At 41.9% G+C, this 277,817-nt stretch overlaps 32 protein-coding genes and 1 long non-coding RNA gene across 68 annotated transcripts in view; 8 read left to right on the forward strand and 25 right to left on the reverse strand.

The window, feature by feature from the left end:
- Positions 1-3,433: 3,433 nt before the first annotated feature.
- Positions 3,434-14,141, reverse strand: mst1rb (macrophage stimulating 1 receptor b). Its single transcript, XM_084706383.1, is given in 22 exon segments — positions 3,434-3,943; positions 3,945-4,098; positions 5,121-5,257; positions 5,346-5,511; positions 5,713-5,822; positions 6,087-6,268; positions 6,477-6,557; positions 6,662-6,877; positions 7,016-7,105; positions 7,381-7,534; positions 7,700-7,846; positions 8,209-8,427; positions 8,665-8,764; positions 8,898-9,077; positions 9,518-9,608; positions 9,611-9,653; positions 9,936-10,071; positions 10,406-10,566; positions 10,656-10,826; positions 10,994-11,116; positions 11,366-11,542; positions 12,882-14,141. Coding segments are annotated over 22 exon segments (4,125 nt in total). The 5' UTR covers positions 14,091-14,141; the 3' UTR covers positions 3,434-3,865.
- Positions 14,142-16,573: 2,432 nt separating this feature from the next.
- mon1a (MON1 secretory trafficking family member A) lies at positions 16,574-21,139 on the reverse strand. Of its 2 annotated transcripts, XM_084706457.1 has the most exons (7): positions 21,029-21,139; positions 20,805-20,903; positions 20,519-20,676; positions 19,009-19,428; positions 18,115-18,880; positions 17,844-17,991; positions 16,574-17,444 (listed from the first exon to the last, which is right to left on the reverse strand). In XM_084706457.1, exons 3-7 carry the CDS (start codon positions 20,646-20,648, stop codon positions 17,304-17,306), a joined length of 1,605 nt encoding a protein of 534 aa, XP_084562583.1. In that variant the 5' UTR covers positions 20,649-20,676; positions 20,805-20,903; positions 21,029-21,139; the 3' UTR covers positions 16,574-17,303. The 2 variants fall into 2 exon arrangements, with proteins under 2 accessions (XP_084562583.1, XP_084562582.1); XM_084706456.1 differs by lacking the exon at positions 20,805-20,903 and having other exon boundaries at positions 21,029-21,134.
- Positions 21,140-21,301: 162 nt separating this feature from the next.
- Positions 21,302-25,450, forward strand: traip (TRAF-interacting protein). The gene is made up of 16 exons (XM_084704944.1): positions 21,302-21,590; positions 21,809-21,921; positions 22,075-22,132; positions 22,323-22,409; positions 22,555-22,594; positions 22,722-22,849; positions 22,960-23,054; positions 23,304-23,417; positions 23,522-23,609; positions 23,759-23,848; positions 23,958-24,046; positions 24,142-24,291; positions 24,389-24,434; positions 24,553-24,651; positions 24,830-24,880; positions 25,089-25,450. Exons 2-16 carry the CDS (start codon positions 21,824-21,826, stop codon positions 25,200-25,202), a joined length of 1,347 nt encoding a protein of 448 aa, XP_084561070.1. The 5' UTR covers positions 21,302-21,590; positions 21,809-21,823; the 3' UTR covers positions 25,203-25,450.
- A 1,348-nt stretch (positions 25,451-26,798) lies between these two features.
- grm6b (glutamate receptor, metabotropic 6b) lies at positions 26,799-35,896 on the reverse strand. Its single transcript, XM_084704943.1, has 10 exons — positions 35,429-35,896; positions 31,549-31,765; positions 31,108-31,243; positions 30,855-31,009; positions 30,569-30,709; positions 30,213-30,413; positions 29,360-29,499; positions 28,621-29,244; positions 28,174-28,485; positions 26,799-27,035 (listed from the first exon to the last, which is right to left on the reverse strand). Exons 1-10 carry the CDS (start codon positions 35,879-35,881, stop codon positions 26,799-26,801), a joined length of 2,616 nt encoding a protein of 871 aa, XP_084561069.1. The 5' UTR covers positions 35,882-35,896.
- A 3,127-nt stretch (positions 35,897-39,023) lies between these two features.
- LOC146272995 (SRSF protein kinase 3-like) lies at positions 39,024-44,460 on the reverse strand. 2 transcript variants are annotated; one of them, XM_084705663.1, is made up of 15 exons: positions 44,339-44,460; positions 43,338-43,677; positions 43,103-43,211; positions 42,911-42,998; positions 42,708-42,795; positions 42,441-42,547; positions 42,145-42,310; positions 41,929-41,954; positions 41,678-41,734; positions 40,925-41,321; positions 40,651-40,748; positions 40,406-40,513; positions 40,114-40,183; positions 39,900-39,992; positions 39,024-39,773 (listed from the first exon to the last, which is right to left on the reverse strand). In XM_084705663.1, the coding sequence occupies exons 2-15, from the start codon at positions 43,576-43,578 to the stop codon at positions 39,589-39,591; spliced, it is 1,833 nt and encodes a 610-aa protein (XP_084561789.1). In that variant the 5' UTR covers positions 43,579-43,677; positions 44,339-44,460; the 3' UTR covers positions 39,024-39,588. The 2 variants fall into 2 exon arrangements, with proteins under 2 accessions (XP_084561789.1, XP_084561791.1); XM_084705665.1 differs by lacking the exon at positions 41,678-41,734 and having other exon boundaries at positions 43,338-44,440.
- Positions 44,461-46,100: 1,640 nt separating this feature from the next.
- Positions 46,101-50,564, reverse strand: ccdc120b (coiled-coil domain containing 120b). The gene is made up of 9 exons (XM_084705774.1): positions 50,516-50,564; positions 49,949-50,079; positions 49,441-49,542; positions 49,242-49,362; positions 49,028-49,087; positions 48,593-48,749; positions 48,386-48,487; positions 47,151-48,185; positions 46,101-47,071 (listed from the first exon to the last, which is right to left on the reverse strand). The coding sequence occupies exons 1-9, from the start codon at positions 50,562-50,564 to the stop codon at positions 46,975-46,977; spliced, it is 1,854 nt and encodes a 617-aa protein (XP_084561900.1). The 3' UTR covers positions 46,101-46,974.
- A 5,119-nt stretch (positions 50,565-55,683) lies between these two features.
- mbd1b (methyl-CpG binding domain protein 1b) lies at positions 55,684-62,076 on the reverse strand. Of its 8 annotated transcripts, none has more exons than XM_084706347.1 (15): positions 61,849-62,076; positions 60,841-61,335; positions 60,380-60,511; positions 60,141-60,264; positions 59,782-60,053; positions 59,519-59,601; positions 59,302-59,342; positions 58,929-59,072; positions 58,444-58,563; positions 58,150-58,314; positions 57,848-58,027; positions 57,658-57,726; positions 57,482-57,562; positions 57,043-57,192; positions 55,684-56,480 (listed from the first exon to the last, which is right to left on the reverse strand). In XM_084706347.1, the coding sequence occupies exons 2-15, from the start codon at positions 61,203-61,205 to the stop codon at positions 56,007-56,009; spliced, it is 2,400 nt and encodes a 799-aa protein (XP_084562473.1). In that variant the 5' UTR covers positions 61,206-61,335; positions 61,849-62,076; the 3' UTR covers positions 55,684-56,006. The 8 variants fall into 8 exon arrangements, with proteins under 8 accessions (XP_084562473.1, XP_084562477.1, XP_084562478.1 ...); XM_084706351.1 differs by having other exon boundaries at positions 60,841-61,051; positions 61,849-62,073; XM_084706352.1 differs by having other exon boundaries at positions 60,841-61,048; positions 61,849-62,072.
- Positions 62,077-64,159: 2,083 nt separating this feature from the next.
- Positions 64,160-68,821, reverse strand: cxxc1b (CXXC finger protein 1b). The gene is made up of 14 exons (XM_084706393.1): positions 68,669-68,821; positions 68,005-68,114; positions 67,789-67,889; positions 67,493-67,629; positions 67,223-67,378; positions 66,967-67,113; positions 66,726-66,833; positions 65,952-66,130; positions 65,632-65,839; positions 65,407-65,517; positions 65,114-65,163; positions 64,930-65,026; positions 64,656-64,808; positions 64,160-64,502 (listed from the first exon to the last, which is right to left on the reverse strand). The coding sequence occupies exons 1-14, from the start codon at positions 68,669-68,671 to the stop codon at positions 64,356-64,358; spliced, it is 1,707 nt and encodes a 568-aa protein (XP_084562519.1). The 5' UTR covers positions 68,672-68,821; the 3' UTR covers positions 64,160-64,355.
- An 848-nt stretch (positions 68,822-69,669) lies between these two features.
- Positions 69,670-73,670, reverse strand: tfe3b (transcription factor binding to IGHM enhancer 3b). The gene is made up of 6 exons (XM_084705394.1): positions 72,425-73,670; positions 71,945-72,047; positions 71,611-71,667; positions 71,407-71,482; positions 71,085-71,232; positions 69,670-70,919 (listed from the first exon to the last, which is right to left on the reverse strand). Exons 1-6 carry the CDS (start codon positions 72,437-72,439, stop codon positions 70,458-70,460), a joined length of 861 nt encoding a protein of 286 aa, XP_084561520.1. The 5' UTR covers positions 72,440-73,670; the 3' UTR covers positions 69,670-70,457.
- A 766-nt stretch (positions 73,671-74,436) lies between these two features.
- On the reverse strand, positions 74,437-77,894 carry gnl3l (G protein nucleolar 3 like). 2 transcript variants are annotated; one of them, XM_084705392.1, is made up of 15 exons: positions 77,789-77,894; positions 77,636-77,679; positions 77,243-77,347; positions 77,041-77,157; positions 76,878-76,961; positions 76,573-76,708; positions 76,326-76,429; positions 76,057-76,201; positions 75,889-75,976; positions 75,608-75,785; positions 75,388-75,530; positions 75,159-75,295; positions 74,921-75,087; positions 74,644-74,818; positions 74,437-74,539 (listed from the first exon to the last, which is right to left on the reverse strand). In XM_084705392.1, exons 1-15 carry the CDS (start codon positions 77,799-77,801, stop codon positions 74,472-74,474), a joined length of 1,704 nt encoding a protein of 567 aa, XP_084561518.1. In that variant the 5' UTR covers positions 77,802-77,894; the 3' UTR covers positions 74,437-74,471. The 2 variants fall into 2 exon arrangements, with proteins under 2 accessions (XP_084561518.1, XP_084561519.1); XM_084705393.1 differs by having other exon boundaries at positions 77,793-77,887.
- A 2,350-nt stretch (positions 77,895-80,244) lies between these two features.
- Positions 80,245-82,099, reverse strand: LOC146273001 (red-sensitive opsin). The gene is made up of 5 exons (XM_084706426.1): positions 81,808-82,099; positions 81,433-81,601; positions 81,158-81,323; positions 80,790-81,029; positions 80,245-80,656 (listed from the first exon to the last, which is right to left on the reverse strand). The coding sequence occupies exons 1-5, from the start codon at positions 82,043-82,045 to the stop codon at positions 80,558-80,560; spliced, it is 912 nt and encodes a 303-aa protein (XP_084562552.1). The 5' UTR covers positions 82,046-82,099; the 3' UTR covers positions 80,245-80,557.
- A 3,451-nt stretch (positions 82,100-85,550) lies between these two features.
- On the reverse strand, positions 85,551-88,032 carry LOC146273002 (red-sensitive opsin-like). Its single transcript, XM_084703984.1, has 6 exons — positions 87,930-88,032; positions 87,447-87,743; positions 86,937-87,105; positions 86,662-86,827; positions 86,303-86,542; positions 85,551-86,163 (listed from the first exon to the last, which is right to left on the reverse strand). The coding sequence occupies exons 1-6, from the start codon at positions 88,030-88,032 to the stop codon at positions 86,065-86,067; spliced, it is 1,074 nt and encodes a 357-aa protein (XP_084560110.1). The 3' UTR covers positions 85,551-86,064.
- Positions 88,033-91,916: 3,884 nt separating this feature from the next.
- LOC146273003 (red-sensitive opsin-like) lies at positions 91,917-93,740 on the reverse strand. Its single transcript, XM_084704055.1, has 6 exons — positions 93,638-93,740; positions 93,157-93,453; positions 92,775-92,943; positions 92,500-92,665; positions 92,141-92,380; positions 91,917-92,015 (listed from the first exon to the last, which is right to left on the reverse strand). The coding sequence occupies exons 1-6, from the start codon at positions 93,738-93,740 to the stop codon at positions 91,917-91,919; spliced, it is 1,074 nt and encodes a 357-aa protein (XP_084560181.1).
- Positions 93,741-100,250: 6,510 nt separating this feature from the next.
- On the forward strand, positions 100,251-115,108 carry hcfc1a (host cell factor C1a). Of its 6 annotated transcripts, none has more exons than XM_084704664.1 (28): positions 100,251-100,405; positions 101,938-102,138; positions 102,712-102,860; positions 103,112-103,272; positions 103,427-103,635; positions 103,754-103,838; positions 103,961-104,067; positions 104,710-104,889; positions 105,240-105,482; positions 106,587-106,735; positions 106,825-107,007; positions 107,110-107,334; positions 107,779-107,886; positions 107,994-108,207; positions 108,380-108,516; positions 108,716-108,854; positions 108,952-109,172; positions 109,265-109,832; positions 109,949-110,130; positions 110,265-110,372; positions 110,460-110,661; positions 111,085-111,375; positions 111,472-111,575; positions 111,683-111,817; positions 111,898-112,083; positions 112,215-112,512; positions 112,614-112,677; positions 112,774-115,108. In XM_084704664.1, the coding sequence occupies exons 2-28, from the start codon at positions 101,943-101,945 to the stop codon at positions 112,814-112,816; spliced, it is 4,887 nt and encodes a 1,628-aa protein (XP_084560790.1). In that variant the 5' UTR covers positions 100,251-100,405; positions 101,938-101,942; the 3' UTR covers positions 112,817-115,108. The 6 variants fall into 6 exon arrangements, with proteins under 6 accessions (XP_084560790.1, XP_084560791.1, XP_084560787.1 ...); XM_084704665.1 differs by lacking the exon at positions 100,251-100,405 and adding an exon at positions 101,511-101,566; XM_084704661.1 differs by lacking the exon at positions 100,251-100,405 and adding an exon at positions 101,665-101,843.
- LOC146273005 (ras-related protein rab7) lies at positions 114,835-116,899 on the reverse strand. The gene is made up of 5 exons (XM_084704667.1): positions 116,587-116,899; positions 116,210-116,336; positions 115,761-115,979; positions 115,444-115,569; positions 114,835-115,055 (listed from the first exon to the last, which is right to left on the reverse strand). The coding sequence occupies exons 1-5, from the start codon at positions 116,634-116,636 to the stop codon at positions 114,966-114,968; spliced, it is 612 nt and encodes a 203-aa protein (XP_084560793.1). The 5' UTR covers positions 116,637-116,899; the 3' UTR covers positions 114,835-114,965.
- A 1,907-nt stretch (positions 116,900-118,806) lies between these two features.
- gata1a (GATA binding protein 1a) lies at positions 118,807-123,114 on the forward strand. 5 transcript variants are annotated; one of them, XM_084704316.1, is made up of 6 exons: positions 118,807-118,991; positions 120,375-120,607; positions 120,757-121,299; positions 121,409-121,554; positions 121,758-121,883; positions 122,003-122,237. In XM_084704316.1, the coding sequence occupies exons 2-6, from the start codon at positions 120,400-120,402 to the stop codon at positions 122,102-122,104; spliced, it is 1,125 nt and encodes a 374-aa protein (XP_084560442.1). In that variant the 5' UTR covers positions 118,807-118,991; positions 120,375-120,399; the 3' UTR covers positions 122,105-122,237. The 5 variants fall into 5 exon arrangements, with proteins under 5 accessions (XP_084560442.1, XP_084560439.1, XP_084560438.1 ...); XM_084704313.1 differs by having other exon boundaries at positions 118,811-118,991; positions 120,349-120,607; positions 121,995-123,114; XM_084704312.1 differs by having other exon boundaries at positions 118,811-118,991; positions 121,995-123,114.
- Positions 123,115-125,167: 2,053 nt separating this feature from the next.
- Positions 125,168-127,869, reverse strand: LOC146273007 (bcl-2-like protein 1). Of its 2 annotated transcripts, none has more exons than XM_084704319.1 (3): positions 127,693-127,869; positions 126,221-126,868; positions 125,168-126,119 (listed from the first exon to the last, which is right to left on the reverse strand). In XM_084704319.1, exons 2-3 carry the CDS (start codon positions 126,743-126,745, stop codon positions 125,976-125,978), a joined length of 669 nt encoding a protein of 222 aa, XP_084560445.1. In that variant the 5' UTR covers positions 126,746-126,868; positions 127,693-127,869; the 3' UTR covers positions 125,168-125,975. The 2 variants fall into 2 exon arrangements, with proteins under 2 accessions (XP_084560445.1, XP_084560444.1); XM_084704318.1 differs by having other exon boundaries at positions 127,689-127,869.
- Positions 127,870-128,727: 858 nt separating this feature from the next.
- adnpa (activity-dependent neuroprotector homeobox a) lies at positions 128,728-133,078 on the reverse strand. 2 transcript variants are annotated; one of them, XM_084704311.1, is made up of 4 exons: positions 132,597-133,078; positions 132,038-132,146; positions 131,792-131,884; positions 128,728-131,654 (listed from the first exon to the last, which is right to left on the reverse strand). In XM_084704311.1, the coding sequence occupies exons 2-4, from the start codon at positions 132,143-132,145 to the stop codon at positions 129,270-129,272; spliced, it is 2,586 nt and encodes an 861-aa protein (XP_084560437.1). In that variant the 5' UTR covers position 132,146; positions 132,597-133,078; the 3' UTR covers positions 128,728-129,269. The 2 variants fall into 2 exon arrangements, with proteins under 2 accessions (XP_084560437.1, XP_084560436.1); XM_084704310.1 differs by having other exon boundaries at positions 132,038-132,150.
- On the forward strand, positions 133,036-135,133 carry LOC146273009 (uncharacterized). 2 transcript variants are annotated; one of them, XR_014766465.1, is made up of 5 exons: positions 133,036-133,175; positions 133,728-133,830; positions 133,912-134,007; positions 134,609-134,748; positions 134,849-135,133. It is a non-coding gene; the product is annotated as an uncharacterized LOC146273009 (long non-coding RNA). The 2 variants fall into 2 exon arrangements; XR_014766464.1 differs by having other exon boundaries at positions 134,852-135,131.
- On the reverse strand, positions 133,204-135,972 carry LOC146273010 (DEP domain-containing mTOR-interacting protein). Its single transcript, XM_084704317.1, is given in 10 exon segments — positions 133,204-133,806; positions 133,898-134,002; positions 134,100-134,170; positions 134,268-134,405; positions 134,482-134,514; positions 134,517-134,693; positions 134,824-135,002; positions 135,223-135,346; positions 135,459-135,637; positions 135,858-135,972. Coding segments are annotated over 10 exon segments (1,215 nt in total). The 5' UTR covers positions 135,944-135,972; the 3' UTR covers positions 133,204-133,683.
- Positions 135,973-137,204: 1,232 nt separating this feature from the next.
- Positions 137,205-139,144, forward strand: mafbb (v-maf avian musculoaponeurotic fibrosarcoma oncogene homolog Bb). The gene has a single exon (XM_084705045.1). It carries the CDS (start codon positions 137,490-137,492, stop codon positions 138,492-138,494), a length of 1,005 nt encoding a protein of 334 aa, XP_084561171.1. The 5' UTR covers positions 137,205-137,489; the 3' UTR covers positions 138,495-139,144.
- Positions 139,145-150,954: 11,810 nt separating this feature from the next.
- Positions 150,955-154,901, reverse strand: sack1d (scaffolding CK1 anchoring protein D). Its single transcript, XM_084704070.1, has 4 exons — positions 154,230-154,901; positions 153,283-153,450; positions 153,012-153,136; positions 150,955-152,795 (listed from the first exon to the last, which is right to left on the reverse strand). The coding sequence occupies exons 1-4, from the start codon at positions 154,707-154,709 to the stop codon at positions 151,835-151,837; spliced, it is 1,734 nt and encodes a 577-aa protein (XP_084560196.1). The 5' UTR covers positions 154,710-154,901; the 3' UTR covers positions 150,955-151,834.
- Positions 154,902-155,816: 915 nt separating this feature from the next.
- Positions 155,817-166,563, forward strand: zhx3a (zinc fingers and homeoboxes 3a). 2 transcript variants are annotated; one of them, XM_084706198.1, is made up of 3 exons: positions 155,817-156,021; positions 161,679-164,586; positions 165,104-166,563. In XM_084706198.1, the coding sequence occupies exons 2-3, from the start codon at positions 161,777-161,779 to the stop codon at positions 165,135-165,137; spliced, it is 2,844 nt and encodes a 947-aa protein (XP_084562324.1). In that variant the 5' UTR covers positions 155,817-156,021; positions 161,679-161,776; the 3' UTR covers positions 165,138-166,563. The 2 variants fall into 2 exon arrangements, with proteins under 2 accessions (XP_084562324.1, XP_084562325.1); XM_084706199.1 differs by lacking the exon at positions 155,817-156,021 and adding an exon at positions 161,320-161,423.
- A 1,902-nt stretch (positions 166,564-168,465) lies between these two features.
- Positions 168,466-177,419, reverse strand: top1a (DNA topoisomerase Ia). Of its 2 annotated transcripts, none has more exons than XM_084705275.1 (21): positions 177,285-177,418; positions 176,855-176,879; positions 174,780-174,876; positions 174,362-174,470; positions 174,139-174,191; positions 173,966-174,058; positions 173,737-173,818; positions 173,567-173,658; positions 173,263-173,378; positions 173,018-173,139; positions 172,687-172,809; positions 172,412-172,599; positions 172,055-172,199; positions 171,727-171,870; positions 171,431-171,616; positions 171,265-171,333; positions 170,984-171,098; positions 170,690-170,817; positions 169,824-169,918; positions 169,566-169,715; positions 168,466-169,056 (listed from the first exon to the last, which is right to left on the reverse strand). In XM_084705275.1, the coding sequence occupies exons 1-21, from the start codon at positions 177,315-177,317 to the stop codon at positions 168,954-168,956; spliced, it is 2,268 nt and encodes a 755-aa protein (XP_084561401.1). In that variant the 5' UTR covers positions 177,318-177,418; the 3' UTR covers positions 168,466-168,953. The 2 variants fall into 2 exon arrangements, with proteins under 2 accessions (XP_084561401.1, XP_084561400.1); XM_084705274.1 differs by having other exon boundaries at positions 168,809-169,056; positions 173,737-173,833; positions 177,285-177,419.
- Positions 177,420-178,934: 1,515 nt separating this feature from the next.
- On the reverse strand, positions 178,935-184,342 carry cyld2 (cylindromatosis (turban tumor syndrome) 2). The gene is given in 15 exon segments (XM_084705431.1): positions 178,935-179,741; positions 179,998-180,202; positions 180,338-180,456; positions 180,576-180,684; positions 180,816-180,948; positions 181,204-181,270; positions 181,384-181,463; positions 181,608-181,715; positions 181,827-181,959; positions 182,110-182,278; positions 182,384-182,631; positions 183,014-183,137; positions 183,470-183,663; positions 183,666-183,944; positions 184,221-184,342. Coding segments are annotated over 14 exon segments (2,100 nt in total). The 5' UTR covers positions 183,889-183,944; positions 184,221-184,342; the 3' UTR covers positions 178,935-179,553.
- A 2,410-nt stretch (positions 184,343-186,752) lies between these two features.
- tp53inp2a (tumor protein p53 inducible nuclear protein 2a) lies at positions 186,753-189,611 on the reverse strand. Of its 2 annotated transcripts, none has more exons than XM_084705620.1 (4): positions 189,491-189,611; positions 187,739-187,984; positions 187,325-187,448; positions 186,753-187,148 (listed from the first exon to the last, which is right to left on the reverse strand). In XM_084705620.1, the coding sequence occupies exons 2-4, from the start codon at positions 187,854-187,856 to the stop codon at positions 186,887-186,889; spliced, it is 504 nt and encodes a 167-aa protein (XP_084561746.1). In that variant the 5' UTR covers positions 187,857-187,984; positions 189,491-189,611; the 3' UTR covers positions 186,753-186,886. The 2 variants fall into 2 exon arrangements, with proteins under 2 accessions (XP_084561746.1, XP_084561747.1); XM_084705621.1 differs by having other exon boundaries at positions 189,358-189,496.
- A 1,722-nt stretch (positions 189,612-191,333) lies between these two features.
- snai1a (snail family zinc finger 1a) lies at positions 191,334-194,682 on the forward strand. Its single transcript, XM_084705098.1, has 3 exons — positions 191,334-191,591; positions 192,108-192,620; positions 193,274-194,682. Exons 1-3 carry the CDS (start codon positions 191,516-191,518, stop codon positions 193,456-193,458), a joined length of 774 nt encoding a protein of 257 aa, XP_084561224.1. The 5' UTR covers positions 191,334-191,515; the 3' UTR covers positions 193,459-194,682.
- A 12,882-nt stretch (positions 194,683-207,564) lies between these two features.
- On the forward strand, positions 207,565-221,779 carry myh7ba (myosin, heavy chain 7B, cardiac muscle, beta a). Of its 3 annotated transcripts, none has more exons than XM_084705052.1 (42): positions 207,565-207,715; positions 207,894-207,997; positions 208,219-208,362; positions 208,545-208,701; positions 208,889-208,916; positions 209,236-209,332; positions 209,890-209,910; positions 210,050-210,142; positions 210,278-210,341; positions 210,451-210,549; positions 210,669-210,772; positions 210,878-211,016; positions 211,644-211,762; positions 212,160-212,309; positions 212,511-212,681; positions 212,853-213,032; positions 213,132-213,264; positions 213,354-213,427; positions 213,805-213,892; positions 213,975-214,092; positions 214,200-214,323; positions 214,439-214,575; positions 215,933-216,188; positions 216,335-216,577; positions 216,843-217,019; positions 217,130-217,275; positions 217,358-217,448; positions 217,602-217,991; positions 218,137-218,263; positions 218,406-218,524; positions 218,637-218,833; positions 218,917-219,100; positions 219,270-219,435; positions 219,575-219,699; positions 219,790-219,905; positions 219,997-220,393; positions 220,500-220,625; positions 220,730-220,900; positions 221,002-221,106; positions 221,204-221,299; positions 221,409-221,543; positions 221,673-221,779. In XM_084705052.1, exons 1-42 carry the CDS (start codon positions 207,619-207,621, stop codon positions 221,682-221,684), a joined length of 5,820 nt encoding a protein of 1,939 aa, XP_084561178.1. In that variant the 5' UTR covers positions 207,565-207,618; the 3' UTR covers positions 221,685-221,779. The 3 variants fall into 3 exon arrangements, with proteins under 3 accessions (XP_084561178.1, XP_084561179.1, XP_084561180.1); XM_084705053.1 differs by having other exon boundaries at positions 213,357-213,427; XM_084705054.1 differs by lacking the exons at positions 207,565-207,715; positions 207,894-207,997; positions 208,219-208,362; positions 209,236-209,332 and having other exon boundaries at positions 208,614-208,701.
- Positions 221,780-223,471: 1,692 nt separating this feature from the next.
- Positions 223,472-230,573, reverse strand: trpc4apa (transient receptor potential cation channel, subfamily C, member 4 associated protein a). 2 transcript variants are annotated; one of them, XM_084705056.1, is made up of 18 exons: positions 230,439-230,573; positions 229,053-229,181; positions 228,826-228,942; positions 228,626-228,683; positions 228,466-228,521; positions 228,094-228,222; positions 227,740-227,941; positions 227,408-227,596; positions 227,136-227,278; positions 226,918-227,049; positions 226,739-226,797; positions 226,467-226,652; positions 226,172-226,262; positions 225,790-225,930; positions 225,560-225,671; positions 225,265-225,377; positions 224,867-225,073; positions 223,472-224,689 (listed from the first exon to the last, which is right to left on the reverse strand). In XM_084705056.1, the coding sequence occupies exons 1-18, from the start codon at positions 230,562-230,564 to the stop codon at positions 224,552-224,554; spliced, it is 2,328 nt and encodes a 775-aa protein (XP_084561182.1). In that variant the 5' UTR covers positions 230,565-230,573; the 3' UTR covers positions 223,472-224,551. The 2 variants fall into 2 exon arrangements, with proteins under 2 accessions (XP_084561182.1, XP_084561183.1); XM_084705057.1 differs by lacking the exon at positions 230,439-230,573 and adding an exon at positions 230,051-230,265.
- Positions 230,574-230,951: 378 nt separating this feature from the next.
- On the reverse strand, positions 230,952-233,598 carry sla2a (Src like adaptor 2a). The gene is made up of 8 exons (XM_084705061.1): positions 233,476-233,598; positions 233,168-233,246; positions 232,903-232,996; positions 232,733-232,819; positions 232,169-232,272; positions 231,773-231,922; positions 231,447-231,579; positions 230,952-231,260 (listed from the first exon to the last, which is right to left on the reverse strand). The coding sequence occupies exons 2-8, from the start codon at positions 233,238-233,240 to the stop codon at positions 231,125-231,127; spliced, it is 777 nt and encodes a 258-aa protein (XP_084561187.1). The 5' UTR covers positions 233,241-233,246; positions 233,476-233,598; the 3' UTR covers positions 230,952-231,124.
- Positions 233,599-234,388: 790 nt separating this feature from the next.
- ndrg3a (ndrg family member 3a) lies at positions 234,389-259,761 on the reverse strand. Of its 3 annotated transcripts, XM_084705058.1 has the most exons (17): positions 259,613-259,761; positions 249,302-249,375; positions 247,664-247,696; positions 240,358-240,463; positions 240,145-240,265; positions 239,946-240,008; positions 239,791-239,851; positions 238,702-238,788; positions 238,462-238,518; positions 238,253-238,356; positions 238,086-238,151; positions 237,944-237,995; positions 237,786-237,833; positions 237,647-237,682; positions 237,486-237,537; positions 236,242-236,280; positions 234,389-235,689 (listed from the first exon to the last, which is right to left on the reverse strand). In XM_084705058.1, the coding sequence occupies exons 2-17, from the start codon at positions 249,356-249,358 to the stop codon at positions 235,520-235,522; spliced, it is 1,152 nt and encodes a 383-aa protein (XP_084561184.1). In that variant the 5' UTR covers positions 249,359-249,375; positions 259,613-259,761; the 3' UTR covers positions 234,389-235,519. The 3 variants fall into 3 exon arrangements, with proteins under 3 accessions (XP_084561184.1, XP_084561185.1, XP_084561186.1); XM_084705059.1 differs by lacking the exon at positions 236,242-236,280; XM_084705060.1 differs by lacking the exons at positions 247,664-247,696; positions 249,302-249,375; positions 259,613-259,761 and adding an exon at positions 243,820-244,192.
- Positions 259,762-260,173: 412 nt separating this feature from the next.
- Positions 260,174-269,545, reverse strand: phf20a (PHD finger protein 20, a). Of its 6 annotated transcripts, none has more exons than XM_084705333.1 (19): positions 269,397-269,538; positions 268,250-268,331; positions 267,393-267,493; positions 267,063-267,234; positions 266,827-266,911; positions 266,666-266,742; positions 266,097-266,541; positions 265,804-265,977; positions 265,590-265,640; positions 265,245-265,511; positions 264,798-265,001; positions 264,494-264,592; positions 263,658-263,813; positions 263,114-263,295; positions 262,925-263,024; positions 262,644-262,839; positions 262,070-262,496; positions 261,727-261,913; positions 260,174-261,556 (listed from the first exon to the last, which is right to left on the reverse strand). In XM_084705333.1, exons 2-19 carry the CDS (start codon positions 268,280-268,282, stop codon positions 261,414-261,416), a joined length of 3,099 nt encoding a protein of 1,032 aa, XP_084561459.1. In that variant the 5' UTR covers positions 268,283-268,331; positions 269,397-269,538; the 3' UTR covers positions 260,174-261,413. The 6 variants fall into 6 exon arrangements, with proteins under 6 accessions (XP_084561459.1, XP_084561457.1, XP_084561458.1 ...); XM_084705331.1 differs by having other exon boundaries at positions 267,054-267,234; XM_084705332.1 differs by having other exon boundaries at positions 267,054-267,234; positions 268,250-268,328; positions 269,397-269,522.
- Positions 269,546-269,805: 260 nt separating this feature from the next.
- Positions 269,806-277,817, reverse strand: part of arhgap46a (Rho GTPase activating protein 46a) — a 28,797-nt gene continuing 20,785 nt past the window's right edge. The window contains 8 exon segments of the mRNA XM_084705441.1: positions 269,806-271,392; positions 271,519-271,688; positions 271,786-271,877; positions 272,570-272,769; positions 273,069-273,142; positions 275,173-275,265; positions 275,465-275,995; positions 275,998-276,130. Of these exon segments, the coding sequence (XP_084561567.1) occupies positions 271,198-271,392; positions 271,519-271,688; positions 271,786-271,877; positions 272,570-272,769; positions 273,069-273,142; positions 275,173-275,265; positions 275,465-275,995; positions 275,998-276,130 (1,488 nt within the window). The 3' untranslated portion in view covers positions 269,806-271,197.

Consider the following 277,817-nt stretch of genomic DNA (forward strand, 5'->3'; position numbering starts at 1 on the left):
TAGTTGTCAACTAACTCAGCACTAAAATAAATTAACACAGAGACTTGATGATAAATGTGCTTGCTTGAGCGGCAATTTCCTAAATCTAACAGCAGTCCATCTCAGATATAGCTTGTCTCAACGGGAGACAAACACGAGCCTTGGACATCATAAAAAGGCCCAACGCCTCCAAAATCGCATGTAGTCGCTGACTTAAGCATAATGTAATGTGGTTTCATACTCTAACTGTCCACATGCAAATAGCTGTAACAAACCCAGATCCAGTAGTTCAGCTGATGTGCAGACATTTCTTAGCATAATCCACTAATACAACCCATTGGTACTGATGCAATAAATGATTCTTTGGATGTTGTGGAAAATTGTATTTTATATTCCAACCTGTAAGATGTCGCAGACCATAACATAAAACAATCATTTTCTCACATTAATAAGTAATGGGGAAAGGAACTGTGTGAGGCTTGAACGTTGAACCCTTGCAGGTACTTGCTTTCAGGTTCATAACTTTTCCTTTTGTTGATAGCCTACTGGTAGAGTGCTCTAACAATATGGATGTCCTTCTCGATGACTGAGATTCTGTGTTTTTCCCAAATGAACACCATTATTTCCCAATTATTCAGGCTAATAGCACCTTGCTGATTGGCTTGAAGGTTTTGTAAGACTTTGACTAAATTAAAAGGTTGTATATTATTGAAACAGGGATTTCATGTTAAATCTTGCACTAATTGGATTCATAAATAATTTATGTGCAGTATGACCACGATGTAGGAGAATGAAGGGGCCATTGGATCATTTGCATGGGCTGAAGGCATTCTTCCTCGTATTAGGTCATGGAGATGTGCTTGGTACAAAATTAAAGATAAACTACCAGGAGGGTCTCTGTTCTTGTCTAAACAAGCAGAATCCCTCCCCTTAGTAGTAACAGTCTAAACCTGTTACAATTCCTTCACAAAATATAGGTTCCTCATGAATGCCAAACAATATATTTTTTGTGGAGCCATACAACAAAAGCTCCTCTAGTTGTTCTCTTTGTTCATTGTTGTTGTTGCATAATACTTCATGTTTGAGTGATCTTATTCAATCATTGGGACCACTGACTTCCATAATGAGAATGCTTGATCAAAATGTCCAGGGAGCTGATCAAAGAAATGTATATGTAATCTCAGTTAGGACCTTGGCTAATTTAAATATTTTAGATTTTTAGAGGAGATTTTTTTCCATAAAGACAGCATGAGCATCTGCAGGTTTTGTCTAGATATTTCATTTATTTGTAAAACTCAGGTCAGCTGAGTGCAAGGTGAGTACCCTCTGTCCTTACATACCAACTGTTCAGCTTCTATCTCTGTCCAACAGCACAGATCCCTTGGAAGTAAGGTAAGTAGTTCCCTGGGCTCGTCTGCAGCAAGTCCAACACCACTGATTTAACACCCCCAAAGCTCCAGCCGAGGTGAAAACACACCTGAATAGTCCTCCACAGTATTGTTTACAATCTACCACTACCCAGGGACAAGTGTGCAGTCCCTACCAGACTTGATAAAGATTAATGTTGGCAATAAATCATGTGTCCCAAACTTCCATCTTGGATGTAGACAGAGCTCATGTCAGAGCTTAATGTAAGTCCAAGCCAAATAAATGTTGAGAAATGTTGAGAGATGTTGTGTTTGGGAACACTTTGACCGTTTTAATTTTACTCTCTTTGAATTGGCATTGAAGACACACATTTCAGTTTTTTCAATACATAAGGTGAAAGAGACTATACATTTTTTTTCGGATTCTTTGCATCTATCCTTTACACGTTTTCCCCAACATCTCACAAAACAAAACAATATTTCTTGACCTCAACACCGCATGGGTGAAACAACTCTGGCATGTTGCTGTGAAATCAATAGCTTTTAACATTGCCATACAATCTGTCTTCCTAGACAATAGACCTATATCAGCTTGTCAAAGTGAATCTCCTAGCCACCGTCAACACTGTCTAGAGAGAAAAGATTTTGATTTTTCTGCTCCTCTTTCAAAAAATATCTGTCAATTATTCATGGCTTTTATTAAAGATGCAGGCTGGATCTCTCTGGGGAGTAAAGTTTTTCCTACACATAAAGAACTCTGACAGAGACCTAACAACAGTGTGCATTCTTCTCATCTGGCCGGGCCCCAGTCAGCATAGCTGGGCATGTTCTGTCAGGGGCCTGCGCTGCTGATGGATGCCTCAGATCAACACTGTCAGCACAGACTACATCACTGACGTACACTGCTTCAACACCACAACACCAGAACATGAACGGTATGATGATCTGGACAAAGTTATAGGAAGGTAAATTACGAAGGGATTCAAACCACAAAATAACTTGCCATTATCATCATCATCATTATACCATTACCAAAGCTATCAACATCTCACAGGGGTATACATAGACATAAACAGATACATAAACAAACATTTACACTTTTTAATATGTACGTGTATTATTTAGTACAATGCAAGTACCTTTCCTGCATTACTGTTGCCACATAGGAGGCACTCATATCTGTGTCATACTTGAGGCTAACCACAACAAAATAAAGGAACATTCAGAGAGCCAGCATTAACGTGACTCAGGTTCCAAGAGAAAGATCAAGAGGGAGAGCCATTCAGGTAAGAGTTGGGACTTGAGTTCACAGGGGTAGCAGCATCAGAACAGCCAGAAAGCTTCTGCAGGGAGATCTTCTCTTCCTGCCACTCCTGTGAAACTGGCTTTTGCCCTGCGGGATATTCTCGTATACTTTGACAATGGGAGAGCTCCCTCTGTCTATCTCTCCCTCTATATATATATGTGAATCAAAAGCTCCCACCATTTGAGAATTCACTTTTGTTCTTGGCAGCATGACACATTATGATGTGTATTTCCCTCTGGTTTTATTTGTCTGGGATATCTTTACGGGTGAAAAGGGATTGTTGTGTACTGTATGACTTCTGAGATTCCTAAAAACAAAGTTTCTAAACTGTGATACTTTTTTTTTTAAAGGTCAGCTTCATCCTCTTTTGAAGTCTAGGGGGGTTTGTATGTCTGGTGCCAGTCTCTTACTACCTAAGGGTTGAGACTGTGACCTCAGAATAAAGACTGATAAGGTTTAAACTAATACCATCGGGATGCTTTGCATGTTGAAGCCTAGCAGCATAACACATAGAAAATATTAGATTAAATCATATATGGAATACATTGGAGTCATGTACAATGGGTTTAGGACTGCCTTTGTTGGTCTCTAAGCCAATCACACTGTAAGTAAAATTATGATGAAAAACCTAATAAGGCACTGGCCTCTAGTGGAAGGCTCGCTTCATAACCGTTCCCCAGTTTAGTCATTTTGGTTTAAACCTGTGAACTACATGTGAAATTGTAAAAGAAAATGCTTTTACATAAATAATTTACTCCACTCTCACAATGACAAGTCTATGAACAAATAAATATCTTAATTTATTAAAGTCAATCTAAAATACATTGTGCTGGGCATACAAGTAATGTAACAGTGTGGTATCAGATGCACACAGTATATCAGATACAGAGACATATAGGTACATTTCTTATCATCCAAAATATACAGAAATCAATCACTACATCTCAAGAGAATTAAGAGAAACCATAGACAGCACATTCAATATATTAATGGTTTTGATGACACTATGAAATGAGTTCCTACTCTTCATAAAAGCCTAGTGCAGATGATGGCAATTGAAACACCAAGCTACTATGAAGCTGTACTGCTGCCCAACTGCCACAATGCTTTGGCTGCACATACTCACAAACATTGACAACAACTGCCCAGTAACTCTAGAGCTGGTACAAATCTTATTGAGCTACAGCACCGTTCTACACCTGCCGGTGTCTTCTCATGAGGAGATGGAGTCAGAGTCTTCAGCTGCAGAAGACTCTGACTCGTCAGGAGACTCGGTGAGTGCTGGGTAGGGCCAGGGGCTGGTCCAGGTTAACGTAGGTAACCTTGAGGCTAATGTAGTGTTCTCCCTCGAGGCCAGACAATATGGTAAGAACAGCAGCAACCAAAGTAGTAAAGCTGGGCCTGCTCTCTGGGTCAGGGTCCCAGCACTCTAGCATAATTGCATACCTGGAAAGGAGGAAGAGATTTGTCAGCTAGCAAAGCAAATTAAATTATGTAATTATGTGAAATAACAAAGGGAGTTAATCACTATTTTGGAACATGTTTGTGGCCACGTTTACCTACAATTACCTGAGCAAAATAAATACTACACTTAAAGTATACCTACAAAGAATAAGTACAAACACACTGTACTTACATATATTAAAGTTGTCATTATGTATGTGAATTTACCACATCAGTAAATTTTAAGTACACTTCCAATTGTGTAGAAAAAGATACGTGTTATTAAAATGGATTGAGGTCTTGTTTAATGCATTTAAATTAGATTTAAGTATACTCTATACTTTTCAGCTAAAGTATGCTCGTTGCATCGCCACAATAAAACCAATCAATTCACAGCGCCATCTGTTTTCAGTGGAGAAAAACGACCAAACATGGTGGCAGGCGTGGCTAGTTCGGGAGGCCCCAAGGCATTAGGAAAAGCTGCTGTGCTGCACAGACAGGAATTACATCCAAGCCAAGTGCAGGGTTGAATCATAAGGATCAGTACATAGTTAACATGCAGTTAACTAGGATTGCTTGTAGTTATAAGTGAAAGTAATTTAAGTGTATTTATATTGTTAATGATTTTATTAATATATTAATTTAGGCTTCAAGAGTGTCTAATGGTTCATCTATCTTTACTGTGTTATTGGGAAAAACACAGGATTTATAATTGATACTGAGATGGCAAAAACATGCTGACTCACTGGTGTTAATGCTACTCTTTGTGTGTGTGTGTGTGTGTGTGTGTGTGTGTGTGTGTGTGTGTGTGTGTGTGTGTGTGTGTGTGTGTGTGTGTGTATGCGTGTGTGTGTGTGTGTGTGTTCTAACATTTCCGGAACAATGTAAAAATGTTGTACATTTATCAATACATATATTCTGAAATATATTAATATAATACTTTATCGAGCTGGAACAAAGTGTGTACAGGCATGTAGGGAAAAGCAGCAAATAGGTAATTAATGGTCATCATTAGCCCTACTTACAGGGGGTCAGGACAATACTGTGGTTGGGGCAGCCTCCTGCCCTTCAGTAGGTAGTGTGTGATGTCATATGGGTCCACCTCAGGGTAAGGGCTGGCTCCTCTGGTGAGCATTTCCCACATCATGACACCAAATGACCACTGCAACAACACATACATAAGGACAATATAGTGCTATGATATACAATGCTGTATTTTCCCAAGAAATCTTCTTGATTGAGTTACACACCACATCTGATTTGGAGGTGAATTTTTGTGTCTGCAGGCTTTCGATTGCCATCCACTTGACTGGTAGCTTGGCCTTCCTGTGATCTTGAACACTGTAGTACTCCTTATCAAAGACATCTCTGGCCATGCCAAAGTCCGCTACCTTCACTGTGTATGACTCATCCAGCCTGAAGGGCAGCAGAGAGATTAGTGTTACACCTACCGACCAAAGACCATCTCAGCCCGTTACATATAGACGTGAACATTTACAATACAACTCAATTGATGACAATATGAAGGATGTGTCAAGTGTAATTGTATTCAACCAGTGGCAAATATCTGACTGCTGAATGCTGTTTCATGTGGTGATGACCAACTGTTGCACTCACATGCAGTTTCGTGCTGCCAGATCTCTGTGCACAAACTTCTTCTGCGCCAGGTACTCCATCCCCTTTGTCACCTGGAGGCCAAAGCCAATCAAGTCCTTCACCGTGGGGTTCTAGTGCAAGAATATTGAGCAACATGTCAAATATTCGTTAGATATTAAAGCATTAAACCATCAAAAGGCTGTGGTATATCGCCAAATAACCCATGTGTTGTGCTGTGGTAAAGATCAGAGTGCAATGTCGGAACAACCTGTTTCTACGTTTGTTTGTTTGTTTATTTTTTTACAAATTCCAAACCCTTTTTCTCTGATTAAGTCAAACCTTGCACTTTTTTATTCAAACATATATTTAAAATTGTACTAGAGGCACTTTTTTACCCTCCTCTCACAGCGTATGAAGTGCCGCAGGTCCCCGTGCTTCATGTAGGGAAGCACCACCAGGGGGAGCCCTTCCTCAGGCAGCAGGATGCCCAGCAGAGACAGCACGTTGGTGTGGTGGAACCCCTTCATCAGGATACCCTCCTTCAGGAACTGCTCCACCTCCTCCACATCTGTTATTCCTGGTAACGCACATACACAACACACATGCAGTATTTGATGTGTTGTGTATGTGGATCATAGTTTAAAAACTCAAAAGGGTAACTACTGCTTCCTAAATAAGTGGTTTGGTTCATGTTTACCCAACAGTCATATAAACTAGTGTCTATATCTTAGGACACAAGCTAAAGAACATTGTAAATCATTGTCATCAGGGTGTGATATGCTCACTGTTTAATGATTTAACAGCACAGTGTATTTCTCTGTTGTTGTGGTCCGTGAAGTAGCCATGGTAAACCGTGCCAAAATGACCTGATGGGAGAGATAAAAATAACAGTGAAAAACATATCGTGATTTATAGAGACTCTTTTTTCCCCTCTGTTTTCCTCACAGCCTGCTATGGTGCTTACACGCACCCTTTCCAATGATCTGGTGATGCTGGACGATGAGCATTTCTGCCGGGATCAGCACGTCCTTCACCTCCTCCAGGAGCTCTGGCCTGAAGCTGGTGATGGAGATCTTCTCTGGGGTCATGAGGGGGGTGAGGCAGGGGTCCATGCTGCCAGCATTGTAGGCCATACTGGGAAACACCAGCGGGACTCCCAGGGGGGTGGAGGGGCTCTGAGACATCACTGGAATGACAGGGCCTAGGATTGGAACCACTCAAATGATGTGTGTTTTGTAACATTTTCAAATGGTGTCCACTTTCAATGAGATGCAATATAGTTAAAATGTAAATTATAATATTTTCTATCTTGCCAGTGTCTCACCTCTTCTGTAATCCCCTACCGGTGACAGCTCCACGCTGCTGGTTCCAGAGCGGTTAGAGTTATGGGCCAGGCGGGTCTCCACCATCGAAGCTGAGAGGTTTCACAACAGCTTTCAATCATCAACCATAGCAGAACATTTTTCCATTAGAACTAGCCTGGGCTGTGAATATATTTGTATGGTGTCTGGGTGTGTGTGTCTGTGTGTGTGTGTGTGTGTGAGTGTGTATTTGGGGGGTCGGAGGTGGTGTGTGTGTGTATGTGGGGGGGGGGGTGTTATGGATTACCTAGTTTAAAAAGCTAGTTAAGCTTACATCCTGTTTGAGGTTGAGCAAACTACTCTACCCAGAGACTGGAGAAAACCCCACCTTTCTTCTTCTTCCTCAGGTGTTTCATGACAACAAAGGCCAGCACGGCTCCTGCCACCAAGGCTCCCAGGATCCCCAGAACAATGCCTGCCATGTAGTGGTTGCTGACCAGGACAACTGACCCTACGTTGTGAACATCCCCGTTGATGCTGATCTGCAGGAGATAAGAGAGTTGGAGTCAGTTCAGCCCTGATTGCAGCCAGGAGGCCTACGGATGATGTTTCCTTTTCAACTGAAATGTCCCAATTATAGAATCATAATCTGGCAGATAGGTCATATACATTTTATGTACTGGAAATCCTTCCATGGTTATACTAACCTTTACAGCCAGTCCTTCACTAGGGATGGTCATATTTTTGGGGATCCTGCAGGTGATCTCATTGTCCAGGACTTTGGCACCACAGTCGACTCCTCCCACTGTCATGGTGATGGTCATGCAGGAACTCACAAGGTTGAGTTTTTGATGCTGTGAATAAAAATATGTAGGGGCATGCTATTTAAAGATGTATAATTCTGCCTTTAATTGTGTTGAGGTTCTGTACAATGAGAGTGCAGATTGTCAGCTTTAATTTGGGAGTTAAAGGCTTCAAAAGTCATAAACATTGTTTATCTTTTAACATCATAAAGAATAACGCAATAATACTTTGTTACCTATACTTGTCTTTAAACATTCAGCTGTGGACCAGACATCTGTTCTAAATGAGTCTTGGTATGTGAACAGTATGTGTTCTTAACTGGTTAAATGACAGAAAGTAACCAAATAAATGTGTTACTGTCCAAGAACTTATGGTGCTAACTATACCCTTGCAATAGCACTGCTGGCCTTACATGCAGTGAAACTTCATCTTGGCCAGGGAACAAACTAAGCACATGCCCCTCTGTTTCAAATGGTATGGGTTTTCCATAGGGATGATAGGAGAATTCTCTGTTCCAGAGTTGAACAGCTCCATCCATGTCAAAGGAGAGCTCCCCCTCCTCTGGCTCATCCCTGGGGAAGGCAGGGCTCGTACACTCCATCTTCGTGGGAATTGACTTGCTTTTACACTCCTGGAACAACATTAAAGTTGTAAGCATGGGATTGGAAATGTGTGTGTACTTACAATATGTGCATGTCATAGTTGATATGTTAAAACAACAACAAACAGGACGCATCCTAGGTGCAAATACCCAATGATCTCTTTCAGAGGGATTTGTGGGCTGTTGCCACGTTAAAGTAATTCCTTGCTAGCACCTAAATGGGATATCTGTGTCATATTTGTGTCAAAAAAGAGATACAGTTGTCACCGTCATCACAGGCTTCAGGTGACTCTCATTGGGTTTGAAACGGATGATGGTGCGGTAGACAGAGTCCAGGTTCTTCCCTTCAATGATTATCTTTGACCCCCTGGAGTTCACAGAACAAAGTACAAAAGGATACGGAGTATTGTGTTTAACAGCTCAACATAGAACACCCAAGTTTAGTGCTTTCCTCTTTAGCTAGTGAAGGGCAGCTTCATTAGATGGATGATTAGACCTACCTGTCAAAGCTGCAGTCTGGCAGGACAGCTGTGATCTCTGGGTTCTCCCTGTAGTAGAACACCTTGGTGGTGAGGACTGGGGACTTGTCAATGAAGACGCTGAGAGGGACGTCCCTGACCTCTGAGATGGGCTGGGACATACAGATGATGGAGGACACATTTCCTCGAGGCATGGTGAAACTGCAGATTAGTTAAGGAGAGGGGAGGTGGAAGAGGATAACTTACAGAATGAATAACATAAATAGATGTAAATCTCTAAATGTACAGTATAGCAGCGAGAGTAGACAGTGTTTATCAATGTTTAAGTGTATGTAGCCAGCACTTTTTACCCAACATGAAAAAGAATGTTTGGTATGGATTACCACACAACCATTGACAAAGAGCAGTACAGCAGGGATCTGCTCATGAAAACATGTCCATTAACAGCACCTTCTTTGACTGAAGGGTTCACTGGAAGACTGAGCAGCCTCATACTCTGTGTACAATGTCTGTGGCAACACATGTTGGGACAAGCCTGGATCTACACAGAAGCAATCTTTCCCCTTGGGACATTTTTCAAACCCTCTAATTAAATTGGTAGGGCGTGGAATATGGTAAATTATGTCATAGTAATAGCCCACCTCCTTATGGGACAGGGTTCTCCATTCAGAGTAACCTTCCTGGAACTCCCAGCGTCCAAGTGAGGACCAGTGACAGTGATGAGGGTTCCCCAACACGGGGACCATAATTAGGCTGGATCTCAGTGATGTTGGGAATCTGATAAAGGGAGCAAAGAAATCCCATTTCAACTTCAAGAAGTTGCAAAGTATGTATGTATGTATGTATGTATGTATGTATGTATGTATGTATGTATGTATGTATGTATGTATGTATGTATGTATGTATGTATGTATGTATGTATGTATGTATGTATGTATGTATGTATGTATGTATGTATGTATGTATGTATATAACAACGCTGTACCAGGTCTGTTTATGTTGTACTCTTCAAAAAGGTTGCCTTGTTTAAGGCAGTTAATTGAGTGCCAACCCCATTACCACAAATGTAAATCCTGGCATCTCCGCTTTGCCGTCAATGGAATAACGCCCCTCCACCTTGCCCTCATGTACTTCCACAGTGACGTTGACTGGCTTGGACGGCTCCATCTCCCCGGAGCGGATCTTACACACCAGGCTAAGGTTACGTGAAAGCACAAGCAAATGAAGACTGATTCAAAATAAAACCAAAAGGAATGTTAAGCCTTTTTGCTGCACTACTTATACCTGAAAGATCAAAATGCTTCCTTTAGCCAGACTATCTTTCCTAACAATAACAAGGAACTAAAATAGTCAAATCATGAAGATTAAATTAGTCCAACTCCAGAGTATCTCCATATCTCTTCCAAGTTCATCTTTGGAAAAAAATATAGCTATTGTTAAGAAAATACATTCCCAAATACATTTGATCTCAGGACCTAACCAAGGGTGTTTTGATGTGGTATCTACGGTATGACCTGTGATGTACTCACTGTGTGCTGTTGCTCTTCTGAGAAAGCACGACGCAGCCTGCCTGTCCCAGTCTCACCTGGTGGGTTCTGGAACTTATGGTAGGACGCTGGGGTGACCGGAACTCCCAGCCACAAACCGTGAGCTCGGTCTGACCATCGTGAGGTGCTGTCCTTGGGAAGAACTACTCCAGATAAATCAGAGAAGGAACTTTACTAGACAGGACCAAGAACAACATTAGAAATAAAAAAAAAACAATCCAGCACATCTCACCCCAGTGATACCCGGAGGACAGGACTCGTTCCGCCAGCGACCTCGACACTCACTCTCCCAAGAGCACTCTCCAGAGCACCAGCCGCACCCCATGAACTTGGGGGCTGTCAGGCACATGGCACAGGTAAGGAAATGCTGGCACCCTGGGCCTCGCTGAGGCACCTGGATCATCTGTCCCACAATAACACAAGAAACACATTTTTACAGTGATTGATGATTGTGCAAAATGTATGGGATGCCATGTCTTCATAACTACCAACAAATGTATACACCAATAAAAGTTATTATTTATTTTGTATTTTTATAGTTTAATATGTTGATTTTAAGACAATGCTTACCTTGTCTCCAACTACAAAGAGTAGAGATTCCGAGGAGTGGACGGCAGCAATAGAGGTCACTCTCTGGTTCTCCACCAAGGAGTAATTTGCAAAGATAATCGGGCTTGACCTCGTCAAAACGAGCTATCAAAAACACGATTGCATTGATATTAATATCGTTATTTTGGTTGTGCTACAATGCTATGCTACCAAATATTTAATCTAGGCTATCTATATTAAATTTTAAAAAAAGGGCCAAAACAGTTTCTTTTTGCTGTAGATTTTAAAGGATTTATATGAATTGTGAAATAAAGAATTGTAACCAAATACATTTGTCAATATTAACACTTTGTTTATGGTATATGTCCTCCATGCATTGGTGATGTTGTATACCTGTAGCAGACGCCCACTGGAGGTGCCAATGTGTGCCACTGTCTTATTCTCTATGATGGTGACCAGGAGAGAGGTGAGCAGGACGCCTCTCATCTGCCTGTTGAACAGGTCCACTCTGTAGTAGGGCTTAGACACCATGGTGGGCTGGTCTCTGCAAGTGGCATTGTTCTCCATGCTCTGGAAAGAGGTAAGAGCATGTATGTCTGAAGGACTGGTGACCATGGCCATTAGGATATGAAGATCAATTTTCTAAATTTGTGTCTGAACATATTATTAAACCCTTTTCTGAATACTGTCTCCAGGCACCTGTGGAGTATGTCAAAGTAGAGGCTACAGAATATACACAGCTAGCCTTGACCATTCTCCGCTAAAGCATTTGTGCCAAACATTTCACAGAAAAAAAAAAGCATCTGAGACACATTAGATGGGAACACTTCTCCAAAGAGGGTAAAGTATTCAAGATCGCACATTTACAGAAGTTCCAAAATAACTTACTTCCTAAAGCTTAAGATAGCTGCCAACGATCCTAAATTCTTCAGCTGTTCCCTTCAACAAATGGCAAATTTAAACTTTTTCCATTAAGTTGTGCGTCATCAAACAGCTTCCATATCAAGACCTTGATTAAATGTGCGGATGATTGAGGTCACTCTAATGGTATTTCTGGTATTACTCCTCCCCTTCCAGCCCAGTGTGACCTTACATGAAAATAGTGAAGAGAGGAAATCTGCCTGGTCAGAAAGGTCCCTCACAGTACTGTATTCTCCCTTGGCATGAATACCTACAATATGTGTCTGCATGTAGAAACAAATCAAGCGTTTCTTTGGTCCCTAGATTTAAGAGTCACATTTTTGCTGCTCCCGTGATAAATACAGGGAAGGTTAAGACAAAGAACAAAGACAACATAACTTGTACAAGATGTTATGATCTGTGTCTGTCAACATCCATGTCATTCCAGTAACAACACACTATGCCTTGATAACCCAACATACATGTCTCAAAAAAATTCCAGTGGCTTTCATAGTCAGGGTAAATATAAGAAAAATGTGTGTCCAGATCCAGTCACCATATCCTTTCATACAGAGTTCATTAAAATAAATGTTCTCTAAACTTCTCTCTGTCAGTGTTCATACTGGATCTACAGTATACATCATCATTACTTTAAACAACTCCCACAGTCTTCTACTACTCCTGAGCCAAACAAACAGTGCACTCTCTATTCAGCTCAAGCATAAATGCACTGCTTCACATTCATGCTGCTTATAATGTTCATATTGTTGTTAAGTATTGTTTATTTGTTTATACTGTTGTTGCTTATAATAACTTTCATTGTAAATATGATTACGTTGTTTATATGTTTATACTGTATGTTCATAGTGTTTATATACTTATATGTTCCTTGTGGTTACATTATTTGTTGATTATTTCTCAATTGTATTCAGAGATCAATAGATGGCTCCAACAAAGTCAATCCAAAGAAACCACTCTGAAGCTAAGTTATTATTGGTATTGAACTCACCTCATGGGGACAGCTTTCACAGTACTGGAAGTGGCACAATCCTCTGGACAGCTGCTCAGGGCCAGACTCACAGCAGTCATCTACCCCATCGCTGATGGCTGTGTTGATGTTATCCATGGGAAAAGCACACAGGGCTGACTCGTGCTCTGTGACACCACTGTCGTCTGTGACTGCAAACACTCCATACAAGATGTCATCTTCCTCCTCGGCACCGAGCTCCTCTGCCAGCTCCCTGCCAGCCTTGCCAAAGTGGGCCGCTTGGACGACATTGTATACCACATCCTTAAAGGCCTTACTGGCTGCGTTCCGGCGCCGACGGCGCTTGGGTTCAAAGCGGCACTCTAAAATGACCTCACGGTACCTCCTCATTTCCCACTCATTGCGTGGAAGACGACCAAGCCGTGTCTGGAGTGGTGAAAACTCCTGGTCAGGACTCTCTCTCTGAACAGAAAGAAAGTAGACAAACTCCTGGGTGAAGAAGCTGTAGGTGTACTCTATATTGTATGTTCTGCGCAGACCGGGCAGGACAGTCAGTCCTCGCACGTCGCTGTAGAATCCATCTTCAGTGGCCAACGGTCGACGCACAGATATGGACTTCCTCCCGTAGCGCTGTGTCACACTGTCATTGACAGTGGCAGCCACAAAAAAGTACACGGTCTGACCCTCCTCTACCATGGTAACCTTGGTACCAAGGGGACTGGCCAGACAGTCAGGGCAGTAGGCTGCAGAGTTGGATTCTTTTCTGAATAAGCACTTTGAAAAAGAGGGTTTTTGACCATGACTGTTAAGTTGATGGAAATGGCACACACCATATTGAGAACTCCCACAAGAGTATAAATACATGAAGAATGTATCCAACAATAGGACCTTGTTATCTGTGTTTTCTAAAAAGTTGGGGTCCTTGTCAATGTCACACAAATCACACATTTTACACTCTGGGCTGCCCACTGGTCCTGTGTGCAGCTCCCATACCTTCTCCAGACTTCTGTTCACAGCTTCAATTCTGTTCTGCGAGGCCACATACACCTCTAGATACTGTGGGTTTGTAACTATATTTTGAATTGAGTTAACAGTTTGGAAGAAGGGCATTGTGTAAACCACTGAGAAGTTAACCGGGTTGGGGGCTGTCGAGGGACATATAGCCAAGGCAGAGGCCAGGAATGTCTGGAGCCAGACACATGACACCCACAGTGTGGCCCAGTGGACCATCTCCAGTCTGGGACACAGGGAGACAGCAGCACGGTCCTCTCTGGGTTACCTCCAGGTAAGGCGGTTGGGCAATAGCATCCTTAATGGCCCGTAGATATCTGATAAGATAAGAATAACACATTAGGAGGTCACAAATTGAGTGCCAGGAACATTAGTAATCAAGGGACTCCCTAAACTCTGTAATGTACAAACAGAGGCATTATACTGTATAATTACATTTACATTTAGTCATTTAGCAGACGCTCTTATCCAGAGCGACTTACAGTAAGTACAGGGACATTCCCCCCGAGGCAAGTAGGGTAAAGTGCCTTGCCCAAGGACACAACGTCATATTGCATGACCGGGAACCGAACCAACAACCTTCTGATTAACAGCCCGACTCCCTAACCGCTCAGCCATCTGACCCCCTCATATTTGGTCCGAACTGCAGCTCAAGAGTTTAATTCCACAATGAAAAAGTACAAAAGCAGGCCAAATGATGGGGTTTATCTCAGATAAACAAATGGGTCTTTAACACAGAGATTGAGATGTATGGTCTAAAAGTGCCAGTGCCGTGAGCAATGAAAATCACCTTTAAATTCATCGCAGGTTGAGCTGAGTTCTTGGGTCAATTATTAACTGAAACCTCACAGGCAGGTGGAACTCAGGGACCTTCTCTTCTCTACTTGGCATTCCTGTCACAACCACTACGTGCCTTTGAGGGTGAAAGATGCACACAGACTGATGGGCATATATGGGCACTTATGTGTGCTTCCTTAAGTTTTAGATGAAGTGGCAAATCAAAACGTGTCTGAGAATTTTGGCCAAGCATTTTTATTATTTTTGTCCGCAAGGAATACTGCTACAAGTCTGAAATTGTACAGTTATGTACAAACTCACCTACTGATTATAAATGATACTAGGAATGACTGTAGTCTATATGCAGTAACAACATTAATAATTCATAGAACTGCACCAGTATGTTACCTTTTAACATTTGCAACTTCATGTCAAACTAACTCAAGCTTAGCGTTTAAAAGCAGTCAGGACATGAGTACACATATTCAGGACTGATTGACTTTCTTCATGTTCATGGTTAATAAAGCTAGGTTTGAATACGTTTCCATCCATTGTTATTTAAAGGTAGAGCATGCAATGCATTGTAATTTGATCTGGCTTATTTAAAAGTGATAAATGGCACCAACTAGCTATACTTCTGAAGTTTCATCTTTGTTCTTAAAGGAATTCAAATGAGTTACATTTTAGGCAAAAATAGTTACAGAATAATACTCTAGTGATACATATTTAAGCAAATGTATGGAACATAAAAATCCCCAAATTATCTTGTGAGCTCTGTTTTATCCACCACTTGCATACTGTTTACAAAATGTCATGCCAAGTAAAGGTTTACAAGCTTTCATACAGAGGTAAAAGTTATGATTGAGGTGTGTTCTTTTCACAGCCTCAAGATAAACCTACTGAAAAGTGCGTACATAGTAAATCTAGTAAATTGACACAAAGAAGAACTATGATAACTATCACTGCATTCTTTAAAAAATACAATTATACTAATAAAAATGTTATTTAACTTGACCAAAACGCGGAGTGAACTCCACATGAACTAAAGCTTCCTTGCTTACCTGTAGAACGATGTGACTAGAATAGAAATATCAATGTGTCCTCCGACATCATCAAGTGGTTGGGTTGGTTGTAAACTTCAGATACAGATTTGACCCTTTTTTACGCGTGAACTATTATGTGAATAACTGTCAAGTACAAGTAAAGTTTGGTTTGTACGGAACTTCATTGAGTCTCTTAAGAATGCATTTTGCTGTTATTGTCCGTAAAGCTTGCGCACATGCTCCTCCCCTTTGCTACACTGCAAATATAGGCTGCTGTCTCTGTTGTAGATGGGGCTGGTGCGTCTTATTGCAGTTACCACTACAGACATCTCAAAATGACGAAAAAACACGTGCAATTTCACAATTGGTCATTTACTAATATTACTATTCATTACAAGATAACAGGGCTCTCAAGTTTTATCCAAGGTTTGGCGTGAGATCACCATCACTGTCAGAGTCAAAAATTCCGGGCAACGGGGGAGGGTGGGATGAGGGGTGCTGGTGATGTTTTCTGATTGGCATTTAACTGTATAACTCAATATGATTATCTCGGCAGAAATCGTCCCTCAGTATGCCTGCGCCTCGTCCATTCATTGTATATGGCGGGCCAAGTTATCCCTAACCTCTCAGCGTGAGAAATGGTTGAAATGCGTGAGTCTCACGGCGAATGCGTGAGACTCACAGACATGGTATAATCATGGCTTGAAAGCCCTGAGATAGCGCACCATTAGGTAAGCACACATTTCAAAGGCCGTTGGGTAAGACATGAAAAGTGAGAGAAGACGCTCCATTTACTTGGAGTCTATATTTCTTAATATTGAAGCATGGAAATGCTTGCAAAACCAGACCATTTGTCAAAAAAACTACACAATAGACGACAAGTAGAAAAATCATTGTTGTATTTAATTAGAATGATTTTACATCACTATTCAGTGTTCAGATAAGAAAGACTGGAATTAGCAGGAACGTTTCTAAATGTACTGTGCACAAGTGCAATTACGCTAAAAGGACCACAGTGAATGGTCAACGGGAGATCAATCTCCTATTATTTACATAATCGTGCGAACAGTATCAGAAACATTGAAGCTCCTGACAAAAATCCCCTTTGGCATCTTGGTAAAAAAAATAGAAAATCAATCAAATAAAAAACACTTAAAGTATTATTTTCTTTTTAAAATCGATGTTATTACAGGTCTGTTTGTTTCAAGTGTAGTGATGATAAAAATAAAATAATCAATCTTTTTTTTTTTATGTTTCCAAACAGGGACAGGTCTATTTTAATTGAGACAAGAAGTAGCATCAATGATGAGACTTCCTGTTAGTTAAAATGGTTGCTGCATGGTTACTCTATCATGCAGCAACCGATCATCTATCTCAGTAAAAATGCAGTGATTTTATACTTAAAATTCATCCCTGCCATCACGGATTTAATCCTGTTCACTACTAACTGAAGGACTACAGTTCACTAATTGTATTGCCAATCTGCAGTCTGAGCATCAGACCAGAATGACTCAAGCTTTATAGTTGCAGCAGTCCAGCCTCATGAATCAGACCTTACTTTCAGTGGGGTTTCTCTTTCGCAGGTCAAATACTAGGTCAATTGGGTGAGGGCTCAGTATGTTAAGGGACTGAGGATAAAGAGTCGGTCCTCCTCCCTCCTGATCCACTTCAGAAGCTTATTAACAGCAGACACAGCCAGTACCTTGGTCCCCAAGGGACTGAAGCAGAGGTACAGTTCAAAGCCACTTGTTACCTGAGGAAGGGAAGGGTTGGAAATACTGTCAGAGCATTTACAATAGTGTGTATCTTTTAATAGCTATTATGTAATCGCCTGCCCCTGTTATTGAGAAACAGTGTAGGTATGGATCCATCAAGCCCTTTTTATCAATATCTAAATTCGGAAATCAGCCACAATTAATGTCAACGAGTGGTCCACAACTGAGACTAATTAAAATGCACAATGTATCAGTTTGAAAGAGTGGCAGCTCATAGAGATACCAAGAGATGGGTATTTCTGTAATTACACTAAACTGAAAATATGCTTTATTGTATTCTGTGTAGACACTGTTGATGTAAATGTGCCTTGCTCAATTCATTGAAAGTACATTGAATGTCCAGAGAAACTGGTCCCTCCTCAAAGCATTGGACTTACCCAGGCAAACAAGTTTTCAGTCTCTCCGCAGTGGTAGATGGAGCGGAGCGGACGAGTTGGGTGGTGCAGGTGGCTGTGCAGGTACTGGTACAGTCCCATCAACCTCTCCTGCTCCTCCTCAGATTGGTATGGCATGGGGAGCTCAGGGCTGGGGGGAAAGAGACAGAAAATAATAACTGGAACTGGTAGCAAGGAGGTGATTGATCCAGAGTTGGTGACAGTAGCATAACAGTACTGAAACGTGTAATAGTCATACTATTGTCTGTCTCACCTGGTGTAGAGACCCGAGCTCTTTGACTTATAAACAAAGTGCCTGAGTTCTGGAATCCCAACCTGGGCTGCTGAGTAGCTTGGGCTCTTCAGTGCCTCCTTCAGGGTCTGGTAGGCACTGCGTTTGCTCAGACGCTCCAGAAAGCGTTGCTTGCAGTCAGACAAATTGAAGAAGTCCTCCCTGTCCGTGGAGACCAGGATTAAGCAGAGTTCAGAAGCCGGCTCTAGGTAAGAGATGTGGGCGTGGAAGAAGCCTGCTGTGTTGAACTTGGGTAGGCAGATAGGCGTCCATCCTTCGCCTTCACGGAATGAGGTGGAAGATCCCACCAGGTTGAAAAGTAAATGCAAGTCCATGTGGTGCAGGAACTGGTCCTTTTTGCGCACCAAAGTGACCAGGCGGTCTCCCGCCAGCAGAATGGAGAAGACCAGATTCTTGGCTTTGGCGGCCTGCAGGCTGGAGGACACAACATCCCGGACGGAGCTGGCCAGTGGGAGGCATGTTACAGCGCTGAGTAGCAGGCCTGGGTCGCGTTCCAGTAGACGGAGCAGGTTATCTGTGAGGTGTTCAGAGCCGGCCAGAAGGCGGCGCAGGTCGTAGTTCTGTTTATGCTGGAAGATGTGGTTGAGCTGGGTCAGGGTGAGCAGGCTGACTATCTGGTAGTAGATGTACTGCAACTCACGGGTCAGCTCTCGGTCTGACTGACGAGTACGCGATACACCCACCAGAACCAGAGGACTCTTACGAAGGAACACCACTTTGTAACCATCTGGAAAAGCGCATTTGAATGAGAGAACAAATAGGCCAAGGCCAGCATTTATTTTTATTTTTATATATGTATATATATATATATTTTTTAGAAAAGCATTTCGGCCTGCCCTGATATATTTTTCTTACCTGCATGTATGGAACGGATGATGTTCTTCCCAGCCTCCACAAATGAGACCAGTGCCATCATGACCCCCATGGTGCTAGAGAGGGCCTCCTCTGTGCCGTAGCGCGAGTAGATGGGTTTACCAGCTTCGCTCAGCACAAACACATGCTTTCTGTGGCTACGCCATGCCTCGCTTGACACATCCTCCTCTTTAATTTTGCTTTCAGGTTGTTCCTCCTCCTTCCGTTCCTTCTGAACCTCCACACGAGGCTCCTCCTGAGCATACTCTCCTGCCAACCCGGTCTGTATCTCCTCTGCACATTCCCCGAAGTCCACCTGATCAGAGCCTTTATTGAGCTCTGTCTCAGTCTGCTCCTCACTTTCAGCAGTCAAGTCCTCAAATGACTGGGAATGGACAAACATGGCACTCTGCTGGACGGCACCTGTGGAGTTTCAGATTTTGTTGTTAACACAATCCAAATCAACAGATCTTTTATTTATTTTTACCTGACTGTGAAATAAATTGTAATTTCACTCTTGCCTAATTAGAATAGGAAAAATGTTTGTCTTGTTCCCATCCATTCAACCTTGCTGTAAAAATACATTTTCCTGATTTCAATGGGAAATTTCAAACAGAGCTAAGATTTCATGGGAGGTTGAGTATAGAGAGGTGGTATTTTTGACTGCAGATCAAGAGGTCCCAGGTCCAAATCCTCCTTGTACATTACTTTAAATAAAAGTGTCTGTTTAAATGAATACATTGTATCACTTAACTATGCCATGAGTTTAAAACAAATAATGACATTTCGCCTTGACTTTGTCACACTAATGCCATGTTTTCTCCAAAGCATATCATAATCATTAGCTTAAACATTCTTACAACTCACACCTACCCAGCAAGAAGCACATTCTAGCAGAGCAAATCAAACAAAGGCCTTTGTTGAAATACCAACACTTACCAATTGTTTTAAATCCAGAGAATACGATATGCGATGAATAAATTGTGCTATTGTGCACATTTCTGCACTCTCTGCCAACAAGAACACTGATGGTTTGTTCATCAAGAACCCTATTCACGGTGGATTCTTGGCTAAAGCTGTGTAGAAGTGGCTGCACGGAACACTGTCACATGATAACATGTAGTAACTGGCAACAGCATTGGCAATTCCAAGCGTGTCTTTCTTGGAATTTTGACAACAAGCTGTGAATTAAGTAAACTGTGTCATCAATTTGTTTCTGTCGTGTTGTGCCACGCATGATGTATTCTATTTGTACGATAAAGTTTGCTTGTGGGATAGTTTTTGATAAGTTCATAAAACTGAGGCTGTTTCCACTTATATTTGTGAGGGATGTATCCAGTTGTACATTGCTCCAAATCTTTAAAACGGAACTATGTAGTACAGCTAGCTAGTGTAGCCTACTGTTTTATGGTTGAGGGGAGGAAGTCTCTTGATTGGTCACGTCATCAAATCCATTATCATTCTAGCAATGTAATATAGCAATGTCTAGCAATCAGACGAATGTCAATCTCACCTGGTTCTGTCCCCTCCACCAGGCCCGGTGTGGGGCTGTCAGACCTCTCATTACGGAGACGGTCCACTGGAGTCAGGGAGCCATTCAAGTTATCCCATGCCACACCCTTGTTGTGGACCTCTCCAGCCATCACTGCAAGCCAATACAGGGACTTTCACCTGTAACATTTGACACCATGTCAAAGATTGTAAACATAAGGTACAAAGTTCAACAATTTACATTAGTAGTTAGCTAGCCATTTTTGAAGAAGAAAAAATTGCATGGGTTAAATGTCAAATTAACTCACTTTCTACAAAGTCTACTTTACAGCTTCGAGTACCACACCACTGGCCAAGCTAGCTACCGTAGCGCTGTTGGTGTACTAGTCTCGCTACTGCCTGGTAACCTACTCTCAATCCACAACAGTTCACATGACGTTCACATAATCACATTTCATAAAGTAAGTTTTGGCTTGCTAAATATAAAAACATAGCTAGATAGATTTGTACCATTCATAAACAGTACCGTTACCTTTCATTATTGCGAAAATTGTATTTTGGTGTTAAAATAATTCACTCATGTTTTTGCAAACGCAGGTAAAATGTCATTTGACGTCGTCTACGGACCACTATCAAATGGAATTGTGGGAAATAAGGGTGTGTTTGCAAACCCAAATTGAAACTGTGGTTCTATTCTGTTAGAAACTTTGGTTCTCCAACGGTTTCCTTAACAAAATTGCTATTACTGTAGCAATGCAACTGTGTCATTATTTTTCGTAAAATACTACGTGTGCGTATATTATCATTCTAAACTGTGAGCAGTTGCATAACTGACCAGACGTAGTTATAAAACCTTATCAATATGGTCGCGTGTTTATAGTCTTGAACGCACTCTCTTAGTTTAAACCAAGCGCGCCGTAATGGATATAGCAATCTAGTTTATGTCGCTAGCACTGCACTAAACACAAATATTCTATTTAAATGTAACTAACGTGACTAGCAAGATGCTGAATGTTGGAGACTGATGGGTTGTCTAAATATAAATGATTGAACTAGATATTATACTAAATTTTTTCGACTGAATTGCCATTTCTGTAAGTAGCTTACCTAAAAAACTCAAGCCTGCTAGGCTACTACTACTACTACTAATAATAATAATACACAGTATCTGGTTTTTGATTTTGTTGGACTAGCAAGCTTATTAGTAAACTTTCTAGGAATTGCTTTCACCAAAACATGTATGACAGAAATGCATTGCCAACAAGTGCATGTTTGGATCGTTTTATAAACCTGTTATGTTTTATTTTTATAGGCTGGCCATTAAAAAATGCCTATTCGAGCCTACTGCACCATCTGCTCGGACTTCTTTGATCACTCAAGAGATGTTGCTGCCATCCATTGTGGGCACACCTTCCACTACGGCTGGTAAGTTAAATGTCAGACACAGGTTAACCCCAGTCCGTTGCTTAATGATCACATTTGTAAATTACATTATATTTTGAAAGTCATTTGAGAGAATAGACCCCTATGTCCATATTTGATTTATATAGTCAATATATTAACTTTCTCTGATTTCAGTCTTCAACAGTGGTTTCAGACAGCCCCTCACAAGACCTGCCCCCAATGTAGAAAACAGGTATCTATCTTTATACTCATCTATTCCCCATGCAAACTGTTCTCACATCTCTCACTAAACAATCTGGCTGTCACAGCACCATTAATCTGTCTTGTTGTGTCTGTGGCTTGCCATCCCACAAAAAAGTTCTGGTTTCACCATTTGATGCCACCTAATATCAATTCTGCTGTGCATTGTGATTCTCCCATAGGTTAGCACAAGACACATTATTAATAAGCTCTTCTTTGATATTGGTGGAGAAGAAGAGAACTCATCCATAGATCCAGAGAGCTTACAGGTAATACTGAAAGTCTATGTACTAAGTATGTACAATTTACTTTCTAAATAAACCCTCATGTTTGTTAATGTTTAAAGTATTCTGTTTTATATTCTATCAAAAAATAACTTAACTCTCAGAAATGTCATTTTATTTTCCTCCTTAGAATGAACTGAGTAGATTGAAAGCTACGTTAAGTGCTAATGGTAAGTGAATGATCAAACAAAAATCCATTACCACTTTTGGCTATAGTGATGCTTGATATGAACTATTTTTTTTGATGAGTTATATAGAGGTTTAGACATTATTAACTCCACTATGTCTGATCCCTAGAGGCTCACTGGAGTGACAGATGTAAAGAGGTAAACAAATTGAAGGAGACTGTGGAGAAGCAAAAGAAAGACCTGAACAATGTCCGAAAGGAGATTGAAGAAAAAGAGATGCTCTGCTCTGCTCTCAGGGTAAATTGCCATCTGTTGAGTCTGCTAAAGTCACATGTGGAATAGTGACTAAAAGTAATTTTGCAAACCATTCCAAAATATACTTACAACAAGCGTCTTATGTGAAACAGAAACAAATGAAGTACTTGGAAACCCAGCAGAAAGAAACGCAGGCTGCCAAGGAGGAAGCTCGCAAACTCATGACCAAAATGAAAACTTATGAGAAGTACAGTATCATATAATGAACACACATTCACTGAGGCACAGGCACACTGCTCTGTACAGTGTACAATGACGCATTTATATGGTGGATAACTTTTTACTTGTATCATAATTATCCAGATTTCATAATACCCCAGTTTATTCTCTAGAATCAAATCAAATGCCAAATCTGGTTGATTTTGAACTGATTGTTCAAATGAATGAAGAATAATCCTGGTGCTCTACTAACATAATCTGTCTGACCTCTCTTTAGTCTTGATGTGTTATTGCAAGGCCAGAGAGCGGAGGTAGAATCTATGATCACAGACATGGGTGTGGGCCAGGCTGCTGTGGAACAGCTCTCCATCTACTGCATCTCTCTCAAGAAGTAAGGACCTCCATCTCACCTGCAGCCAGCAAATGAGATCACTGGACACGGGACCTGCAGTATTTCTAATTTTCCACTGCCTGTTTTTTGTTTGCCCACGTCAGGGAGTATGACAACCTTAAAGGGAGCCTCAGATCTTCAAATGAAATGTGTGAAAAACTCAAACGAGAGGTTTTTACCTCAAACAACAAGGTAGCAATAAGCCATGTGGGAATGACCTATTTTTACAAGAAAATCTTTATATTGTTGTTGACCTACAGTTGTCTATACGATTTACTGTAAAAAATGTAATTTGTGTGTCTTGAATAGTCTTGGATGAATAGTGTTTCATGTGTCTGCAGTTACAAAAAGCTACTATGGAAATGAACCGTACCAAGGAGGATATGAAGGCTGTTCAGAATGACCTAACAGGTGCTGACAAAGAGATCAGTGTAAGGCATTCTGCTGCATTTATATTTTTTATATAATAACCTGTGAATATCAGCATAATGCAAAATATGAGATGTGGTTTATTTGCTGTTTATTTTAATCGTTGGACAGAGTCTAAAAAAGAAAGTGGAAATTCTTCAAAAGACACTGAGCACACCCACGCGCACAAATGAAGCCCTGAGCCGTCTCGTCTTTGAGAGGTTTGCTGCATCTCTGAAGTATCCTCATGCCACAAGGTGTTAAGTTCATTAATGTCTAGATGTCTGTGTAAAAATCACATTTGAATGTCTTCCAGCCCTGCTCCGATGGAGCTTAAACAGCCCTATCTTCACCAGCCTGCTAACTGTGAGGACATTGACCTAAACATGACCTTTGACATTACCACCCCTGAAGCTGTGAGGCCAGCACAGGTCCCATCCAAAAAGATGCGCCTGGACCCTGGAGTGTGAGTAGGGTGTCATGAGAATCCAAAAGTCATAGTCATACTTTGTGCCTAAATAAGTTTGATAAATTTGATACGGTTCAATTGTGTTGTTTTACAGGACTTTATCTTCCAAACAGTGTGAAAGTAGCTCTTCTGGAAGCAAGGTAAGGTCATACATTTCCACCAACAGATTTCTGATCAATTTTCAAATGTTTAAAGTAAGTTTTGTGTAGATGTGTGGACATGCAATACATCAGCTGGGGTATTGGGTGTTCTACTCAGGTTAGAGACGAAGAGGATCCATTCTTCCGGAACTCTCTCCTCTTCAGGAAGAAGATGTTTGGTAGCATGTTAGATCCTCAGAGGAATAGACAAGGGGTGGTATGTGTCACACAATCAGAGGATCCTTCCTTTTACTTTTATGGTTCTCACCATCCCTATAATCATACACTCCTACCTATGTCTGTGCTATGGCCCCACTCTCACAAGAACAGTAGTTGTTGTTTTTTCTTTCAATTGTCTGTTTTGAACATTCCTCTGTGATACAATTCTATTTCAGGTGAGGAGTGGCTATGATGGTCTGGGTGGACGGACTAAGTTCATTCAACCTGTATCCTTTTACCCAATAATTTTACTTTTAAAGGGTATCTTCCAGTGTACTAGTGCAAGTGATTAGGTTTTTGCACATCTAGCTACAGGTTAATGACACATAGTGACTACATCAGGCTGTAACAGGTTATATAGCAAGACAGAAAACGATTCCGATCATCATTTGCATAAGTGCTATTTTAATTCCTTAATGCTCTGCTCCACATAAGTCTCCTTTGTCTGAGATCCGTCCACTCATCATGAAGGGCAAAAGAAAGAAGGTGTCCCGCCCCGCTCCTCCCAAGCTCCCCAGCTGCCTGACCCTAGACAGTTTCCTGGAATGAACCCTGACTAGTCTATATTCTGTTCTCAGTTTGCAAAATATCTTTGCTTCTGAACTGAATGCCTCTGAAACATTTACAAATTGAAGCGAGAAATCTTACTTTACATGGTGTTCAAAAGGGATTATCAGCATTATCATGTTGATTATATTTCCTGTACACCTGCCTCTCTATTTTGTGAAATGTTTTTTGTAGATATACTTCCATTATGAAATTGCAATTTTTTATGTTAAATAAACTATGTTTTCTAATCTTTGTAGTTTGTTGTTGGTCATACATATCAGGCTGTAAAACTTCTTTAACAATTTGCACCGTGCAGGTAATCTGGTGCCTGTGCAGTTTTTCTCCTGCAGAGGGCAATGTTTGCATAAATGTTTCACAGGATAAAAGCAAAGACCTCATCAAGCAGTACTGTTTGAAGTGTACATCATGTAAAGGTACATTTTTTCATAATGTCAGTCATAACAATAATTTAGTTTCATACACACTTTCTGAAAACCTGAGTTACATTTAATGGCAAAACAAAATATATAAAATAAACAGCAAACAAGCGTTTTGAAGTGATACCTCCACAATTAAAATATATTGTAATCCCTCCCCTTAACCTCCATAGGTAAGGAGTGTAAACACAACTGGGTTTAAATTGTTAATGAAATTTACTTAATAAAATGTTTGTATTTTAATTGTGGGGAAAAATGAAATTTCCATGTGCTTTTTATTAGTAAGAAGTTTGTCTTCCTTTGGGCAATTTTTTAAAATAAAGTTATCTACCTTCTAAGCCACACTTTAAAGACATTATTATAAACAATATGAGGAAATGCCATGCATTGTTGCCCATAGTAGTTCTGATTGGGAAGCTTTAGGGAACACTGTATCCTGCTTGTGATCACTTGTATCCTGTTTGGAGTGTTGTCAGTTGTTAGGATTGTCAGAACTGTATTCAATTATCCTTTAATTACCACAGTAGAATAGAAAAACTAGTTTCCCCAATGTAATCAGTAAAAAATAACAGTATTGTCAATACACACAACACAGACAAAACCATGCAGTGCTGTTTGACATACATAACATACTAGACACAAAATTGTAATTGCATCCATAAGAGATTCCACTAAACATCTTCCATAAGGGTAAAGGTAATTATTTGATTCACCATTTGTAATTGTCCTTGCACAAAATTGCATTATGTGATTGTTACAATCCAAGCAAAGCTGTCTAACATGTTCAAAACAGTCTGTTCAGGATGATGGAGCAGTTCAGTGTGTAGAGGTTCATGAAGAAAGTCCATCAAATCAGATCACCAGTGACATTGACAGAAAACATGTTTATGTTAATGCACAGCTCTTGTGCTGCCCAGTGTTTAGAAAATATGGTATTCTCTGTGTGAGAGACAATTCTCTTTAAAACCAATTGGCAAAGAAACCACTTCTCCATCATCTTAAGTGTCTGGATGTTCAGTCCTCTTGACCCCAAGGTTATCTGAAGTGATAGAAGACAGATAGAAGATCAATAATGCTATAATCCAAATGTAACCATTTATTTAAAATACTTCCCAACAAACCCAGGTTGTGGTGTGCATGGACATCTCCTCAGCTTTACTCACTGTGATCTGTCAGGCTCTATTTTGGACCCGTTTGGCTTGTCGTTGGACTTCTGAGACAGCTGGGTGGACACTGTGGCGGCCTGCGCTACAGCCTTGAAGCTGCGCTTGCGTTTCTGCACATTCTGCTCAGGGTGGAAGATGATGACGTATGCTTTGGGGATGTAGAGCATGCCCAAGGACACGGTGGCACTAAGGCTCATGGACACCGTCAGGGTGGTGGTCTGGATGAACATCTGCATCAGAAGGAAAACAATCCATGCTTTTTATATAGGGTTATACGTATCTATACTTCCGAGAATAGCTTCACATCATTATCAGTTCAATCAACAATCGATGAGGTTGGTCTCATGTAGGGCATCAAAATATGAGTGATGAAATATCTCTGGTATATAGAATACAGGCTTCATGCATTCATGTAATTGCGCGGAGGGTATGTTTAATGTTCAGGATTAATGATTTATGACCTTGAGTGTGCTATTCCTAGATGTCTGTTTGACATCTTAATGGTTCTGGTGGTCACACATGGATAACCACAGAACACTTTCAGTGTTCTTTACTAAAACCACTGATCCCAGGCTGTTTTGCAGTTTAGAAAAGAATAGGTGGAACCTGCATTGCTGTGCTTTAGTCAGGAAATGTATCATCTTTATCATATTTTAAACACAGATAGGAGCTAGTGTACAATACAATGCTTCACATTGTCCATAATCCCAAGTAGCAGGAATTCAATCTTCATCATCTTGTATACAGTTTAAGTAAATAATTGTATGGGAATTCAAAATAATTTCCAACTCAAAGACTCATCTGCATAATGTCTTGTAACTCAGGACATGACACATGACAGTTACATTTAACATTAATGTGATCTGACAAATCAAAGTTAATACTTGCTTAATAAAAATAATTTGTGTGTATTAAAATAGAAAATAACGAATGATTTGGTCGGACAGAAACTACTGCTATCCCTTAGTTCATTTGACCTCTTTTCCATCCTCCCCTCTTTGATTCATTTCTTTCCCATCTGGAGAGGTGAAAGAATCAAAAAGCACCAGGGGGCTGGATCATTTCAGCCTGAATGATTCCAAATACATTTCTATGAGTCAGAATATAATTCAATTTTAAAATATTCTCCCTGCCCTACTGCTTTGTTAGTTAAGAAATGACCCACTAGCTAAAGTGACCTGTGCTATTCAGTGAAGGAGATACATTATGTGACTGCCCCATCAAGCAAACATGATGTGACATACCGTACACTGTCGCACATTTGAAATGACATTTCCACATTTGTTCTTCAACACAAAATAAAGAATCTGAAATGTACTCGTTTCTTTTCATCTTATTTGAATTGGTCAGCATGAGTGAGTGCCAAACCTTCTCAGTAGATTGTGCTGTGCCAAAGAAGATAGGCACAAAAGCCAGCCAGATGATACAGGTAGTGTACATGGTGAAGCCAATGGGCTTGGCCTCATTGAAGGTCTCTGGTACTCCTCTGCTCTTGATGGCATAAACTGTGCAGGTCACCATCAGTACGATACTGTAGAGCAGGCAGCAGATCAAGGACAGGTCAGACATGTCACACTTTAAGACCCCTCTGGCAAACTCTGGATTGGGCGGTCTTTGCTCTTCATAGTCTATAATGGTGTGGGGGGGATCCACGGCAAACCAGATGAACACTCCAAGAACCTAAAGAGACAGAAGATGAAACTCATGAGCAACCATTAGCTAACTGCCTTTCATCAAGCCTTGAAACCTTGAGTATAACATGCGGGCACGCGTTCGGTTCAGTGAAAGGCAGAAAAGTGACAGAACCCCACTCACCTGCACCGAGATGAGGATGAAGGTGATGATCAGCTGAGACGTGGGGCTGATGAATTGGGGGGGCGTGACAGACTTCTTGCCCTGCTCAAAGATGCGATAGATACGATTGGTCTTGGTGAGCATGGCCGAGTAGCTGATGCACATGCCCAGTCCCAGCAGCAGCCTGCGGAAGGCACACACCGCCACACCAGGCTCGGCGATCATCAGGAAGGTGATGAGATAGATGAGGAAGATGCCCGTCAGCAGCACGTAGCTCAGCTCCCGGCCAGAGGCACGGACGATGGGGGTGTCGTTGAAGCGGATAAAGGTGATGATGACTCCAGAGGTGGCCAGGATGCCAAGGATGGCCAGGAACACAGGGATGATGGCCCAGGGGGAACTCCACTCCAGCTTGATAATGGGTGTTTGTCGGCAGCCTGTGCGGTTCTTCAGTGGCCTCATGTCGAAGGGGCAGGAGTCACAGTTTAACTCGTCCAGCTGGTACTGGTAGCCGTCACACAGCTCGCAGTGCCAGCAGCAGGGCACTCCTTTCACCATCTTCTTCCTCTCTCCAGGTTCACAGGGAAAACTACATACAGAGTCAGGGATCTGACGTTCCCCCCCAGACCACTGCATCTCCTCTGCCTGGGGCACATCACAGTTCACTCATTAACTCAATAAGCACAATATTCAGACAAACAACAGTATTGATAGAGTTCACATTACAATGCATCGGACATCGTGAAATACAAATATTTACATTGAGTCGGAGATGATTGGTCCATTGGCCAATGACTCTATAACCAGGGTTGGTGGTGTTGGAGAGTTGATATTGGAATATATCATAACGCCCAGGAGCATCCCCATTCTCATTGAACATGACCCCAGTTCCTGCACTGCCTGTTGGACAAATGAGCAAGCCTTTCAGTGCAGTGAAACAAGCAAAGTTTTTTTTTTACTGAAGGATTGATATAGAAAAGGTAATATGGGTGCAATGCACTGTCAACCGCCTTCTCTGAGTAGATGTGTACAGAACATCTTACTTGGGAGAGGCATGCAAACACAATCAACCATGGGTTTCCTGTCGGGACTTATGCAATCAAGTCAAGGCTAACAGGTTGCTTCTTGCTAAGGCTTCCTCTTTGTACATGAACACAGGCTTGCTATACTCTCTGGTTTGTTCATTCCTGGTCCCTTCAGGCATTTCAATCAGAAAGAACGCCCATACAGGTCTAGGTCACCCACCAAGAGGGAACAGTAAATAGCTTATGCTTTTCATAGAAAGCTTCTTGAACTCAAACTAGTGACAGTAAAATGGGTTTTTATGAAAGATGAGGATGAAAAGAGAGCGAGCTTTGTGTATGGAGAGAGGATGCAACCCTGGGGAGGTAAAGTGCATTGAAGAGTTGCTGTGTACTGTGTCTTGGTACATTAGCAGAGATCCCACAGCTAATGCAGAGTGCAGTCTTCAAACTGACCTACTTTCCCTTATCCTCTCACCAAACCATGAAGAGGCTTTTCTAAAACTGGTTTGCGGTTGTTTACCAATGCGAATGTGAACTACTCCAACTGCAAGTCAAATGTATGTGTCCACAGTGTCAATTCCACCCTACCATTGAAGCTGACTGAGCGTATGTACTGGAGCAGCATTCTTCCTTCTACTGGGTCCATCTTTTCACACACCCCCATGTAGCCAGGGCAGAGGTCAATGTGCATGCTGTGCAAGGCGTGGGCCATGGCATACACCGCGTCAATCACAAACTGCACCTTCCCCTCCTGCTCGTACTGAGAGTCTCGACTGATTCTTTCCTCACCTGAATGATGAGGAGAGGGTAGGAGACGTGGTAGAATAGGTAGTTTGTGATACAGGTGGAAACACAAGAGCAGCTTGAAAGATAATCTATTTCAGTGATCTACGCATACTATAAATCTACGTTTGTAATGACTAAAAGATGACCGCTGTTCTTACCTGTACATTTTCTTTTCCCAGTGTCATACTTGATACCTGGTCGAGTCAGTTTACATTTGAAATCATCCTCCCAGAATTCAGCAAACCAGATGTTCCTTCTGTTGTTTTCTAGAGATCTTGAGGAAAAGTACTGATCGAACCCTGAGGTGAGACAGAATTTGAATTATTTTTATAAAAATGCACATATTGTCTTATTCATGAAATTACGAAACAAAAAAGTACATCAGTCTGGTGTCTATATTTTAAGTGTCTAATAAATAGTTCACATTAATTGGTAATTGCATACCATCAATGGAGGCTCTTTTGGGGAGAATGGTGACAGCTCCCTCAGCCACATCCTCTTGGTCCAGGATGGGAGAGCTCTTTGCCCCCCAACTATCCGAGCCCACAAACAGGAAATGACCTGTCAGATTGGCCTTTTTTGCTGCTTCTAAGACTCGTCTGTAAGAAGAACCACCAATTTGTTTTTCCACTTGGCATTACTGTGGTTGTCATGGTTGAATTATTTTGAAGTTTATTGGTAGAAATAGGTCACTTACTTGATATCATCCTCATTTGCAAATATTATGACGCCACGAGCATTAGATGTCTCCATCATCCTCTTGATAATTTTGTCAAACTCTCCTGGTTTGGGCTCTCTGGGAATCTTAATGGATTGAGCAATACACAGCCCTCCTACATAACACATGCAGAATACACACCTTTAAGGCAGTTCCTACTTAATTGACTAGAAGCATGGATGTTGAAGAGTGTATCTGACGAGGCCTGAATACACACTTGAATACTAAGGAGATTGCTATTCCCAGGTCGATAATATTAAATTAATGCAATCTGTTTTAGACAACAGTTGGTTGTCTCAGTGGAATAATCTACATTTGCCAGACTGCTTTTGTCCAGTCTGACTGTAATGACTGAGTAATGACTGAGACTAAGTCTTAATTATTACCACGTAAAACTCTAACAACTAACTCGGTACAAACCTGCCTCTCGAGATATCTGGAGGAAGGCATCAACTCCGCTCTCTCCATAGTTCCCCTCAGAGGCTAGTGTGGACACGTAATTCCAGCCCATGGCCTTGACAATGTCCACCATGGCCTGAGCCTGGTAGGAGTCTGGAGGCACTACACGGGAGAAGAACTCATAACGGCTATTGTCACTCAGCTCAGGCGCAGTGGAGGCGTAACTGATCTGGGGGACCTGGAAGAAACAAACCATGACAAATTCAAAGTTAAACGGAAGTCAAAAACTGGATTCTAAACATGATTCATCAAACTGTCTGAACAAAAAAACCTTACAGAGTTTGTAAACCTACAACATAATACCTCTCTCTATGACAACTTGCTAAGCGTTTTGTTACCAAAACTGCACAATCATGGAAGGCGCCAAAATCCCTTGCAGAGTGAAGGCACTATTAATCCACTTGGAAAGAGTTGTTTCTACAGGGTGGAATCCAGAGCTTTACCTACTGGTTGGCAATGCAGCAAACGTCATGCAGAAATACAGATGGCACGAGCCACTGCAGTAAAAGCATTTGTTTAGAAAAAAAATGGATGAGAAGATTAATTTACTGGTGTTCTACTTCCTTAATGATACAGTTTATGTCAGTAGGATCGACTTTGACCCTGCTAATGCCCGCACATGGCTACGATCACGCCGGCGTGATCAGAGCGCTGGTCAGCTTTCGGACCACGAAGCATGTAAACAAAGACACTCAGAGGGCTGCCGTCGATTTCATGCGATAGTGCAGACCTGAAGCTACATTTGAGTGTTTGAGTTGTGTAAATCGGCCAAGTAAAACTTATCTTACGATTTTTTCAATTCCATGAAAAAAGTGCGTTAAAAAAAGCGCTCTTTTATGCGCTCGTTGCGTTTATTTGAATATTTTCATCGTTTTTTGTCCAAAAATGAAACGGAGAAAAACGAGTGATTCTGCTCACTCATAGCTATAGCGTGCACGAGAAAGCGAGAGGACAAAGAGACGTCTAAGAAAAAACGGATTAGGTTTATTATGACTAGTATTAGTCATAATAAACCTATTTTGAGTAGTTTGGGGGAGATTTTGAGTAGTTTAGGAGTACATTTGGACTTACTTTGGGTGAAATGAAGCGGACAGGATATCCTTACATGCCGTCGAGTTTGTATTTCCGCTTGAGAGCAAAAAAAAAAAACATGTTGGCCTACCAAGATTCTGTTGTTGACAGCGAGAGGTGAGAAAAACATGTATTGCTTTCGTTTATTTTATTATCTAATTCTATTCTACTTCACTATAGTACAAATTCCTTAGAACATCTTGATTTTTGAATCTTTTACATGTTTTATTGACATACAGAGAATAAAGAGAAAAAAAAAGAATTGCAACGGAGAATTACCACGGTAGTCAAAGAGAAGGTATAAATGAGCCAATTCTGACATCTAGTGGAGAAAAATTTTTTTTTTTAATTTTTTTGAATAATTTATGAAATATTATTTTGGACAGTTATTGATGGCACAATAACAGTGTATATGGATAGACCTGCTCTCTTTGTAAATATCTTGATTATATCTCAACTTTACCTTTTTATGTTCACATATACAACTTGTGCTTCAATATTAATCTTTTGAAAAGCTTTGTTGAGTATGTGTGTGTGAAATATGGTCCAAAAACCATAATTTTCCCACACGGAGCTTGTGTTTTTGTGTCTGTTTGGGTCCAGTATGTTGAAAAGTATGCCAAAGTGAAAACCCTAATTTAACAGGTCATGTAGGTGAGATTGTGCTGAAAAAAATGATACCAAACATTGGTATGATAAACATTTCTTTATGCAGCATATCAAGGCCAAATCAAAGGTACTCAAAAACGGCCAAAATAGCTCCAGACTCCAGAGAGTTAATGAGAGGTTCTTTGGAGGGACGAGGAGAGAAAGGTAGACACAAGGGGTTGTGAAGGGGGAAGGAGAGAGGGGAGAGAACCATTTCACAGATTATCTGGAAGGATTATAAGGGTTTTAGTCAAATTATGTTAAGCACAGAGAGAGAGACATAGATCAAGAGCCCAGAGGAAGGTTACCATTTCTCAGCTGTAAGCCATACAATATATTTAATTTTGATGGCCACATGTGGGACAGATTTGCTGCTTTAATTCAACCCTGTCATCTGCACCCCAAACCACCAGACATGCATGCTATATCACAGGTCACATGATGGTCCCATGGGAAAGTCAAACAAAATTACGTCAAAGCAGTAACATACTTAAATTATTAAAACTAATTGATACCTATCAATTCTAAATGTCTGGACACAAATGGTTCAACTATCAGAAGTGTTCATTCATTAATCTTCTTTCCCCTATAAAAGACCAAACACATATTCTTAAATTCCTTTTTTCTACCCGGGAGACTCTCTAATGTGTATGAGTGGTATTTTAAATAAATATAAAATATGAATCTACATCAAACCTAATTTTTTTTTACCTCTATAAGAATTTTGCGGCTAACAGATCCTGAAACCTAATGCTACCAAATCCACTAGTAATTGAGTGAAGTTTATGAGTTCAAGTAGGATCTTCAACAGATACTTTTCTAAACCATGTCTATAGTTACTAATTTTTGCTGTAAATACTATTACAAAGGCACATTTCTTAGTGTGTAAACAATGAATTCAGACGACAATGCAAAGATCAGAAGGTTACATTCTCAGGCAACTGTTGCTCTGAGGGTGCTACATTCCATGATGCATTTCTTCATGTACCTTGTTTTTGCAATGGTAGCTATGTTTGACTTTACTCTGTGTTGTTCCCTGAGCTCCAACATTAAGGTAAATTAAAGGATGGGCCATCATGTGGGCATCACACCAGGATTCTAAGCAACCATACATCAGAGAAGCACATATGGACTGAAGAAACCCAGCATTTTGTCAAATCTGTTATACACCGGTTACAATTTGTTGATATCCTAGAACCAATGCCATTTCTCTGGCCTGATGCTCCATTTTCAGCCCTAGGGTCCTGAGCTCCTGAGAGGGGCTTAATAGAAGATGGAATCTATAATTCTGTAGTTAACATCTGCCTCCATACACAAGCTGACTCCTTGGCTCGCTAATAGCCTGACCCTGTATAAAGAATACCTCAACAAGTGAGAGGCAGAAAATTAAAGACAGGGAGCTGACTTTGTGGGATCAGAGACGGCAGATTGGACACAGTTAAGAATATCGATCTTCATCATATCTAGATTACTACAGTTGTGGGTCATGTCACTAAATCACTGATTATGTGACAATCTATGGGATTTAGATGGACTCTGTGTCCCATCACTGCGATGAGCAGTGTAATCAATTATCACAGGTCAATCATTTCTAAACAATCCACAATGCATTCAATAAACACACTCAGCAAATTACAAGGATTAACTAGCTGTGTATAGAGCCATTCATCATGGATTCAACAGTATAATGATACTCCTCATAGCATGTAATTTGCTTATATATTAGAACGATAAAATGTATGTTTTCTATGCAATTTTACCCCACAAAATATTGCTTTTGACAGTTACATCTCTCCCTCTTTCTCTTAAATACTTCAACAGTGTTCTCTCCTTTCAGAATGAATCAATACTTTTCCTTTCATTCCTTTGCATTGCTTTACAATAATTATTACTACAAGACAGCAGCAAATTGACCGTAAAATTTCTGATAGCAGCACTTTGTTCCCCTTCTGGACCATGCATAAGTTAGATTTTAAGTAGACCTTAAAACAAATGTGTATCAGCCACCCTAAAATTCAGAAGCACGATCAAATGACTAACAGGATGTATTGTTGTGTGTGCGATCATGCATTGACTGGGTAAAGCGACTGATGTATAAAGACAAATGATAGAGAATTCTCACCGAAAAGAGTCTTAGTACATTAGCCACCATGATTGACACAGAGCTGCCGGAGGCCCCAATCACTCCGACCACTCTCTCTGGCTTGGCGATGATGGGTGGCTCCCCATTGGAGCAGCGCACATCTGAGTTGTCCTTCTGGATGAGAGCCTGGACAAAGGTAAGAGACTGCTCCAGGGCATAGGTGTCCCTGGAGCAGGTGTCCAGGATCCTGGCCCCCAGTGTGATGTTGGGCAGCAGGTCAGGATCACTGTTGATCTGGTCCAGGGCATACAGCATGGCCTCCATACGGTGGATCCCTTTCTCCCTCTTGATCTCCCCACATGGCACACCAGCAGGGCCCCGTGAGTGCACTGGGAACAGTCCACCCAGGGTGATGTCCCCCTCAATCTTGATGGAGTGGGGCTGGGTCCCCTGCTGTGCCCATGACCCTGGACTAAGACCCAGGAACAGCATCCATAGCAACTTCAGCCATGTTGTTGAATGACCAGATAATGTACCGTGTCGACAGTGAAGTTGAGACGTGTGGCACTGCAATGTCATGACGATGGCCACAAAGTTCCTGTGTTCAGGGTGAAAGCACCAGGCACCTTAGAATCAATTGGAGGGGAGTGGGAACAAGTGTTAAGTCAAGAGTTTTAATATTACCATAGTCTCAACTAATATGAAGGTAGGATGGGTGAGAGGTTATACAGTGAAGTACATGAAAACATCAAAGTAGTCTATTCCTTTGCAGCAGATAAGTGGCGTTCCATCTGGCTCTGTGACTTGATTTGAAGACTAAGATAGCTAAGCTAAATGCTTTTTATTGTACATTTTATATTGTTTCCTACTCAGGTAGACACTGTTCTGCAGTCAGGATCTTTACTTAGGTACAGCATTGAAAAGAAAGACAACGCAGTAATGCATTTGTCAACAGAAAATCAGGTTGAATACAATGGTTAGCAATTCCTTGTGAGTATTCTAAAAACACATAAAAAAATGATAAACTTAATTAGTTAATGGAGACTGGCAAACTTTTTTCACAAAAAGAAAGCTCAGGACATAACTCATTACATTAGTTTGAATGTATATGCTTGCAGTTGACTTGACTTATGCTGCTATTTAACTGACTCTGCAGGAGACTGGAGGTAACGACAACAGTGACTTAGTCTCAACTCTGAATAGTAGCCATCCAGCATTTCACGGTAATGTACGCATTACACATTGTATGGCAACCATACAATCAATGGCAATTTTTCAGTCTACAGCATTGATTGTGAATAACACAATGTAAGAAACAAAGAAAAACAAACAGCTACTTTACAGCAAACATACTTTCGTTATGATAACACAAAAATCACTACTGCTATAACTACATTCACATATACTCATATTTTAACATCATTATTCTTCAACTGCAAATACCAAACACCAACATGATAAAAACTCAAACTTGAATCCTGCTGCTAAAGACATTTTATAAATTAATGTAAAATTATCTTTAAAAATCTAAAAGTCCAAGGTGTGCATGCATTACTTTAAATATAGCTACCACACTGACAATGATGTGGCTGCATACATGATGCATTGCAGAAGTATGGGAACTGTCATTACCTGATCATTCCATGGTGACTGGTCTTGCTTTGCTCACTTACGTGAGCATTCCGGAACAGACCTTTCCCCATATTCAATATATGATGTTTGAAGGGCCATTAGTTTGATTCAGGCGCAAAAAGTCAATCCACTGTCAGGTCAGATACTCTCAGTCCTTTTACAATGTATGTATATTACAAAAGAATGAGAACATATTTTTTTAATTTACAAAAACAAATCGAAAATGCTGGCTTTCGAGGCTTTAGAGTACAGCATCATGGCACAATCACAGAAAAGTGAAAAAGCACAACATTACGCCAGTCAGATTCTACAAATCACTGTCAAATCCTTTAAAAGCTCTCTCACTCACTCTCTCTTTCGGTCTGTCCCTCTCTCTCTGCCACTCCCCCTCTGTTGACCCTTCTCACTCTCCCCTGCTTGTTCTGTCTCTCGCCCTCTCCCTCTCTCTCAGCTGAACACTTTTCTCTCTCTCCCTCTCAGTCAGTGCACTAATGGGCACAGATTGGGATTATAATGACTGTAGGACTATGAAGAAAGCTCTAGGTGGACTAGCCTATATTCTCCTGCAGCGCAATTTATCCCCCCCCCCCCCCTTCATGATAGAGTTCCATTACTCTGAGAGGAGATTAGATGGGCAGTGATATCATTCACATATTCTGATAAATATACCTGTTAATGGCACTGTTCAGTACAGTGAAGAACAGACTAGAACAGACTACATTCTTTATTTGATGCAAATAAGACACTTCATATCTTCAGGATCAGTTATCTTATTCCCATAGTTTACACCTCAATGGTTGTTATCAATAGTTTCCTGTGGATTTCATTAAATACATGTTGTCCCGCACCAGTGATGCAGTTCCCATCTTGGGTGAGTCTGACTACAGTGCCCTCTAGAGGCATACAGTCAACATTACTGTGTGACTAACGCACACACCAATCCAAGGGGATGAATGGGTATGGAAATCACTTCCCATCATCACTTTCCATCAGGCCTCTTATCTCTCCCTTTAATACCACTTTGTGGCGTACTAATGAGATGCGTGTTTACTCTGCAGCTTACGACAATCATTCTTTTCTTTCAGTCACAAATTCTAATCCAAACAAGTCTGTCACATTTGGGCAAAATCCTGATTGGGCTACTATTTATTAATATCAATAGCATATGACAAGCCACATACCACAATGATTACAAGTACATTTATACAGATGTCTAGTAATCATTAAGAGCAAAGAGGAATGAGAAATAGATACATGGAAAACAGAAAGAGTGGAGATACTCTTGAAGAACTCAATGGTGTTGTATGTGAAAGAGCAAGTGAGGCTTAGCTTATGCCTCTAGGTTGGCTTGAACATTCATGGCAACGAACAGGTTTCAGTACTCAGTGAAACAACCCAAAGCACTGGGTCTGTGTTCATATTTAATCAGCATTGCAATGTACATATATGAAATGTAAAGGTTTATTAGTTCAATGATAGTCGAAAGACTGCATCGTTTATATTTGCTGCTCCATTAAGTGATGGACAGAATGAAAACCACTATAGTTTTCTATTTAGGTCATGTTATGTGGTAATGCTCAAACAAATATGAGAGAATAAATTGACGGTATTAGTCCAAATAAAACAGTCAGAAAAATCCAAGACTCCATTACTGTGAAGTCTAGTCATTTAAAATAACGGAGCACAACGTTATATCTGCTCAAGGCTAAGACATAATAAGGGTACACTGATCATGACTCATTTATTTTCATTAGACAATCCCCTCTCTCTTGCCTTTCCCTTCCTTCTCTCTCATTGATGACTTGAACCAAGAGGTATAGTGAGCAAGCCCCCTGTAGCACATCACTTTTCATTGGTTAAGTGGACCCCTAGATGTATCTCTAATTGGTCCTGGGGAGACACTGGTCTGGAGAGCCAGAGGAGAGCAAAGCGTGGCAGAGTTTGGTTTAGAGAGGTTTGGCACAACCGATTGCCTTGTGGACTCCAAAGAAAATAGTACGTATCACAGTCACACTGCCTTTTTATTCAGCGAAAACGTAAAAAGAGAAGATCCATTGCACAAAGATTCTCTGGAACTCAAAACCATGCTTACTCAGAGTAGTGGTGGACAGACATGGTCCACTGAGTTTAAACCCCATTATCATTATTGGTCATCAGAGTTATTATACAGTGATAATTGCAGTGATTGTTATTTATTTGTCCAAAGTCAAAGAAACAGACTGAAAAATGATCTGATATTTCCAAATAATAATCTAATATCCAAACTTCTTAAATTGCATTTACATTAGTTTATGTTTAAGACTTTGGGTACAGCATGCTACGTGGACAGGTCCAGGGTGTCACGCAATCCTCTCAGTCATTTGACAAGGAAACGGCATCGGAAAGCATGTTCTTGCCTGTAATGCTTATACTAGATCTTCTTGTTTTCAGCTGCTACTTTCTACGATGACCCCCAAACAGCACACATGGCTGTAAGACACCATATTAAATATCAAAGTCTGTTTAGATCTTTTGCAAAGCAGACATGTGCGTGTGTCATCTGAGACATGGCCGGAGCAGACAGAGGCCTATGACAACATCCAGGGGTGTTTCAGACACTGGGCCGCAGAGGCTCTTTTCTCTGGGACAAGCTCCAGCATGGTCAGTAGAAAGGAACTGAACTGTGCTGCCTGTTCCTGTGGCCACTCATACTTGTCCAGTAGAATCTCACACAAACTCCAAGGTTTCAGTTTCGAAATGCGCCGCAACTGGCCTAGAAAAGACAAGGTTGGGAAAAGGTTGCATTTATAACCGTTTGTATAACCTCTATGTAATACTTCCACACGTTTCTATTTCTAGAAACAAATGACCAAAAGGTAAACACTGTACATAAGTTTACCTTTGTGATTAAAGTAACGCCTGGAATGTTTTCCAGAAAGGGCAAAGTGAGATGGTAGGGGTCCCAGTAGCTCAATAACGTGAGCAATGTGATCTAGTAGTACACAACAGGGTTAACACCTTGCTACTTCAACAGCAATGTATCCCATCAAGCAGATGGAGAGAGTGAGAGGGTATAAATGCAGTATGTACACAAGCCAAGAGATCTGACATACCTTCTTCTCGAGAGTAGTTCTCCCCTGATTGGGGTTCAAAAAGATATTCTCCTGTTGCCAACTCAAAAGCCTTGAAACAGTGAAAACAACCCACTCATATGCTCTGACGTCATAGTTGAAACATTATGCTAAATGTTGTCAGGTGAATTGAACCATACACCATCATCCGAAAGGAGACAACTTGCAAGGCCTTGATTTTACAACAGCCAATACAAACATGCCTAAGAAAAAGGCATCTTTATTTCAGAATGTGCTGTAAGTTGTTGATGTGGCATCCTTTGGAACTTCTCACCATGCAAGCAGTGCTCCAGAGGTCAGCTGGAGGGCCATAGTCAGCTCCTATTAGGACCTCCACAGAGCGGTACTGACACGTCTGGATGTCCTCTGTGAAGTGTTTGTGCTGGAGAACAGATCAGACTGAATGGGTTTGATCAGATGCATTGCCATGATGTTGAAAAAGCTTGTCTCCAACAACTGTATTTAGGTCGAGTCAGTGTTAAGTACTATGTCATGGGCAACTGTCAATGAATCACTCACGACCCAGCAGGCGTTTCCCAGGTCTGCGATCTTTATGAGGACCTTATCAGCATTCTGTGGTTTCAAAGGATTCACCAATACATCACTTTCACTTTGTTCTGAAATATAACCAAGAATAGATGACTGAATAAATATATACCAATAATTCTACTTACAGGTAATTATGAATAATCAACATTTAGTTTTAAATAAGCCATAACGGATATTGCATTACATAGTGTTTTACTCAGCAGTGTTTCCATATAACAACAGCTGAAACCTGAGTAGGACTGACCATGTAGCAACTGAGGTTGACAGTCATCCGTAGAATAAGGCAACAATATAGATCTAGACCCAGAAGTTGATGACTTGGTAGACCTTGCATGGGCCGAGCTGGGTGTGGGGGAGAGGGAAGGGTTCTGTTTGTTTTCCCTCTGGTGTGAAACAGATTTCCTGCTGTCAGTGTTTTCCTCGTGGAGCAAGGCTCCTCTGCGTGTGGTATGTACAGGACCTGGAAACTGAGGGGGAGAGATGGAACTAGGGGAGCTACAGCAAGCGTTGGTATCAGAGAATGATACGTGAGGTTTTGCCCTCCTCTGCAAGTCAGCATCACTTGCTCCCTCCTGCAGTTGTTGATGTTTCTTCTCCTTCCTTGACAGTTTTTTCCTCCGGCTGCGGGAAACCTTTCCACTCTATGAGCACCATCAGTTTGATAAGAAAAAAACGGTCAAATTTCATCATACTGAGAATCACATCTCTGAGGAAAAACGTTAATCACATTTCACAGCAACATTTCTGGTTAAGAATTGCAATTCATCATGCAGGTTAATGATGTACCTACAGTGAAACAACATTCCATTATTGAAAGAGTGAAATTTCAGACCATTATAAACCTTAATTGACACCTCAATCAGCATTCCTGCTTCTTAACACCAAACATATCAGGAAGCATTTGTAGTTGCAGTAAGTGCTAAATAAATTATGAAAAGGGGCAATGTGCAGTAAATAAACATCTAAAATGAATGGATTTATGACTCAACCATCTTACCCACACCCCAAGAGTCTGGACAACTACAGTCAACTTCCCCAACCAGTTGGACATACTCTTAACAGGCATGTCATCATAGAAAAAGTGGAAGAGACATAAATGTTAAGACAACTAAACCTGGTCGCGTCAAAGCCGCAAGTCGCCGCAGACGCATCCAGAGTGAATACAAAGAAGAGCATGCCATTTTCTGGAGACTTGATTATATAATTACAATCTGAAGTGACAAGATGATTCAGTTTCATGTTTCATACCTGTTTCTCTTTTGGACTGTTGTTCACTGGCATTCGTAGAAAAAGAACACCAGAAGGCACAAGGAAGCATAAATAAAATCTTTAAAATATATTTGTCTAATTTAGCATCTTAACACAATTTAATCTCTACAAAACAACATCTGACAAACCATATTGAAAGAGCAATGTGTGGTTGTTTGATACCTGGTTTGCAGGATATTAGAGATCAACACTAACCTAAGGAGCCGGTGTGAGTAGGAGACATGGGACGCTGCCAGAGTTTGGTGTTGGCTGCCAGCTCCTGCATGTAAATCTCATCCATTCTCAAAAGGATGTTCTCTGGCTTGATGTCTGTGTGAATGATCTTGCATTTAGTATGCATATAATCTAAACCCTGGAGAACCTGTGATACAAGACAACAATAGTTATTCACTACAACAACGTAAAACAAGAAGATAATTCCCCCCCCCCCCCCCCAACTAAACACTAATGTTCAGATGCAGGTGAGTGGGTACATAGAATAAGAACAAAACCTGTTTAAGTATGCTCTTGACACAGGGTAGAGGGAGGCCAGTGTAGTTCGATTTAATGATCCACTTCAGAAGCTGGTGACCCAGAACTTCAAGAACCATGCATATATCTAAAGAATTGTTGAATTAAGGAGATTATGTTTTCTAATCACGTTTCAGTCTTGGATTTTAATATAGTGTCTAACTTCTTGTATAGGTACATTTATTTAATAGTTTTTCAGCTCTCAATCTTGGCAGATCATTTACTTAAAAATCTCATGTAAAGGATACGCTCTCCATTTTCCCCAGAAATTCTGAAGTCATCAATGAGTCGCACAATTGTCTCTCGTTTAGGATCTGTTGGATCAGTGTCCCGGACCTACAAACAATAGGTAACTGGTAATGTATTACTCCATTACTGTCAAGTATTATTACATACTTGGAAACTTATAAGACTATCATATCAAACTCTATCCAAAAAGGTGTCCATTTACACATTTAAGGAGTTTGATTTCATCCAACGCCGTTTCTGTGAAGGTTGGAGCACTCTTCACCACCTTCAGAGCCACAAACCGCCTCTTACTACATGATGCGTAGACAATGATAAACTTTAGATTAACTTGCAAATGTCATTTGAAGAATTCAGAATCATCCAACAATGAGACCAATGCTGTGATTGTACTTACTGAATGTCCCAGCAGAGCCATACCGTGGAGAAGTGGCCCCAACCCAACTTTTTTACCACTTGGTAACGATCAATGAATATCTCTCCGATTTCCACTGAATGGTACCCACCTGTTTTGAAAAGTATAGCTTGTGCTGATAAACTGGTGTCAAAAGTATTTACTTTCTGACTTCCAATGACTGTCAATCATGATTCATTTGGTGTTATTTGTGTGTGAATTTGGGAGTGAGAAATACCGATGCAGTAATCTGATGAATTCTCTTGTTCATCGTCATCAGATTCAAAAGGCTCCGGTGAAGGAGGATATGGATCTTTAGGGGGTGGGCTTGCGGCCAAGGTTTTGCTAGAGGTAGCTATCTTGGGGGTAACTGCGTCAGGTGCAGGTTCCGGATTGAGGGATGGTTCAGGAGTAACAGGTGAATTGACAGTAAGGGCTGTTATTGCAGCCGCATATCCAGATGATGGTTGATTGGACATGGTCAAATGGATTATGGAGAATGTTGAGTATAGATGTTATGCAGAGATTGCTGGACAGGCAAGTGGCAGGGCAAAACAATGTAGATAATCCTTGAAAGACTTGGGTACAAAAAGAGACAATTAGGTAGGTATATTACAGACCAACACTTCCAGAATTTAAGCGTTGTGCTTTACACGTCTTCTAGTGTTCTATAACACTGTCTGTTATGACATTTAAATAGGACAGCCTATGTGCAAATGTTTATTTTTAGAATAAACGTTGACATGAATGGCATGTCAACGTAAATAGCTCTTCGAAGCTGGCTAAGTTTATCCAACGTTACTGACTAGCTCGTGTACTCGCCTGAATTTTTTTGTTGTCACTACTTAAACTAGTCAATAGTTTAGCTTAATTAGTCATTCATATTTAAGAGGCCCAACTAGATTTAGCACTAGGAGTATCTGTAAACGATACAGGGGTTTGGGTGGATATGGCACTTGTTCTGTCCCCAATAAGCACACGAATGGGTTTGTTAAGCTCTATATAATACAACTTATTAATAATTGTATGCTGCTGCTTGTTATCATAATTTAAAGGTCAAATATAGCGAGTGTTAGCCATCTAAAAGTACAGACAAGAATTCTGACGTTTGGCGAGGACCATGCCGTTGAAGCATACAGTAAAAGCGGTTGCATGGCTTGAAGTTTCAGCATGGTTAACTACCAATACAATAAAATTATACATGCTGATAATACCAGTGTAATACTTAAACATACTCACAATCAAATGTTGTCCTCCTATTGGTAGGCTACAGCTAGGAGATTGTTATGAGGACCCTGTCTGGACGGCGTTCTTTCACAAGTTTGTCTTCCGTGCAAGTCTGAGTGCAGCTTCGAAAAAATACATTAAACATCATTACGCATTCTTTTACGCACACAAACGCTTGCTGGACAAATAATACCATTGGCAAAGGTTATACGTTTTCAATGTAATATTTCATATTGTTTAAGACTTTGTGACCATGTTTCATAATGTTAAAAACAATTGTTTACTTGAACATTCAAAAACACCGGGCTCATAGCTTGAGTCTCTGCTCTACACTGTTCAAAACATTAACATTAAACTTTATCCATTATAGCCTTATCCAAAGCCTATACCTTTACACAAGCATGTACACGCTTATTGGGCTATTCTTATCATGTTCCCCATATCTGTGTCACAATAAATGTTAGTGTCTAAATAAGTTATGAGACAACATGCATATAAATAACTGCACCGTTCAACAATCCAATTCAACATGACTTTAATCTATAAAATGAATGCACCCCGTCCATGTTATTCACACAGCATATCCCTCACTTTAAATAGAGTGGTCACAGGCATAGAATAAAATGAGTATAGCGGTATACTTTATGAATAACGATTGACCACTTCTAATCCACCTGCCAAATTCTGCTCAAACCTAGTCCGTCATACACACTAACCAACACTAATCTCCTGCTGGTGCTGAGAACAGCATGGGATTGTCACACAGAAATACAAAAATGTATTAAGTTTATGAATATACAATATATAGTTGCAATAAATTTGCCTTTGAGCTACATTAATGTTAGTTTACTTCATAGACTTAAGTACATTACCTGAAAAATACATTTACGACCCCCAGTGCACAGCAGTTTGGTCATTGATTTCAGGTTTTACTATCTGGAAGAACCTCTCACATTAAATACAGAATATGAAAACACCAACATTTGAAACTGTACAGTACCACATTCCACAATGAGCTACATACATGAGCAGAAAAAAAACATCAGCTACTTAAATAAATCATGACATTCATGAGTCTTTTTCCATGAATTAATACAAATCAAATGATCATGGAGGTGAGGCATATGGTAGACTTCACTGCAATAATCAATCATTAGGCTGTTGCTTTCAGTAATTCCAACATGAAAAAGAATACCCTAGCCCAACATTGATGTTAAACAGATACTAGAGTAGAAAAGTAAAAAGGCAGTGATAAGATTTAGCATTTAAAGACACATTTATCAATGTAAACTAAATAAAATTGATGTGCACAAAAAAATGTTTCAGCTGGCAGGAGACCTGCTCCTGACATCTTTCCATTCTATATAGCCCTGTTCTTTTTGCACTCCTTCCATTGCTTAATGGGGAGTAAATGGAAATGTAGTATACAACTGATTCTGTTACATGATATTCCATACAGAAGGTGGTAAGTAGCCTACTTATGCTAACATTTTAACATTTGGTGTTAATTGTATTATTAATATCGAAACTACAATATATTAACTACCAAAGAAAATGTGATGCTGTATGTTATCTGTTTGAGCATTAGATACCCTGTTAGCCTTTAACTTTTACCTTAATCTCAGCCGTTTATTAGGAAAAAGAGTGAGGAACAAGCTCCCTTGTCAATACCTTTGTAACAGGGGGTAAGGCATGAAGACATGTGTGCCCCATGTGACACAGACACAATTAAGAGAATTTCATTGATAACAGCCCTCACGTATCATGCCGTACCACTATCCCTTCATTTCAGCAGCCACAAAATAGATGGTGTTTAGACCCTATGTACAATGTAGAGTACCTGCATTTAAGAGTCACAACCAATGACATCATTGATAACAACTAAATTTCATGAAGTATTTTGACCTACTTCATCTAATTGTTAATGTTTGCAATAAAAATTGTTAAACAAACTATTTAAGGGATAAGTTGTTTTTAACACTGAGACAAACATATTCCTAAACATTAATGTTACTTTACGTCCCTTTAAACAAAGAAATTGAGAAAAAAAAGCATTTATGACTCAATGGAAAGATGGATACATGACGTGTAATATCCATACATTTTGTTCAAACAAGTTTACACATTCACTAGCTTGTCTTAATACTTTTAGATGATATGATTCCATATTACATATTGTTGTATTTCACAAGACAAATGAGAAATAAATTACCTCTTTTATATAACAATAAGTATACTTTATATCTCAGATACAAAATAGCCATTTAGAATACATATACAATATTCTCATTAAAAAAGATACCTTTTTAGAGTTAATAGGAAGGATCTTGATGAGTAGATTTTGCCCAGTAATGCCATACAGTTCTTAGTGCTATGTTATAAGAATATTTTAGTACGCCAACCCAGCTCTAATGCAAATCCTCTTCAAATTTCTGGAACCTAAGTCAAACTTTGTTGGGCGTACTTAGGCATATAGCAAAATACATTTTGCTCAGCTTTTCAGACTTTATAGCTACAGTTTTGTCCATAAGTATTTTTCTATTGAGGTTAATAATGTTTTAATCTGAGGTCACTTTTTCTTCACTGTGTGTGTTTATAGGTGTGTGTGTGTGTTTCATGTGCATGTTTGATAATGTAGATCTGCTTATTTACACCAAGGTGCCTGGATCAGGACTGGGCTCCTTTGGAGTTGTGTCTTGCATCTGAGGAAGACTTGGCTCCTGATAGAGGGAGAACTCCATTGACCTACCATAAAAAGGATGAAAATCAATACAGAACCATAAAGTTCATTTCAAATCAATTAATTAAGTTGAGAAATACTCACCTTCCATGCAGTGGGTGACCATGGAAGCTTGCTGACTGGGGCATTTGAGATCTGTGAAGGTTTAGTGGATCACCTTGGATAGATGCCTGGTGCACCAATGGATGTGGGTGGGATAGGCGAGAAACACCCGCTTCATGGCCCTTTGAGGAGGCAGGGGTGAATCCTAGGGCATTCCTGAGGTACCAGTCTCTAAGCCCCTCTAGTGCAAGGGCTTTGTGCAAGCTCCGTGTTGAGTCCTCTGGGGTAGGAAGAGAGAACTGTGGGGGCCTGCGGTTGAATGTTGGGCCCGACAGATCACTCTGATAAGGGTGCAGGTTGGGGATAGAGGAGGTGGTGGAACTCGGGGCAGGGTGGGGAGACTCGTAAGCAGATAACAGGATGGTGTCCTGCTGATGTTGCTGCAATGGGATAAAAGGCCCACAGGATTTGGTCCGTGTAACTTTGACTCTTCGTTGCTCGGCATTGCAGCCACGTATCACCATGGGGCTGTAAGGAGACGCAACACTGGGAAGGTGCACCTGTGAGTGGGAGAAGCCGTTGGTGTGAGGAGGTACAGCAGCAGTTGAGGATCGTGGAGAGGAAATGTCCTGCCAGATTCTGCCTGTTGACTGATAGAGCTGGTGCTGCACTTGCATCTGCTGTTGTTTTCCCCAGATGTAATCCATCAGGAGATCATTATAACCACCTCCTGCCCCTCTGCCACCCATCGATAGGCGCATTTTGCTCTGCTCCACTAAGCCGTCCAAGTGTCTCTCTGGGCTGCCCAGGTGAATGTGGCGCAGTTTGCCATCGGTGAGGGAGTCAGAGCTCTTGTAGGGTCCTCCCCTAGAGGGCATCCCGTTCCTTGGGGCAGGGTCCTCTGGAAGGCCAGAGCGGTCTAGCAGAGCTTCAGAGCTGTTACTGCGTCGGGCACAGGCACTGTATGGGCAGCCTCTGCGCTCTGAGGCAGAACCTTCCTGGGCCAGAGGGATCATGAGTGGTACATCCAGACTGCCTGACCACTGCTTCAGAGCAATCCCCCCTGGGACATCCGATCTGTTAAAGAGATGGCAAACACATCTTTTAAGCTAAGAGCTTAAATCACAGGTCACGTACCAAATAATTGCCAAAGTGTCGACAAATAGCTTAAGCTGTCAGTATATAAAACACAATTTTTGAAAATCAAAGTGAAACAGTTTAATTATTTACACGTGCTACATTAGGCTGAAACAGTGACCAGAAAAACACAATATTACCTGACATGAACACTGATGGGAGCTGTTCGAGCCAAGAGAGGAGTGACAGGAACACTTCTGCCTTCCACATTAGATGCACTCCTTGGTAGAGAATGACTAGGGCTAGAAAACAGAGTACATTAGACAAAGAAGCAGAGCATGGACTGTGCACACATGGATAAAAAAAAAAAAAAAAAAGCAAGGCTTCTGTGTTAAACGTAACAGTACCTAACAGAGCTTGTGACTGAGTTGCGACGTGTCCTCATCTCATAGTAGATCTCCACAGGGGACAGCTTCCTACTGATCCTGTGATCAGGGCTCCCCAGTGTCAGGCGTGGGTGAGACATAGACCTGTGGTCTGCAGCCACACCAGGAGACGACTCCTCTGGGGGAGGAACACCATGGGATTTAGGCCTATGTAACTCATTCAGAGCTGAATGAGTTGATCACTGTTTTACAGAGATGAACAGGCAGTCATTTAATTCAGAAAAGTATTTTCACCCATCTCATCAACTCTGTTCTTAATGAAATGTGATCGATGTAAATTATTATTAATGGCTGCAAAATGTCCATCAATTCATTCGATTTTGGTGTGTGAAAACTCTGCTCTAAGATGACAGATCTTAATACTTTGACATTAGCTAATGTTGAGAATAGCCTCACCATTGTCATGAGATGTTGAATCTGACATGGAGCTGGTACTCTCTGACATGACAGCATCTTCTAGAAAAGTACAAAACACAAACTTGTCATAGGGAACAATGTCATAAGGTAGGCAAGCTCCTCAATGACCCGATACAGTGAAACATATTCTCATTCTCCCATTTTATGGCAGAAACTATTCAGATAGTTTTTTTGTAGGATACTTCTATCATACCTGTATGGCATCCACGATGCACAGTCCTCTTGCCGTTTGGGGCATTTTTGTCTGATTCGGAATGCTTGTACAGAGCTCCACTGAAGAGAGCCTTCATCTGTCTTTTCTGACCTGACTCATCCTACAGAAAAGAACAAGGCATTTAGCTACGTGTTGACAGCCGATAAAGATGTTATATGTGTTCTGAGTGTTTTAATACCTCTCCCTTAGAGATAGGGGCCAGACCAGTCCTGCGTTGTACCAAGGGAGGTCTCTCTCCCGTCTCCAAGGGGAAAACATGTGGAAGCTTTCCAGTTAGCTCCTGAAAAGGAATTGTATGTCAAAAGTCACATAACCACAACAGGACTTATTAAGAAGTAACTAACACACATTGATGACAGAAAAATATACAACAACATTTATAGCACCTATACATTGAAATAGCTGCATTGAGCAGTACATTAAAGTACAAAGAAAAAAATACTTTAAATTGCACTCATAATATAATTGTAGAGAAGCTGAAAGCAAACATTAAGTTTCCATGAAAGATGCAGCTCTGATTGCTGCTAAATTTAGATTTGTATTTTATTTTATACATCTTAAGCAGGTTCTGAGATGTTTCAAATGGTTTTGTCTTACATGGCTGTATTACAATATAAAATATTTAGATTGTAAATATTTTCTTTTGCTTTCACCAGTCATGTAAAATGATCAAAAGCAAAACTAACCGCTTCTAACAAACAAACTTGTTTCAGTTCTCCAACTCGACTACTCAGGAGAGCTTCGAGGGCTTGCTTCCTCTCCTGCAGTGATAAGATGTGCTCTGCTTGCAGTTTGGTGTCCTGGCAGCTTTGAAGATCTGTGAAAGAAAGACACATCAGAGATGTGTCAAATGTGTCAATAACATGTGTGTTTGAAAAACCACCTAATAAGAGGAGAGTTCCCTATCTGGGCAGTTCTTTATAGCTTCCAAAAAAGGTTTGGAAAGCAACCGGTATGTGGTAGAATAAATGTATCACTTTAGTCTTTTCCCAAACAGGCATGTACAACTATTTATAAGATTAATTACAACAGTGCTGTTAATGTTAACAGTGAATCAACAACTCGATATTGGCCTCAGCTCCCAAGAGAAGAGTACAGACTGGTTTCACACCAGTAACTGCCAAGAGACAAACCACAGATTATTTTTTATAACCTTTGGGCTTGTACAAGCACAATCCACTGATTGAAATAGATCAAATGAATAAAGGAACAGTGCCCATATTTCAGTAGGCTATTGACATGTTGAAACTCACCTGGAGTCCCCAAACCCATTGATGTGATAAGGCGTCCTTTAACCTCCATGTGATGTGATTTGTGGGGTCTTGCAACTCAAACTCCCAGCCAAAGCCTCACCTGCTGAAAGAATGTTTGGTTGAATACCTTAATTTTTACATCTGCACCAAAGGATGGCAAAGAAAATATATATACCTAACCTGACCTTAAGTGTCAGTGTGTTCTTATGCAGTTTTGATTCCAGGCTTTTATTCTTTGAGAAGGGGGGGGGGGGGAGTATATATTGTTGAGTAAGGTAACTAAACAGAGATAAAAACAATCATCTAGCAACAAATAGTGTGAGAAGAACGGCATCGATGATGTACAGGGAGAAATCTAAACCCTGTGTTTCGTTCATCAAGTGTGAAATAATAACTTTCACAAAGAGTGTGGAATAAATCTGACAAGTCTAACAATACAAGTAAGCGGCAGGATTCTGCTCCAGAAAACTGCCACCCCAACAGATTTAAATGTGGATGTTTGTTTATGTCTGGACAACAGACCCCAGTATTGTGGCCATTACTCAGCAAACAATATTTGTGTAAAAATAAATAAATAAACACCGTCACTAAAAGCGGTACCCCATTTTTACCGCCTGACCTATAGATAAATGTTAACTGAACACTTAATTTTGTCTTTCTCACTGTCAAACCAAAATGTATTTCCGCTGCAACAGAATAATTGGATAAATGGATGTTTGACCAATTTTCATATGAAAGCATGTCTCAAATATCCCCATTTAGTTAACATGAACCGCAGGCTCTGGTCTTGGAATTGGACCAAGTATGTTGTACAGGGTGTGAAAATCCCACTGTGTGACCTCCCGTTGACAAAGAGGAGACGATTAAACAAACAATTGCCACAGCAGTAATTTACTGCAGGCAACTGCTACTGTACTCAGTCACAAGGATTAACTTAAATCTAAAGATCAAATTTCTGATTAACTTCATCCGCAGTGGTTGTGTATGGATATTAAAAGATGTACCAAATCAAATCTCTAAACATAACCAAACAAACAGAGCAAAGAGAAACAGTTGTTCAGGATAAGATAGGAGACAGAAAGGAACAGCTGGTTCTGCTTGAAGGGAACTGAGAAAAGTGATGGCCAGAGCCAAAAGGTAGCCATCGCATCAACGAACAATTCTCTCCAAATCAAGAACAGAAGCACAGCTAAGAGTAGTATATCCTACTCCACAGTCTACACTATCAATCAGATCAATAAAAACACAAGGCTATGAAGGCTGGGGGCTATATTAAGCTCAGATACTCTATTTAGCACACCTGTGAGAGCAGTGTATCAGACAGTATGAGCAGGGGGTACAACTGGTGTGCAGATGTGTGTAGAAATCCAGGCACAAGAACACTGGCTCTCAAGAAACAGGGGAGGGTAAATGAATGTCATGATAAGGAGACCAAATATGCAGGTAGTGAGTGTGTTACAGTGAGTGTGTGACAGTGATATAGTGATAACGGTATCAAGTAGCCTACCATGTTGACTAAAACATGAAGTGCACTGAGACAGGGATATCCTGGTGCAGCTTGTATCCCGCAAATAGAGATCAAGGAAGGGTTCTGGAGGCTAAAACAGTCAAGGCTCTTTCTACCAACATTTCAACGTGCTTAACGTCAACAATTACTGTCTCTACCTGTATAGGCCTTCTCTGAAGTTTGACCATTGCAGGCCAAAAAATTATCCGGAGCCAAAAACCTCATAAACCCATTAATTTCATTAATAAATTGTTTCTCGTCAGTAGGCTGTCACCTGAAGCCAGTTTACTTGTTTCAAAGAAAAATGTCAAATGATTCACACGTATGTATTTCCTTCTGAATGCTCTTGCCAGTATTTCTGTTTTAACTAGATAACATGCGGAGTATAACTTTTTCTAAATAGTACCCTATTATAGTTTGGTTTTCATGCTAACAACCTGATTCTATAACTAGAAAACTAACAGAAACGCTCACATTGATTTTCTCTAAGGCTACTTGAGTAGCCTTAAGTCACTAAGGACAGGTGGCACCGCTCCTATGGTGGCGGCAGCTAGTGTTGACACAGCTGCCCCTGATAGGAACTCACTAATTCTAAGCAAATTGACTCAAATATGTACACAAAGACACACACTGCCTTAAAAATATCCAATTAAATAATATTTCGATAGTAGAACTGTTCAAAGTGTATGCTTAGACTGTGAAAAGTACTAAGACCTGTGCATCCCTGAAAGACTCATAATTAACATGATTTAAAAACACGGCTGGAAAAGCAGACATGCTTTTGCACAACTCAGTGTCCAGAACACCAATTCTGAATGAGAGCAGTACTTGCTTCCCTATCTTTACAGACCCAACAAAGGTGCGTAAGCGATATAAATATTTTGATGGCTCCACCTGGATTCTGGTGAGATGGGGGAGGAGTGAGTAATAAAGAATGGAATGTGGCCCCAACATCCATGGGGATTACTACAATTCTGCTCTCCAATCCTCTGAAACACCTGAAGCGATTTCTCTATGTATTCGAAATCCTTTCCATGTCCAGGTCATTTAAACCACTTTACACAGTGCATGTAATCCTTGCTGGTGTTGGAGGGAGTTCAAAAAACACGAAATGTGGAGCCACAGTTATAGTCATGCGCTCCCAGATGTCTCTATATAGTAATTCTGTGTACAGTGGGGTACACACGTTTCTACTCAAATAGCCTACATGACCCCCTGGTGATGCCATAAAGGCATCAGTAATCTTTGTGAATGCATGTCCGACAGACAATGTGCGTGTTTGTATCCACTTGTGTCAAGACCCAATTATACGCCCTTTGAATTTACATTTAACACTCATAATTAACCAAGGGGCCTGCTCTCTGAAAAGGAATAACATATTCATTCCAAATCAAAATCAAGGTTGGGAGAGAGCATTGAGGAAAGAGAGATGTTGCCTTGAAACTCCAACACCAATCATCCAAAGAAGGCCATTCACAAAGCTTTTTTGTATAGTATTATTTGATTGGTTGCTGTTTTCCAGACCCCATTTAATATAAATGTGAGAATGTAAAAGGCCAAAGTTAACAGCAGTCCAAAAAGAGACCAGTGCATGTAGAAAAACTGGAAAATCCCCTTCTCATAACATCAGAGCTTCCCAGACTAAAGCTGTACTAGCAGTGAATTACCCCGAGGCGCTGTCCCAGAGAATACATTGGGACCCTCGGATCTAGGCTGCCTTGTTCAAGAAGTGTTTATGCTAGTCCGGCTGGGATATAGGGTGACTTGATTCTTGATTCGATGATGTGAAAAGTTGTTGTGCATGGAGGTAAATATGTTGTAATAGATGCACAATATTGATGGGCCTGAATCTGAACACCAGCCTAATAATAGTGTATGCAGCAAAAGATACTAAACATAAGGTCATGGTTTGCCACAATATTACTCAAAAATGCTACGCCATCTACTCTTAATGTGGCAGAAATTATGTCGGGAAGATAAACATAATATAACAATATGGATTATTAGATGTGAGGTTATAAATAAACATTTGGTATGTTAACATACATTTCAATATTAACAACTGCGGACATGTGGCTGCCAGTCTCTCAATTAAGCCTCGCTAAATGGTCTGCACAGTATGCTGGCATAAGCACCTTAATATTTCAAATGACATGAAAATGCTGATACATGCTAGTCTATATAGCCTATGGCATACAGTTTTATATAGGCAGTTTGGAAACATGTTATCGTTCTCAAGAATATTACAGAGAATATGGTGCACAGCCTGCTACTTGCCTGGAATGGACGATGGTAGGTGCGGGTTTGGATCGCAAATTGACGAATATGTCAAATATAGACTAACCTACAAATGCATTTCAATATTTCCGTTGCTCTCATAGTACGACCATGACAAACGGTCCTTATGGTCGAGCACGACATATCAATTTAGAACCTTATTTCTAGGCTGGAGTGGATTGCCGATGCTTGAGGAGGTGTTCAACCCTAAACCAAGGTGAAATCATTGGTTTGAGCCATGAGAGGTAACTGGTTAAACCATGTCTTTATCAAATTTCCTAGGATACGAATTTTCCAATGGTCTTCTTCTCCAATGTATAGCCTACCCCAATCCTAATTGCAATTCATCAACTAGCCTACCTCTTCTAGCGCGTCATCAGAACTCCCCTCCCTTGCGTCGAAGTCTTGCGCATAGCCTACCTCAAGAACGTTACATCCAAAAGAAAAAACGCCGCCTTAATCTGGACATTCATCTGTTATCGTTGTGCGTAGATGTTTATAAAAGCCTACTCTACGATTCTTGTCACTGAACAGCCAGGTTAAAAGTCCAACGCTGTACATGCGCGTCAGAGACAGTAATAACATTCGGTTAGTATAACACCTGCCATTACAACGTATCAATTGCTATCGGTAGTTACGCAGTGTATAGTTGTGTGCTGCAGCCGTTAAACATAATTTGTATCTGTTCTGACTATTCCTCAAAAGCTATACACATTTACACAACAATTAAGTTCCTAATTATCAACCTGAATTGATTATCCTATAGTTATATCATTTCTTATTATTGGTCTTAAAAATGTCATAAACACTTTTTTGTAACTCTTCCCTAGAAAAAATATTGAGAGACATTTGACAAAAATACGTAGATATGTATGTAATTAAAATATAATAGTCCAGATCGTGCGCTTATGGTTACACAATAGCCTAAACAAAAAAATCATAATTTAATCAGTTGAGAAGTATTTCACAAATATGGTGTATGTCTACATTTAGATTGGCTCCAGACTACACTATCTACTAACCAATCAAGCACACAAATTAGTCAGGAAAATACTTATTTCCCATTACAAAGAGTAAATACTTTTTATATTAAAATTTTTTAATATACTTCCCAAAAAGCTATTTAGAAATTCCGTCCAACAGATATTTCACAGGAGTACATATCTTCAGGATGCAAAACAACATACATTGATAACTGGCAAAACAATATAATATACATGCCATATTATTTAAATCAAGCATGAAGATGTGCTTCGGTCAGATGAGTGATAGCAGCATTGATAGGAAGCCAACCTGGTCTGAAGCAGAACAGGTATATTAAGTGTCAGAGAGCACAAAGCATCTGATTTTTTTAATGAAAATAACTTTGAAAAAGGAAACGATGACAGCAACAAAAAAAACATTTATTTTTTCTTCATAAGGTATTTAAACTCTGTTATTAATATGACCATTCCTTTTCAAAATGAAATTGTAATTGTGTATAATTAGAAATGTATTTACAAACAATTGAAAAAGCCCCTTACCCAAGAAAATGACACAAAACAAAGCACGTTTTCTCACTCACACTCATTCACTCAAAACAAGTACTTTCGGTGTGCTTATTGGGGCACTATCAAACATCCCTTGTAGACTCCATACTGAGGGAAAGTGATGAACATCCCTCAAAATCCTTATATTGACACATTATACTGCAGTACCAATTCTCCACTACAAACAGGTTAAAGCACTACATTTCTTACAACATTCCTCATCTTTAAGAATCAGAAAGTCACAGGTGGATGCTCGCTCACAGATAAATGGTTTAGTGTTCAAAGATGGCTCCGGGTTAGGGACCCCCTGGCATACCCTGTACCTCTCAAGATCCAAGAGCAGGTTCACTACCAGGGTCACAGAGGTCATGCGGGGTGGGTGACCCTCATAGAGCGGGTGAGTAAGGAGCAGAGGCTGGCCCTGCACAGCCACCTGATAGCAGAAGCCTGGGTTGATCTGCACAACAGTGTCAGTCATGGTGGACATCTTGCTGCACTGGACAAGTTGCAGCTGTGGGCCCTCCATCATAATTGCATACCAGAGGATAGGCAGTGCTGCCTTGCGAGTGGCCTCCAGAAGTTTCAGCAGCTCGTGATCCATATTGCTCCCACACATGGATGAGGTTTCAGCCAAACTGAAGATCTGAGTTATCTATGAGAGGGTAAAGAGTTAGGGGCGGGATTGGTTGGCCTCAGGTCTCCCCACTGGAAGCCCCAGGTAGGGGGAATGGGGGAATCTATCAAATAGTGCACCTCTAACTTTGTACTGTAGTGCAATTAGTCAATCTGACACACTACGAAATGATACCAAATGAATCACAGTTCATTCATAATACTGTGAATATAGGCCTACAGTTGTACAGACATAATTAGAAATTTGTAATGGTTTGTGCGAAATTGTTAAGAATAATAAGCCATAAAACTAGTCTGCACACCCCGAAGGTGTATTGGTTTAGTCTGCACACCCCCAAGGTGTATTGGTTTAGTCTGCACACCCCCAAGGTGTATTGGTTTAGTCCGCACACCCCCAAGGTGTATTAGTTTAGTCCGCACACCCCCAAAGTGTATTGGTTTAGTCTGCACTCCCCCAAGGTGTATTGGTTTAGTCTTGACTCTTGATCGACAGTGTTGGGGGATCACATAGTAATGTTTTAATTATTTAATGGTGTTGTTCAAAATGTCCACCGCCCCTGCGGCTGACTATTCCTACATACCATAGGTGTGACCTCGTCCTCCTCCTCGTCTTCTAGCTCTTTTGAGTGCACAACTACATCTTTGTCCATCTTCTGCATTGCTCCCCTCCAGCTACTTAGTAAACTTTGGGCAGGTATGGGTGCATTTGCATATCTTTTCTGTGTGTTTGCCTATTCAAAAATGAGAAAGTACCACACACTTTACATAACAACAAACATGCAGTAGTTGAAAGGTATGGGAGCAATATTGGGTTCAATATATCTACACATACTGTATTATGAAGAGTTTAATGGTTTGGTACTGACAGTAGTCATTTAGAAAAAAACGGAATATGTAATGTTCTAATGTAGACACATACAAGTCGACATAACTAAATGTGGCATTCTCTGATAGCTAAAAGATACATAAAATGAAGTATCTAGAAAAGGGTAGAGTAAAATACTGATAGGGAGAACTCACTTCTGGTGGAAGGCATTGGTTGCTGAGAGCATCGCCACCAAAACGATGTCTTTTGGCAGTGTCCACATAGTCATGGTCAACCTGTTAATAAAGGTTAATTAACGTGAACAATCTGTAAGTGTCATTCTAACAGGTGTATGTTTACATGTGACAATGGAAGACTGGTGTAATCAAACCTGCAAAGATGGTTGGCGGTTCATTCCATAAATGTGTTTTCTTCTTTTAGTATGTTCAAAGCCATGTGCCTATTACAGCCAGCCACAAAATAGAAAGTTTGATCACAAAGAAGATTCATTAAAATGAACAAAGTCAAGTTTATATAACTCATCCTTGCTCTGCAACCCCTTGTGAAACTGGCTACTCAACTGTGTCCAACGAACAATCCTTCTTTGCATCATTAGTCATCTCTGGGTCAAATGCTGGTTTTCGCTTCCTTTGCTCCTTCTTGCAGCTGTAAGAATTGTAATGTCTTGGCCTGCCAATCTTACCCGTCCCTTCAATGGCCCCAAATTCACCCAGACCCAACTGAAAGGGCAACAAGTGTCTCTGTCAAACACATACATACACATAAGAGCGCCATTGGAAGCATTGTTAGGAGGTTGACGAATGATAGCATCATCCCTTGAGCTTGAGCAATTAGCAATGACTTAAAATTGTTTAATCCTCACCATTGCCTGCCTCTGGCACTGACGCAAGCGACACTTCTGTCTCTTCTTATTGCTACCTCCAAACTTGGGCTTGTCTACACAGAAATCACATGTACCACAGTCCTTCCTGCTAAGACAAGCCTGACACTGCCCACAAGCGCGCCGCTTACGTTTCTTGACCCATTCCTGAAAAACAACCACGGGACATCAAGAGTTATAAAAACATATTTAACCATTTACAAAAGCTACTTAGTCCAAACTTCATCTAAACAGGAAATCACTCTACACTCTACTATATTGTAAAAGGCTGGTCACCTCGTCATCGTCATCATCGTCGTCGTAATCCTCATCATCCTCGCAAAAATCATCTTCCTCACCATCAACATCCACTTCCACGGAAAAGTCTTCAGGATCACTAGTTTGATAACTGGAGCTCTGTGGAGTGCAGGCACATACAAGATTTATTTCATATTTGAACCCATAAGCGTAACTGTGTCCTGTCAACATGGTGCTGAAAATGTCCAAATTGAAAGTATCTGCTGTAGTCAGACAATGAAAGCACACAGTTGCCTTTGATTCCACAACTAAATTCTCTAGAATAGTAGTTTAGGAAGCATTCTGTGGTACAAGTTAAAGGCAATCATGTATTTATCACACAGCTTAGATGGCATGACTTAAACAATGAAACAGCATTGTATCAAATGCCTGGGATCATCCTTTTGGTTAGAAAACAAACATTGTTGTATAATGGTACCAATCAAGCAGCTTAATTCTTCTTATTTTTCCATGTGAGCCTATACCTTATGGATAGGCCATATACATTTGCGTTTCCGACAACGGACAGGTTTTCTTGAGTCAGGGAAAAGCATCCCTTGCTTGCAGCTGGCACACATCCCACAATCCACTGTGGTAAGGCAAGCCACACACTGACCACAAGGGATCCACTGCAATAATGAGGAAAAAGGAAAAATGAGAATCAGCCATTTCACCAACATTTTTTTGTTGGATAATTGTTAGAAGGCTACACTACTGTTCAAAAGTTTGGGGTCACTTAGAAATGGCCTTGTTGTCAACCCCTGCTTCTTGAACCACCTTCCACCACTTTGATAGGCTGGATGGGCACTTCTTATATATATATATATATATATAGTAAATAAAGAAAAATACAATTACCTTTCTGAAGACAATATTGCGATTGTCGACTGGCTTCTTGACTAAAAGAATACAAAGAACTGCTTCAAACCTCTACTTTTGGCATATGGGAACATCTTCAAAGCTATTCCAATGTCATTTGTTTTGTAAAATATTAAGAATACACTGTTCCTTGAGACTACTGTAATATGGCACAAACATGCGAGTAATGGTATTTATACTTTTGGTGATGACATACCCTTGCATCTGAGACAACATGATTTTTTCCCTTGTCTTTCGGACTCTGTTACTGTGTACGGCTTACCACACTTGGCACAAATGCTGAAATATATGGAAGAATATAACAATATTAACAAATAAGTATAACAGCTTGCCAGGCTCAGGTTTAACAGTTCAAAACCAAATCCTGCATGCTAAAATTCCCATTAAAATGTTGTAGGCTACATACAACAACAAAAACAATGAGTAAGGTTTTGACATAACTCTAGGAGCTTGACTCACCGGAAACAGACATTTGAAGCCTCCAGGCCATTGAGGGAGGATTTTGGTCTTGATGTAGGACTCCAGGGCAGCTTGGTTGCACTGCTCTGTATACTTTCTCCAGAGGCTGGACTCAAAGGAGCCTGAAAGGACATGGGGTCCATGTCTGGAGTTCTCATGGCACTGCAACTCAGAGGGGACAGGCTAACTCTCGAGGTTGGCCCTGGTGTCAGTCTGTGGTTCGAGATGGGACTGCTGGACTCAGAGGATGGAGATCTGTCCTTCCGCACTTTCTAACATAACATCAGAAAATAACATGTTAGGACATTTTTGTAGTGAAGGGATCTGTCGCTTTGATCAGAAAATTGCATCTCAATTACCTTCCTTCTGAAACGCGCTGGTTGGCAGTTCGAAAATGTTCCTAATTTGTATTCAAACATCGACAAGTCTATATCCAAGACTTTACCCAGTTCAACTCTGCTTCTCACACGCTCATTCTGCGGACTACAAATGAGGGAAAGCAATCAATCATTTTCAGCAAACTGAAAAGACCAAAAAAGGGCCAACATTGAATTACCATTAGCTCAGGGTCTAACATTTGCCAATGTCCAAGTCATACCTCAAATAATAAACATCCATCTGGCCCATACTGGAACCGGAACGACGAATAACTGTTTTCCGCTTCCACCCATCTCCAAGTATAGGCCAGTCTTCCCATCCCTCATCAGGCTTCACTCTTTTCCTCCGATATCTGACAGGAATAAAAGCTTAGTGTCACTAGAAGTATACAAATCCCTCAAGTGTAAATATTGAATTGCTCATCTGTTTTACTGTAACAAATTTAGTATGGAAGCATTTCTGTAAAAAAAAAAAAAAAAAGTACACAAAATGTTTTGTGTATTACGCTACATGGCTTACAGCCTTATGCTTATATTTACCAAATCCTTCACACTTAGCATCTAAAACAACTTCAGTGTCAGTTTACAATGCCATAGCACAATTGTGAATTGCCTACATTATATTTCGCAAGCATGCAAATACATTTATTAATGGAAATACACAGTAACCCTGTAAACATACATAGAGCGGGTTCTTTTGAAGTTCCATTCACTGCCGCTCCTCTCACTTTCTCCAGCCAGACTTTCCTCCTCTCCCTGTCTTCTGCCAAACATGGAGAAGTCCCAACTTGGTGCATCAGGCTCATCATTGTCTTCCTCCAGGGGCTCAAACCAGTCCACATTAACTTCTTCAACAGCTCCCCCAGGCTCTCTGTCTGATACCTTGAGGACTGCTTGAGCAGAAGGTTTAGCAATATTATCATGGCAATCGGATGGTGCCAACACCTCAAATTGATCCGTATTCTCAGAGGTCCTTCCCATACCATTTTCCATGCTTGCATTCATCTTCTTTACAAGTACAGTATTGGTTGGATTGCTAAACTCCATATTTCCATCCAATTTTTCCTTTTCAATTGGTTAACGTTCTCCAGTCCTTCCGACAGGTCACTTGTCAATTATCATATTATGTGCATGAAGTGGTCACGCTGTTTTGTAACGCTGGGGTACAGTAGTTTATCTGAATGTAATAATAGAGCAGCAGTAGTATTCGGTGTTCGGTACTAGTACTGTAGACAACTTCACTTCTTGCTGGGACTTTAGTGTGATAAATTAAGAATGTAGTAGCCTCTAATAAATGGAAGAAACGTGTGAGTACATAATCAAGAAACAACGGGGCTTTTGAAAGATGCTGGTGTACATTCAGATACGCTGCTGTCGCAAACTACCGTGTTGCTTTCTGCTGCCGGCTTCCTATCTATTTACTATCTACAATGTGTTAGTTTTTCATCTAAGAACATGAACCTTTCAAAGAACACAAGTCATTAGCTTAGTTTTGATTTATATCTTACGTACTGAACCTGCATTGTTTGTTTACGTTAGAGCAAATTGTAACACAACATGGGCTAATCTACAGTAGTTGGCTACGCCACTGTCTAGTTGCTGGTGGTAACATTCGATTCGGATAACCTAGTTTAGCTATAGACATTTATGATATTATGGACTATCGAAATTGAGTAAAATATTAAAGTACCTCCGGATTCCATTGGGACTTTCATCAGTTGGCTAATTCAAGTTTGCAGCCATTTTGCTCATGTGTTGCTTCCGGAGTATATGTGACCCGGATATACTTAAATTCAAAGGTTAAATCCTAGGACGGGTTCTGGTTATATTATATCCAGAGCCATGTGAAAAGAAAATATGTCTCTTACATGGCTCTGGTTTCGTCTCCAATATGTGACTCATGACTTCAGATTTTCCAACGACATCTTCAAAATAAAGGCGTGTAAAATAACATTTAAAATCAAACTTTTACATGCCACTTAAATATGAACAAATACGTATGATTGTTTTGAAGAAAAAACACTGCATGCTTAAACACATTTTACCTTTTGCATGTGTCTTAATTTTTAAACGAACCCTGATACTATATTGTAGCGACCATGCTCTTGGCACCCAGAATGCACTGCGGCAGGCAGAAACGCTAAGAATTATAAGGTTATAGCGTAGTTACATAAGCATTGTTTACAGTTCTATTGTTGTGTTCATTCTGTTTTGATGTGTATAACGCGTTAATCTGTGTTTTGGATAGGTTGAGTGCTTACTCTGATGATAAATGTTGGCTAGTTTGATCGCTATACGAACAGTCCAAAGTGTAGGGCCGAGTATGTTAATAAAGAGTCAAAAGCAATATTCCTTCTCCATTCTTAATTGCTAGCCGACACTACAATATCATTAGTAGACCAAACATATGATCAGGGCTGCCAACTGTGAAGGAATAATAACTATACTGATAATCAATGCTGCTATACCAATCACTACCTCAAGTTTAATGTGTATTGCTTAATACTAAAACATAAATCCAATTGTGATCAATTGATTTAAAAAAGAACAGATGGGATTATGCAACAGGATTTGTCTGGGTCTGTGTGGTGGCTTTGGTGTGTGTGTGAAAGAATGCGAGGTCAGGCAAACTGAATTGGGAGGCAAGTTTGTGACGCTCAGGGACTGGCAGAGCACCAAGGGCCTTTAAGTAAAAGTATTGGCCTGAAAGATAAGGTGGTTGGAGAATGTATCTTTTTGCTCATGCAGAACGAGTCAGACCGTCTGGTCTGATACACCTTTGGATTTACGACACTCCCCCCCCCCCCCCCCTTGGAAACCCTGCCCCACCAGCCCCTGTGTTCTTCAGACCTTGGAATGGTCTGAAACCCCCCTTCTCCTTGAGACATAGCCTCCCCCCGTCTTTCCCTGGAGATACAGCTCCCACCACCCATACATCATTTGGACCTTGAGACTCCCTGTCCTGGAAAACCCCCCCTCTTTGCCCATCACCAGACCCCTGCCGCCCGCTTCATGGAACATCATATTCCCTGAATATTGATGAAGAAACTGTTTTGTCCGTGTCTTCATAAACGGAGTGACTGGGAGAGGAAATCAGACCTCTGACAGTAAATGACAACACAAACCAGTCTTAGGTCTCAATCCTGTCTCTCTCGGCTCTGAAGGCCGGAGGACCATCTTTTGTAGGGCACAAGAATGTAGACATAGATAGTGACAGTCAGGCAGTCAACAGTCTCAGAGAAAGAGATTCACAGCTCCCAACACATGACCACTCAGACTAGAGAGTTCATAGTTGGAGTCATGACAAGGAACATCTAGCAAGTACTTTCTCCTGATCCCAAACGACTATTAACCCTGACACAGTCTACTCTTATTAATAGCAAGCTTACATGACAACATACTAACTAGTATCCAATGACTAGTTCTATTGATTAGTGAATAATGTAAGCACACAAGAAATCGCAATTTCTTCCACAATGTCTAATTGGACACTACACTCCCGCCTTATGGTTTTCGGACCAATCACCTGACAAACACCTCCCTCTCTTGGGGGTACAAGACCTGTCTCCCGAGGACAGGGAGACAGAATTTGGACTGGGCAGAACTATCTCTGATCTCTGTCACAACCACTTTCTCTGTGACTGTTTCTATGAAGCTGCATTGGCATCATCGACTGATTCACTGTAGTAAACTAAGAACATCCTGGTGTGTTGTTTTCATTGTGTATTCTTGTGATTGCATCATTACTTATAATAAACTACAAATAACTTGGTCCGGTATTTAACCTTGTATCATTCTCCACTAACCAGTTTGACACACCGTAACACAAGTCTCATGCATTGGCGATGAGACACGCATTTCAACCAGTTCACACGCTCGGACGCCACACCTTGTATTTCTCACGCTGAGAAGGCAAACGCCAACCAAGTAGTCCTGTTTATGTTGTAAACAGTAATGGAGGAGGCGCAGGAACACGGAGTGAAGCAACATAGATGCGCGAAAACCCGTGAAAGCTTTTTTATTTTAAGATAATGTACATTTATTATTCAGAGTAGAGGAAAAATATAGATTCACAAATGTCAGCACATTTTTGTGATAAAAGAATAGGCTGTTCTTTATAAAAGGATGGAAAAGAGATTATCTCTATAATAATAGTCATCTCAATAATTGTCTTCACATGTTTGAATCTCTTGCTGACTATCTGTCCTTGTTGCTTCGGAGATCAGTTGTTAGTGGGTCGTGCTGAATGGTTTGGTGCAGCATAAGAGCAAGCAGGCCTGCCCTGTTTGTCATAGCTGTCCTGACGTTGCGTTCCTGCTCAAAGAGCTCATCCAGCTTGTACCACTGTCAAACAAGAACATTCCAAAAACAAAGAGCATGGAATTTTAATTATGGAATAAGTACGGTAATAATTATTACATTGACTTGTATTGATCATTATTCTTGATGTCCTCATAAGAACAAAAATAAACTGGCACTGTGACTTGTTCCACTAACCACTCTGACTCGTTCCAGGTCCACCTCAGCTCTCCTGAGCTTCTCCCAGTTGTAATGTTTGTTGCACTTGCGTTTGGAAACTCTGCAGTACTCTCCAGTTGGTTCGAAAACATTCCGGACCAGAGGGCAACCACACACCTCATCCACAGAAACCTACTCACCAACAAAACAGACGACCACATGAGAAATAAAAATACAGATCAAACGCATTACTCTATACAATCTAAACAAAAAGGCAAATAAAAATGTGCTTCCAGTGCTGATTCTTGCTGACCTTGGGATCTCTGGAATGCTCTGGGCACAAGACCTGAAGCCTCTTACAGTAAGTCTTACTCTGGGGGTTGTACACATCACAGAAGAGTCTTGTTGCTCTGAAAACAGAAACAGTAATTGTTGTTATACTATAATCTAATTAATATGTAAATTACAGAGAATTTGAATTTATCTTCCCATCTTACCCTTCGATCCTTGTGGGGTACATGGAACCAAAAGATGTCTGGCTCTCATACTGTCAGATAAAACAATAAAAGACTTGTAGACTGCACATTTGCTTTGAATAAGGAGGATGTTAAAGAGGTATTTGCTATTTGCAAACTATTTTTACTACAAGGGTTAGGGTTAGGTTAAACATTTAGAAAATACCATTATATACTGTAGGTAGGATATTATTTCCATAAACCAAAGGGCAGAAATACATACATATTCAATAAAATCCTGGGTTGACATTGTGAGAAAATTAGTTGTTCCTCACCTTGGCATAACATCTCTCCATGTGTCTAAGTGCTACTTTTGGATTAATGGGATGACTGCAAGACACACAGAAAATCTGCAGGTCTGTGTCTTCATTATCACCTTCATTCACCTACAACACAATTAAAACAGTTTAAAATGTAAATGTAACACCCCAATTTAAGGTTAATGTGTGTGTATTAATGTGTGTGTGTTAGTGTGTGTGTGTGTGTGTAAGATGACCCACCTCCTCATCCTGCTGGACCACCTGCTGCTTGGCTTTTGCAACGATGCCTTCCAGCTCATGGAAACGTCTCTCCATGTCAGTAAGGCGGAGCCGGGCGTTCTGCTGATCCCTCCGGATGCGCTCCAGTTGCTTCTTGCCTTGTTCCTCAGCGATGCACGGACTTTGCTGCCACTGCTGGATACGCTGGGGGAGAATCTCATAGATCCGACTGAGGAGATGAGCAAGATCATTCACCATGTTTTAGGAGTGGCATTGGTTAAATGGGGCTGTGGATTCTCTACTTGCATCTCAAGTCACTCATTCACTATTAGACATCTTACTTTGCTGCCAGCTTCATGCCGCAATCCTCGGAGCAGTATTTAGAGTTAGCTCGTGCTGACTCAACACAGGTGGGCCCGAGGCACTGGCGCAACCCAGCAACCTCCCGTGCATCAACCCTGTCGGTGTGTCTCACTTTGTCCTTGTGCTTCTGCTTTTGCTTGTGGCGCCGAGATTCTTTCTAGGATTCATGGAAAAGGGAATTTCATATGCCATGCAGGAAAAGCTGTACAATGTCAATCAAAACACAAAGACTGACCACAGTTCTAATGTTATATTTTGGAGTTGAAGACAGGTTAGTATATCATTTGATAGGATAGTTTTTTTTTTGTGCAAATAGGCTGACAACACAAATGGATCCTATTTTACAGTATACATTCTGTATACTGTATACATTCTGTATATTGTATACATTCTGTTTACTGTATTCATACTGTATACTGTATCCATTCTGTATACTATGTTCATACTGTATACTGTATACATACTGTATACATACTGTATACATACTGTGTGATACAGTTTGTTTTATAATGGTGACAAAAGGCTTTCGATTCTTGATAGTTGCATAATTGCATATTCCAGTTGGGTAGCAAGCTAAACATTCTTAGCTTTTAACTGATATACAATATGCGTTTTCAAAGAATGTGTTTTACAGTATACATACAGCGGGGATGTTTTACATGTGAAATCTTTCATATCTTGACCAGCCGCAGATACACTGAGGTTTAGGTCTAAAGGTTTAAAATCAAGAAAAAATGTTTCATGTCATTTACCTTTTTGTCAAACTTCTTTTCTCTTCTCTTCACATGCTTAACTTTTACAGCTTTCTTTCTCATTACAGGACTAAAGGGAGGTCCATCATCTTCATCACTGGGCCATAGCTAGGGTTGTAAGGGGGTTATTCAAATAGCTTAAGTAAGTTTTACCATCCACATAAGCAAGAGAAATAGATGTATTTAGAATGGAAGAGTATAAACAACATGCGTTTCATGAGAATTATGTCGCATCTAATACCATGTTGTCTTCATATCCTGCTGCTTTGTACTGCTGGTAGAGTTCTATCTCACTATCATAGTCCTCTGAATATCTCCTTCGTCTGTGATACGAATTATCTCGCCTTTCACGCAGAGAAAATTCCTCATCCTTGACACGCAACATTTTCTAGACAAAATAAAGGAAGAGTCAGTCGTTTTACACGGGACACTGAAAGAACAGGATATTTTGAACTGAAACAGAAACCCACAGAAAGGCACTGGGTCAGAAAACTCACCCTTGCTCGAACGACACACTGTCTAAATCGACACTTCTGCCTTATTTTATTGGGTCCCCCAAACTTTTTCATGTCTTTGCAGAAGTCACACTGGGCACAATCCTCAGTTCTCCTGCAAGGTTCACACTCTCCACACATACGAGCAGAACGCTTTACCTAGGACACAGACAAAAGTATCGATTTCTCAGCTATCAGTGTTATCCAAAAAGACTGGTATTACCATTACAGTGGAAAATTACCAGGTTGAACAGTCAAAAAAAACCTACTCACTTTTGATCCCCGTCGTCTTTCACTCCTGTAATCTGGGGTACTGCATCGTTTATCTGGTTTCTCTATTCTCTCCATATCAGGTTCTTTCTCACGACTCTTCCTTGGACGGTATTTTATCTCCAATGAGGGGTTTTTATCTAAAAATGCACAGTAAAGGACCAGCAAGACCATTCAAGCAATGACACAAATGTATTTTACTTGAAACAAATTCTATTTTCTGCACAACCAAAAGGATGTGCAGTCTCTGCTAAGGAATTAGTTTTGATGGAGGACTATCAGGCCATGCATGGACTCACCTCGGCATGGCATACAGTACCACTCCCTGATTGCTTTAGCCATCTTCTCAGTGATGTTGATGCAGTTGCCATGAAACCATTCATTGCAGTTGTCACAACCACTAGTAATGCACAAAGGAAATGCGAGGTCCATGTTATTTATTATACATATTGCTCTGTATATGGACAGTGTAAGTCTAATCAAAATCGAAATGTTTATTTAGTAACACTACTCACATCATGAAGCAGTTGATATCTGGTTTTCGGCAGACGCAGTACAGAGGCGCATTTTCCCCTTCCATTTTGCTGAACCCCGGATAAGGATCAAAATCGGACACTTCACTATCCTGTTGTATTAAACAGATTAAACAGTGACGTGTCAGCTACTGTCAACAAGTGTAACTAGTTTCGAACCAAACATGTACAATTACACCCTATTATAAAGTTATTATGGGCTTATGGTATTTAACTAGGTTTACAATACAATCGAAATTGAGTTTAAAAGGCGCTGATCAAGATCACTTTGATCATTCTACACCATTCTGCAGTCTAGCTAGCTAGTTACCTGTTGTGCTAACTAGCACTAGCTCTAGCAGTCCTACTAGTAGAAACACGAGTAGGTTTGCTAGCCAGCTAGCTCCGACTACCCTAAGACACAATTTAGTGAACTAACTTTATATACGTGGACAATGTTAAACGGTACTGTTAATAGACTGGTTAACAACAAACACCATTTTTTTTATAACGTTGTTAGAGCTAGGGTCTAGTTACACTCTACACTAGCTAGCACTCAATGTTAGCTTGCTGTCGACGTTATAATTTGATGGGGGGAAAAAACAAGCAATAAACAATTTAGCATTTTAGGTACTTTAACTGCAAATCAAGCACAAACTTTTGTTACCATCGCCTTAATTCTTAAATCCAAACACACAGGTAAAGTCCATTTAGTAGAAGAAGCAGAAAACGGATATGTGCTTAAGGTAGCACTACTAGCTCGCAAGTTGGTCGCTTGGGTTCACCTAGTGGTAGTAGCCTATGCTTACTGTACAAAGTCCGGAAGTTTCTTTCACTTTTTTTTACCAGGGTAAACAGCAGTTTTATTTTTGGCATCTATGCGTTTTACCACGTCTGCGTTTGTGTAAAAATATGCTTAAGAGGTTTACAGTACACGGATGGTAGCTAATTGTAATATTTGTACAAGTCCTTATTGTCCTGATTTTAGTTCGTTTTTATATTTAGCTATAGGTCCATATATTATTTAGATGTATTAGATATTATTAGATTATTAGTTGACATTGTATAAACTGATCACTAATGACTATGATCTAACACTCATGAGTAATGGGCGAGCAAGGGTAATATCAGGCTGACAGAAGACTGCGCGATGAACACGTTACTGTGAACTGTGAATTAACAAACCATACATCTACTAAAATAAGGAGCCATCCGCCCAGAGCTGGTATCACCAATTGATGACAATGATTAGGTCGGCCTAGGTTACCTTCATTCTTGACGCAAAAGAAAAAAGACCCACTAAAAGAATAAGCTCAATTACACAATAATTATTGATTGATAAACCTGAGTAGGCCTGAGTAGGCCTACGACTGAAAAATTAGTAGCATAGGCTACACAGAATTTTGGATGAAAACAACTTCTTGATCTGCATACTTTAGCAGTTTGGTAGGCTACCCTACAACCTTTTAATTCTTGTCATGTTTTTAATTATGTTTGTTAGGTTTTTGATTTATGTTTAACTATTAGGTTAATAGTATCTGTTTGTAACTCTGAACTTGATGGTGCATATCTTGGCCAGGACGTTCTTGAAAAAGATATTTGTATAGGCTAATCTCAGGAGACTTTCCTGGAAGGTTAAATTAAACCAAGATTAACGCCAACACAATGTTTTGAGTTAATGACTCAGGTATGATCGTTTAATCGAAGTCAGCAAGGATTACATTTGTCATGTAAACACATGAAACATGTATTGCACATTACATTTTTTAAACACACGTATTAAAATCTTGGGAGAAAACACCAGGGAGTCACCCGTCAATCACATGTATATAGAAAAATAAATTCAGTCACATCAGAAAATAATTATCATCATACTTTTTTGTCAGATTAAGCCACTCATAATAGCACTTTTTGATTTATTTGAATAGTGACCATTTGAAGGGTTGGGGGTCAGGTGAGGATATTAAACATGCACAGTTGGTAAAAATGCTCAATAAAAACGAATTAAGTTCCAATTGAATGTCAAGAGATTTCTTTATCAAAATGTGCCATTATAAATATATCTTTGTTATTTTGCATCTAGACAAAACAATGAAATTAGTCATGCATATCACTACCAAGTTGAAAGTTAAATTAAACTTCCTTTGTGAATTTCCTGTTGACATCACAGTTGAGAAGGTAAAGTAATGCTGCAAATATATTTTGAATGTCAATAAGGAATAATATAATAGGCCTATATATTTAAGATATAAGACATTTTTTGTAAATATGTATTTAAATGGCAGAGTAGAACAGTTAGCCAGTCACTAATTCAAGGTCAAAGCTGTTGGAAGGACACACCTGGATATACATTTCCAGGACAGGGCTTCAATTGGCCGGATGTGAATTTAATTGGGAAGTCTAGCAGATGCACCTTCTTCTCTTGTTTTTTTTGTAATAACTCAAGCAAAACCCTGTCACAAGTCTTCATCCATATTTAAGCTGTTCCTGCAATGACTTGTTTTAGAGACACAATGTGACAAAGGTGATAGCAGGTTATCTGCCAGCATCTCTGGGTTCAGGGCACAACTGTCTTCCATGAGGATGTCCCCTAGGCCCACATCAGGAAACAGTACTGAAGAGGAGGGGTCATCCAATTCAGAAAAGCTCAGACTCCCCAAGTCAAGTGAATTGCTGACAGTCAAATCCACAGGTGAGTCAGAAGATGGTGGAGAGAGAAAGGAAACAGTTTGTCCCATGACTGCTACTCCAAGGCTGAGGAGGGTTTGAGAGCATGCCTCTCCAGTACTGGGCACCAGAGGCTGGCCTCTATGAGGATGTAGCTGCTGTGGATGCTGCTGCTGAAAAGTGGATTTTGAGGTCAGGCCAGAAGACTCTAAGGTTGAGAGACCATGGAGCCGAGCTTGCATTTCAAGTTCCTGCAGACAAACATTGTTAAGTGTTATTCATACTTAACTATTTCCTATTTACTTTGCACGTAAGGTATGTAAAATGATGTAACACTTCAGGAACCTATCATGGATACAATTATTTTCCAGCTCCACTGGTTCATTGGTATGCTAACCATGAACTAAAACAATGACCTGTATACGTAGCATTAGACTGTGGTTAGCATGCTCCATTTTCTTCTGACACCTCTCTATATCCTTTGCCCTCTGTTGCTCTTTCTGCATCTTCCTAATGTAATCCACAGACGCCTTCAGGATGGTTCCCTTATTCCAGCGCATCTCACTTTGAGGATGAAAAAAGAAAGGGGAAGGATACATCTTTAGAAAAGTAGTACAATTTAGCTAAATATTTTAAATAAAATGTACACCTATCATAAACCAATTTAATTGATCCAATCATACATACAATTCAGTAACTGTATCCTTAAACACATTCTAAAAGTAGTCAAATACTCACGGGTCGTTTGACCTGGGTATTAGATCCCCCAGCTCCTTTATGCGGTCATTGATGTTAAACCTTCGCCTTCTCTCAACTGTTTACAATCAGTAGCAACCATGAACAAGGAAGTGTGGTTGCTAAATAATTGGCATTGTATTATCAAAAGAGTATAGGCTACACATGTCTCATCAAATCAAGGTATCAAATCAAACACTGACTCACTGAGGTTATGATTGTCTTTCTTCTGCCTGTCCTTCATTAGAGCTTTTGCATCAGCATCTAAAGACAAAATGTAATCTGAGAGTAAGTATGTTTAATGTTGCACAAAGATGGCAGTGTCCTGATCTGAGTAACATGTGACTATAATGCATTGTGTATGTCTCCAAAACAGAAGAAAAAAAATATAAGCCAATAAAAAAAACATTATTTATGGTAGGCTACTTGATAAAAACATTTTACAATAAAAACTAGCAAAGCTACTACATTGCTGATTCACAAGACCAGAAACTGGGAAATGCACTTCTAGAGATCAACTTGAGGAATTGATAAGACCTACCATGTATTTCCCTTTTAATATTAGCAGGACAGGAATTGCTGACAGTCATGGTAGATAATGCCATTCCAGGAGTATGGTCCACATTAAGGAGGTTGCCAGAGAGCTGAAGGTGACACAATTATTTAAATAACATTAAATTACAGCTGTAACATAGTTGGACATCTCTAATGGCATATTATGATAAACTGTGGAACATAAACGCTTAACTGATTTATATCACAAATTCAATTACAACTTCCTTGTGATATTCATATAAAAATCCCTAGGAAACAGGCTCATGCTAATATAATGACACACATTGTATTGGAAATGTACATCTGATAGCCTCTGTACTAATATTAATAGTTACCTCATGAATTTTTTTTCTTCTCATGCTCCTGCACAAGCAAAATCCTCATTTTCTGACAATTGGCAAACTTCCTTAAAACCTTCGAACTTTGACTACTATAACACTTAACTACACTTAAATATTTAACATACCTTCTTGCCTTGCATGATTCCACTCCATGTAGTCCACTGGTGTCCCACCCCACCCAGAGAACACTGGCCCAATGGGTGCAATGTTTCACAAGTATATATTTACTCCACCACCAGGGAATTTCAGTTTGAGGAGTCCAACCAACAGTTTACAGTGAGGTTCTCATTCAAAGAACTCTGTAGTATTGATTCACAATTTAGTGTACACATTTATTGATAGTGCGCAAATTGTCTGATAAATTGGTTATATTTTTGCATATGAATAAGAAACACATTTCAGCACAGTTTCTACTCTTCTAATTTATAATTTGCCTCACACACCAGTGCTAGAAAGATTAACACATGAGTTGATTAATGTCATGACATCATCAAAATTTGATAAAAGACTGAATGTCATTGATAACATCATGAAACTGGAAAGATATGTCAAACAGATCGATGAATCAAGTTGACATGGGTTTAAAATCCGTTTTTGACAGACAAACACTGAAACTGTGATACAAATCCAGTAATTACTTAATTCATTATGGAAGATTATTCTAAAAGCATAAGTGTGAGGTGTTATTATCATTAAGATGCTTGTGTAGTATTTAACAGAGTACTGCGACACCAGGTCAACATGGACAAGATAACAAGAGGCATGTGGCACCAGTGAGACCTCAAAGCACAAGACAAACAAAAAGTAATGAAGAAATAGATGACCAGTGGGTTAGACATTCAAGGAAAGGTAGCCCTGCATATCTAATAAATAGCAGTGGATGACAAGCTAAGTTAACACACTACATTTGCTTTAATCCTTAAAGACTATTTTAGATAGCTATACCATTAAAATGCAAGCAAAATGATGCTAGTGAACAGTGAGGTGTAAAGATAACTAATTAAACATGGTAGCACTCACCATCCTAAACTCACTCCTACAACAGCAACCCCAGTTGGTCTCAGAGCCCAACTGTTTATCCAGTCAACAACCACAACTCCACACCCCTTCAGAATTACACCTAGGAGACAAACTCTACAATGGGTATGATTTAGTTGCTTGTGAGAGCTTTTCTCACGGAGTAACAGTAGGCTACCTTAACCAGTTAATATATTATATTAATATATAAGTGTCAAATCTCAAATGCTATTTTATTATGCTGTTAGCATGCATTCACCTCCTGGGGAAAGTAAACAAATCAGTGTAAGCAGCTACAATATTCACAGCCCATACTGCAGCCACCTCAAGAGTAAAGTAATGTGATATTCTCTATACCTCTTCTTTGTTGGATCTCAGGCTGGGTAAAGCCATCAGGCCGTCGGGAGCATTGGTGGCTATAAGGGCCAGTTTTGGGGCAGGAGATGACTGTAGCATAGGATATCCCCAGGGTCTTAATTGCCACCTTGTTGCAGGTATTGTGGTGCACCCAACGGTGACAACAAGAGTAGTTTGATGCCTTAAAGCAGACACAGAGGCCTTCCACTGAGCCTCATGCCTCTCTCCTGAGCTCTTGCGTCTGCTATTGTCAAAGTCGCCTGACCAATGAAATGGCAGGTTTGGCTATACATACGATGCTTGCCATCATCTGATCACACCTGGAAGAGCTGTAACAGCTAAAATATTAGTAGACACTGCTCAGCTCTCACAATTTATCAAGGCAAGTTTCTAAATTATTAGGGATAGCTACAGTTGTCTCTGTCAAATGCAAAACTATTATGTTTCTCATCTGGGCAATTGTTCACTGTAGTAATCCCATATTTATTCATTTAAAAATGTTTATACATAACACCGTCCTTGGAACTTCTCCATTCAAGTAGATAATTGGGAGAAATAATTTGTGTTTTTGTATCTCACTTGAGCCAGAAGAAGCTGTCAGTCAGTGTGGGTAGTGGTCATGTGTTATGGAACCAGCTGGAAAGAGGAAACCAAACACAGGTTTCGAGGTGCAAATTGACCAGTAATATCATTACCTGTTAATATAATTCGCTATACAGAAATACAGGCATAACAATGACAAACCCACTGCTAAACACTCAAATCAAATATAGAAGAACAAGTTTATTTTCTTTAATCTCATCCATCTGCAAATGCAAAGTTCATTGCAGATGTCAGGGTGTCTGAGAGTTTGGTTGCAATTTTATCTGAAAAGAAAAAGAGCATCTTAAATCAAACTGAAGTTATCACCTTAAAAATAGACACTATAAATTAGTAAATTGTATTTTACCTACAAACCTAAAATACCTACCAGATCTTTTTTGTTGCTTTTTCCTCTTCTTGCTGGCAGCCTTGAGTGCCTGACCTTGCTGCAGTGGGTCAACATTCAAGATATCCTTTAAATCCAGATCTCTGGAAGAAGCTGCATCTGCAGACCCACCAGTCTTTGACTTTTGAGTTTGTATCTGCACAGTCATAGGTCCAAACTGTAGACCAGAGTACAAATTTAGAGTCAATTTAATATGGTAAGAGCCATGAGATTCTCATGATTCTCCCAAGTTTCATGTACCTGCAGTCCCGATCCTTACCTTCAGATCCTGATCATCACCCATGGATTCAGTTTCAATTTTGGACTCAATCTCCTTTGGAGAAGCAAGTTCCATTTCCAAGTCAGAAGGTGGCGTCTCCAGATCACCCTGTGTCATCCCAGAGGTTGCCATGCAGAATCCCATTTGCACATCAGGACAAGAAGACTCTGCAAAGTAAACATCCTGTTCATACAAATGCTCGCAGTTCCCCCAAAAAACAACATCTCATGAGTCCTACCTGCTAAAACCTCCTGGTTCCCCTTATCCAGTTCATCCCAGTCAAAGGCTTTACCCATCTCAGACACAATCTCAGCACTGATATGAGTAGGAAGAGTGTGGGTCTCCGGAGGATGTGTAAAGTAGCTGATTCTACCCCTACATGACAAAATGTGTGCATAGTTGGACCATGGGATTTAGCTTGGAGGTAGTGGTGGTTCACACAATACTGAATGCAGGATGTCACCTACCCTGTCCAATCCAATAAGACACTTTTAGCAGCTTTGTCACTATCAGGCAGTCCTCCTTTCCTTAGCTTGCCTTGTCGCTGAGCCAGCAAAGCCAAAAACTCTAGAGCTGAGTGGAAATCTGGAACTCCATAGTGTTCCATGATCTGTACAAGACAGAGGGACTTGCTAGATTACACAGTGATACCAAATAAATCATACAAGGCCATTGACATCACTGTACCTGTGCCTTGTTGCACCGTCTAAGAATGGCTTCAACAGGGGGTAGGGGATCTACAAGTTGTTCAATCTTCACACAGTTCCGAAGGATCATGGCAGCATCAGTTGTTGAGGTTGCCATTACAATACCTGGGCAATCTAAAAGTTTGATGTGTTTGTCCAAGTGTATTTCCTGAAGGCACCTGAAAAATATTAAATAATCAGTTCAGCAAGAATAGGTCCGATAGCACTAGACATACTTACAATAAACAAAAGTTCTATAATAAACATAAGACTTCTACTCACTTAGTCACACCAGGTGTGGCCCCAACATTACATGCACGTGCCCGTTTCAAGCTGTTTATCAAACTGCTCTTTCCAACATTTGGAAAGCCTGAAAAAAGACAGTGTAGTTTAGCCTTTATGTCAGACATGGTGTAACTTAACATTTATTGAGGGTTTAAGAGTACCAACCGACTATTCCGACTGTAATGGCTGTCTTTATGTCTTGGTTGCGACAGTAGTTTCCAAGCAGTTTCATGAGGCAGTCAGCTCCCACACAGGCACTGCTACTGAGGAGCTCAGAGGAGGCCTGAGTCACTGGCACATTACTCCTTTTCTGCACAAAACAGGCACAAAAATAGATTCAGTTCACACATTCAAGTATGTTTTCTGAACATGCTTAAAATGATTACACTCAAATGACAGAACATTTACTAAAACAAATTAAATCATTCTCTGACCAAGTTTTTGTTCTGCTGCTGAGTTGAAGCTTTGAATGCAACAGTAGGAAATTCATTGCGAAGATACTTGATCCATTTCTCCACTATATCCTTAGAAACCAGATCTGAAGGACAATGAAACTAAAGAATACGTCTGCATGTTGACTGAATAGATTAATGTAAATCGCGTAACTTCCCATTTAACTTTTTTCACACATACTCCAACCAGAACTTTTTTAATTTGTATACGTTTCCCTCTCAGACTTACCAATTTTATTAAGTACTAATACTATTTTCTTTTCAGTACCACTCTGAATGACAGCCTGTTCCACCTGGGGACACCTGCAGCCTAGAGGGTCTCGGGCATCCAGGACCTCCAAGATCACATCAGAAGCTTCAACCACCTTCAAAGAACACAGCAGACAACTTATGAGGTATGCCTACTCTGTATATTATACTGTATAATACTTGATACCAATGTATTCTAATACTATACATGGAAACGGGTAAAGGGAAACTGAAGAAAAATTCAAACTTGTTGAAGCTAAAACTAAATATAATATAAATACTTGCCTTTTTAAATTCCCTGTAATATGCCTTTCTTGAGTTCTCATTTTCAAAGTTGACATGTTTCTCTAAACTCTGCATCTCCATTTCCTGCATCCAGATAAAAGCACACATTAGAACATAAATAAGATCTCTACAGTTTAAATTTGTTTTTATAGTCTGTTATTACTTTCTGCTCAAACTCTCTTTGACGCTTCTGAATGTCTCTCTGAAAGCTATCCAGACTTCTCCTCTTCATTTGCTCTTGTTCTCTTGACAACCTCTGTCTTTCTTGGAGTTCTTGAAGCTGAGGTGAATAAACACAATGTTGTGTTAAGGTTTCCAAATGAAACGTATGCATGAAGAGGCTAATAGCAGTTTTCACGAGTTACCCTTTTTCTTCGAATGTCTTCTGGTCTCCCATGTTCTTTCATATTTCGCACTGAAATATCTGGATTTGTATTCCTTGAAAGGTCACTCTGCGGCCCATCGTTAAGCTATTGAAGAATGATACAAAGATTAATTACGACAGGCCGCACTTCGGTGCCAGAAGAACTCGGTACCAATGTAAGCAGGCAATCAAGGATGCCTACATTTTACTAAAGTGACTTTCCACAAGCAAGATACACACATGTTAATTAATCAATATCTCCCAGGCGTATTAGCTGCCATTTGTTGTTACACTTGAACTTGCCGATTAAACTATGATAACGGCAGTGGCCTCCACATGCACAATGTCAGCTAACTGTAAGCTAACTGTAGGCTAGCCAATCAGCGAATCTTACCTTATATTTTCCCCGACAACCCAGTCGTTTCGCACGTTTTTGTTCTGTGAAGAGAAAAGTTACATAGTTAAACACAACACTGATTTGTTAATCATGTATATTTCTAAGTTGCTTGAATTAAAAACAGTAAAGTAAACATGGGGCAGCACGTACTGGCCTTTGACATGATTTCACATGTGGGTCTGGAATAAATGTCTTCTTCTAGGCTGTTTATGCTAGCGCTTGGAGACACAAATGAATACTGCCCTCCGCTGGTGAAGATGGTCTTGCAGAAAGGAAACTAACAAACCCGAGCAGAGAGATTAGAGGCCACAAACTAAGACAGCATCCCTCTCCTTCTTTAAATGTGATTGATTGAAGCATGCTGATCATGACAACATAGAGACAAATACATTAGTTTAACTAATGAGCACTGTATAAAGATCCTTCAACATGAACTGGCCTTTTCACAGGATGAAATTCCTTTCACTTCGACCAGATCAGAGCCATAGAAAAAAAAAGGCTCTGGAAATTAAATATGGTCGTAGGCAAATTTTGCGAAGCTTGCTATTTTAGCTTCTATTCCAAACGATTCAAACCAGAATAGGTTTGAATTCGGGTTATTTGCGAATTTATTTGCATGCATTTTCTCATGGGAGTTTCCTGATTGACAATTGCCCTCGCCCCTTTCTGTGACACCACACCAATATAGAGGGTTTTCACGACCCGTCATCGGACCGGAAGTCGGCTTCTTGGAGGCACTCTGCATCACAACAAAGCATTGGCACTGAAGTATATTCCGAACGTCGTCAAGGAAAATGTTGAATTATTGCCGTGTTTCAGGTTGTACCAATAGGACAGATCGAGAAAAACATTTGGTATAGTATCGACTTCCAAAAGTTATTAAAAACCAGGGAGAGGAATACCAGAGATTATCTGAGTAAAGGAGGCGGTTGTGATTGGCAAAGCTCAACCAAGATCTACGAGGGGGAAAATCTGGACAACATCATATTTGTTCGGCACATTTGTCAGGTATTGTGAAATGTTTATTTCGGTGGCTCATAACAAATGTTCTATTGTAATGATACTATTTTTAATAGTAAATAGTTTACTGCTTTTATTGTTTTTACTGGGATTATTTTACTGTAAAACTGACATTGACATAATATAATTCATATCAAACAACATGTGTATGGGTTCAGCGAGAAAACCAGGTAGAACAATATCGGGATATCCAACTGAAGGCAGAATCACCGGGTCTTCACGGATCCAAGTAGAGGGAACTAGGTTAACTGGTAGGGATCTGCAACTCCAATATAAATCATAATTTCTCAAAATATCAACCCTTTTCTTGTGGTCCAAGTCCTTCCCTAAATGCCTGTGGACCTCGGACACGCTTTGATGACCATTTCGGTCGTTTAGACATGGCTACGGTTGTACCAAAGAGTATAGAATATACGTTCTTTGGTTGTACTCCGTTCAGTTGTTTACACCGACTGCCTCCAATATGGCCGCGCATCCGGGTTACCGCCCAGAACGTGACGTCGGTGAAAACCATAGGTAAAAACCCTCTATCAAGACGTTGTTAAAACTAAAACGCTGTTCCATACGAATTCACCCTATCCTAGCCCCTCCATTTAAAGCCACTCGCACAAAACACATGAACAACCTGCCTGACTACAGTGTAGTCTAGTTGTCCACGTCAGAAAGCTTTTGAGAGAGCAGCATCGTTTTTTTCACAAATTACCATAGCGCATTCACATAAGAACACAAACAACACTATCATAATGGACCTAAACATGGTTAACATTTAGTTCTCACTACTTTTAAGCTAGCATGTTAGATTTGTGACATTCTATGATTGAGTTTTAACTATAAAATCTGGAACTGGATTTATTGCTTGTTCTTTCTCTAGAATTCTTGAGCCTGTAGCTCGGTTGTTTAAAATACCTCTGCCTAGCCTGGTGGAAAACTACAGTAACATGCATTGAGGGCAGAGTGCGCACAGGTTGGTAGGTAGACAGACAGGTAGCGCGTCCAATCATTAGTTTCGGAACGGTCTTAATATTTATTACAGTCCTGCGAGGCCAACATATGTCAGATTGATTTTATATTACCGTCAAACCTAGATGTATTGGTTGCTATCAAGATGTGAATTTTATTTCAGCAAATATGATAAAAAGTACTTCTTAACAACATTGCCCACACCCTCTCTAAGAAACTGCTGTAATTGCACTTAGGCTACACCACATGGGCTCTGACTCAGTTATGTCACATGATGCATCTATTCCTCTCTGAAGCTATACTGCACTGACATTTACTGAGGAAATCCATATAATATCGTTGGTTTGTAATATGGTTGGTTGTTAAAACTAGATTCTGCAAACTCTTCTCTCTATGATAAAAAATGATCGATGTTGAGAGTACCTACAACAGATTACATTTTAATTTGCGAGGTTGCCAGTAGGCTACTTTATTTTCATCAGAAAACAAATAACATAAATAATACAACATAAAAATTATACCAGCATTTTTTTTTATTTTCAATTTGCAGATCTTTCTAAAATAAAAATCTTATGTCAGTAATTGTACACATAAACAATAGTTTTGAACTTGCCATAAACGTATTTTTCCCTAAACACACTGTTTAAGAAAATATATCACCATTTTTGCATAGACTGTAAAAATCTATTTGAGCACATGCCATGTGCTGTATAGCTTTTTTGTTTATCCAAGAGCTATTAAAGTATCTACAAATGTGTATGTAAGCTAAAATTGTCCCCTGATCTAAACTCATTTAATTCAGAGGTTGATTTTAGCCTGTTATAGTAACTGCAATAAAAGTAATTGCATGGTGCCAAAATATATACATAAGTTTCATGTCTTTATGAGATCCCACTATTGCATGGGGGTTTCCAGACCAGTGTGATGAAAGGACAGAGTTTATGCAGGTGCAACAGAGGACACCTCAGTTTTGGATGTGGATACTTCAGAGCCATCATCCACCTTCTTTCCAAACATCTGCAGGATGCAAACACGGAACTGGGAAGAAAAGATGGGAGAAAGAGTTAGACATTGAATGTGAATTGTGTTGTATTACTTTTATTTGGATAGACAGGCGTTTCTCCATTTTAATGGATCAAAAGAGATGTTATTTGCAAACAAATGAACAAACCTGTCTGTTCATGAAGACATAGATAATTGGATTGTAGATAGTGGCGCTCTTGGCAAAGTAGGCTGGTAGTGCAGCAGCCAGAGGATGGAAGGCATATCCTGGGTTAGCCGCAGCAAAGCAAGCAAAGAATGTGTAAGGTCCCCAGCACACAATGTAAGCAAGGATCATCACAACAACCATCCTGGACACTTCCTTCTCAGCTTTCTGTGTAGACTCAGAGTCTTTCTGCTGCTGGGCCACCTGTGGTAGAAGAGAGATATCAAAGGGTTACATAAACTGACCTTAAAGTCTGCTTATGAAGCACAATGAAGCACCATTTCTTTTAATGCAAAATACTTTAGCTATACAAAGAAGATGTAATAACTTACAGCACGGATGGCCAACCACACTGCAATGTAGCAAAGGATAATGATGGCCAGAGGGAGGAAGCAGCAGGTAATCATCAGAACAACCATGTAGGACTGTACTCCAGGGTCTTCACTTCCACTGAACACATCAGGTCCACAAGAAGTCTTCAAGCCATGAGGCCAAAACCTTTTAAAATGATAGAAAAGAGAAAGGGATAGGTTAGTTAAACAGAGACATTCAGTATTGGCAATAATTCAGAATTAAAGAAATCTCAAGTCGCTAAGGGAGTATTCACCTGCTCCAGCCAAAGATGGGGGGAGCACACCATGCTGCTGACCAGACCCAGGAGAAGACAATACCGCCAATGGCCCATTTAGCATCAAACTTGACATTTCCAAAAGGCTTGCACACAACCACCCATCTCTCCCAGGAAATCACAGTTAGGGACCAAAGAGCAGCAATACCTACAAAGGAAAAATTTAAATGACCATTAAAACTGACATTCTAATTCCTCTGCAAAGCAACAAACTGATCAATGCAATGGCTAGAGGGGACTGCTGCATACTGTATATGATGCAAACTTTTTCAATGCTGTGTTCAAACTGTGGCCAAGACATAATCTTTCTTTTATTTGGAAATATAAACTAGTTTACATGTAGGATCTTCTTACCACAAGTAGAGACAGTGAAGCCCTCAAAGACACACATAGGGTGTCCCAGAATGAAATATCCGAAAAATTGATTGCAAACACTGATGGTGCTAGCCAAAAGGGTCTCTCCAATATCAGCAATAGCAAGGTTGACCAAGATCCAATTCAGAGGGTGCTGGAGCTTCTTGAATTTTGCTGTGGCCACCAATACTAGGCCATTGGTGAAGACTGATGCAATAACCACAAATATCATCCACATTGTTGAGAGATTGTACACCCATCGGGGAGCAATGTGGTAGTTAGGGCCCTCAAAGGGATCTGTAAAAAAAACAACATTATATTATAAGTTGTTTGAACCTTATCATGTTTTGAACTCATGCATACAAACATCCATATGCTGTTTGTGAAGCAATCTAGCCTGTAATCTAAGGATCACACCGCAGTACCTCAATATTTGAAGGACTCTTACACCAAACATGATCTATACAAGTTCTCACTTTACCTTTAGTATTGTTGCTGTTGGTGTAAGTGAATGAAGACTCTCTTGTTGTGTCTTCATTACGCCGTCTTGCAGCAAACACTGCATTTCCCCACTCCTCTGCCATTGCTGATGTAGTCTAAAAAGAAATCAAGTAAAAATTGAAACAACTTTGGTCAATCATTGAATTGATACAAATTATTTGCATTAAAGATTGTTACGGGTTGTTTTCTTTGCCTTTACCTTGTGGTCGGCTTTCTTCCCCTTCTCACCCCGCTGTTCTGTTAGCAACCAACAATGTGGGATGCCTGAAGTTGTGATATTTTATACCAGGAACGACGTCATCAAGATTAGCCTATATATTGGTATTTAGGCCATAGAGGGGAGGTCTCTAAGAAAGCAGGAACTGTGCTGCTTTCACTATACTATAAAGATGGATGGTTTACACTAAATCTCTATTTACTTCAAGTTTAACTTTAAGTACAAATGGCCACTCCTTCTTTCTCTCTCTCATACATTCACATACACACACAGGAGACACTAACTTGGTCAAACTGAAGCCATGACATCAGTTTAAGGTTAATCCTGCCTGGATTTGAAATGCTGTTAGTGACGTTTGTCTGCTTCAAATGAAATTGATGATACTAATTATGCTTAAAAAATAGAAATTTGCATTGGAACTTCATTACTAGTGGGTATACTAGTTGCTGCCCCCTTGGGAAGTGTGCCTCCTGAATGGCACCATTAAACCTTTAAACCTCTGCAGAAAATGTACAGGTTCTGTAGAATTTATTATGGATTTCTCCTTTTTGTACCAGCCCTTAAGATGTATATTCCCTATTTTTAAATACATTGTTTTTTTAACAACAGGCTCAAGCTTTGGTCAAGCTTAGTGATGTCCTCAGCAGATGTAGATGTGGGTAGGTAGTGCAGCCAAAGGATGGAATGCATTGCCAAAAAGCTGAATGTTCTAATGATGATCATCATCATTACAACTGTCCTTAACCCTTCCTTATTATTTGAAAGAATGCATTCCACTGAACACATTAGGTCTGTAAGAAGTCTTCAAGCCATGAGTTCATAGTTTAAAACAATTACTGTGAGGTTTTTCTTAAATCTCTTTAATATGGAGAAAGCCACCCTGACTGCCTTCCAGTTCCAGTCAAATGGAAACAACCAGTGTCCCATTTGTCATCAAACCCAACATTTCATATACACCCATCTCTCCCAGGAAATTATAGCCAGAAACCACAAATCACCACAGAACTCAAACTTTCAGATTTTCTTTATTTGTAAAAAACATAATGACCTGACAGAAACACAAACACCTATGCGATAGGCATTAAAAACGTTTACGATATGTAAACTAAGAGTATGTGCTGTTTATGCATTGTTAGTGAATATCTAAACCTCTGACCACATGAAGTGTGTCTCTGATATGATTACTTTTCATTTATTTTTAGTACAAAGTCCATCTCAGTCTTGATTATTTAATTATCACAAGAAAAGGGCAATTGGCCTTGTGGTTGTGTCATAATCCATAATAGCCTCCTAATGCCAATGTTCTAAAGGTTTAATATGGCCTGTATGACGTGGTGTTTTACCCCATGTGGAATGAAACAGTTAAATTGATAACCTTTTAAAAAGTGTTACACAGTTGTGAAGAGGGAAGAAATGTATTAATCTTGATATTGCAATACAATATCAAGATTAAGATGGATGAAATAGGAGCATTTGGATAGCAATATGAATGTTATACCGAGCATCTTCATAAATAAGAACACCCAACAGATTATTTCAAATTGGGCAGCCTGACACACCTGACTTTTTAAACTGCTTTTTAAATTAGTTACAGTGGTTTTGGGGCAAGATCCTAAGTGCTGGTAATCTTGTTTGACAGGGTTACTGTCTCACACAAGGCCACAGCAAGGATTATATGCCATAACCCTAACCCTTAGCAAGGTCTAAAAGCACTGTGCTTTGGCACATTGTAGAGTCGTACCAAATCAAGCTGTGGGTTGGTTACCATTAGCAGCAACAGAGTCAATGTCAGCATTAAATATACAAATCTAAGAATAGTATGAGGAACAAACAAATGTTGGTAGGTAATGCTGCCAGGGCACGGTTTAGTATACCACAAATATAGCACTCCTTGTAAGTATTTGTAGAAGAGTAATTGTAGATTGATTTACTTGGTAGGTAAAATAAAGTCAATACTTCAATGTCTGGGGGTATACAATGAATACAATAGTGGCCAGGTTGACAAGGACCAAATCTATTTTGCAGTATAGTCCTGTCTTCAAGAGGGGGAATACTTACAGTTCTATGATATCTAGGTAAGAGAAGGTTGACTACAAGTAAACAAGGTTTAAGATTTTCAGTTAAATGAAAGCAGCTTATTTGAACTATTGCGCTTTCACCACACTTTACCTGTGACAGTCTGATTAGTGAAGTCAGAAGCACCTTAATTCTCCTGGCTTGATGGTTCACTTTAGGCAAAGCAGGGTTCATCCAAAATCAGAACGAGGACTTAGGAATCAGGTTTCAATTAACATACTTCTGTTGTAATGTTTTTCAACGATATATATATATATATATATATATATATATATATATATATATATATATATATATATATATATATATATATATTTTGCTTCCTTCAGGTAACCCAAAGCGCTTGCTTACAACCATTTAATTGACCCAGGAGAAAGACATGGATCACACCAACCCTAAATCTTAACCTGAGTCTATTAGAAGTAAGCTACAAACTGTAGGCCCAAAACATCTTTACTCAATGCAATAGAAGGGGATTGTAAACTATTGAAAAATTTCAGTAAACAATGATGGATCTTTTTATTATAATTATTATTTTTTTGTATTTCTAACTCCAACTGTATCCTAATGTTGTTTTCTGGTAGTTTAGCAGTTTCTTCTGAAGACTGGAGTTCTAGTTGTTTGTAATTCATTGCTAATATCGACATATTAGTACATAGTTTACTAGTACATAGATATCTTTCTTAGAATCCTTTTGATTACTGTAATTAAATTGTGAAGTTAACAGGAATAAACAATTAATACATTCAAGTATGTAATCTAAATACGTTTCACTCATATTATCTGCTGATAACGTTTTGTAACTTGTGCGGGCTTGGTTGAATATACGGACTTAAGAAAAAAACACAGAGCCTCATGATCTTAATTGCATCTCAGTTAATTTATTTGAATGTCCCACCTTTAGTTAGCAAGAACAGGGGTATCATTCCTTAAAAGGCTAAATCCTGAATGTTAACACAAAGCATGTGATTGGAAAATCTCAACAGGATAGAAATGGGTGGAGTACTAAACCAAAATCTATGGCCTGAGCTATGGCTACAAAGACTCACACTCTGTGACAGTTGTAAACTTACTTTCAATCCAAACATTATTTAAAAGCATTAAATGATACCGCATGAACCTAATGAAAATGCCTTTAGTAGGGTAAGTCAATTGTGAAAAATAAATGCATTATCACATGCAAATACATTTCATGTGATATTTCTTTATAATCAATGGCATTCTGTGAAAATTTTTAATTGACATTGCACAGCATTGTAAAGAAGGATTTTGCCTTTTACTGACCTGAGGACCATTACTCATAACAAAAATGTGGTTAAGGTTGGTAACCTACCCCCTAGCTATACATCCCTGGTCATATACTGTACATTTGTTCCATCAGTTCCATCACAAGTTCCATCAGGATGATCTCCGTGGAAAGTTCATAATTTTGTTCCAAGCAGGAAAGTGTTGTTGAAGGGTTATTATGCAGGAGCCACAGATGAGACTTCTGTTTTTGATGTGGATACTTCAGAGCCATCATCTTCCTTCTTTCCAAACATCTGCAGGATGCAAACACGGAACTTGGAAAAAAAAGATGGGAGAAAGAGTTAGACATTGAATGTGAATTGTGCTGTATTACTATGACTATATTTGGATAGACAAGTGTTTCTCCATTTTAATGGATCAAAAGAGATGTTATTTGCAAACAAATTAACAAACCTGTCGGTTCATGAAGACATAGATAACTGGATTGTAGATAGTGGCGCTCTTGGCAAAGTAGGCTGGTATTGCAGCAGCCAGAGGATGGAAGGCATATCCTGGGTTAGCCGCAGCAAAGCAAGCAAAGACTGTGTAAGGTCCCCAGCACACAATGTAAGCAACGATCATCACAACAACCATCCTGGACACTTCCTTCTCAGCTTTCTGTGTAGACTCAGAGTCTTTCTGCTGCTGGGCCACCTGTGGTAGAAGAGAGATATCAAAGGGTTACATAAACTGGCCTTAGAGTCTGCTTATGAAGCACCATTTATTTTGTATGCAAAATACTTTAGCTATACAAAGAAGACGTAAGAACTTACAGCACGGATGGCCAACCACACTGCAATGTAGCAAAGGATAATGATGGCCAGAGGGAGGAAGCAGCAGGTAATCATCAGAACAATCAAGTAGGACTTTACTCCAGGGTCTTCACTTCCACTGAACACATCAGGTCCACAAGAAGTCTTCAAGCCATGAGGCCAATACCTTTTAAAATGATAGAAAAAAGAAAGGGATAGGTTAGTTAAACAGAAACGTTCAGTGTGGGCAATGAAACAGAATTGAAGAAATCCAAAGTCACGAAGGGAATATTCACCTGCTCCAGCCAAAGACAGGGGGAGCACACCATGCTGCTGACCAGACCCAGGAGAAGACAATACCGCCAATGGCCCATTTAGCATCAAACTTAACATTGCCAAAAGGTTTGCACACAACCACCCATCTCTCCCAGGAAATCACAGTTAGGGACCACAGAGCAGCAATACCTACAAAAGAAAAATGAAAATGACCATTAGAACTGACATTCTAATTTCTCTGCAGAGCAACAAACTGATCAATGCAATGGCTAGAGGGGACTGATGCATACTGTATATGATGCAAACTTTTTCAATGCAGTTTTCAAAACTGTGGCAAAGACATAATCTTACTATAGATTTGTTGAGTTTGAAAGTAAATCTAAACATAATAGTATATGATAATTATATATAATAATAGGATAGAAAATAGTATAGAAAGTAATCATTTGAAAATATGACATATATTACTTTTATACTGACTTTTGTTTTATTTGGAAATATAAACTAGTTAACATCTACGATCTTCTTACCACAAGTAGCAACAGTGAAGCCCTCAAAGACACACATAGGGTGTCCCAGAATGAAATATCCAAAAAATTGATTGCAAACACTGATGGTGCTGGCAAAAAGGGTCTCTCCAATATCAGCAATAGCAAGGTTGACCAAGATCCAGTTCAGAGGGTGCTGGAGCTTCTTGAATTTTGCTGTGGCCACCAATACTAGGCCATTGGTGAAGACTGATGCAATAACCACAAAAAACATCCACAGTGTTGAGAGATTGTACACCCATCGGGGAGCAATGTGGTAGTTAGGGCCCTCAAAGGGATCTGTAAAAAAAACAACATTATATTAAGTTGTTTGAACCTTATAATGTAATGAACTCATACAGACAAACATCCATATGCTGTTTGTGAAGCAATCTAGCCTGTAATCTAATGATCACACCACAGTGCGATCATTAGATCACCACAGACTCTTACACCAAACATGATCTATACGAGTTCTCACTTTACCTTTAGTATTGTTGCTGTTGGTGTAAGTGAATGAAGTCTCTCTTGTTGTGTCTTCATCACGCCGTCTTGCAGCAAACACTGCATTTCCCCACTCCTCTGCCATTGCTGATGTAGTCTAAAAAGAAATTAAGTAAAAATTGAAAGAACTTTGGTGAATCATTGAATTGATACAAATGATTTGCCTTAAAGATTGTTACAGGTTGTTTTCTTTGCCTTTACCTTGTGGTCGGCTTTCTCTTGCGGATGTGGTATGTGGTTGGCTTATGCTATAGATTTCCCTTCTCACCCCGCTGTTCTGTGGGCAACCAACAATGTGGGATGCCTGAAGTTGTGATATTTTATACCAGGAACAACGTCATCAAGATTAGCCTATATATATTGGTATTGACGCCAAGGGAGCAGGGAGCAGTGCCAGTCCTAGCACGTTTGGTGCCCTGGGATGCCAACAGGTGTCCACATTGCCATGCCAAAAAACCCTACCGGTTGGGAGGGTCTCTGTGCTGCTTTCAACGTATTTAGGCAGGAACTGTGCTGCTTTCACTACACTAAAAAAATGGATGGTTTACACTTAATTTATATTTAATTCAAGTTTAACTTTAAGTACAAATGGCCACTCTCTCTTTCTTTCTCTCATACACTCAAATACACACACAGAAGATATTAACATGGTCAAACTGAAGCCATGACATCAATTTAAGGTTAATCATGCCTGGATTTTTCTCTGCTTCAGATGAAATTGATTATACAAATTATGCTTAAAAAAGAGAAAGAACTTTGCATTGAAACTTCATTACTAGTGGGTATACTAGTTGAATGGTCGTGTACCAAAAACATTTGAGGAACAATTCTTGACCTTTACACATAGAGATGATTTACTTTTACTTCTTACTTGTAGCAATTTGTTCAATGAAGCAGATTAGTGAGGTGGTCTGTCTCTGCCCCCTTGGGAAGTGTGCCTCCTGAATGGCACCATTAAACCTTTAAACCTCTGCAGAAAATGTACAGGTTCTGTAGAATTTATTATAGATTTCTCCTTTTTGTACCAGCCCTTAAGATGTATATTCACTATTTTTTTATAAATAGCTTTTTAACAACAAGCTCAAGCTTTGGTCAAGCTTAGTGATGTCCTCAGCAGATGTAGATGTGGGTAGGTAGTGCAGCCAAAGGATGGAAGGCATTGCCAAAAGCTGAATGTTCTAATGATGATCATCATCATTACAACAGTCCTTAACCCTTCTGTGTCAGCTTCTATAGTGACTTATTATTTGAAAGAATGCATTCCTGTAATGCATGTCTGTAAGAAGTCTTCAAGCCATGAGTTCATAGTTTTAAAAAATTACTGTGAGTTTTTTTTTTTTTTTTCATCTCTTTTATATGGAGAAAGCCACCCTGACTGCCTTCCAGATTCAGTAAAACGGAAACAACCAGTGTCCCATTTGTCATGAAACCCAACATTTCATATACACCCATCTCTCCAAGGAAATTATAACCAGAAACCACAAATCACCACAGAACTCAAACTTTCAGATTTTCTGTATTTGTAAAAAACATAATAACCTAACAGATACACAAACACCTAAGAGATAGCCATTTCAAACATGTAAGACATGTAAACAACAGTACATGCAGTTCATGCATTGTAAGTAAATATCTAAACCTCTGACCAAATGAAGTGTATCTCTGATATGATTATTTGTCATGTATTTTTTGTACAAAGTCCAACTCAGTATTGATCATTTAATTATTCAAAGAAAAGGGCAATTGGTCTTGTAGTTGTGTCGTAATCCATAATAGCCTCCTAATGCCAATGTTCTAAAGGTTTAATATGGCCTGTATGACATGGGTTTTTACCCCATGTGGAATTAAACAATTGGTAACCTTTTAAAAAGTGTTACACAGTTGTGAAGAGGGAATACATTACTTAATCTTGATATTGCGATACAATGTCAAGATTAAGATGGATGAAATGGGAGCATTTAGATAGCAATATGAATATTATACCAGGCATCTTTATATGAATAGAACACCCAACAGATTATTTCAAATTTGGCAGCCTGACATATAAAGACTTGACTTTTTTAAACTGCTTTTTTAATTGGTTACAGTCGTTTTGGGGCAAGATCCTAAATGCTGGTAATCTTGTTTGACAGGGTTACTGTCTCACACAAGGCCACAGCAAGGATTATATGCCATAACCCTAACCCTTTGCAAGGTCTAAAAGCACTGTGCTTTGGCACATTGTAGAGTCGTTCCAAATCAAGCCATGGGTTGGTTACCATTAGAAGCAACAGAGTCAATGTCAGCATTAAAGATACAAATCTAAGAACAGTATGAGGAACGAACTTCAGTCATGAAATGTTGGTAGGTAATGCTGCCAATGCACAGTTTAGTGTACCACAAATATAGCACTCCTTGTAAGTATTTGTAGAACAGTAATTATATATTTATATATTTATTTGCTAGATAAAATAAAGTCATTACTTTAACGTCTGGGGGTATAAAATGAATACTATATTTACAAGTTGGCCAGGTTGACAATGACCAAAACTATTTTTCAGTATAGTCCTGTCCTCAAGAAGGGGAATACTTACAGTTCTATGATGTCTAGGTTAGAGAAGGTTGACTACGAGGTTTAAGATTTTCATTTAAATGAAAGCAGCTTATTGGGACTATTACGGTTTCGCCACACTTTACCTGTGAGAGTCTGATTAGTTTTGACATGAGTGAAGTCAGAAGCACCTTAATCCTCCTGGCTTGATGGTTCACTTTAGGCAAAGCAAGGTTCATCCAAAATCTCAATGAGGAAATAGGAATCAGGTTTCAATTAACATAGATCTGTCGGAATGTTTTTCAACATTATATATATATGTATATATTGCTTCTTTCAGGTAACCCAAAGCAGTTGCATACAACCATTGAGCCAGGAGAAAGACATGGATCACACCAACCCTAAATTTTAAACTCAGTCTGTTAGAAGTAAGATACAAACCTGTAGGCCCAAAACATCTTTACTCATTACAAAAGAAGGGGATTGTAAACGATTTAAAATGTCAGTACACAATGATGGATCTTTTTATTATTATTATTATTTTGTTGTATATTTTACTCCAACTGTATCCTAATGTTGTTTTCTGGTAGTTTAGCACAGTTTCTTCTGAAGACTGGCAATCTAGCTGTTTGTAATGCATTACTAATGTTGACATACTATTACATAGTTTACTAGTACATAAATATCTTTCTGAGAATCAAGATAACTTGATGACTGTGGTTAAATTGTGAATTTAACAGGAATATAGAATTAATACATTTAAGTATGTAATCTAAATATGTTTCACTCAAATTATCTGCTGATTATGTTTTGTAACTTGTGCAGGCTTGGTTGAATATAATGGCATAAAAGAAACACAGAGCCTCATGATTTTAATTGCATCTCCATTACTTTATTTGAATGTCCCACCTTTAGTTAGCAAGAACATGTGTATCATTCCTTAAAAGGCTAAATCCTGAATGTTAAAGCAAAGCATGTGATTGGAAAATCTCAACAGGATAGAAATGGGTGGAGTACCAAACCAAAATCTATGGCCTGAGCTATGGCTACATAGACTCGCACTCTGTGACAGTTGTAAACTTACTTTCAATCCAAACATCATTTAAAAGCATTAAATGATACAGCATTAATGTACCTAATGAAAATGCCTTTGGTACGGTAAGACAAAATAAAATAAAAATTGCATGTGATATTTCTTTATAATCAATGGCTTTCTGTGAAAAATCCAAATTGACATTGCACAGCATTGTACAGAACGATTTAGCCTTTTACTGACCTGAGAACCATCACTCATAACAAAAATGTAGTTTAGGTTGGTAATCTACCCCCTAGCTATACTTCCCTAGTTACTTACTGTACATTTGACAAGTTCCATCAGGATGATCTGTGTGGAAAGTTCGTAATTTTGTTCCAAGCAGGAAAGTGTTGTTGAAGGTTTATTATGCAGGAGCCACAGATGAGACTTCTGTTTTTGATGTGGATACTTCAGAGCCATCATCCACCTTCTTTCCAAACATCTGCAGGATGCAAACACGGAACTGGGAAGAAAAGATGGGAGAAGGAGTAAGACATTGAATGTGAATTGTGCTATATTACTATTATTTGGATAGACAGGTGTTTCTCCATTTTAAATTAGATGTTATTTGCAAACAAATGAACAAACCTGTCGGTTCATGAAGACATAGATAATTGGATTGTAGATAGTGGCGCTCTTGGCAAAGTAGGCTGGTAGTGCAGCAGCCAGAGGATGGAAGGCATATCCTGGGTTAGCCGCAGCAAAGCAAGCAAAGACTGTGTAAGGTCCCCAGCACACAATGTAAGCAACGATCATCACAACAACCATCCTGGACACTTCCTTCTCAGCTTTCTGTGTAGACTCAGAGTCTTTCTGCTGCTGGGCCACCTGTGGTAGAAGAGAGATATCAAAGGGTTACATAAACTGGCCTTAGAGTCTGCTTATGAAGCACCATTTATTTTGTATGCAAAATACTTTAGCTATACAAAGAAGATGTAATAACTTACAGCACGGATGGCCAACCACACTGCAATGTAGCAAAGGATAATGATGGCCAGAGGGAGGAAGCAGCAGGTAATCATCAGAACAACCATGTAGGACTGTACTCCAGGGTCTTCACTTCCACTGAACACATCAGGTCCACAAGAAGTCTTCAAGCCATGAGGCCAAAACCTTTTAAAATTATAGAAAAGAGAAAGGGATAGGTTAGTTAAACAGAGACATTCAGTATTGGCTATAAATCAGGATTAAAGAAATCCCAAGTCGTTAAGGGAATATTCACCTGCTCCAGCCAAAGATGGGGGGAGCACACCATATTGCTGACCAGACCCAGGAGAAGACAATACCGCCAATGGCCCATTTAGCATCAAACTTGACATTTCCAAAAGGCTTGCACACAACAACCCATCTCTCCCAGGAAATCACAGTTAGGGACCAAAGAGCAGCAATACCTACAAAGGAAAACATTTTTTATGACCATTAAAACTGACATTCTAATTCCTCTGCAAAACAAAGCAACAAACTGATCAATGCAATGGCTAGAGGGGACTGCTGCATACTGTATATGATGCAAACTTTTTCAATGCAGAGTTCAAACTGTGGCCAAGACATAATCTTTCTTTTATTTGGAAATATAAACTAGTTTACATGTAGGATCTTCTTACCACAAGTAGAGACAGTGAAGCCTTCAAAGACACACATAGGGTGTCCCAGAATGAAATATCCGAAAAATTGATTGCAAACACTGATGGTGCTAGCCAAAAGGGTCTCTCCAATATCAGCAATAGCAAGGTTGACCAAGATCCAATTCAGAGGGTGCTGGAGCTTCTTGAATTTTGCTGTGGCCACCAATACTAGGCCATTGGTGAAGACTGATGCAATAACCACAAATATCATCCACATTGTTGAGAGATTGTACACCCATCGGGGAGCAATGTGGTAGTTAGGGCCCTCAAAGGGATCTGTAAAAAACAACATTATATTAAGTTGTTTGAACCTTATAATGTAATGAACTTATACAGACAAACATCCATATGCTGTTTGTGAAGCAATCTAGCCTGTAATCTAATGATCACACCACAGTGCGATCATTAGATCACCACAGACTCTTACACCAAACATGATCTATACGAGTTCTCACTTTACCTTTAGTATTGTTGCTGTTGGTGTAAGTGAATGAAGACTCTCTTGTTGTGTCTTCATTGCGCCGTCTTGCAGCAAACACTGCATTTCCCCACTCCTCTGTCATCTTGAGCTGGTCAGAACTTAAGGTTGACAACTGTTGTTCTGTCTGCGATCCTATGAAACACTATTGTTGAATAAATATGTGTGTCCACCCTTGGCCTTCTTGCCTGCTTCCTTCCTATATTGCAGACCTCTCATGACTGGTTAGGCATTTATACTAGATGCACTATTGGCCTTTCAGATTAAAGATATTAAGTTAGGTCTTGACCCATTAAACGTAAGTTAATTTGAGCATGACTGACACAATCTCTGAGACAGAAATAGGGTCAATAAGTCGACTTATCAACTTTTGATAAAGGTGTTGCAGCAGATGGCATGGCACTACTTTAAAGGTATTTCAGGTGAAGACATTGGATAAACGGCGTTTGTCTTTGAGGACATTTTAAGTGACAGAGGTTAAAACCTGAATGGCCTTATGGTACTTTCTGTTACAAAGTTGATCAAATATGCATCTTTCTGCATTTCAATAGTAGTATACTTTCAAGCAGTCATGACCCTAATTTATCTAATTCATTCCATAACATTTTGTAGTCAGAGCCATTGACTGTAATATTTTGTTGACACAAATTACACAAATGAAAGGTGCTCACTTGATAAACCTGACTATGAATATTCCAAGATCATTATATACACTGTACCTTTTACTTAATTACAACATTTAGACCTAATAACTACAAAATACCAAAACAACCACCAAATGTTTAAATTTGGTAGAAAAAATACATATACAGTACCGGTCAAAAGTTTGGACACATTTTCCCATGTGTCCAAACTTTTTACTGGTACTGTACCTGCTTGCTTGCAGTTGTCCATCGAGGCTGATGATGACGTCCACTTCTGACTCAACGTTGAATTCTCTGGTGGCTGTATAGTCCTATCCTGGATCGACAGATTTTATCACAAGTGGGGCATGTGTATGTAATAGTGGTGGTACTGGCAACCTTGGTTGCGTTTCTTTTATGCCTTCTTTCCTGTCTCCTGGCTGTCCTGTCCTCCTCCAGTGTTTTCATCCTGTCTTGGCACATCTGGCGCCAGGTGTTAAGGTCAGCAGCCAAGCCCTCCAGGTCCTCAGGTCTGATTTTACACTTCTTCAGCTCTGTTTTCATTTGGTCTTGAAAGCATTTATTTTGCCCTCCAGCAGAGCGTTGGCCTTGGGCGAGCTGGCCATACAGCACTTTGTGAGGCAGCCGATTGAGGGGCATCCTTATAACCTGCCCCAGCCATTGTAGCTGATGGTGGGTGATTGTGGCCTCAATGCTTTTACAGCCTGCTCTCCTGAGGATCTCAGTGTGTGGTACACGGTCACGTCAAGTGGGTCCTAGCATGCACTGGAGACGGCCGATGTGAAAATGCTCCAGGGACTTCACATGGCGGCTGTAAGTGACCCAGGCTTCACAACTGTAGAGGAGGGTGGTGATGCAAATGGCTTGATACACAGACACTTTTGTAAGGAGATATAAGAAATACTGTACATACACACACACACAGATACACATACACACACGCACACATACAGATACACACAAATACACGTACACATACACACACAGATACACATACAGATACACACAAATACACGTACACATCCACACAGATACACATACAGATACACACACATATACACACACACACACTTGTTTTTATATATATATATATCTATATATATAGATATATATCTATATATATATCTATATATAAAAACAAGTCATAATAAATAATTAATTGTCTAATTCAGTCATAACGGAGAGATATGTTTTGTATCAATTTTATTTTTTCCTGTTTTATTTACTAATCTGTCTGTCTTTGTTATATTATTTACAGCGGTCATTTGTTGATACACCTGCAAACTTTGTGTGAATAAAATAAATACAAAACTTAACCACCTCTCATATGTTAAAATCTGGAGTTGCTGGACGGGGTCTCTACTCGATGGCTCTCACACCCCATTGTTTGACATACTGTGCCTTGCTAGTCATATGTTGATAAGTAAGGGTCAAGATTTGGTCTGATTTGTTGTTCTTGTGTATAAAAGGAATTGAATTTGCTAAGCATTGTTCTGTGGATTCTTGATCTCCTGAAACCTTCTCCTCAGCTCTGGCTTGTCCTTGTACTCCTTCTTCTTCCTCACATCTTGCTTTCTGTCTCTCTGATACAATAATCATGGTAGTGTAGGTAAGAGTTAACCTTCATTTTGATTTCATTCATTTGCAATGTTAATGTATATTCATTTACCTTACTTTGACCATTCTTGCTCTGTTTAACCCATAGAGTCAAATAACTCTAATTCTATTTGGCTTGGCATTATTTGGTTTCATGGTAATACACTGTTCAGTTTCCCATCTTCCTTTAAACCATAGGGAATAAGTTTAGGTTGTTAGGCCAATATTTAACCCCCTAGTACAGAAAATAAACAGTATAAAAAGAGATTTATGCCACTACCCCTGCAATATTATAAATAGGTCATGGCTTCTGTTGGTCCGGTTCTTTGAGTACAACAGGACACAAGCAGAGAATTTTCCAAACTAAAGCAGCTTATTTGGACATTTGGGGTTCCGGGGCAATTCTGATTAGCAGAGCCTAATTCAATTTGACATTAGTTAAATCTGAAACACCTTAATCCCTCCGGATTTGATAGTTCAGTTTAGGGGAAGGAAGGTTTATCCAAAAATCTCAGGTGAGTCCATTTTAATCCCTCACCACAGTGTTCCTTGTTTTTTTTCTCAGATTCCGTGTCTCATTTCCATTTCCTATAGGTGATGCAAAGAGAAGGTTTACCCACAGACTCGAGAATTTCTCTATGTTAAGAAGAAGTTTGGAGACAGCAACATGACGCAAAAGAACATAGTCTGTAAACTTTTCCTACTTTGTGTTTTCTTCTTCTTAATTTCTTTTATTTAAGTTTTCAAGCCTGTTTCTTTAATATTTAAATGGAAGGCAGATGATCTCCAAAAGGCTGTTCTTAATTATGTTCATAGTTTTTTGTGTGGAGTTGTCTGATAGCACAAAGTAGCCAAATTGTATCTGGGAAGTAGCCTAGGCTACTTTTAAAACCCTATTTTATTATTTAATGTGAAGAGATATGCATTGATATTGTAAATGCATTTGATATATCTGCCACTTTTTGCATACAAACCGAGTTTGATTGCACAATGGGGCCAGATTCTTGTATTTCAAAATCAATGTATAGTCTATGTGATTATAATTGTTTAAGTAGGCCTATTACGCTCACACATCTTCTCTTTTTGTGCCTAGTCCAGTTTCACAGAATGATGCTGCATTGTTTCGAGGGTAAGTCTGGAATTCCGCTAGTTCTGAACTATTCGTGTTTGGTAAAAGTTCACTACTAGCAGAACTCGGATTTGCCCCCGATTTACGACGAGGAAATCCGAGAAGCTGCGGGTCTTTCAAGTGCTAAATCATGAGTACCAAACTTTTCTGAATTTAATATGAGATAACGAATGTTAGGCAATTTAATTAGTAAAATTTGCAATAAAATTGCTTATTTTAAGTGAATAAACGTAGGCCTAAATTGTTACATTGGGTATGATACGAACACACAATTGACTTTGTTTTTGTCACATATAGTAGGACTATTTGTATTCAGGTTATAGGCTAATCTAGGGATGTATTGTGATTGGCCAAAACCAGTTATTTTACTAGTATAATCTTAATTGCTTGTCTTTCATCGCGATTGGTTTAGGCTTGGGACTGTTTAGGATGCCTATGCCATTATTTACAATTACAATAGACCCTACCATACACATTTTTTCAGGGTTGTTATTTTAAATGCATGCGCAAACAAGGTAGGCGTTATATTTGTGCTTAACCTGTTACGTGTTGTGTGGATGTATGTTTTGAAATTGCTACCAAAAATATATTTGAGTGACAAGTGATCTAACCGTTTGCTGTTTCATAGGCCTCTGATGGGAATCCAACACAGGATCATCGAACTTGCTGCATGTCCAGTTGGATAACCATTGGTTATAATCTGCAATAGCCTTCTATATGAAATGCGATATTATGGGGCGGGGTGTACGTGCTGGTTAAGGGGGTACATCATGCGTCTGGATTGCGTCCCCCGGGGGGGGGGGGGGGGGGGGGGATGCAGGTTGGGATGTTTGGATGTTTTCTGATTGGCCTTTTACTCTACTCGAGACTCGCGCCTCGTCCATTAATGCTTGAGAAATGTCTGAAATGCGTGAGTATCAGTATAAAGTGTACGGTGTGATCCTATCACGTTTGAATGCAAACCTTGTATTGTGGTGCTTTGAATACTAGGCTAGTATGCCATAGACATTAAATAAATGCAAAGTGCAAAGTTTATGCCTAGTTGCTATGCTGTGGAGGTTGGCTAAATTATCTTTTCATTGCATACTGTATATCCATTAAATATTGTCATGATTCATTTTTGATTCTACAAACAGGCCTATACAGATAGTATTAATTATAGTACAGGTGATCATACAAAGATCTGGGCATCATGGTAAGATCATCAATTTTACAGAACATCCTGATTCCTATATCTAGGTCATTCCACCAGGTCACTCCAGATCTGAAAAGCTTGATCAGCCTCTTCCACTTTCTGGTATTGTAATCCTAGCCTCTTCACTTGTGTGACCACAGTGATTGTTTTAGCCACTTAGGGAACATTTCTTGAAGTATGCTAATATTCAACGGTTGGCAGAATAAACCTTTACGAGGTGTAGGCTACCTAGAGTTTACAACCTTTTGACATGTTACCCTGTTACATTGACATGCTGCTTGTAGTACTCAACAGTCAAATGCAATAAACCAAATGATTATTCAATGGTCAGTTGACTGCACTTGAAACTGATACTTCGCTTCAGGTCTAATGTAAAGAGTCTACTTCTGATCTAAAAATATGATTTACATGTATTTATCGACAATTATTCACATTTGTAATTTCCTTTTTTCCCCAAACCCATTGATGAACTAGTATTTTACAGTATCCCATACAGTCCTTGTCATCTGTTTTCCCTTTCACACTTAACTTAACAGATCTACTACTCTTCACTCTTGTACATCCAATCTCACTCCAGTTTAGAAAAACCAATGAATTTATCAGTCCTCTTCCACTCAATCCACAGAAATCCTCATCCTTCTATGTAGAACTCAAGTCATCCAATTAAAACCTTTATTCTTCTGCAAAGTCTTTTCTGTCCTATCTTAACACTGACTTTCTTCACAGTTTGTTGCGTATGGGGCTGCACTGACCCCTGTCCACTGCTGAAAGTGCCTACAATAGGCATGTGAGCATCAGAACTGGACCAAGGAGCAATAGAAGAGGATGGCCTGGTCTGATGAATCACGTTTCCTTTAACATCACGTGGATGGCCAAGTGGATGTGCGTTGCTTACCTGGGGAGCACATGGCACCAGGATGCACTATGGAAAAAGGCAAGCTGGTGGAGGCAGTGTGCAATCTGGGAAATGTTCTACCTAAGCATTGTTGCAGACCATGTACACCTTCATGGAAATGGTATTCCTTTATGGCAGTGATATCTTTCAACAGGATTATGTAACCTGCAACAAAGCTACAATAGTTTAGGAATGGTATGAGGAACACATCAACTAGTTTCAGGTGTTGACTTGGCCTTGAAATTTCCCAGATCTCAATCCAATTGAGCATCTGTGGGATGTGCTGGACAAACAAGTACGATCCATGGAGGCTCCACCTTGCAACTTACAATGCCAGGTACCACAGCACACCTTCAGAGGTCTAGAGGATTCCATGCCTCAGTGGGTCAGGGCTGTTTTGGCTGCCAAAGGGGGAACAACACAATATTAAGCAGGTGGTCATGTTATGGCTGATTGGTATATAGATAGCCTATCAGCTTTGTTAAATGAACTTTGAATATAGGTCCTAAGATGCTTCCAATGAAAATGATCAATTCTAATAAATGTGGATATGGTATTATATAAGTTTTTTTTTTTTTTTTTGTATGCCTTTCACATGTGTTGCGATAAAATGTGTCAATGCTTCACACTGTATAACCTACTACTGTATGATAGGCTTAAAGATCCTTTTTACTTTTTCACCTTAGTCTGTTGTACAAGGCAGAGACGTGACCATTTTCATCCACTAGGTTGGGTAGTTGAGTGGGGTCTTATTGTTAGAACAAAGTCGATTAAAGTGTCCCCGCAGATTATTGATTTCTCATCTTGTTTTTGATTAATTAATTCAATTATATTAGCGTTACACATACTTCCAATGTAACAATACAAATGCTGAAATACAAATCGATTCGTTTTGCTAGATAATTTTTTTGCATGTGTCGCCATCTTTAGTAAGGGACAATATACTCTCCTACAAGCGTTATAGCTCATATCAATCTCAAGTTACTGTTTAGAATCCCGTAATTGTAATGCCCACTTACACAGAATTTTATGTCAAAACCTAATTAGCCTCAAAGAAACATTTTGTACTGACGGTGAGGTGAATTAAAAAATAGCGGCTTCATGCCAATCGCCATACTTGATTTGGGTGACGCCAAATTACTTCTCTATTCCTCCCTCTTGGTTGTCAAGAAGATGGCAGCTTCCAGGCAGGCATGAGAGGGAATACTTCTTCAAAAATTGAATGAACTTGGGCTACTGCTTTAAGATAAGACCCTCAGCGCATCTCATTAGAAATTGTGTTTCGAAAGAAGTAAGTAGAATGGCACTGTGGTTTGAAAACCAGCAAATATTAATGTTTTGTTGTGGTAAACCGCTCGGCCATTTTTCTTGATGGAGCTTAAACGTAGGCCGATTTTCTAAAAGATGGCTGCTTCCAGAGACAGCATGAAAATAACAACATTCTTAATCCATGATATGCAATTCAATTGACTGGCCTTTATGAATATGTGTATTTTTTTTTTAGCAATTTACAATATTTTGTGAAATGTATTGTTATCGTAGATAAGGTACTTGCATAAAGACGGTGCTTGGCACGTAGCTAGAAGCTACGTAGCTAGCTCTAACGTTATTCGTGTAGCTAGTTGTAGTTAGCTAGAAGCTAAACCAGCGCCGTTATAGCTGGCTAGCCCAATAACCAACCTTATAAGCAAGTTAGTGTTGACTGCTAACAGAGTTAGCAAGCTAACGCGAGCTACGTAGCTAGCTTTAGCGCAGTAAAGTTATTAGTACGTCACTTAAATTTCAAGTTATGTTTGCATTGCTATTAAATTATTTGAAAGTGTAAGTTCAACGTTTCAATAGAATGCATCTGATCAGCAGGACTGGTAGCTACAAATAATAGCCTATAGCTAGCTAGCCTTGCAGTATGTTACAATATGGCGAGTTCCAAAGAAATATGTAAATTATAACATATTTTTAAGAAACGTCTCGTTTTATTGTACTAACTTTTCTTTTCATGTCATGTTGTCACAATTAAGTTTGATCATTTTGACGTGTTTTAGCCTGGTCAACGCCGTTTTTTGTCTGTCGTTACTTTGTTTTATATACTGGGCCGCCTCACGGTGCACCAGATCCCTAGCAGTGAGGATAAAATGTGTCCGTTTATGAGTTCAGCTAACCATTGTTTTGGTCCCAAGGGGTATATCAGGCGTTGCCAATATCCCAACCGCCAATTCATTTCAATTAACCAACATATGTATCCATGAAAGTCTACGAGGAAAACACTATTTGGTTTTTAAGTACACCCCCCCCCCCCTCCCACCCGGGTTTATTGTGAAGCGTGTTCACTTGTAGATATGAAAACGAACGGACCTATTTGTTTTCTCGCCATTTTTTTTTGCCAAGCGGAGGTTTGTTTGGTTACAAGATGGTGGAAATCAATGGGTGCAACAAACAATTAACAATATGGGCTGTATGCTTCATTTGCAAAACTTGGATTGTATCGTTTGATTAAAATATTAAGTGTAATTCGAGAATGTGTGTTAATTTGATCTATTGACTTGTCTTGACTGTTTTCCACCCCAAGCAATGAAATGATGCATTTGAACAAGTTATACACTGTCTTAAATGTGTAGTTATTTAAAACTATTCAATAATAAATGGACCATTTTACACGTGCGCTGCTCTTGTAACATCGAATAATCACTTGCACGTGTAGATTGCGATGGTGCTCCATCATCTCAAACTAGGTAGCTAGCAAACAGTTAAACCACAAAGCCGGCATGCCAAAGTTATAGTTTGACAAAAATAACTTTGTTTTGTGTTTGTGAATTCTTCTTTCAGAGGTTATGTCTTCTACCGGTTCCATTGTTTCTGGGACCACTGGTGCCGTTTTGCAACCGCGATGGAAGCGAGTTCTTGGATGGTCTGGTCCTGTCCCTCGTCCCAGACATGGACACAGAGCCGTTGCAATAAAGGAATTGATGGTTGTATTTGGAGGAGGGAACGAGGGAATCGTTGACGAATTACACGTGTATAATACAGGTAAGATCTTATTTATAAACTTTGATATAAATGTTCACATTTTAAATATGTAGTTATAATAATTTGTCACCTATAGAAACGTACACTTTTGGAAGGGATACGTTACTTGAAAGTTTGTTACAATTCAGATGGAAGGAAATACTTGAAAATTTGAAATTGGCGTCCTCTAGTGGACTTGCAAGTAAACGTGCGGGTAAAAAATGGCGCGCTAAAAGAAAATGGAAGACATGGTGTTGTTAATCAGAATCAGACTAACTCTTACTGGCGCGAATGCAACTTAATGCAAGGCTCTCAAGTCTCACGCATTGCAACCATTTCTCACGCAACACCTTGTATTTCTCACGCTGAGAAGTATGTGATAACATGTCCCGCAATATAAAATGTTTTATACAATATACAAGTTTTCTGCAAAGGTGATGACTGATGAGTTATACAGAGTTAAAAGCCGCCAATCATAAGCGACCCCCGAAATTGATTTCCATTGATTACTTTTTGCTTTTGTTTTGAAAAACCAGTATACATTGATTTAAACAGTGGAAAACTTAAAACTTCTCCATTATGTTTTTATTCTAGCCACAAACCAGTGGTTCATCCCTGCAGTTCGGGGGGACATTCCCCCAGGCTGTGCTGCATACGGATTTGTTTGTGATGGCACCAGACTGTTGGTGTTTGGCGGAATGGTGGAGTATGGAAAGTACAGCAATGATCTCTTTGAGTTACAGGTAATTAACTTTTTTGCTGGTAATTCAATTTCTGATTAGGACATATTGATTGGCATCTTCTTGATTTTGATCTGGTATAAACAATGTTTGATGTGGGAAGCAGTACCTATGAATCTGACATTTATTTATTTATCTTTTTAGGATTTAAGTTTGTGCTAGTTGGCTTCAAGAATATTATTATGTCAGACTTATCATTGCCCAGTATAATATATTTCTTGGGATACATCATACTATTTACTATTTTCATTTAGGCCAGTCGATGGGAATGGAAAAAGTTGAAACCCAAGGCCCCCAAAAATGGTCCCCCACCTTGTCCTAGACTAGGCCACAGTTTTTCCTTGGTTGGGAACAAATGCTACCTATTTGGTGGACTGGCAAATGATAGCGAGGACCCGAAAAATAACATTCCCAGGTACGTTGTTTGTGGAATGAGGCTTTATTAACGGACTGTCCTTTTGTTATAGGTGCTTTACAAGTATAAACATGTTTCCATTCACGAGTCCTGATGATTTTGTGCACATTAAGGAATAGAGTATGTCCTAAAGTTGAAGTGTTGAATTTTCCAGATACCTGAATGATCTGTACACGTTGGAGCTTCGTGCTGGCTCCAGTGTGGTGGGCTGGGACATCCCCATCACATACGGCATCCTGCCGCCTCCTCGGGAGAGCCACACTGCCGTGGTGTACACAGAGAAAACCAGCAAGAAATCTCGCCTTATCATCTATGGAGGGATGAGTGGCTGTCGCCTAGGGGATTTATGGAGCCTTGACATTGGTACATTTCTCACTGTTTCAGTCAGTTCAATGAACACAAGTTCAGTTCTATGTCTGACACAAACGGAAAAGTAGTCTTTCCAATCATCTATCATAATTTTATTATCTTTCATTTGTAGAGACCCTGACCTGGACCAAACCATCAGTGAATGGGACATCCCCACTGCCCAGGAGTCTCCATTCTGCCACTACCATTACAAACAAGTGAGATGCTACTTGATATTGATCTTACAGCAATTCCATCATCACAGCATTGACGTTATAGTGTTGAATGTTACTCAGTAACTCCCTGGGTTGCTTGCCACTGATTTCCTTCTGTTTCATAGGATGTATGTGTTTGGGGGATGGGTTCCACTGGTTATGGATGATGTCAAGGTGGCCACACATGAGAAGGAATGGAAGTGCACAAACACACTGGCCTGCCTGAATCTTGGTTTGTCTTTTGAACATTGGTTCAGAATAATGACATTAGATTAGTTTGAATTGCTCATTCATGTCTGTGTGAAGTCTGAGCCACAGTTCATACATTTTGCTGTGGCATCCAATGAATAGACACTTAAGCTGTGTTTGAATCCGACTCCACCTTCACTCATTCCCTATATTTGTACTAGTAGGGCCTGCATTGGGTGAAAGTGAATGAAATAATGAATAACTTTGGGATACAATTTGTTACTTTGCAACTGATAAGACTGCATGGCTTTGTATAAACAAGTTACATATCAGCTTTCACATCCTTTAAATAACGAAGACCTTATGTTGTGCTCTTTAGGGAAGTGTTATTTTGTATCGTTCAGGTAACACTTTTGCAAAAGAGGAAAGATTGATGCTAACTAGTTTTTTGAACAGTTAAAAAGTTAGTTGAAACTACCAATGATTTGTCAAAATCTGAAAATTTACATAAAGACGGTGTGTAAATTCCACTGTTGGAAGACATTCAAATAAAATTGGCTTAATATCGATTAACTGCTATGGGGTAGGGAGTATATTCAGATACAGCTTGAGTCTCTAAACGATCATCAGCATTGTGACGGTGTATTCTAGATTGTATTGACTGTTTTCTTTCATATCTATATAGACTCCATGTATTGGGAAACAGTTGTGATGGATACTCTGGAGGACAACATCCCTCGGGCCCGCGCAGGACATTGCTCTGTGGCTATTAACTCCAGGTTGTACGTTTGGAGCGGACGAGATGGTTACCGGAAAGCATGGAACAACCAAGTTTGCTGCAAAGACCTCTGGTACCTTGAGACAGGTGAGAACGTTCTGGATTACCATTCCAAAAGTGAAAACAATATTTTCGACTGTTGTGGAGTTACAACAAAATGTCTATTCATAAAGATGTGGCAGTTCATTTCAGATGAGGAATTGAATGGAATTGCACATGTTAGATCATAAATCTAAGGATATGTGTATTCATTCATTGAATTCACTAAATTTCAGAAAAAACTATGCAAGTCTTGGATCCAATCGTTTGCACACAACCTGCATTTTAAAACGTTTCCCTGTGTATCACTCTTATTGAGGTTTACGTTCCTAGTCATTTTGTATGGAGTACCAGGCAGATAATTGACGACTGTATCATCATGCGTGTCGTGTTTCCAGAGAGGCCACACGCTCCAGCGAGGGTGCAGCTTGTTCGTGCCAACACCAACTCTCTGGAGGTCAGCTGGGGAGCAGTATCCACAGCAGACACCTACCTGCTGCAGCTCCAGAAGTATGACATCCCGTCTGCTCCAGCTGCAACGTCACCAGCTCTCAGCGCCACCCCGTCCTTGCCAGGGAGCTCTCCCAGGAGTCCAGCCCCGGCCACTGCTGCGCCGTCCGCCCAGAGCCTTCCACACGCAGGTATCACTCAGTCAGCCCAGAGCCTTCCACACGCAGGTATCACTCAGTCAGCCCAGAGCCTTCCACACGCAGGTATCACTCAGTCAGCCCAGAGCCTTCCACACGCAGGTATCACTCAGTCAGCCCAGAGCCTTCCACACGCAGGTATCACTCAGTCAGCCCAGAGCCTTCCACACGCAGGTATCACTCAGTCAGCCCAGAGCCTTCCACACGCAGGTATCACTCAGTCAGCCCAGAGCCTTCCACACGCAGGTATCACTCAGTCAGCCCAGAGCCTTCCACACGCAGGTATCACTCAGTCAGCCCAGAGCCTTCCACACGCAGGTATCACTCAGTCAGCCCAGAGCCTTCCACACGCAGGTATCACTCAGTCAGCCCAGAGCCTTCCACACGCAGGTATCACTCAGTCAGCCCAGAGCCTTCCACACGCAGGTATCACTCAGTCAGCCCAGAGCCTTCCACACGCAGGTATCACTCAGTCAGCCCAGAGCCTTCCACACGCAGGTATCACTCAGTCAGCCCAGAGCCTTCCACACGCAGGTATCACTGTCAGCCCAGAGCCTTCCACACGCAGGTATCACTCAGTCAGCCCAGAGCCTTCCACACGCAGGTATCACTCAGTCAGCCCAGAGCCTTCCACACGCAGGTATCACTCAGTCAGCCCAGAGCCTTCCACACGCAAGTATCACTGTCAGCCCAGAGCCTTCCACACGCAGGTATCACTCAGTCAGCCCAGAGCCTTCCACACGCAGGTATCACTCAGTCAGCCCAGAGCCTTCCACACGCAGGTATCACTCAGTCAGCCCAGAGCCTTCCACACGCAGGTATCACTCAGTCAGCCCAGAGCCTTCCACACGCAGGTATCACTCAGTCAGCCCAGAGCCTTCCACATGCAGGTATCACTCCGGTGGCCCAGGCTGCTTCCCCCACAGTCTCAGTCGTTCTCATCAACATGTCAGGGAGCGATCTGCCTGCTTCCATAGCAGTTAATGAGTGGAATTTCTGTATTGCTCCTTTAAAACTTGACCTTTAGTTAAAACAAATGTAATTGTGTAGATGGTGTGCAATTCCTAATAATGTGCTTTTTTATTTTTTATTACACAGCCATCTTGAAGGTTGCTGCCCCTCAGTCTAGCACTGGGGCATCTATTGTCACTGTGCGCCCAAATCAGGTTGGTAAATCGCCTGTCACTGTGACATCACTTCCTGCAGGAGTTCGCATGGTTATGCCTGCCCAAACCACCCAAGGAGCGGTATGAACAACATTTACATTTTTATTCTGGTTTATCATTTAACGCCTTACACTTGAAGAATGTTGAAGTAAAACATATTTTTTTTCTAGCCGATTGGCAGCAGCCCTCAGATGAGTGGCATGGCAGCATTAGCTGCAGCTGCAGCAGCCACTCAGAAGATCCCACCCTCATCACCAGGCACCGTGCTTGGCCTACCAGCAGGTGCCACTATTGTAAAATCAGTGGCAGTCTCTCCTGGCTCAACCACAGTCAAAATGGCATCTCCTGTCATGGTACGAGTTATCCCAAAAGAACATTGTGAGGGCAAACATGGAGATATAGATGTGTGTGTATAAATACTCATTTTAAGTTTGTGTTTTGTTTTCTGCCTCCAGGTGAGTAACCCAGCCACCCGTATGCTGAAGACTGCTGCAGCACAGGTGGGCACGTCCACTGTGTCTTCTCCCAACACAACCACACGACCCATCATCACTGTGCACAAGTCTGGCACCGTCACTGTGGCCCAGCAGGCTCAGGTGGTCACCACAGTGGTGGGAGGAGTCACCAAGACCATCACCCTGGTCAAGAGCCCCCTGACCATGGGAAGCAGCGGCACACTGGTAAGATACTAACCCTGGAGGAAAGTTGTTGCCACTGAGTGAGGAAGGCTGTGGGAGATGAATGCTTCGAGTTGTTGTTCCTTCGAGTCTGTTGATATGCATGCAAGGAATTCTGGGAACTGTATCAAATCTTGTTTTACACTTTGAGTTGGTGGAACTTTATCTTGCCTGTCATAGGACTCATATGACATGCTCCATGCCAGAACCTCTTGATTAGAATTGCTGAATCACAGTGGTGGTCAAAATGGTCCTTGTGACCGTAAGATAATGAACAGCATGTGTTCATAGGTCTGCATGACGTTAGGATCAGTTAGGTTTGGACTTGTCGAGTCGTGGAGAGCCTCAGCTTTACCTGTCAACTTGACAAGCTGAAGTCCCAACTCCTAAACCTCCACTACTGTGTTTTCTGGTGACTCATAAACTTGAGTCTTTCTCTTATGTCAGCAGATCTCCAACCTTGGCAAGATGATGTCTGTGGTGCAAACCAAGCCAGTGCAGACATCAGCTGTTACAGGCCAGGTTTCCACTAACCCTCTCACACAAATCATACAGGTCAGCTATCTGCATGAGTGCTGGAAAAGGAGGTGGCTTAACTCCATAGACAGGAATCAGACATATTTTGCTTGATGCTTTTCATGATCCACCATGTCCTTTACCAGACAAAGGGCCCTCTCCCAGCTGGCACCATCCTGAAGCTGGTGACCTCCGCAGATGGCAAGCCCACCACCATCATCACCACCTCCCAGGCAGGCACAGGGAATAAACCAACCATTCTGAACATCAGTGGTATGTCGCCAACCACAACCAAGCAGGGCACCACAATCATCAAGACCATCCCCATGTCAGCTATCATGACCCAGCCTGGAGCCACAGGTTAGAGATACATATACACACAAACAAATTCAATAGCAATTGGGATTGGAGTGGCCTTAGCTGGCAGTTGTGTTGACTGGGCACTGGATGATTTATTTTGTTAATAAATAGAAAAACCAAACAACATCAGCATAACCGTAGCCTGTTGACTTGTGGCGTTCCTGACTGACAGGTGTGACGAGCAGTGCAGGAATGAAAACGCCCATCACCATCCTCACCACCAAGATGATGACCACTGGCACTGCTGGCAAAATCATAACGGCCATGCCCAAGCTGGGATCTGCAGCTGGCCAGCAGGGACTGACTCAGGTACCTCATCCATTTGACTGGTTTGTTTAACTTCAGTGACACTTCAGTCTTCAGTCACCTGTAGAAAGTATCATTTAGTTACAACAACACCACGGTTGTTTCTTGACCTTTTTGAGATTCTTTACTTGAATCACAAACATTGAAAAATAACTCATCAGTGCCTCCTTGAATATCACCCTGGACATCCATGTCTTTCTAGGTGGTTCTGAAAGGCGCTCCAGGCCAACCTGGCACCATCCTGCGCACTGTGCCGATGGGAGGAGTCAGAGTGGTCACCCCCGGTACCGTGTCTGCCGTCAAGCCCACTGTCACTACGCTGGTCGTCAAGGGAACAACCGGTAAGGGTGTCGTGTCAGTCCAGATTAACTGTCATTTTACCTCTGGTAGGAAAATAACTGGCATGACTTGTCTGTTAAGCCTGTCCCCCTTTTCCAGGTGTCACAACTCTGGGGACCGTCACAGGCACTGTCTCCACCAGCCTGGCAGGGGGCAGTGTTGCTACTGCCAATGCCTCCCTGGCCACTCCAATCACCACATTGGGCACCATTGCCACTTTGTCCAGCCAGGTCATTAACCCCACTGCCATCACTGTGTCAGCTGCTCAGACAAGCCTGACCACAACCTCTTCTCTGCCCTCATCCACTATCACCATGCAGGTACTCTCTATTCTACTTGTCTTTTCTTGGAAGTGCAGTGTTTTTAGATGTTGGACAACCTTTCATGTTTCTCTCCTCCTGTGTCTCCCCAGTCTGTACCTCAGCCCACTCAGGTGACTCTCATTACCACCCCCAGTGGGGTAGAGGCCCAGCCAGTGCAGGACCTCCCTGTGTCCATCCTGGCCTCGCCTACCTCTGAGCAACCCAGCTCCACAGAGGCTGGATCTGGGGATGGTACCGGCACTGTCACCCTGGTCTGCTCCAACCCCCCTTGTGAGACCCACGAGACGGGCACCACCAACACGGCTACAACAGCCTCCTCAAACATGGGCGGGGTGCAGAGGGTCTGCTCCAACCCCCCCTGTGAGACACATGAGACTGGCACCACCAACACTTCTACTCAGGCCTCGTCTAGTATGGGTACTGGGCAGACTAGCACTGTGCAGAGAGTGTGTTCCAACCCGCCATGCGAGACCCACGAAACGGGGACCACCAACACCTCTTCGACAGCCACATCCAGCATGGGCGGCAATGAGACAACCACAGGAACAGGATCAGTGCAGAGGGTGTGCTCCAACCCTCCCTGTGAAACCCACGAGACAGGCACCACAAATACGGCCACCACTGCCTCTTGCAACATGGAGCCTGGCGAGGGCACAGGTATAGCACCAAAACATTCCCCTTAGTCAGAGAGCACATGGAACATTTGAGTTTACTTTGTAGCTTGTTACCTTAAATCTGTATTACACTACCGTTGTCTCTGCTGACCCCCACAGCCCAGCAGAGTGACGAAGGAGCTGGAAGTGCCACCAACACAGAGGACCCCTCCACAGCATCAGCTACCAGCGCAGAGGTCCCCTCTACCACAGCATCAGCTACCAGCGCAGCCACCACCACCCAGGGCCGGGCCATCACCACAGTGACCCAATCCACCCCGGCCCCTGGACCCTCAGTACCTGTAAGAGCACCAGCAGACCCACTCCCTACTGGTCTACTCTACTCATTTATACCACCTGTTTTATTTTCAAACCAGTTTGTCAGCAGCTGGTTGAAGAAGAATGCAAATCGTCAACTCTGTCCTTGTCTGTCCAGTCTATTTCATCCATCAGTGCGGCCGCCTCCATAGAAGAGCCCATGCAGACCGAGGATGCTGCATCGGCGGCACCTGTGCCCATGGAGGAGGGGGGCATGCACTCAGAGGCACGGAGTCCACCAGTTATTCCACGAACACCATCGTCATATCATAATCTTTCTTGCAGTGGGTTTGATTGGTGTGTCTTCCTCCAGATGGGAGCAGATGCAGCCGTGGGTCTGCCTCCAGAGCTGATGTCAGAGGGCCAGGGCGCCACCCTCATGGTGGCGGGGCTGTCCGCTGAGGAGCTGGCCGTCACTGCAGCAGCTGAGGCAGCGGCCCAGGCTGCTGCCACGGAGGAGGCCCAGGCGCTGGCCATCCAGGCTGTCCTCCAGGCTGCACAGCATGCTGTCATGAGTGAGTCCCTCTTTAGCTCCAGGCAATATACTGATACAGCAGTGCAGGAAGGTCAACATGACCTTTACAAAATGTATTGTTGTCGTCCTACTAGCGCGGGACAAAATTGCAAAAAAAAGGAATCACATTTCACTAAAAACGAACTAGAAAAGACAATGGAATTATTCAAAATCAGTATTTTTTATGTTAACAGTAAAAATGAATAACTTTTCTACAGATTGGGTAGGGCAATTTCAGCAAATGACTTTTTGGCTTGTATCTGTTTTCAACTATACAGTCACCACATCCACCATTCTCATATAGAAAGATGTCTTTTTAGCAAGTGTCTTTGAGATGACACGGGTCTTGTGCAACTCGCAGCGCCACAGTGGCCGAGTGCCTCTGGGACATGCTGGAATCAATTGTGTGTTCTTCTGGTCCCAGACGAGGGGGAATCAGGCTCAGACGGCCAGCAGTCCACCACCATCCCCATCGTGCTGACCCAGCAGGAGCTGGCCGCCCTGGTGCAGCAGCAGCAGCAGCTCCAGGAGGCCCAGGCCCAGGCTCAGGCAGCAGTACAGCAGCAAGCAGCTGCCTCCCAGGCCAGCCTGCCCACTGAGGGCCTGGCCCCAGCAGACAGCCTCAATGATCCTGCCGCCGAGAGCAACGGCCACAACGACATGGCTGCTGCTGTCACCAGCGCTGTGGCCTCGCTGCAGCCACGCACCTCTGAGAGTAGGGTTTTTTTTTTTTGTGATTAGTTCACGTACATTTATTCTTGATGTGTTTTGGGCTCTTTTGGATTAACCTGTTGTTTCCCCAACAACTCAGCTCTAGCCCCCTCGAGCACGTTTGCACTGGCAACTGTGGCCAGTCCAGCCAAGCTGCAAGCTGCTACTGCATTAACTGAGGTGGCCAATGGCATTGAGGGCGGGGTACGTTTTCAACTTTGTTTAGAATTTTAAAAGTACTGTCCTGTGGCATAAAAAAACATGTTCTGAGATATATATATTTATATATATTCTTTTTGGGTTCTTTAAAGAAACAAACCCCTCAACCTGTCCCTATGAAGAGCCTTGTAAAAAAAGAGAACCAGTGGTTTGATGTTGGAATTGTGAAGGTGACAAACATGGTGGTCACCCACTTTTATATGCCAGGAGATGACTCTCAAGTAGAGGTAAGTCCTACACAGTGTTGTGACTGGGTGGTCGCGATGAGTGACACCAGGACGGCTCTAAATATGTTTGTTTATCGTAGGATGACTCGGGCAACATGCCAGACTACACTCAGATGAAGAAAATGGAGCTGCAGTCTGGCACAGCCTACAAGTTCCGTGTTGCTGGCATCAACGCTTGTGGTCGTGGAGCTTTCTCGGAGATCTCGGCTTTCAAGACCTGCCTACCAGGCTTCCCTGGGGCACCGTGTGCCATCAAAATAAGCAAGGTAAAGGTCTTGCTAGTCTCCGGGTGTGGATTGTAGCGTTGCCATCTTGTATTGAACGAATAGCTTAAGATGTTCCCTTTGAACTGTTCATGGAGGTCAGTAGCTTACCCATTGTTTATTTTCCCACTCAGAGCCCAGATGGAGCCCACCTGACCTGGGAGCCTCCCTCTGTGACGTCAGGAAAGATTATTGAGTACTCCGTATACCTGGCCATTCAGAGCAGCCAGACAGCCGAGCCCAAGGCCTCCACCCCTGCCCAGCTGGCCTTCATGCGCGTGTACTGTGGGCCCAACCCTTCCTGCCTGGTGCAGTCCTCCAGCCTCTCCAATGCCCACATTGACTACACCACCAAGCCAGCCATCATCTTCCGCATTGCAGCCCGCAATGAAAAGGGCTACGGCCCTGCTACACAAGTCAGATGGCTGCAAGGTGAGCACACCTGCTTGTAACTACAAAAGTGTTTTAACTTTGTTTATGCTTTTTTTTTTTTTTTTTTTTTTTATACATATATGCATTGTTTTCTGTTTTAGAATCCAGCAAAGATGGCGCCTCAGCTAAACCTGCCCCAAAAAGACCGGTATCTTCACCTGATGTGTAAGTTATAGTTTTGCATGTCTTCTACAAACATATAATTGGTTGGGATCGTCTTTAACCACTCATTAAATTAAAACAAAAAACTGTCTGCCCCAGCAGTAAGGCGATTGGTCAAAAGAAAGCAAGAACGGACCAGTAAGAAAGCAAGACATCATCCCCCCACCTGCTATTTGCTCCCTCCATCTTCATCCTGAATTCACCCCAACTTTTGACCCAGGTCCAACCAGCTACACTTGCAAATCAAGAGAGAACCCACAGCATCAATCTGACATGTTTTTGCAAGAAATATCCATTTTGTAGTTCATACAATTTTTAAAGTAACACAAATGAAAAGCACATTCTAGCTTTTTCTTTTGTCCTCCCAAATCTGTCTTTATATATATATATATATATATATGTGTGTGTATATATATATATATATATATATATATATATGAATCATTTTGGCTTTGTGAGCTAGGTGCCTGCCTGAGCTTTGATACTTTTGTTTAGTTTTTTACATCTTTTGGGGATGATAACAGACAGGAGAGGATGTACAGCTGAAGGTTGATAAGGTAGGAGGAATAATCAACATTGAAAACACAAAGCACTTGTCCTCCAATAAAGGGGACAAATCCCCCCCTCCGAAGAAATTTGCTTCATCAAGAAACCAATCTGTACAGACATCATTCTGGACTCCTGGTAATGACATCACTGTGCGCTTTGACCCTGAGAGGAGGACTGATGGCAGATGCCTGGAAGTGGACAGAGGAATGAGGAAGGAGGAGTTTTGTAAAGAACAGACTTTGATAGGACTGAGACTGGCAGCACACAAAAATCTTGCAAAATCTTCCCCAAAAATGGCAGGCAATGCTAATAGCAGGAATGCTGAAGATCTTTGTGTAGTTTATTTTTGTATTTTTAAAGCTTTTCTTGTGTGTATGTGTATGTCGGTGTGCATTTTGGTTTGTTTTTTTACACTATTGTTCAACCCCATAGTTTAAGTGTTTGTGGGAGGAGGGGTGGCAGAGTTGAGGTAGCCACTGTATTTTAAATCTTGGTTCAATCAGTTGTATGTTGTTTTATCGGAGAGTATGAAAAAGAACAACTTTTTGTATTTGTTCTGACTAAGATGCAGAGGCTATGGGACTGAAGGGAACTTTAATAGACCCAGGGAGAGGAACCTTTACTTTTGTTTACTACAACTTCCAATGCTTATGTCACTTAATGTATGCCAAACCTAGATACATGGGAATATAATGAAAATGGTATCACATCAACATCTTATATTCCTCTAGCAATGTATCCCAATCATTAGAGTCTATCATTTTTAGACTCATGAATTAGTGGCTTGCCCTGCCCCCTAAAGTTATGTTAGTATATAAAAGATTATATTGGTAGAATTGCTCTCCCTATGGAGTTCAGGTAGACTGAGTAACAATTCCATTTATTATTTCATGGTCCTGTACTTGACAGCTTTCGGAACAGGTGTGCAAATCTATGGTGAAAAGAATCTTTCAATGGGATGTCATGGGCAAATGAGAAGCATAGTCGAGTTTGGTCTTACTTGTAAATTAGTTACTTCATTACACAAGAACATCTTGGCCTTTTTATATAATTACCTGTAAGAAGATGTTTTTACATGTTGGTCATCTCTCAATTGCCTTTTGTGTCTTGACTTATAAAAGAAAAATCAATATATACCGTCTCCCTGATCAATTATGTATACTCTGATTTGCTGTAGATGTCTGAACTCTACCGTCATTGAAACCATTACAACACTTAAATATACTGTATGTATATTAATCCTGAGTATAATGTATTCAGGATTGATGACTAAATACATCTTAGAGAGGACATGACTGCATATCATCAGATGGCAAAATAAGGCTTTTGTCAAAATGGAAGTTGCCAGAGATAAAAACGGAGCCCTTGGAGAACTCGCTGCCTTTCTCCAGATTGTAGTATTTACACTATGGTTTCAGTCTGTTTTCCAGATATTTCTAGAATGAAAAATCGTATTTCATAAACATTCATTATTTTATATGTGTCAGTGTGTCTGTTGAACAAAACTAGACATGCATGCAAAACTGTATTTTAGTAGTGATGCCTTAAGTTAGACCATAAGCTGAAGGATCTTTAAAAAAGAAAATTAAAAAAAGTTTGTTCCTTTCCATGTGGTATACAAATCTGTCCTTTCTTCCACAGTACCTTTATTGGGTCACTTTTCTTTTGCACCCTTACTAGGTAGGTCATCAGCAGTGCAGAGGACTCCCTGGAGCCCTCCCACACTGGGGCAGGTGCTGGTCCTAGCACTGACACTTGTCGTTGCGAGTTTCTTCCAACTGTTTGCAGGTTACCTGGAAATGTCCTGTATTTTCCAATGTGTGTTTTTTGTACTGTAGGGAGTAATGTATCTTTTATCATCAAAATAAACATGTTAAACATCCAATGTTTTACAATGATTGTCATTCTGCTACATATGCACACCATAATTTAACCGTTGTGTTATCTTCGGGTCATTGTGACCCCTCCACGTGTTGAGACAACTTGACCTCATACAAAAATAAAGTGAAGCATTTTCTTTTAACCGTCGGGCTGTCTCCACCCCCTACAGCGCAAAGGTTAAAAGAAAATGCTTTTTATTCGTTCTTGTATTCTGTAAAGTTGTCGCAGCACAACTATGGGTCGTTGTGACCCAAAGGCAGCACAAGGGTTAAACGTCAAATAATTATTGGAGAGAACTGTATGCATTACAAGCACAAACTACTGGAGTTATTTACTCACCTGATGTAATGCTGCTGTTGCAGCTTTCAAAAATGTCTGTTCCACATCAGTGTCCTCCTTAGCACTTCCTTCACAATACAGTGCCCCTATCTTTTCACACCACTGCAATGCTTGCTTGCTTGACACCTGGTGGGAAAGGCCACATGTTAGCTGCTCAACAGGTTAACACATTCACAAGTGTCAACAGATAACTATTCAGGTTTATGACATAACATGGCTAATATGTGCAATCTCATAACCCTTAGTCATCCACTTGTCTCATGTAAAGTCATGTGGAAAATGTGATGGGTGAAGGATGCATAAGAACAATGACTGACCTCTCTATTTTCCAAGTCAGTCTTGTTGCCGAGCACAAGGAATGGGAAATTGGCAGGGTCAGGGGGCTCGCCCTGAACTAAGAACTCCTTCCTCCACACCTCCAGTGCAGAGAAAGTAGTCCTGGAGGTGACATCAAACACTAGCATGCAGCAGTGAGACCCCCGGTACAAGGGTGTACCTAGAGACTGGAACCTCTCTGTGCCTGCAGTGTCCCAGATCTGATGGAGGGTAAGATGATGAAGTTATGTTTTATCAGGTCAATGGGTACTGGATGGCTTTCACTGGTCAACAAATTATGTCACGTTAGATTTAGCAGTGATCATCTAATTCCTATCTGATTAACATAAATTGGTTGAGTGATTTGATTTCTGACTGGGAATCTGGGATTAATTTGGAATGCAATTTGTATGAAAATTGGAGACAATCAGCTCAACCAATATGGTTTTACCTGTAGAACAACTGTGGAGTCACCGATGCTCAGCTCTTTGGTGAGAAAGTCAGTCCCAATAGTGGCTCGATACATATTAGTGAAGCGGTGGTTAACGTATCTGTTCATGAAGGAGGACTTTCCCACCCTTTGTACACACCGTCGATTGTAAAATAAAATGTACAGACAGAGGTAGTTACAAATGAGAAAGAATAAAGGATACCCCTCATACAAGATACAGGATACCCCCCCTCCCCCCACAAACACAAACACACGCACATAATGGGAAATCAACCTTATCCCAAACATTGAAATAATTAAGCATGAATTAGAAAGTGAAAGTCATGAATTTGAATCGGACAAATAAAAGACGGAATAAATAATTACGTTTTACTTACCCAGAGTTGCCGATAAGTATTACTTTCAAGGGAGACTTCCACTCCGTCATAATTAAAACTTTTCCCTTTCTTATTTTTCACAGGAACGGAAACGGCACAAATTCGTGGAGTGCGCAATGTATGCAATCTCGAATCACGACAGTCAAAATCTTTTGTGGAAAGCTGCGAACGCTAAATCATAACACAACAGCCTTTTTTATGGTAATAAAAATCACGGAAAGTTTGGATTTCTTGCTGTTGTAGTCTATATTCATTTGAGAACCTTTCAACCTGACCCAAGAGCGTCCCAACCTTCTTATGGTCCTTCTAATATTATGACATCCTCCTTACCACCAGGGGGTAATCATGTATCTTGAATCATAGTACACCCTGTAAAAATCAGTTTTGAAATCACCAAATCTAAAAAGAAAGACATATAATGAGATGGATATTTCAATAAAAGATATTCAAATACAAAATTAAAATATCAATTTAGGTTTTGTGTTTGTTGTTGAACCGGAAATCCTCTCAATAATTGAAAACATAGAAACATTTCAAGTTCATTTGCTTTTTCTTGGGGGGTATGAGTTGGTTATGGTTATGGGTAGTGTAGAGGTAAGAGAAAACAAAACGTAGTATGGGACTGAATTATGAGTCTCCACAAGAAAAGCAAAACAACATGCATATATGTGTGTTGTATTGAAATGTTTGTTTTAGCTATCATTGAAAGTTTGTCAGAGTGGAAGAGGCAATGTAACCAATGTTAATATTGTGTAAATGTTACATTGTTGAAAACTGAAGTCCAAATATTTGACTCTGATAAAAAAAATATAAGAGTGAGTGTGGGGGATGGGGGGATGTGTATGTTTGTAGACAAAAACAGAAAGAACTCCCGGGTGAATTTGGTGTCTGAGAATGGCTCTGTGTGGTAGAGATAAGACCACCACTTACACAGAAGTCCGTTTCTATGGAATTGGAGGTCTGACTCTACCATCCACTGACATGCCACACTTTCATGTCACTAGCTCAAACAGCAAAAAAGCAAAACTGCAGTAGACTGTGTTTATTTAATAGTTCAGTTACTTCTCAATCAAATACAAAAGCACAAAGGGGCAGAGGAGGAGGAAGAGGAAGAGAGAGAGAAAGAAACAGAGACATAAACACAGACAGAGGCAGAAACACAGAGTTAGAAACACAGACAGAAACACATGCAGAAACACATACAATAAGTGACGTCTTTTGCCTGCAAGGCCTATAATTCCTGGCCTCCTTCTACCATCTTGATAACCTCTTATCAGGGCTGAGCAGTTTTTTGTCATAGTGCCACCACACACATCTCTTTCCACTGCTTTCCTCACGCAAACCCAGCTGTCTCTGTCACTGCTTTCTATATTTACCTCTAAAACTAATTGTCTATGTGTTGGAAGAAAATTACCTCCATGTAAAACTGGCAAAAACATCAGATTTCTTCTTGTCTAAACTAGATATCTCTTGGCAACCGTGTTCAGAAATCAACAAGAAATTGTGAGATTCTGTATTGTAATCAGAAATGTTAGAGACAGAAATTAACAGTTTAGCAGTGCAATTTAAAAGGTACAGTTCAATAATACTGCTGCACTGAAATGATTCCCTTCTTCACAACACTCTCCTCATTTCCCTGAAAACTGTAAATGGACAAAGAAGGAGGAAAGTTGGGGGCTGCTTTGACTATCAAATGACTGTGACAGAGTGAGTCCTGTCTGAAGCCTCCCCGTATCCAGAACCTATCTCCATCCATGATTGCAACAGCTCTCTGGATTTGCATTCCTGTCCTCCATTCTAAGCTGGAATGGAAACCACAGAGCAATGCAGTCTTTGCATTTCATATTTGCTTTGTTTAAATTCCTGCCTCCCTGATCCATAGACTTAACCTTTATTTTTTTGTTACAGACAAAAATGACAATGTGAGCTAGTTGAATGGCTTGTAGGTAAGAGCATCAGAAGTTAAACAATTGAATGGAACTTTTACAGTTTTAGACTGAGGCTTTCGGGTCTTACTTATTAGAAAGTTGAGGATGTGCAAATGGGTCCACGATTCAAAACTCTTACATGATTAGTCAGTTAGAAATGAGAGCATAGCTTTTATGCCAGTTTCATGTAAGGACTGATTGCTGCTCGTACCCAGAAAATACTAATCATTTGGTATGGCCAGGCGACCAGGAGGTGTGTCCTACACTAAAGTTGTTCTCGACCCCTCCCTCGGCCCTTCTCCTAACCCTAACCCCAGAGAGTTGTTTGTAGGATACTAGATCTCGGTTAATATCTCCAGATATAAACCTGCACCACATTTACACAATCAAACATATACTGTACCATCTTGCTCTTCTACCTGTCTTGGAACCATCGATTGAACCTCTTGCCTCTTTGACATACACTCTTCACCTCAGGTATGTGTTGAATCTGGCTTCTTATGTCATTGCTTCTCTACCTATTGTTGATCTGGATCAGTGAATGATCACCTACATGCAGCGTACATTTGAATTCTGTGGCCATAAAGTTTGTGAATTGTTTTAGATAATTTATTTGCCTGCTACTTTGACATGTAGCAGTGAGTTGTGTCAGGTGCTAACACACAAACTTACAAAGTGTTCATCTGAACAGTTGATATAACAATAGCATAGTTTTGATGACCCTAAAACTCTTAGAATTAGTGAATAGAACATATTTAGGAGATTTAGGAGATATTTAGGAGATTGATTAAATGTATTGAATTTTCTTAAGTGAAATACTCACATGGGCGGTATTGTTTGAGACACTGGCCTGATCCAAATAATTAAATACTTTGTCATTTTTCTGTAATAATAAATTTGACTCTTTTGTTAGATTACAATACATTTCTATGAACCAAATAAGATTCAAGTAAGTGATATGTTCTATCTGTCATGGTGGATACAATAAGATTGTGGTCTATCTGATTTGCTCACACTTTATCAGACCCTATCAGCCTACTCTCTATCCTTATCACCGGTGAATAAAGATAATGGTGCAAAATTAATGTTGTCTCCTCTAACTATAGACAAGCAGAGGCAACTCTTTTATGAGTCCAATATTTTGAATAAGTTATTCAGGATTTTCAAGTAACACAAAAACATCAGTATCGTAATGACACTATGATCCTGAGTAATCTCAGAAAGACCATAACAAATTTGTTGTTGCTTCTTTCATAGGTGCTAACACATTTGTAAAACATTGTTTTTTGCCAGTGACACAATGTTCACTCAACATTTCTCACACTCTGCTTTTACTAAATTAATTTCTAAATTTAGTACAGAAAAAGCCCAATTAAGGTTACAAACTTAAAGTAAGAAAACAAGTGGACACTGTGTTTAGTACAGAAATAGGCATATTTAATTTTAGGGTTGACTTTCCGCAACCGTGAAATGAGGATCCTAGAAAAGGAAGTTTAAAGATACCTTCAGTTAAGTATCCTTGATATCTTGAAGTTACATGGGTTTGTCAAAAAAGGAAGCCATACTAATAGAACTACATCTGCCAGTCAAAAACAATATTTCACTGTAACTGGTCTTGTACCCAGGGTCTTCTGGTCAATACAAAAAAGAGAACTGCATTGTGATGTTCTTAAGATTGGCATTCAAATGAACCTCAATGTCAAAATATTTTACAACTGAAACATGAGACATGACCCTAAAACATGTGAATCATCATCTTAATATGTCTCTGCACTTTTTTTTAAAGCATTTGATGCATCGGATGCATCTGATATCCTAATATTGAGAGGGGTAGATTTCTCCTGTTCTTCTTTGTTCCAGACTTCACATATCTGACCCCGTCAACATGGAGGATTCCACTGAGCCTTCCCACTGGGTGTCCTCTGCTTTGATCAGCTCGGATCCACTGGCCAGTCTCTCAGAACCAGGTCTGCTACCGACAGGAGAGGAAGGGGAATCCTTCTTCTCTAACCCAGACACTGACTACAGCAGTCTGTCCTACTTCTCACCTCCTAACCTCAGCAGAGCCCCAGCAGCCTATAGACACAGCTCAGGTTCATTTGATTTACTTTCTGTATTAAAAATGTTCATACATCCATGTTTCAATTAATTTTAGTAGTCTCTATCTATTTTGTTGTTGTGAAGGTAGTTGTTATTATATAGGAAATTCATTTTGTACCTTTTTTGTCCTATTCTCTTACAGTTCGTCAGGTGTACACCTCACCCTCTCTCCTAAGTAACCTCCAATGGATGGATGGGTCTGGCAACCACTCTCTAAGCTCTCCTTATAACCCATCACCCCCCACCTGGACAAACAACCCTTTCACTAAGACTCCCTTGCATCCACACAGCCCAACCACTCTTTACACCTCTAGTGCCACATCCTCTTTTACCACCTCCAGAGATGGATACACTTCTCCAGGGAGGGAAGCCAAGGAGAGTCCCAGGCTTCAGGAAGCCCTGAAGGCTGAGCGTTTAAGCCCTATGGGAGGTGGTGGGGGCAGTTTTCTAAATCTGACTACTGCTGCAGGGGGTGCATACCCCTCGTCTCCCCACTCCCATCCACACATGCTGGGTCCCTACAGCTCATATGTGACCTCTACACAGGACTACAGCACAGCTGCTCTATACTCCTCCCCAGGAGCATGGATGAGTTCCTCTTCCTACTCCCCAAAACTGCGCAATAAGATGAGACTGTCTCCACCAGGTGAGCATGTGTATGCTACCAAAACCTCCATGATGACCGGTATGTCTCAACCCACTATATACTGTATCTATAGTAAAATGTTTCTCTAATTTACTGTTTAACAAAAATGTCATCATGCATTACTGTGTGTGCTTGTGTCTTGGGGCAGAGGCCAGAGAGTGTGTTAACTGTGGAGCTACTGCAACCCCCCTATGGCGTCGTGATGGGACCGGACACTATCTTTGTAATGCCTGTGGACTTTATCATAAGATGAATGGACAGAACCGACCACTGATCAGGCCCAAGAAAAGACTGGTATGAAATGACAGTATAGGTAGGATAGGATGGTCACCTATCAATGCGTACATTTGTTGGGCATAGATACTGAATTCAAATATTCCTAAACAAACTACAAATACAAAATCTACACAAATTATACACAACTAAATCAAGAAAATTAGAGGCTATAAGTTTGATGTATCACAAACCGCACATATTTTGAAGTATCTCTGTTTTAGATTGTGAGCAAGCGGGCAGGGACACTTTGTGCCAACTGTCACACCAGTACAACAACACTGTGGAGACGCAATGCAAGCGGGGAGCCAGTGTGCAATGCCTGTGGACTCTACTTCAAACTGCATAACGTGAGTCTATCAGTGTCAGTGGGACAGTGTCTGACTGGACAGAAACCCTCAAAACTCTTAATACCCTAAGATAATAACACTTTCATAAGTATGACATGAGCTTCTGCACAGGTCAACAGACCCCTAACCATGAAGAAAGATGGCATCCAGACACGGAATCGCAAAGTTTCCAACAAGAACAAGAAAGGCAAGAAAAATTGCATAATGGAGCGTTACTCTGACTTCCCCCAGCCTTCTCCCCTGGATGAGCATGGTGGGCCTTTTTCACTGGGCCCAGGGTCTTTGCTTGCTTATAGTCACACCCCTCACTTGATCCCCCCACATTCTTCCCTGCATCCATCTGCCACCTTTCCCTACTCCCACCACCCCAACACTAGCATAGTGCCAACGTTGGTCTAATACTGACAGGGACCCAGCCCATGATAAAATACACCCTCACTCAGAGGCAGAAACTTCCACACAAATCCCTTAAATAGTAACTTCTTACAAATAATTATTTATATTTGTACAGTTCAAAATGTATTTGTGTGATGTTGACAATGTACAAGTGTGGAAATTTCACTAGATCAAAAGAGACACACTTTTACTGAATATTTTGTAAGTAATTAAATTCAGTTTCATACAGTTGATACATTCATGACAGTCTTGTTGGATTTTTCTCCAGCTCTACTGTGATCATAGGTAAGGGTGATGGGACACGGATCTGTAACATTCATTTTATAAATATATTTCTGTTCCAAACTATTATTGCAATATTTTTGACAATTTTTGTAAAGCATGGTGCGATGGTATTCACTATGTAAATAATGTTTCTGTAGTATAACACATGTGAAAGGCTCCAATTACTGGCTCCACTATAGTGGCATTGTGTTCTCGATGACCAAAGTATAATCTGTCTTTGTCAATGATCTACAGACAGGTAGGGAATCTGACAGTGAAAGTGTTTTGGGTACAGAAGCCATGCAAATCTCCCATTTTGGAAAGTGGCAAAGCATTCAACTCAAATGCTGTACTTGTTCTAAAATTAGATTTGTGTCACTTCGGATAGGTCAACAACAGTCAACTGCATTCAGCCCTCCCACTCCTCCCCTCCCATGACACACACACACACACATGCAAATGAAGGGCATTATTTCCAATGGACGCCTGTATGGTGTATTTTGTGTAAAACTAAATTCTCAGGTACATTGTGTGATTTGAAAGATCATTAAAAAACTGCTTAGGAAGATGACTTGGGATGATTTAATGCTACAATACTGAAACGTAGTTCAGTCACTTTTCACTCTAAAATCTGTGCAGAGATGATCAAATAAAGTTTTTCATATATCTTTGTGAAAAACAATACTGTCCATCTAAAATCAATAGTGAAATCTCCAAAGACTACGATGACAGCTAAATGTCCAGCAAATTGTCCACCAAGTTGAGCTGAAGTGTTTTGTCCTCTAGTCAATGGTTTGGGAGTGGGACTAAGGAGTTGAACAGTACAGTGGCTGTTGGACAACTGATAACTTATCATTGCAGTCACAGACTCCAAACCACCCGCCTACCGCCAAAAAGACATACACATCCTTTCAGTCATGCTCTTGGTGGAACTGCACACAGGTACTAATTCACAAAATGCACACTGTAGATATTCATATCTTCTAAAATAAAATTTGCCAAACAATATTGTGTCTATATGATCACGTTCCTCACGTACACCAGTGCAAAAAACATTGTAGCATATCTACTTGTTAACCACTTCAAGTAAAATCCATAAAATGGAACCGATACGTTTCGTCAATTTTTCTACCTGTTTACAATCGCAGTATGTACATACAGCGAATTTATTTTCAACTACTATCGCCTGTACAGTTTATTTCTAACATGTGCTATTTCACGTTGTGTGTACCAATCCAGTAAAACCTTCATAGAGTATAACTACATGCTAACACGTATGCCTCACATTAAGAATGTAGGCTAATGGGTTCGATTCCCAAATGGGGAACAATTTGTTTGCTGCTTAGATGAGCTGCAAACTCCCGAGTCTTTCTGAATGTGGAGTCTGCATTGTTCTCCTCAAGCTCATGTATTTCTTCCGCAATAAACACCAATATAAAAACACGCAGAAGATCGCTCTCCTTTTTCGTCCCTGGCCAGGACATGGGGTGAGCACTTGGACTTGGCTCCCACCCAGCCCTGCGAGGAAGGACAGCAGGACAGGAAAAATGAGTCGAGTCACTGTGGTGTTCACTCTAGCCTCCATGTGTGTTTCACCGTTCCCTGCACGTGTGCTACTGTTGTAGGATTTCAATAAAAGGTTTTTTGTTGCATAGTTGTGTTAGCTAATCCTTGCATTATATATTATAGGTATATAGGGAGCATCTGGACATGCTATATACTCATGAGACAACTACCGAGACACATAACAGATACTGCCCAAATGTGTCCAATATTAGGATTTGTGTGTCACCATTTAATAAAAAACCCAACCTACTGATAAGAAACATGGCAAATACTGATTTCTCTCTTTATAATGGGAATTTGATCAACTGTCTTCATGCGATATCAGTGATTTCTTTTTTTTCTGTAACTAGAAGAACCATACCTCTTCAATGTTCTCCCTTGCAAACATACTGATACGGGAGAACACAACTCAGTTGACTGTTTCTAAGCTGTTCCAGAGGCAAAGAGTATGACTTCATAAAAAATAGATACAACAAAAAGCTGGTGAGTTACCATAATGAATCTTTTTGACTTTTAACATGTCTTATCTACTTATACGACCTGACATGTTCTGGGGAAACAGTAACAAAATGTCAGTGTATCTTTATCTGTATCTATCGTTTTATTCTTTGTGTTTTATGTCTGGATGTGCTGGGTTACAAATAATAAACATTCTCATGATTTGGTGATAGGGAAATAACTTATCCAATTATTGTCTGATAAGAGAAACTGTTGCCCCCCCCCAAAAATAACACTGGTTCATTCATTCTCTGCAGAATAGTTGTCTTAAGAGGGGAAAAAGGATCCCATGTGGAAATATGGATCATTGGCTCCACATAATGGAAGTATTAGAAGTTAAAATTCTCTTGCCTATTTCTTCTGCAAAAATGCATTTTATCCAATAAATCAGGCAGGATCATATAATAAAAAGATTAAAAGGTAATTCTGGACTTGAATAGGTTGGTGAAAACAATCACTCATAGGTTATACTGTGCACATCGCCCCCCAATGGAAGACCATAAGACTGCAGCAACAATAACAACAGTATCCATGTGATAAACATCTAAATCACACCTCTGTAATGCGCAACATGTCTGTATTTCTGCATCAATCAATATAATTGAAACGGCGAACCAGAAACACTCCCTATTTGTGTCTATCTGAATTATTCAAAATAAAAAAATGTCCTAATATTGTAAATTGCATTATATGCTCTCTGTCAAATTCACAATCAACCATCAAATAATTTAAAACAATAAAAACATAAATATGTTTTATTATTTAGGCATGCCCGTAATCAAGTACAGCAAGATGGAATTTAACATTAGAAAATGGCAAAATAAATCAGTTGTAGATTTGAGTGAACTTAGAGAGGCAAAGTAATTATAATCTTTTGGAATGCTGAATATAATTCAAATGTCCATTTGAAACAAATTCTTAAAATTGCTCCTCGGGTATGGTTGATAACACGCTAACATAATAAAAAGAACACAAACAGTCTCTTATCACAACCACTGTAAATATCCCACTCACTCTTAGCTTATCAGGTCCATTTACAGCATCTACTGTTTTGAGTGCAACACCACTGTCCATAAAATCAAAACAAACAAAGCAATAACAATATAGAAACAATATTATAAAATGTTATGTTACAGGTAACTTGGAAATGTGAGAAAATTGCAGGACAGGACGAATAAAGGTGAGAAGTAAAATAACTCACCAAGCTACATGTATCAACCCAAAAACTTATTCAGCCAGGGTTAGGAATCAGGATTCTGGTCAGTGCACAAGCAGACTGGGCTAATGTAAACATAAACTATTCCGTTCTATTTTAAGCCAATTTAGCGTTTAAATGTACTGGGGTTAACTGGGTGCAGCTTTTCCACTTCAATGATGTTTCTTTGCAATGAGAGAGCCAACCAACACTCCTGCAAGCAGTATCGCCCCTACTAGCAGCCATCTTCTTATGTTCTCCTGGGAACGTCGAACCTCAGCAGCAGCATCCCTGCCGAAAATGTCAGCAAATCGGTCCTGCCCAGGACATGAAATCAAAGTAATTAATAAGAGCCTACTATGGCACATCCATCGTGTCTGCATCCAATTAAGTGAAAAAAGAATTTAGCTTAACTCACCCATCCACCCTGTCTCTGTACCCATGGCTGGATGTGGTTGTCCAGGTAGGTGGTCATCCAATCTGCAATACGCGCTACCAGGTGACTCATATCCTTTTCGACACACTCAGCACAAAGAGCACCACCAAAAGCGAACAGGCCTACTACACGTCCCCAGTTGACGCCGTCCCTGAACACTTCGTTCATTACACTTTCAAAGCTATGGTATGCTGTGGCAGGGGTGATATGCAGTTGAGAAGAGAGATCATTGAAGGCTCTGGTGTAACGCAATTCAAACTCATCTGCAGAGTCTCTAAGAGCTGCTTTAACCGCCTCTATACCCCCCTGTGGAGGTGAAGATATCCCCAGACTGCCTCTGCAATTTCGGTCATTTTCAACAGATCCATTAACAGGGGATACATTGGTCTTGTCAACATTAGTCCGTTCACTGGCATCTTCCAGTCCCAACTGAGAAATAGGATAATTCCTCTGTGAAAGTTTATAGCTTATGAAAAACACCACCAGCTCACGGTTACTGTAAGACATTGTTTCCAACCTATGTGCCCTCCTCTCCCATTGACTGTCCGTCCTAACGTTTCCAGGACTCTCGTGCCATGCTTCACACTATTTTGGATGACTGAAATGTCGTCTGACTGTGTTTTCCTTGGGCTGTAGATGGAGACAATGGAAACAAAATGGTCAGCATTGCACAATTCCATAGCAGCTTTAATGTCAATGTTATTGGTTTAAAAGGTTAACAATGAAGCTTAACAATAACAAGCTTTATCACATTACAATTTCCAGTAGCTAATCAGTGCTATAATTATAAATAGAAACATACCATCTAAACAAATGGAATATGCAATTTTTTTTAACATAGATATGTTTCTTGTGCAATCAAGGAACTATAATAGCTTCCATGTACCGTCGTTTGCTATGCCAGGGCTAGTTACTGCTGGTCCTTTAGTTTAAATTATAGATGATATTTATTAGCTCGTCTTGCTAAAACAGACTGCGCATGATATTTCAATTTTGGCCTTCCTTAAAATAGTTAACCAACTTAAAGCTCCTACCAGAAATTATAACGCTTAACGTTAGCGCTAGCTAGCTATCAGTGAACATTACCATTCGCTTGTTTTGACACAGAACACCCAGAGAAAATTGAAAACTTAACATTGCAGAAACAAGTGCTACTGTGTGTGATTATCGGACGGAATACATTCGACAGAGAACTTATCTTCCAATGAATCATGCACACCTTGCTATAAAATATGGTTTAAATAGTTCAAAAGGCCATTATTAGCTAGCAAGTTGGCTAGCTAGCTTTCTGCTGTGCTGTTGACAGCTTCCTATATCGTGCAATCAGAATACTAGTTGTAGAGGCTTGCTAGCTAGCTAGCTAGCTAGTTTCCATCTCCATAGCAATTTTCATAGGATATAAGCACATACTGAAACAGTCTTTTCACAACAGTAAAAATAAATACCGTACCTACAGTCATTCAAAATAACGATACCGCATTTCTAAGATGTTGAATCTTGTGCATAAAATCGTATACAATATAGACATATTTGCACCATCGATAAGCTACATTGAGTGAGTAAAAAAGGCTAGTTTTCACGCTGGCCATTGGACGCAGCACGTAGTGGGATATACCGCCTTCAACTTAGTTCTACCAATCAAAGGTAAGGTACAACGGAAGTACAACAAATAGCGTCGACAGTCCTACCCTAACTATATGGTCCTACCGGAAAGTGAAATGTAGCCCATGAACTTAACAATCCTTGAGAATTTACAAAAACATGCATATTTTTATTTTTGATGAACCACTACCACACTTTTGCTTACGTGTTTCCGCTTGTTTTACCTTATTGATTTAGTGTTGTGTTCCATTTAAAGTTGTCTACTTTAACTGTATTGTGCTGCCAATTTGTAATTGTAATGTTTAGACATTAATTATACGATAAAAGTATAAAATAAAACTGTTTCCCGGTTATCAGTCGAGTCTAACAGTTCCCTGTTCAAATGTTATTTTTGAATTATAATAAATTATATTTAACGATTAACATTCTTCTTTGTCTGAATTGAATAACATAACCCCATAGCTTTTCTTTTATTATTATGGATTTGTAGAAATCTCACTGACACATTATATTTCCATATTATGTTTACATTAATCAAGAGGGGCCAGTTGAGGTGGCTCGGGCATCTAATTAGGATGCCTTCCGGACGCCTCCCTGGTGAGGTGTTCTGGGCATGCCCCACAGGGTAGATGGCCCCGGGGAAGACCCAGGACAAGCTGGAGGGACTATGTCTCTCGGCTGGCCTGGTAACACCTCGGGTTCCCCCAGGAAGAGCTGGTGGAAGTGGCCGGGGAGAGGGAAGTCTGGGCCTCCCTGCTTAGGTTGCTGCCCCCGTGACCCGACCCCCGGAAAAGCGGCAGATGATGGATGGATGTTTACATTCTTCACTATGGTATTATGTATTCAATGTATGTTTTGTGTCCTTGACATAAAACTTGGTAGTCAAATTGTTTTATCAAACCAATTTATTTAAACATTGACATAAGCAATTGTCATCTAATCTACAATTTCTAAATGTGAAATGACAGTATTATACAGTTCCTGCTCTCATCATTGAAGACGGAAAATTGTGAAGAGGGAAAGGTCATGTTTTTTGTTGTTGTTATTCTTCACATGAATCTTTGTGAGACACATACCAATGGGTAACAGACAATGTATGCATGATCTAAATATACAATATCACACAACCAATGTTAATTACAGACGCCATACTGTGTTGCACAGTTATTAAGCCTGGTTATACGTTTCAGCATTCTCAGTGCTGCAGAGCACAATGGTTTCTTCAAACACTGATATTAAAAGGTCCAATCTGGGGGAATTACAGTATTTTATCTCTAACCGTATCAATCCAAACTGTAAATGTCTTGGTTCCCTTGGAGGTTTTCCTCCTATTCAAGGACTCTAAGTTGAATAAATTCCTGCCCACCAAATGCTCATCTCTCGATCTGACCTGCAGACTCCTTGTGAAGCAGGAGCAGCTCTAAAGATACTAACAGAGAGTCACCCAAGCATTTGACTTTGCCTCTTGCAAGGTATTCATATCCTCCCTTGAAGGTCCATCAATGACTGCAGAGGAGTTTCCCTCCAATAGGTTTGTTTTCTCATGGGATCTGACAGCATGCTGCTTTGTGTCCATTTCCCCATTCTCAGCAGCGTTATCTTCTTGTTCTGGTTCACTGTCTGAGTCAATGGATATAGGCTGTGTGTAGGCACTCAGCTTGAGGGTACAGTTAATTGTCTCAAGTTGCTTGCTTTGGTCTGTTTTTGGTGCAGACTTGAAGCCCACGTTTGATCTTACCACTGAAGTGCCTGGTGGCTTTGTAATTTCCACAAATTTCATGTCGTGCTTGAGCTTCTTTAAGGCCTGCATGTCGAAGCCAAGTAAAACAGACACTTTTCGGGTCTCACATTCCCTCTCACAGGTCCTCCTTCTGTTGGCAAAGTGGCTGGCAATGTCCGACCTCCACAGCCACAGGCTTGCAGACAGCTTCTCTTCCTCATGTGAAGATAGGTAGGGGCGCTGGTTAAAGTAGGTGGTGAGGAAGGCTTTTCGATCTTCATAAGTCTTGTGCTCATAGCTCCTTGGATCCAACACCAGATCAACAGATTCTCCCAGCTTCCCTGCAGTGGTGGGGGAATATGCAACTTCATCATTCATCTTCATCCTCTTAGGGTCAGGTGTGGTCTGAACAGGTAGCTGACGTTTTAGAAACCCAGCCCCAGAGGAGTTCAGCGTCAAGGCAGACTTCATGCCTTGGCCCTTCTGGGACCTTCCTACAGCTCTGCATTGCACAAGGTGTAGAGTGATTGTTGAGGCCACCATGTTACTTGTGTAGACACCCAGACAGTGAATGCATTTGTATGTCATCTTTTTCTCAACCGGGTGCATTGTCTGGAGCACCTGGTGTCGTTCTCTAAGATGCTGAGCTAAAGCATCTGAGATGGGACCTTTAAGGATGGTGAAACACAGTGGGCACAAGGTTTTTCCAACCTCTTTGTTATTAGACCCAGTGGCTTGAGACATACTTCTGGAAAGTAGATCATTCTTTCTCTCAACCATCTTTGAGGGGAAATTCTTCACAGAGGCTGAGACAGGATTTGAAGCATGGGCAGCCAAAGACTGCTCCTGGGCAGATACAGGCTCCTTCATATTGAAAGTGATAACAATAAGCTGAATGTTCTTGGGCTTATCCTGTTTGATGGTGAGGTCAAAGGTTAACGGGGAAGCAGCAGGCGGTCCAACAAAGTCATCAGGATGAGTCGATCCTACATGCTCCAGCATTTTTTCCACATTGTTGAAGGATGCATGGCACTGTGGGCAGGACAGCCCGTGGATCAGCATATGATTAAGCAGTGTATCACTAGGCAGATATCGATTGCAAAGCAAACACTTGCTGGTAAAATTGTGGATCTTCATGATGTACTTGGCCATAGCCCATACCTTTTTTGCTTTATGTGCCTTTTCAAAATGAGCACTGTAGAGATTTTCTGGGAAAAGCTCATTACAAACAGTGCAGATCTTCCACTTCTGTGTTTGGGCTGTGCTTAAGCTGGTGGTAGTGACAGGTGTCTGCATTCCTGGGCCCTCTCCTAAACCGTTGCTTCCAGGAACAGTGACACGCACCTGGTGGCCAGGAATGGAGGACTGGGATGTTACATTCTTCAGTCCAGAGGGTCCTTGCTTGATATGGGACCCCATCATGTGGCTAAGCTGCTCAGATGTCAGTCCACGACCCCCTGCAGATATCATTGAACCTTTTTGTGACATCCCAGAGTATGCTTGTGATCTGGACACCACAATATTTGCATGCCCAATCATAGTTGTCACCTGAGAGCCAATCCGTTCATGATACTCTACAACGTGCTGCACTAGTGCTTCATAACTACGAGTGGAAAACTGGCATCTCTTACAAAGGATGTTGTTGCCGTTGACAGTGTTAGCACCATTTTTGAGTGATGACTCTGAAACCATGGCAACATAGGGTGAGACCACATGCTGGAAATGTTCCCTGTAGATGTGCCTTCGCACAACATTGTAAAGAGGGTCCCTGTAGGTGCACTTCTTGCAATAGTACATTGCCCTCTCTACATTGTCTCCCTGTCTGCCTTTGTCAAGCCATACTCTGTCTTTCGGTCCGGTAGGAGTTCCATGGTAGGTCCCCAGTCCTTGTCTTGGTGAACTGGGTATGTGGAAAATCTTGACGTGTGTCTCCATAGTTCTCTTGCTTGCTGTGAAGGTACAGTAAGGACAGTTGAGGAGGATACGGTTTTCAAAATTCTGTCTGTGCACATTGCGGAAGTGGTTCTTATAGCCTGAGTAGTACTTGGAAGAGAATGAACACTCGGTGCAACAGAAAGGCTTTGACCGATACTCCTGAAAGACACAACCACAGGCCAACCATTAGAAAAAAACATTTTGGCAACTGGTTGCACAAAATCTAACCAAACAAGGATTTGTATGCAACAATAGACACTATTCATGTACATGTATTGACTATGTTTGCATCATACCTGTGTCCTAGAAACTGATGGATCCCATGAACATATGTCAAGGCAAAGAGTGTTCTTAACATAGAGGTCATTTGGGCAAAACTCTTTGAAGTCCTGTGTGTAGAGAAAAGGGGAGACACTAAGTATACAAAAGAACATGTGTATTTAGCCAAGAGACGCCAACTATCATGGAAGTATGCGGTAAGTCATGTATTTTAAAGAAGCATCTTGACATTTGAATTTCACATAACATCCAAGTATACTAACCTCCACCTGTTCCTTGCAATACTCAAGTCCAATGTCGCTTAGCGCCTTCTTTACCTGCTTTCTGGCTCGCCGTAACCTAGTGAGGTTGTTAACAGGGAGCTGGTACATCCTTTCTGGTAGCAAGGGATAAATCATTGGTTAAAGTGAGTCGTTTTATCTAAAATATAAAAATACTTTTCACTTAACCTAAAGTTAAGTTGCTTTTGACAGCTGTAGACAGAACGTGGCCTTGTGATAAGGTGGCTGAAATAAGCAGACTAGCTGGTCGCAACCCCCCATTGCTAGTATTACATGCAGCTGCATTTAGCTAGCTAGGCTACCTAAAGTCAAGAAATATGAACAATCAAAAGCTAGCCAGCTGAGTTGGCATATACTTAATTTAGTGGATAAAACTAACTAGATCTTTATATGTGTGGTGTAAGGTAGAAAGGCGGAACAAGTTGGCTTGCGTGATTAAATTGGTATAAGCAAGGTACTAGTAGCTTAAACTAGCTAACCATTTGCATTTTCCATATTTGTAACTTAGCTACAGTAGCAAGCAATCTATCGTGAAACTCACCTGCCTCTTGTTTATTGTCACACAATTTGAAAAGCTACGTAGCTAGTAGATAGCAAATTGCCAGTGTAAATGTTCAATGTTGGCTGGTTTGCAATAGCTGTAACTATAAACTGTAGCCTAGCTATAAACTTAATGATGCCGTTGTCCAGACGTTGCATTCACTCCCTCGCGCTTACTGTAGCTACTAGCTAGCTAATCTAGCTAGCGTACGAGCTACTTGTACGTAGCACAGAGCCGGGTGCTGCTGGCTGCGGGCACTGCAGCTGTCTGGTTTTTCATCTGCAATTGTTTCATCCGAACGATAGCTTAGTAAAATAATCTTAGGTCGGTATAAGAGTCGGGGCATAAAGCTAAATATTGACTTAAAACCGCATCAACTGCCCGGCGTTATATGTTACAATAGACTAAGCTATAAAAGCTAGCTAGCTAGCGAACTCCCTTTTAACAACAATCAGCTTGCACCCGAACTAGCTAGCTCTGATGTGGCTAGCGCAGTGTAGTCAACATAATTCAAAATGGCGAAATGAAAAAGACGGAAGTAAGGGGGTTGCTACGAAGTTAAGGCACAGAGTATAGAAGGTATGCTCTCCATAGTTTTCAACCAGCCTCCTTTCTGATGGTCTCATTTGGTCTCATTTATTCTCATGCTATCCTTCATGGATGTGGTATCCGAGTGTATCAGTATCCACGTGTCGGTCACACAGCCATCCATTATGAAAGGCTTTATCACCCATTAAAACACAATACACCCCTAATAATTAATACATTAAAAATATATTTTATTTAAAGGGACGCAACAGTCCAGAAAGTATGCTACAGCATCAAAGGTCGGAAATGCATCGTTTACCTGTATTTCTGAGGTCAAAATCAAGGAACAAAATCAAGGAACAATTGGTATTTATTTGTTACATTGTAAAGCAGCTACGGTGAACAACAACTAAAAGAATGCTATCTCAGTTGCTTACAGTGCAACTGTAGGCTACCTACATAACTTCTCAATACTTGACTCTTAAAATAGGCTTTTATGCCCATGCCATCACAATTTTAAGCATATCACTCATTTTTAAAATAATAAAATAATGTGTTATCACCGTGGTTCCATGACCTCTAACACAACTGTTTGTGGTCCAGTCATCACAAGTCTTGAAACTGCATGGTAATCCATAGTAAGAACACTTTGTCCATTCACACGGCACACAAACTGGCGGACCTGAAAAGAGAGGCAGAATTACAGGTGAGTTTACTGAAAGATGACATGAATGTGTGTTTGTGTATTGTGTTAAAACCTCTGGGTATGTTACCTTAACTCCTGCAGCTGCTGCAGGGCTTCCTGGATCAACTGCTTGAACATAACAGGGAGCCATACCCCTGACAACAAAACCCCAACCCACTGCATCACCCATCACCTAAGGTAGTGAACACAAAAAACATGACATTCAATGGAACTATCTCAAAGTAAAGCCAGACAAAATAGAAAAAAATAGACAAACTGTGTATACTCACCGTCAACACTTTCTTGATGAAAGGTGCACCAGGAGACACCAAGTCATCACATGTCACATTGCTCCTAAGCACTGACATTATTAGAGTGTGGTTATAGTTTAAACATCGGGATATCCAGTCAATCACATTTGTAAACATCTGGTTGGTAATATTGAATGGTTACATTACCTGATTTGGGATTACATTGCATAAATGTGGTAGAGGACAGAATGGCAGGGGGTAAATATCCAGTAGGATGAAGTTGAAATGAATTCAAGCTTCCCCGGTGCACATTGTGTGTTGCATTTATCTCCATACTGTTCTGCACTACATTGGAAAGTTAAATGTATTAGACATAGAACTGGTGTGTGACAGTCAGGGTACTAATGTTGAATTCACTTACAAGATTGAAATCCACTACAGTTCTCTAGTGGGGAGTCTTTCGCAGGACAAAAGGACTGTCAGCATGGATGTCTTCCTGTGCTTGCACTGCAACCTCTTCTTCTTTCTCTCTTTCGCTTTCATTCAAGAGCTCAGACAAACGGCGGCGCCGACGAAAATTTATGCAGAATTGATACAGTAACCCACTGTCAAAGAAGTTGTGCTTCTTACACACTGGCGTTAGAATAAATGAGGGGAAAGAGAGCAAGTGACGTGAGAGAAATAAAGGGTAAGTTCAGAGAAAATAATACAATTGGCCAATATTCAATTATTTGAGGTCAAAGGTTGAGGGGCCTCTTCTGACCATGCTGAATGATGCCATGCTCCAGCAGGGCACGGCAAAGGTCCAAACCCTGGCGTCGACTCTCTGTTTCTCCATTCTGTAACAACCAGTCTATCAGCTGGCAGCCAGGAAAGGAACGCTGGTATGCTACGCCCCGTTCCTCCCGTAGTTGCAAAATGGAGTCCCTTCCTGATATTAAACTGAAATCCACACACACACATGTTCATGAATGTTTGGTTGATTTTACCTTTAATACACATGTTTTTCTTGTAGGTCATTACTTAAACTAATATATTAACTTAATTTAGAGAGCAAAGCTGTGGCTACACACAACCTTTTCCAAGTAGTGTACACAGAACACCTCAAGGACACCTGTCCCTGCCAGATAGAGAATATTGCAGGGCAATACAGAGCTCTTACTGTTCATACAGCCTTTGTCCACGCATGAACACTTTCACCTCTGTGTTAAACGGAAATGTGCCATCATCCTTACGGAAACGGTACAGCAATTTTGCATCCTTGAACATAGGACGTTTGTCACAAACTGAAGAAAACAGAGTGTAAGAAAGACCGATCAGAACAATATGTTTATGGGTGAGTAGATAAAGTGTTAAAGAATACTATAGAGGTTAAATATGTTTTGCATGACCCCTTACCATGATGTACTATGTCATGGTCCATCAGGTGTTGCATTAGACAGATAGCTGTGACTCTATCAGGAGCTTCCTTGTGGCTGACCAGCCAGTCATTTACCTCTTGGGCAACAAAGCAGTTTGGGTATGTGCGCAGGTGGTACCTCCGGTCCTTGATTAGCTTTCCATCATGCAACCTGAGCCTTGAAAATAAGTGACATTAACTCTTCAGATTGTGTGTTATAGACTGATGTTGGGTCTATTTTAAGCTTTAAATTGTTTTAAATGTGCAAAATCCTCTAAGCCATTGACTGACTAAATAACGATTAAATTTTGTCACATAACTTCACCCAACCATCTAGTCATCCCACCCTCCTAACAAACATACAATTTCATGTTAGTCTTTCTCACTTTCCTGCATACCTGAGTTGTTCTCCAGCAATCATAACTTCAGCCTTGTGTAATCTGGCCATAGCCTTTCTGTTCTTGTTAGTTCCCATTTTGTCCATGTTACTCTGACATTGGGTGTACCACTGACCGTCACCAGCCTTTTATATTTACCAAAAATACCCAGTGTATGACACCCTCTTGCGATGTGGGATAGATGTTGTGTATACACATGGGGAGGGGAGAGGGGGAGGGGGGTGTACAGACGTAATTAGGATTGTACATTGCTGCAAAACAAGTCCTCCTGGAGTTTCTTATCCAGGTTACGTTTAGAAAACTGCTATAGGTCACAAAACCTGGAGGGAGGGCTGCCACAACAACAAAGGCAAGCTGATTTGTGTCTATGAACTGCCACTTCAGGATTCATTATTATGAATTATTTTCAGAAAGCTTGCGTGATGCGTTATTTAAATCAGTAACACTGTGAACACAATGTACAACTGGAGGCATAAAAAATTAGTAAATCAAGAACTGCCTCAAATGTCAGGATCAATATTAATACAAATGCCGCCAATTAATGAACATATCCAATCGGCTACATTTGAATTAGATGGACAAACGCAAATTGTATATCTTACGCCTGTTTAGTTAACTTCCATTGACCAACTCACCATTTACTTCCATTGTAACTTTTTGTTTGGAAGGGCTGCATTCTGAACACAAGAGGTCAGCATAGAACCATAATTATTGTCTGAATAAAAAATACACGATAGCCAGTCTACGTAGCCTAATATAGATGGGGACTGGAGACTTAGAATTATGTTAATAGTGTTAATGGCATGCTTTTGCAATACAGCCTACGTTCGAGATGGATTTCCTGGCTGTGTACTGTCTTTAGTCATAGGATAAGTGTGGATGGGGTTGTTTGAACAACAATTGAAAACGGAGAGAAGGTAGTGTTAATACAAAGGCCTTTGTCTTAAATTCAGTCTAAATTTTTGTCTAATCCACATTGTTTCTATAAATTGCTGAATGATAAATATACATCTTTGTCATATGAAATGAAGAGACAATAATAGCCTACAGTGAAATAACGTGCTAAATAATCGCAGATTTTATGATAAGCCCACCATGATTGTTTACACAATGTTAAAATATGAAAACGTGTTGGAATGGCGAGTCAAACACTGTGCCAATATCGTTGCAAATCTAAAACCGTGGACACCATTTTAACCTCAGAAAAATGGTCAAATCCTGAAACTAAAACGCACACATCAGCTTTTATGCAAATCATCTTTGGCGTGTTTTTATTGGAGAGGAGCATGGAGGTGTAGTCTACACCGCGTGACATCACTGTGCTTTATGAAGAAAGTGCGCTCCTGGTAAAATAGACACAGTGCAATTTCGCACGGTGGGTCCCGTACCGTACTCAACCCGTAGTCTTCCTTATGTGGTCTAACTCGAGGATTAAAGTATCTACATTTCGGGGAATCGGTGGTTTGTTTGTTAGATAGAGGCGCTGCTGAACATTGTATGTACTTTACTCCGCACGGTCTCTGCACGTATTATTCGACTTGTGCCTTAAACTAAAAGACTGAAATACTGCATGAAAAAATATTATTTTTGTGATTATTGGATAAGGCCCACGGAACACACATTTTTGACAATATGACATCCGAGGCGCACAATTTGGAACTTCAGAAAAGCCCTATGGATTTTGTCAACGAGTTCGACTTGATTAAGTTCGACGTGAAGAAGGAGACAATGCAGGGGATCGATCGACCCTTCATTGGGCCGGGCAGCCAGCTTCAGAGACCTGACTCCGTCTCATCCACGCCAGAGAGTACACCTTGCAGTTCGGTGCCCTCATCACCAAGTCTAAACCCTGGCGAGCAGAGGAATAACACTGGTGATAATTATTGGATAGCCACCAGCGGAGGTTACGCTCAGCAAATGTATTCTCATACTTTCGGCCTGACACCCGAAGACGCTGTCGAGGCCCTCATCAGTACCACCGTGCATGGCCACCAATCCACTCCGAACGGTCACCAACAACCTCTCCAAGCGGAATTTGAAGGATATGGGTCAGCACATCACCTCAACGGCCATGGCCAGCAGTATTCTGGACTACTCCGCCAACCTGATGCCCTCTCGGGTCACCCTGAGATGCAAGATATGCAAAATACGCACTGCCAAAATCAATATCACCACGAGGGAGACATCGATACCTCATGTCCAAACTCACCACTATCTCAGCAACCTACCCACAGTGCGCACAACCTACACCATCCACATCGCCACGATAGACGTCTCAACGTAGAGAACCATTTCTCAGATGACCAGCTTGTCTCCATGTCCGTTAGGGAGTTAAACCGGCACTTAAGAGGTCTGAGCAAAGACGAAGTTATGCGTCTGAAGCAGAAGCGCAGAACCTTGAAAAACCGAGGTTACGCTCAATCATGTCGCTACAAACGTGTTCAGCAGAAGCACGTTCTGGAGCACGAGAAGACCAGTCTTGTCACACAGGTAGAGCAGCTGAAGCACGAGCTCAACCGGCTGGCACGCGAAAGGGACGCATACAAACTCAAATGCGAAAAATTGACTGGTTCAAATGGTTACCATGAAACAGGGTCTACTAGTGACAACCCTTCTTCACCAGAATATTTCATGTGAACAATTTTTTAAGATATGATGTAATTATAGGCCTACTGATTAAGTTAACTAGCCGAAGTGTTGATCTCAATGACAAATACTTTTATAACCTTACATCGGCATTAATATCATTATAAGCCTATGACATAGGCTATACTTTGTGATTAAGCTCAATAAGCAATGTAAAAGCCAGATAAAGAAAGTTACATGCATGCTGGTCATGTATGCCATTTAGAAAATGGCTTTTGACTAGATTAAGATTCAAACCTTCATTAAAATACTTTTCACTCACCCCTTTGTTTATATAGATAAACAATCGGAAATTGCTGTGGCATAAATTGGTCGTTCCGTAACCTGTTCTCTGGTATATTTTTCACGGCATCAACCGACATAATTTTAAAGTAGCCTGTTGTTTATTTTAGCCAATTACATATTTTCATCTGGTGCTCTTATCTGTTTGGCCTGATTTTCACTGAAAATATAGATTTCCCTGTTTCCCTGTAAGAATTTCTGCTGGGCAGATTAGTTTGTTCTCTATCTTTTTACAACTTTTGTGAATTGCGCAGGAAATAGAGCTTTTATATGAATGAATAGTAGCTTGCAATTGGGCATCATTGTTTGTATTTTAAGTGTTTTCATCTGCTTCAGACCAATAAAGCCATTACATCTTCTCTGCAAGTTTGTGTTTCATATGGTTTAGTTAGGACATGTATTTGCCCATCAAGGTACATATAATCAAGACATTTTATTAAACATACATACTGTATGCATACAGCTTTATGTTTTACAGAAGAAATTATAAAAAAGATTAGTAAGCGTCCTCAACTCTAGTCTACTGTTGAAATACAATTGCACAACCCCAAGTCATGGAGTGCTGTATTTATCTGAAACTTTAAACCCATTTCCTAAGGTGCTATAAAATTATGCATTATGCTCTGTCACAAATGCCTATTGTTAGAGACATTATCCCTGGTTTGCCAACATCTCTATAGCATAGCAAATTTCTGAAAGTTAACACCAGGAGTGTTCATTTTACTCGTTGAGGGTTTGATATACTGTAGGTCCACTCTCATGAGATTGACTCATATAAACACTGCTGATGTAAAATGAACACTTCTAAATTTGCTTGTGTCAAGCTTCAGGCGATTTACTGTTGGCTAATTAGTTTCCGGCACTTCTAACCAAAAGTCCAACAAAAATATTGCAACAAAAATCTTTGTTGCGTATAGCTTGATACATTGCATGTCTTTTTTGTTTGGATGTAAATGAAAGGATGAGTGGTTCTTTTTTCTTTTCTGATCTTTGACTTTCATGAAGTGCTGCTTCCTGAGGGACAGCTGCATGTGAAAGCACTGATGGCTCACTGGCTAGGCTGTGTGGCAGAGATAATATGAGTGGAAAGCAGACTTCCTCTCAATTCCCTTCCTCTGACAAACAGGTCATCTCTGTGAACATTAACTGAGGAAAAGAAAAACAACAACCACAGCAAATTATGGTGTACTCCTTTGTCATGCTGTAGAGAATGTGATTCATTAGAAATGAAACAACTTTCTATTTCTCTATAGCCTGTGAAGTGCATTAGTCATGTCAGACGGTCTCTCTTGTTTGTTCTTGTTCTCATATATACCCTTCCTAGATTACAGAAAAGCAGGTGTGCCACCAAGGACTCCAACATTAGCCTTTGTAGCAGGTTCTCCTTTCTTGACCTGCCAGTGTCGACCTTTCTCTCTGTTCAGTGTAACAGCCCTACATACAGACCACAGGTGCAAAAGCACTTTCCCTGAGAATTCACTGAAGGTCATCTGTTTTTTAAGATAAGGAATTCATAAAAATTATGTAAATCTACTACTTATATTGCACATTTTCGTGAAAAAGTAGTATGTTTTGTTCCGTATTACACTGCTATTGCATAGAATATAGCAATTGTGTATTAACTGTTTCTCGGTTCAACCCCTCTCTACCACTACTGATCCCTTACTGTTTTGCTACTAGGGAATAACTAAAGTACCCATATTAGCTACTACTGGCTCCCTAATTCTTTTCTACACTCCACCCGATTTCTACATCCCTACAGAGCAGACACAATTTGAATGTCCTTGAATTCTGTCCTGAAATAGTCTCATGGGAAAAATATTAGAACAATATACTATATAAAAAATACAAGTTATTCACCTCACAAAATCGACTTGTATGTTGTAGTAACTGTATTTGCATGTGTACATGTGTGCACGTATGTATGTTGTGTCCATCAGTCCATTTTTCTGTCTGCATGCGACAGTCACTGTGTTTAACGCATGGAGTAGATTATCAGTGGAGACAGCGGTTTGTGGTCCTGCAACACAGCTTTCTGGGTGCCATTGTAGAAACGATTAGCCAGCTCTTTTCCTCTGCATGTGATAGGCTAGTGTGCCTGATGTGAGAGCCCAGCACTTCCCCCTCCTCACGGCCACCAACACCCCCACCCCATACCGCCTCAGGCTGATTACTGAGTCAGCAGGAGGAAAAGGTGTCTGCTTCTGTAGTATTGCAGAGAGAAAATGAGAGAGAGCTAGGGAGAAATGAGAGCATAGAATTTAGAGGATAGAAAAACAGATACATTTGATTTGAGATACATTTTGGGGGGTATAAGACTAGAGAGTGAAAATGAGATAGAAATGAGAGATTGGAGAATAGAAGAGATAAATTGAGATTGTAAGAAAGTAAATAGAGAAAGGAAAGGGGAGGATCCTCTGTCACCTCTAAATCTTCTCAATTATCAATGAGAATACCTTTACAAGTCCACTGTACTGGACACTGGACACACAATGTGCATTTATTTATCTCTCTTGGATGTAACATGATCACAGTTGCTTTTTGACATTCAGAATATTAAATCCAATATGATTTATATGTCACAAAACGTTATTTTTACTGGATATTGATTGAGACTAGGGACAGGGGCAGAAAATCTGTCTTCTTGGAGCTGTGAGTTTGGCCTGTTGGTTTCTCAGACAGTGGGCACAGACAGAGGAATGTCAGAGATGTGCACCATTGTGTGAGCAGAAGCACAGGAATGCATGCCGCCACGCTGCAGTGTCACCAATGAACACAGCCAGGGGCGTCAGTGCAGGGCAGAGAGGGAAGTGTGAGGGGCAAAATGGGGCCCCTGACTCAAACTTTAAAACATTTTAGTATCACCATCTTCAAAATCATCGACATCACACTTCAGTTTGGACCCCATACTTAAAACAAATGGTTTTATGTATTTGCTGCTGTGCTACTTAGATGTTTCCTGTCAGTCAAATTTTGTATATTTTAGTAAAAAAATAAATAAAAGAAGAATAAAATGTAGCAACGATGGTCAATTATATTCATATTGGTCCACAGACATCTGACCCCACAGCAGGACTTAACCAGTCAGAGCCAGTTCCCCCCCCTCCCTCCCCCCATGCCATTGTTATTGTGCAATGGTTGAGACTGATGTGTACGACCTGTCTATATGTGTGGATTCACGTGAACAGCAGAGCAGAGGTTGGAATAGAGAATGGGATAGGGGGGCTTCCTCTTTCACTTCCTATATGAGTGCCCAGTCAAGTGACTCTTTGTGCGAGCGTTGGGTTGTGTGGTGCAGGAAAATGCAGCTCGGGCGGCTGTGGTTTCCTCCCAGAATGTCCAGTTGTATCTAGCTGTTGTCACAGTCTGATTCATGTACACACATGCACACATTTATATTGAGTCAGATTTTCCTAGATTGATGACCCTACATAGAAATTCACCTCTTCTCGGCCAGATTGAGAAATCCTAAGAGTTTCAACTGTAGTCATGTTTCCGCTAGAATAAATTACTAGCTCACATGATAGCTCCATCAGGACATAGCAAAGTGAACCCATGATCCAGATTAATGTATAGCCCCAGTGCTACAATAAACGTAGTCCGCTATCAAATTGGATGCAATAAAATACCTGAAGATGGGTGTTCAGCGTGTTTGTGCACAGGTTTTTGAAGATCAGATAAGAAATCCCTCTGACAGAGCTCCTGTCACATTTCTTTTGAGCACTATTTAAAAGGATGTGACAAAGTCCTTTCACTTAACTGACTGTGGACTTTGATGACTAAGCAAAGGTTACAAACTGCAAATGTGATAACCTCAATATCTTGAGTACAATAGAAGGTGATCACATTTGATTCCAGGTAGGGTGTAAGTATCAACTGGTAAGATTAAGATTCTGAGGTAATTACACAACAAGAAATGTGAAAGAAGTACAGTTGCTTTCCTTACATTTAAATTCCTGTTATTATCAATTTTTCTAGTTTCCTGTACACAGTTTTTTGTTCATTCGTAGAGATGCCACAGCTGTTGGATGAAGCAAGTAAATCCACAGTGCTTAAAAAACAGAGTGTAGCAGCAGTACGCTGGAGGTCAAAGAGTGTGGTCATGTGAGAAAGAGAGATAACAGATAGAGAGCAGAAGAGAAAAATGGATGGGCAGGAGTTCCTTTCCCATCTCTCTCGTTGCCTGCTAGGATTTCCTGTTCTGTTTTATGGGGGTCATGCAGCTGGCAGGCGCCCTCCTCTTTCAGTCTTTAATGATGACAGGCATCCATTAGGGTACTAGAGAAACATGAGCAACAGAGGTTAACTCAGGTTCTTCCCCCTTTCCTTTTCACAGCTCCTGGCTCCAGGGTCTTTGCTTGTTCTCTCTCTGTAGGGCATAGACATGTCTCTCAGTAGTGTTAGCAAAACACTGAGTCTGGGGCCCGTCAGATGCCAACATGTGTGACCTGTAAAGTTGAACATTCAAAAGCAAGTCCAGCACTTGTTGCTGTATTCTGTGTTTTTAATTTCATATCCAGATATCTTGGTGGAGGAGTTCAGCAGTGGCAAGAGGGCTGTTGTTGACTGACAACACTCTTTCCCCATGTCTCAAAGATAACAAACATGTAGCTGATGAGAATGTTACATTCAGAGAGAAGACAGTTTGACTGTGTGCATGTATGACTGTACCACATGAGAAAGTAATTTAAAGTAAAGGAGAGTCTGTGTATGTTTGAATAAATCACAATCCCAGAGTACAGTAAGAGGTCTTGTATGTTGAAATACCTAGTTGAGTGAATTCTTACACAGAGGGCTCGCAAGCCCTCTGTGACATGCTTGCGTGTAAAAAGGGCTATACAAATACATTTGATTTGATTTGAATTCTTACCCTTCTCAACAACGAGCACATTTTATACTATGCTACAAAGGCTATTTCAGAGCAAGCATTTGATTTGATTGAGCAAGTCCAGATCTAGGGTAAACTTCCTTAAACTAATGGTTACACAATTTCAAAGCTCACTGGAAACTTTTTTTTACCATCTATCATTGAGTGAAAAAATGCTGTTAACAACAGTAAATTGGAGATAGAATAGAAGTGCGGCCTGTTCTCCTCATAAAGTTCAGGCAATTACAAAGTAATATGCATTTGCATATATCTTGCTGTGTTTTGCAAGATGTGTTATGTTGTGACCTGGACTAGACTTCAAAATGATCTGGCATATTCTTTTACTGCTAGGGAGGACAATATGGTTTTTGGTCACTAAAAATACTGTACATCTGAACATCTTCAGTGTACATTTTATATATATAAAAAATAATATGTACTGTAACAAGGAAAATTATAAATTATTCCAGTTACTTGATTTATTTCTTCATATTAATGTGTGCATCGTGAAGAAATAGCTTATTATCTTAGTCTACATCTGAGTAAGAGGAATAAACTTTAGTTAGGATAACTAGCTTATGTAGCTTATATGAACTTGTATAACTCATTGTTTTTTATCATCAAGTTACACAACCTAATATTTTACTACAAAACTGATATAGTATTGTGTTCGAAGATGCTCCTATCTCAAGTATCTACTGCCTCAATCAACCCAAATGATCTGATATATGTTTAATTTATCTGTATAATACTATGATACTACACAGTTGCAGTTCATTGATTTGTAGTGAGTAAAGGCTCAACTAGTTATGTTCATCTAGTTTCCACATTTTTTGTAAAACTATAAAACCATAGTTTTAAAGAGAAACTACACGTGCCATAAATGCTGGGAATTGGGTGCGTCCTCTTGAAAACTATGTGTCATTTGTCTTCCCCCATGTTTCTCAGAAGAAACAAGAGGGCTTCAAGGACAGTCATGTACTACTGCTCAGCACTACATTTTCAGCAGTTTCCTACTGACCACTTACAGCTATTGCTCACACACCCACTCTCTAATCCAGTATTCTCACCATTGTTAAAGATAGAAGAACGAAAACAACTAGCAACCAAAGACTCAAATCATCTTGGTTCTGTGGTTTGTCTATAGATGGGATGTTTTAATTGGCACAGCTTCTTAAATGGATCTATTTAAGGGAATGGTGTCCCTTACACTCCAGTACACTCATGTAGTTGTTATCTTCTTTTGTGGTTGAAATGTAGAAAAGCACTTTGTTCTGGAATCGTAACACAAAAAACTAAACAGACTGTTATTTTCCCAGAGAAGCAAAAACACAGGGAGAATACCAAAACATGAATGATTGAACAAGATAATCTTTCATCCCTTTCCTACATCTTTACATTTCAGAGGCCAGTTTTATCATGTGAAATAGTGACACATCTTCACTGCTCATGCTCAACATGTCCCTGTTCAAAGATGAAAGACAATGACTACCTAGTTTGTACGGGAAGGCTAACTATCACATGTGGCTTAGGAATGGCTCTGCATCACTAACAGGCACAACGTGTTGTGCTTAAAGGTTTGATGACCTCTGACATGTAACCCTACAACCTATATGACCTAAACCTAACTGTCAGGTGTTCTTAAAACTCAAGGATGCCATTGTTGTGAGAAAGTACAAGCTGTCTGTCTCCCGTACTTTCACACAAACCGACTGACAAATGTTGAGAGAGAGAGACAGAAAGTATTTGCGAAAGTGATTTGGTGACAGATCAGTAGATCAACAGTAATTATAAAGCTTGACCAAAAAGGTCATATTACAGTTCATTTATCTGCTCTAATCATTTGTTGTTTACCATATTTCTGTTAGTATTTTGCTATGTTGGCAAAAACACCTGAAGTATTTATGTCTGGTCAAAGTCTCCTTTTGTGCGGTTGAGTAAAGGTCAAAAGGTCATGATAACTCTCTGTGACAGGGGTAATGGCATGTTGGGCTATAAATAAACTAGCAGAGGAATGGTTTTGACTCACATGTTTTTCAATAGTGACTAAGTAACAATTCATAAATATAAAAATGTCTGAATATAGCTACTGTGGGCTGAAACTATTTATTATTGTCAAACATTTTGCATTATAGCCTGATTTGTACAGGTTTTAAATTATATTTAACTGTTCAGCTTTCAAATTATTTGTTCTCCTTATTGTACTTACACCATCTGCAAAGACAACAGAGACTTTTGAAGTGGCAGTTAAAGAAATGGGTAAAGGATGGAAATCAGGAACGTTAAGCTTTCCCACAGGACCAGGGTTTGAAATAGGAGCAGCCTCTGAACTTTTTATCTCTCACTGATCTCTTGATAAACCTGTCAAAATCAGCCCGACACTTATTCCTCTGAAGGTAGCTGTGAGGCATGACACCTCACATTTCCCTTTCTTAGGAGATAAATCTCTTTAAATAATCTTAGGGGATAATCCCAATTAAATTGTTTATGCCCAGTGGACACTACCAATGTCATTGATATGTTTGCCGGAAGGTTTAATCATATACAATTTTGAATCGATATCTCCAATTCTTAGATCGGAAAGCAAAAGGTGCAAAGCCTGTAGAATTTAGACAGAGACTAAAGAGTACTTTGGCTTCTAAATTGTCACGTGTGTCCTCCTCACTCTTCATGTTTCCAAACTCCTCATAGTTCTTAGCTATTTTGACACGCACATACATACCTATCTCTGTCCCTATCTAAGTATTGCATATCTAGTGTCAGCAGTGGGCTGTGGCCAGAGCATGAGTAACTGGGTTCTCAGTCTTCAGTTCAACAGATAGGGGCTGTGAAGTCAGCTGGGACTGCCTGCATGGCTGTGTTCCACAGCCTGTGTGCATTTATCTGTGTGAGTTTGTATGTGCTTGTGAAGTGGGTAAGTGTGTGTTTGTGTGTGTGTGTGTGTTTGTTTTCGTTACTACTGGACAGGGGGCACGATGAGCTTTCCCACAGGAATGGAAACAAGTTCCAGTTCCACACGGCAGCTGACAGTATTACTTCTTGATCTACAGGAGCTGATCTGAGCCATCTAGGATTAAACAGTAGAGTGTCGAAAGATTAAAATTAATGTATAGTTATCATTCAAATAATGTGACCACAGCTATAAGCTTATGTCAGTAAGCATACCTCTTTCACAAAGATACACACGTTTTTCTGACAATGAACCGTGAGCATTACTCAGAGATTAAAATAGAGTAGCAATGGCACAAAATAATTATGACACTCATTGCCAAATATCTCAGAACTGTTGTGCTTTACCAGCACTGCATTTCATTCCCATTCTCTCTTGTCTTGAGCTTTAAGTAAGCTGTTTTCTGAACAGACAAATTGTAAACGCTCAAGGATATCTGATGTCACTAAGATGCAGCATGATAACAACAAAACACACAGGTATTGAAATCCTCTCCTGTGTTTAAATCGTCACTGAAGTACATCATTTTATTTAAGAAGATAATAAATTAACTTGATAATCCAATCATTTTAATCAGTCACAACACCTCAGGGGACTACATATACAACACAAGGCCATAGATTTAAGACAGGTCTGCACTAAACCATTTTAAAGACAAATGTTACTGCGAGAACAGTCAATAATTCAATTATCTGATGTCAGTCTCAGTTAATTAAACATTTAATTGACCATCTAAGGACTAATGATATCAATCCCATTACCCATGAATCCGTCTGAAATGGCAAATGCACCACTTGACCCTGCTGTGGATCAACTAGCCTCATAGAAGGGGTCAAAGTTTATTCCCTGCTCAGTGTTCTCTTCCTGACACACTGTTGACTACCCACAAAAAGAGATATAGTACATACAGTGTATTTGCAGTGAAGATCTGCCTTACTATTTCAGTGTAAACCAGAGTTGGCATTAGGACATGATTGTAGTTATTTTCTCTGGCTTGGTTCTTAGGATGATTGTGGTTTGTGAAATAAAAAATGCAAACCTCTTTTAAAGACACGCTCTTTCTCCCACTCCCTTCTTCTTATCTCTAAGAGCCCACCAGCGTTCTAGTGGATATATCTCCAACCTTTGGACTTCTCTACCACTCACCTTAATAGCTCAAGCTGACTGATAATTTAAAAGCCTGCTGAAACAGACAGATAGGTAATGGATTGCATAGCAAATCAATGGATGGATCAATGGAAAACATGCATCAATAAACGGATAGAGAGCTGCTGAAATAGACACCAGAGTAAGTGTCATGTGGAATGCATCCAGCAGGCTTGATACTCGTTACTTTGTCTGAAAGTAAGTCTGGCTTTCCAATTCCTTGAATAATTTAATAATAATCTCTGAGATGACCCCCCCACACACCATGACCCCCCCCCAACCCATGTAGCATGGAGACAGCAGTTGTTTGTTTACTATTTCATCTGTTGTTCTTCTTTGTCTACTGATAGTGATTTAATAGGATTAAGCACCCTGGTCACTGACAGAGGTTTTATAAAATAGAACTGAAACTAGGGACAAGACTGCAGATGCAGAATCTATAGTTGAGGTATCTACTCTAAACTATATAATTAAAGTGTTGTGAAACACATGGAATTCTAGAACAATGAGAAGACATACCGTCCTTACCATTACCGTCCGTTATAATAAAAGCACAGGAAGTATATAAGCAGTCTTTTCTACGAACAAGGACATTATAATAAAATGTCACCAATATATTATGTTCAAGTATGTCATGTTGTACAAAAATGTATATCTTAAAAACATGATATACGTCCACCTGAAGATATTATTTAAAAACAGTCCAAGTTACATCCTTCCATAAATTGCAGAGTACAAACAAATAAGAACAACAACAAAAACAAGTACAAACTGTGTGATACTCCATGTTTTTCTTGGTTTGCAAGTTATACAATTGAGGCCCACCCAGTGTAGGTTGCACTACTCTGACAAACATAGCATGTGGCACGACACTACAGCTGTTTCACGTATGCCTGTACTATAAATCACTGGTTTAAGGGAGGAGGCAGAGGAGCAGCTGGACAGGTCTAAAAATAGCAGCCATGCTGTTGGACAGAGTTTAAGTGCATGAGTATGCAGTTAGCACAGAGAAGCTATCAACAATACCCTCCACCTGCATTAGTCTACAGAGATGTGGCATCAGCATTTTAAGGCCAGAAAGTGTCACATTCATTGAGACAACATTTTGTACATGACACAATAAATAACTCAAACAAACAATGAACAACAGCATAAAACTGACTACATGTTTTAGGATCATTTCATTTTCCCATGACATGAACATTTTTTATCAATGTTTTCTGCCCTAAGGCCAAACCCTCCCTCTTCGAAGCAATGACTACCCATGCCCTCCCTCATGGAAAACAAACTAGGAATGGCAATGCAAACAAGATTAACTATGACGGGGAGGGTAGTACAACAAGTGAGATTCAGCAAACCAAGCAGGTTTTATCAGTCTTTTTACATTATAGCAAGAGAGTGAAATGTCTAAACAAATGTACGTGTGTTGGTGTGTGTATTTTTCAGTTTGTAAAAAGACTTGCTTATGGGAACAACCATAGCTCTCTATCTGGCCAATGAGGATAAAGCAATTACCCAAACTCATCGAAAAAAAAACATGTTTAGAGTAATTAAAGTGTTCACTGTCAAGAGAGCCATTTCAAACGGTGACACTAATGAATACATGCAGGCCAGTTTAAGGATACTAATAATTACAAATACAGAATAATCACTTTCAACTCAAACATTGGAACATATAGATAATGGAATTAAATGAGAATACTGCAAGGCAACTGTCTCTACTTTCTTGCTAACTCAATCATCCTCTAATCGATATAGCTGCAAATATGGGAGTCAATGCAATGGAAGCTAGCACTCAGGCATCAATTGAGTTCCTACATCCACAAGATGATAAACACAAATACAACCATCAATGGCAGTGGATATAGCTGTCTTTCTTCTCCTACTCACTGTTGTCGATGGACATGAATAAGGTGCTGTCACTGCTGACTAAGATATTTAAGCGGCTTTCGCCCTCTGTTTTGGACATTCTTTGTGCTATTATTTGAATTAAGGAATTTCCTGTACAAGTACAGAAAAACTGACACACATGTATTTGTTCTCTTTTCTTGAGACAAGACAAAATAAATATTATTATAAGACAAGGTACCAGCTAGCAGATGTGTTATGGCAAAATATTGCAATGACAGGCACGCATGTACCAGGTTTGTCAAATGAGCAATTGAAAAAAATGATTACATTTGCAAGATTTGGAGGTGGTTGTAGACCAGGCATTCACAAGGTGAAACCCCATTTCCATAATTGTGATCTATGGTAATACACAATGGCAAACACGTAGTTACAAATTAGCTTTTAATTCAATATGTGGTAGAAGACAATGTTACACCTTATTTCTGCTACTATGACAGCCAAAAGGTCTTTACCCAGCATGCACTACAATAGCTTCAGTCAGTGCACAAATGGGATCCTGGGAAATCCTTAAACAGAACATACTGTATAGTTTTAGTATTCAAAAATACAAGCAATCAAATTTGATCTAGACAAATCTGTAAATTGCTTTTGCAAAGCAGTTAATAGTTACCAGCATGCTTTTCAAAGCAATCAGTTAAAACCAAACACAAAACATTGACCAACCATTTTATTTGCTAAGGTTATGGCTCTCTCTGGTGGCAGACAAAGGGTATTGTTGCTACAGAGTCCACGAACTGATCTCTTTATCGATAGAAGCATAAACTAAACATTCGTACTTCAGTCAGGATCACAGACTGTCAAAATATTCCAAATGTGTTTGTTAGTTAAAGAAAGTAACAAAGCAAAGCATTTTACTTTATATTTTTACCTCTGTCACCTGCCATTTTATGCAAAACTATCCTTTGCATTTATTCTTCCTTTTAATTGTTCCTACTATTTCTTCATAAACTAAACTTAAATTCAATATATTGCTGTGATTGGAAGGCAGTGACAAGAAAAGCTATTGCTATGTACTATTGTAGCTGGAACATACTGTTCCTGATGGTTAAATATTACAACTAACTTCTGAGAAGAACATTTGGGAGGACACATAAATGAAACCAAGACATTGGTCTAGTTTGCTTGTTATGGGACCTTTGTCTTTAAGTAAGACTGCAGTCAAGACCTTAGACCCTGCACCTTCAATAACTCCAGTGTTATGGTGGCACAATTCCACTTTCTCACTGCATTCACAAGTTTGAAAAAGGATCCAATTTTTTTTTTTTTGTAAATAATCAAGATAGAAAAAACACATGTTCTTAAGATTATTAAGTTAAGTTTTATTGCCCTGTATCCATACATTTCAATTTAAATTCCTTTACTCTTTGGCATATCGCAATGATGCAGATGCATCATTCTGCAAATATTATGTTCATGACTGTTGTCACAAACCATGGGTTGATATATATGTGGTTACAATATTGCAGAACATCTCAAATAGTCTCATTAAAGAATCTTACCAAAATAACAATTTGTGTGTATTGATAGGTACAGCTGACTGTACTGTACATTGTAAGAAAGAGTTCAGGCAAGAGCAAAATAAGAGTGCCATTGTATAAGACAGAGTTTGTTAAAAATATAAATAATAAAGCTTTTATGGTAATAAAAAACAGTACAAAACCTCCTGGACTGAATCCTTTGAATTTCCTTTAAACTGATCAAACAATATAAAAAATGTTATAGGTCAACTAAAACCCAGAGAACCCCTGAAGAAAAAATAAATGCCAATGAAATACCTCTGTCTGTGTTCACATGAACAAATAACTGTCAGTTCATTTAAGTTGTCAAGTGTTTCCATTTCTAAATCATTTGTTTTGGCAGTCTGTATACAGCAGTGTTTTCTATCTAGTAAGATAAATAAATAGAAGAACAATGTAAAGATATACAAAATAGTTGTACCATTGTACATAACATCAGCTATTGTATCCTGTAAGGTAGCTAACAGTTACACTTACTAATGTGCCTGAATTTAATGTATTCCACTACGTTTATCAAACATCACATTGCATAATATTCATTAAAGTATTTTCGTGACTTAGCGTAAGTGAATTAAATATCACTTCCAGTGTATATAAAGCAAATGAATCAATCTTTCCCTCATATCTTCCACAAACTCAACACTGCAGCCAAGTACTTTTAGTGTAGACATCTGGCCTTTGGCCAAGTCCCCATACCATCCACCAGAAAGCCAGGGTCAAGCCTCTGCCCAAACTCTTTCTGTGCCTTCTGTGCTCTGTGCAGACCCGACCCTAAGGCCATGTTGGTGAGGTCCACCAGTTCACGGCGATGGGACAGCATGGTCACCATGTGCTCCAGCTTGGAGCGAATGGTGGAGTAGTGGTACTGCCTCTCTTTAGTCAGCTTACGGAGGCAGTCCCTCAAATTGTCATCAGGGGGCACTGTACAGTGACGGAGTACAGGAGGATAAACCACCCTATGTGGGGCGGAGAGGTGGTTACAGGAGGCAGAGCTGGTGTCAGAGGTGTCTTTCTGGATGGAGGTGATTCTGTGAGCACCAGTTGTGTTGTCGGGGGAGTGGGGTAAGTCAGTGTGCAGTGGGGAGGGCTCCAGGTCAGTCTGGACTGCAGTGTTCACCTTTACACAACTAGTCTGGGTGAAGGCATGGCATAGGGGTTTGATGGGTAATGCTACCTGATCTATTGCTGTGTTAGGTGGGGTTTCATCAGGAGATAAGCATTGTACAACATTGCCAGTTAGGACTTCCTGCATGTGCTGCTGCTCCATCCAGTTTTCACCAATGGTGGATGAGTTGGATACCGCACTGCTCTTACGTCCACCCTCTTCTGTCTGCTCACTGGGGGGCCCCAGTACTGGGACTGGGGCTCGGCTTGGTGTGCTGGTCTGACAGACAGACTCCATAGGCCTCTGCCTGGCAGGCTGAGGGGACGAGGTTATTTGGGGTCTGATGAGCAAATGATCATAGATGCCACTGTTGCGGGCACTGCGAAGGCCCTGGGTGCTGATGGGCATGGACTGGGCGTAGAGTATGCGAAACTCTTCATCAAAATTCTCTGTGATCTGGCCAGACAACTCAATGAGGTTGCTACTGTTCAGTTTTCCATCTGTCCAGTTGAACCTGCACAGAAGAATACAATTTAACTCACACTAGTACATACACAAATTCGGCAAATAATGACAGATAATGTAATATTACAGATTGCACAAAATATAGGGAATAACATATAATGTTCTGAATTGTTCCTGCATGTACAGTAAAGTTACAGTATGAATATTAATGATTTGGCTATGTCACTTTGATCTCTTATTTGACTGAGGGAAGTGGGTTCTTTACCTGTACGAGCCTGTCGCCACTCTGTTCCCATCAATCAACATGAACCGTTCATGAACTTTACCAGTAATCTTAGCCCCTGATCTCATAAAGTATGTTCCTCCAGTTATGGTTCTCACTCGCATTTGCTTTTAAGACAAGGATGAAATAATACAGTTTACAAAATAGTCACTGGTTGTTATAATGATACAAGCAAAACATGTTGTATAGGTTGATTCTCGTGATATCTTGAAATATATATTATATACAATACATTACACCCATGTCCACTTACTCGAAGCTCCTCCAATTGCACTTTGATGTTGCTGCACATTTGGAGAAACGCGGGAGCACATGACTGGTCCAGTAAGATGTACACAGGGACTCTACGTGTGGTGCATGCTTCCTGTAGATCCTTGAAAATGTCCAGGTCAGTGAGGGAGTCTGTCACTATGGCAATTACCTGTTAAGGTCAACCAAGACACCGTTAACGTTTTTTTTTAAGGTAAAAAAATAGCTAAACAAATATGGTTCTTTACTCCCATGGCATTACTCAAATCCAGCAGTCATGTCTGTTACCATAGCTATCAGCTGGAATGCTTGGTCAGCAAACACATTTCTATGAAAGACAACCAAGCACATTGTGAGGGTACCATGGGAGTTTCTGCAGAAGGTGGCCACACATTTTTTCTGAAGCAGGCAAGGAATTTTTCACTGCTTTGAGGGTTTTTCTAAAGTTCCTTAATAGTTCTCTCTGATGAGTAAAAAACGTAAACTGATCACACCTCACCTGCACTTAAACATGCAAAGCAATGTGCCAATAGTTGCCAGAAGCGTGTTTAGGCACATTCAGATGTAGGCCTAAGCAGTTAGTGCTCCAAGGTATACATTCAAACTTCAGCAACAGAAGTTCAGTTAGAAGATTTCTAATCTCCTATTGGCTGGAATGTTGACTCACCAGGATGTTAGAGAACTAGGACAACAGTTGCCAACCTGTAGTCTACACGATTATTAAGGCTTGGTTGACTCAAATAACTTGTTTGTTACACTTAGGAGGTTTATATTTTTTGCCTGCCACTATTAAGTGCCCACACTAAGTGTCCCATAGGCCTAATTGTCTTCCTTTAGCAGGCCAACAACATGTTCAATGTTAAAATGACCCTTATCACTGTATGTCTGCTATTGATGAACTATTGTAAGGATGATGTAGACAACACATTTTTGTCTTTTGTCATAGCCTACCTCTTTGGCGCTTTTTATCATTCGTCTTGCAGCTTCCTTACAACTGTAAATACATTCGCCATAGCTGGGTTGGAAATGCGCAACAGCGCGAGTGACTCCGCGGAAGGAACCCGAGGTAAAGGCTGGCCAGCCGATTTCTAATAAAGGAGGCTCAATGTCAGAAATCTCGGGGAAATAAGTGACGGAAGAACAGTCCATGGAACTGCGTACCGACTGCTCGAAAATCATCTCATCTCCGTGAATAGACATACACCGTGGGTCGACCGCCGTGCGACCAATGCCGCGTATCTCGTCATCCGACAAAAAATTGGGAATACTCTCTTTTATGAGAAATTCCTTAAAGTTGTCAACCCCTCCTGAAACGAGCTCTTCCAATGCGAGTCGGTGTCTTTCGTTATAAAATTCTTGAAGATTATGATCATTTCCTTGTTTAGAGGGCCACCTTGCAGGTGAATCGTCCAAACACTGCGATAGCGCCATAATGTTGCAATTATAGCATATGCTTCAAAAACAGCCCAGTCTACAGGTAGCAACCAACAGTCGTAAAGCAAGTTTGTATTTAGCGTCCGATTCAGCCCTACCCTTCGGATATCTGTAGGCTATTGGCTACAATTGTCACAGAAATGCATGCTCATATCTGGATATGCTTTGAGACTGCCACTCTGTAAACGCTCTACACTCATTGGCCAGACATTTGAATTTGGAGGCAAACAACCGCTTTCAGGCTTCCACTCCCACCTTTTCCGAGTCTACGTGTGTAGCCCATGCCACCAATTGGCAATTTCTTAGATTTTACATAGGCCTACTACCCATTCCAGATACACTGAAACAGGCTACATTAGGCTATATGAGATCAAAAGATATACTATAAGCCGCATTATGAAGTAGGCATATGTTACAATTAGTTCCACACAGGCTTAGCTGCTGGTTGTCTTTCCAATAATTAAGGAAAACGAAAGAAAAAAAACCTCAGCCTTAGAAGAGGTAACACAAAATGAAAGGATGGACCATTACTGAAAGAATAATGGAAATGATTCAACTTTCAGTCAAATTCAGTTTGGGAATTGAGTTAGGTGGACATTATAGTCCAGGCAATGTAGCCCAAATTATTTAATGGACATAGTTTCTATATCAATATATAAGACTGTAGACCTATATCGTATATCTTCATAGACGCTACCCGGATAGGCCTGAGAACTAACAGAACAAAAAATGTAGGAACACATGGGGGCTAATAACCTACTGTAGGCAGGGCTAAATGTGTCAAATGCTTTATTTCCTGCTATTAAGATTGTTTATAAATATTCAAATTGTGTGCACATTGGGTAATCGGTCATGTAGCATAAGGTAGTTAACCCGGTTGTCTATTTGTTTTTTGATATAGTTTCGGCTGCACTGTTGATTAGGTCTGTATAGCCCTGCCATGCCCGACATTTTCCCCAAAGCAAACTGCATCCACTGCACGACCCCCGCCTCTCCAAAAATTAGATGAAAGGGTTTTTGGAATTTTGGGTGACGCTTTGAATCACGTGTTCATAGGAAATACACCGTATCATTTTTGGCTGCCTCGTCCTGCGCTGTCGACCATAGTTGCTTTCTGTCCATGCACTAAGCAAGGAGAGGTAATGCAGCCTACCTAGTTGTGGTCACTGCCGAGTTCACGCCAGTTCACCGGGTTCACTTGAGGAGAGGTCCCACCCTCTTCTTTTTACAAAGCGCTACGAACGGAGCTATTAAAATAATATTTTCTATATTAATGTCGGATTTCATTTTCCCCTGACCAACATTCAAGGTAAGGCCACATAGGCTATTCTTTTAGGCAATCGAACAACGCGTGTGGGTGACATGACTCAAAGTTGTTTACTAAAATTGTAACTCGCTATTGAATTTTTATGTTGTGTTGTAGTAGCCAGTTTATATGAAGTCGCCAATGTATAAAATGGCGACAGTAGGTGGGGGGTGCGAGTTTGGATTTTGGGGAATATTCAAATGCTACCATGGCTACAGTATGAGCTGTGTTTTTAATAACAAGTAAACCGATGCTGTGTTTGCCAACAGGCTTCTGAAGTGAACGGGTTAACTTGTCAGTTCGTTACAGTGTCAATGAAGACTAACGTTCGTCTTTACCCCCATAGTTCGTGAACGGGCTACAATGTGACGTTTAAAAAAAATAATTGTATTGGTCGGATTTCTTCTCGTGTCAATGGTTACACTCTTTAGTTGAGGTGTTTTAATAAAAGAACATCCGGATATTAGAAATGAGTTATTTACCGGACAATATGACGTGGGTCCAGATTTTTACATCCGAAAATGTCTTCCCTCTGTTTGAATTGTTTAGTGTAATACCTCCTTCCACACACGCACAGTCACTGAATGTATTAAGGGTAGTAGGCTATAATGGAACTAAATTGCTTTCATTTTCTACCTGATCTTAATGATAGGGAATATCTTGACCCTACATTAGCTATTTAGTTGTTAAGTTATTTGTGAATTAGGCGGAAATGCTCGTAAATGCTTCATCTGAAGTGATAACTTATTTATACAAATTGCACACGTTATTGTTGCGGTCCAGTTAGTTGCTTTGGCATTGATGCATTATTCTAGTGGAATGCTGACTATCATGTGCCAGCCTGTGACACAGACATTCAGGAGGAGTCCCCGTAGGCTGGTGACTAAAGCTGCCTCAGCCACTATCGCCCTTAGTGCCTTGCAACCAATAAATTAAACAACCTAGACCGCAACATCTTAGCATTTGATGAGGGTCTCACACTGGCATTGACCTGACAGGGACATGCTCACTTTTCACTAAATATATTTAGTGAAAAGTGAACAATATTGTCATATATAGTATTTCCTAATACCTGGTCATTTATCCATACGTCAATCTGAAAGATGCCTATAACCGATATCATCAACATAGAGCTCACATATTGCTCTCTTATCAGTACTGCTTTAGTCTCTCTTTACTAGCAAATGCAAAGGTACACCACCTCTCATCACCTGGCTCCACAGTGTGCTCAGTTAAGCTGGGTCCAATGAGTGTGACGTGTGGATTGTCTCACTGTACACTGGGGAAATGGCAGTTCCCTGTGTGGATCCCTGGGAACGTTCCTCCATCTCTCTTCTTTGAACTGGTCTAATGAGGATGCCAGACATATTGCCTTTCATTCTGACTCCCTGCAATTAGGAATGGCTCACAGTTTTGGTTATGGCCATAACAGAGAGTGTTTGTATACACAGACACTCTGTAATGGGCTGACAGTCCCTACCCTCCACCAAAAAATGCTTGCATGGTTCTCCTTAGTAAGAGGCATATTCCATTAGGAGGATTATATGTTCTGATTTTTATCATCACCAGTTAAATCATTTTTTCATGTTTTCAGTTTACTAGGTTTTATATTAATCATCAGAATTCATCGGAGGAGGGTCATATGGTCATGATTTGCAGTTTTAGCTGACATCCAGTGTACATTCCGAAGTTTAGAGGGGAAAATCAGCTTACTAATACCAACCAGATCTATTTCCTACCAGGTCTGTGCAAACAAGCATATCTTGGGGGGGAAAAAAGAATACGTCCTCATCCTTACAAAAAAATCAATGCAGTTCTTGAACAGCTTTCCCCAAGTATAGGTATGCATACCATCTATACCGTTCACATTTTCCCATGCTTTTCATCCTTTCTCATAGTTCGTATCGTATTATCAAGACCCAAAGCTATCCAAAGCTTTGCTGACATAGACTGTTTACATAGTTCCAACTGCAATAAACTTCTGTCGCTGTGAGAAGAAAAGCTGGGGGCTTGTGACGACACTGCCCCTGCTTTTCTCTGTCCCATGCAAGAAAGGTTTGGTCAGCAGTAGCTGGTGTTTGCCAGACTCTGGCAGTAACATGGGACTGTGATGTCAGCCATTTTAGGTGGGACAGTATAATGTACGGTGCACCGCCATTTTTCTTCCCTTTTCTTTTTAAGTTGTCAAATCAATGCCTGTTGTCTTGGCTACAGAAATGAAAGAGTTATTCGTCAACAAGGACATGAGACTAAGGATTTTTCCACACACTGTTTGTCTTTCATTCAGTTCAGCCATAGGGACGAGATTTGTGTTTGAAAATTCTTTAGGCATTTTATTAGAAACCCGAAGAAGTAGAGCTGACATTCAGGAAGTCAAGAGAAGAAACATTCCTTCCCTCAGTCCTTAGGCCTGATGGGACATTCATATGTAAAGTGAAGTATGTGTCCTAATTTCTCTGTAGAGTTTTACAAACCCTTAATGAGAAGAGTGTACCATGAGGCAGGTACAGAATGTTGTTAATCTTTAATAGAACAAAACTCAAATTCTGACAACAGTTAAAACCCAAGCCTGACAAGGCTAAAGATGTAGAACTAACTTTTACCTGCACTGCCAGGATGTGTAATTTAACTGTCTTTTTTTGTATAAGTGTGTGCATCTGTCTGGGCGGAGAGTGTAGTGTAGTGTAGGCAAGTGACTCCTCTGTGTGGTGTGTGTGGTGGGCAAGGGGAAGAGCAGAGTTGCCATGGCAATGTTAACACATGAGTGGCACTGCCGACTGGTCTCCCAGCGGACCAGGCTGCAGTCACGGAGGTAAGGGGGGCGAGGAGGAGACGGCCTGCCAACACCTGCGTCTCAGCAGACATTCACAAACACGTACACTGTATCCAAGGCATATTTGATGGGCTTGCAAAAGGACAGACAAGATGCAGTCGACATATCTGCTGTATTCGCACTGTGCTACTGACTCTGATTAGTGATGACTCCAAAACATTTCACAGTGAGCGATGATTCAGTACCCCTAACCGATGATTACAGTTGACAAGACACAGAGCCATGCCACCAACCCAAGTCCATGCTGCCAAGCATAGATGCGAAAATCACAATAGTTACAGAAGACACTCAGACATGAATGGAACAATGGCAAGTCAACGGTCAGTCGTGTTAATGAAGCTCCCGGCACTGGATCACATTCCTCTTAAAAATAGGGCAGCATTGTTCCAAATCTATTTCCTGTTCTAGGCAGTAATTGCTGTCTGTCTCTGACTTATATTTTGGGTGTCTAGCTGATCCACTCACATGACATTAATCTATTTAATGGACATTCAGCAGAAGATGCTGAATGCTTCTAAATAGGTTTTATAATTCATATGTGTCATGAGTTGTCCTGTCTAGCCCCACCATTTTGAGTACTGGTTAATATTTCCGTAAATGTTTTATGTGAAATCCATGGAAACGGTTTAAAGTTCCTTGCAAGACACAGATAACTCTGAAGTACTGAAAATGTTTGTGATGTCTGAGTTTCAACCAACTCATTGCAGTCTGTCATCATCAATCATACACTAACCTTACCCTGACTGTCTCCCTTGTGTTTTCCCATCTCTTCATACATCCTTTCTTCTCCTTCATTTTTCATGTGACAAGCACCATTACAAATACCTGTCTTTGTTTTTAAATGTCAGTTTTTGGTGACACTGTCTGTATCTGACCCCATCTACAGCACAGCAAATGAAATGACATTTTACTTCACATTTACATTTTAAACAATGAAGAATTAAGGACTTGGATGCTTCTAAAGTCACATGTGAAGTTAAGCACACAAGGAAATACTTTCATACGTACAAGGCAAAGCTTTTGATGAGCGTGGGTGTTTACAGAGTCTGAGAGCTGTCACTTTACCTCAGTTCAGATTCTAGTCCCTAGGTCTTGTGAGATGAAAAGAGCTTCCTCTCAGCCCAATAGTCGGTGCCAGTATCAGGACATACGACACACTGGGGACAATGCTAGTCTGAGTAGTTTACCTCTGTGCTGAAACACGAAGCCCCTCTTTTTCAGAGAGCTCCATTCAATGGCTTGCTGTCTGGGAAGCCCTTGTCTAGTGTCTGATCACTCCTCTCTCCTGCCAGATAAAGCACCCAATTCTTTAGATAGGTGACCTGGATTTTATGAAATATTTTCTAACATTCTGGCCGGTCTATATATTTGTCGTGCAGGAAGTTTGTTTTGTCTGGAGGGGAGATGTCTGTGCAATGTCTGCTGTCACTACAGTCTTTTCTCAGGTGCTTCTGTCCGTTTGCTGTAGTAACACAGTTACATTGTCAGCCTGGACCCATGAGAACATTGTGTAATTTAAAGTTGACCAGTGGAGGAGGGATTTCATAGCTATCATGTTATTTTGTATAGAAAGAAGGAAACTATAAGTGGGACAATATTTTGAGACTAGAACATTTAGGTTTTAATATGACATTGTCTTAGTATACAATTACATTCTAACAACTACATTGCATCCCATCCTATTCTAAACCCTCTGTCAAGTTTTCATGCAACAGTTAACAGTTTTTTGCATTGCGTAAGAATTCACTTGGTCCAAGAAACAAACTGGTTGTTCCCACTCAGGGTTAAGCAAGTGTGCCGTCAGAGAGTATCATGACCTCTCCAGCGGCTAAACATACAGCACATGCCCACGTCTGGATGCAGTGAAGCGGGATTACTGCATAAGATGCTGATGACCTAGTTTTTTTGTTTTGTTTTTAGATGGAAGGCAGCCGTCATTAGAAGTAAAATAAAAAAGAGGCAGTTACAAAAACAACGTCACGGCCTGTCTGGGATCAGCATGTTCTGTGGGCAGTCATTTGGGGGTTTTAATTCTGGAACAGGTTCATCTTTTATTTACCAGCCAGACGGTCATGGTGAACACAAACGTGAAGGCTTTTTGATTCACTGAAGACTCAGTAGAATGTTGATTTGAATGTGACACTATTCTGTAATTGAGAGAATTACTCTGTATGGAAACGTCATGTTGTCAAGCGATTGGTGGCATTCCATGTAGGAAGAGGAAGCGATAAAGATCAAGGGAACCATGTGCAAAATGAGCATGTTTGTGCGTCAGGATCATTGAAAGGGCGGACCGTTGAGAGAAGAGCTCTGTTTTCGCTTTCATATCTTTTCTTCTGAATCTTTGTAGCATAGGGTAGAGTGCCCAGAGAAAGAAACATTATGAGATATTTAGCTACAAACTGTACAATGCGAGTAAGCGGAAAACATTGACCATGGTTGACCTATGTCCTGAAATGACTTCAAACTGGCTCATAACAGTTACATTTTTGTGTTATTGGGGAATAAAGCCAGGGAGAGTGTAGGAGACCGAGATAAATGATCTTTTATACCTAGTGTACAGTTAAATCATGTAAGTACAAATCACCAGAAATCTACCAAAATGTTATAAAATGTCATTTCAAATGTGACTTGATGACATTCATTGGCAGAATAGTGTTTCCTTCATTTGAGGCTTATGTTTAGAATACTTGATGAGAAGGATTGGGAAGTTGAAGTAGCAATTTGGAAATATGGGTAAATAAGAGGCCCATGTCTGTTGAAATGACATGTGATTCAGCATGCATGTTTATGCAATTAACTTTTCTTTCATCTCTCTCTCTCACAGGTGCCCAGTGGACTGCTCATACACATCCGTGAGCAAGTGAGATGAGTGCCAAGAAAAAAGGGCAACATGAAGCAACACTGTAATATAGCGGCTCGTCCATGACACTTAACCTAGATCAGGAGCTTTCCACTCACCACCAGCCCCCTGTTATCATACTGGACAACCAATCAGTCAATACATCTTATCATAATATCATAATGGCTAGCAAGAGGAAATCAACTGTACCTTGCATGATCCCCTCCAAAACCAAACATGTGCGGGAAGAGATTGTCCTGGGTTGTCTACCCGAGCTCCTACCCACGATCCCAGAAGACAGCATCCTCAGTATCAGTGGAGAAGCGGCAGGCCATTTCTGTCATGACTCCTCAAGACCTAAAGGTGGAGACCGATGGTATAAAGGGGGAGTATACAGTTGCCAACCCTGCTGCTTTGAGTCCAGAGATCTTAATTCCTTTTTGGACCATCTGCATATCTGCCATGCAGACTTCAGGGCTCAGCCCAGCTTCTACTGCCTGAACTGTGGAGTGTCAGTGGCTCGATTTGAGGCCCTAGCTCTGCACAATGCAAAAGCCCACCCTGGGCTGACAAGGGGATCTGTTCATGGTTCCCTTCATGTCAAAAAGAGGGACCAGATAACCACAGTGGAGCAAAGCTTGTTCATAGACAACGGGGATGTCCTTTGTGAATCTGGGATCTCCCTTACCAAAACACCTATAGCAAGGATGATGAAGGCCAAGGGGGAGCACAAGAAGATAGTGGTCTCCCACACTGTGGAAGTGCGAAGGATAGACACTGGGAAGGAGATGGACCCTAAAATGTTGACAAATGTGCCTGAACTCCAGAATGGGGCTCTCAGGGTTACCGATTCCCCTGCTGTACCGAGAACCTCTTTCACTCATGTAATAACAACAGCGCCCAGTCAACCTTTTCACAAACACACTCCCTCTCTCTATTCTTTGCCCTCTTCTGATTCCAGCAAGAACCTTCCAAAAGTGATGATCCCGCTTAGCAGCATCCCCACCTATGATGCTGCCATGGACACCAGCAGCTTTCTCAAGACCTCCTTTGGCAAGTTCCCATACCCATCCAAAGCCGAGCTCTGCTACTTGACTGTGGTCTCTGATTTTCCTGAAGAACAGATTAAACTATGGTTCACAGCTCAAAGACTGAAGCAAGGCATCAGCTGGTCCCCCGAAGAGATAGAGGAGGCCAAAAGGAAGATGTTCAACACTGTGTTCCAGACAGAAGAACCACAAAAGCATCCCTCTAAACAAAGACATGCCAATCACATAGTGAGCCATCACACTATCACTGCCCAACCTGCCCCAGTGGGACCCAACTACCAGACGGCCAATCTGCTCCATGGTAGTGTGCTAGGCAGGCAGACCAAGGTCATAGCCAGTCAGGCTGGCATGGCAGGCGGCCAACAGGTCACCAGGGTATCGTACACCACTCCCGCCACGCCGCCAACATGTCCAATAGTGGTCAGAACATCACACGTACTGACCAAGAATATTGTACCAATACTGGAGACAGACAAGAGTGTCGGCCTGGGGTTAGACATTGCTGGAAGCAGCAGTTGTGTCGTGAGCACCAGCAACCGTAGTAACAGTAGCAGCAGTAGTTGCAGTAGTAGCAGTAGCATTAGTAGTTACTTCTCCAGTAGTAGTAACGGTGGAGAACATGGCACAAGGACATCTATGAACAACAGCGGCTTAAGCAACAGCATAGTCGGCTGCTCAACTGTTGTTAGTAATACTAATAATTGCGGATCTGACAATGAAAGGAGACAAAACAGTAACGTTGACAGTATACCATCTATCTTAGAAGGTTTTAGTAGCAACAAAAGTAAAGTGGTCATCAACACCAGCAAATCTAACATCAAATGTCACAGTAATACTAGTGCCAGTAACCTGGATACGTTTCCATTAACACAGGCTGATGATGACAAAACCAACAACTGTATCCATCACAAGACCAACAATGGCAGTGTTAGCAGTGACTATTCCAGCACTAGCAATAATGGTAGCGTCCCTAACCTGAATCATGCCAGCAATGCTCAACATGACAACACCAGCACCACCGTCATTACTAAAAACAGCAGCAGCATATCTATAATAGAGGAGAGCAAGTGTATTCAGGAGTTTCCCATAAAGGGTATGTCAATTTTACAGCAGCTTATCAAAAAGGAAGACGAAGTTGAGATGGACAAGACTAGAACAGGGCTTAAAGTTGACCCGATCAAGATAAACCGGAGAAGGCTGAAGGTTAATGAGTTTGATACCACACCTGGCCTGGAGACCACAACCCCAGAGCTCAAACCTGACTGTCCTGAGACCGCCATGTCCCCCCAGCCATCCTTCTCTGCCGCATGGGGAAAGAAGAGCCCACAGCAGGTGCACCTTCTCAGACAGACGTTCTCCAGCACCCGCTGGCCCAGCAGCCAGCAGTATGAAGAGCTGAGCGTCCTGACAGGCCTGCCCAAGTCAGAGGTGGTGCGCTGGTTCAGTGATAGCCGCTACATCCACAAGAATGGTCAGCTGCAGTGGCTAGAGAGCTACCAGCGTCCACCAGCAGGCTTAAAAGAGGCCAACAGCTTCACTGACCTGGACCTTGATGCACTAAAAGACCCCCAGCCAGCTCATAAGAAACTGGCCGAAGAAGATGTGAGCAAGCAGCTTGACAAAGAGCCTGTTCAGCGAAGCACAGTGCAGAGGGGTGTCTGGCGAGACACATACACTCCACTGCTGAGTCTCGTGGACTCTGAAGAGACTGGGGACAGAGGGAGCGCTGGACAGACAGTAGAGTCAGGAGCTTTGCAGGATCACTGGGTGGAGAGCGAGGATAAGCACCAGCAGCCCGTCACTGGGCAGGCCTTTGTGGAGGCGACCGACAGCAGTCAAGACAGGTAAGTCACTTTATACTTGGAACTTTACATTTGCTGTCTTGTGGCAGTCTCTGAAAAACTCTTTACAATTGGGGACTTTCCCAGATCATCCTAAATTGCTTTGTGTTTTATAGCTATTAAAGATGTTTTATATAGAGTGTATTATAAAGAAAATTAAGAAATAAAGTAAGATCATTGTTAGTTGTTCTTATGTGATTTATAGAGAAAAGTGAAGCAAGAGAGGGTGTGGTTACTCAAACTAAGTAGCTTCTTTGAAACAATCAAAGGTCTGTGTTTTAAGAACCTATTTTTAGATGAGTCGGAGTGTGGGCCGTTAAATTATACATTGAGCAAGCACGCTAATATATGTGAATAAATCATGACAATTGTCTGGGGTGAAATGGTTTTTAAACTGGCTAGTTTTTGATTTCCTCAATGTGAATTCAAACAGTATGTACATTAACTCAAAACAATAATGAGCAGGCATTTCACATGCATGCGTGTGTGTCTGTTCCCACCCCCCACCCCCCACCCCAAGGGATCGCCTGAGGACAGAGCTGTTGGAAGTGTGACAGAATGATCCAATCATATAGCAGGAACAGGACGTTTTCGGCTAGCCAGCTTTGTGGCCAAGGTCTGTGTGTTCATTATGACAGCAGATGTGATTGTAGCTGAACCGTTGGACCGTCGTCTGTAACTGTGAATACCCCCATCTCACCCCCACCTCTTCCATCAACCATTACTTTTGACATCCTGAAATGAAAGAACTTCTCAACTTTGAGTCCTGTGATGTTAAAGCCTTTCTTCATGCTTCTTTGTGGTTGTGTGGGGTGGGTGCACAATGAGGTCAGTAAGATGGATCGGAAATAGAAAGAGGATGCACACAGACTGGATAACTGACTTGAATTGAGGGATTATGTAGAGGGAAGATACTGTTAGGGAGAGGGAGATATATATACATATATGATGGAAAATGCACTATTACGGTTTGTTTATTGACCCGACAGAAAGAAGTGTCATATAGAGTTGTTATTGTTGGCTTTGTGAGACTCTTTTAGCAACCAGTACTTCAGCACTGCCTTGAATTTTACTATTTCCTTCATTTGGTTTTTCAATTCCATTTACTCCTCTATAGTCACTGTAAGTCCAGATGCAATCAATACAAGTTTTTATTCTGCTCTGTATAAATGTTAGTGATCACTTAACAGTTCAGCTACTCACAAGAGACAATACATACAATGCACTAATGAAGACAGCAATGCTAAAATCACACTGCCCCAGAGTAAAGCTATTGACAGTTCTGTCAAGATCAATACTCTACACTGCCCTGGCTTCATCTGAAAGCTCAACAGAGAGAGCCTGTCACGCTACCGTTGCCTTACTCTGCTTTGTCCATGTGTTGATATGACGGTCCGCCCTTCACGTTGCTTTTTTAAGATGATTTGCTGTTGAGAGCAACAATGTTTCCAGTGTATTGATGGTTATTGCTGGTCTATATCTGTGAATTTGCTGCTTCTGTACACTTGGAAAAGTTCAACACTTTGCTGTAATGAAATGAAATTTCATTACTGGAAAATGTTGTTAAAATCTAAATGTTAATTTGATTTAAAGCCCTGGACACTGACAGTGCTAGCTAGAGAGCCAAATGTGGAGACGTGTTTCACTCCACTGAATTTTCATGTGTTCATATAAACGTACAAACGTAGTCACTACATGAATCCTACAAAGCTGCATCTTTGTGAAGCTGCTAAATAGCTAAGAACGGTGCTATACCATCCAAAGTGAAATTGGAGGTGACCTCCTACCAGCAGTGTATGCACTTGTCGAATGTTACCAATTTATTTTGGTTTGAGACAATAAAATAAAAAGGAATCTGGACTTACTGTGTTATGATCACGTTAACTTTTATGAAATAGTTTGATCATAAAGCACTGTTGTATCATCCTTTCTACACTTCTGAATCTTTACAGAATAAACAAAATATTCACTGATCAAGAATGTCTGTTGGTTTTATTGTCACGAAAACATAGACTTCAGCATAATTAGTGCATACATAGACAAAAGCAAAATGTATGGAATCATTATTTAATAATTTTATAAATAAATTAGGTAAGAAACATTGTCATCTGCTGGTAGAGAACTATGTTTGCACTGACAGTACCAGTCAAAAGTTTGGACACATGTTCAAGGGAAAATGCAAATCCAAAGTTTTGAGTGGTACTGTATGTACTAAAAAACAAAACATCCTTTGGCTATATACTTGTAATATGAGCATACAGATTGTAATACAACATTCAATGTGACAAATAAGTGACTGTTCATTTCTATGACAAATCTCAGATGTGTGCAATATTTACTGCCTACAAAACGGCAGGCTAGAGAACAGTTTCAGATGCTTAAGCAGCAGACTAGAGAACAGTTTCAGATGCTTAACCAACCTGTATTCAGTCTGACTGCTCAGTGCAAAACATTTTAACAGTTTACTAAGTTAACACAAAAACCAAGATGTGTTTTTCTTATTTATTGACATCTAGCAAGTGTTTATCCAATATTCAATTATACCAAATTACTAGATTTGCATCAACTGATCTGTTTTTTTTTTTTACACACAATGTGGTTCTTGAGGCACACAAAGACTCCAAAACTGCAAGCACATTTTTGGTTTTACTGTTTGGAATTGTAAAACACTTTTGCATAACACGTTCTTTACACACTGCTTAAAATGTTTAACCTGGACACACTCCTTACTGATTTCTCACATCCAGTGCTCATGTATGAAGCACCTAATTTCTTCACTTATCAAGCAGAGCGTGAGCATTATATGAATAGGCTTCAGGTGGGATTGATTGGCCTATTTATCTTCAACCATATTTTGCCTGTTACTGTTCATCCTAAAGCCTGGATGAAAATAAGTGAGAATTTTGCACTGTTTCAGAAATCCTGTCTGTTAGCAAATGTCAAAAACAAAGTCTGGTGGCTCTCCTGTAGAAGTTTACTCCAAACAAACTTGTTTGACTTCTAGGTGCCTGTAACTCAGGAATGAAACTTGATATTTTTGGGGGGTTTCAGAACATGTTTTATCCTAAACATTTCAAATGACAAATATAATCACTACAAAGAAAAATTGCATAATATTGCGTTATCAAGTGAGAAAATAATCAGACGTAACATTTAAAATGAGTTGTAGGATTTTATTATTTTCAACCTACAATGAGCATACAACCTAAAACAAAAATGATTGGAGGCTATGACAGGAGAGACGGACCAGGAAGTTGAGTTTACCACTACGAACAACTTCCCTTCTAGACAAGTGGAATAAAATTAATGAATCATTCACATTAAAACTCTTGTTATGTTTCATTTTACTCAGTCTTTACACAATTAAAAATAACTGCCTAAATTGTAACAGATTATTTTTTTGGCAAAGTTCATATCCCTCACAACCTTCTGAAAGAAAAACATTTTCCATTATCCAACTTAAAATACATTTTTAAAAAGCATTTTCTTCAAGTAACAGATAAGGGCATTTTTTTTCCTCATGAAGCAGTCATTTGAAATAATTAAGTTAAAACCAGATGGACACAATGCTATGTAGAAGGATTTAGAGGATGCTGGCAATGCAAGGGAAACAAATCATGATTGGTTCACATTTACACTGAAGTCCCTGATGAAAGCTGTAACAAAAAGAGAAAATTCAAGAAATTCACATTCTGCTTGCTTAGGCTATTGACGAAGTTTAAGTTATTTCCCTATGCCAATCCAAGCATCCTCATGTTACAATTCAATAGTCCCGTTTAAAACACTCACCCAGACACAGCTTGCATGGTTTTTTTCCCCACAACTCAAACTCACATTTCTTGTCCTCAAAAGGCGCACGGGTGTACTTAAGGAATTTATTGATTTACTTTTTTTTTTTTTTTTCTTCTATCAAAATATAGAATTCATTAATATATGGGAGGATAAAATACAGATCAAGTGAACAAATGATACAAAGCATTTTTTTGCTGTTGAATACAGTTGCTATAGGACCACAAAGTTCAAAGTTCAGACATCTTCAAGTTTTGCGTCTGAAGGGGCAGAGCCAAAAGGTAAAAATCATCCACTGGTCGGTCATCATTTGGAGCACTGCTTGACCTTCCTATGTGGGTATAGATCACTGACCTGATTTCGGATCAGATCCTAAGACTAAGCCTTCCCCCCTCCCCCTTCCGATTAGCTCATTTGTGATAGCCTTAACATTCTGACCATCATCCTCTGGCATTCAACTCATCTATACAGCCACACTTTTTGAGCACACACTCCTCACAACAGCTCGTCAGGCTGGCCATCAGGTAAAATCTGTTAAGCTAAAAATGGGTATCCAATGAAAACAAATACAGCTACTGGATTTAAAATTCATAGTCATCATCTGCCATATCGATAGCCCAGGCAAACTTCTCACGCTGTGTTTTGTTGTAAATCTTCTCAATTGGGATGTCCCACTTCTTACACCTTGGAAGACAATGGGAGATGAATGTGAAATTACATTTGAATGAATGTGAAATTACATTTTTTTTTTTACTAAAGAAGGTCAAGAAGAATTTAACTTCATTAATGGTATATATATATATATATATATATATATATATATATATATATATATATATATATATATATATATATATATATATATATATATATATATATATATATATATATATATATATATATATACATACATGTCACACACCCATTGCACTTGCTTACATATAATGCAAAATATATAAAAGTGGGGGAGAACCAGATAGATGGTGGGTTAGATGGCTGAGCGGTTAGGGAATCAGGCTGTTAATCAGAAGGTTGCTGGTTCAATTCCCTGCCGTGCAAAATGATGTGTCCTTGGGCAAGGCACGTCACCCTACTTGCCTCGGGGGAATGTCCCTGTACTTACTGTAAGTCCCTCTGGATAAGAGCGTCTGCTAAATGACTAAATGTAATGTAAGAGTGGAGTCCTGTCTCACCAGGCTACAGAGATCCGTGGGTCCAGATAGTTGAGTTTGGAGGTGCCCAGGGCAATCTGCTTGTTCTCCTCACGATCCGTCGCTTGCACCTCCAGCTTCATCAGCTGTTCCTCTATCCTCTCCACTGCCTTTTTCTTGGTCTCTACAGATCTAGGTGCAGCGGAGCATCAGGGGAGAATCATCTATCTGCACAAGCCATTTGTAGTAGCACCAGCAGAGGATACCTAATGGTGCCCTTGATCGTCCATTGCTACTTACTTTTTGGACTTCTCGTCTCTCCGTACTTTGGCATCGGCCTTGGAGCTCTTCAGTTCCCTCTTGGCGTCAGACAGCTGGTCCTTCTTGGCATCAATCTAACAACAACAAAAAACAGTATTGGAGAATAAAAGGGTGTGTTTCTACATGCCAGTTGGGATGCCGCTGTTTAAACACTCGTGTTGGAATGTTGGGCGTTGAAAAGGGTTGGGTACGGGTATGCAGTACAAATCTCGGGGCGGGGCGGGCAATTAGCATCATGTTAGGCTACTAGTCTTGCTATGCCACACATCACAATATTATATATGCTACAGCCTACATATGCTGTATACTGTACATATTTGTATATTTTAACTTTTTTGATGCAGTATACATTTGTTTAATTTCTTCTGACGCTACTGTATACATGTTGCTAGCAAAGTTATGAATTTCACTATCCTGATGACGCCATCTAAACGGTGCAATGTGCCCAAAAAAAACTTTGAACCACTTTGAACATAGGCTACATTTTATGAATTATTTTTGCATTTTTAGTCTACAATACAACACTGACAATAGTATGTTGTATCCTTTATTCATTGATATTATCAGAATATAACAGTCAGTATTCATAAAAGTGCATGAAATAAACTAACTCAACTGCATCACTGTTTATTCAAATCCTAGGGTACTGTAGACACGTAAAAAACCGTAGGCTACTAAATGTCAATTGCTGTTGTATAGACTGGAGTAGCTACGTTAGGTTTTGAGTGAGGTATGGTGGGCTGCTGTGTCCACATATCGTGAGCTAGAATAGTCCAAATGTGCATAACACATGTGCACCCCCCCCCCCTTTTTTGGGGGGGAATCATGAAAAAACAAACACTTACCTTAGTCTGAAGGTTCTGCATGGACTTCTCAAAGGTCTTGGGTGGTGCCCTCTGATGATTACAAAGGATGGCCACAGCTCTGTTGGCTCTGTTGTAGGACAGGATCTTGGCAGGAACGTTCTCATCAGCTGGAGGTAAACAAATTAGACTTCTTTTTTTTTACCCCCCTTAAGATGAGTTTTGCTCTTCACCACCCAGATTCGTCCCGTCATCCAAATGTTTTCAGGTGCACAGAGTAACACAAAGTCAGACTGGGCGTGAGTGAGTGAGAACGTGATGGCAGCTATGACTTACGGCTCGTCAGCTCCTTCAGCTGCTGCTGCAGAGTGATGGACGCATTGTAGGTACGGAACACCTTAGCCGTCAGTCCATCCATCAGTTCCTGAAGGTGCTTGTTCAGAATGGTGGTCTGGAAGAAGAGAGAGATGGCACTCATAAGGTCAAATGGGACAGATGGGGATCTGGAAGTTAGAAAATTAACATCCAACGTCATATACACTGAGATGGACATTTTAAAAATACTATTTCATATCTAGGAGAGGTCGTGTTTAAGAGACTGCGCTCGTTTAGCTTACATTAAGGCGGTCAAAGAGATCATCTTCTGGTTGCTTGCCCTCCATGAAAAGCTGGAGATTTTTGAATACCTGGGATTAAAAAAAATACAACATTAACCCTGTCCAGGAGCCGATTTAAAATGGGCAAATCAAGTTCAAGTTCGAGCTATTCCACCAAACTCCTTACCCTCTTCTCCACAGGGACTTTGTTGTAGTAGCGGATGGAGTCTTTTCCTAGGAAGTCAAACTCCACAACAAACTCCTGTCCGTCCTTCTCAGGGGACAGCACGATGTGCTCTACCCTGAGGGAGCAGCAGCCCACCGTGTCTGCAGTCTCTCCTTCCTCCTTCTCGTTACCAGCTCTCAAAGCCAGCTGGGAAAATGTAGGACACGACATGTTACAACTAGAGCGATCTCAAAATATCTACCATGAGGTAGCGAGTAACCAGTCAGTGCACGCATGTTTGTATGGAGGTAACAAACCTTGTCAATGAAGTACAGGGCCACAGCTCTCTGTCGAATCCTCATCTCCTTGGACTTCCAGTCCTCACGGTACTGGGCCCGCAACCGTTCCACACATTTCTTCAGCCGACGGGCTGTTTCATATTTCTGCCAGTCTTTCTCTCCCTGGAGGCCAACACATGAATGCAAACATTTGAACACTGAAAACACATGGGGTCAATTAGAAGTGCATGGTCACTCCAAACTTGAAATGACTAAACCTGGTAGATTATTTGGTTTGATCGGTACAAATGTAGTCTGTAACCCCATAAACATGAATCAATATGCCTTAAGGCCCCCATCAGCCCACCTTGATTCTGGAACTGGGGTTCAGCATGATGTACTTGATGGATCCCTGGATATTCTCTGTCCACGAAACCAGCCAGGTAACCTTGTTATCATGACGCAGTTCCTTCCATTTGGTGCCTGGAGGAGGTTTGGGATGATTGGAGTCCCTGGAGGAGAGGAAAAAGAGCAATGAAAGGCCAAAACCTACCAATAATTACTCCTAAACAGGATTATTGCTCTCTGCTTGGCTAATGGGGACAAACATTGATAATGTTCTCCAATCAGTTCTCTATAAGCACATAGGTGAAACAATAGAATGTTTAGTAAGCAGGAAAGAAAAGATTTGTCAGGACACTGTTTAGCCTCAACACAAACTCACTTGCTACAGTTAATGATGATGTCCTGAGGTCGGATCCTGCGTTTCAGCATGCCCATCTTGGGGTGGTCACCTCGGCCACGGAACAGACCTGGGGGCTCGATGCGGAAGTTAGCTATCCGCTCCTTGTGGTTGTCCATGATGCAGAAGCCATACTCCTGGAGGAGACGCTCATTCTCCTCTTTGATTTTCTGCAAGTAAACAGTATCTTAAGAATTAGAGCTGCTTTCATTTTCAAGATTAAAGAAGGTATGAGAAAAGTTGATGATTTGACTTACTAGTTTCTCTTCTTTTGACATCTGCTTCCTGGCTTCAGATTGAGCCTTGAAGTAGTCAGCCATTTCATTGAACTCACACTTGTTCAGGTCTGTGATCTTGGACTTCTCCTCTGAGGTCATTTCCTGTGGAGGGAATAGAAACACAGATTTGGTTAAAAGAGTCTTCATATGCATCTATTCATTCCTTGTGGTAAATTACTGCTTGTGGCAATGACAAATGTTATCCTGATATGCTAATATTATGGCAGTAAATATTCATTCAAGGATAAGAGCCAAACGATTGATCTGGAAAGTGCTCAGACTAATAAAACTGTAATTCAGTGTGCCATACCTTTCTCCAGTCTTTGAAGAAGTTTTTCCTGAAGATATCCTTGGTGGTATACTCATGATCCAGCATCTTGGCAAAGAATGTAGCTACCTCCTCTGCCTCTGGCTTAAGTTTCATGTGTTTTCCTATTTAAAAAGATTAAAACCAATTTGCAGCTACCAAATATGGTTGACATCCACCGTTGCAACAGTCTCCAACCTCATCAACAGTAAATTTAACCAGTGGAAGAAAAAACATGTTAGTCTCACCATCATAGTAAAATTTCACTTTGCTGGGAAGAGGTTCATATGCAGCGGCAAACACTGGACCTTTGTGTTCCAAAAACCTCCACTTGGAGCCGTCTGTGGATCTCTCTTCCTCCCACCTAGAGTTCCGGAGAGAACCATCACAGAGTTGAGGTGAGGAGACAGTTAACACAGAAAATTATCATTTTGTCCATCCAGTAGTCTTCTAAACCTCCACATTTCATTCATCAAATGAACTGAAAGGCACCAAATGTACAATGAGAATAGCTCCATTGTACAACACAGCTGGAGGATGTTTGAAACTAACCATTTCCACTTCTCTTCTGGCTCCTTCTTTGCTTTCTTTTTACCATTAGCGCCTTCCCCTTTCTTGTTTTTTGTCTTTTTAGGCTTGATATCCTGGAAATGAAAGAGCATCTAAAAAAGCCTGAAGATCTTTCTGTTTTGAGCATTCTGAACAACTGTTTTTCCACCAACCTCATCCTCTTGGTTCTTCTTTTTTACTTTTTTGTCCATCCTGTCATTTTCAGTCTTTACCTTCTTGGGCTTGAATTCAGAACTGAAAAGAGGCAACCTTTAAGATTATTGTATTACACTGGCGATTTCAACCATTACTTTCTAAACATTCTCAAAAGTGACAGAGCTGCTAATTACATTTAAAAAGGGGAATTAATATAAATCAGAGGACATGCTCAGCTCTACTTACTTGTCATCATCCCGCACTCTCTTCAAAGACTTTTCATGTTTGGGAGACTGGTAGAAGCCATCACTGTCAGGCTCAGATTTAATGCGAGGAGGACTGATGAAAAAACATTGGGATTCATCATAAATTCTGAAATGACACTAATTTGTATGCCACAAACGTGAAACGTAACTTACCTGGCAAAGCCATTCTCTTTCTCCTTCTTTGGTTTGCCATCAAGAACCCTTACCTGGCAACGCAAAATGTGTGTTCAGAACAAAAGTGTTCACCCTGAATGCATATTAGCCCAATTCACCTTTCCTTTGAGGAAGTGTCAAAGGAATTCTTGATAGTTCTGACATCCCAATTCCACCGTGCACAATATGGGATGACTTATGGAAAAAATATTTTGGCTCTCACTTTCTCCTCCTTCCTCTTTTCTTTGTCCTTGTGCTTGTGTCTGTCTGTGCTGCCATCTTTGTGCTTCACTCTCTCGTCTTTGTGTTTCTTGTCTGAGTCCTTATGGTCACTAAGTTCCCCCCAAAGAAAAGAACACAAATTAAAATCAGTTTGAAACTATTCCATTTAAAAACCAGTCAAAACGCATGAATAACCATTTCCGCATGCCGATGCAATACCAGTCTCCAACCGTATATGCATTTTGATAGGCATGCACACAACCCTTTTCTGATACATGCCCCAAAAATACCTGTGTTGAAAAGCTTATCTTAATACCAATAGATGTGGAGATGTATTATGTATTCCCAAACATTGGTGACTCAAACCAGTTTGATTCACCACATTCCCCCACTCAAGAGACCTGGTAGTCGAGTCATACCTGTTGCCATACTTGGATTTCTCACGCTCCTTATCCTTTTTGTGGTCCTTGTGTTTGTGTTCTTTATCCTTATATTTATCTTTATGTTTGTGAGAATCTGGGGGAAAGCAGAGTGGTAATTGAGTGTAGCAGTGTCAAAATCGACATAATGGTTTTCCTGTTCCAAAATAAACTACATTTACTTGAGGATTATCATGCATGTGCCTGTTTTTGGAATATATTGAATATAAAACCCCCAAAACATTTCAAGGTTTGGACTTAAATGACCCAAAACCTGAAAGACAACGCCCCCTAGTGCTTAAACTGATAAAGGCTTTGTTTAAAAGGTATTACACGTATAAAAGGTCATTACTTGGTATAAAAGGATACTGGTATATAAGAAAGCTTCACTCTGCATGTCACCACTTTGCTTAACATTGTCAACTAGTGAAAGTAATCTCCATCTAGCCATAACTAAATAATTTCTCTTAATTGTTGTTAACATAATGTAACAGTCAAATAGTGATGGCTGGAGAAACTTAATACTATACCATCCTCTCATGTTGGAAGGTGCATGCTAGAATTGTATATCTGGGGTTGAACAACTAGGACCCTAAGCAGTCTCAACCTCAAATAGCTGATGACATAAAACATTACAGCTCTCAAATATTCTGCTGTAATTGGAAAACATCCTACAATGGAAGTACTCGCTTCAAATTTTGTTTGAGCTAAAATTGGGATATCTGGGAAGGCCATAATGGCTATTTTGAGATTGTTGAAGCTACAGTTTTGCATAGCTTAAGTATACAGGCCTATGTATTATTTTAATGTTGATATGTGTAGCCCAAGCCTGAAACCTAGATGGCAATGAGAAAAGCTTGATTTTCATCAAGGTATTTACATAAATGCCATAATTTAATGTGAACAGGGCAGCCTAATCAACATCTATTTAAATTGTATTATGATTTAAATGGTATTATTAGAGCTTCGGCTACAGTGACACTAACAAAAATGGTTTGCAAGGGCAACTTGGCCAGAAGTATTTTACAGTAAAAAATACAAGCAACATTTCAAATAATTGTAGATTGAAGGAACAGAGTTCTTAAATGAACCACCCTGAATCTGAAAACACTACACAAAGATGTGATGGATAGAAAGATGTAAAAAGTAAATAAACAAGTGATAACAAATAATACATTTAGAATCTCTGCTCTCCCAAGTGTCCCAAATACAGTGGTAGTACAACCAGACCTAGGCACTGGACCTTCAACTGATTTGACATTTGTGTTTTGTCTGGAAGCATGTTGTAGTTGGTCAAATTTCAGTGTGTGAAGTCTTAAATTAAATTAGCATTGTTGTGCATTAACACAGTAGCCATGTAGAAAAGACCTTCCTAGCTCAAATTAGAATAATTTCTCAATAATTAGTTAAAAGATGAGAAATTTAGCAAACGTCAATTATGAAAAACCACATTCCATCTGGAAACTAAATGTTTGATCACTTTTGCACACAAACAATATCTACAACATGTAAGTAACAGTCACATAAATATCAACAACTTAAGTTATTGCTAAATATGCATAGGTGCCATCTTGATTTCACCCTTGGGAATCATGTCTGAACCAATGCTCCTCCGTGTTTCGCCTCCATATCACAGCCATCTGCACTTCAGCTATATTCTCAACATTCAGACCGCTAGACTGAAAAAGAAAATGGCGTAGAGACTAAGTCCTCAACCCCCAAACCCTTACTTTCAGACCCGGAATGTGGCACGTTAAGGCGACCGCAAACACAATTGAAGTATATATACATGTAAAACATCTACGGGTTTTTATGAATCTGCAATACAATCTACATAATACTTTTTCTAAATTCCATTTCGGAGCCAGTCTTTTGAACAATAGGCGCTTGTGAGGGAGGCAGCGGACTTAGTCTCTGGACGCCATTTCTGTCCTAGCTGAACAGAAGCATTAGCATTAAACAGAACTAGCCAGCTAGCACATGCTATCCTAACCACGAATGGTGCAGACACGTCAGTTCTGGGAAAGATTATAAGCTGGTTTAAATAACATTTGTAGTTTAACACACGTTCTTACCATTCGCCCGAGAGCCGTAGTCAATCTGCAAAACCAAGGACAAACAATGATGTTTGGTCACTTGTTACTGTAGACACTGATAACTTCTAACATTGGCTAGCGGCTAGCTCACAATAGCGCCACAAGCTGGCAAGACTAGTACACAGCATTTGAAAGCTAACATAACACATAGGCATATCATGTAAATGTCACCTTAATATAGGATACAGCTAGTGTGATCCATACAGTTGTCACTCAGCTAGATTTAGTTATTGTCAAACAGAAACAAAGGTACTAGAGATGGCTATCTAGTAGTCAGAGCTAATGTTCTGGTTCTTGCTAACTTCGATAGCTAGCTAACATTTCCTAAGTCTATCATAGCAAATTGAACAGCAACAGAGTTTTATGTTACACAGCCAAAAACATTACACAACACCAGTCCAAATTATACCTGGCTATCGTTGTGGGAATGATCTCCACTCATTTCCAATTATGTATCTGATAAAAACAAAGTGAGGAACGTGTAGGGTAAAATGCCGGCGAGGAGATGCAGGCAGAATGAAGAAAGAAACAATTGTGTAACCGACTAAGTCCGAATTTTATCAAAATGCGCATGCTCGTGTTAGTGACTGGGTGGGGAAAACGAGTTCGCCATAACCCCTCTTAAAACGTGCTCTTCCACGTCGGACAGTAGGCCTACTACTCGTGTCAGAAGATGGGCCTATGCCCTGTGTAAAAAGATAGACAATCTGAAAATGTTACTGGAAAAAATGTAGCTTGATTGTTAGCAGCAACCACAGGGTGTATCCTTACAGCTAGTCCGAAATCACATGGCATCTTAGGCTATGCATGTGAATCCACACAGAATGTTGTAGGCTTATTGCTCTTTTGTGTGGACTGACAAAATAGTTAGTCCCATTCAAAATGTAGATTTCCCTAACCCAAACCCCAAAACACAATCTGAACCCTAATCCTAGCTCCTAACCCTAATCCCAACTCTTTATCCCAACCCTTTATACTTTTAACTCTAACCCTAAATCCCCCTAAACTCCCTTTAAATATCAAGAACATATCCCCACAAGTTAAAATAGTATTTGTTTACTATTCTTGAGGGGGTCCCCATAGAGGTGGGTTGTAGGCTATCCTGTTCTTCATTGCCATAAAACCCATGTGTTAAATGTGGGATATCTGTATTTCCCAAGATAAAATAAGATGAAACACATTGAGGCTTTTAACAATTAATTCTCACCTCTGACTATACAGGTAGATATGAGTGCAGCTGTATTGTGCTAGTCTTACAGTAGGCTACTTGGTGAAGGTAACCAATGCACTACATAGGTCCCAGTTCCTAGAGTAATAAGGAGGCAGATCTATGTTCAGATCACTTTAAAACCCATTCAGATCAGTGTTTGTGTAATCTTATTAGGAGGATTAGCAGTATTGGTTGAGAAACATGAGATGATACTAGAATGTATGCTTTATTTTACAGTTCTTAAGAGTTATTTTCAAATAAAGTATTTTCTGTGTTTTTGTTTTCTATATTAAAACAGTCGCTCTGGATAAGATCGTCTGCTAAATGACTAAATGTAAAACAAGGTGCTGTGTGTGTCTGAGTGGACATTCTTGCATGTGGACGAACGGAATGGACGGAATGGACGGAATGGACGATGGAAGTGGAATACGTTGTCTTCCACAAGAGGGCAATACATGTACAGTCAACAATTTTTACAAGCCTATAGACAGACCTTGATTCAACTTTTTATGTTTAGGAATTTATGAGAAAAAAAATAAGATAATTGTGTGGTCGATGTTGTGTTATTCAGAACAATTTCAACCTCCAGAATGAGGTTTAAACAAAAAAAGTGGGTTTCTGTTAAGTGGGAATTTGTTCTGTGCAATAAAATATGCGACTAAAGTGTCAGTGTGTTTTGCAAGAGAACTGTTGTTTTATTAAACTAGGGTATTGGAAGCCAATATAATCTCACCATGTATTGTGCAATATTGCCATGCAGTGTTAGTGGAGGCCAACATAGGTCTTCTCCCATACAAGTAACTCATATATTTTATTGTTTGAGTTTTGGTTGAAATTCACTTCACAGTCTCAGAGTCCACTTCCATTTACAGTAAGTAGATTTTATTGAATATCTAAGTGTAAATATGTTTGAATTTATCTGAATTTCTCTTGTAAATCAGTATTTCCAAAAGATCATTAAAGATTAATCTAGAGAGTACAATAAAACTTGAGCCAATTTAGACTTACACATTGCTCTCTCTAACTTTACAATAATCTAAAATAAAGGCATACATGCTCATTAATTAATTTAATCGAAAAATCACTTCACTTCAGCAATTTGTCACAAATCATTACGGTCAATATAAAACAAATGTACAAAAATGTATCAAATATATATGGCAACAATAAAAAAGACGAAGAAATCTGTATTGGCATGTGAAAGAAAACATGTCCTAATCACACCTAACTACCCTTTCAGTCCTGCCAAAGTCATGTTCAAGTCAAATATCTGACTGCACATTTTCATTTTATTTATAAAAGCATTCCTTTCCAGTGGAAGTTTAGCTCTCTCCAGCTTATCAACAGTGTTTTCAGAACCTTGTAACAATGACCTACTTCAAGCATGCAGACTCAACCATCAAGGCTATTTAGGCCCTGTTGTTAGAACACCAAGTTCTTACTTGTGTGTCTCACTTTTATGCTGGCTTTATCTATGGAGCGCCATGGACTCACTTTGATATAAACACATGTAGGAGTCACAAAGTAGCCTGCGGACAGGCTCCCCTGCCTGGGAAGGGTCAGCACACACAAGCTCGTCCTCCGCCTGAGACAGGAAATCACCAACCTCCGGACAAGCTCTGATCTCTGGAATGTTATAGCCAGTCTGGTCATCACCTATAAAGAGAAATAAGAACACATATATATAAATAGGGTATAATAAAACAATGTGTTTGTCACAGCGCAATCTGACTGCCATCTGACAGTCAGGTACAGTTAAAGAGTAAGTCACATGTTGTAATTAGCACAATTTTAGTTTGCTTCATAAAACCACAAGATTTGAAGAGTTTACAATGTTGACAATATTTGCTTATACTTAATTTATTTTAAAATGCACTAGTGTAGTGATAACAGCCAATTCAATCAATCTCACCATATCTGTCAGCCATGCTGTCAAAGAACAGCCAGGAGCGAGGGTTGGGGCCATATTTCACAAAAGACACATAGTGGCTCGTGTGGATGCAAAGTACAGCAAACAGATGCATCTTATGTCTTGGAATAGGGCCATCTGCTGGTACATCTGATGGCACTGTGAGGGCTCTAGGGCAGTGGCCTTGTCTGGAGGGATGGGTGTGCACCTGAAGTAAATGTGAATATATAAGTAAATATAAGTATGGAGACAGGACTTCCTTACATTCATTAATGTTTTTTAATGAGTTAGTGTGGACTGAATGTGACAGCTAGTAAAAATCTGGTTTTAATATTTTGCACACCTGCGTTTTGCAGGTAGCACAATATTGTTTGATTCTTCCTGGTTGAAGCCTGCGGTCCTGTAAACACTGGGAACACTCATACTCTGCTAAACGGCCACACAGGAAACAATCTCTGGGTGCTGTAAAGAAATGCAGGATATAAGTCTCTCAACCTGACAATTATTGGATATGTGTCTATATAAACAGTACTCAGTTGGATTTAGAAACTACAAAAAACTGCGGTAATGGTGCAACTCACAGTTGTATAAGAGATCTGTGATGTCCAGCTCTGTTGAGGGGATGATGTGGGGAAACATCTTGTACCTATTTCCGAACCTTGGCATCTGGAGCATGAGACAAGATGGGATCTGAGGAGCATATCAAGTGGAGACACTGTAACTGCGCTGTTAAGGATGACACAACAACAAAAATGTAGGGGGACCACAAGGTATGCAGCTCTGTTGACAGAGCTCTGAATGTAAATACCAGTAGCACCCACCTCCTCAAATTTAAGATCACATGACAGGAAGGAGGTCTCCAGAAGTTGCTGCACAGTAGGTGTCTGTCCCACCTGCTCCTTTTCTAGAATTATCTGGAAGATGTAGGCATCCTGAGACACCCCCCTGCAGGACCTGAGGCCAAGAAAAAAGCACACGTTCAACAACTGCACAGCAAACTTATAATGTGTAGAAAGTCTAGAGAGAAACATTAGGTAGTCTTATAAATGCAGTTACTCCCGGAAATTAGTCTCTGCAAGTTGGGATGTCTGCACATGTATTACTTAAATTATGCCGTGTATAAAAGGGAGATGACAAAGGTAGGCAGAAGGTGGAAGACAATAAAAGAGAAGTCAATAAAAATTAGAAGAAACAAGGAGGGGTTCAGACCTGAACTTGAGCAAGGGCTCTATACAAAGCACATGTTGAAGAAGGACTGTGATGAACTCTTCAGGGTCTGAGGGAGGCAAAGTAACACTTTTAATCAACGTTATACTATACTTTGGTGCCAAATATCCACAACAACAACCAATTGTTAAATAACTAAATAAGTTACATTTCACAGCGTACCTTTCTCCTCTGTTACAAAGCTGTCACAACCAAGCTGCTTACGGAAACTCATCACGCTATCAGCAGGGACAAAGCCATGTCTGTGGACAGAGTTGGTTACCACTCTTATTTATCATTCTTATATTGGTCACAATAACAAAAACCCAGACCCTATGAATAAAGATCTGTAAGATAATACACAATACACTCAACAGAGAGACAACACTTGCATTAAGGGACTATACCTTCGTAAACGGTTCACTATGTCTTTCCTGAGAGTGTGAGATATGTGTTGTTCTGAGTCAGCAGGACTATGGCAGACACTGTCCAGGGACTTGGAGGAACTGAACAGACTGTGGGGAGATCACATATTTTTTTCAGCCTTTCAGTTATGTTTATATGTGGTAACATAACCACTTTCATTGGGTATAATTGAGGAAGGGTTCAGGATGGTTCAGGTGTACCTGAAAAGAGTGACATCTAGGTAGCAGGAGTTGAAGTGACCCTGGATTCCCTTCATCTTACCCACCAGCAAAGATTGGGCCACAGATTCAGGTATGGGTGGGGCATCCTCTTCCGTTTCCCCCAATGAAGGAACTGCAAAAAACACATGCAGAACCCTTTCAGGATCCTCTTTGTCTATTCTGTACCAATTTGAGAGAGAGAAAGAAATAAAGAGAAGCAAGAGAAAGAGAAAAAAAGAAATTGAATAAAAGAGAAGAGACCGAGAACTCAGGGCTGCCTAACCTGGGGAGATATCTGGAGACCTGAGGATATCCTTTTCAGTGGGAGAGTACAAGAACCTTCTGTCAGGGCTGCACTTTGTGAGTGGTACAAACAAAGCACTGGAGTCCTTACAAGAGAAATATTGTTGTCCCTTATACTTCCCATCAGAGCATCCATTCACCTCATAATCCTTATAGAAAAGAAAAAGTCAAAATGTTGAATGTTGTATAAATTAATAACTAAAAGTAGTTAAATACCAAATGCAGGTTGAGTATCCTTATAATGGTTTACTTACCAGTTCTATACCTGCCCAATTGCTTTTCTTCCCTTCAGGGGCCCCAATCCACCGGATCACCCCAAACACAGTGATCCCTGTGTTGGACATCACCTCTACCATGGATCCCACTTCAAATGGGATATGTGACACTTTAGGTCTTTGGCTTTGCATGACCTTGTGGTCTGTCTGGCTCTCTTTCACGTGTTGCCTACGAGACCCTATGTTAGGCATGGAGTTGATCCGTGACACAGTCTTTCCGCTCAGACCTTGGGGGGAAGGGGGGGTTGAACAGAGAAAAACATCATATGGATGTCTATGTCTTCTTGTCACTAGTCTATGCCCATGAGAATTTGAAGAATGCTGTCAATAAACGCTAAACCATGTGATGAACCCTTGATGAGCCAGTTTAACTGGATTTGTACATGTACCCTTGTGTGCTTTTGTACAAGTATGCAAGCAATCTAGTCACAGGTGTTCTCTCCATCTGTGTTTTGTTAGAAGGCGATGATAATCTCTCTATGATTTTTTACTAGAAGGAAATAATTACATAACATACCGATACATATTTGGGACTTCTATAGATTAGAGACAAGATATAGACACAAAGCATTACTTAAATAACTCTGTGATAAATGTGTATGTACAGACCATCAAATTGCACATCTTTCCATTGAAGCCCTTTGGAACAGGCAGGAACAACCTGGACAATGTCGGCTGCGCTGAAGAGGGGTAGAGGGGCAGGCTTCTTAGATGATGTCGTCTGATCAGTGTCCTGCTCAGGAGCATAGAAAACATACATTTCTAATAAAATGTGTAAGGTCCCAATTGGTGTGCTGATTAGAGTTTCACTGACTGAAAAAAGTATGGGTACTACTGTATAGTATTAAAATCACCTGCAGTATTATCAAGATCAAGGGTTACGTAAAAGCTATTTGGTTTCACTTTTTGACAGATAACAATCTGGACAATTTCAGTGGGAGAGAGGAGAGAGGCATCTTCACATTACTGTCTGCTGCTGTTTCTTCCTATAGTAAATAAATGTATGGGGTAAATGTTGCATTCACCTGACATGCAGTATATCATTATGCTTTAAAGAGTACTCACCACAAACTCAACCTCAAAGCCCAACATTAGCAGGTCTCCTTGGTTCTCCTTCCTACCAATCTGCATCAAGTTCTTAACCAGTCCTGGATGGTAAGCCTTCTTGTGCTTCAGTACCACCAGGTCATCCTGTGACAGCTGACAGATGGCAGCGAAGAGCTGCGGGTTACACAGGAGATCTAGGCGCTTGCTGGGGGGGACACAAACAGCAGTAGCTGGGCCTGGTGATGGGAAAGCAGGTAAGTGTCCTCCTTCTTCACCACACCCCGACTCTTGCTGCCCCCTCCATACACCAGTCCCATCAGCTCCCCGTGCTGGGTCTCTGCTTCCACATGGCCAATATATCCTCTGGAGAAACCTTTCCTAGCCTTCCCCCGAGTCACAATGAAAAACGTGTCCTTAACTTTTCCTTTAGTCTCCATTTAGAAACTATTTTCACTACTCAATCCTGAACTGATGAAGAATCTTTGTAAGGAACCTAAAAAATAGATTATGAAAACACACAAGTTCATCAATCTCTGTACTGTAGCAGGATAGAGCAACTAGAATATGCATATCGTTTATTAATGAATTCGACCCGTACCCATAATGAATCCGACAGAATTGTTTTATTCATTAACGCAATCTCACCAAAATCCCTTATAAGTGCTCCCTCTTTAGAAATATATATATATACTTACAGCATTTATCTAAATTATTTAAATATCCAATATTATAGATTAAAATTAAGTTTGAGTATTGAAAAACATCTTACCGTTTATTAAAGCGTCGAAACAGTAACAACCTCGACGCGCTTGGCTATCACCTGACTGCGAGATATCTCTAGCGAGTCTAACAATGAACCAGAAGTCTAGTACCAACCCAACCAACCGATGCACCTGACTTGATTGTGACCGAGACACCGCCAACTCCCACTTTATGCACCTAGTCCTCGTCACATGATGGCTAGGTGTGGTGACACTGTTACATGAGCTCTTATTATTTACTGATAATCATGTATCCTAGATTGGTTAGCTGTCTATGAATACCTTGTCAGGACTGATTATAATTGTAATCACATGACAGCATTGATCAGCTTTTCTATAAAAAGAACTATCTAAATTAACTACTTTTTATCATAATACTGTCCCCATTGATGTGTGTTTCACCATACATCTTGGTAAGATACTTGACCACTGGGATCATGTATATCCCTGTCTAGTGTGAGTTTTCAATTACATGTTTAACTCTATTAATTAGAGTTTTTTTAATTAATGGGAAGACATTGTATAAGTGTATTTGAACCAAATTACAATGTTACAGTAAATTATTTTTGGAAGTGCAAAACTTTTTTTTTGATACGGGACAATTTTCACATGGAGCTTAAAATAACAATTTGTATATATCTTTAGAAGGGAACGCTCTCTACATGTGGATTACCACAATAACAACAAAACTAATCAGGGTTATTTACTATAACCATAATTTTAAAGCAAAAATACACTTGAAGCTTTGCACTAGGGTGCCCCCTAGGGGAAAATCCGCAGTACAATGTGACTGTTCAGAATCAGAATCAGAAGGGATTTTATTCGCCATGAATGTTTGCACAAACAAGGAATTTACTTTGGCAGGGAGGTGCATACATTAAACATATAGGAATATTGAAACTTAAATATGTGGACTAACTTTACAAAAGGAGCAAAGTCTAGCTAATACTAAGGGGGGTGTAGCTAATACTAAGGGGAATAAAATAAAATATAGTAATAACTGAACACATTTTGACTGAACGTCTGAAAAATGGATAATGTACTGTATATATTTTACTCAATTGTACTTGAATATCAAGATGCTCACAATGTCTGTTACACGTCAGCAGACCCATAGCACCTAAAGAAGAACATTTGACAAATACAAAATGTTGTCCATCCATTTTATTGCTGTATGAAAAAGTTTTTTTTTTTTCAAACCTTTATTTAACCAGGCAGAATCATTTAAGAACAACATTCTTATTTCCAATGATGGCCTGGCAAAAAGCTAAAGCTTTTTGAGGGAGAGGGGAAGGGGGCTATGGAATAAAAATCAGGTTAAACACACAATGGCACACAATCAAAGCAATACAGACATACAAAAAACTAAACAAAAGCAACAACAACAGAAAACAAGCAGGTTGTACAAAGCAGGGCATTAAGAACATAGGGAGTCAGGGGGGATAAAAAATGTTAAAAGCACAAAGCAGGACAGATATTATTTACAACAACCACAATAAAGACACAGACTGACACTGGCAGGTATGAACAAAGGATACAGGCAGGAGAAAACGAAGCAGGCAACATAAGTACAACAGGAGGACAAACTAGTTGGCAACAGACAAAAGACAAACCATGGGGATGAGTAGACAACAAGGTACTAAAAGGTGAGAAAGCATTTACAGGGTTCAGTAAGGATGAGTGAAATGGTTTCTTGGAAAGCAGGGATGGAAATGAATGTGTCCAGTTTGAGGGTGTTGAGAAGGGTTGGACAGTTTGACACACACAGTATGTATATAACCTTTTGTCTGTCACCTATCCTACTGTTATTGTTCATTAGTATTTTGCATAGGCATTACACACATTTCATTAGTTTAACAACGTCATTCTTATGTCGTCAACAGTACGTTTAAAAGCTGCCAATGAACAAGTAACAATTACAAGTAACAGTTTTAAAACAGAGTATACAGACTTTGGGGTAACTTATCTACACAAGTAAACAGTAAACTTAGCTGGATTATGACTTTATTTTGAAATTCTGGAAAGTGTTGCAGATCAAAGGGAGTTGTGTACAATATGTGTGTGTTTCAACGTGTGTGTTGAAGTGATTCTCACATGTGTGAGTGTGTGTGAATGTTTGTGCAAGTGTTTTAACATGGTTAAGAATGTTGTTGATCCATCCAGGCGGTGTTGTCTCACTGACTGAAGTTGCGATGGCCTGGCTGGTGGAGGTTGGTAGTATGGGAGTGAAGGCAGTGACGCTGGCTTCGCTGGCGGACACAGTTTTGCCGCTGGATGCCGCTCCGTCCGAGATGCCGGCGCTCTGAATGCGCCTGAGCTCTCTGGACTCGGGCAATGTGAGTCACCTTGGCCAAAGGCCAGGCCTGGGACACAGAGCCACGCACAGCTCGGCTGGGTGGGCTTCTTCTTTGGACTGGGAGATCTGGTTCTGACATCCTGTGGAGGGATCACGATAGTAAACAGCCAAATGCAATAAACATGTAACAGTTTGGAATGCAAAGATATAGACCTTTCAAGAAGCAGAACCTGAATTCTCAAAGGGAGTTGTGTACAATATGTGTGTGTTTCAACGTGTGTGTTGAAGTGATTCTCACATGTGTGAGTGTGTGTGAATGTTTGTGCAAGTGTTTTAACATGGTTAAGAATGTTGTTGATCCATCCAGGCGGTGTTGTCTCACTGACTGAAGTTGCGATGGCCTGGCTGGTGGAGGTTGGTAGTATGGGAGTGAAGGCAGTGACGCTGGCTTCGCTGGCGGACACAGTTTTGCCGCTGGATGCCGCTCCGTCCGAGATGCCGGCGCTCTGAATGCGCCTGAGCTCTCTGGACTCGGGCAATGTGAGTCACCTTGGCCAAAGGCCAGGCCTGGGACACAGAGCCACGCACAGCTCGGCTGGGTGGGCTTCTTCTTTGGACTGGGAGATCTGGTTCTGACATCCTGTGGAGGGATCACGATAGTAAACAGCCAAATGCAATAAACATGTAACAGTTTGGAATGCAAAGATATAGACCTTTCAAGAAGCAGAACCTGAATTCTGATTTTGGAATTGTGGCTAAGGTGACACCCTAATTCAGCCTCCAGTATATGCTTGCATTCTTGTCAGCTTCTCTCACCTCACATCAGTTTCCAACCTTGGTTCACGCTCCTCAGTGACATGTGGGATTGATTGACACGCGTAGACGGACATGCCAGGCAGATCCACAGCCTGATCTTCAACTGTGTTCACACCGCTTACGGCTTCCATGGTGACATAAAAGGACAATGGGTTACAACACATTTCCGGCCACACAGACAGAAACTCATTTCACTGAAGAATCAGAATCAATGGAATCTCAAATATCAAGATGATCATTATGGTCACACATGCATAGCATAAAAAACTATTACAATATCATCAATGCTCAATCCTATTCATAAATAACCCTTTCTACATTATAAAACATTCTATATTAGCATCTTGAAATATCTTTCAGTAAGGACTGCATTTCCAAAGCAGTATGCAGCAACAGCATCACTAGTATACAGACCATGAAGGCTGACCAGAAGCCACCCCTCCTCGTCTATGTCTCCAGGCGTTGGTGTCCTTAGGTCCTTCGGGCTCTCCTCCTCGCTCCCAAAGAACAGGTGGGAGAGTCTTCTCAACATGTCTGGGCTCTGTTATAGTAATTGTGTGGGGTTGTTGCCTGTGCTCTCCAGTCTTTCTCCTCTCCTTTAATTTGGCAGGAGCCTCACACGTCAATGCAGCAACAGAGGCTTTTGGTGTAAATAACAGTCTTGGATGAAGAGAAGGGAAAATACACGTTCACTACTGCTCCAAACCACATAGATTCACAGTTTAAAAATCCTTGATCCTTAAAAAATTACATTCAGTCCTTGACTTAAAAACACAAATCTCCCTTGTGAATCCTTTGTGAGTGGTGTATTTATTTTAGGCCTATAGTAATTATGCACCCATGAGTCCACTGACCTCAGTGGCCATTGATTGGTCAGTTAGTAAAATGTAAGGGTTTTGAACAATCAACACACTGCACCCCCTGCAGTGTTCCTTTGTCAGGGCCCATCTGTTGTATGAGTGTATATGGGAAAGGCCATAATAATCTTCCTCTCAGTGTAACATTATTGTTCTTCCAGCAGGGCTGTACATTCTAAAGACACTTGTTCGGGGTCCACTGGAAAACTGGTATATTGTTGTTTTTTTCAGTTAACAGTTTGGTTTGTATAAATATTGTAGCAATGTACTGTAGCTCCATCTGATGTTCAAAGTTACTCTTAAAGCTGATGGCAACCATGTTGGATTGGAAGGTACATAATGTACTATCTGACCCTAAGTGTCGCATAGGTGTTTTGGGGTTAGATGGCTGAGCGGTTAGGGAATCGGGCTATAAATCAGAAAGTTGTCAGTTCGATTCCCTGCCATGTCGAATGACGTTGTGTCCTTGGGCAAGGCACTTCACCCTACTTGCCTTGGGGGGAATGTCCCTGTACTTACTGTAAGTCTCTCTGGATAAGAGCGTCTGCTAAATGTACTGTAATAAGATATGCTCCCTTCACAACTACTGACCTACACAAGTACCTTAATTGTACAGCAGAGAGAGAGATATAGTTAATAATACATGTAGAGTTTGCACAGTAAAATCCAACCACATGCAAAACACTGAGTCAATAGGTACTGTGTTTATCCTAAATACTCATTTTCCCAGCCAGTAGAAAGGACCATTATTATGAGATGAATCACTCGCTGTCCCGTGCATGTCAGGGGAGTGGCTCAAAAAACCAAACAACATCCTGGACAATTGCATGCTATAACTGACGTCACAGTATATGTAGTCCTACAATTACCACAGCCAAAGATACTCTTTGCCACAACTGAAGAAAATAGGGACAGGAAATTATGGTTATGTCATGTGACATCACTAGAGGCATAGGTTTATGGTCACAAACCTTGCTTATAATGAGAAAACAGCTAACTCGCTACTGTACATGGACTACATTGGGAGCACACAGTTGAATCCAAACAATATTGCTAGGGTGAAACTGTAGTCTTCTCCACCACCACTAGCTTTCATTGTTGTAACAGATCATTGTCATTTTAATGTCCTTTTCGTCTCAACAGTCTGAGTGAAAGGAAAACGCGATGAATTCTTACCTTGATTTAGAGCAAAGCGTATTTTTCGTATTCATTCCTATTCCTAAACCATGTTAAGACCAACATTTGCATTGTGAAACAAAATTATCATCACTATGAGGAGTCCAAATCTGAATGTGAGAGCGTTTCTTACCAGTGCCTTCCACAAAATGTAATGCTCTTCATTGGAGGCTTTGCAACTATTTCAAAATATAACACACAGCTGATTGCGGTACCACAGCAACCGTAACACCACCTCTTTCCCCACCCATTCGAGATACTTAACCAATCAGAACGGGGGTAGCAACGGCTGTAAATTGTGTAGCCTATTAGGCTACTAAACCAAATGTATCCTACAGTAATGGAGGGTCGACATTTTCCACATTTGCTACATTGTTCATATTTTGTTTTTTTTGTTTCATATTTGATCAAATACACCTAAACAGCACAATTTGGGCAAACATATAGCTAGTGCATCATATATAGCATACACTTTGTTATGTTTATAACACCAGCTATTTTCAACCAAGAACCCGCAGTTAAAGCGATACATTGGCTACATTATTGTTCTTCACAATGTTAATTTAATGTAGTCTACACTACAGCCATAGTCAAGTCAAGAAACTTTACGTTACAATTGCAAGCAGCTGCAACTAAGAGAAACAGTTGTGGTTACTTAAAAAATTTGGTTGGCTCTAAATGTGGCTTTATAAAGGCTTTGGGGTTGGCAGTCTGGTGGGGTGGTGGTGCATTACTGCATTAACGGTTTTGGCAAATGGTAAATCGACCCCCACCCTTAAATAAACTAAAAGGAGGGCGGGGCCATATTTGAAAATCGCATATTAGGACACAAACTAGAATGATCACTTGAATATGACTTTCCAGAGAGATTTAGTTTGCCTGGCAGTGGCAGATATTAATACCTCTGGATAGAACAATACTGTCTGGCTATGGAGAGCAGGTGCATGGACAAGAAAACATGCTATTGTTAAATGTGCAATCAGTACAAATACTAGCATATAACAGCTATATACCTAATTTTTCTCTCTCTCTCTCTCTCTCTCTCTCTCTCTCTCTCTCTCTCTCATTGGTACAGACTATACAAAGAGCATGGGTTCCTGACAGGGTTCTGCATGTGTTTCTCTCTCACACACAGACACAGACGTACACACACACAAAGACATTCTTTCGATTATTTTATTAGGCTATTTGGAATATACATCATTTAGGATAGTGTGAAATTATTAAATGTTTGTATGGTTAAACCGTTTGTTCTGATGTTTTATACAGGCTTTAGTAAGAACACATTAAACCGATGAGCGCTCGATGATACTGGGTATATGACACTACCAAAACATAACACGTGGTGTCGTGTTCTGACTTCTAAACCACATCAGTGCACTGTGTGCCAGGTGTAAATACAAAGTATGCTAATGTCATACATTGTCTTTCTTTATGATATACTGTATAATCCTAGTGTCATGTTTGCGTTGTGGATGTTTGCAACCCTCTTACCATAAAAAAAACAGCGGTTGACATAGTAAACATGCAATTGCATTTCCCGGTCCAAGTGTAGATACAGCCAATTGACAAATGGAGAGTTTGAACGTTTAAAACTGTTATCACAGTGCTCGCTCTTCTATTTCTGATAGCTCAAGCTTTCCATTTGCCAATATACATCTACATTTTTTATAAAACCTAAGTAAAAACATTTTGACCAGCTATCATGGAAAGTTGAAACACAAATCGGAGCTCTGGAATTACAATTGTCCTGTTCAATTGGTCTGATTTGGCAATTTAACTATGTAGTTGCATTGGTGTCTCTTTACAAATACCAAGGTGGTAGATGGCATATCAACACTCTGAGGCATTTGTTTTGTTATAGAGAGCTAACTTTGGATCCTTTCCTGTGCTCTCACCATTGATATAGGAGGTGGGGTGTGCCCTGCGGGTGTGCACACCCCTTGGTTGTGTCAGAGTATTTCAGTAGAATAGCGTTCATTAACTCATGTTGGAAACGTCGCATAGTGATTTTGCAGACAGAAGCAGAGAAACGGTGGAGTTGTCATATTTTTCTTTTCAGAAGTCGCTATTTCTTTGCGAATCTAAACAAAGTTTTCTTTAGTTTGTGACCGCTGGATACTTTTACGCACAGCCAAGGCTATACCAAAGAAGAAAAATGCCTCGATCGTTCTTGGTTAAAAAGTATTTTGCTAGTAAAAAACCAAACTACAGTGAACTGGAGTGTCAAAATGGTAAGTAGCCTTTTCAAACCATTGTTAAATTTTAAATTAAAATATAATTGCGTAAAACAATGTAGGCCACCTGTTTTATCAATTATGTTAGGGTTGATGTGAGCAGTGAAAAGTAACATTCTTCACAACAATGATGATTTCTTATTGAAACACACTTTGTATTACTGTCCTTACCTTGATCACAGTTTTCAGATTACATCTAGTCCACAAGTTATAGCTACAACACTTTCCTCCTAACTGCAACTATACAGTGCTACCATTCATGCAACCACTTGTGAATACGTGGGAGGAAATGCTCCATGAAATTGCTTGGTTTGAGTTTTAATGCTTTTGTGCATGTAGACAAATGCAAGGGAATTTTACAAGAACATCCTGCAGACATGTTTGACAGGTGTAGTTTTTGCTAATGGAGCAAAGGGAAAAAGTTTACCATGAAAACTTTTGGCTGTGCCCTTAATTTGGCTTTTGCTGTGTTTATTATTGACTTGATCTAATCAAACCTCTCATTGTTTACAGTTGCCTTATTGGATAGGTTCCCTCTAGGTGAACTTGCATCAGCAGACAATGAATCAACTTCCACCTGCTACACAACGGGACTGGTATGGGATATGAGCTTTCTTCCAACCCTCTACCTCCCCAAGTCCCCTACAGAGCCCTCCCCCACCCCTGGGCCCCTGGACCTCAGCTCCCCCTCCAGTCTCAGCAGCAGTGCCAGCAGCAGTGGGGAGGAAGACGAAGGCCGAACATCTGACCCCCCCAGCCCCGAGCCAGAAGACAGCTATCATCCCCCTCAGAGACCCAAACGTAACAGCGCCAAGAGCCATGGAGGCCCTGCCAAAGAGGAGAGAGAGGCCCCTGTCACTGCAGCCAGGCCTGCCTTCTTTTGCAAGCACTGCCCTAAAGAATACACCAGCCTGGGAGCATTGAAGATGCACATTCGCTCGCATACTTTGCCCTGTGTTTGCACCACATGTGGAAAGGCCTTCTCCAGACCCTGGCTGTTGCGTGGTCATATCCGCACACACACAGGTAAGACCTCCTAGAGCATTTCCTGCCTCCAAATAAAGTAGTTGAAGTATGGGGCACTCTACCTAATATGCATTTAATTTTCTTTGTTGAAGTAGTCTGTAGGAATTGTCATCATAGTTTGGTAGGATTGTGCATGCAAAAGCATCCATTCCACCTAGTATGTTCATCTCAACACTAGCAGTGCAGTGGATCAAAAATGCTTAATCACAAAGAGAAGCTTTGGGACTTGTTTTAATTATTACTCATTGTGTTAAACATTGCAACAACAATGACTGTCTTCAACCTATCTTATCTGTAGTGTGTCAACAGAATTGGATAACATTGTGATGAAAGGGTCAAAGAGATCTTGGAAGCACCACTCTATCAATCTGGCCACCAGCAGCAACCTGCTGGAGTGCTAATCTCATTACTCGCCACTGATTTAATCATGCTAATTCAAGTGCCCCCAGTCCTGCTAGCCTGATCTTCATTAACTTTCAAACAAGTTGAGAATTATACAATGAGGTGTCAATGAGCCCCTGTTGAAGACTGAGAGGGTAATCGTTTCACACATTTTGCTATTCAAAAGACCTCATACAAAGAAGCAGGGCAATGGTCACAATCCTGTGTGTCTTGTGATGTGCTTCTAATGTGTGCTCTCATCTCCTTCTTAGGGGAGCGTCCATTTTCCTGCCCACATTGTAACCGAGCATTTGCTGACCGCTCCAACCTGCGTGCACACCTCCAGACTCACGCAGAGGTAAAGAAGTACCAGTGTGGCGTGTGCTCTCGCACCTTCAGCCGCATGTCCCTCCTCCAGAAGCACAGTGTCTCCGGCTGCTGCTCCTCCACAGCATGAGGGCCTTGCAGAACCCATGGGGACCATGGGAGGGTTGTTGGAAGGGCGGATGGAGTGTATACCAAACCAGCCTTTAGACAACAAGACAACAGGAGCCTGCTTTAGTCTGCCTGCAGACACCATGGACCTGACTCGGTGGGAGACTTCTCCCTCTGAACAGCCTTCTCCTTACTCTGCTTGCAGTCCATTTTGAACAGAAGAGGAACAGATAACCTAATCCAAACCCATCCTTTTTCAAGCAGAACTGTGTAATCCATCCCTTGACCTAGTTCAGATTTATTATTTTATTTTTCTCAAAGACCAAAAATACTGTGGGCTCATGGGGTTTAGTGGAGCTGGTGCTCCCCTAAGTCTGTTGCGTTTCTGCCTCGGTGCCGGCAAGCTCAGGATCACAGCCCAGACACAGCTGCAGAGAGGTAGGGGTGCGTGGGTGGGTCACATCCCTCAGCATGACACAAATGTACACACACACACACGCAGCTGTCCCCATACTATGGTGCAGAGCGACAAGGTGCTAACAGGTGCAATGGCCCTGACCTTCACTGGGCTGATAACAGGTGACTTCAACCAGCCATAGTTAGTCAAGAAAAGAGGAAGCAAGTCAAAACAAAAGGATAGCGTCAGTTGGTCTGTCTGTGGGCTTTTCTCTGGTAGATTTGATTTAAACCTCTGTTTTGACGACAACAAGCCCCTTTTTAATCTGATGTCTCAGAGATTGGAAAAGCAATTTTGTCATTGAGACTGTGCTCCTACACATTGCTGTAGATTTTTTGGATGACAATTGTATCCATGCACTCTAGGTTACCACAGTGTTCATAGTTCCTGTTAAAATGGCAGGAATCTGATTTTAAATGTCAATTTGTAACATATGAACTCGTTTTTTTAAATGTATTATGTTTAAACCAAAGATGTGCCTTCTTACCTCAGTTGGTAGTTGTTGTGTTTTTAAAACATCTATTTGCAGTATTAAAACTATCAAGCGGCAAACATTCAGAAATGGTTAATGGCTGGGATCAAATAACATGTCTGAAATGTTTACATCATCAAATGCTTGGTTATCTGTAGGTCTGACCACAAAACTGACCACAGAAAATAATTTTCAAAGTTCCTAAATGTTTTATGTGTTTTTTTACCGTGCAATGTCCAGATTTAATGTAGATGGATTTCATTTTGTACTGAGTTTGTCTTCTCACTTCTATTTCATGTATTTCATAGCAGATGAATTTGCATTCAATAAACTAATTTATATGTTTATAAAAAAAGTCTTGGATGGAATTGTTTAGACTGCACTATGTAGACCATACTATTCTTTTGTCTAATATAAGGAATTTAAAGATCTCACAAATGAAATGTTATATTATGAACGTCTAAAAGTTTCTAAAGATGTTCAGAATGTAACACACAAATGGCTAAACAAAATTGCATAGTTAACACATGGCTTCCAATGAATGTTTTACTAAACTATCTGTCAACATGTGTTGTGTGGGTCGGGCTTTGATGTAGAGTGAACAGAAGACAGTTCAGTGGAGGGCAGGTGTGCAGGTGAGCACACTGAGGGATGGACAAGGGCACCTGCCTAACGTTTCCACTGGCTATACAGCTCTCCTAACTGCTGTGCAAACATTGCAGCTGTTTGTGTGTGTGTGTGTGTGTATGTATGTATGAGAAAAATTGAGAGAGAAATTGAGGGAACACGTTGAGGTGTCATCATGAAGATCAATGAAGTTAATTTTAGATTCTTGTCTGGAGCAGGCATTGTAGTTGGCAAATTGACATGAACTTGATTTAACCACGGCCCAGGTTTCCTATTCCTGTTCAGCTTGGAGGACTGTAACTCTGAGACCCTCTTCCAGCTTACTGTAGCCTAGACAGTGAGTCAGAGTCTGCCCAGCCAGTTCCCATGGCTCCTTGACTGTGCAGGTCTAGTCATTGAGCAGGGATGAGGGTGTGTGGGCCTGGGATGAGGTAAGCTGTTCCACTGAGTCTCTGCCTGCTCCAGCGGCACATTTTCAAAACTATTTCACTTTTAGCCAGGGAAATAAGGGCACAGCTTCAGATAAAGCATCTAAAGTTGTTAGTATAAGGAATACTGGACTTGTGGTTGTGCAGTTTGAAAAACTGCTGTAAGCTACGTTTTTATTTTACTATTGTGTCCTTGACAGGATGGGTTGGCACAAAATACTTCCTTTTGTATAAAATAATTGTTCAATAAATATCGTTAGCATGCCCATAGGGATGGGTAGTAACTATGAAGTAACTTTGCATATAAAGTCAATGTGACTAACCTTTAGTCCGAGTCAACTCTGATCTAGCCTGTTTTCTTGACTCACTCTACCATTGTATCAATCACAGTCTAAGAAAGACTTTTTAACTGCTGCCGCACAAATGATATGATCCAGTTTTGAAAGCAAGCCACTTGTTCATAACCTTTAATAGAACTGCGAGTTACTGAATGTATTTGTATATGTATTTTTGAAGAAATGAAAACATGACTCCTCCACTTGTTCCTTTGGGAGAGTGGAAAGCCTCAATGTGAAATCTGAGAACTTTTTCCTGCTGCTGGCTTCCCAGTGCCAGAGCACTCACTGTAATTTACCAAAAGTGGCTGCTATTTATGCCATAAAGCATGTGTTTAACATTCCAGAACCCCACTGTGTTTGTGTATACCTCTCTCTCTCTTTTTCAGACTCTCTCTTTCTCAGACTCTCTCTTCCCTCTCTCTCTCTTTACCTGTTTTGTTGTTGTTGCTGTATATCTATTTATGTATATACTGCATGTGTGTTAACAGTGAAATATCCCTGCAGAACTGCAGCACTTCTTCTTCACAGGAGGATCATCTCACCCCCTCTGAGACAGACCGACAGGAAGTAGGAGTTTACATTGGCCTACTTTACCCTGAAAAAGCAGGCTAGCTAGAGGCCAGGCAGCTCAAGTGCTGCTGCTAACCTTCACTGCCTATTGCCACTACACCATGTCCCATCCCCCCAGCCCTGTCCCACCCACGCCTGCTCTCAGGCTGATTCAGTCATAGAAGAGGGAGACACTAGCCTTCAGTGCAGCAGAAGCCAAGGCTCAGGGCCTGGGATACAGGAAGGAGCTGTCAGCCTCCCATAAACAGGACTCATCCTGCGCCTGTGACACGGTCTGCCTGGGGCCAGCTCTCCAAGGACAACCCACCATTGCAGCCCCATACTGAAACCTCAGTAGCTACAGACCTTTTCATGACAGTCCTTCAGGAGCTTGCCCATGTCTGTGTTTCCCTGCTACAGCCCCTCTCTCCGTAATATCTCAAGGGTTCTGTCATTATTTCAACACGTTGCAATGCAGGAAAGTACAACATGTGGAATGAACTAAGTCAAGCAAGTTGCCAGTGGAGATGGAAAGAGCCCCACTGTAGTATTTATGATGATATTTTAAAGAACTGACAGAAAGGGAAATGTTTTGATAGAAACAAACCTTCAGCCTCATTCATTACCCCCCTCATCATTCTCTAAGTTTATTTATATTAACCAACATCTCACTCTCAATTCCAAGACAATCAGTACTCTTTACTTGTTATAAGATATTGCTATATTGTGCTTGTCTTGTAGTTGGAACATGCTGGATTTTTTAATGCCATGGAAAACAGTCCCCACTCCTCTGTTTGCCATTAGCCAGTGGTGAGCTAGAGCATGTCTTAACTCAGAAGTAAAGATGCAACAGATTAATTCCTCTCCATCTGCAACTAGGCCATCGACAACCACTGCTTGAGGTAAACAGCAAGGCCAATAACAGTGCCACCACAAGTATGTCTAATGATGGATGTGATCAGGCTCTGGAGCTGCCAGAGGGCTGGATTGGAGAGGTGGTCGAGTGGTTGGGGGGAATGGAGTGCATATTAAAGAGTAATGAATCACACACTCAGTCACAGGGTCGCCGGGGATGAATGTGCTCTCTGTTGGTTTTCCTGGAGCCTGGAGTTTACTAACTGATGACGCAGGCTGCACTTGATCAGAGACATGTGTTGCTGAGGACTTGGTGCCAGTGAGAAGCACAGAGTGGGGGAGAGGTGGAAGAACGGATGGCGCCTAAGCCTTCTCCTCTCCCTCTCTCTCCCTTCTGGGCATTGCCTCACACGGAGGCTTGTGGGATTTGGGAGGAGGGGCGTCCAACTCTGGGAAAAATAAGCCCAGTTAGTACCCGGGGACAGGAAACAGCAGATTCTCTCAGTAAGCATCTTGATCTAACCCCTCAATTCTGTACCCTCTTCATTCCCCAGCTCTCTCCCTGCGGCCTGCTGTTGGGACACTGAAGGGTTGAGTCTTGGAAAATAAAGACCTAAAAGACTATTCCTTACATATCCCAATATTTAATAAAGAATGTACATATCTTTACATGAAGTGGGATATCCATATTTGAAATATCAACAAAACTTAATCTACCATTTGAAGGACTGACACTATCTGAATTTCAGCTTCAGAAGAAAAACACCTGTTTGCCATCCAATGAAGGAATGCACCTGAGAGTATTTTCCCAGAGAAGGTGCAGTGGTACGTTGAGCTCTTGCTGCAGGCAATCGGGGATCATTGTGAAAGGACCAATGCACATTTTTGTTCTCTTGTTAGAACTTGTCAGAGTGTGAGAGTAAATACATAGTTAAAACCATGAAACACAATAAGTCAATGACAACTCTGCAAAACCCTCACCAAAGGCAATTTCAGTTTGATTGCAGGTAGGGTTATTCATCGACAAAGTCAACTCTCCATGTCAATGTTTTTTCATTTGCCATATACATGTTTCACAGGTGCATTGGCTGTCGAGAGGTCCAAACTCCACCCAGTGTGACACAGAAAAGCTTGTAGTGTGGGAACAGGGCAACAGTTTGCCAGTGTTATGGTGAAGGTGCTGAGCACCTCCTCTCCTCATCAAAGAGTCTGGAAACAGCTGAGGGGCCGGCTACATGAACAGATGCACAGACTCTTGAACATATAGTCAAACCGACGCAAACATCAACCACCACACTTGCAGCTGCCTAAATTTGTCTAAAACTCAATCTTACACACATTCAATCCCCCAACACACAATGAACACACACACACACACATATGGCTCTGTGGGAGGCCAGCAGCTGGATGTGATGGAAAACACCCTGCACCCCCACTGACACCCCACAGGCCGTCCCTGTCACACAATGACGCACCAAGCACTGGTGCTCTGGAAGACTTGACTCTCTAAGGATCTCAAGGCTACAAGCTATTTAGAGAGTGCCCTATTAATCAGCAGGGCTGCTTTCAAACAAACTGCAGTTAGATCTGAGTGTTCTTACTCTGGGGTATGAAGAGTTACAAACAATAGACAAGACACATGTTCTGTCAAACACACACACCTACACCCACTCACACCATATACACACTCCCTCTCACACGCACGCACGCACACATACACCCACGCATGCACACACGCACACACACACTCAACACATACACGTCCATGTTGAATCCATTACCCTGTTGCTTGTTAAGTCATTACTCTGTAGCTTGTTATTTTCTCAACTCACGAGAAAGCAATCCATGGAGGAGCGTTGAGAGATTTGCCACCCGATTGCGGGGTTAGGATATGGGAAGTTACACTGACATTTGAGGAATGTGGTGAAGCACGAAGACCAGGAACATTTAGAAAACATGCTTTTAAGATGAAAGACCTTTTCTCAGATTTCTCTGACTCCTGGCTGTAGCACAGTAATGTCCATAGGGAAGACCTAGTCGTGCAGACAACACTGATGACAGTGCAGAACAGTCTTACTCCACCAATGGGATTGGGAGGAACTAACACGGCCCAAGAGCTCTGACGGGTTCACTTCGGATCCCAGACATCTGCATTGAATTTCCCCCTCTCTAAAGAGAGTGACTGTTGGCAAGTGAGCCTTTCAATGGTTTTGTCTGTTCAACTTCCTGTGTTATCTATTTGTATATGTACACAACCTCACTATGTTCCAAAAAGAATAATGGGAGCAAAACTAAAACAAAGAAATACAGTCAGACATGAAGCCACCCACTAACATAAGACAAATAATGACTGTTTTGTTTTGTGGATCTTTCTATCCACTCTGTGCTCTGTTCTTCTCCCTCCTCACCCCTCCCTTACACCCATAGCTAGGAGTTAGGTTTATTAGCAACACTACAACTGGCAGGTCTTTCACAACATCCTCCCCAGTCTGCCCAAACCTCTCAGAGCCTGTGAGTTCTGACTAGCCTGCCACTCTCACCAGACCACTAATGTGTGACACATGTCCCTCAGCTCCACCTCTCACACCTAAGATCAAAGCTCTGGAAGAGAAACGGTGTTTTACACTGTGGTGTCCTTCCCCCCAGCCCCCCAGCCCCTCCCCAACACCTCTTTGACATCCACATGAGATGTCTGAGGAAGCAAACTTATAAGCACCTGTCCTCTTTGACACTGGCTTTAACCTGACCAATAATGTAACACAGGGCGGCTGGATTTCAACTTAAAGCAGGTTTCCTGCTGATGTGTTCTCCATATGTGGGTGATAAGAGCTCAGATAACACTACCAAGCTAGAGTCAGCAGGAGCAACAGTATACACGAAGGAGATATGAATCAATACCATCCAAGAATAAACCATTTATCAGTATCAGTACCTGGTTTCATATGTTACCAGTGGAGCTAGGTTGCAAACATAATATCTAGACAATTTTGAGCCACGGTTCCTTGAAGTACCTAACATTATGGAATAACTGACCTCATCCATCATCATTGAAAGAAAAAAACATTGACCAGTTTCCACTAAAGGGTGCCAAGGATAGAGACATAAAGAGGGTAGAAATAAAGAGAGGGGAAGGGACAAAGGCATGAACTCCCAATGCCACATGAAGTCTGTATGGTTTGAGCAGAGCAGTTCTTTTGTGGTAATGATCACAAGCATCCTGCCACCATCTCTCACTGATCTCCACTGCCATACACTGTAGACATCATTTACATGCAACCCCTCAGAACAACACTTCTCCCCTTTTCACATTCACGCACACACGCACTCACGCACTCACGCACACTCACGCACACTCACGTACACTCGCTCTCTCTCTTTCTCTCTCCAGCAGTTCACTCATGGGCCATTACTCAGCAGTGAGGAGAGGGGGATCAAAAGCTTAAGGTTCCCCAGTGCCTCTGTAGCCAGGCCCACTGTGGTTAGGCCTTTAGACAGAGAGGCACCTCTTTTAAACAGAGCCCCCAAATGCCAAAAACACTCAAGTTTAAGAAGGAAAAAAAAACACCCAAAATATGTATGCATGATCCTGCACACACATATACACACATGCACATACACACACACACTTCCTGCCTGTTTTTCCAGCACAAAATCCTTACAGGAGGAAAGTTATCTATGGCACAGTGAAGGCTTTCTCTCTCAAGTCCTGCTCATTCTGACATACATTCCCTGGCAGTTATTCTCCAGACAGTATTCCTACTATCACTTGTTCATTGAGGGTGCACATGCTCTCCATGTGACTCCAATGATAGATGGCTTTAGAGAGACACAGTGAGATGACTCTTCTCAGTCCTCAGTCTCCTGAGTCAGTTTCCTGACTTTAGGGTGACAAACATTCCATATACCTGAATGAATCGCTGCTAAAATGGTCAAAGAAGGTCAATAAAAACGATGATACAAAATGATCAGCCCTCCCCGCCAAAAACAAAATCAAATACATATGTATGAAGAAATGTAGAAGAATGTAAATTTGATACGGAGAAACTAGGAGTTTGATTAGGTTAGATTTACTGTGTTCAGCCATGAGACCTCATGCAAAGTTTGAAAACTCCAAAATCCCCGCCAGCATTTTCCTAATGAACCGAGGCTATGGACATGGCAAGTGTGCGTACAGGGGTGGGGGTGGGCAAGGCACCTTGCAACAGCTGGTGTGAATTATCTGAGGGTCGGGGCTGGCTGGGGGGAGTGGGGGTTAGGGAGACTCCTGGCGCCAGGATCGGGCCAGCAGGTCAGGGAGGATGACGATTACCAAAATATAAGTGGGCAGCCATACCCCTGGAGAGCGGGGGTGTTCCTGGCTCAGAAAACTTCCAGCTACAGGATGGGGAGGCCCGAGGACGCTGGGAGGGGTCTGGGGGGACGCTCCTACTTCCTCTTCCTATCAGATAGCCCCTTCCTGTCCAACAGAAATGTACAAAAAGAAACATTGGACTGTGGCAAAGTGAACGTTTGCTAGAATCTACCATTTTGAGATTATTGTTAGTCACATCATTTATTAAGGAAATCGTTGAGGATAGTTCCTAGTTACAAAGCTTTTCTGCTGTTATTTCTCATCTAATATCTTTGTTAAATAGTTTGGGAGTCAGTACTGAATAGTGACAATATGTCAACTCGCGAGGCACCAAAGATCTGTTTCAGGGTCAAACTGGGGAACACTGCTGTTTGTTTATTTGTCTGTCACATGTCTGTCACCATATCATTAAGATTTCTGACCTAGTTTGACCACAGTGGTGCGTGAGTCAAGTCCTGCCTTTGTTAAATACCATGAGAGACTGATGACTTCTGCTGGTAAAAACCTAGCACTGCAGTCAGCAGTTTTTAAAAACTAGATTATGGAAGGTCCCCTCCTTAATGAACACATTTACAGATGGTTTGCTATGCATTTCATCTGAGCCTTAACATACCGTGCCCATGAAAACGGATGTTACTAAATCTTGTTAAAAGCAGCCTATCTCAACCCCGGTCCTTAAGGACCCCCTGCCCTGCACGCCTCTTCCAACACACCTAATTCAAATGAATGGGTCATTATCTGATAACGATCCATTCATTTGAATCAGGTGTATGGGAGCAGGGAAACATCAAAAATATGCAGAGTAGGGGGTCCCTGAGGACCAGGGTTGAGAAAGGCTGCCTTAAGGGATGGTTTGAACAGAACTAATTTGCTGTATGAAACTAAATTATATTTACCATGAAGATGTGTAATACAAAAGCCCTCAGTATTAAGTATTAAACATAATTCCTTGGTCTAAAAAAAACATGCATGTGTGATGATATTCATGTGACAGTTGTGTCTTTGTTCCAGTAGAGGGCAGTATTGGCGTGGAGACAATCAGGTAGGCACAGTAGGATGACAGTTCTTCTCATGGTGTACAATTTCATTGAATGACAAAATTATTGCATCTTATGAATAAAAAAATGTAGAAACGTGCCTGTTGATATCACACCACTCTCCAAACATCAATCTCATCATCAAGTAAAAATACTATTAAGTTCCTTCTACCCCATTTACATTTTTCATTTCTGCCATTCAAGAGAAAGGCTCTCTGTTGAATGTTTACAAAGCTGATAATAGTACAGCTTTGTGTGCTACATTCAGTATGGGGTGAGAATTAAAAAACATAGTGTCAGTTTTCAAGTGTCTGGCATGCTGCCAGAAAGTAGCAGTTCTCAGGATGCCATGCTTGTCCCTCTGTTCCCCCCAGCGCAGGGATCTGGAAGGAAGAGGGTGAGCGAGAGGGCTTTCCCTCTGGACTCAGCTCACCTGCTCTTAGGCACTCTGCTAGTATAGGGTTGGGGTATAGGACCACAGGGTCATCTATTGAACAAACGGGGGCTACACTTACCCTGACACAGCTGTAGCAGTCATCATGAAGCAGGCCTCTAATAAAATTGTATTCCTTTTAGAATGTTGCCATATTTTTCAAAATGGTTGCTCTTAGACTTTTCATCTTGTATCGTCTTGTAGCCTAATACGTCTGCTAATCAAGGTTTACATAAACAGCCATTTTATTAGACAAGGCAGTTCGTGTTCGACTGTGTTGCCCCCTGCTGGTCAAACTATGGCAGGAAAGGAATTCATCAAAATTGTATGTAACTTTGAACTGAATTTATCTGTATGGGTGTGTCTATCTGCACCTAATCTAATTTTTGACACTTTAACACATGCACCACTAGCTGACCAGTTGTGTCTGTGTTTGAGCAGTTGCCTTGGCAGACAGGTGCCGTGTGTGTGTTTGAATGTGTGTAGTATTTGCACCTGTGTGCTTGAACGTGTGAAGTATACATTGTATAGTGTGAGTCTATATGTGAGCATAGAGGAATATGTGAGAGACTGAATCCTGTGTAAACTGTGAAACAAACCCTGTGCACCAGTCACACATGTTCTTTATTTTATTGTGTGATACTAGCCTACTACTGGAATGTCTCTCATTGTCACTGGAGCTTTTCATATCCAAGCATAAAATGGGCCAAATTGATGCCAGAGGTCCATTGAAGCTGCCTGAATCTTGGGCCTTTTAAAGGACCCCCCAAGCAATAGAGGTATGCCTGATTGTAAATTAGGTAAATATATGTCACTGTGACAATGAGATGCTGCTGTAGGTCACTGGTGAAGGTCTCTCAAGCAGTCAGACAAACAGCCTTTCACATCTATTTAAAGTGTAGCGTGGAATAACTTCAGCCAAGTGGCACCCCAAGTGACCAGTTTAGGACTCACATGCATTACTTTGAAGTCATGTTTTGTTATTTTCCTAAATGCCGAAGAAAAGTGCCACCACTGTCCCAGGCAGCTGCTGGTATGGCAATACAAAAAAAACAAGTAAATCATTACTTGCAATGAGCCATTCATCTTCAATGTTAAAAACTCCACAGGGCCTGAGTGATGTTTGTCTGTAAGTGTGTGTTCTGCCTTGTTAACCCCTCTCCTCTTGTTGGACCTGAATGGGGGGCTGGAGCAGGGCTCTCAGTGGGATCCTGGAGTGCGTCAGATTGTCTGCGGGCCTGTGTTTGGATAAGGCAGCATGCCTATTGTCTCTGATGGGCTGGCAGGGCTGAGGTATGCCTGCATGCTCTAGAAATAGAAAGACAGCTGAGGGTGTCCATGCATACCCGGGGCTGGGCCAGCCCTGCTGCACCACAGCTCCAGACTGACTGAGAGGCAGACCATTGTTTGGAGCCAGGGGTAATAGCTGAGATATCTCACCAAAACAAGTGGCTAAAAGACTGATTAGCTCCTGTTATTGTTGCCTGTGTTGGCTTGTGGTGGCCTATGAGGGGACAGTGAAGGCATTACAGGAGCTCACATATTAAAAGCATGAGTGAGGCTTGATCCTGGGTTTGCAAAATGCGTCTCCCTGTCTCTCCCTGTCTCCCCGTCTGATGAATCGAGGCCTAAGACCCCACAGTTGCTGCAATGTTTTGCATAAAATTCCCCCAAGGTGATTACAGAGATATTTGCAAGTGCCATCTCAGGACTTACTGTTTAGGTTACCTAGAGTTAAGTGGGGTTACATAGCATATTTAGTGTAGGTTCTGTCATCGGTGAAAAAACAAAGTAAAATGAGTGGTAAAGGGATTAAGAACTAAAAGTGTATATGAGAGACAGGCAGAACATGTGTGTGTGAGAGGGTGAGAGATAGTTATAGATTTATAGATTGACGACATAAGATTATTTACATTATATTTGTTCATATATCTTTGACAGACAGACAGACAGACAGATAAATAGATAAATAGATAAATAAATAAATAGATAGATGGAGAAGCAGTCTGCACAAAGGTGTTTAGAGTGAAAATGAATACACTCGTAAATCCCAATCTCTCGCTATCTCTGTGTCTAAGCCCAAAGATATTTAGTGCATGATGATCTAAAACAACTGTGAGCCCACCAAGCATACCACTGATGATTCCTGGGATTCAGGTCTTGTCTTAGTGTCCCAAAAGATTGGCTGTACACATTCACATCAGCCCACTGTTGGACAAGCAAACTTAGGACATACTGTGGGCCTGTGACTTTGGCTCAATGCTTCATGTCAAAGGCCTGGCTTTGTGACTGAGGTCTAGTTTTTTTTAGAGCCAGTCATTTGATAAGGGAACTCTATGCTTAACAAATGACCAATAATCAAAACAGAAGCATTCAAAGGGTCTTGGCTCCATTAAACACCAAATGATTTTGGTGGGGAATGTCCAGGATGTAAAAAGAGCTGTTGCTTTGGGAACTCAGCTGTTGCCATGGACTTCAGTGTTGCAGTGCAGAGAGACGTGCTGTGGGACAACACTCCAGTACATACACTGTGTGTGTGTGTGTGTGTGTGTCCGTGTGTGGACTTATTTTAAAGCAGCACCAGGGACTTTGGGATTCATCTCCTCTCATGTGTTATCGGCATGTCAGCTTTTTTAACGGCAGGGCAAGTGACACAGTACATAACACAGCCTCCACTACTCTGAAGTGCCCCTTGCCTTAGAATAGCTCTGGACTCTATCTAACTGATGGCCAATAAAGTTTCAGCCATCATGGCAACACCTCTTGGCCTGCCATGACAGGAGATAATGCCATCAACAAAGATGGCTGCTCCTTCTTTACGCCACAGTGTCATTTAAAGAAGTGTTTTGCTTTGTTTCCATAAAACCCAAAGACTTCATAATAAAAACTAGGCTGCTTGCACCTGCTATTTTTGAATGGTACAAAGAATGCTACCAAGAAAACTATAAACAAAATTTCAAACCTCTTTCGACCATGCTTGTCCATTTCTCCTGCAGTGACAACACAGGAAACTCAACATTGCTTTAGTCCCTATCACAGTCCTTAAACAATAGATCTTCCAAACACTCAATCTTTCAATCAGGAGTACTGGACTCTGCTGGCTTTGTCTATTCTGGGAGACTCTGGATTGCCCCCCACACACCCCACACCATCGTGCTGCCCTCTTACCCTGCTCTCATACCAGGCACCAACCTCCCCTTCTGGACTGAAGGTCAGATCCACTGGGGCCAGAATTTTCAAAGGCACAGCCCTAATGCCTGTCCATGCCAGAATTACGGCAGAGACAAAATTATATCAAAGATGTTCCACGTTATCACATGTATACTAAGTGTTCTACATTTAGCATATTGCAGGCCTTCAAGTTCATATAAAGAACTCTGGATCATGGTCACAATTTAACAAAGATTATCATGACAGAAGATAAAGTAAAGAAGAAGTAAAAGAACAACAACAATAATAATTTGTAACCCAAAATCAATCCGTTTAATCCGTGTCAGGCATTTATTTTTCCTAGAGCTGTTTCTGTCATGTTCAAATTGAGAAGTGTTTCTCTATTAATATTGTGTCATGTATTAATAGTGCCATGTTTAATGTCACACTGAGGCGCTCCTGAAATAATCTCTTCTGAGGTTGCATCCTCTGTGGCCACACACAATGGCAGACACCCCTGTTGGCACTCAACAACAAAAAAGCCGCAATGCAATTACAGCGGAGACAGCATGAGCTCATGGGCATCTCAGTCACTTTTAGTAGCTCTGTGTAATACTGTACTTTTCAGGAAGAAGAAGGATATATGTAAGGATACTAATATTTCGAATAATTGATAACTGAGGCTATTTATTGACATGTTACATAACTAAATATATTTGTTGACAGTAAATGTCTATATTTCATCGGTTATTTATTGTCCCATTGACATTTTATATTTAGAATTCCCGGGTCATGATAGGAGATAACAACAAATAAGCAAACGGTCGACCAGTCAATTTGCATGGCTGTGAACCACATAGGGTTCCATTGCTGACAATTAAACTGTAGTTTTTAAAGGGCCGCTCCCACCAACGCGACTTTCTCGCCCCTCTGTGTGCATACAGTACGATAAATAACAGGGCTATAAAAATAGCCGGCTTGAGTTAGCGCAATGATAAAAAAGTTGCTTTCCTTTTGTGTCAATTGAGACACGCGGCAACAACCAATAGACTGTGGAGGTGGTGGCATATGCTAATTAGGGACAAATCTCCCCTGGCCATGACCTTGAGAAAGACAATAAAAAGGGGACACACCTCTTACACCACTTACTATCCCGTTGAGTGCGCCCAAAGGTCAGTCAACCACTTCTTATGTCTTAGTTTTTTGGGTGTTCGTCACGTAATTTACGTGAGTGCAGAATTCCCTTTCATTCAGCAGGCTAATTCTGCTGAAACTGTAATTAAAATAGCGATGAATTTGCCCTCTTTTACGCGCAAATACTTTTCAAGAATACTTGGCACACTCAGATGTTTGTCACGTCAATAATACGTAAGTTATATTTAGTGATTTACAAAAATACTAAAAGTGCGTTTTTGTGTTCTGTCCAAGGAGTTTGAGAAGTTACCTGTCTTCTTGGCGCTTCAGTCGGCCAGAGGAGTTGCCACCATGTCTCGCTTCGACATGCAAGAGTTCGGGGAGGCTGGACCTTTTTTACGCAAAACGGACTTGGAGTTATTGGCTGCGCAGACCATAGCTTTTGATGGTAGTTACGGAGAAATGTGGCATATTTAGTTAGGCTGTTTCTAACCATTGTATGGTTATTATGTGAAGTTTTTCGTTAGAGTTAAATGTTAAGCAGCGATGATTGACAAGCCCACCACATTACAAAATCATACCGATGTCCATCGAATCGACATCTTTCATTTTTGGTCTGTTGTCAGGTAAAAAGCGAGCATGGATTCCAGACGAAAAGGAGGCTTACATCGAAATTGAGATCAAGGAATTTGACGGAGACAAAGTCATCGTTGAGACCAGAGATAAGAAGGTTTGTGGGTCCTGGAATGCTGTTTTTACTTATAAGTAAATACCAACACTGCTATACTCAATACTCTATTGCATGCAACCACCTGGAATTATGATTTGCTATGTTGCATTTGGACAGTTTATAATTAAATATTGTCAGTTATTAAAGTTATTGAGACAGATCCTGGTCTCACCTGACTTACCCTTGTTATAGCTATACCTCTCTTTTGCCCACTTCCACAGACCCTAACAGTGAAGGAGGATGATATTCAGCAGATGAACCCTCCAAAGTTTGACATGATGGAGGACATGGCCATGCTTACTCACCTCAACGAGGCCTCGGTGCTCTTCAACCTGCGCAGGCGCTATGCAGCCTGGATGATCTATGTGAGTAAGCACCTGGGGAGGGACAAGACTACCAGGCCTGCACTGGGATGTTTTAAGGGCCAGATAAATCTATACAACTGGGCTTGAACAAACTGTCACATGCTGGTGTGGCACATATTAGTGTCGCTGGGGATACATCTACAACTGTATTGTAGTTCATAATGTTCTGCCTCTTTCCATAGACATACTCTGGGCTCTTCTGTGTGACAGTGAACCCGTACAAATGGCTGCCTGTCTACACCGCCCCTGTAGTTGCTGCCTACAAAGGCAAACGCCGCTCCGAGGCCCCGCCCCATATCTACTCCATAGCAGACAATGCCTACAATGACATGCTGCGTAGTAAGTCTCTCAAAGACACTTATTCTGCCCACAAAGTCTGTATTCCTCTCTGTCACACACAGACATACCGAAACTAGTAGCTGTAGCCTAATAAAGTAAAAATGACCTAATGACCTAATATTCACTAAATTCACTAAATGAATAATGAGTGAAGTAATTGATGATAGCCTTTGTTACTGTTTTTCAGACCGTGAGAATCAATCTATGCTTATTACGTAAGTAAAGTCCTGCACATATCCTGCTGATGTCCCCATGTATGTATGTTTCATATATGGATGTTTAACAAGATTTTTTTGAAGCCTTGTTACTGAATGAGCTCTTATACAATATTGTAGGCCGTTTTTTATGACAAATAATAATGTATTTTTTAGGCATTTTATTCCAAGACTCTAAATCAAAACTTTTACTCTTTTTGGCTTTTGTTTTTTGTAAAAATTTTCTATGGCATATTTTCTTGTGCTAGCAAGCAATCGATAAATCTTTTCCTGATCTATCCAAACCTTTTCTATGTATACTTTTTCCATACTCCTGTAGCGGAGAATCCGGTGCTGGCAAAACTGTCAACACGAAACGTGTCATTCAGTATTTTGCCATTGTAGCAGCTCTCGGGGAAGCAGCTGCCAAAAAAGGAGTAAGGCCACTATGGCGTTCCTTTTTGTTCAACTCCTCCTTTTTAAAACCTTTTTGGTGTTTTATTTTTTGTCATTGGCCTCCCCAGTGTTTCTTCATTATAACTTTTCCACATGTTTTGTGTCAAAACAGTGAATGTAAATTTAATTTGCATTATTACTGTCTTCTTGGTTCAAGTCTTCCATCATCTGTCTTGTGAAGCCCTCCTCTTTCCCTTGTTTACTTTGGAGTATTTTTTCTCATCTAATTTTTCTCTCATATCCTCCCGTTTTTAAACCTTATTAACAATAGTTTTGCTGTTTAGATTTTCCTTCCAGTTCGTTTTTGATTTGGTTGACCTGATCCCATTTTTCCTATACCCATAGCTCCTGTAGGCCTCACAATTTGAGTATACAAAGTGGTATATCGTATTTTACAGTAACACTTAGTTTTTGGTGCTCACCAATATTATTGTAGAAATTGCCATAAACATATTCTACTTGACTTTGATTGGACTTTTACAATATCCAACAGCAGGAAGTAATGTTTACTTCATTCTTTATTCCTTTCTTATGACAGAGTGCTGCCACAAAAATGGGGGTAAGTTCAATGTGTACTTCAATGACATGCTTTAATCAACCAATGAATGCCTGGCTCACAGTGTTACTTTTATATTGATAAATGGAAAACCACATCCCTTGTCCTAGCTTGTAATATCCTTGTATTGTCACTCTACTAGGGCACGTTGGAGGACCAAATTATTGAGGCCAACCCTGCCATGGAAGCTTTTGGCAACGCGAAAACGCTGAGGAATGATAACTCATCTCGTTTTGTGAGTATCTGCAATGTCAGACCGTGGAGAGGAATTGTGTCAGCTGTAACTACTTCTTAGATTCCCACACATTGAAGACATAATGCATATTTATTTATGTATATTTTGATGCTTATTTTTTGTTCCGTTCTCAAGGGCAAGTTTATTAGGATCCACTTTGGGCCTACAGGGAAACTAGCCTCTGCAGACATTGATATATGTGAGTGGACAGGATTACAACATTGCATTGTATAGCATATACATGATTCAGATCTGAAGTTCAAGGGTGTAAATATGCTTTATTAACTCACTGTGTTTCCCCTTTGAAGATCTTCTGGAAAAATCCAGAGTGATATTCCAGCAGCCCGGAGAGAGGAGCTACCATATCTATTACCAGATCATGTCCCAGAAGAAACCAGAACTTCTAGGTAACAAAAATGCACCATGTACCACGTTCTATAAGTGTAGATAAAGTTCAGCAAAGTCAGGCCGTATCTGAGATCTTCAGATTTTAAAAAGAGAAACTATCCTCTGGTGTCTTCCACAGACATGCTGCTGGTGTCCACCAACCCCTACGACTATCACTTCTGCTCCCAGGGGGTCACCACCGTGGAGAACATGGACGATGGACAGGAGCTGATGGCTACTGATGTAAGGGCTGGTCCTCCACCAAACAAACCATCAAACCACTTTGTATGATTGAATCAACTGTTGGTCCAACTTATTTGTGATGTCACTTCTGTCCGTTGCTTACAGCATGCTATGGACATCCTGGGCTTCAGTGCTGAAGAGAAGTACGGCTGCTATAAAATAGTGGGGGCCATCATGCACTTTGGCAATATGAAGTTCAAGCTGAAGCAGCGTGAGGAGCAAGCAGAGGCTGATGGCACTGAAAGTAAGCGATGATATTGTAGAAAAAACACCACACAGTTTTATTTATGAAGAATGGAGAATGATTATGGATTATATGATTGAAAATGAATCTCGTAATCACCTTTTTTACTTTGATGGGCTATCTTACTGAAAACCAGATGCAAAGCTGTTGGCTGAGTAGTATTGCCACTAATATGTAGAAGATATTAAGCCCAAAGTGCAAATCCGGATAATTAGGGGATGGGTGCTCGGTGTATAGGCTTCTTCCATAAGAAAACTACAAAGCCCAGCTATCATGAGGCAAATTTAGTGTTTAATGTGGGAAATGCATAATGCATCTGTGACTAACAATATTGTACCAATAGAAAAATTACAGAAATGATAAGGTTTTGATATATAAGAGGAATGTCCAGAGAAATATTTTAGTCTGATCCTGGGATCTTGCTCACGTTTGTTGGAATCTCTGTCACTCTGAATTCTAATAAACACTTAGTTTCAAACTTCGCTGAGTTTCAGTGCAGTTTCAAACTTTGGATATTGGTTGAGAACTTAGGATAATATTTTTCACGACAATATGAATCGCCTTCTACAATAGACATATGTTGTGTGTCGTCTCATTGGTCTGATATATTGGTGTATTTTTTCCCAGGTGCTGACAAAGCTTCTTACCTGATGGGAGTAAGCTCAGCTGATCTCATCAAAGGGCTCGTGCACCCCAGAGTGAAGGTGGGGAACGAATATGTGGTGAAGGGACAGAATGTCGAGCAGGTCAGTGCCCACGACAGAGAGAATGTACAATTCAACACTCATACTTGTCACATTGTTAATTTATCTCCAGCAATAAATTGATCATGTACAGTAGTGTTGATTATAAGCCATGGTATATAGTTTAAAGTTAGGTCCGTAGATGATAGACATTTAACTGGTAAATCATCGTGGATTATTATTATTTCTGCTCAGTGGTTAGCTTGCAGACAGAAAATAGCTTCTTAATCCTCTATCAATCAATACACTCAGCACTCCACTGACTCCAGAATCTTGTATCCAAGCAACTGTGGCACTCCATGTGAATGACAGCTGTGTCCCCTTTTGTGTGTGTGTGTGTGTGTGTGTGTGTGTGTGCATGTGTGTTTGTGTATGCTACGGGGGTGTGTGGGTGCTGTAGGTTAACTTTGCCGTCGGAGCTCTGGCCAAAGCCACTTACGACCGCATGTTCAAATGGCTGGTGGGACGCATTAACAGGACCCTGTACACCTCACTGCCTCGTCAGTTCTTCATAGGAGTACTGGACATCGCTGGCTTTGAGATCTTTGATGTAAGTCTATCTTTTAAACCATTTGAAGGCATTTCTTTCCACTTACTTTAACAGCAAGTACACTCTATTACAACATCATCTTTCAAGCATCAGACACTGCTTTGTGACTACAGACTGTGGGATATTCAGACCCTCCATTCTTACAATTATAGCCATTATTTCCTTTATGCTTGTTCAACACCTGTTCCTCTTTCATTGCAGCTGAACAGCTTTGAGCAGCTGTGCATCAACTTCACCAATGAGAAGCTGCAGCAGTATTTCAACCACCACATGTTCATCCTGGAGCAGGAGGAGTACAAGAGGGAGGGCATCGAGTGGACCTTCATTGACTTTGGTCTCGACCTTCAGGCTTGCATTGACCTCATCGAAAAAGTATGAGATTTGAGTATGAGCTATTCCTGTGGGAGAAAAATTATGATAATGATGATTCATTCAAAACATTATTGCCTATTACATTTACTATAATACAGGCCTTTTGAGGACCATTTAATGAGTATCAGTCTAGAAGGGTTTGTAATTTAGGATTCCCCTTTCTTCTTTTAGCCCCTGGGTATCATGTCCATCCTTGAAGAGGAGTGCATGTTCCCCAAGGCCACTGATGGCAGCTTCAAGGCTAAGATGTATGACAACCACATCGGCAAATCATCGAACTTCCAGAAGCCGAGGCCTGATAAGAAGCGCAAGTACGAGGCCCACTTTGAGCTGGTGCACTATGCTGGAGTGGTACGTCAGTCCCCATCCAAGCCTCGCCCACACTGACATAATGTTAGATTTAAAAAAGGTACTATGTGATTTCAATTGATGTATTTCCTGCTATACCAGGTCCCATACAACATTGCTGGCTGGCTGGAGAAAAACAAAGACCCTCTGAATGAAACAGTGGTGGTCTGCTTCCAGAAGTCGGCCAACAAGCTTCTAGCCTGTCTGTATGAAAACGACATTGGGTCTGATGGAGGTACCTTAGACAAGTGACTTAGTAGCTTTAAATCTAAGTCAACCAAGATGGTCTCATCTTTAATCCAAATGCTGGCTATTGTACAACAGCAGACTCCAAGATTGGGGGCAAGGAGAAGAGGAAGAAGGCTGCTTCCTTCCAGACTGTGTCTCAGCTTCATAAGGTGAATAAGGCACATTAGAAAATGAAAACATAAAGGTGTGATGTTACTAGTGAAGTTGTTGGGAAGAGTCTTAATTAGAAACAGCATCACTCCACTGCTGAGAAGGAGGCAGTTAAGACTTGCAGTGATGTTTAGCGAAATGATCACATGAACATCACTTTAAGTCTGTGCTGGCTCCTCCCTCATAAACCAACTTGTATCATCGCAGAAGACCAGTGATTAGCATCATCACAACGAGTGAGGGAAACTTATTGTAATCCACACTGGGTTTTTGCCTAATTGAGTTGTCCTGTATCATGTGTTGCTTAGTAAAGTTACTTCATGGATTCATGCCCATTAACATCCGCCTGTTCTCTGTCCATCTGTCATACTTGCAGGAGAATCTAAACAAGCTGATGACTAACCTCCGCAGCACTCAGCCCCACTTTGTCCGCTGCTTAATCCCTAATGAGACCAAGACTCCAGGTACAACACTGTAGTACACAACTACCACAGCACATCAGCTAGTTCGATAGAGCAGATAAATGACCCTTCTGGTGTTGTGCAGGGATCATGGATGCATTCATGGTGCTGCACCAGCTAAGGTGTAACGGGGTGCTAGAGGGCATCAGGATCTGCAGGAAGGGATTTCCAAACCGCATCCTGTATGCTGACTTTAAGCAGCGGTGAGCTGGATTACACAAATGTAGCCAAAACGTACATTCAGTCCATACAAACATGTTGGATTCAACCACACCCATTCACACGTTACCTGTTGCTTTTTCTCTCCCAGATATCGCATCCTGAACCCACACTCCATCCCTGATGATAAGTTTGTGGACAGCAGGAAAGCAGCCGAAAAACTCTTGAGCTCCCTGGATATTGACCACAATCAATACAAATTTGGACACACAAAGGTGTGCATTATCCTCAATAGTTAATACTTATTACATATATTATTACATATATTTTTCCTATAGTCTCTCACTTTAAATCCCTAGTTTTAGTTGTGAATGCTGCTCCCCCCTGTAGGTGTTTTTTAAGTCGGGTCTGCTGGGCCACCTGGAGGAGCTCAGGGACGAGCGCTTGGCTAAAGTCCTGACCATGCTGCAAGCCATCAGCCGCCGCAAGATCATGAGGATGGAGCTGCAGCTGATGATAGAGAGGAAGTACGTGACCAGACTGCATTTTTTTTTATTCCAAAGGGTGAATTGTAGGGAAGGGGGGGGGGAAGGGAGCAACTGTAGTTAGCTATTGGAAGTGTTTAATTTGATAAAGTAGAGTTTTTTTATGGAAAAAAAGCATAATGTTAATCTCAGAGAAAAATCCAAGAAATGCCATCTGACTCAACAATTGGGAGATGTGGTGTTTAGAGGTCAACATTTGACCAAGGAAATACATCAAGATTTAGGGACATATAGATCTATCTGATTCTGAATAAGAAAAAACGAATTAATTCAAAACACACGCTTAGTTGTTTTTAGTTTTAACCATGTACAGTGACTTTGAGTACTTTGAAAAGCGCTATATAAATAAAATGTATTATTATTATTAGTCAATTTAATTTTGTGCTGAAAAAGCTCTTAAGACTGGTGTATTGTTAAGAACACTGATTCCCACTTAAGTTAATTCCCAATTAAGACATGAATACAAAACATACTAACTCCCAGGCCAGTTGCTTTGGACAGCAGGTTCAATAGCAACATGATCAGCTGAAGCCTCTCAGTTTGTGATATATTATACCTTAGCATAAACTCCCTTTGTCCAGTATGCTTGGTATGCAAGGGCAGTGTTATCGGCATGTGTGAGGCGTGTGCTTGACCATGTATGGTTGCCATGCATGTGTGTGGCCCCAATGGTAACAAGGACCCCATCCCTTCTCCCTCACACACACACAGTCCTCTCCAGCAGTCACTGGCCTTTCCCCCCATCCATTTCCCTTAAATAAAACAATGCTGACGGTGTCCATCCAGCCAGGTGGTGACATGTGTCAAGTGGCAGCTGCTTGGGCCCACCCTAAAAATACAGCCCCCCACCACGTGCACAGAGCCCCCGGCCCCTTTTGTCCCAGGCGCCTGCATTCTAAGTGAGCACATAGATGGGATATGCGACGGGTGACAGAGGATTAAAGCCTGCCGTTTGACAGAGGGCTTTGGTTTCTAAATAAACATGAAGCCGCTCACCTCTGAAAGGCACAGAGCATGGAGTCATGTCAGAAATGCAATCAGACTCATACCACAGGCTCACACCCTCCTGTTCCTCTGTGCTGCCACACCTGACAACTACCCTGACATGTAGCACTCACACACAGGAAGTCCTTGGGCAGTCTGCAGAAGGACTCATGTTGCAGGTTCTGCATCCAACTGTGATTGTGACAGTCATGTTTCACCCATGAAACATTGGCATTGACGTGACGTCCATTCCATACCAATACGTTTGCCCAAGAGAGGGTAGCTGAATAGAAACCCATTATCTCATTCTCGTACCTCAGGTTAGATGCCTTATGATGATTCTTGATGTTTCCAGGGAAGCTCTGATGATCATCAAGTGGAACATCCGAGCCTTTAACGCTGTGAAGCACTGGCCCTGGATGAAGCTCTTCTTCAAGATAAAGCCTCTGCTGAAGAGCGCTGCCACAGAGAAGGAGATGGCCAATCTGAAGGAGGAGTACGCCAAGCTGAAGGAGGCTCTGGAGAGGTCTGAGGCCAAACGGAAGGAGCTGGAGGAGAAGCAGGTCAGCCTGTTCCAAGAGAAGAATGACCTCTCTCTGCAGCTGCAAGCTGTAAGTACCTCCACACCTCACACCCCTCAGGCGCCCTCAAACGCCTCCAGTGGCTCCTTGTGGATGATTTCACACTATGAAGTCAAAACCCTGCTTCAGAAGTCCATCGTACATAAATCTTTTATGATCCTTCTCTTCGCTTCCAGGAGCAAGATAACCTTGCAGATGCTGAGGACCGCTGCGATCTGCTCATCAAAACTAAGATTCAGCTGGAAGCCAGGGTGAAGGAGATGACAGAGAGACTGGAGGACGAGGAGGAGATGAACGCTGGCGTACTCGCCAAGAAGCGCAAGCTGGAGGATGAGTGTGCTGAGCTGAAGAAGGACATTGATGACCTGGAGATCACCCTGGCTAAGGTGGAGAAGGAGAAACACGCCACAGAGAACAAGGTGAGAGAATTTAAGAGCTGAGAGAGGACAGTCACCACAGACAGGGGGCAGTAGAGTGGCATTCATCCAGGGGTCAAACATGCCAACAAAGTATACTCTTATACCTCTATTAACCCAAACAGTATGGAATAATGAAGCTGAATAAACAAATGACGCTTTTCTCCTCATATGCCAAAATGTACGATGAACATGACCATGTCACACCCTCTTATACACAGTTGACTAAATACTTCTGAACACCATATTCCTTTGCTCTCTTCTCCAGATTAAGAATCTGATTGAAGAGATGGCAGCTCTGGATGAGATCATCCTGAAGCTGACCAAGGAAAAGAAGGCTCTGCAGGAGGCCCACCAGCAGACACTAGAAGACCTTCAGGCAGAGGAGGACAAAGTCAACACTCTGACCAAGGCAAAGGCCAAGCTGGAACAGCAAGTGGACGATGTGAGTTTACACAACTATGTCAGAACTGTTTAGACAGCAACAGTGAAGACCGAGAGTGCATTCTTTAATGACCAGACCCAACCATTTGACATTCATCTCATTTTAATCAGTTGGAGAGTTCTCTGGAGCAAGAGAAGAAGGTGCGTCTGGACATGGAACGGGCCAAGCGCAAGCTAGAGGGGGACTTGAAGCTCTCCATGGAGTCTGTCATGGACCTGGAGAATGACAAGCAGCAGCTTGAAGAAAAGCTCAAAAAGTGAGGATTATCTACAATAGATACAAAAACTAGACTCACTCACTAAATACGTCAGCATTCATTACAACGTGCTTTCTTTCAGGAAAGACTTTGAAATGGTCAACATCAGCACAAAGATTGAGGACGAACAAGCCTTAGTCATTCAGCTCCAGAAAAAGATTAAAGAATTACAGGTATTAATGGAAAACACATTAAAAACGTTACAAGGCAAAACCGTCATCTTCACACAAGGCTATACTCATTGAAAGGAGTCTAATGCAAACATCAGCAATGATGTGTCACTGAACAATAGATAAATCTGTCTTTCCATCTTGGTCCCTTCCCAGGCTCGTATTGAGGAGCTTGAAGAGGAACTGGAAACTGATAAGTCATCCAGGGCCAAGGTGGAGAAGCAGAGGATCGACGTGGCGAGGGAGCTGGAGGAGCTGAGTGAACGCCTCGAAGAGGCTGGCGGCGCTACCGTTGCCCAGATCGAGATGAACAAGAAGCGGGAGGCAGACGTCCTGAAGCTGCGGCGGGACCTGGAGGAGGCCATGCTGCACCACGAAGCCACGGCCGGCGCGCTGAGGAAAAAGCACGCCGACAGCGTGGCGGAGCTGGGCGAGCAGATTGACAGCCTGCAGCGGGTCAAGCAGAAGCTGGAGAAGGAGAGGGGCGAGGTCAAGATGGAGGCTGATGACCTGGCCTCCACCGTAGAGCATCTCTCCAAGGCCAAGGTAAAGTCCGCCAACGCATCCACCAGCACACCAACACCTGTGGGAAAACCAGAGCAGACTGACTTTTATTTGGGCTTCTATTCGTGTGTTCTGTATGCTTTGCGGTGCATCTCTCACTGGCCACCCCTCACATCCCCGCCCCCAGGCGAACACGGAGAAGATGTGCCGGCTGTATGAAGATCAGATGAACGAGGCTAAGGCCAGGGTGGAGGAGCTCCAGAGGCAGCTCAACGACGCCAACACCCAGAGAGCCCGTGCTCAGGCCGAGAGCGGTGAGGCCCCAGCTGCACACGCAGCCTCACCGCCACATCATCTAAGAGACGTAAAAAGACGTGTCACCACACATGCGGTGGTATGTGCGTCCCACTGTGTGTGACACCCAACACTCGACTGACTCTGTCCTTCCCTGTGTAGCCGAGCAGGGCCGGAAGCTGGAGGAGAAGGAAGCCCTGATCGCCCAGTTCCAGCGCACCAAGATCTCCTTCAGTCAGAATGCTGAGGAGCTCAAGAAGCAGCTGGAGGAGGAGAACAAGGTGGATCTCCATCCCATCCAGACACGGCATGGATACCACAACACTGTGTTCTGTTGGATGTTCTGAGAATGAGACCAACTTTAATCCAAAATCATTCCACGATCATTTCCAGGCTAAGAATGGCCTGGCCCATGCCCTGCAGTCCTCCAGGCATGACTGTGAACTGTTGAGGGAGCAATATGAGGAGGAACAGGAGACTAAGTCTGAACTGCAAAGGGCCTTGTCCAAGGCCAATGCAGAAGTGGCTCAGTGGAGGACCAAGTATGAGACTGATGCCATCCAGAGGACTGAGGAGCTGGAGGAGGCCAAGTAAGTGAGACAGAAGCTCTGGCTTCGCAAGGCTCTCTGACCGTTCAAGTATTCTGTGGTCTTAATTCTTTGTGTTTATGCAGGAAGAAGCTCGCGACACGGTTGCAGGAGGCTGAGGAGGCAGTTGAGGCATCCAGTGCTAAGTGCTCCTCCCTTGAGAAGACCAAGCACCGTCTGCAGACAGAGATCGAGGACCTGGTGATCGATCTGGAGCGCTCTAATGCTGCTGCCGCAGCCCTTGATAAGAAGCAACGCAACTTTGACAAGGTGAGCAGAAGGGACTGAACTTTCTGTCAGTCTGGTAATGGAATAACAAATAGGCTGGATCCAGGGCTTGAGCACAGTGCTCTTAATATTACCTTATGTTAATATTGGTTAACATCAATAAATGTTAAGTGTATACTTGGAAATTGCTGACACAGTGAGTGTATCCCAGGTGCTGGCTGAGTGGAGGCAAAAGTTTGAGGAGGGCCAGTCGGAGCTGGAGGGTTCTCAGAAGGAGTCTCGCAGCCTGAGCACAGAGCTCTTCAAGCTGAAGAATTCCTACGAGGAGGCCCTGGACCACCTGGAGACCACCAAGCGGGAGAACAAGAATCTCCAGGGTAAGATGGGATCACAGATGATGGGCTCTTGTCATCAGTCCTACGGTTTCTGCATTCCAGTATATTGCTAGCTGTGAGGTAAGCCCCAGTGAAAAACATGTAAATATATGCACGTATTTACAACGGTCTTCTACTATAGAGGAGATGGTTGACCTGTCAGACCAGATCAGCCAGGGGGCAAAGACCATCCATGAGCTGGAAAAGATCAAGAAGGGTCTGGACATGGAGAAGAGTGAGATCCAGGCTGCACTTGAAGAGGCTGAGGTAAGGCCCTACTCTCACTCTCTCTTCTTCTCTCTCTCTCTCTTTTCAATCCCTTTAAGCATCTAGTAAAGTATTTCCCATGTCTATTAGGGTACACTGGAGCATGAGGAAAGTAAGACTCTCCGCATCCAGCTGGAGCTCAACCAGATCAAGGGCGATCTTGACAGAAAGCTGGCAGAGAAGGACGAGGAAATCGACAACCTTCGGTGAGCATTACCCCCATATGATGTCAAAACAATCCAACGTTCCCCTGCCTTTTTATTTCCATGACGTCTCTGTCATCTTTTGTGTTCCCAGCCGGAACCACCAGAGAGTGGTTGAGTCAATGCAAGCCACACTGGACGCAGAGTGCAAGTCTCGCAACGAGGCTGTCCGTCTCAAGAAGAAGATGGAAGGAGACCTGAACGAGATGGAGGTGCAGCTAAACCATGCCACGAGGCAGGCAGCTGAATCCCAGAGACTACTGCGCAACCTGCAGGTTCAGCTGAAGGACACCCAGCTGGAGCTGGACGAGACGCTGCACCAGAACGAGGAGCTGAAGGAGCAGGCTGCCGTGACAGAGCGCAGGAACAACCTGCTGGCGGCCGAGGTGGAGGAGCTGCGGGCCCAGCTGGAGCAGAGCGAGCGCGCCCGAAAACTGGCGGAACACGAGCTCCTGGAGTCCACTGAGAGGGTCAACCTGCTGCACTCTCATGTGAGCATCGGGGACACTCTGTCTTGAGAGATTTTCACTGGCGGTTTGTAAATGGCGTGGTACACAAATGCTAACATGCCAGTGACTTGTGTCGGTGCTCCTCCAGAACACAGGGCTGATCAACCAGAAGAAGAAGCTGGAGAGTGATCTGTCCATGCTGTCATCGGAGGTCGAGGAGGCCGTGCAGGAGTGCCGCAACGCTGAAGAGACAGCCAAGAAAGCCATCACGGATGTAAAGAACCATACACACGCCATGAACCAATGGATTGATTCCACTGGTTGTACGGATGACTTTGATTACACCACTTTAACGGCAAACCCATTTTGATTGTGCAGGCGGCCATGATGGCAGAGGAGCTGAAGAAGGAACAGGACACGAGCTCCCACCTCGAGAGGATGAAGAAAAACATGGAGCAGACCATCAAGGACCTGCAGATGCGCCTGGACGAGGCTGAGCAGATCGCCCTGAAGGGTGGCAAAAAGCACATCCAGAAACTGGAAAACAGGGTGAGAGCCCAGAGACATTTATTATACCTCTTTCTTCATGGTCATATTGCTTGCTGAAAATGCTGTTCCCAGGTCCCATTCATTGTCATACATGCCGACAGGTGCGAGAGCTGGAGGGTGAACTGGAGACTGAGCAGAAGAAGAGTCAGGAGTTCCAGAAAGGAGTCCGCAAATATGAGAGGAGGATCAAAGAGCTCACCTACCAGGTACAGATCAAGAAAAGTCATTCTGAAAAGATTATTACCGTAGTTGACTGTATGAGGTGGTGTGTTGAGACTCTCCTGTGTCCTTGTGTTTGCCTAGACTGAGGAAGACAGGAAGAACCTAGTTCGCCTTCAGGAGCTCATAGATAAACTGCAGGCTAAGGTCAAGAGCTACAAGAGGCAAGCGGAAGAGGCGGTATGTCCAAGCTTGGTTACATGGACTACATATATCACCAGGTTATTAAAATCAAAAACTTTGTCCTCTGGAAAGCGAAGGTGACCTCGCCCTTCTCTCTGTGTTGTAGGATTCGCAGGCGAACTCCAACCTGACCAAGTTCAGGAAGATCCAGCATGAGCTGGATGACGCTGAGGAGAGGGCTGACATAGCCGAGTCGCAGGTCAATAAGCTTCGCGTCCGCACTCGGGACCAAGGTGGCAAGGTAAGGACAGTACTGAAAATACCTCACAGATAAAGGTCTCACAGCTTCCTATGTTTCGAGGCTGGAATGGCCTCAATGACTAGTGATTTTGATGGTTGTAAATAAACATGCTTTTCTTGTATATTTCAGCTCAAAGAGTAATTCTGCAAGGATGGCCACTCTATGCAGACATAAGTCTCCCTGCTGCAACAGCTGTGTGTGACTGTGTGTGCATCCAATAAAGACTACTGAGCACATACACAGAATGTCTGATTATTCAAACCATTCAAATGACTGTTTTCAGGAGAAGGTTGTTAGAATGAATGTTTATCATTTTTATTAAATTCACAAACAAGACTGTTAAATAAAGAAATTAAGTTCCAAATCAACATTAGGACAAATATGGGTGTGAAGGGGTGGGTTTGGGGTGGCGTGTGAGTTGGGGTTGGTTCAAAGTGTTAGTGTGTCTGATGAGAACACTGTGTTTCACATAGCTCAGAAGTCTAGCACACTCTTGCTGTGTCACTGGCTCCATAGATATTAATGACAAACAAGCATGACGTGACCCCCCCCCCCCCCCCACCCCACTGTACTCTATGTCAAGGCAAATGCTAAACACACAAAAGCTGGGTTTAAAAGCTTGCTGATTCATGAACTGACTCACTACTACTGCTTCTGAGTACTACATCCCAAGTGGATGCTCTGTCCCTCTCAGCGGCACAACACACATGCAGTCAAACAGCTACTTCTGGCCTGGTTTTATGCTGTGAGAAAGTCTGAAAAGCACTGATCCTATTACACACTGTGGAGGGGGGAGAGTCTACAATCAGATAGAAATCATTAATCATTAGAGGCCCAGATAAGCAAAAGAGGGCCATAAAACCAGCTCTGAAAAACTTTTGACCATAATATAAAACAAGCATTCGTTTAGCAAACAAACAAATAACTCAAATCAGTCCTCAACATTTGGACCAAGTTTGCATAAAATCCAATACAGGGTTTACACAATCTCACACAATCCAAATCTAAAAACCTTTCAAGTTCTGGTTGGCAAGTGGCAGTTCCTAGAAGAATTGTCCACTGCATTTTAGCTTAGAATCTACATGTGTCTAAAGTCAATCAAAAAGGTCTGCTTTTGGCTGTGAAATGGGTTTTAAACAAGCTGTAGCATCACTAAAAGGTAACAAATTCATACAGATCACAGCTTTAAAAAAGCCTTAAATGACATGGTGTTCTAAGAAAGTGATTGAGAGAAAAGCACTTGTATCAAGACCCCCCCCCCCCCCCCCAGTACCACCACTCACAGTACAATAACACAAGCACTTCCTAACTCTTGGTGCTTGATGATTGCATCTCAAACACAAGCGAACGTCACGCCACTGCAGTGTGTGGAGAGCACATTAGAGAACAGCCCGGAACCTACAGACTAGAGGGAGCGGGTCCACCACATCAGGAACTGATGGGTCCACCACATCAGGAACAGAAAGCTCTCATACATTCATTAGTGAACATACAAAGAGGTTTGCTCAAAACATTTGGAAAGTCATTGTACAACCTGCTATTGCGGAAAAGTGGTTAAATCAATGTGGTACTGAAAAATGAGGTAGCTCTTTCATTTTTGACATTTTCTTGGATTCACTTTCTTTTCATGGGATATGTGCAAAGTGCTCAATTTCCATGGCAACATTACATTTGAGCATTTAAAATACCCATTTACCATCCCCCAGCCATTCCATTACAAGTGAGGCCAAGCACATACCCATCACAAAAAGACAGATTCAGATTGTCAAATTCTAGGCTGTTGGTATGACTTCTGGTGTAAGGTGGCAAACAGGACACAATCAAGTGATGCATCTTATGCTGATGTTTGGTTGAAGGCTAATCATGCTGCAGTTTTAGGACCAGTGCAATACCTGGGACACAGATAGGGTTTAACTGGGACACAGATATTGGGTTTTTAACACTAGAGCCTGCATAGTTTATTCTCCTACCACTCCACCTTTCACTCCATGGATACAAAGTCTGATACAAAATGAAAACAAATTCTTAACAAATTATTTGTTAAAATACAACAAACATTTAAAACAATTCCAAAAGGTGCAATGTTTGTTTTATTCTACAACTTCTCAAGAACTAAAACCTAATGTTTGAAAAGGAGGAAAACCAAAAAACGATATCCAAAAAAAGAAAAAAGATTGAACTAGATGAAGCATTCTCTGTGAGAAAAGATGGCATGACGTGAGAGGGAGCCCAGTTAAGTATGACATATTTCAGCAGGTCCACAAGCTACCTGGACACGCTGAGAAACGGCAAAAAGCACCAGTCAACTATAGTCATCTAGGAAAGGAAACCTACTTACAGTTCAATGAAAACATTGTTTTCATTCATTCAACACCTGAACACACCCAGCATCATGTAGGACCGCCCTATAGCCAATGGTGTCCACACAGATCAACTAGGTAGTGGGATGTGGTACATGAGGCGTGTGATCTGAGGGTCAAAGTCAACACCAGCCTTAAAAGACACTGAGACTCCCACTTCCGCCTCTCATGTCCCAGTGAAAACAAACCAACATTTTCAGAATTATATATACTTTTTTGAATCATACATATATATTTTCCCCATATATTTTGTGATGCATGTCATATTTATAAAAATGTTTGCTTCCACCTAAACCACCAACATGGGTATTTCAAGGTCCATTTAATGTCTTGATTCTTCTGTAGGGGAGGGGGGGGTCTTTAAAGTCTCATCTCTTCCAATTCATACAAAAGAGTGAAGACAACCAAGTGTGTCCTTCCTGTCTCTAGTAATGGTCTCTGAGCCAGGTTATAGACAGCATACCCATGGCTCTCTGCATCCTGACACATTAAACAGAGCACTTCCGGGTCTTTGGGTGAGGAGTGACCCCTGCCCTGGCTCCGTGGAGTCATCACCAACATTAGGCGTCCATACCCCCAGTAACCCCCTCCCCCACCCCCACCCCCACCCAACCCAGCCAGGCCTCATGGCCCCTGGGGTGGGGGGGGTTAATCCTCCAGCAGGTCCCTGTCCAGGTCCATGAATGGCTCATCAATGTAGCTGGCTATGGCACACAGAGAAGTCCTGTCTGAACCCAGCAGCACTGACACGGTCTCCTTCCAGTAGCTGAAGGGGATGCAGGAGCTCTGAGAGGGAGAGACACAAGTTAGACCAACCAAGGCCAGCTCTCCAGAGTGGACAGCATGCAACGCATCGGCCTTACCGAATCAAGAAACTCAAGAGCGGGTGAGCCGAGGCTCATCTTGTTACTACAACGGAAATGGCCAGACGTGTTATCTGTATGGAGTGGGCCACACACTCACATTCTCCAAACAGGTGCTGTCCTTGTCCTTGTTGAGGTAGTGGCGCTGCCAGAAGCGCAGCAGGTTGTGGAAGTTATTGAGCAGGCAGCCGGGGTACTTCTCAGCATATTCCTTCTCTCTGAGGGCATTGAGGTAGAAGGGAAGCTTGCCCCTCCTTCTGGCCAGCATCAGGATCACCAGGCTGGTATTGAGACAGCTGACATTCTCCTGGGTCAGGACAGTGAGGAAAGGCCATGGTTAGGAGGCATGTTAGCCGGTTCATAGCACAAGTAATATTTAATTTTGTATTCAAAACATAGAAATATTTCTTCAGTTCTTTACTATAGTCAGTGAATGAAATAGAGATTAAAGAAAGATATAACGTTTGTAAAAGAGTATGTGTGTGTGTGAGTTCAGACCTGTGTGAGAGTCTGAACGTTGATGATGTTGACCAGCCTGAAGAGGAAAGCCAGTCTGTTCTCCACTCGGGCCATGTAGGACAGCAGACAGCACTCTGACAGCACCTCCACCACTGCAGGAGCACAGCAGGCAGCCACACATGCAGTCTATACACACTCTCCAAAACAGTCATCATTGAGTTTGTTCTGTCCTTCACTTTCTAGATGCACTACTTGTATGTCACTTTCGATAAAAGCGTCTGCAAAATAAATACATTATATAAATCTTTTTTTATATATGCCTTATTGTTTTTACCCTTCACGTCCTCTGTCTGGCTTTCGAAGCGATCCAGGGACAGGACAATGCAGCGCACCAGCATGTTGGAGTCCACCAGGGAACTGTTGATCTGGGTCAGGAAGGTCTGGAACTACACAGGAAGTGCGTTTTAGGAACCATTTGACCAACACACAGGGCTCCATGTATGTTCTGAGACCCTGAGGGCTAAGGGAAGACAGGGTTAGTCTTGGTGAAGGTGCCGTCTCTACCTTCTCTTCTGTGTTGACGTATTTGTTGAATCTCTTGAAGGCATCAATGTTGAACTTCATGAGCTCCCCCAGCAGGTCAAAGTAGCTCTGCAGGACATCTCTAGACTTACAGCCACTATCGATGATGCAGAATAGGATGTGCTGTGGAGGCGAACACCAACATCAACACCAACAGTAACATCAAAACATCCCTGCAGCCATTACAAAGCCGTCGCTTCCGGGCCCGACAATACAGCAACACTGGCCATCGACCTCAGATCATAGCTTGTGGGTCATGAGCATAAGATGCAGGCCAGATCCTTGAGACACAGCCAGTCTTGCTGGTGCTATAGATTTGAAGTGGTGGTATACACCACAACACCAGAGATGACATCATGCTCACCTCCAGCAGGCCTCTCTTCAAGAGGAACATCTGGTCTGCGTAGGAGGTGGCTCCTCGGAGGAAGCTCTCCACAGCCCGCGCCTGCCAGAACCTACAAACACAAGTACAGGACACTGGTTACGCTGAGAACAACTGACAAGTTCCAGCACATCACCAAGACACTCCGCCGAGTAGGCGGTGGTTGGTTGCTGGTTATTGCTTTCTGAGTTACTAGGATGGCTTTGATTTGGCCTGGAGACAGAGTGTGGCACAGTCCCGCTTCCACGTCTCAACCTTGGAGCCATGTGACGCTGACCTGAAGGAGGAGTCGGGGGGCTCCCTCTTCATGACGGTGAGCAGGCGGGTGAGGAGACCCTTCTTCCCTTCACACACCAGACTCCTGTCTGTGTTCACCAGGGCCTCCACTTCAGGGATGTTGGCCTTCAGAGAGATGGCACTCAGCTCATTCAGCTCTTGACTGTTCAGAAGCAGGTACTTGTTCCTGAAAAGAGAGGAAAAAGGTTTGTTCCTGCAACGGCGGCCACAGATCTTAAAAGTCATCATATCCGTTTGCTGAAGGTCACTTACTCGTGGTGGTCGCTAAAGCTCTGCAATAGCCTCAGGAACTGGATTTTAAAGGAGATTTCCTAAGGGAGGGACAAAATAGTAGTGTGAGAGAATATCAATTGCTACATTGTATGGTACTTGACTGGAAGGCAAGAAGGGTTCGATTTCTAGACACAGCCCAGTAGGGGAGGATAACTTACCGGACTGCAGTCACAGTTCTCATTCTGCCCATGCACCACGTGATTGGATGAGGTGTACTTCCTCCAGATCAGCTTGTCAAAGAGGTTGTTGAGGCCTGGGATCAGACGAAACTCAGCCAGCATCTTGTGCACCTGCAGAGGGCGGCGACATCAGTTAGACACGTCCCACTACCAGCTCCAGGCCTCGCCCTCCAGCCCTGCCCAGGGAGCCACCTCACCTGGTTCCTCTGGCGGCCCATAAGCAGCACACACAGCACGTAGAGCACCTCCACCTTGTACATGATCTCATGGACGATCTTCATGGACTGGGGAAGGCGATGTCTCAGAGGACTTGTGGCCAGGGAGCTCTCATCTGATGACTCTGTAGGGACAAAAACCCATAACCTACTTAATCTCCCAGGAGACAACCAAGAGGAGAAACGGTCCCAAGAAAACAAAAGGGGTTTGGGGGCATTTAAGGCTCAGCATGAAGCCATTTCTCTGGTCATACCTGTGCTGCTGTGCTCGGCCTCCTCCGTTGCCATCTGCATGAGGGCGTCCAGCACCAAGGCATTGTCCAACCATGTGTACCAGTCCTCAAGTTCCTGCAGGAAGTTGGATGTCCCCGTGGCTTCCGACACCTTCCTGGTGGCCAGCTTGCACAGGCGCTCGATGAAGCCTGGGATGTTCAGCAGAGTCACTAAGAACATGGACAGAGAAGATCAGGATCAGACAATGATCACTATCAGAGCGTTAGCCAATTCAAACCAAACATTGGACCAGTGATATGGGTCTGTCGCCTTCATGTCCGACGCTTACAGGATGCGCGTGGCCCCGTCCTACCTTGATTGACCTCTGCACGGGAGGGGCTGGCATTGCGTTTCTGCTGCGCGTTCTTTGCCAATAGGGTGTGTTTATCGTCATTGCCGACGTCGGGCTCTGAGATGGTGACGGACAGGATGCGGCAGAAGTTAGCCAGCTGCTGCTGGTCAAAGCTCTGGACCAGGCCAGACAGGTTAGGGATGCCTTCCAGCTGGATCATTTCCTGGAAATGGAGACCAACACACATTCACTGATACTGCAGATGACCGTGATTGGACAATAACGGTCCACGTCTGGGCGCCTTATGAGCCAGGTGAAACATCAGAAAGCTGAGCAAGTCTAGCCTCTGATTTATATTTTATAAACTGCTCTGACCTTCTTGACTCCTAGAATATCCTCGATTAAAGTGGCAGTCTGTAGAAAGGTCTTCTTGTTGGTCATCAGGGTGAATAGAAACAGGACAAAGTCTTCCCTTGCTGCAAGGCTTTTTGTCACCCCTTCCGTCTGTGGATACGATGAGAGTTTGTAAGGTAATATTTTTAAAGCAGTTAAAACTTACTTTTTGTATAACCCATAAAGTATTGTATCTGTGTATATGGATGACAGCATGAACAAGTGTCAAGGCATTGAAATATGACCATTCAAGTCACTGACAAGCTCTTCCTTTACCAAAAATAGTAATCAAAGCCCCACACATTTTCCAACTCTATGCTTTGCACCTAAACCTTCTCTTAAGTGGGTACTTACACATATGCAGCAGTTGTACAGCACACTAAGGCAGTCCTTGACCAAGTCGTCATTCACTACAGGGAAAATCACAGTAACAGCCAAGTGAAAAAAAGGGTTAACGTCCCCTCTGAGTACAATCATCACACTATACAATATTAAAAATATCAATGTTGCTTACTTTTCAGTTTCTTTTTCTGCATAGTGAGAGTGGGCCTCATCAAGATCTCGACAAGCAGCTTTGAGAATAAAAGGGGAAAATAAAGTACTATTAAAAACTAGGACAATCTCTGAGCTTCAAAAGACACACTGCCATCAAACTGGAAGCTCCATGTCTCAAGACCAGACAAGAGTCTACTACACAGGGCACAGCAAACCTACATCTACTCCCCCAAAGAGGTCAAAGGTGTACGTGTTGGGAAAGGTGGATTCCTGAGCTGCCTTCCTGTCCTCCGTGACAAAAGACATGGCCTCCATGGAAAGCAGGGATGATAGTTCCTGTCAACAACACAGACAAGGCATCCTTATAACAGCGCTAATATCACTGGGGACATAAGGGGTGCATTAAAAAAACCCAGAGCATTGTATGGTGATGTCCTGTAGGCTACCTTTAGTACGTTATGAGTGTGGGAGAGGTCACTATTGAGGTGGCTGCTCTCATACAGTTTCTGCAGCAGCACAGGGATTCCATGCCACTTAGCCCTCATGTCCCTCTCCTGGAGCAGGGCCTCTGGAAGCTGCAACACAATACATGATGTTATAGCAGGCATACTGTGGAATTTCAGTAGAGACCCTACAAGACTGTTGTAATACAGTACAACACTGACAACAGATGCTGAAACTGAACTACGTCTCATGGTACATTCACCACCGGTACAACATGACCTGAATTAAGCGTTATTTATCTGATAATAGTTTTGTGGATGAGGACAGAGTGGGCTCTAACTTCTTTATTTGGATAGTATTAAATTTGCAAATTAGATCAATATCTAACAGAAACTATGAGACAGGTGTACTTTTAGCCAATCTTGACCGAAATTAACCCCATTTTGATAGGTAGATTTGTAACTAAAAATACACCATGAAAATACGTTTTGAGGGTCTTAAAAAAAAGTGTCCATAGCATGCCCATACCCCCCAAGTAGACGTGTAGCCCCCGTATCCATGAATCTTTAATGACGTCCCTGCTAGCAGCTAGCAAAACTGGTATGCCATGGCTAGTGTTAGCCTACAATTTGGCTGGAAACGTGTCCTAAAATTATGAACGATTACGTTGCTATACATGTATAAAACGCTGGCTAAAGTCGTCGACTTAACCCAAATGGCACAACAGGATCGTATCCATTTAAGGCAGATAAACCATCTATCTCACATAAACGAATGCTAACTGGCAAGTCAGTCTATTTTCGTGAGGCTGGAGCTAGTATATTACGTAATCACCTCAGTGTGCGGCTGTCTTAGCTAGCTCGCTAGGTACTGTCGCTAGTGGCCTTGCGACTCAGATGTCTGAATAATAAACCTAAATTCCAAACGGTTTAATTCAATATCAGTTCGCAAGAGAATACAGTTACTAAGAGTGCTTAAATGGCTTGTAGCTTGAACCCACCTAATTTACATTAGTGAGCTAGCGTTATATAAACTATTAGTTGGTTAGCTTAGGCTAGCTAGCTCTGCTGCTAGCTCGCTATCAACAAAGACCTAGCTAGCATATTTCGGTAGCCAGGTATTGTTACAGCATTATTTACGTTAGTTCGTTTCTACGCAGATAGTGATATTATGTTATATAAATAGTCATGTGACTGTTAATCTCTTATTTTGCACGTTGCCTTTGCAGCTAGGAGACTGGTAGCTAGTAACTGGGGGTAGCATACGTTATTGGTCGCCTGGGAAACATGCACTACTGTAGTCAAGGTTCTAGCTAAAGCAAGTCCCAGGCTCGAATCGACCTACTCAGATCGTTTCATCATAAAGACATTGCGCTAATTTAGTCTTACCTGTGTTCCTCGGCTAAAACTCTGGCCTGCAATCTGACTCTGCCTGATCTTTGCAATGATATTGCCATTTAGGCTCCTTCGTTTTCCTCCAGTCCAAGGGGACTCGGACCCCAGAAGCGTCGCCATTATTACTTCTTCCTGAACTGTTCCAAGCAGGAAGTTCTTAATCTTTAATCAAATATTCTCATGCTTTTAGCGCCATCTATTGACAGAGCCACGTCATCAATTGGAAATAAGAGGCTATTTGACAACAAGCACCTCAGTAGGCATAGAATATGAATGTGTATTAGTGTAGTAAACTTTAATAGATGTTATTAACTAAAAATAAGGTTTGACAATTTCTTTACCAATAAAAAAAACAAAAACAGCAACATTCAACATGTAGCACAATCCTCTGTGTTCCTGTGTACAGTTCTGTGTAACCTTACATAATAATAATGGTTTTATAATTGTACAGCGCCTACAAGCTCCACAGAACAGCCCCCCCCCCCCACCCCCCAAAGATTTGTTTTCTTCTTCAGGGTATTAACTGGAGCTGAAGGAGGACGTAGAGGGTTCAGTACGAGCTCTGATTGCGTCAGGCTCCCCCTCTTTTCAGCCCCTTGCTGTGCTGGACAAAAACAGTGCAGTAAAATGTCCTCTGTTTCTACATGTCTACATCACTCTGTGCATCAACATCCGTTTCCTCAGGTGTTCCAACGCACAGCACAGTCTTCACAGCCAGCATCAGTTATAAAGAGGTATGAGCTTATGGCCTCCCGCAGGCCCTCGCTCACCAAAGAGTCTTGTGAGTCCACTCTTGACTTCCTGAAAATCATTGAGCTTAAAAGAGAGAGAAACACAAATTTGAGTTAGCTGTCAGCTTGATGAATCACGTTACAACAGCCACCACTAATTACACTTTTGACTGTGCACAGTATCAAATTATTTATCATAATTGACGGCTTATTTACTAATCTAGGCAGTGTTTATTGCTGTTCTAAGGAAAATTAAAATGAAATGTCCCACCTGCTCACGTCTCTCCAGTTGAGAGTGGGCCTCTTGATCATCCTTGGAAACAACCTGGTCACCTCTGAAGCACTGTCAGAACCCTCTATGAAGCAAGGCTCCTTCAAAACACAGCACAATCCATCTGCTGACTCTGGAAATAGAAACAGCAGTATACCACAATAAGAGGATGCCATTGGAAATGGACATTCGTTCAGCCCCAAGACCCAAGAACACCTTACATTGAGCAGTCCTGCTGTATCATAATATATAGTTTATAGGTCAGATTTGTATTTACACCTGTTGTTTAGCCTGTGTCCACCATGTCTAATATCAGTTGTACTCACCTGAGTAGTGTTCCACCAGGTGGTCCAGAGAGGGGAAGGTGAGACGGGGGGAAATGTAAAAGAAGCCGTTTTGTAGGCGACAGATGCGGTAGTGCTTCACCGAGTTCCGGTTTGAGCTCGTCCTCCAAAGGATAGACAGCGAGAAGAATTCTGTGGCCAAACACAGAACAGGGTTGCTTACCATCACCATCATCACTGTCTTTGTTAAATTACAAAAATGACAGTGGGTTAACCATTGACGTGAAACATAAGTTAAAAGTGCCAAATGAGATGATGGCACTTGATTTGGGAGGGTAATAGAACACTAGTTCACCATTTGAAAGTGTTCTTGAAATTTGACAGAAAGTTCAGACACCACTTACGATGCACCAAACAAAAAATGATAATAGTTGTTACCTCGTTCTGTCTCACTCTCTCGGATCATGAAAGCCCCAGTGTGGTTGTTGGGCAAGGATAACAGCTCCTCTGCCTTCATCCTGCACGTCCTAATAAACAGCCATCTGACCACAGACAGAAGGACATAGTAAAACATAAAGATTGTAAGACACAGAAAAGGAACCATACAGCCGTAATACAAAAAAAGACAAAACAAAATACAAATCAAATAATAGCACATTGATTCATTTCATTTTCCGCCTCTGACAGTCCAAATGAAACCCTGGAACTACGTCTGTCATCACTCTCCACTGGGGGAGGAGTGCTTCAGTTGAGATGTTGAAAGTTAAATCATTTAGGCAGAAATATGGAACTAATGTTCCAGAATTATTCCTACAGATGGACACCATCCACCTACATGGGCACTCCCACATATCAGTGGAGTCCCCAGATCACCCCATCATCTCCATTGGCAGTTTATGACCACACTACTGAAATGACATGAATACCTTTTGTCTGAGGTTACATGTGCAGCTTACAGAAGCTATGGTTGTTATGGAAATTGATGGTGACATAGTGACTGACCTTTTTATCACTTTGGCAGTGTAGTCACTGGGGATGTAGTATTCCTGGTCTGTTGTTGTTGATCTTACCATACAGAAATCCCCATCGCTGTAGACAGAGCAGTACCTGATCAGTCAAGAGTCCACCATGTATAGTGGGCCACTGTTAGGTCAAGCATGTTTGTAACTTACTCTGATATTACTGTGAGCCTCTCCCCTGTGTGGATGCTGTGGCCTGAGACACCATGAGATGGGTAATTATAGAGGGACACCACCATGTGATCATCTGGAAGAAAAACATGAACCATAAACCAGGAACTTCACCAGTTCATAAAGGTACTACACTACAATATGATACATTTCAAGTACAGCACATTGCTATGCAATGATACTGGTCTATAATGTTTAGAGGAGATTAAGCTGGGCTTGATTTGACACAGCTTGGACTGAAACTTACCCAATGATACAGACTCAGGTATATGCTCCAGTTGGCCTATGTTAGTTCGACATTTGATTGGGCAGGTTCCCATCTTTGCCTGGTTTTGTACAAAGAAAGGAATTATAAGAGCTATCTATCCATGATATGATATAATTAAATTGGTATTCCCTCGCCCCCCTGGTATAGTGTACATTTACTTCCAAACACCAGGCTATATAAGCAAGACATATCTTGTAAAATTGTAAGGTTAATTCCCCACTTTCCCAGTTTTGCTCTCTTAAGTCATATTCAAAACTTGGCATAAGACTAAATAAATATCTACTCACTCTGTTGAGACAGCTGGTTTTAGATCCACTTCAGAGATGCTGGTTTCTTCTTGCCAAAGTCTTATACTGATACAAAGATTATATATGTATGTCTGTCTGCATACTATGTCTGCATGGTCGTCTTCATGTGAATAAACTAAACTGGCTTCTCACACATGCCTCCTGAACAGTCCAAAAAGTGAAGATGTGTCCCTCCTCTGTTTTGTCTGTTTACGTAGCTGCGGTGGGCCTTGATGAGAAGCCAAGACAGCAACTATCTCGATGAGGGAAGGCTTGATGTCATACTCTGACTGCTTCCTGTTTTGCTATATACCTTGACACCCTCATAACAGACAAACTCTGAAGTTATTTCAGGGAACATTCCATTTAGTGATTTCTTGTTGTGTAAACACTTAAAGTGTATCAGTCAGCATACAATTCTGATCATCAGCCAAACAGAAACGTTTGACTTTGAATGTTCATGACTGCCTACAGTGCCTTGCCATAATTAGTAAAAATCATGAAGACTTGAAGGCGGCTGATATGCATGTGCTTAGCATCTGAAAACCAAAAACAAACATGTTTGGGGCAATGAGATGCTCAATCCCTTAATTGTTGCATGTATGATAAAACCTTATCTAAACACCAGTATCGCAAGACAGTGCACATTTATTTTCAGGGCAAGCTAAAAATAGCTTAGCTGACTTGCGGTTGGAAAACAAGTTTCCACAGCTATGAATTTCAAACCGAAAGAAAATAAATGCAAGCATGACATTTTTGGCCTGGAGTGATTCATGTTTTTTTTCTAGGTGTCTATGCAGTATTAACCTTGATTGCGATCACTAGGTATACTGTCCACACTTAAATTATCTTTACCTTATGTTTTGATTAACCTGTTGAAATGCACTCGGTTTGGAATAAAATGAAACAGCTATTGACATTTTCAATATTCTAGCTTTATTTAGTACTACGGTAGTATAAATGAGTTGAATCAGCAGACAGTGAGAGGCACCACCCTCTGTGAAAGGGACTAAACACATGTTCACATCAGAAGACATTTGTTAATGTTGTTACTGTGAAGGTCTACTCAACAGATGACTGAATAGGCTACAAAAACAACAATTGTGTATACAGAAAAAAGAAAACAACATTAATAACAAAATAATACAGAGATCAAAACATCTTTACGATATCGTTGTTTTGTATTTCTATTGTTGTATTATTATTATCTTTAAACAGATGCTTTGAAAGACATAAAAGGTCCTAGTTCAACCTGTATACAGTGCTATTTTTCATTCAGTGTATTTGCTAATGCAAAAAATACATTGGAATAACACATTGCAGATACAGTAAAATACTACAAATGCACACAGCTTGAGAGATAACACTACAATGTGAGCGGGGTGAAATGAGAATAACAGTGTACGTACAATACAGCATTAAAACACAACCACACAATCAATAGAGGCATGTGTTCAAAGTTCCCAACATAAAAAATATCAATTAAAAAGTGTTGCACTTATGTGTAATGACTGAAGTACAGAAGCAGAGGACCTGGGTAGTGTTGGATTTGAGATACAGTGCCCTTCAAACGCAAGACTTTAAAATGTAAGGGGGCAAACCTTCTACACATGGACACATTGTGAAAAAATAAATACAAGATGTGAGGCAATAATTGGTAACATAAGAAGGGAACAAGTATATTTAGACATGAGGCTAGATATGCCTGCATGAAACACATGCATTTGGATAGAAAATGATGAGAAGGACATGGGGTGGTTGATCTTACCATCAGACCCTTTACACACAAATATATGTATATGTTTATATATATATTTGTTTCATTGCATCAAGTTGTGACTACGTCTGATATAATAGTCAATATATCTTTGTATATATATATATATTTATATCCACATGTTCATCACATAATTCATTACATAACCTTCTGGCATTGAGTAGCAGTGTAAGAGATACAGATGGGAGACATAAGTTACGGGAGGAGAAGGAGGCGGACGTGGGCAGCATGGAGGGCTGCTTCCCGGTAATAAGTAGGTGGGCAGGTTTAGCAGGAGACCTCCATGGTCTGGGGGCCAACCTGGTTGTCCAGGGCCCCAGTGGTGTTGCCCTCCAGCAGGCTGTTGAAGTTGCGGCTGCGGCTGCTGTCCATGGAGGTGATGCTGGAGGAGGAGGTGGTACGGGAGCGGGCCAGGCGGCTCAGACCAGCTGACGGCACTAGGGCACAAGGCAGCAGCGTTAGCCTCTCTGTCATAGAGACGAGCGGAGGAAGGGATGCAGGGAGCACAGTGAGCACAGGAGTGCAGAGAGCACAATGCTTCATATGACCGTTTCTTTGGGCATACTACTATACATGTAAAACTAAAACCGACTATATTCACCATGCAAAGATACTTGTATGCAAAGCATGAAGAGGCTGCATCTCTCAACCAAAACAAACTAAATGGAAGAAGCATATACATAGAATATAGAAAACAAAACAAAACAAACCAACACTAGAATCTCATGCACCACCAACAAAGTAGAGCAGTCCGACCTAGAGATGCTCATGCTTATCAGGAAAGCCACCTGAACAAAAATGAATCTGTCAAAGTATGCAAATAGGTAGCATAACTTTAATGTAACAAGTCATTATTTCAAATACAATTTGTAAGCATCAGCTCCATGGATTTTTTTTATGCATACATTGACATTCATCTGGTGTGGGCAAGGATGACTTGTGGCTGGCGCAGCTAGTCTTAGCCTTGAAGCTGCTCAAGGACCTAATACCTGATTCGTTGCTCAGGTGACTGAGAAGTACGTAGGGAACTGTTAGCGTTGATGAACAGAGGAAGGGAAAGAAAGGAAGAGAAAGGAAAACATTGAAAGAGAGATTTTACAAGAGAGATTGAGTGAGGGGTCAAGAGGGCTTCAGGAGAGAGGTCCTCCTATCAGATAGAATGAAGAGCATGTCAAACCTGGCTGGCGCAACTGGCCCTGTACGTAGCATACATACTGTAGCATATATAACCACAGTGTAGAGAATCCCATCTCACATGTCAGAATGACTTCTCTCTCCTTTTAGGTTCTACCAGTTTTTGCAGAGGCTTTCTATTTCCAATATTCTGCAAGAAAGGAGCCTTTCATCTTCTAGTCCTACAATGACATTTGCCCTACCGGCACTCGATGCTGACCTTTAGTTCCACCATGGCTGTGCTGTACTACTGACACTACAGCACATGACACTACAGTACAGCACACAGAGGGCTGCACTCACCCTGAGGTGGGATTAGACAGATAGAGATCAAAGATACAAGTATTATATTGAGACAGAGCAAGCAAACCCACACTTATAAATGTTTATCAAACATTCAATCCAGTGTTGTGCACTGTGATCAATTTGGTAAATAAATATATTCCTTGTGGATGAATGAGCAGGTGATGACCCAGCAGCCTGTTTAAGTATGCACCCTGGAAGGTCTGGGGGGGGTTGCATCTTAAACAGTTGTGATACAAAAGAAAAAGCACACAAGGCAAAACAAGAGAATCTCTCCCACGCTGAAGTGAACAGGAAGTCAATTGCTGTTCAGCACATCCTTGGTGCTAGTCTGTCATGCTAGAATCACTAATTCCTCACCTACTGAGAATTGAGATTACCACACACTGAAAAGACCAGAGAGGAAATGCATTAGGGGTAAAATGTGCCTCTCCGTAACCGGGGTGACACAAACAGTCTTTTCACCTACTTTTGGGTCCTCTCCAAACCCATTAGCAGAATGTCTGGCTAGGGCTCATGGGAAACCGTAATGAAAACAACATCCATTTACTTTCCGTTTATCATTTCACTCACGTCAACAGGACGTACAGACCTTGACAACAAACACGTCAGTTCAAGAGGACATCATGAGGCAGTTTCAAATGTAGAGGAGTCACTGTTAACTGGCTAAAGTGACCGCAAAAATGTATTTCAAAGTTCAATTACAGCATGACTGTAATACATACAAACTGAATTATAGAAATAGGAGTATGCTTACTGTAGCCCATCCCCTGCACAAAGTACTTGAATGCCTCTGCCAGTTTTCCAGGCTGTGAAAGAGACATGAATTATGAAAGTAGGTAGTACCTAGTTATGAATGAAGTGAATAATTGAATAAGTCATCAAACAGATGGAGTGTCTTAGGAACACGAGTCTCACCTGAACAACCTGGGGCAAGCCTCCACAGTCAGCCATCTGGGACAGAAACACTCGTCAGTTCTACTTCACAAATATATACACACACCCATTTATATATAGATACATTCATTTATTACACATTTAATAAATATGGCCTCACCTTAAGCAGTGTGGTCTTAGTTGGATTTAACCTGGAATTACACTCCACCTAAAGCAAGGTTGTAGAGGAGGGTCAAGGGGGTCAAACTCTTCCCTTGTCTTCACGTATAATTATATATATGGCCATATGTAAACCAACCCCAGTCTGATCTAACTCACCACAGCCTCCACAGCAGGGGAGGTGTCTCCAACCACCAGCAAAGCAGGGCACCTGGACGGCAAACACAGAGTTGGAAAATGGCAGTGAGTGAACAAAACACCAAAACAACAGCTGGAAATAGTACAAACAATACCAACTTACAACAGTGTGTTGACTGTGTCCTCATTAAGACCAATGACTGGCCTCTCAATCTCCAGATCCCGACGTCTGTCAGACAAACCCCCCCCCCAAAAAAACACATTGTTTAGGAATGTGTCCAGCCATCAGAGAGCTTTAATGAAACCCACTGAGCGCCCATGGAAGCATACCCATTGTAGGTAGCACAGAACAGGCCCAGGTTGTCCTGGTTGATGTCCTGGGCAATATGGAGGCGATAGGTTTGGACCAGCTCCTGGTTATCTGTCAACTCCTCCTGAGAACACACACACATGCACACCATGAGGATGAGAGCTCTCTTCGGATGTTAACTAGACTTTGGAGGTAAGGCCAACATGCTGTGGCATGAAGGGGGACTCACAGTGCTGAAATGATGAGCCATCACTATGTCCACCAGGTTACTGGTCCACCCAGACAGCTAAAGGGGAAAGATCAGGAGAAGGTCCATGACTATCTCCAGTCACACGGCCTTTACATTGGAGACCCCAATGGGCTCAAGTCACAATCCAACACCACCTCCTGACATTTCTCCATCCATTGTGCTGTTAGTGGAGAAGCCTGAGAAGGGTAGGAAGGCCTGGTATAGGGGATGCAAACTGACCTTGGAGGCTGCCCAATCTATCCAGCCCTCGGCACAGGGGTCCACGTCGATCAGCACCAGGCCCTCTACCAGGCTGGGGTTATTCAGCTGCAGGGGACAGGAGGGGGCAGGTCAGTCTCACACCAGGTATAGTGGGTACCCAATCTCAAAACCATAACCAGGTATAGTGGGTACCCAATCTCAAAACCATAACCAGGTGCGGCACAAAATCTATGAGCCAGAAAGCAGGCGGGTTCAGATATAGAATGTCTCGAAAAAGAGTGCTGGATTTAGAAGTGCATTGACAGACTATGTCTGTTTAGGGACCTCTCTTTGTCCAGATATCTATAACATCATGCTAATCCAGGGCAGCAACAGCTGGTACCATCCTTCCTAGCCGTCACATTTTGTTCCCCAGGAGCACATACGCCAAATGAAAGCATGTGACAATCACAATATTTCTCATTAAATCAGAATGAGAGCAGAGCCCCTGAGGAACATCCAACACTGTGATGCCTAATCCTCCATAAACGCATCCACCTTCCCCCTCCACCGTCCTCCTCTTCCTCATTAATCTTTCAGTGTTCTCTGTCCTTCCCTTCTCATTCTGTGTACTTGATTGTAGAGCTATCCTGTCTTATAAAGATATCCTGTCTTGTACAGCTATACTGTCTTGTACAGCTATATTGTATTGTACAGCTATACTGTCTTGTACAGCTATATTGTATTGTACAGCTATACTGTCTTGTACAAACATGTCTTGTCCAACTCTAATGTATTGCACAGCTATAATGCTTGTCTTATTTTAGCTCTGCAGCCAAGACAGAAAAACAGTGATGAAGAACACGAGAGAAAGAAAGCGAGATGGGGCCGGCCACAAGGTCATTTACCATCCTATGAAGGGCACGGTTCAAATGAAAGACTCATGAATTGCTGCTTGTGTAAAGATGTGAAGCATTACTATTCAGTCTGACAGATACTGTATAAAAGCATCGCCAGACCTAGCCTGGTGACTGTGGTATTAACAGACCAGACAGAGACACACAGGCGGACAGAGAAACAGACAGAGAACGAGAGGAAATGAATATTAGATCAGAGAGCAGGACTTACAGCAAACCTTGAGAGGATGTAGGCACCTGCTCCAACTCCAATCCCGATCACACTATTAACCCTGCAGGGAGCAGATGTACACATCAGCCTCCCCAACACAACTGTACACCACTGCTACTGTTGTACACATGCTAGTCACCATGTCCATCGCTTACTTTAGCTGGGTCATGACTGAGGGCAGCATCTCAGCTAGTTCATCCATGGTTGGGTACTGGTACCTGGAGACACAAAGACAGACAACCTACAGCATGAGACTAGAGTCAAACAGGGTTGTTTAGAAGTGCCTATTTACAAGCAGGCAGGCAGACGTGCACACACACACACACACATAAACACACACACATAAACACACACCCAGTAGGAAACGGGGGCGCAGCCTCCTGCTGGCCAGGGGCGTCCACATGAACAACAGCAAAGTGCTGGGTGATCTCCAGCATGTCCTCATAGTTAAACAGCGTGTTGAAGCACGACTTATCTGTAAGGAAGAAGAACAGAGACGAACATGTAAGACGATACTGTATGTACCAAATGGCACAAATTAATAGCATTAATTGTTCATTTACTCACGGTTGAGGCCAATGTCATGGTAAGTGAGGATGATTGGCCGGTTGCCCTTGGGCACACCCCTCATGGTCACATGGAGGACGCCATAGGGAGTTTCAATGTCATGCTCCTGCAGCCAATAAGAAACAGCAACAGTGAGGTCAGAGACCTGACTGAGTATCGATGATTTGAGGGCATTTGAAGCTTGAGTCATTTTCCATGAAGGCCTCCCAGATGTCTGGAGGATCCAGACATGCCTTTCAGACCTCAGAGGCCTTCAGCCCTCAGAGGCCTTCAGACCTCAGACAGGCCTTCAGCCCTCAGAGAGGCCTTCAGCCCTCAGAGAGGCCTTCAGCCCTCAGAGAGGCCTTCAGCCCTCAGAGGCCTTCAGCCCTCAGACAGGCCTTCAGCCCTCAGAGAGGCCTTCAGCCCTCAGAGAGGCCTTCAGCCCTCAGAGAGGCCTCCAGCCCTCAGAGGTCTTCAGCCCTCAGAGAGGCCTTCAGCCCTCAGAGGTCTTCAGCCCTCAGAGGCCTTCAGCCCTCAGACAGGCCTTTAGCCCTCAGAGGCCTTCAGCCCTCAGAGGCCTTCAGCCCTCAGAGAGGCCTTCAGCCCTCAGAGAGGCCTCAGCCCTCAGACAGGCCTTCAGCCCTCAGAGAGGCCTTCAGCCCTCCCCTCTGGGACTACAGACACCTGGCAGGGACAGGGACCAGCATCCAGCTGACAATTGAGCACCACACAGCTCATCACACACGGGGAAGAGACCATAAAATGTCAGACAAATCCAAAATCCAATTACAATCTCGTATGTGTGTTTGCGTGTGTGTGCGCGTACGTTGGATAATTAAGTGTGTATAAAATCTTGGAAGTAAGGTCCAATTTCCTGCCTAGATGAAACACACAGCTGACGATTGTGTCGAGAGACACTCTTTTCTTCAGAGGTCTCAAGTATACAAGACTCTCTGAGGTATGACTGCGCAAAAATCTCAGAGTCATCGCTTCTGAAAGCTACGCCCACAGGGGTGACCAGCATTTTAATTCAAAAATCTCAAAGGACCGTCTCTCCTCTCCGTGTTTGTCGCTGTGAACCCAAGAACCTCTTCTACCGAATCACAAACTCACTTCCCCTAAAATGGATGCCATCTATCCACATCCTTGTTTTAACAGTACCTAGTAGGTCAGTGCCTATAAAGATTATTCAGCAATAAATGCATCAATAAATGTTGAGCTTGTCATTTCATAAGAAGAAAATATTTTAAACAGGAGGTGATGCAAGACACAAAGGAAATGACAAAGTCATCCTTTGGCTTGTATCCAAACTTTCTTATGGCTCCTCCTACTGCTACATCTCAAGACTCGTGACAGCAGTATCTGCTTACGTCAAACAGACACACACACATTCCACAGCGCAAGGTCGCCATGACTCGGAACTGCGAATGGGACGGTGTGGGAGACACAGTGTGTGTATGTGTGTGTGTGTGTGTATCCAAGGGAGTGGTAAGTCTCAGGTCTCGAGGCACTCAGGTCATCGATAACAGAGAGGCAGAGCTTCAGTGAGGGAGACGCTCAGGTTCTGAGCCAGGAAGGGCTGGGCACACAACACTGTGCAAAGCACCATTTTCATTTCACAGCTGAGGTTGAATTAGACTGACTGATATAGGACTATTCCCTTTGGAGAAGTGAAGGTTGAACGGCCTTCTGAAGGTCACAGATTGGCTGTCTTGGCCTTCATTCTCTAGCATGAATGGTGAAAAAGCATATGACTGAAACAAAAATACAACCATCATCCCAACAACAAGAATTGAGTCTTAGACTGTTTGAATGTCAACTAGTGACAAGGCTTACTTACACAATAAACTGTTATTATTTAAAGAGATTATCTTACCTAGCCAAAGCTATTATATGGTTAGACAATTATTCTAGAATATTCAGGAAAGACGGTGTCAAGGACACTAAGTCGGTGAAGAAATGTTGCTTTAGAGAACACATACAATCCCATGCACACACACAGACACAAGTGAAAATCTGAGCCAGGAAATGAATACTTTGGGGGGGACAGATGAATTAAGAGGAATGTGGTTCAAGATATCGGACAGGTTAGTGCCACAAACAAACAAACAGATGGGTGTGATGATGCATCACCTCAAATTGGAACAGGACAGCACAAACCCTGCATCCCGCAATCCACCTCCTGCTACTCCCTCTGGCCACTATTGATCTTAGTCATCCTCTCACTATATTTCCCTTCATCTATGCCTCAACACACAGACACGCGCGCGCACACACACACACACACACACACACACACACACACACACACACACACACACACACACAACTCAGCCTTTGAGGCAAACAGACCTGGGGCGGGGCTCCTTGCATTGAGAGGGAGGGGGAGGGGGGTACTGCAATGGCTGCAATCCTTTTACCCTTTACCACAGTCTAACTATGGTGCCTTTTGGAGTAGAATACTGAGTAGAATACGGTGGATTTGATACAGTAGGTAGAGGTCGGACACTTACTGAAGCATAAATAGAGCCCAGCACAGCAGAGAAACCTTCGAAAGCTGAAACAGTGTTACAGGGCGAATAAAATGAGGGAGGGAAGGAGAGGCGGAAACAGAGAGGAGAGAATGCAGTGGGGAGGGGAAAAGACGACAGATGGGTTTAGGTAGACTTGGACATAAGGAAAAGCCAAGTAGACAATCAGAGCAGTATGTCATCATGCCTCACCGCAACCTTTCATCCCTGTCCTGTCCATCACCCTATCCTGCTCCCTCTCTCCTCCCCCACCCCAAGAGTGACAGCATCCATCACCTCGCACACACATCCAAACTGACAAACGTACACACACACACACACACACAATACACACATAATGTGATATAGTGAGTGTATTCTGAGTTTTCCAGCGGTCACAAGGCAAAACAACAGGAGGGTTCTCGTTGGGTGTGATGCACATTGCTCAGGTGGTACGTTGTTGCTATGTGGTCGAAAGATGACTTGCCCCTGAGTGTTGCAGTTCATACTGATCCAGACTCAGGGACATGGAGGAGGGGAACAAGGCCAGCCAAATGCTCACATGATTACTGATACAAATGGAAATAAAGACAATCACTCTGGTAAACACAAACGCCCAGGCAGACAAACAGCATACATGTACAAGTCATTCGGATTCTCCCCTACTCACAGCCCTGTACACAAATGCATTTTTCATGACATCCCCTTAAAATGCACCACTGCACCATTCTGCATGGACCGCACACATGGATGCATGGGCAGGCAGATGAAAACAAGAAATCCTGCAGACAAACGCTCGCCCACACCAACGCCTGTACACAGAAATGGCTCTGTCTGTCTGTGTGTGTGCGAGCCCCTTGCCAGGGGGGTCCAACAGTCACACACAGACACAGACAGATTCTCTACAAGCAGCCCTAAGAAACATTACCCAGCACGGAGGGAGCAAGGTGTGTCAGTCAGATCCACTCACCACTCCATTCCCAGAGCATGCAATCTGGTCCAGATCCAGAATGGCTGACATGTTTCCCACGCAGGAGAAAAGAGCGAGTGCCACTGGGAGCTGTCAAGATCTCCACAAGGACGGGTAGGGAGAAAGGGAGGGTAGTAGCGCAAGGGAGAGACACAGAGAGAGAGAGAGGGGGGGGATAAAGAGAGACGCACAGAGGGGACTAGCTAAAGAGCAAGGATAGAGCACCCAGAGGTAAAGGAAATGAGAGAGACAGACAGAACTCCAGATGAATAGAAGAGGGGTGGATACTTTAGAATGAGAGTGGGGGAGATGGATAAGATACAAATACAGGGAGAGTCAGAGAGAGAGAGAGAGAGAGAGAGATAGAGAGAGAGAAGAGGAGATAGAGTGTGAGAGGGGTGGGAGGCAGAAAGGGGGAGAGTGAGACTGCAGTTTGCGCTTGGTAAGCACAGTGCGTTAGTGTTTTCAGGGGCTACGTTCCGCTCATTCTAATTGGATTGCAGAGGGTCAGGTGGGCAGAAGAAGGCGGGTTTAGAGGAGAGGGGTGGGGGAGGAATGGAGGGACAGAGGGATGGAGGAGGGGTGTCTGCCTGGAAGCAGCCAGCAGCCCAGGAGACGGGCAGTGCTGCAACGTCACACACAGACAGAGGAAGTGGTGCTGGAGCACAGAACACGCAAGGGAAGCTGACTTTGACTATTGACCCCTGTCTGCATTCAGCATCACCCATACAGACAACACCAATCACAAAAGAAGTAGCAGGACCTGACATAACATGCCAACACTAAAGGATCAGCCTACTGGTTTAAGAGGTGAATATATCATCAAGCTGATGTTTGAAAAGGAAAGCAGCCGCGCTTTCCTGTCGTTGATAGCGACGACAGGTTCATCATCTTAGTAATAGCCGTTAGTTTATTACAAACAAGGCGATGCACACATTTACAATAGGTGGTAGATATGGCAGGAATCCACAGCCCCTGCTCCTCACTGTTTAACAGCAGCCGAATGTATTGTAGGCATATAAGAGCTATTCGAATAAGATTAATCAGCTGACCCTCGTCAACCCTGCGTTTGACACAACCCCCACCACCAGAGAAAAGAGAGAGAACATGCTCTCTACAATACAACATGAAGAAACGATAAAGTAGACATGCATGTTAGTTATGGGGAATTAACCGGAAATGTGTGTAGCATGCTTATCCGTCTCTAAGCCTCTCTCCCTCTCTATCTCACCTGATCCTGATAGCCTATTTTTCACATAACCTGCAGTCACAGTTAGTCCTCTCAGAGTAGCTTGCCCAAACAGCAAGATAGGTGGAGGCGGAGGGGAACTGCTTGACGACTCAGTGTTGAGTTTGACGTATACTCGTTTAGGATTGCCAGTGCCATTACTACCAGAGGCCTATAGGGGGTGCCCCATACACATGGTTCATTCTGAGGTGTGGTGTACACACTGACAGATGCGGTGCATATATTTTTGGAAATCCTATACATAGTTATACACTTTATGACAAATAGGCTACTTTAACAACAAGGGCTGACAGCCAAGCTGGCTTACAATTTACAAAAATGTAAATGTAAATGTAATGTAACCTCCAGTGTGCCACCCCAAAGTACAGTCATGATGGTAAGTGACGGTTTGAATGTCTAGAACACATGCAAGCTGGCAGGTCTACCTATGAGTCACAAGTCACACTATGAGTCAGGGGAAACGGAAGGAGCCGTACACCCATAGATGAGAAAAGTAGACAATGTATGTACGCCTAAACACACCACCCAAAGGCAAGCTGATCGTTTCTGAACAAATGATCAGGTAAACAGCGCCCTCTCCTGGACTCGATTAAACAGTGGAGGACAACGATGACTTGCAGTACTATACTGTAGACTGGAGGCAGCCATTGTTCCATGAGGAGAACAGAGAGGGGATTCTTACTACACCTAGTTTAAGTTAGGTTGGTCAAACATCCCTATTTTAACAAATAACCTCTAAACAAAAGTGGACAATGCATTGTGATAAAATGAGCTCTACCACAGACTGCAGTTTTAAAGATGGGAGCTTCCACATTCTATATTCATAGCAGAGGCAGCTGTTGTGCTGACCCTGCCTGGCTGGATTATTTTGGTGGAGATGGTGCAAATGTATCCTCTGGTAGGGAGGGAGTATCTCTGTGGCACCGAGGCGGAGGCACCACCCCCAGACCCTGTCTCCTCCTGGCCAATCACACACAGCAGCATGGTTATGACATCATCATAGCAGCACTGGAATTACTGGTGCAATGGTAGAATGACTGGCTTTACACTGCAAAAAGACACATTCGGGAAACAGACCCATTCCAGAGAGTGGGTTTGTATGAGGGTATGTATGTTTGGTCAATTTCTTTGACTCCACCAACCTCCAAACACGTGTAGGCTCTGTGTGAGGGGGTGTCATGGGGGATGGGTGCCAGACAGGACCACATGGAGGAGAGCATGAACCAGCCGTGCTCTACTGAGCATGCTTACTCTCCTACCTGCAGGAGCTATTTTTAGCCCATGATGTGATGCAGGGAGCATGAAGACTGCAAGAGCCTGGCAGAGCCACAGACATGAACCCTTCACTGGGAGAGTCACAGACATGAAGCCTTCACTGGGAGAGTCACAGACATGAACCTTTCACTGGGAGAGTCACAGACATGAACCCTTCACTGGGAGAGCCACAGACATGAACCTTTCACTGGGAGAGTCACAGACATGAAGCCTTCACTGGGAGAGCCACAGACATGAACCCTTCACTGGGAGATTCACAGACATGAAGCCTTCACTGGGAGAGTCACAGACATGAAGCCTTCACTGGGAGAACCACAGACATGAACCTTTCACTGGGAGAGTCACAGACATGAACTTTTCACTGGGAGAGTCACAGACATGAACCCTTCACTGGGAGAGTCACAGACTTGAAACCTTCACTGGGAGAGTCACAGACATGAACCCTTCACTGGGAGAGTCACAGACATGAACCTTTCACTGGGAGAAGAAGCCTCAGAAGTACCATCGCTACCATTACGTGGAAACGGAAAGACCCGAATACACGATGAAGCTAAATCAACATTGATTCAATAACCACATGAAACCAAACTCAGGTTTTGTTCTAAGCCGTCTCTGTGTTTGTGTTTGCTTTTGTGTGTGTGTGGTTTTGTCATGAGTGTGTGTGTGTGGTGTTGTTATGAGTGTGTGTGGTGTTGTTATGAGTGTGTGTGGTGTTGTTATGAGTGTGTGTGGTGTTGTTATGAGTGTGTGTGGTGTTATGAGTGTGTGTGGTGTTGTTGTGAGTGTGTGTGGTGTTCTGAGTGTGTGTGGTGTTGTTGTGAGTGTGTGTGGTGTTCTGAGTGTGTGTGTTGTTATGAGTGTGTGTGGTGTTGTTGTGAGTGTGTGTGAGTGGCCTGAATGGCTCTTACTGACTCTGGCCCCATTAGTACAATCAAGCTCAAGCAGAGATCGGGGGAGTAGTTGTAGGATTACCATCTTTGGCAAGATGGTCAAACATTTGCTATGATTGGCAATAATACTATTGTTCTCAATAATACACGTTCACATACACACAGACAAACAAACAAGGGCAATCTCACCATTATTTGACAAGTCTTGAGGGGTTTACTTGACAATATAAGTGGTAGATGCATCCTCATGTTCTTTACACTTGACATGGGCACAAACTGGGTCAAGAGTGAACACCTCATGAGGGAGAAACTCCTTTCAGATCTAGGGCACGGTCTGAGCAGCAAATGTTCATACCTCCCACCCTTCCCTGCGTCATGCCATTTCCAGGAACAGAAAAACAACAACAGTGTTTCAACTGAGGACACTCACCTGGCAGTCAAAGTCCTGGAAGTTGCGTGAGTTCTGAAAATGAGAAAGGAGCAGAGTTGTTGTGAAGCGTTCCATGTAAGACACAGATACAAAACGTCTCAATGGTATATCAGAAACCTGAGGAGTGCTGTTCAGCTGAACAGTCATTCCAAGGGAGAGGCCTACACCTATCTCTAACGCTCCTCCCATGTCCTCGCTGTCCCCGAGTCTCTCCTCTGCTCTGTCCTGCTGGCAGCTGTGTCATGTCTCTTAATGAGGTGGCCACTAGGTGGAGTGAGAGGTCAGCCAGAGACTCATTCAGTCTGATGAGATCATGTTATTTCCCCCCTGGCCTCATGACACTTAGTCTAAAAGCCTCTGCTTGAGTCAACATACTTACTCTAACCCAAAACTTTGCCTAACTGTCTGAGATATTTGCCTGAGGTCACCTGGAGCATTTACCTGGAGCACCCGACTGAGCTAACAGGGGTCATGTTCTACAGACAGGCTGACTTCATGCTCACTAACCCAGCCAAAGAAAGACTGTGTCATGGTTTCGTCAAGCTGGCTCCTTGCTGCAGTGGAGATAGTCCTTGAGGAATGGTGGGAAGAGAGCTTTGATCTGAGTTTTTTTGGGGGGTTGCTGCTCTTCCACTGGCATCTTTAAAGCTGCCAGAAAAGAGATGAGTTTCTGCCAGCTTTCCCTTTGATCTCTCCCTCCTTCCCTCTTGCATTCAAACTCCCAGCCTTCCTCTCTCGTCCCCTCTCTCTCCTTCTTCTCCTATTGACTCCAACCCCTCTCTTTTTTCCTCCTCTACTGTGAACCAGATGATATAAATAATGCACTTTGATGAACAGAGCGCTCTGTATGTACACAAACGAGTGCTGTGCACAGCTGTTGGGATACGTATGGACCTCCTTAGCATGTATCCCCCCCCTCATCAGCTAGTCCCCCCCTCATCAGCTAGTCACCCCCTCATCAGCTAGTCCCCCCCTCATCAGCTAGTCCCCCCTCATAAGCTAGTCCCCCCCTCATCAGCTAGTCCCCCCCTCATCAGCTAGTCCCCCCTCATCAGCTAGTCCCCCCCTCATCAGCTAGTCCCCCCCTTCATCAGCTAGTCCCCCCCCTCATCAGCTAGTCCCCCCCTCATCAGCTAGTCCCCCCTCATCAGCTAGTCAACTCCTCATCAGCTAGTCCCCCCTCATCAGCTAGTCCCCCCCTTCATCAGCTAGTCCCCCCCCTCATCAGCTAGTCCCCCCCCCTCATCAGCTAGTCCCCCCCTCATCAGCTAGTCCCCCCCCTCATCAGCTAGTCCCCCCCTCATCAGCTAGTCCCCCCCTCATCAGCTAGTCCCCCCCCTCATCAGCTAGTCCCCCCCCTCATCAGCTAGTCCCCCCCTCATCATCCAGTCCCCTCTCATCAGCTAGTCCCCCCTTCATCAGCTAGTCCCCCCCCCTCATCAGCTAGTCCCCCCCTCATCAGCTAGTCCCCCCCCTCATCAGCTAGTCCCCCCTTCATCAGCTAGTCCCCCCTTCATCAGCTAGTCCCCCCTTCATCAGATAGTCCCCCCCTCATCAGATAGTCCCCCCTTCATCAGATAGTCCCCCCCTCATCAGATAGTCCCCCCTCATCAGCTAGTCCCCCCCTCATCAGCTCACCTTACTGGTCAGCAGGGGCTTGATCTCAGTCAGCTGGACGTCCTGTAGCTCTTCCATCTTTCTGTCTAGTCACTCTAAGAAGAAAGGACAGGACAGTACAGATAAGCACCAAATGACACATACACCCACAAACTGGGATTGACAGTGTTGTATCGTTGTGTGAGTCAGGGCTGTGTCACAGCATAAAGTGCACTCATAAACGTGTTTGTTCATATCAATACAAGCACTCACGCACAGAACATCGCAGATTATTGAGAGACCACAGGGTCCCACAGGGTCGATAGTGTTTAGATTCATGTCATCCGCATGTGTCCAGTTATCCTGGGAGCGGTTAGCAACAGCACATCATACCGATTGATCTATTAGTATGGGATGAAGGAAGCGTCTGCTTGGGGTGCCATGGCCCTGCCCCTGTCCCCCCTGTCCCCCCCCCCAGGGACCCCCCTGCTCTCCCACACCCAGCTGTGGAACACACATGTGATGAAGCAGCAGGAGGAAGGTGGGGGTTGAAGGGCGTTCGACCTATCAACTCCATGGGAGAGGTCACACCTCTCCTCCATACTTATGAGCAGGAGAGACAAACAAACACACGACAAGGTAGAAAAGAACACTACAGCATGCCTCATTTATTTTTCCCCTTAGGCCTCTAGTTATCCCAGCAAATGATTTCAGAGAGACGTCTGTGTTTATTCCCCCTATCCCACCCCCACCCCCCCTCTCATGGCTTCCACCTCAGCCCTCATTCAAGGTGAGAACTAGGGGCAGTGTTGGGTTACCTGGTGCACCAGGAGACAAGCTCTGGTTACACTGAAAAGCATATGGATCCTAAACTGAGACAGACGTTCTCTGATTACTGAAGGTCGGAGCAAACAACCAGTTGGCAAGTCAATCGGCTATTATACTAACTACAGTGCCACTGACTGTGAGAGATACATGCTAATAATTAACTCAAATCAAGCTGAAGTACCATTGGACAGAACGGAAGCCAATAGCAGTCTGATCTGGGGCTGATGCATTCACTTCCTGTGTCAGAGTCCGCCTCTCCAATGACCTTGGGCTTCAGTATCAGATCACCTTCAGGGTTGGTTAGTGAAGTGTCTGTAACTCAACCAACCAGAGCAGCTATGCTCGGTGACATCATCCCAGTTTGAGTCAGCAGGAAGACCTTTAGGCACTCTTCATGGACCTGCTGCTAATGAATGGCAACATGCAGGCTGGGGGATGGAACACTCCTGCTGGTGACAAGATCTAACTGCTTCCTGGAAAAGACTAGAAGTTCCACTCAAAATCCATAGGAGTGACGTACTTAGACTTACAAAACTGTAACGTCCTCCGAGAGGCTATTTGTTTTATAGCACAGAATAGACACACATTGCAAACCCATCAATGTAACAAAACAACACAACAAAAACAATCATATAAGATCATCTACTGTAGCCCTCATAATATCATCACAGTCCAGGCAGACATTTAAGGTGCCTGTCAATAACTGGGTGCCAACAATTCAGAACAGTTGGCCTTTGAGTGACAACAATACCAGTACAAGAAAAATAAATTGAAAAAATCTAAAACATCAAAAGTCGGAAGTAATTACCCGGAACTGAGAGAAAATATGGAGTGGAATCCTGCTGACAAATCCGGCTCAGAAGAACTAAATAATATTTAGACAAGCTGTGAGGAGAAAAGAAAAACAAATATTCTGCATGCTTGAGCAGATTAAGCGTATTGGCCGGATCAATCCAACACTTCCTCAGGCTGTCACAGAAATTGGGACGGAGGCAAAGGCCAACTGTAATCGTAGCCTGCTAATCGGCTAATAGAGTGCCCACGGAGTGGGGTCAGGCTAGACTTACCCAAATTATAGACTGACAGGTTAATTGCAGACCTCCCCCCTACAGGGGTTACCTGGGAAACAACCCCCTGGTTGCTCCTTCAATGTCAGAGAGAGACAGACACCCCCAGAGGCTTGTTCCTCTATGTGGCCCCTTGCTGTGGGTCCAGCCACCTGTAATAACAGCAGCCTCCCACTAGACTGGCCTGTCTCTTCTCTGCACTACACAATTCTATTCTACTGTACAGTGTGTGCAGCTGTTGCCATAGAGACAAATCTGGTGATGTTTATTCTGAGCTATGAGCCCCTTGGGACAGACAAGAAACATGAAGACAAGGGGAAATCATCGCGGCTGGGATAAAAGTAGATTCTGGCCGTTCTGGAGGGAGATAGAGATTGAGAAAGGTTATGGAAAGCGTCTGTTTTTAGCAGTGATTACACCCCTATGTGGTGCAAAACAGTGTGCTACATCTACAGCAGTCTGATTCAGTGGGTCAAGCTGAAGTGTTGAGAGCTGCGCGGGCAGGAGTCAAACACAGCCGACTCTGACGGCAGCAGCATGAACGTTGTTACTAATGATATCTCCTGGCAGATATGACTGAATATGAATAATTAAGAAACACTCATTGGGGCAGACATGTATTTATAGCTTGCTAGAGCTAAATGCACATTTCAAACACACCAACACAAATATGATGCACATGCACGCACATGGCCTCTGAGCTGTTGTCTGGGTCAATTTCTGCCTCAGCATGGTGTGCCCAGGGCCGCCCCTCCTCAATGTTGAACATATTACCACACTGGGCTCAGAGAAAAACACGTCTGGAAGTCAAGTCGGAGGAAAACCACAGGAGCTCTCTCTGACGCAGCAAGGGAAAGGTCAGTCCTTCCCACTAGTGGCTTGATCTCTTCGTTGAGACCAAGACACGGGACAGATGAAACAAGGAGGATTAAACTTTTAGGTGAAAATCCTGATCCTGATTCTGAATTGCACTGCCTTGCTGGGTTGATATTAATATTACACGGGTCTTTAAAAAAGAAGACCCCACTCCCTGTGACCCACAGCCTGGGCTGGGCTGGGCTGGCTATAGGGATGGTAGAGTTGTTAGCTTAAGCTTAGTGCTGACACACACACAAACAGCAAACAAAAGGGAGTCTTGTAGCCACCTTGTCAGCAGCTGGTGTTATATGATTGATGAAGAGGCCCTTCCATTCCTGCCTCAGCCCCCATCGACCCATTGTGTCTCCATCTATCCATCCATCTCACGTCGGTGGGCCGAGCACCTCCGCCTGGGAGAGGCTCCATGATGGATCACAGCTTACTGGCCACCATGCTGACCCTCAGTTAAACTGCCTCAAACTCAGATATGAGTCTCACTGGTAACCCTGGATTAACCTAACTAAGCATCCTTTTGGTGATCCTGTCCTAAAAGATTTTATGAGTGAATACTTGGCAGCTATTTGACAGATAGTCCCAAATAAATAACTGTGTTATGTTTCTCTCTGTTTTTAGTTCAGTCCACAATACTTTTAAAAAGTACAGTCCCAATTACTGAACAGAGGGACGTCTGTGTCTGAGAGTTTTGGGGGGGTTCGCAGTCAGTCACGCATCAAAAACACAACAGAAATGGGACAAGCCAAATTCCAGAGATGCTACCTCCATGCCAACCATTCAGCAGAGCTCCCCTGCCCTGCCCGCTCCTCTCCAAGTGCCGGCCGTTGTCGTGGTTACCATGAAAAGAAAAGGATATCCCTTGTTTCAGGACGGTAACTGATGCCACTTTACCCCTAGCCTTCCTTGTAACCAGGGACATCTCACTTGAAACTCGTTCCCTCCAAACACACATTTATAGAGCTTAATCTGACTATAATCCACTCCAGAGTATAATTATGTGTTAAGGGACTATGACAGGGCTCAGTTCCAGATTATTCCGAACACTCTAACCAAGGCCGTTTGGTAAGAGAATTAGAAGAGGAAAATCTCTTCATTTTTTCATTTCCTTTCTGTCAAGGCATTAGTGTGACAACAGGAAGTGTAAGCCGTATGTTCTGGTCCAAGCCATTGCTCTGATGTTTGATCTAATGAGACAATGGGCTGAAAATAGAACATTGGGAACAAGACTGGATCTAGTCTGGAAATCTTTCTCTGTCTCAGTACTAGAAGATCCACCACAACACTAGTTACATCCTCTGACCAGAGCCATCCCCTGACCAGAGCCATGCTCTGACCAGAGCCATGCTCTGACCAGAGCCATCCCCTGACCAGAGCCATGCTCTGACCAGAGCCATGCTCTGACCAGAGCCATCCCCTGACCAGAGCCATGCTCTGACCAGAGCCATCCTCTGGGATGTTGAGAGTCCCTGGTCCTGCTTCTGCTTTCTTACAGCTCACTCCTTGACCAGGCCCCAGTCTTCACTAGATCTGTTCTCACCCAGACAAATTCCTTTAAAAAAAGGCTGTTTTGGATTGCATGGGTCTTCAGCACATGCATTCAAAGGCCGAGATAGAAGACCATACATTCATTCAATTGTCAAGTGAATGGTGTAACGATTTAATGTCACTGAGAGCACTATCTGTCAGTAATTTAGAAATCCCTCAGTGTTTACCATTCTAATAAAATAAGAAATAAAACATGCAGACTCCACTGCATGAATATTTCCAAATACAGACCATTGAATACTGTGTTATGGAGGGTTCCTGTGTGAGTGCTACTATGTAGAGAAGGGGTGGAGGGACATGACCTTGTGGCGTGTTTCTCTTACCCAATTTAATCTCTCTCTCTCTCTCTCTCTCTCTCTCTCTCTATCATGAGCATCTGTCACATGTTTTGTCTGTGGGAGAGTTTGGGGATTACGTCATATTTGGTTTTGGTCTACACTGCCAGTGTGTTTGTGTGCATGTCTGTTTGTGCATTTGTGTGCATCTGTGTGTGTGTGTCGGTATTACAGTAGAGGCTTGGTTCATTAGCAGAGTTTTTCACTGGCACAAAGCAGACACTGCACTAACCTTTCTGCCAAGAGGGAGCCCCCCCCCCTCTCCTCTCCCCAGACTGGGGACAACCCAGTGACAGAAACAAAGTCGCAAAGAGTCACAGACACATGCAAAATAAGGCTTAGGACAGTGTCACAAATAAAGGGTCCACAGATGGGCATAGCACAAACGTGCCCACATGAACAACCGCAAAGGGCCTTATTTTGATCCTCAGATGGCTTTTAAAGAATTGCTTTATCTGCTAATGGTCTTATGAGATTAAAAAAAGCATCTTCCCATATTGATTCAGGACCGCATATCTGTTGGCATCATCAGTAATATAAAAGCCTGTCTCCAAGACATCAGCCACTTGGCTTTACAGAGTGTCTTATGGCCCAAATTATTTTTTGTCAGACTTTCAGGGGATAGCTAGAAGCTGGATTTACAACACTAATACAGGGAAAACCCGCAGACTATTGTTCTCTCAAGTAGTGTTGTGTCCATCCAACTACAAACTCTATTAATATTAAATCAACCAAGGTTAAAGTACTAATCATTCATTTTTTATTAACCGTAAGGTAGGTCCACGGAGGGCAGAACATATGTGAGGCAGTTTTTCCCATGTTCATCCCACAAAAACCTACATACTCAGCCTTTCCAGCTCAGCAAGCTCTATTTTGGTCTTCATTTATAAGTCATGGAGCGGTCCAAGCACTAAGCTGCGTATCAATTTGAAGAGTGTCTTTCGGGTGATGTGATTTGATTCTTAGAAGCGCCTGTCTGCCTCTGTCGATCACCATGACATTCATAAAGACAGGATGAGCGGATTTCCTCAAAACTGTTGGTCTGCATCATGTCATTGGCCCGAATCAAAGGCTGAAATAAAAGATCTCTCATATCGGCCTCATAAAGCCACAGAGACACGGAGGAAAATATACCACTACTAAGCGAATGTCAACAAATGGACAACACCCAATAAATGTGCTGCAATCTATAACCTGGGCTCGAGAGAGGTGTGGACCCGGCTCCTCTCCTCCTGCTACAACTGCTATAAATAAGGTGGAATGGGCAGCCTGTCAGGCCTGCTCTCAGTGCTGCTAATAGAGTAGCAGCCTGTGCGCTCCCTGGCTATGCTAGCTGCCTCAGACTGGCGGCCTGTAGGGGATTCCTAACCTGGCTCACTCATGCAGGTAAGAGCAGAGCGGGGGAGCACAATGCTGGGGGAGACAAGGAGAGAGACAGAAGGAACAAGTTGACGTCAAGGAGCAGCAGGTTGGAGGGTGGGTCTGCTTCGGATGAGAGCCTTACAGGAGTCAGAGAAGTGCTGGGCCAGCAGGACACAAGGCCTGTAATGGATAAGAGGATACAAGGCCACTAGTGCTGGAGAGACAACAGGGTGGTGACAGGGGGCAGCTATCTCACCTCCAGATAGATAACAACACATTTCACATCTCTCCTTGCTCTCTCAGATATTCTATAGATAGAGACATGCCAGGTTCTTCAATTAAATACCCTCCCACCTAAATGAAAAAAGAACTGACCGAAGTGAGTGAGTAGTCCATGAACGTGTCGCAAATAGCAGTCCTCCAGGGAAACCTGGAGAAAATAGCCATACTTCCGTATGTACAGAGGTTAGTTCTGTGAGCTGCCTGTTGCACACACAGAGACGAGCTTCTTTGGATAGAGCCATCACACTGCTAGGCTGGCTGTCACACTGACTGATCGCTGACAAGTCAATCTCCGGGAGTGAGGAGGATCCTCCAAGCCAGCACAGCATAGCACAGGCACCTTCTGTTCTGGTCTCCAAGGAGGTTGGCTGTGTCCTTGGCAACCACAGGGAGCCATCACACCCCAAACCCCACCCCCTCCGTGGAGCGCCAACGCTGACGCCATGACGACCAAATGACCTTTTACCGTCATTTACATAAGGCCTCTCACTCTCATCATCCCAGCCGAGCCCAGCAGTGAGGGCGCTTTATAAGCAGCTGAAGCAGGCAGGAAAGAATGAGGGAAATCCTGAGATGGTCCCAGTCCCAGACAGGGTCATGTACGATACAAACGTACAGAGATAGGAGCAGCTGCTTAGTCTGGTCACAAGCTTCCCCCTTACAGAGATAGACACACATTTAGGGTCACAACACCTGAATCCCACACAATGTCCCTGAGCTTCCTTTACACAGTGTGACAGTTTGGAGTCTGATGCTGGCTTGCCAAGCTGCTCGTCACTAGGAAGGGCCGAGTGACTGTATGTCACCTTATTGTGTACAGATAAAAAAAATCTTACCGTTGTTAAACTTTCATTGTTAAACGTTTCTGAGTACTGGTATATGGGGTATGGTCAATGATTAATCAAGCCTGGAGACAAAAGATTATTTGAATAGTTGACACAACTATCATAGACATAATTACATTGAACCAACCATTTTGAAGTAGCGTACCTATAGTCATTGATTTATCATGCCACAGTTAAAATCTTTTTTTGTAAAATCTGGAAAAGGAATGATACAGATCTAGATAGATGGTGCTTCCAACTTCTCACCTTGTGCACAAGAATTTGTGAAAATATACCTGGCATGTATACGTTAATTAGATGGCTAAACTTGGTTCCAGACCTGTCTCTGATCTTTTTGGATTCACTGTTGATGTATCTGACATTGACTTGAGACAGACAACAGTGACTTCCCTTCATCTTCAGATGTATTGTTTGTTTTTTTACCGGGGGAGGATCCTCAGCCCCCTGGTGCAGTGGGTTTTCCATTTGCACAGCTGCAATTAAAACTGGCAAGGACTTTCATTTTCCTTGGTGTCTCTAAGCCCATTAAAACAAGTCATGGATACCATTTTTACAGTGTGTGAGATCCTCTATCCTTGGACTGTGGTGCCTAAGGAGTGAGGGAAGCTGTTGGGAACACGTGATGTACGCTGTGCATGTACTGCAGGTATTGTGCGTGTGCATATGTGAAGGCCTGTGCATGAATGTATGTATTAATTGTATGTATCACATATGCACTTTGTTATTTGTATGTTAACAGCAGATAACATAAGTGTCCAAGACACATTTCCTTTAGGACAACTAAGTTTATCTTATCTTGTAGCCAGACCATGGGTATGGATCTGTGGTGGGTGGATCAAAACAGCAAAGACAAAACATATCCTGCACAACTCTTCCTTACAACAAGGCGAAGAGGACAAGGAACCTGCCTGGGTTGAACATGTGAGTGAAATGACTGATTAATGGTGATGAACATTACTCACTTTGTTTATTCTCTGTATCAAAGTGGAGCCGCAGTGGTGAATATTTATTGTCGATCGATGCACATGTGCACGTGTAGTAGTGTGTGGGCATGTGTGTATATGTGTGCGTGTCAGTAGTGAAGGACAGCTGAGGGCATCTAAAGGTCCATCCACCTTGGACTGTGTCCATCCCTGTGGATCAACAAGCTTGCTACCTGTGCTCACTCTCTCACCACCTGCTGCTGTCATGCTGACACTGATAAAGAAATGAAACGGAATAGCTCTCTCTCCCAGGTGTGTTATCACACTGCCTGCGGTGACTGACAAGCAATCGTCTCACACAACAATTACAGGACTGTCCACACTGACGTGACACAAGGCTCAAGAGATGAGCAGAGACACGCTAACTAAATAAGGAGTGTAATATCAAGATTATTACAACATTATTACAAGGTTGGAGTGGTCTCAGCCTGACTTGTGATCCATATATAGACTATAGGAAGTTGGGGCTCGGACAGCAGCTCTCCGTTTGACAAGTTCACTTAACAGATCTTGTACACAGTCTGTCCTGTAACCTTATAAGTCTTGAATTGTACCGCTCTAAACAGCTCCATTTCAACAGCACAGCACAATGTGAGGAATAGCAGGAGAATACGTGGCACACTACCACAACAGAAGGACCTAGAACCAAGATGTTATACTGCTTAAGGCCCCTGGAATCAGTCATCAATATGTGACCAGGAGTGGTTAAAGTAGCTTCGTGGACCAGTGGACTAACTTTTGTACAAAACATTCACACACTTTGTAGAATGCTCCTATCTCAGTGCAATGAATCTCAGCTCTAGGTTTTGCCTTGTAGGCAGCAATGACAGACAGTGATGCTGAGGTAATACAGTGAACAGGCGGCTAACTAGAAGGCTGACTGGCAGCTTCAGCAGAGCTTAATTAAACCATGCATCTCCCCTTTGTGTTGTATTCCTTGGCAAGAGATTTTGTGTGCTAATAGGCTACTGTGAATGTGTTATAAGACTTACTTAAATTGGTTGATCTGATATTTGTTTTGGTCTAAATACAGGTGCCTTAAAATCAAGGACATGGTGGAGTTTCCCAACAATGCACCCTCTCAAGTTGGAATGGACAAGCCAACAAACTTGTAGAAACTCCTTTTAATTATGCTTGAGAGTATTAGACATTTTCAAAATAGATTTGTTACAAGGAGTTTGCTCTTTTATTTAGCTATAAACCCATAACAGGCAAAGTCTTATCTGCTGGATATTTGTAAAATATAGGTTCAAACTAAATAGAAGCTTTGTGGAGAACAACAACAACTGGAAGCAATGGCACGGTTTGTTGTGTAAACTTTAACCGCCATTGCTTATTTTGAGGTCATTCTTGGGATCATATAACCTGAAAATCCTGCCTACACCTCAGGACACATGACCTTCGAATAAACAGGTGATAATTGGCAATGTCATCTAATCTAACCTAATCCCTTCAAGCCACTAGTTGCCAGCATCATGGCACCATGGGCCTGGCAAATCGTGCCTGCTAAATCCTGATAGATAATTGTGTGTCACAAATCGTTACTGTACGAATCAAAAGATAATTCCCACGTAGTCTAACAGTATGCATTTAGTCTCAAGTTCTATGGATACTGCACTTGGATTGTATGGATGTGGTTTCTAAACGGTATCAAGCAGACATGTGTAGATGCCTAATAATAAACAGTTTTCAAAATCTTCTACAGGTATGAAATGAACAGGCTACTCTTGACACAAGCTTCGCTCGATCTCGACCGAAATACTCCGTCCGCAGGAGGCCTGGGGTCACTCATATCGTTGAGTACCCTACAGTAGCCTAGGCGTACGCTAGCAAACATTGTTTCTTTACTTTATAATCATTAGATGATGTATTCAAAAATAACGCCAAATTGTCACAACGGGTAACTGTAAATAATAAACCGTACTGTTTTAACTGAGTCCGTCGATACAGTTACAAAGTGTTCAATGCAGTTCCTGCCTGCGCCACTTAAAATATACTTTATATTGAAACATCGCCTGCTTATTTTAACTGATTCGAATGGTCGAAGCCTGCAATTGTGGCCGCTCTGTTTCTACGTACCTGTAAAATGCCTGTAGAAAAAGGGTCCATAATTACAACAGAGAACTGGAACACAAGATGAATTGGTATTGCGAACTGCGACTCTCCCACCATTGAGAACATCTGTATTAGATACATTGTAATATTTCACTGTACAATGGATGTTCACACTTACCACTCGGAAAAAAGCAGTACCCAGTCAATTCCCCCAAAATATATTGGAATATAGAATACGCTAACTAGGTGGAATGATAATGGTGTATCGCACGTTCTCAGCGCGTTTCCTCATCCAACGAATGTCACTCTTCTGGGCGGAACTAGCCTACACATTGCGTCCTAGACATTACGGAGGACAAGCAGCGCAGCCAATACGAATAGGGTGTACAAATCCACCTGAACGCCCCCAAGAGGTTACAAAAAAAGATGCTTTTCTCAGATGTCAGGCCCCCGTATCATTTGGCCTGTCCTATCTGCACTGGCCCATTTCTCAAAGATTAAAAGATTAGAATTCACATTAAGTTTCAGTTTTTTAATTCCCGATCTGATTGTGTAAGCGTACACATTCAGCTGAAAACAAATTATCGAACTCATTGGGGACTTATAACCTTTGACATATTTTTAAGTCCATTTCCAACTGTTCCAAAAAATTGTGACTAAATTGAAGCCCGGTCTCAACAACACGTTATATCTATTATCAAATAGATCTTCATACTAGTTTCAATAATCACAAGCCTACTTTTAATCAAAGGGAATTTATTTATGTACCAGCATTTTTACTTTCCCCCCTCAACATCACAATTTAGAACACAGGCCTACATTACAATGATCTATTTCGGACATGAATGTTGAAAAATACATTTCATTTCAATACAAAGATGTCCCAAAAGACCATTTTTGAATGCTGTATTAACACACAATACAAAATATTGCAAACAAACAGTACAGATGAAACAATAAACATGAATAGGAAAACAACATGTACAAATCATGTCACAGGAGTCTTATCACTGACAACAGGCCACAAGATTCTAGGTTCATGACATCTCCAGATAGAATATTTGCAGTGAGTCAAAAGGCTGAATGCAACAATTGCAGTTGAAAATGGAAAAATGGGATATAAACATCAATATAGTACATGAAAAGCAAACCCAGCAAAAAAATAACATGAAATCAAATAATCTGTTGCCATCAATCCCCTTTGATTTTGGACAAAAATAACTTCACAGTGTGTTATGAAACTACACCTTGGTTCCCTGAAGCTGCTGTGGAATTCAATTCTGTAAAGGTAGAGATAAACTTTACAGAAACAATGTACTCATATAGTGCCATTATATGAGAATAAACGCTTTACTTCATGTTTCAGTCAAAGCTTGTGCTTTGTTAAAGTCCACATTAGCAAACATATAAGCTTAATAATTATATGCATCTGAAAAAAATCAAGTTCTAAGCACTTCACAATAACGAGAAAACACAAGGGTATTGGTTTAGATAATCATATGGCTGTTCAATCAGTAAAGAAGTTGCCATGTTGAAGTTAGGCGTGTTCATCCAGAGTTCAGGTGAGGTCTTTGAATATACAGTACAGCAAGGTAGTGTTGAGGGCAAGCTTAACAGTTCCTCATACAAAGGCATTCATAAGGTTATGATTTGCACTAAGAGCCCCATGGCTCTGTTTACTTCCTACAGCACTGACAAGGAGATCACCTATTGTACGTCTGATCATCTAACAGAATGCTTGCTTCACACAGTGCATTCCCTTTTTAGATCAAATACCTCTTTTGAGCCTCTTGCCATAGGTCGCTCTACCATGCATTTACATTTCCACTCCTTCCCCCCCCCACACATCTCCTCCTTCCAACCCTTGTAATTGCAGACCAGTGAACGTTCATCTCAGTGTTTCCTCTGCATTGTCTGGTTGCTGAGGACGGTGTGTGGGATGGTGGCGCTGCGGTCCGAGGCCCTGCTCTCTGGCGCCCTCACGTGGCGCAGCGCAGCGCAATCTGCTGCACCTTGCCCAGCTCGGCGAGCAGCTGCTTGACTCGCTGTTTGAGCTGAGGCAGCCGGGCCAGGGGTTCTGGGGGCTCCAACTCTCCCGTGTAGTCCAGCCAGCTCTCTAGCACTGAGGGACACACAGGACAAACACATTCTCAGCCACGGAAGCATCAGTGTGGCTGACAGACACCTTTCATTCGAGTTGAGCTGTTGCTATGTCTCTCTGCACAACAGTGCTCGAGGACAGCATGTTTTTAAAGGAGCTGTAGCTCCCAGGGAGCTGTGCCCGTGTCTCACCATCGAGCTCCCTCTCGATGAAGTCCATCCTGTGTGTGACGTCGTCCTGCACCGCGTCTATGTGGTCCAGCAGGTTGATCTGCCACTGCTGACGCTGCCCACTGCTGTCCTGGGCCCCGCCCCCGCCACACACCACGCCCTCTTCCTGCTTCACCTCCGTCAGGGACCAGCAACTACCGTTTGATGCCTAAGGTCAGACACAAGCACGCCTCAGACAAAATATTCTCTGAAAAGATATAACCTGATCTTGTTCAGTTCAGTAAAGAATATAGGGTCGTGGACACAGGCATGACATCTGGACAGAGAGTTGGTTTGCAAGGCATTTTATTTTGGACTGGCTGACCTTGGTGATGGTGTTGAGGGCTTTGGGCTTGTCTGTGTCCAGGAGCCCCCCATAGCGCTGCTCCCTCTCCAGCAGGTCCTCGGTGCTCCTCAGGCTGTCCTCCAGCTCCGAGCCCCGGCGGGTCTCCACCACCAGCCTCTGCTCCACAGCAGGGTAGTAAGCCCGCGGCTTCTGGTAGCAGTGCTCGCTGCTGATGTAAGAGTCCTGGAAGGACTGGTAGGACGAGGAGCAGGAGGACGAGGACGAGGCGGCTCTGCTGAGCTTCTCCAGAGCGGCGGACAACACCTCACTGTGGGCCCGGTCCTCCTCCGTCGCCATGGGAGACGGCACCGTGTCTGTCCCCGAATACGAGTCTCCCCTCTTCCAGGGCCTCTCGGTGAGCTTCCAGGGCTGGCGCCAGAGACGCAGGTCTGGGTGGGTCTGGCTCCTAAAGGGGGAGGAGGGGGGGGCACAGGCACTGTAAGATGACACCCCTATATACGGGTCTGTTACTGTAACCAAATCCCAGCAGACAGAAGTTTCAAGTTTGTTATTGTCAGACGTGGGGCAGTAAAGACGTCCACCGGGTGCTTACTGCAGGACGCTCATCTTGAGCTGGAGTCCGTTGAGCACCTCCACCACATGGTGAACATCCCCCAGCAGCTGGTGGGTGGCAGCAATCTTCTTGGAGTTCTGGTGGGAGTAGTTCTCCTCCAGGAAGGACAGGCCGTACATGTGACCGCTGCTCAGCCAATCGCGGTCGTACCAGAAGCGCAGGTTTTGCCTCTGACCTGGAAGCCCACATGGCGTGAAGACAGTCAGACTAGAACGTGCAGAATGTTGTGAGGGGTTCTTAAGTGTGTCGCCTAGGCTCACCTGGTGGGTCTCTGCAGATGTAGCAGGCATACTTGTCTGGAACATTCTCTTCTAACAGGCCCATGCAGGTGCCATGCTGCCAGCACAGACACTCCTCACACTGGGAGACAAGAAACCAACCATTTTAGTTAGCGGGCAAAACAAATCCAATAATAATATTCAGGTTCAGCATCCTGCTGCTCATCTAACCTGTATCATGAAGTCATTCTCCTCTTCCACCTCACAGATGCAGCGCACTATCTCCTGGTCACTTGTTTCCAAGGTAACCGAGTCCAGACTCATTGGCGGCGTAGTAACATCCAGCTCCTCCCCATAATCCTCCTCACTCCACCCACAGCTGTCAGTCGACCAATCACTGACACTATCCTCATCTAGGAGGGACAATCAGGGACAGAGGGAGGTTGCCCAATAATAAAGCATATCTCTCAGAAACAGTGACAATCCTCCCAACCTTCATATTATCTGTACGATATCATAGGATTAAGCAAGCCATAGCCACAGTGGAAACACCTGGATTCAATCAATGAACCATAAAACCTGTTCTTCATTGAGACACCAGGTCTGGATAATTGACATGTCACAGTGAAGTATGTGTAAAATGACATGGGATCAACTTTACACACACTAACAACAGATGCAATCTTTGGGACATATGGCTGATAGATTGAATCCAAGCAGAGAATGGCAGGGGAGTGATAAATAATTCCTCACACACAGACGCACACATACCCACCATTCATGTGAATCTGCTCTGACTGGTTGTATCCTGGCCTGCAGAGGTATGCCTCAGACTTGTGATTGTGTGAGAGGGGGAATTTGAGAGGCAAATTCAATTTGGACTGAAGACCCAATATTGAGATGTCAATATTCTCCTCACTACCTGTGTACTCTGTTAATAAAGGGAGGGGGAGAGCAGACGTAGAACATCATATCAACTTTGGACATGCTGGTCAGAAAACAAGAACTGCTTCATGGACTACAGACACTACAGTGGACATGGCACACGGAACAGATGACAGGTATACTGCTCTGCCTTTTGAGTAGCTAGTATGTCTGACGGGTCCGTCTAATTCGTCTCCAATGGATGACTAGGCCAACCTTCAGATCACGTGTGACAGTTTACCTACATACGCACTCAGTGATTCAGGGTGTATATCGGTAGATGCTGGGGAGGGTGTTAAGAGACACGACAGGCGCTATATATGGTGACAGCGTGCACATACTGAGGCAACATCAACCATGCCTACCCAGACTTACATTGAAAATAGAAGCAAAGTCAGTAAGAAAAGGTGTTAACATAGGTACTAGTATGTTTTATCATTCTAAAGATCTTGGGACAACAACTACTGTAAAACTACTATGAACTACAAGTACTGATTAAGTACTACGAACTACAACTACTTATGACACGTTGACCCTCTCACACACCACAGCACACCAAGAGGAAGGAATGAAGTCTGTGAATTCAAGGGCCTCTCAATGCCCTGAATGTACTGTAGCAAGCAATGCACATGCAGTTGCAACATAGACGCCGGGGCCCAATGCAGGACAGTAGGGTTCACCTCTTACCAGATTTAGACTTCTTTTTCTTCTTCTTTTTCTTGAGTTTGATGCGGAGGAAGTCTTTTGGTTTCTTATCTTTAAGTCTGTCTCTTTCCTTCACCAGCACTGAAGACACAAAGGCACATATTCTGCATCAAAGCAGTGTCTGGAAGACTAGAGACAACGCCAAGGTAGCGCATTTCTCATTTCCCCAATGATCAATGTCCACCCTTTTGGTGAAATCGCAATATGTGTACCTCATAAAGAGATGGTGACACCACCTACCACTTGATACCTGGATATTTCCTAATCTCCCATGCATCATACACACCTACATCCAGACCACTCTTCTCCCCATCCAGTGATTTGCATCCGTTCCTGTCCAGTTGATTCTCCTTGCTCTTCTCCCTCTGCAGCGCCCTCTGCTGCTGGCCCTGGGTGGTGACAGCAGGGGGAGCTGACGTGCGCCGGCCCGCTGACTTGACCTCACCGCGAGGAGATGGTGGAACTACGTAGGGATTATGCACTGTGGAGTCTACGATAACACACCGAACAAACAAGAGACAAAAGCGACATGTGATGAGATTAGGGTATCAGGTATCAAAACAATCAGGCTTACTTATGGGTTAAAGTGAGTCAAATTCAGTGTAGGTGCAACTGTTTTTTCCAAGTCATACTGTGCTAAAGACAGACTTACAGCCCCTTTGATGAGACAGGCCCAGTCTGCATAAACAGGGTAACTAAGCACATTGATAGTACAAGGCAGTAAGGGACTTACACATTGAAGCAGAGATGGTGCGCCTCCTTTTGGGGCTCTCCAGGTTATTGGGGAACGTCTGCTTGTCTGAGGCCCGGGTCTGGACACTTTGGGTGGGGCTGAGGTCTTCCAGAGGCTGATCCTCCCCGTGGTAGTACTTCATATGGTAGTGCAGCAGTTTGGCCTTGCGGAAGGACTTAGTGCATCCTGGAGAGCTGCATTTAAATGGGTTGTGGTCCAGATTGATGGACAAGACTGGTGGAGGCTGGTTTTTGATGACTCTGTACACTGAAAAACAGAAACAAAGGAAAGGGTAAGAAAAGATGAAGGCTAGGATGTTTGGAGAGGGGTAGGAGTAGGACTTACATGGTTCCCTGCTGAAGCGGTTGGGGTTGTGAAACCCTTGCTTTCTAACGGCTGAAAAGACAAAAAAGACATATGAATCTGGAGGGGCAGTCCAAGGTATTTCGTAAGTGACACTGACACTTGTTTTTGCTGTCTTGCACATTGAATATGAAATTAAACTGAACCTATAGATGTACCAAACTATATAGGCTGTTTACCAAATATGGACACTTACGTTTTACTATCGGGGCTGGTTGCACCTCTGCTTTAGAGGTGTCTGGTTGGGTGGCTACCTCCTGTTCCTTGTTTTCATTGGTGGATGCAACAGATACCACAGTGCCAGGCACTGTCTGTGACGTCTGATTGGGTGATTCAGTGGATGGCTTAGTTTCATCATGCGAGCTTTCATCTGCACAACATGGAAGAATATGTTGAATGTTACAAAATAGTTGGCTGTCGTACACAATACGCATTTTGCCCCCATTTGCATCCACTTTCAGATACTTTTAGGCCCCAATCCCTCTTTACCAATCTGGGGTTTCTGTTCAGACATCTCCTCGACCTCCTCTTTCTTAATTCCTCCATTCAAAAGATGACTGTATTGTCCTTCACTTTGCCCATTCTCCCCCTCTTCTTTCACGCCATTTAGGTGCTCAGTCTCTTTCGCTGGCTCCCTGAGGTGGTTCTGTTCTGCTTCCTGGGCACCCTCCTGCTTCACTGGAACCTCTCTCTCTTTGGTAGCATCTTCGTCACTGTCATTCCTCTTGCAGCTCTCGTCTCCTTCTCTCTCCTCCCACTCATCCTCATCATCCTCGTCCTCCGTGTTGCTGTCGTCTTCCTGATCAGAAGTGCTGCGTCTGGCTCTCTTCCTCTTCAAGCCTCCGTTATCCTGAGGCCTCCTGTCTCTCTTGTTCCGGGGCTTTCTGGCTCTGTTCCTGTCAGCGGATCCAGGCTTACCTCCTACTTCTCTTTGCTGGAATACAAAAAAAAGAGGAGATTTAAAGCTAGAAACAATAACCCAATATTCGACAGTGTAGTGTACACTATGCACAGGTAACGTCTTTGGACCAACAGGGAGGAAACAGAAGCACACTCACCCCTCTAACATATGGCTTTACATGAATCTCCTTTACGGTCTGGACTACTCCGTCATAAAACTTGACAGTGTAGGATGCTGAGGAAAGAAACAGAAATGAGTAAGTACATTTATATACACACACATGCATACATACACACACACACGTTCAGACATACTTACCATCTTTGTTCACTGACAAAACTTTGGCAGGGTAGAAGCGGCAATCAGACCAACTGGCTAGAACCTTGTCATGCACGTGGAATCCCTAGAGAGGCAAGGGAAGAAATCATAAGGTGAGGTGCTAAAACAACAATAACAATGGGATCATCAGGGTGGGATAGGAAAAAGGCTAATGATGTCAATATAGGGGAAAGGTATAAAGGAGGTAAAGTAAGAATGCAGAGTACATGGCTTACAGGGACAGGACAGTCATCCTGTAGTCCCTGCCTCCTCAGCTGGATCCTCTCCACGGGCCTCAGGTAGGGGCTGGTCCAGTCAAACCACTCGTCATAACGATGGCTCCACTGACGGTAGTGAATCAGGACCTTCTCGTCGTCATAGTCGATCTTCTCTATGTTGGCAGCATACCTTGGCAAAGAGAAGAAGGCAGGTGTCATTGAGAGGCAAGTAAACAACTTCAGGGGTCAAAATGGAGACCGAAATGGAGAATGGGTGGAGAGAGAAGTGGAGTGTGAATGGATGAGGAAGACATGAAGTGCATGCTCAGGCGTGATGGTATGACTCACCAGTTTTTGAGGCTGTCTCTGGCCTCTAGTTGCGCTCCTACTTCGAAGGTTATTCCTCTTCTGTTAGGTGGTGTCTTACTCATCCTGTCCTCATCTGTCTCCTGTAAACACAAAGACACACACACACAAACACACACACAAACACAGTCGAGTAGTAAATCAGTTCCAAATAAAATATGTACAAAATGAGTACTAAATAATTTACCTAATTGAGCTTAAGTGAAATCAGCAGGCTGTTACAAATATGAGATATTCTCCGATAATGTTGGCCTCATCTATAGTTCGGACATATAACATAGATTGGTGAAATGTACATCTGCTGGCGTGGTAACATGTCAAATATATGATGAGACTAGGATCCATGGTTGAGGCAGAAGCAAACTGAGGGTACAACATACTGAGGGTTTCTAAAAAATGTGTGCATCCTATGGACAAGTGACACTCAAGTGCTGGCCATGTGCTTAGGGAATTAGTTGTAACTACAGTGATATGAATATTATGAGATAATGTACATCTTCATTTAACGGATGTTGGACGCAAGAGTGCATAATGCTACTGTGGCTAGCATGTTACAGCAAGCATGTGCATCGTTTAAGCTACCCTCCTTTGAGATCAGTCCTCACAGAAAAAAATATGATGCAATACGACTCTGCTTCTGTATTGACAGGAAATACTCAATAAAAAGATAGGTTACCTTTAATTATTTCAAAATTGCATTGCAATTTCTAATTTTGTGTACAATCTCATGGCATAATGTCCACAAGGTATCCACACACAAAACAACAAGTGCCGGCATGATAAGACGATCATTTTTGTCGGAAACTATGACATACAAGTTCCGAGCTACAATAACTCACCTTAGATGAGAGCGTTTGATGTGCATATTCCATTGCAACGCAACCTAGCCGGATATCACACTACTGGAAACCCACGTGTCTTCTGGCCAGGCGAATTTTCCATGTATCGAAACAATAGGAGACAATAGCAAAGGCAGGTCTAGGAAATATACTTTATGTAGGCCAATGATAATTTGACGTAGATGTACATGTGGATCGCAGTAACCAAACGTCCCAAATATTGGTATGATACAATTGATGAAACGAACAGGTCACTTTGGTCAGGCACAAAGTGGCTCAAGGGACAGACAGACGTGACCTAAGTCAGTGACGCAAATTGCGCGCAAAGAACGTCTGTTGTTTATGCCACATACTGCTTCGATTTAGTTACGGATAAAATTGTCTTCATCCTTCGCAGTATTTGCTTAGGCTGGAGTATTTTCAAAATATAAGACAAACGTCGACGAAGTCCTGTTATTTAATGCCTGTGTAGAGCACTGTATGTGTGAGCTTTATTTTTGATGTTTTCATTAAGATTCACGTCAAAATGAGAATAATTGTATGCATATAACTAGTTGCTTGATTACATACAAATCAATATGCAACTAAAAGCCTTTGTTGACTTCTGGAGTGAAGTGACCAGCTTATTGTCTGACATTTTATAACTGGTGAAAGGGCGTCAAAAACGCTTCAGTGTAGTACGTCAGAGACTTAAATGACGATTATTGGGGGGATATGTCTGATGGGGGCGGGTTAGTGAAATCTTATAGGCCGTTGAAACTGACATTCACAGTCATTGCCGGGGCCTTTCCTAGCACTAGTAGGCCTGTTTCACAGTTTCCTTACCGTAAATACTGCATACACATACAGCGATATAAACTTCCTAGACTGTTTGTCATCGAATGCTCCACATAAACAACAACAAAGCCCACATAAACAACGTAATATGTTAAAAAATAGCCTTGAGTAAAATAAAATACATACTATGATTTTTTATTTAAAGTTACGTATATTGTTAACTCACGGAGCTATCTCCATCAAGCGGCATGCGGCACAATCTAGCTAGCTAACGTTGCATTACATTAAGGTCAACAAAATGGGCCCGCATTTTTTATTCTGCCTTAAATGTTTCCTACTGTAATATTGGGTAAATTCATAGGATTGTTACCTTGTTTTCCTGCTACTCTTAGTCCAAAAAATGTGCAGAAAGTGCGGTTGCTATAATCCTTGCGGGTTGCCTTCGTCTCTGTGTGCACGCAGTTGAATTTCTCTCCGATGCATGCTGCACTCATTCCACCGGCGCGGGGAGAGTGAGTGGCGCGCAAAATACGCATGTGCGGATAAGTGAACTGAGGAGGAAAGGCTTCCAAATCTCAGCAACACAACCCATGGGGCAAATAAATGTAAGTCGCAATTTCCAACCAATTAAAATCTAAATCTGTATAAGATGGATACACAAACGTTTTACTATATTATTCAAGCTACTTACATTTTCATATTGTTTGTCTATTTCACCATATGCCAATTGTGCCCAAGTGATTTTTCATCTAACAGAAAAAAGGTAATGAACGGCTAGCTTACATTGGACACACCTTTATTTTATTTTTATATATAGAGAATAATCATTCCGTTGTCTAACAGGGGATATGCAAACATGAACACACACGTGGAGAGTGGTTTTAATCAGTACTATCTTCAAAGGCAGGCACATACAGCAGGGAAGTTAACATTAATTACAAAAATGTGTTCTTCCTCTTAAGAGGAAGGTTCACCTTTACTGTAGATCCATTCAAAATACCTATTTATTTATTTACAAGCAGAACGTATGTACATCATCAAAGCCTCCAGAGGGCAGTCATATCTACAATATCTTGTAGTGCTTGACAGTTAAAACACTGATTCATCCTTAGTTTGAGAGCAGTGAAAGAAGGGGAAGCCATGACTAGTTACACCCGTTTAAACACCCGAGCCAAAGGATATAACATCATACATAATAGAACTAACAGTAAACTGAGTTGCAGAGAAGGGAGTCAGATTACAGACATGGGTGTGTGATGGTCTTAAGATGTTAAAGGGAAATCATACATAATATATATGTACCCTAAACATTGACCTCTGTTTAATTGAGCTGTGGAAAATCCCTTTTGTTCACTTAACTGAACACCAAGCTAAAATGATCCAAAACACATACTTTCAGTTTGTGCTTTGAAATTTGGGATCTTTACTGTACAACAGGTATGGTGGTATTATTTAATTAAATAACCGTCCTAGTAAAAAGTTACTGATATTAACATAACCACTAAAACATCACAGGCAAGCTTTTTTACATGATTTTCCTTATATTCATCTCATGGTTTGTACATTACTGTGTCAGAAACACACACACACAGACACAGACAAATGTGTGTTAACAACACACAAACACAAAAACATTAGTAAGAAACCTGACAGCAAAGCCAGACAAATGGCCAAATGTCAACATTGTTTGTTTGTATAAATAAGGCATTGTTGTCTGGTGCATTAAGCTAGCATTTTCCACTACCAAAATTATTATTTGAGTGTCATTTAACACGGTCAAGCTATCCAGTGACCCCCATAGCACTGCACAGTGAGACATACATTTAAATGTAGTAATGTCAAGGTTTACATGCAGTTACAAAATACTCATCAGAAGAAGACAGATTAAAACCGGTTTGAAGGATTCCAAAGTTTTTACTTTTCTAATGTGTCACCACAGTGGGTGTGACATGAAAGCACACAACATGCAGCCTTAGGTCAGGTCTTTTACTCTCAGTCAGAAAGTAGAACTGTGGATAGAGCCAATATCTTACCAATCTATAATTTACAGTACTCATGAATGTGGTGGATATGGTGAGACCATGGGTAAACGTCTTGTTTACTTTACAGTTTCTCCTCATGTTCTGTTCACATTGAAATTCAGTGCCTCCAATACAAGAGGAGCCAGGAGCTCACACAACACCCTCAATGAAACTTGTGTCCAGATGGACGATCAGCATCCGCAGGAAGGACATCTCCTTGCGTGTGTTCTCAAATATCACACGTGGGTCATCAGACTGGCAGCGGAGGCAGTTGGGAGCCATGACCATGGCAAGATTATTCACGTCCATCTTTGTTACAGACACATTGGTAGGCTGGGCAAACACCTGGCGACCATGAGACCGGGGAGAGGAGTTATAAATAGGACACATTTCGCATTCATGTACAATATTTAGCATTTGTCAAATAATTAGCTCTGATTAGTGCAGTTGTTTGTGGATGTTGTTTATTACCTGAAGGAAATGGATGAAGTAGCACAGGACCAGTCTGTTGAGTTCAGGGAGGGACTGCACCACTGCGATGGCTGCTACAGGGTCGTCATAGTTACTGACACACTGCTTGTAGAAATTCATGGGAATAAGAGGCTCCTCCAACTCCCGATACCACAGCTTCATCAGAGAGGCTGGGAAAGAAGGACAACAGTCAAACAAGGAAGGAACAGGGACAAACAAACAGAGACAATTATGAAAATATGGCCATAACTTGCAGGTCTCACTCACCAGGTACGTTAGGGTCCGACAGGTTTTCTGGGATTCTCCATTGGTCCACCTGGAGCTTCAGTGCATTCACTTCATCAATGTCTCCAGGCACCCTACAGAACCATGCAGAAAAAGAATCAGTTATACTGAATGGACACAAGAGGGAGACCTTTACCTGGTATTGTACATAATCCAGTCAACCGTTCAGTGTCTACCGAGTCTCTTCAAAACTACCGTAAATGCATTGAATGTGCCCTGTCTGTGTTTCATTTTAGATTAATTAATGGCCAGTCTGTGTCCCTTGTTTATAAATAACATTGTTTCCCCATACTTCATATGTTATTTAAACAATTTCCTCTTTTTTTTTCAGTTTGAGTAAGAGCAAACTATGTTCTGGCAAACAAGCATTTTCCCTCCAAGAATGTAATAAGTAATCAACTTGAGAGACAAGATACCACATTTGTGGAGATAGGAGGTTCTTCTAAACAAATTCAAAATTCGAAATAATTTAATTTGCAAAAGAAACAAAATCACAGCCACTGGCCAAGTCTGTACGTGCGTGAGAGCTCATGCTACAACAAGAATGTAAACACACATCTCACAGTATCGGGTGCTTTGTATGTTCTGTTGTCTCAAGGACTGTATACAGGGATAGTCTCTCTTAACTGTACTAGCAGAGCAGACCACCCACCCAGTGTGAACGCACTGACAAAATCCTCTCCTATTATGATCATAACACCATTCCACCACTCCTAAACCTCAGCAGTTAACATCCTAGAATAGCTGACCGTCCGGCCTGTCTCACCTGAAGATGCCCTCGGTTTGGGCTCCACCCAGAGCCAGTACATACTGGGAGAGCTGCACCTGCACCCAGGGCAGCTTCCTGTCCGGGAACAGCTCACTCTGGCGCTCCATCACCTCCTCCAGGGAGCTGCCAAACAGGGAGGGGGTCACGATGGCCCGTCTGCTGTGGTCAATCTCCTCCAGGGTGGGTTTACGAAGACCCTGCAGGAAGATTAGGAAGTAGAGTTTGAATGAATGACACCATATATCCATGTCTGTCTGTGACCATGACATAATTGTGTCTAATATTAATGTGTCTATGACCCTAACCCTATCTGAAATTAGCTTTGACTATGTCGTTAAGTGTATGATTATCTATGATCTATGTCTGATTATTGCCCTATTGCAATGTGTTTCAGTCTATCAATACTGTTAGATTCAAACTATAAAGACAATGTTTTACACTATTTTGCCCTCTTCAGTATCCAAACTCACTGTAGAGTACTTGTATCTAATCTCACCTTCTTGCCTCCAGTTATGGCCACCTTCTGCAGTTTGCGGTAACAGAATTTAGCATATGTGCTAATTGGGAGGCCTGTTGGAAGAAAAAAACTAAAATTATAAGACTGAAGCCCTGAGTTATCAACACCCTGAGACACTCTAACTCTGACTAAAACTTAGAAGGTACATCAGAAAAACAAGGAACTGGTTTACACAAAACCAGTTTAAGAAGGGTTAAAGACTACCTCACAAAGAGGACAAGCGATTTGTTCCCACATGTTAGACACTGCAGCAGCGGTAATTGGAGAGACATGAAGACTGTGTGATTCTGGCATGAAGGGATTAGAGCGTTGCTGTCTAACCCTGTCACGGCAGAGGAAGATTTCCCCCTGCTCCACAAAAGCCTGTATGCTTTCTGTTTGCGAGGATTCATGGGGGAGAGATATTTCTATTTTGTGCCCTGTGCAGGTGGTGAAACAAAGCATGCAGCAAAGAGAGCCCAAGACATGGCCTCCTGTCTAGTCTTATAGGTTAACGGCTACAATTTAGCCCCATCTAACGTCAAGTTTACACTTCATGAGACTGTTCACTTCCCCTTCACAGCCTCCCAATCACACCCATGGGGTTCTCTTCTCTTTCCAGAACCCTCTAAGGTACCTGAAACTCCGCCAGACGGAGAACTCGTGCTGCGATGAAAAACATCCTTTCCGGAATGTTCCCTAGACCCAAAGCCGCTGGATTTATAGCAAACAGGTGACTCCCATGCATGTTCACAAATGTCGTTAATCTGGCGGAGTTTGACTGTAATTATGTCTAATTAGGGAGATCATACCAATAATTTCCCTTGATCTTAGAGAAAACTCACCATTTTTCCCAGGGCTGCTGAAATTAACTATTCATCACTGGTAGAAAAGCAAGAGTGAAGCCCTGTTCTTTTCCAGCTGAAAGCAGGTTTGAACTCTAGCGGTGGTCCTTATTAACATCTTGTTTCAATAGCACAAAAACAACAACAAAGTAACCAAATCCCCTGAGAAAGAAACGTTCATGAGAGGACTGAGAGCTCTGCACATGACTGAGGACGTGATGACACCTGTCTACACATGGTTTCAAACTAACAACATCTTAGAGAGCCCCTCACTGGTGTCCAGGACACTACCGCAGTCTTGACTTGTTTCTCACTGTCTTGAAGCCTAGAAAGACGAGCCGTGTTTCAGCCCAACCCTTTTCCAGCCAAGCCCATGTCAGCCTCAAGGAGAGGCTCCAAGCCCAGCCTAGCCCAGGCCGAGACAAGAGGCCTCCAGTTCCCACACGCGACTCCCACCCCTGGTCTCCCAGCTGCTCTACGGTGTGGTCACACACACCACACTTCATTTCAACTCCTCCATCCATCACAGAGACAGCAGCTCTCATTATGCTGTTTGTGTGGATAGAAGTCTTTCTCTGGTGGTTGGCCGGCATCGTGAGCAACAACTCTTTCCCTGAAGCCATTATTATTCCCTTCTCTATCAGAAAACCTCTAGGATTAGTCACTCTTGTGAGAGTAGGCTTTCCAGATGGACAGTTAGTCACTGGAGATTTTTTGGAGTGTAGGTCTCGTGTTTGACTCATTGATGTACAATGTGGGGGCCCACCAGTGTGGTCGCTGCCATAACACGGTTGCTTCCTCTCTGATGATGTCATTTATTCCGGCTTTGAAGACCTTTCCTAATGAGGTTGTGTTCTGTGAGGAGGCTTTCTCAAAACCGATGATTGACTCGTAGTGTGGGCTACTGATATGACTCACTGTATTGTGACTGTAATATCTAAAGGAATTCTGACATTCTGAACCAACCTACAGATTTTTTTTTTGTTCTGGGAAAACCATTCATAGTGTCTGCAAGGGAAGCAAGAATATCAACATGGATGGCCATCTGACAAATAGCACCAGAAGCCTGTCCATCCCACTCTAAATGCTTATTGTATTGTACAGCAATATGTTTAAGTTCTGTCTCCAATCCAGATATCAGATAACTACTCTGCAACAAAGACAACATTGCAGCCCCGATTCAAATGGAACACAAACAAAACTACCAGCCATCCTGTCTTGAGGGCAACAGACAAAGAACATTTGAAAGCACAACACACCCTCTTCTTCGTCTGTGTTCTGTTTGCGTTTCTTTCTGGACTTTGAATTCTTTTTCAGCTTCAGGTCCTGCTGGTCCAGTATGAACTGAGTAACTGAAAACCAGAAAACATGGCAAAGGTTAAGATATAACCTTTCTCGAATAAATGAGATTAAGACAGATTATATAGCAGATTGAAAAGGTTTAGTTTGACGGTTAGGTTTGAATAGTCACGGCCGACATTTAGATACATCACAGTCAGCAAATGACACAAACAGAAGGAGGGAGGGAAGGAAGAAAGAAAGGTGACCCACCCTGTTGCTCAGTCTGAGACTCACGTTTCTTGTCGTTGGCCGGCTCCGTGTGCCTCTGGATGTATCCTTCCAGGTAGCAGCGGAACTTGGGCGAGGGGGCAAAGAAGGCCAGGCTGACGGCCATCAGTTCCCAACCAGCTGCCAAGCTCCTGGGGCTAGTGTTGCCTGTGGTCTGCCTGACCAGCTGCACATATAGCTCGTCCCGCAAGCCCTGCATGCCCCAGCACTTGGTGACAATGAGCAGGCCGGAGTGGCGGCGGTCCAGCCGCGAGGGCCGGTCACCCATGTAGGCCTGAACCAGCTTGAACATCTCGCACGCCTCCTTCCTGACAGCGCGGTCACTGGTCACCAACATAGGCTTCTTGATGGAGCCGCGGTTCCAGGATAGCATGTTGGCGATGGAAACACGTCGGCGGAACAGGCCCTGGGTGTGCATGTTCAGGTGCTTGCTGGCCCAGTCAGCCATGCCTGTGTCTGGAGGTGGGGGCTGGCGCAGGGTGGCATAGGAGAGCTGGTAGGAAGAACCTGCTCTTCCTCCTCCCCCTCCTCTCCGATCTCTTGGTTGTCATGGGCAACGGGGCGGTGGGGGCCCAAGGAGCCAGTCCGGCCGTCGACCATCCCTTTTTTCCTGCTGTCCAACTGAGCCTGCAGTTCCAGAGTCCCCACCTGCACAGGGAGAGGGGGAAAGAGAGGGGAAGGGACGAGGACAGAAGGAGAGAGGGAGTACGACAGAGAGAGGGGGAGAGAGTCGAGGGAGAGAGGGAGGAAGAAGATAGAGAGAGGTTCAGTCAGTGGTACGTATCTGTACAGCTGCAGTCTCCTCAGCGTGGTCTGGGCTCTTTCCTCTGCAGTGCAAGGGCTCGGGGGGGAATTATTGCAGGGTCAGTACATTTAGTTCCCGACCGGAAGAAGGTGCATCCCTTAAAATGTCCCAAATATCCATATGGATCTGCCTGTCAGGAGCAGGTGACTACAGACAGACACAGCACCTCCTCCTCCTTCTTCTCCAACTCCCGCTAAGAACTGAGTCCTTCCAACCCAAGACCTTCTGATCCCAAGAAGGGATTTCAGGCTAGAACAAACCTTCTACAGTCACCGCCCACTGCCCTCAGTGAAAACCAGTAATCCAGCTACACTCAGATAGAGCCAGGAACAACAACAAATCCAGCCAAATCAAAGGAAGAATTTACTATCTGAACATAAAACATGCGGTGTATCTTCTTAATGTGAGCATGATGGAAATTGGGGGGGGAGTGTGCCAGAGGGTTTGATCATAATGCGTCTCCATGGTTTGGCTTTGGTCACCAGAGTTTTCATGGCCTTTCATGTACTGGCAGTCTTGAGATGGTGGCAAGGGTCAATAATATGAGCTCAGATAAAACCAGGGATCATTTTGACTGGGCTAGGGGACATTGACTACATATGATTTATACCTCTAATATTTCACCTTTTCCTTTCATACAGATAGCTGAGCCAAATGAGCCAGGACATGGGGGTATTCTATTTCTGTATTGGCTTAAACCACAGGTCTATCAAAAATAAGAAAATGTTCCAAGTTCCTATACTATGTAATGGATAAAATAATATTGGAAAACTCAACAGAGTCTTGTCCAACTTGTCCATATGTGTGTGTGGTTAAATGTGTACTGTGCTTGTGTGTCTGTGTGTTGCTTTTTAAGCACAGGCAGTCTGAACGTAATCTATTTCACAGTGTATGATGATGTAACAGGAGGTCTGTAGAACATTCCTGGACAGACTTAAGGGGGCCACTCTTAGTTCTCCCCTGGCCAGGCCAAGTGGCTATGATTGCTGCAGCCGTAGCACCTCTCTACCTCTTCTCCCTCCTAAGCTCGCGCCATATGGGCCGCAGTAGCCCTCCTTCCGGACTAGAGGCTGCCACGTCCTGGGTCTCTGAGGCTTGGCTCAGCATCCTGATTCCAGGGCAGGGAGCTGGGGGACATAAGGCCTGTTGTGTTGGACAGGTGGGGGACAGTAAGAGGGTGACAGGTACCACTGGGCTGATTCGCTTGATGCTTGGCTGTGCTTGTCGTCAGGCCTGGACACATCACGTTAGTGGAACGTTCCAGTGTTAAACACTGATCTGTTGTGAAGGCCATGGCTGGATGGGTAGGGTGTGATTTATAGGAATTAGAAGCAGCGTGAGAGTAGCTCCCCGAGCTCTGAGACTCAGATCTGGATAAACACTAATGCTTATGTAACAGTTCATGGCAGACCAATAGTCACCTTAATTTCATGAGATCTTGTTGTAATAACATGACACTTAGCAAGTTTCCTTTTTGTTTACATTTATGTGTGTGTGTGTATCTTACATTATGAACTTTTGTGGTGTGGC

Source organism: Hypomesus nipponensis, chromosome 9 (genome assembly GCF_054491055.1).
Source record: "Hypomesus nipponensis isolate SF chromosome 9, ASM5449105v1, whole genome shotgun sequence".
Classification (NCBI taxonomy): Eukaryota; Metazoa; Chordata; class Actinopteri; order Osmeriformes; family Osmeridae; genus Hypomesus; species Hypomesus nipponensis.

Coding starts and splice junctions, on each gene's coding strand:
- mafbb (XM_084705045.1), top strand. CDS start 137,490: ATGACATCCGAGGCGCACAATTTGGAACTTCAGAAAAGCCCTATGGAT.
- ccdc120b (XM_084705774.1), bottom strand. CDS start 50,564: ATGGAGGTTAAAGGACGCCTTATCACATCAATGGGTTTGGGGACTCCA. Junction 49,543..49,948: donor AAGTTTGTTTGTTAGAAGCG/GTTAGTTTTGCT, acceptor ATTCCTTTTCAG/GAGCTAACTGGAAAGCTTCC. Junction 48,186..48,385: donor CCCATCAGTGTTCATGTCAG/GTAATATTGTGT, acceptor TCTCTTTAACAG/ATCGGATGTCCCAGGGGGGA.
- LOC146273005 (XM_084704667.1), bottom strand. CDS start 116,636: ATGACGGAGTGGAAGTCTCCCTTGAAAGTAATACTTATCGGCAACTCT. Junction 115,980..116,209: donor ACTCCACAGTTGTTCTACAG/GTAAAACCATAT, acceptor ACCCTCCATCAG/ATCTGGGACACTGCAGGCAC. Junction 115,570..115,760: donor CTGACTTGGAAAATAGAGAG/GTCAGTCATTGT, acceptor CTTTCCCACCAG/GTGTCAAGCAAGCAAGCATT.
- sla2a (XM_084705061.1), bottom strand. CDS start 233,240: ATGGGAACCTGCCCAATCAAATGTCGAACTAACATAGGCCAACTGGAG. Junction 231,923..232,168: donor AGAGAGTGAGACAGAACGAG/GTAACAACTATT, acceptor GTTTGGCCACAG/AATTCTTCTCGCTGTCTATC. Junction 231,261..231,446: donor AACTGGAGAGACGTGAGCAG/GTGGGACATTTC, acceptor CTCTCTTTTAAG/CTCAATGATTTTCAGGAAGT.
- top1a (XM_084705274.1), bottom strand. CDS start 177,317: ATGAGTGGAGATCATTCCCACAACGATAGCCAG. Junction 174,192..174,361: donor AAAAGAGGAAGGAGGAGAAA/GTGAGAGCCAAA, acceptor TTGCGTTGCCAG/GTAAGGGTTCTTGATGGCAA. Junction 173,379..173,566: donor CCAGAAGAGAAGTGGAAATG/GTTAGTTTCAAA, acceptor CCGGAACTCTAG/GTGGGAGGAAGAGAGATCCA.
- LOC146272995 (XM_084705663.1), bottom strand. CDS start 43,578: ATGTCCAATCAACCATCATCTGGATATGCGGCTGCAATAACAGCCCTT. Junction 42,796..42,910: donor AAATCAAACTCCTTAAATGT/GTAAATGGACAC, acceptor TATTGTTTGTAG/GTCCGGGACACTGATCCAAC. Junction 39,993..40,113: donor GAACTACTCTCGAGAAGAAG/GTATGTCAGATC, acceptor GTGTACTACTAG/ATCACATTGCTCACGTTATT.
- cxxc1b (XM_084706393.1), bottom strand. Junction 65,840..65,951: donor GGCATGAAGCTGGCAGCAAA/GTAAGATGTCTA, acceptor TCATCTCCTCAG/TCGGATCTATGAGATTCTCC. Junction 65,518..65,631: donor TGGTCCAGCAGGATGAGGAG/GTGGGTCATCTT, acceptor ATTGTGTTGTAG/GTGAATGAAGGTGATAATGA.
- gata1a (XM_084704313.1), top strand. CDS start 120,400: ATGGAGGATTCCACTGAGCCTTCCCACTGGGTGTCCTCTGCTTTGATC. Junction 120,608..120,756: donor AGCCTATAGACACAGCTCAG/GTTCATTTGATT, acceptor ATTCTCTTACAG/TTCGTCAGGTGTACACCTCA. Junction 121,884..121,994: donor TCTACTTCAAACTGCATAAC/GTGAGTCTATCA, acceptor GCTTCTGCACAG/GTCAACAGACCCCTAACCAT.
- tfe3b (XM_084705394.1), bottom strand. Junction 71,483..71,610: donor GAAAGACAATCATAACCTCA/GTGAGTCAGTGT, acceptor GATTGTAAACAG/TTGAGAGAAGGCGAAGGTTT. Junction 70,920..71,084: donor GTCTAATGCTACGTATACAG/GTCATTGTTTTA, acceptor GTTTGTCTGCAG/GAACTTGAAATGCAAGCTCG.
- tp53inp2a (XM_084705620.1), bottom strand. CDS start 187,856: ATGTTGAGAAGACTCTCCCACCTGTTCTTTGGGAGCGAGGAGGAGAGC. Junction 187,449..187,738: donor GCTTCTGGTCAGCCTTCATG/GTCTGTATACTA, acceptor TCACCATGGAAG/CCGTAAGCGGTGTGAACACA. Junction 187,149..187,324: donor AGGTTGGAAACTGATGTGAG/GTGAGAGAAGCT, acceptor ATCCCTCCACAG/GATGTCAGAACCAGATCTCC.
- mon1a (XM_084706457.1), bottom strand. CDS start 20,648: ATGGCTGGAGAGGTCCACAACAAGGGTGTGGCATGGGATAACTTGAAT. Junction 19,429..20,518: donor GGTGGAGGGGACAGAACCAG/GTGAGATTGACA, acceptor GAAACTCCACAG/GTGCCGTCCAGCAGAGTGCC. Junction 18,881..19,008: donor CATCCGTTCCATACATGCAG/GTAAGAAAAATA, acceptor GCGCTTTTCCAG/ATGGTTACAAAGTGGTGTTC.
- snai1a (XM_084705098.1), top strand. CDS start 191,516: ATGCCTCGATCGTTCTTGGTTAAAAAGTATTTTGCTAGTAAAAAACCA. Junction 191,592..192,107: donor TGAACTGGAGTGTCAAAATG/GTAAGTAGCCTT, acceptor CATTGTTTACAG/TTGCCTTATTGGATAGGTTC. Junction 192,621..193,273: donor TCATATCCGCACACACACAG/GTAAGACCTCCT, acceptor TCTCCTTCTTAG/GGGAGCGTCCATTTTCCTGC.
- hcfc1a (XM_084704661.1), top strand. CDS start 101,819: ATGGTGCTCCATCATCTCAAACTAG. Junction 103,636..103,753: donor TTTATGGAGCCTTGACATTG/GTACATTTCTCA, acceptor TTTCATTTGTAG/AGACCCTGACCTGGACCAAA. Junction 109,833..109,948: donor GGAGCCTGGCGAGGGCACAG/GTATAGCACCAA, acceptor TGACCCCCACAG/CCCAGCAGAGTGACGAAGGA.
- LOC146273001 (XM_084706426.1), bottom strand. CDS start 82,045: ATGTGGATGATATTTGTGGTTATTGCATCAGTCTTCACCAATGGCCTA. Junction 81,602..81,807: donor CTTCACTGTCTCTACTTGTG/GTAAGAAGATCC, acceptor TTTCCTTTGTAG/GTATTGCTGCTCTTTGGTCC. Junction 81,030..81,157: donor TGTGGTTGGCCATCCGTGCT/GTAAGTTATTAC, acceptor CTTCTACCACAG/GTGGCCCAGCAGCAGAAAGA.
- phf20a (XM_084705331.1), bottom strand. CDS start 268,282: ATGGAATATGCACATCAAACGCTCTCATCTAAG. Junction 265,002..265,244: donor CACCATCTCTGCTTCAATGT/GTAAGTCCCTTA, acceptor GTGTTATCGTAG/ACTCCACAGTGCATAATCCC. Junction 263,814..264,493: donor GAAAAAGAAGTCTAAATCTG/GTAAGAGGTGAA, acceptor CTTTATTAACAG/AGTACACAGGTAGTGAGGAG.
- ndrg3a (XM_084705058.1), bottom strand. CDS start 249,358: ATGGAAGAGCTACAGGACGTCCAGCTGACTGAGATCAAGCCCCTGCTG. Junction 238,519..238,701: donor TAGATTGGGCAGCCTCCAAG/GTCAGTTTGCAT, acceptor TTTCCCCTTTAG/CTGTCTGGGTGGACCAGTAA. Junction 238,357..238,461: donor TGGCTCATCATTTCAGCACT/GTGAGTCCCCCT, acceptor GTGTGTTCTCAG/GAGGAGTTGACAGATAACCA.
- sack1d (XM_084704070.1), bottom strand. CDS start 154,709: ATGGCGCTATCGCAGTGTTTGGACGATTCACCTGCAAGGTGGCCCTCT. Junction 153,451..154,229: donor TGATAAAAAGCGCCAAAGAG/GTAGGCTATGAC, acceptor TGACCTTAACAG/GTAATTGCCATAGTGACAGA. Junction 153,137..153,282: donor TGCAATTGGAGGAGCTTCGA/GTAAGTGGACAT, acceptor TTGTCTTAAAAG/CAAATGCGAGTGAGAACCAT.
- LOC146273003 (XM_084704055.1), bottom strand. CDS start 93,740: ATGACAGAGGAGTGGGGAAATGCAGTGTTTGCTGCAAGACGGCGCAAT. Junction 93,454..93,637: donor CAACAGCAACAATACTAAAG/GTAAAGTGAGAA, acceptor TGTTTTTTACAG/ATCCCTTTGAGGGCCCTAAC. Junction 92,381..92,499: donor TGTGGTTGGCCATCCGTGCT/GTAAGTTATTAC, acceptor CTTCTACCACAG/GTGGCCCAGCAGCAGAAAGA.
- LOC146273002 (XM_084703984.1), bottom strand. CDS start 88,032: ATGGCAGAGGAGTGGGGAAATGCAGTGTTTGCTGCAAGACGGCGTGAT. Junction 86,543..86,661: donor TGTGGTTGGCCATCCGTGCT/GTAAGTTCTTAC, acceptor CTTCTACCACAG/GTGGCCCAGCAGCAGAAAGA. Junction 86,164..86,302: donor ATGTCTTCATGAACCGACAG/GTTTGTTAATTT, acceptor TTTTTTTCCAAG/TTCCGTGTTTGCATCCTGCA.
- LOC146273007 (XM_084704319.1), bottom strand. CDS start 126,745: ATGTCTTACAGTAACCGTGAGCTGGTGGTGTTTTTCATAAGCTATAAA. Junction 126,120..126,220: donor TACAGAGACAGGGTGGATGG/GTGAGTTAAGCT, acceptor TGTCCTGGGCAG/GACCGATTTGCTGACATTTT.
- gnl3l (XM_084705392.1), bottom strand. Junction 76,962..77,040: donor AAAGAGAGTTTGAGCAGAAA/GTAATAACAGAC, acceptor ATCTGGATGCAG/GAAATGGAGATGCAGAGTTT. Junction 74,540..74,643: donor AAAGCAACAAAAAAGATCTG/GTAGGTATTTTA, acceptor TTTTCTTTTCAG/ATAAAATTGCAACCAAACTC.
- adnpa (XM_084704311.1), bottom strand. CDS start 132,145: ATGTACCAGCTCCCTGTTAACAACCTCACTAGGTTACGGCGAGCCAGA. Junction 131,885..132,037: donor ATTGCAAGGAACAGGTGGAG/GTTAGTATACTT, acceptor CTCTACACACAG/GACTTCAAAGAGTTTTGCCC. Junction 131,655..131,791: donor CATCAGTTTCTAGGACACAG/GTATGATGCAAA, acceptor TGTGTCTTTCAG/GAGTATCGGTCAAAGCCTTT.
- myh7ba (XM_084705052.1), top strand. CDS start 207,619: ATGTCTCGCTTCGACATGCAAGAGTTCGGGGAGGCTGGACCTTTTTTA. Junction 210,550..210,668: donor GAAGAAACCAGAACTTCTAG/GTAACAAAAATG, acceptor TGTCTTCCACAG/ACATGCTGCTGGTGTCCACC. Junction 213,428..213,804: donor CTGTGTCTCAGCTTCATAAG/GTGAATAAGGCA, acceptor TCATACTTGCAG/GAGAATCTAAACAAGCTGAT.
- zhx3a (XM_084706198.1), top strand. CDS start 161,777: ATGACACTTAACCTAGATCAGGAGCTTTCCACTCACCACCAGCCCCCT. Junction 164,587..165,103: donor ACCGACAGCAGTCAAGACAG/GTAAGTCACTTT, acceptor CCCCACCCCAAG/GGATCGCCTGAGGACAGAGC.
- traip (XM_084704944.1), top strand. CDS start 21,824: ATGCCTATTCGAGCCTACTGCACCATCTGCTCGGACTTCTTTGATCAC. Junction 22,850..22,959: donor TGCTCTGCTCTGCTCTCAGG/GTAAATTGCCAT, acceptor TATGTGAAACAG/AAACAAATGAAGTACTTGGA. Junction 24,435..24,552: donor GTAGCTCTTCTGGAAGCAAG/GTAAGGTCATAC, acceptor TGTTCTACTCAG/GTTAGAGACGAAGAGGATCC.
- grm6b (XM_084704943.1), bottom strand. CDS start 35,881: ATGCTGTTCCTGGGTCTTAGTCCAGGGTCATGGGCACAGCAGGGGACC. Junction 28,486..28,620: donor TCATCCTCATCTCGGTGCAG/GTGAGTGGGGTT, acceptor CTGTCTCTTTAG/GTTCTTGGAGTGTTCATCTG. Junction 27,036..28,173: donor CAGCACAATCTACTGAGAAG/GTTTGGCACTCA, acceptor CTTCTGATGCAG/ATGTTCATCCAGACCACCAC.
- mbd1b (XM_084706347.1), bottom strand. CDS start 61,205: ATGGAGTTTAGCAATCCAACCAATACTGTACTTGTAAAGAAGATGAAT. Junction 60,265..60,379: donor ATGGATGTTTATTATTTGAG/GTATGACTTGGA, acceptor CCTCATTTGTAG/TCCGCAGAATGAGCGTGTGA. Junction 58,028..58,149: donor AGTGCCAGAGGCAGGCAATG/GTGAGGATTAAA, acceptor TGTGTTTGACAG/AGACACTTGTTGCCCTTTCA.
- trpc4apa (XM_084705056.1), bottom strand. CDS start 230,564: ATGGCGACGCTTCTGGGGTCCGAGTCCCCTTGGACTGGAGGAAAACGA. Junction 229,182..230,438: donor GTTTTAGCCGAGGAACACAG/GTAAGACTAAAT, acceptor ATTGTGTTGCAG/CTTCCAGAGGCCCTGCTCCA. Junction 226,653..226,738: donor AGCTTTAGCGACCACCACGA/GTAAGTGACCTT, acceptor CTCTCTTTTCAG/GAACAAGTACCTGCTTCTGA.